Raw genomic sequence first — 253,348 nt, forward strand, 5'->3', positions numbered from 1 at the left:
CAACAGTGTTACTCTATCTATCTGTCTGTCTGTCTTTTTATCTGTACATCATTGTCTACTTTTTATTTTATTGGCTATTCTTTCTTTATATTGCAGTCTATAATCTTAGCGTTTACCCTTTATTTACTTTTTATTAAAAAGTCATGTTTTTTTCTTCTGACTGTCTATTTATCCATCTTTCTGTTGGTTATCTCCTTTTTGTTCTATCTATCTATCTATCTATCTATCTATCTATCTATCTATCTATCTATCTATCTATCTGTCTGTCTATCTATCTGTCTGTCTTATATATCTGTCTATCTGTCTGTCTGCCTGTCTGTCTTTCTGTCTGTCTGTCTGTCTGTGTGGCTGGCTTTCTCTTTCTTCAGACTGACCACGTTTCTGCTCCGCTACTGTACGACAGCAGATGAAAGCGGGCGGGGCCAGGGAGAAAGAGGGGGCGGAGCAAACAATGAGAGTCCGGGAAAAGTCAAACGGGAGGCGGTGCCTCAGTGTGTGCGCAAACCACGCCTGGCCCGTCCTCCTCCAGACGAGCCCTCCCTCCCCCACCCCCTCGGGCCACCCGCTCTTGAGTTGGAGACTCCTGGCTCCCGTTCGGCTCACAGTCCGGGCAACAGAGGGACACAGGAATGGACACAGAAGGGAGTCAGAGCAGCCTGTCGTCCTCCACGCAGGACTCTCCACACGACCCCTGGTAAAGCTTCCTCTCTGCGCGCTCCGCTCGACTTTTCCTCGCGAACGGGAGATCTATATATACATCTATTCATTTAAACCTGAGAGTTTTGGGACTAGGAGGACCACCGGAGACAAAAGACACAAGCGCGGGTTCCTTTACAAAAGGGCGAAAATGGAAACAATGTAACAGCCAGGAGCCTCACTGTTACATTGTTTCCATGTTCCCCCTTTCCAGGACGCGCGCTGTTACATTGTTTCCATCTGTTACATTTGGAAGTGTTACATTTTTCCAACACATTATGTTATTACATTCCATTTCGCTTTTTCAAACGGGGATGATCGAAGTTGTTACTTTTAAACGGAGAGGAAAGAATCAATTCTGCGTTTTCATTGGAAATAACGGCACCCATCCATCCATCATGGCCGAATTGCACTTTTCCACTTGATTTATTACGATTTTGGGGTGTTGATTACTGTATTTACACATGCACCAGTAATCAATAGCGTTTCAGAAGACTTTCAGATGTCTGATTTGACTCTCTTTTTCACCTTTCAGCAAAATGTTCATCGGCGGGTTGAGCTGGCAGACGACACAAGGTGAGACACGCGTGATCTTCTGTCCTGTGTGCTACTTCCACAAAAAGTCTCATGCATGGGTTGTTGTAAGCTCGTAGGAGCATTTCTTCTTTCTATGTTTGTTTGGTTAGAAACAGAAAGCAAATAGTTCATGCACCATGAAATCAAAGCACGCATTCAAAGCACGAGCCTTATGCTTTATAGCTACATCGTTTACATAGGTGATTATTTATAGAGCAATGGCATGTTTTATCTTAAAACTTCTCTTGCAGTACTTCCTCGAAAGCTCCAGACGATATATATAGTGAGCTGGTGGTGATTTGAGGTGAAAGCAAGGGCGCTAGTGAGGAAGCACTGATGTGGTTGAATAAATGCAACATGCAGTGTGGAAAATCTCTGGTTGCATGCACAGTATGCATGCCTGTGTTGTTATTCAAATACTCAGCTTAGCTTAGAACATTATAATAAGAATGCTTACCAGAGCTTTATAATGAGCACTATTGTTGAGATGCAAAGTGGTCACAGATGGGCAGTCTCAATGCTGATCTAGTAGCAGCAAGCTTTTTGTTTAAGGTACATCAAACGTGATTTGCGTCACTAAACTGCTGTTATGAAATAAATGCATTGTGTTTTTCTTTCTCCAGAGGGGCTGAAGGAATACTTTTGTAAATTTGGCGAGGTGAAGGAGTGTATGGTGATGCGGGATCCGGTTACGAAGCGGTCGAGGTGAGGGGGAGGCGCGCGCACATCCACTGCTGACTTGTTTGTTTGTGTATTTGTAACTTAATTCTTACGCGTAATGTTATGCTTTTGCGCAGGGGGTTTGGATTTGTCACCTACGTAGACCAGACCGGTGTGGATAAAGTTTTGGCCCAAAACAGACACGAGCTGGATTCTAAAACAGTGAGTTCTTTTTAAATTATGATTAAAAAAAAAATCTGTACAGCAGTGATTTTTTTGTTTAACATAAATGCGCATATAATTGCACACTGTTTAGTAAGAAGTAGTTCTGCATGCTCTATGAGGGTCAGTATTTCATCACACCTGCATCAGCCTTGTTTTTGAAGCAGCTGCTTCATATTCTTTAGTTTGTTCATTAAGCACTTCAATCGGTGGTATTCGTTTCCTAAGATTATTTTAACTCCACATGCACAAGGCGCGAGGTCCGTTCCAGAGGGTCTGTCTGGCGCAGAGCGCGCCACATGAAAGCGTTCTTTCGCGCTTTTCATCGTCATAGCAACCAGGGGAGCGAAAAGGGGCAGAATCAAACTTTTCAAAATCTTCTAGGATTCGATCAACACTCCTAAAGCCTTGTGTGGATGCGTGTATATTATATACCTTAAGAAACTCAGAAGTTAGTTTTATTGTTATTATTATCACAAAGATAGCATGCTGTTATTATAAAAATATATAATGACTATACTAACACAATGGTATTCTTTGAAGTACCATGCAGTACCACCAATTCACTATTTTGGTATCAATCAAAATATCTCAATATTACCCTTATTAAACCAAAGACTTGGGATCTGTTTTTGTCCATCCACGCTTGTGATGAATGATAATTTACTGAGACCTGTAGTTAAGTGTGTTTCTAGTATTATCATTAATATTATACATATGCACTAAGAAGGTTTAGGTATTCATCACAATCTAATTTCATTTGCATCATGTTTCTCAACTGGGTTTGCCTCAGAAGCCAGATTTAACAATCTTAAATCAAACATTGAAATGTATTAAATGAGCTGCATAGATCGAGCAATATGCAAAATTATTAACATGACATTGGCTGAAAAGGAAAATTGACAATTTTGTGCATGCATAACCAACAGCAGAAGTGCACATTAAACAAACACTGTTAAATGTTATTTTGGTATTAGCCATAATTTGTTGAAATGTAAAGATTGATTGCATGCACAGCCTTTGACGTCAACAACAAAACATCACAAAATAGCCTTTTCTCCTCCATTTTAACAGTGAATTTTGCTGTTATGACTATGCATGGGCGTATGCTTAAATTTTGTTATATTAGTTTTGCCTAATGTCTGTGACCCAATCAGAACAGACATGTAACTCACCAGTCGAGAACCACCAATGTAAATGGCATGGAATAGTTTGAATATATGCTAATATATGTTTCATAATACTTTAGTATTAATATGACACAATTACCAAACCATGGGGATTTTAATGGAAATGAAAGCGGCCTGTAAATCTATGAAACCTAATACATGTTGAGCTCCGGAACTTTTAGTCCAGTTTTGACCGCATTGCACAGAGTAGCGTGCTTGCTAGTAGCTGTATTTGAATAAGCGCCCAGGTTGTGTTTGAATATGTGAGTCCTGGGACGTCACTGATGGTCCTTTGTCAGATCTGTGTGGGTGTGTCAGCAGACAAAACCAGAGCTTTACTACAGAGATGCCACAGACCCCTTAAAAGATGTGTGTGTGTGTATTTGTTTGTTGTAAAATTTGGGCTGTGTTGTGGCCTGTTCCCAGTCCTTTCACATTAAAGAATGAGGCTAGCTGAATCATGTTTAGACGCATGTTTTTGCAAGAGTATTTACAACTATTGATGGTGACTTAAACACTACTGCTGCGTGGAGAGACTCAGCCTGGCAACACTTCAGTCTCTTGGGTTCAGTCGCCGTGTGGGACTATCATCACCATAACAACTTTGTTGGTTATATCCAAGAGTGTCACACACTCTCAAACACTCCCATTAACTGCTGTGACCCTCCATAAGACTCGATGGTGTAGATGTGTAGAATAATGCATATGTACAGTCTCTTTATTTTCTGTTTTGAAAAATCGATGGCGTCATTGTTGCGTTATTTGTAGTTTGAAATGATTATATAATTCAAAAATAAGTCTAAAGTATTTTTCACTTTAATTCATAAGGAAGAAGACTGTATAAAGACAAGAGTCAAGAGAAATTTTTTTCTAGAATATAATACTTTGTGGCTTCAAGTCAACGTTTGCAATCTGGTTTATTTTCGTAATGTGATGGATTAATTAGTGAATCTTATAGGGCCAGGATTTATCCTTTAGTAAACTGATCTTATTGAAAAAGTCGTTAGAAATGATAACTAGAAAAAGTTTGTTTTTAGAGATATTAATGATTTTTTAAGGAGGATATGTATCTATTTAGTAAGTAAATATAATATGTGGTGAATTGTGCTGGTGTTCGTATGTTAGACAACAACTAGGGAACTTTTTATGCAAACTTACACTACTGTTCAAAAGTTTGGGGTCGGTGTGATATTTTTTTTTTATATGAATTAAAATGTTTATTTGGGAAAGATGCATTAAATTATCAAAAGTGACAGTAAAGACATTTGTCCAAAAGGTTTATGTTTCAAATAAATGCTGCTGTTCTGAACCTTCGGTTTTGAAGCATAAAATGAAGCAGCACAACAGTTTTCAACATTGATAATAATAAGGAATGTTTTCTGAGCAGCAAATCAGCATATTAGAATGATTTCTGAAGAATCATGTGACACTGAAGACCGGAGTGATGATGCTGAAAATTCAGCACTGCATCACAGGAATAAATTACATTTTAAAATGAAAACAGTTATTTGAAATTGTAATAATATTTCACAATTTTACTGTATTACAAAAACATGTTGATTCTGGTAGCTGTGATGTAAATCTCCATTAAAGGTAGCCTATACAGCAAAACTCTGTTTTCTGTGCTGCGATGCAAAGGCTAATCAGTGTGGTAATTGTGTATTGATGGGTTTGAATGGCCTTTTCGTATGGTATTTGAGGCTCTGTTGTGTTAATGTTTTGGTGGGGTCGCTGAGGGGGTTGCTGTGGGTTATTAGGTCACTCCAGTGGGGTCTGAAAGGCTGCGTGGGGAGGGATTCACAATAACAGGAAGCAATTTTGATAGATAAGACTATTGTGCAAACAGCTCCTCGTCCACTTCAGCTGCGTTTTGAGATTCCAGCAGAACTGCAGAGGAATCGTCAACAGTCTGTAACGCAGATGGCAGTATGTGATGTTTTATTTGATATTTGATGTGGTACTGTAAAGTTTTGCATGTAACGGTAAAGCGTTTCCATGCCGTCCTTCTTTATTCCACATTTTCAGTCTTTTCTGGGTGTTTTCCTATTTCTTGCATTTGCCATCCATGCAAGGAGCTGAAAAGAAGATATTGTGAAAGGGTCTGTGTTGAAAACAGAAAGAATGTGCCATGCTGAGAGTGTTTTTTTCATGCTATCGGCCCTCAGAAGAACGAGTGAAAGAGGATAGGTTGGTAGAGGGGTGTCTGAGCTCTGGAAACGAGAGGTCATATTGTCAAATCTCATAAAAATAAGGCTAAATTACAAACAGACATGACAGAAGGTGCATTTCTCCAACAATCGGATATAACGCCGTTGCCGTGTGCAAAATATGTGGGAGTTTCGTTTGTGTGTTTTAAAACAATGTGTGCGTGTACGATATTTTGAAATGTGTTTTGTTCAGGGCTGAATCTTAACCCTGTAAGGACTCTGACATATGAATAATAGTCAGATAAAATGGAATTGAAATGGAACAGTTTTTTGAACTCTTAGACAAACTCTTTAAAAAAAAAAAAAAGGTTTGTATATGTGGTTTTTGTTGAGTATTTGATTTTTATGCCTCATATAGCATGATATAGTGAGAATATGAGGGACGAAACACCTACATTTATTCTAAGGCCCAAACTGAGCAAAAATATGCAATTTGGTGCAGTTCTTTAAAAGGCCTTTTAATGGCTAAAAAAGTATAAACTTTAAATCAGACGACAGAATGCATATAGTAGATTGTGTACAACAGGTTTTTCAGCAGAACTTTAATTATGTTGATAATCTAAATGCCCAAGACATTGGCATATCAAATATGAAACAGTAGGCTTTAAAGAGTTAAGAAACTGTCTTGTGTAAAATGGATGTTTGACTATATTTTGACATTTTGTTATCTGCTTGCATGTGTAAAACTTGCCACATTGTTGCTAGGGTGTTATTGGTGTTTGCCAAGGTGTTGTTAAATGGTTACTAAGGCATTCTAAGTGGTTTTTAGCAAGTTGCAATGTGGTTTCCAAGTTATTCCGGATGGTTGCTGTAGGTGGTTGTTTACTGAGTCTATAGGATAAACAGTGTAGGACAGCTTAGGGTATATTTAGTAATGCATTAGCAAAGACTGCTAGTAATAGAATGATTTTCTTCCATTTGTTCAATGCTATATAAAAAGACAAACTGCAAATATCAAACCAGAGCAAGTGCAAATGTGAATTATGTAGCTGATCCACATCTGTCAAATAAAGTTAGTTTGGCTCAATATTTGAACAAGTGCTTCAATTAAACATGTGCGTGTAGCAAAAGCGATTATAAACTGCCGCTTAATAAACACACCAGTTTTGCTTATTCAAATTTGCAATGAACGCATAAGCAATTTGTCTGTTCATTCATTCCTGAAATTGCTTTTTCAGTTTTATTGCACACTCAGCTCTGATATGCTCGTTTAGCCATGTAGTTACAAGTTGAATCGATCATACAGTGATCACATCTGCTAGACTCAATGATTATTTATTGTTGACGGTGGAAATGAGCTGCTGTTCTTCTAGAAATAAATACACACAAAAATGAAAGCATTGTAAAGAACGTATGGCTCTTTATAGCTTGTGGCTTCATGTGTTATGTATTTAACTCTGCTTTTAACATGCAGTGCCTGTGCATAATATGCATTTTTCTGCAAAATTGTAGTTTTTTAAAAGTTTTTCAGTTTGCAATTCAACACCAGAGACAGTCCTGCGTTGTGCATTGTGGAGAACTGGCACAAGGACACTTGTAATGGTTTGGATGAGAGTCCAGTCGGAGGCCTTGAGTGCGTCATTGACGTGTACGAGTGTGTATGACGGTTTAGCGGTAGATTCTGGAGATTAGCTCTCAAATGCTGACGGCATGACGAGGTGCGGGCTGCGGGACAGAGGGAGAGAGAGAGAATTCCCTGTCTGTAATTAGTATGGATCGCCAAAGCAACTAATCGGATTGAGGGAAACAAACTGGATTGCATTTCCGATGTAGCTACATGGCTGAAGCCAAAGCCTCTCCTGAGATTTTGCATCGTGTCAGCACACACACACACACACACTCTCACCTTTGTTCCATCTTGGTCACGGTGTGGGGTTGTTGAGCCTCATTAACGAGCATCGTTAGCTAATTGCTTTGCCATTGTTCACTCATGCACAGTGACCTTGATGGCCCAGTCCCATATACAACAGCAGTTCTGCCTCCACCAGAACAATCAAACACCTTTAGTTTTAATGTAGTGGTGCAGTGATATATAAATATTTGCCTATACCAATAATGTCTGTTTTGTATAAATTGGTTTATACATGTGCCAGCTTCTTGATTTCTACTTAAACATCTCAGGACTTTTTGCTCACTACTAATATTCCTTGTAAAGCAGCTTAGGAACAAAATGTGTTGTTAATGTTGCTGTACATAAAAAAAAAAGAAAATTATAAGTTCTACCATTAACACAAAGGTAAACCACTTCCACAGAAATGTGGGATCAAAACATCAAAACTCTTGAAACCTTTTATTATTTTAACCTTATGAAAAGTTATAAAAGTTATATATAGAGAGAGTTAATGAAAAGCACTTTCAAAAAATATAACAATATAAAATGTAATATATTAAAATGATAATTAATATGAATAAAATAGAATATTATTATTAAAATATATTGTATATAATATATTGCATATCATTTTATATAGATTTGTATTTATATATAAATGTTTGAAGGCTATGTAGCTAATAATATCAGGGCCTTGAAAAATCTAGTCTTATCTATAATATATTATTTTTTAAAATAAAACATATTTATTTTATACATTTATGTATAAATATGTAAATGTATTAGTTTATATTTATATATTTATACTGATTATATAATATAGAATTTCATTTATATGTTGAAATTAATCATTTTTGAAAACCTTGATATTATTTGCTTTCAGTTTTAGCCTAGTCATACAGATTCAAATCTACTATTTGTGACAGTATAAAGTCTAACAGCTTTCCTCATAATTATTATTATTATTTTTTTTACTGTTATGTTCTTTAATGGTATTTAGGGTGTTTTTAAGTCTAGGAAATGGCTTTGTAAAAGTAAAAGCACATCATTCATGAAGCGCAAACACTGCAGGATGCTGAACTCCTGAACTCCTTTAATATTTATCAATATTTGTTCAAATCAACTAACTATAATCACTAATTATTTGAGTGGTAATAGTGATGCTTAACTTAATGTAAATGAAATTGAAAGCGTACATGAGCTCTTGTGTGTGTAAATGATGTGGAAGCAGATGTAAAGAGTGAATATGAAGTATACTTGGTTTAGTTTATTGATGACTATGTGGAGTAAAGGCAGTGTGTGTGTGTGTGTGTGTGCACGCTCAGGAGGGGGTGGACCTCTCTCCGTCCCATCTGTTTGGGGTTCATCTTTGTCCTCATAATTAATGAAAGCGGAGGGGGCTTCCTGACACACACACACACACACACACACACACACACACAAATCAACACCCTCAGCTTTTCACTAGCAGGTTTTGTTTTAGCTGAATTGCTCTCTCTCTTTCTCTCTCTCTCTCTTTCTTCTCCTTTGTTGTTTTCATTCACTTTTTTTGTCTTTGCTGTTTGGTGCTGATTAATTTGCCCTCACCCCTTCCTGCCTCTCGCTCTCTCTCTCTCTCTCTCTTTCTCTCTCTCTGTTTTCTCCATATCTCCTCCCTCTCGGCTCCGAGCAGAGATTGGATGTTGGGATAGGCTTTGCCTGCCCTCAGGCCTGAAAAGAGGATTGTCTCGCTGAATGTTTGGAAACAGATCTGTTCCAGTAACCTGTAAAAGAGTAGCCTTCAACAACACACACACGCACTTGTGTTTCTATCAGTTTGTTCTTTCGGTCTGATAGCAAAAACTGTAGCAGTGTCATATCTGACCTCATTTTGGATTCCGGAAAGTTTTGGTTATTCTTGGATGTTGTGATGTTTTGAAGGAAGCAGAATGTTCAAATATATTTTTAAACCTCTAACCATAGGAATGAAATATTTTACACTTACATTTCACCATTTTAAACGATTCCTCAAATTATACAGCCTTTTAAGAAGAGGTGTGTTATTGCTATCTAAACTATCAGATGTTGCACTGTAGTTATCTGGCATGCTAACACACACTACCATTCAAAAGTTTGGGCTTAGTACAGTTTTTTAAAGAGAAACTAATACTTTTTTAAGCAAGGATGCGTTAACTTGTGTCATGCTTTCCACAAAAAAATAGATGCAGCATAAACTGTTGTCAGCATTTATAATCAGAAATGTTTCTTGAGCAGCAAATCAGCATATTAGAATGATTTCTGAAGGATCATGTGACACTGAAGACTGGAGTAATGATGCTGAAAATTCATTTTTACATCAAAGGAATAAATTACATTTGAAAACATATTCAAATAAAAAACAGTTACTTCAAATAGTAATAATATTTAACAATATTACTGTATTTATTTTATTTAGTTTTTGATCAGATAAATCCTACTAACCCCAAACTTTTCAACAGTAGTGTAAAGAAAATGTAACTACTAGATAAATTGACAGTAATGTTAACCTACAACATATCATCCACATTATAAATCACTGAAAAAGACTCCTGAAGATAACCAAATGCTGTACAGAATCCTGTGAAATGAGGTTAAATGACGGTGCTGCACGAGTGACACTGTGTTTCGTTGTGATTTTATATCATATTTTTCTGTCTGTTTGGTATTTTTGGTGCACAGGTTGGGACGAGGTTTGGGATCAAAAGGTGACTATGAGTGTAGAGCTGAGATCATAGTACTAAACAGTAGACACTGGCAAGATCACCATCATAGAGTCTTGCTGGAGCGCACTAATAGTTTGCTACTGTATGCTAGCAGTACATATGAATCTAGCTGGTGTAGAAGGTCATTTAGATCAATGGCAGCGCATAACAGCATGGCATGGGGTGGCTAGAGATGGTTATAGAATTAGGATGGCGATAGTCTGGTCTAGTGGGGTTAAATCAAAATCAGCTGATTTCTGTTGATTGTTTCATAATGCTGAATTTTATAAGGAAATTTAAGTATGGTTCACTAGTTAAGATTAAAAGTTCTGTAACTTTGATTTTTCTTTTTTAAAGTGTTTCTTTAATTTAAGTTATATCTTTAGAAATCTATTATGATTGCAAGGTTTTTAGTTTTTAAGTATACTGTAAATCTTATGGTTTAACTTAACAGTCTGCAATAATTGCAAAATGAATCCTGATCCCCCACCACTTTCAGCAGTTTGTTTCCTTGTCAGGTTTGCTGAATGATTTCATTGTGCTCAGAAAACATAGCTTTGAGTATCAGACATGAAGTTTTACCATTGTTCAAAAACATGGCAGATAAATTAGAAGCATCTGTACGCACAAACAATTAGAATTTCATTGTTTTGAAAATGCATTGATTGTTTTTTAATAAACAGTGTTTCTGCAGGTCTTCACAATTCACCATTTCACAAAACAAGGCCTTAAAAGGTTTTCAATTCTTAAATTTATAAAGTTGTGGCAGTAAATGTTGCATGCAAAAAGCAAATATCTTCCTCTGTGTTTTTGTTTTGTTTTTAAATACGTTTAGCCTATACTTGAGAGGCAAACTGAACTTATGAAGTTCGTATACATTTTTGTGAAATGAATTCAAAAGTAATGGTGACTGTGTGAAGTGTTGCTAATATAACTCATTGTGTGCTCCCTAGATATTTACATTTAGAGAACATTGACATATTGTGCTCCCTGCAATGTGCTCCTTAAATGTTCTTTACTTGGTCTTAAGAAGTCTTACATTTACCTTCATAAAACCTGCAGAAACCCTGTTTAAAAACTAAACTAATAAATATTATTTTAATACATTTATTTGAAAAAGATATTTTTTTAAAAATGCACAAATTAAAGCTTTAAGCATACATCATAAAGTTTTCTCTCAGATTTTCTTGTATTTCTCACATGACTTGCAGTGGTCAGATGATTACACGCTGGCCTGAAACGTGGTGGGAATTTTATATAATTCCTCTTGAAATATTTTAGAGGATTTGTCTCTTGTACCTTTCATTTTCTGCCAGGTTCTGCAAGACTTTACTTTTTTGTGTACAACACTTTGTTGAAATATCAGCTGCATTAAATGATGTTTTATGGCATTAATCAATAAGTCGATTGGAAATAAAGCAAATATAGTAACTTACATTTTCATGGTGTGGGTTGCTTAAAGAAAACATTGACTGAGATTAAACCAATCTTTCTAGATCAGTAATTTTCTACAGATTAATGTCCTGAATAACTGCTTATTTTGTTTCCTATAATGATTACATGATACTTGTTAGAAGTGTTAACATCAGAAAACTCTCTGGGAAACACTGACTGGCCTGTTTGTGAAATAGCTGTGAGTGGATTTTGAGAATATTTCTGAAATGCTATCTTTGTCTCTCAGATTCCGTAAATACATGATGTTTCTGCTCGGTCGTGCCTCTTATTCCCTCTCAGGATTCAAAGAAGCTTTATTCACATGCTAAACAAATCTCTCTCTCATTCTCTCTCAGATTGACCCTAAGGTGGCCTTCCCACGTAGAGCTCAGCCGAAGGTGAGTGCTAAGTCTCTGTTCAGGTTAACATCACACACGTCACTTCTCATTGAGGACAACCAGGTTCTGTTCTGAAACCTCGTGAGCGTTTTAAAGCATCATAGGTGTTTTCTCGATGTGACAGCTCTGACAAACTGTAGGCAGCAGAATTCCGAAGATCCTTCAGTACTTCTAAAATGTCCAATTTGACCATTATTGCATACAGTACTATTTAAAAGTTTGTTTCAAAAAGGTTTCTTGAATGAATGGAATGTTCAAAAGAAAATAATTTTCGATCACTTTTATGTGTCCTTGCTAAATAAAAGTATTGATTTCTTTGAAAAAGTAGTAATTAGGCTACCCTTCAAGGATCAGATAAAGTCAGAATGCAGTGCGATCAATGAATCAAGGACCCAACTGTCCTATAGAAATAAAGGCATAAAATGGAATACATTTTTATGCATGTTAGTGCACTGTTGCATAGCTTGAAATCAAGTTTCCCCTGTGAGTGACAGGAGAAGTGTTCATTGTAAATAAATTGTTAAACAGAAAGAGTTTCTTCCTATGTGGAACGTCCCAAATCGTTTCCATTTCTGGGTTTGCATTTTTAGTTAATATGCTCCCTTAGAAGGCATCTGTGTAGACAGTAAAGTAGCTCACTAGGTTTTGGAACAGAGTTATACGTAACTCCTATTAATGCAATGAACACATTCTCTCTCTTTTTTCCAACAAAATAGTTGACTTTTGCATGCTTTACCTTAAAATTTGAGCTGTTAGGAAAATATGTATTCAAACGGCACCCTAGTTTTCTTGTTGAAAGTCCTACAAAATCCTGTTGTTGCACTTGATTATTTCATTGTCTCGTTATTTGTCTTTTTTCTGGTGTTTTCAGCTGGTAACAAGAACAAAGAAGATCTTTGTTGGAGGACTGTCTGTCAACACCACCATCGAAGATGTGAAACAGTATTTCGATCAGTTTGGAAAGGTGAGCTCAAGGGCCGAATTCTACACCAGTGTGTCATTTCTTTCATCATTTCTTTTAGTTTTCATTACTGAGAAGGTTTGATGTAGAAACAATTTTCACTCAGAAATTGCTAGTAAATTTCACAAACAATTACTGCAAGTAAAATGTTCTCCAGTAATCTTTCTATTATACTATCTTTTTCAAGCTTCTGATCCTAAGATTTAAACAGTCAGTTTTGCTACTGTACCTTTTAAACTTACATATGACAGTCATGCCTTTGGTGAAAAGGGCAGGTCCAGTTTAGCTCCTGAATAGGTGTTATTTAAATATGTTAATGAGCTGTGTTAACGTCAGTGGCATCTATAAATGTTAGAGTATGTTTAAATAATGCAACTTTTAAAAGAACCAGAAAAATACTGTTCGTCCCCTGTAGTGTCACCCAATAATGTGCTCTTGATGTTGGTGTGTTATTTGACATTTTCAGTTACGAAGAGGTCACGTAAATTTGTTTGTGTGTTTTGATGTGCACATGATATCTCTTTTATTCCCCGTCGGTCTCCACTTGTTCCATTTGTTACTGTCATATTCGGTGTCGGTGGTGAAGAATTGGTGTCCCAGTTGGAGATGGATGTTCTTGTTTAGCTGTTTAGCTGCTTTTTCTTGCGTGCGAAAGCAGCTTGCTGAGTTGAATAGTAGACAACAGGGTCTAAAGAAAGAGAAGAGCGTATGAGATGAGTGAGGGAGGCCGTGTCACCTCCTGTGGGTCGAGGGCACGAGAAGAGAGCGAGAGAAGGGGACGGCCTTGAAAAAGAGGAGAAAGAGTAAGACGCGCAGTACAAAGGGAACTTTTAGAAGTGGGCGTCCTATAAATTTTTTCTAAACTAACCAGAATTATTGGAACAACAATTTGAAAGGACCATAAATAGACACAAAACAACTGGTGGGGACAGTTTCCTGTAAAATATTTATGGATGATTTAAAAACAAACAACAAAAAAATGCAGTAAAATTAGTAAAAATTGTGAATTATTATTACAATTTTAAATATGTTTTTTATTTGAATATATTTTAAAATTTAGTTTATTTCTGTGATGCAAAGATGAATTTTGTGTCACATGATCCTTCAGAAATCACTATAATATGCTGATTTGCTTCTCAAGACACATTTCTTATTATTGTCAGTGTTGAAAACAGTCATGCTGCTTCATATTTTTGTGCTGTGATACATTCTTTCGGGATTCTGATGAATAGAAAGTTCAGAAGAAAAGTAATTTATTTGAAATAGAAACCTTTTATAACATTACAATTTTTTTTGTTGTCACTTTTAATAAAAGTATTAATTTCTTTCTTTCTTTCTTTCAAAAAAAAAAAAAACCTTTACTGACTTCAAACTTTCGAACAGTACAAATACAGAGTGGAACAATTTTAAAACTAGTTTTTTTTTTTTCTGTTTATTATTATTTTTATTATTTTTTTATATGGTTTATTAAATTTGATTTAATATATATATATATATATATATAATGTATTTCTATTTTATATTTGACATTTTTAATCATTTTAAATTGTAGTATTTTACAAAATTACTGTTTTAACTGCATTTTTGATCAAATAAATGCAGCCTTGGTGTGCATGAGAGACTTTTAATGTTTCAAAAACCATTTAAAAATCTTACTGATCCCCGAATTTTGTGTAATGTAATGTAATGTTTAGATGAAACATGCTTGGAAGACACTTCAAGTAGCTCTTCACTACAGAATCACTCTTATATGAAGTGTGAAGGTAGGAAGGAGGGAATGGTGTGAAGGTGCTGCTGGTAAAGGGGGAGGGTCTCCGAATCTTAACTAATCTGATGCAACAGCTGCTGCCCCCCCCCACCCTCTCAAGCTTGTTTCCACGGTGACCTGCTGGGCCTATTGTCTCCGCACACATCTCAATGTGACACCGGGTGCATGTGGGCTCTTTTTTTTTCAAATATGTAAATGCACGTGTGGATTCAGCAGTGCACACACTCACAAACACATTCACAAACACGTATTAGTGTCGTGCACCTGTTGGCCTGCTGGATAGACTTTATAAGACACTAATAAAAGTTTAAAGACAACATGAAATCCTTATTCCTATTTATACTCAAAAGGCTTTGGAAAAATTAAGATTTTTTAAAAATGCATTTGAAAGTAGTCTCTTATGCTCACCAAGGCTACATTTATTTGATAAAAAATAAAGTCAAAACAGTAATATTTAAAATAAATGTAAAATAAATGATATACATTTCTCTCTCTGTATATATATTACAGTAAAAACATGTATTTTTTGTATATACATGTATAATATGTATATACATTTTATAACATTTATTTTATATTTATTTTAAATTTTACTGTTTTTGCTGTCTATATATGTATTTTATTGTCTATATATATATATATATATATATATATATATATATATATGAATATATTTTAATTACAGTTTTTTACTGTATTTTGATCAAATAAATGCAGTTTTGCAGTCTTCAGTGTCATATGATGCTTAAGAAATCATTCTAATATGCTGATTTTGTGCTCAGTTATGATCCGTTATTATTGGTGCTCAATAATTAATAACGGTATTAATAATAATATTCTTATTCGTATTATTATCAATATTGTAAACAGTTTGTGCCTGTTAATATTTTGTGGAAACAATCGTTTGTTTTCAGTATTCTTCAATAGAAAGTTCAGAAGAACATTCTTTTTTAAAAAGAAATCTTTCAAAAAGTCACATTTGATCAATTTAATGCATTTAAATTGGTATTATTTTAACCCTAGTGTCCCTAACTGTTTTCAACATTGATAATAATCTGAAATGTTTCTTGAGCAGCAAATCAGCATATTAGTATGATTTCTGAAGGATCATGTGACACTGAAGACTGGAGTAATGATGCTGAAAAATAACCAAACATCCCATAGACAGAAGTGAAATGTGTTGCAAATGCCATTTTGGGCACGTTTGTGAAAGCAAATTTGATTCCTTTTAGACAAAGTTAAACTTTACAAAGGAGATTTTTTTCTTCGTTTAATCTCTGGAAATGCTTTTCCTCCACACTCCTCTCACTCAGCGGTTGGATCGATATCAAAAACACGCTGCACATGCACTGGCGTATCTGTTCGCAGTGTTCGGTGGGAGAAGCCCTTGTTGCTGTGAACACAATCTGGCCGTCCGAGCCCGTCCGGGAAAACTCGCTGCCCTCCATTGTCCTGATCTGTTAGGCACAATCCAAAATGGTTGGAATATGATCAGCCTCACAAAAGCGAAGTACAGTGAGAGTCCAAGCGCTCCAACCCACAACAATGGATATAATGAAACATTGAGAGGGAGAGGGCCGGTGGAACGGACAGACTGGAAAAGTTAGTCTCCAGTCAGCCATGAGAGGTGTCGATTAGAGAGCTTCACTGGACCTTTTGTCCGCTGGCCTGTTTAAAAGGAGAACGAGAGATGAGGAAAGCATAAAAATCAAGTTTGATCTGGAGATCTCATCTCACCTTCTTCTTGTTTAATAAAATAGAAACGGGACACTTGCTGTTGCATCCCTGACTGGTTTTTGGAGAGGACAGAGAGAGTGTGTTTTGTTTTTGAGATGATTATAGACTAAATAATTTAGTTTATTCTGTCTGATCATCCATGACGGTGCACACAAACATGTCTGTTTTAATTTGTCTCAAAGGTGTTTCTCGATTCGATGTGTAAAATGATTTTAGGGTGTGTTATAGCTGTCATCTTTCAAGCATTGCCTTCTTAAACTTTTATTTTTTACTATTCACTTCCTTCCTTCCTTATTTATCTATTTAGTTAGTTCAAAATATCAGCATTTATTTGCAATAGAAATCTTTTGTAACATTAGAAATGTCTTTACTGTCACATTTGATCATTTTAATGCATCCGTGGTGAATAAAAGTATTAATTTCTTAATAAATAAATAAATAAACAAACAAACATTCAAATGGCACAAATACAAAATGAAACAATATTAAAAATTATGTTTTGTATGTTTTATTTCATTATAATTATTATTATTTATTTTTTAGTTTAGTTTATTTAATATATACTCTCTTTCTCTTTATCTCCATCTATTTATATTTGTTATATATATATATATATATATATATATATATATATATATATATTTTTTTTTTTTTTTTAAATTGTTTGTTATTATTATTTATTTTCATTTTATTATTTACATTTTTATTCATATTATTTTATTAATTACATTTTTAAATTGATTAATTTTATTAATTAATTAATTTATTAAACTTTTGACAGCTCTCAAACCTTTTTATGCATTCTGTGGGGATGATATTTTTGACCATATCTTCTTACTAAAGTGTGTTTGTTTACTTGTTTGTTTTCTAAATTATGATTTTACAATCAAATTATGATTTTGCAATCAGATAATATAATTTTTTTTCTAATTCAGATAGTATTCATTTATTTTTTTACATGCCAGTGCCTGCGTAAAACTCACAACCATGATGCTAATGTGTAGTGGGTGGTTGCTATGCAGTTGCTAGGGTGTTCTAGTTTGTTGCCAGGGCTTTTCTAGGGTGTTCTGGGTTCTTTCTTACTAGTCCAGATGTAAAGAATCTCTATGAAGATGTTCTGTTCTCTAGATGAGGCTCCTTCAGTCTAAATCTATGCTTAGGAAAGTAACAACACACCTCTCCTCAAGAATCTGAGGTTTCATTCATGTTCATAGAACAAACAGTAAACAATTATTTATGTCCTAAAGTTTGATATTCCATTATGGAAGTGAATTAAAATTTTAAATTCAGCTATCAGTATCAGTTCATCCCTAATTCTGTTTTTAGAATTGTTAATAGGTGACTAGAGCAAGTTTTTAATCTCTTTGGCTTATTTTTGTATTGTTTGTAACAAAACAAGCATCACACTGGTCATTTTTCTTATCAGACACCATGCTAATGCTCACAGCAGCTGTCGGCCCGCTGTCTTCTCCTGACTTTGCAGTGTCATTGGATTTGCAGATGGGGAGGGTGTGTGTGTGTGTGTGTGTGGGATTGACTCAATGAAGGTTTGAATAGGAGGGGGGCAGAAAAGGGTTATAGTTAAATGTCAGAGTCTAAGAGTGTGTGTTTGACAGCGGCTCATCCGGGCTAAGAGTGTTTGACCTTTCCCATGGTCATTTAACCAGGTGGCACTGAAAAGCGCTACCCGGCCACGTGACCCTGGAGCGCTTCGACTGGTGCCGTCCTGCCGACAGCTCTCTCACAGACAGAAGTGACAGTATAATCCTGAAGAGAAGGCCATCGCTCGCTGAATAATGAGGCCTCAGATCTGGAGAAGAGACGGTTAACAGTTGCTTCACGATGCTCGTGTTACAGGTTGTGTTGAGTTTCATCAAACGGTTGAAAGCAGGACAGATCCGCAAACAGATTCACACACTCTTTATCAGCTCGCTGTCAATCTGTGGTGAACAAAAGCAAAGATTTTACCACACTGAGTGTGGTGTTAGTCAAAGATGCAAAGATGTCAATAATATTGAATAAAACATTTGAAAAATATTTGTATAATTTACATTGAATGTGTGTGTGTGTATATATATATATATATATATATATATATATATATATATAGTAATAATGTATAATATATCAATGCATGTGTAATATATAATATAATCAGTATAATATATCAATGCATAATATATAAATTTATCAAAAATATTTATATCTAGTTAAATAATTTTTAAAGGAATTTTTTGTACATTATTATTATTATTAAGTTTATAATATATATATATATATATATATATATATATATATATATATATATATATATATATATATATATAATTATATAATATATATTTTATAATATTATATATTATATAATAAAAATATATATACATACACACACACACACACACACATACATACATTTATTGTTTACATATATTGTTGTAAATGTAACAAACATATACTATTATAAATGTTTTAATATATATATATATATATATATTTAAATATAATTCAATTTAACACATTAATGCATACATTTATTATTTACATATATTGTTGTAATGTAACACATATAATATTATAAATGTTTTTAAAAATATATAAACATTTATTAATTATAATTAAATATAATTAAATTTAATAAATTACATTTTAGATAGATAGATATCAATATATATTTATATACAGTATAATTAAATGATTAAATTCCATTAATTTCAACTGTGTGTATAATTAAAATTAAAATAAATAAATAAATAACAATCATAACTAGTTTCAGTATATTCAATAGTAATAGTGATGCTTGCCACTAATAAACAATTCTTTCACAAAGTAATAATACTGTTCATTAGCCTAACTGTAGGCTGTTTATGGGTTGCCAAGCAACATTATGATCAAAGATTATACTGTAAACAAATAATTGTAGCAGCAGTATATAATTTAATTGATGTGCAGTCACAGATGAGCTATTTTGTAATGGATTTAAATATGACCCATCCAAGCAAATTTATAAATGTTACGAACTGTGTTTGATTGATTCTGTGAACAGCATATGATATTATGTGTAATCAAGCGTTAGATGGTATGTCTTTAAAATCATTTGTGCCTGTTGATGGGTAGAAGACTTATGAATTTTTATAAAAAGTTAGGACAGATTAAATAAGTTTATAGCTTTAGCAAATTTCTCCTCTGTTGTAATATTTTCAGCTTGATCTTTGCTTCATCACTGAAAACATATTGGTCTCTCTGTCAAAGTTTATTTGTCCAGTACTATTCGTTGCAGCCATTATCCAACTCCTCGTCTCTCTCTCTCTGTTCTATTCATGAAAGGAGAAGCGAGGGAGGGGGTCAATTCTTCTAATTGAAATTCTTTGCAGAGTCTCCATGGGAATAGTAAACTTTGGAGAGGGTTTGAAGAGAAAGGGAGAACAGGACAGAGAGAGTTATTGAAAAGATTTCCCCCCACAAACTTAGAGGCGGGAGGGATCGGAATGAGAGATGTTCGTGTAAACTCTGACCAGTGGACACGGACGTCCGTTTAATGAGAGAGAGGGATATGTGTTTGCACCTCCGTTTTTTATTTCTGTGCTGCAGGTTTCTCTGTTGTATTCTCCACAAACAATTTCCAGGGTTATTACATTCATTGAAAAGCTATAGAAATGTCAGGGAATTTGAAGGAAAAGTCTGAAAAAGTTCAAAGTCTCGAAAAGTTATATAGCCAATATTAATTTGCCTGGTTACACTTTCCTCTTAAATATTTTATTAGTTTGAATTGTTTTTTTTTTTTGCTTGTGCAATCTGTAAAATAATTTTAAAATATTATTTTTTAGTTTATTTCTTTCTAAATTATTTTATCAGTTTGAATTGTTTATTGTGTTAATCACTGAAAAATTATTTTTTTTAAACTTGCCATGTAATCACACACAACAGGGAATTTTACAAGCTGGAAAAGTCATGGAAATTCATATTAGTCAGTATAAAATTGTTAAATTTAAATTATAAAATATTTAATCAGCTTGAATTGTTTCTTGTGTGTGAATTTCTCTATATATATTTTAAGTTCCTATCATATAATCACGCACAACAGGATATCAGGTCATTTTAAGATCTGGAAAAAGAATGGAAATTTCTATTGTAAAATTTTCAGCTTGAAATGCTTCCTGGGTGTAAATCACTGTAAATTTATTATTATTATTATTATTATTATTATTATTATTATTACACAACATGATATCAGGGAATTTTAAGAGTCATGAAAGTTTTTGAAGTCAGTAAAAAATTGGTCTAGGTATATTTCACTCTAAAATATTTTATCACTTTCAATTGCTTCTTGTGTGTGAATCACTGTAAAATTATTATTATCTGATCTGGAAAAGACATGGAAATTTTTATAGTCAATATAAAATTGTCTAGTTATACTTTGCGCTAAAATATTTCATCAGCTTTATTTATTTCTTGTGTGTGAATTTCTATAAAAATTGTAAAAAAAAAAAAATTAATTAAAAAATTATTATTATATAATCACGTGCAACAGGATATCAGCTAATTTTAAGACCTGGAAAAGTCAAGAAAATTTTTAGTCGATAATCATTTCTAGTTATATTCCACTCTAAAATATTTAATCAGCTTGAATTATCTTGTGTGTGATTTTTTTTTTTTTTTTTTTTCAGTTTCTATAATCATTATAAATTTGTCTAGTTATATTTCTTGTATATATTTTGTGTGTATATATATATATATATATATATCCATGTAATTTTTTTTTTTTTTAAATCCTATACAATCACAGAAATCATGGAAATTACTTGGACAAAATGTTGCCTTCTACAGTTTCCTTCACCATTAAAAATGTATGCGAAAATAAATCAAGCATTTAAATTACGCACAATTGCGCTTTTTGAAGTTCCAGAAAGAACTTTTATTTTGTACCACAGACAATTTTGGTAGTCTTTTAATTTGCCATTTGATGTCCAGTGTAACATCTGGGTCTTGAAGCAAAACCAGTTGTGAAGCGCTGATTTTATGAAACGTCAAGAACAAAGAGAGTTGTTTGCTGAAGCTGAGGTGCTTCAAAGTGTTCACAGCCATCGCTTTCTCCTCTTTTATTTCAGCCCCTTTCTCTCGCTTCCATCCATATTCTCTTTCTTCTCTTTCTCTCCGTCCATCTCTCTCTCTCTGTACCCCTCCCCGCTCGGCCCCTCCATCTGCTGCCCCTCTCTGTTTCTCCAGAGCCTCACAATAGAGCCTCATGCTGGGTAATGGCTTAGAGTGTCTCATCCCTCTCTTTTGTGTGTGTGTGTTTTGTCTGCAGGTTGATGACGCGATGCTAATGTTTGACAAAACCACCAACAGGCACCGAGGTAAGGCGGCATTCGGGCACGCACACACGCAAATGCACACGCTCACATTCAAAGCCTCGTTGAGTCATATAATTATACAACAGCAGTCAAGTGTCTACATGCTTCTGCAGTCATTCAGGAGCTGATGTTAGACCCTCCAAGACTCGTCTCGTCTCGTCTCGTCTACTTTACTGCTCAAACGTTGCTCATTCATAACTCAGGAGACGCAAGCTTTAGTATGCTTTAGTATCAACTTCGTCTCAGACGTTTCTCCTAAAACACTTTTGAAGAATTCTAACAAAAATCCACATATAATATAAAATAATATATAAAATAAATAAAAGATGGAATCAATTTTCTTGCTAAAGTCAAATTTAATTGCTGAAAGATTGTTCCTTTCATAGCTCATAGTTTAGGAGAGTTAATGGAGTTATATTTCCTTTATATTTTAATATCAACTTTGCCTCAGATGCTTATTTTTTTCTGTTGTACTTGAGGAATATTTTACTGCACAAATGTTGCACATTCATATTGGCGTTCTCATTTATTTATACTTATGCTTCAGTATCAATTTTGTCTCAAATGTATGATATAAAAGATATAAAATAATATATAATTAAACAAAAGACGGAGTAAAGTATCTTACTAAAGTCAAATTTAATTTCTCAAAGGTTTCTCTTTCATAGCTCATAGTTCAGGAGACATAATGCAGTTATTTTATTTATATTTCAATATCAACTTTGATATTTGATATCTTGATTGATGTCTAGAAATACTAGAATAACCTGATATTGCAGAGATCTTAATCATACTTGAGAAATATTTTACTGCTAAAAAGTTGATAATTCATAACTCAGGAGAAATAATGGAGTGTACTTATGCCTCTGTATCATAGTTCAGGAATTTGAACGTAGTTCTATTCATTTTTTAATTTATATTTTAAGTGTCAGCTTTGTCTCAGAAACCTCTCTTAATTAACTTTTTTTGTTTTTTGGATTGATGTCTAGAAATGACTAGAATAAACTGAGGAATATTTTACTGCTCAAAAGTTCAGTATGAACTATTAACTTCATTATCTTTTCTATTTGAGAATTAAAAATAAAAAAGAACATATTTTCTTATTGAAGAAAAATGTAACTGCTCAAAGGTTGCTTGTTCGTAGCTCATAGTTCAGAAGATTTAATGGGGTTATATTTCATTTGATATATATCAACATCTCCTAAACTTGCCCTTGACACAAGTCTCAATTTGTGTCTAGAAATAATATAATATAGAATATATCATATAATAGTGTATATTATTTAGAATAATAACTCATTTGGAATTTCTCTTCTTATACTTGAGGAATATTTTATAATAGTTCAGTTCTCATTTATACTTCAGTTGAGCATCAACTTCTATTTGGAGAAAAAAAAGATCAAACAGATTTATTAAGAAAAAATAAGTTCTCAAAGGTTGCTCTTTAATAACTTTAATAAGCATATTTTCTCTTCTCGTCAGTCTCCTCTCCATTTCGAGGCATTGCTAAAAAGTTCATGCAGGGTAATATGGGTTTGGTGCTGCTGAGCTGGTTAGTAGTTCAGAGGTTAAACCGTCATTCGCCTTGGCAAGGAAAGTCTGACTGACAGCGGTGGGCGGAGCCTGTAGTGAGTGACAGATGAGTGGGCGGGATCGACTAGGACAGGTAAATGCAGCAGGTGAGGAGCTAATCTCCCGACAGAATGGACTGAATATATGAACAGATGGAAACAGAACAAAAGACAGTACAGAGAATGAGAAAGTAAAAGGGGAAAGGTCACGTCAGGATTGAATCAGATGCAACTGGACAAGATCAACATACTAGATTCAATGTTTGAAAGCAATGCTATGTTTGTGATTCGTAAAGAGTGCATGTGTGTTCTCGCTCTGCAGGTTTTGGCTTTGTGACCTTTGAGAATGAAGACGTGGTGGAAAAGGTCTGCGAGATCCACTTTCATGAGATCAACAACAAGATGGTGAGAGTGTGTGTGTCCTGCTATGAAACACTGTCTGTGTGTGTGTGTTTAAAACACCTTTTTAATACGTTCATGATACGTCTAAAATGTTTCTCTTAAAATTCATCTATATAGATGTAAAACAACTTAAAATAAATAAAAGATCGAATAATATATATATATATATAGTTTCAAACACTTTTTAATTATATATTATTTATGTATACATATATATAATATTATATAATATATATTTAAATTACTAGGTTATCAAAAAATATGCATTATATATCAAATTTATTATGGCAAATATAAGATTTTTTATATACATACAGTATTTAAATCACTGGATTATCAAAATATATGCATTCTCTTACTAAAGGAAATTTTAATTGCTTAAAAATGACTCTTTTATAGAATTATATTTCAACTTTGTTGCAGATGCTTCTCCAAAAATTTTGATTGACAAAAATCTTGATTTGTGTCTAGAAATGACTACAATAACTTGATGTTCTCTTGTTTCTTTACTTTTAATATTTTAATATTTTACTGCTAAAATGTTGCTGATTCAGACCTCCATGGACATCGAGTTCTTAGTCATTTAAAGTGTCAACTTTGTCTCAAATGGAAAATTCACTTGAAGAAATAAAAAGTGAAGAAAAAGGTCCATAAAAAAAAATAATAAAAAAAAGGTCTCAAAAGTTCCTCATTCATAACTCAGGATATATAATTGACTTTTCATTTGTTCTTATTCTTCAATATCACCTTCATCTCAGATGTTTCTACTAAACTCTTTTCAAGAATTAAAAATAAAATAATACATTCTATAAATTCTCTAATGGAAAATGGAATTGTACTTCATTTAAATTTCAATGTCAATTTTGTCTCAGATGCTTCTCCTAATTTTAATTTTTTTGTTGAAACAAGTCTTAATTGGTGTCTAGAAATAACTAGAATAACTTGATATTAAAGAGGTGTCGTTTATGATTTTGAAGGTGGAGTGCAAAAAGGCGCAGCCGAAGGAAGTGATGTCACCGACAGGTACGGCGCGAGGCCGCTCCAGGGTGATGCCCTACGGCATGGACGCCTTCATGCTGGGTATCGGCATGCTGGGTGAGTTAAAAGAAGGAAAAGGCAAATAATCTCAGTGAACTCATCCATATGAGCAAATCCAGCGTCAGTGCAGCGCTGCAGTCCCATCTGATGACAGTCTGGCGCTGCCTGCTGTTCACGACAGGAAACTGCACTTGTGTCTGTGCGTTTGTGAGTCTGACACAAATCAGAGTTGAGTTTTGCAGGGGAAAAAAGCATATTTTTTTTAATTATGTGGAGTGGAATTGCTGTCTTTTTGTGGGCTGGGAGAATTTACAAAATAAACATTGCAAAATACATCAAATCCCCATATAACAGTTAAAATGAATTTATTTGAATTGAATTTATATATACAATTAATAATTTAGCAGACACTAAGGCAAATGCAATAATAATGACAGAAAACAAATAACATTAGCTAGTGAAAATTAATTTGTGAATTATGATTTAGTGCAAATAATTAATTGTGAATTAAATTCTGAGTTAGTAAAAATATTATATGAATTATTGAAGCTAAAAATAACCGAAACACCACTTGATTAAAAGACACTGAGCAAAAATCTAATTTTTTACAACAGACAATAAGTACCTAATATGTCTTATTTTATGATTATTTTAAAATCCTTTTTATGGAAAGTGCTTTGAATTATCATGCTATATAAATAATCGGTGTCACTTTACAGTAAAGTTCCATTTGTAAACACTAATTCACTACATTATGTTACAACTAACTAATGAAAAACACTTCTAAAGCATTTATTAAATGTTAATCTCAACGTTTACTAATACATTATTAAAAATCAAGTTATTAACACTAGTTAATGTACTTGATAGAGGAACATTTTTATTAACTAACATTAAAAAGTTTAATAACTGCTGTAAAAATGCTCATTATTAGTTAACAAATGAGACCTTATTGTAAAGTGTTACCAAATAATCTTGCCTTGCCTTAAACACTATGCTTTCTCTGTTCATTTTCAGGTTACCCAGGGTTCCAGGCGGCCACTTACGCCAGTCGTGGATACACAGGAATCACACCAGGATACACATACCAGTTCCCAGGTAAGCCCAGCTTCCCTCCTTTCCACCCGTAGAGAACTTGCACAGAGCCAGTCACCCATTATAATGTCAAAATGTATTATTTTATCAATTACAAACTCTAAGAAATGAACAATTTATCCTCTTTTATCTGATAACTGCACATTTTTTGAAGTGGATTTGATTAAAACGCACTCACAAACACAGTAGTTTTTACAGTTGCATGCCCATTTCAGCGGTAGTTGATGCTCTTTGTCGTGTGATCCAGCAAGACATTTCATAGAAAAGAAATATTTCATATAGTGTCCTCAGCACAACCCATACTGTAATTGTTTTTCGGGTGAAGTCAGTAAAAGAACATTTGCTTGGTTCCTCTGTGAACAGCAGTTAAATCACAGGGCGCCAGAGAGACGCTGTCAAACCTTTCTCCAAAATGCCATTGACAGTAATTTATAGTCTATCTATCTATCTTTAAACTTTTATTTAACGTATTTATCATTAGTGCTGTCAAACGATTAATCGTGATTAAGCGCATCCAAAATAAAAGTTATTTTTTAAATATATACATGTATAAACATTTTTATATATATATATATTCTTATATTTTATATTATACATGAATATATTTAATATATAAACATAACATATTTTTCTTAAATATATTCATGCACGTGTTTGTATTTATATATACATAATAAATATACACAGTACATACACATATGTGAACAAAAAGCGTTTATTTTGGATGCGATTAATCGCGATTAACCGTTTGACAGCACTAATCATAATACATAATATACTTATGTATATATTAAAATTGATATATATTAATATATACTATTTATACATTCATATATACTGCATTTAAATCACTGAACCATACATATGTGTGTGTGTGTTTATATATATAGATATATATGTAATTTCATTTCATTTATTTATTTACTAAAATGTGGTGATGCATAGTTTTAATCCAAATACATTCTTGATGCATGCAAACCAAAAGATTAGTCATAACAAATGAATGTTCCGTCTGACATTAGTTCAAAAACAATTTCACATTATTAAACAAAACAGTTAAATTAACACTATAAAACCTATGGAACAGAATCTAAAGTGTGATTGGATGATCTGCGACATTGCACCCGTAAACAACTACACTTGGCTTTAATAACAAGTTCAGCTTAACTTATTAAAACTAATATCCATGCATTTGGCATAGTAAAATGTTTTGCGTTGCATGATACCATCAAACCGCCCAGCACTAATACTAACCGTTGTGTGTTACGGCTCCATGTCTAACTAACTCCACACCTTAAGATCAGCGATCTAACGACGTCCTCCCGTTTCTCTCTCTTCCTTGTGCTTTTTGTTCCTCGTGTCCTTCTGCACCTCAATCTGTTCCCTTCCTTTCCTCCTGTGTAGCAGCTACACCCGGCTGTAAGTGCTTCGCTGTGTGTGTTTCTGTGCGCATACACGTGTCTCTCCTCTGCCGCTTGAAAGCCTCCTTTCATGGTGTACGTCAGTGTGTTTGTGTAGATAGGACTACATGTGGAAAAACACTCACCCTGTGTGTGTGCGTGTGCGTGTGCGCGTGTTGGTGTTTTAGCTCTGAGCTTGTTTATGCTGAGTTTGTTCACAAACAGCTCTCTTGCCGTTTCTGTTCTAGAATTCCATTTAGAACGGACACCCCTTCTGACTTCCTCTCACCCCCCAGAGATCACAGGTTAGTCGCTCGTCTGGCTTTACAAACAGCTTTCTGTGTGCGAACACACTCACTAAACACACGGCTGCACACGAAACACACATGCTGCTGATTTTCCCGCAGACGGCTCGTGTTCTCCTTCATTTCAATTAAAGGTCCGAGACAGAGCTGCAGTGTGTCATTTCTGCAATGCAGTCATGTGTTTTCAACCACGTTTTCCTAAACTAGTCGCTGGTTGAGCCTTAAATGAACATGCAAGACTGCTTAAAGAGAGTATTGTTACAGCCAGCGTAGAAAAGGTGCTTATAGATTTTTCATTAAAGAAATTAATACTTTTATTCAGCAATGATGCATTAAATTGAGCAAAACTGACATTAAGGACATTTATGTTGTAAAAGATTTAAGTGCTGTTGATCAAAGAATCCTAAATCAAAATTGATCACGGTTTGCACAAAAATATGAAGCAGCACATTTGTTTTCAACATTGATAATATTCAGAAATGTTTCTTGAGCAGCAAATCAGCATATTAGAATGATTTCTGAAGCATCATGTGACACCGAAGACTGGAGTATGATGCTGAAAATTCAGCTTTGATCACAGGAATCAGTTATATTTTACAATATATTTACATAGAAAAGAGTTCTTTTAAATTCTAATAATAGTTCACAGTATTACTGTATTATTGATCAAATAAATGCAGCCTTGGAGAGCAGAAGAGATTTTGTTCAAAAACAATTTAAAAAATCTTTTTGACATTAGTATTTCTGTTCTTCTGTTTTCTATTTCTATTTTTCATGAACATTTATGGCAAATGAGTCACACAACAAACACCATAAAAAGGTGCCATGAGAAGTTTTCAAAATGAATTGCTTTTAGTGTTTACTACCATTTGAATAAACAGAAAATATTTCCAAATCTATACCTTATGTTTTACTTTATACATTGAAGAAACGCAATATTCACAATTTGTTAATAAAAATCTTTATGCTTTATAGATTTCAAGTTCATTTTTATGTATTTATTTATTTTTCTGGATGGGGCTTGATTTTAGTCATTTTGGGTTTGATTGGATCATAAAAAAATGACATTATTATTACTTCCTGCCATATGACAGTGGTTACATCAGCAGAATAGTCAGAGGTGGACATTTTGACATAAAGATTACAAAAGCAAGCATTAGAATAACATGCACCGAACACACGGCTTAAGATTTATCTAAGTTGACTTTTCACTATAACATGTAACACATGTAACAGGATATTACAGTATAGCATGACGTGATGATCTCAAACTGATATGTATTTGTGTGGCATCCTGTCTCTCTCTGTTCTGCAGCCATTCCACTGACGGCCTACGGACCAATGGCAGCGGCCGCAGCTGCAGCGGTGGTCAGAGGTACGCAAAATCACATTTAATATGCTTGTTTGATTTTGAGATTTATTAAACTCTTTCCACTTGTAAAGCACCTTCGGAGGTTTAAGACGTCTGTACTTTACTGTAGGTTCCACCCCCTCACGTACCGCTGGCTTCCTGGGCACCAGCAGCCCTGGGCCAATGGCAGACCTGTATGCAGCAGCCAATCAGGATTCAGGAGTCAGCAGCTATATCAGTGCGGCAAGTCCCGTCCCCAGCACAGGGTTCGGACATGGACTCGGGGTAGGTTCGTCTATAAATGTAAATTTATTGTCAAAAAGGACAAAAGTAATAAATATTAAAGTCCATGCGACTTGATTTATGTGCCCCATTAAGTTCCATTGAAAGTGCTTTACTCTTTATTTTGGTATGCACTATTACACTGTTATTTGTATTTTATTATTTGCATTTATCATTGTTTTTCCCTGCTGCTTGTGGTCCTAAGTATCAGTGTTATTTCAGTCTTTACATAATATTGTAGTATTTATTAATATTTAACTTTTATTTTAAGATTTAGTAATTTTGTTATGAGCTTTTGTCATTTTTCTTAGTTTTAGTTTTTAAAATTCCTATTTAGCTTTCTTTTTATTTTAGATTTAATCATTTTAGTACTTATTTCAGTTAGTTGCAAGGCAACATTTCCAATTTCTAGTTTTTTAAGTTTAGGTTTAAGTTTATGTGTAGGTGTCTTCCATTTTTTATGGTCATATTCATTTATTTATTTATTATTTGTTGTAGTATTTATTAATATTTTAAGTAAACTTTCTCATTTTAAATTTATATAGATTTTTTTAAATATTTTAAATTTAGTTGAAGCTTTAGTGATTTTATGTGGTTTTGTGCATTACTTTTTAAATACATTTCTACTTTAGTTTATTTTTATTTCAGTTTTAGTTTTAGTAATTTTAGTACTTCAACTTTATTTCAGTTAGCTGCCAGGACAACATTTTTAATTTGTTCATACATTTTTTTTTTTAAGTTTAATTTTTTCATCTAATACTTTTATTTTATTTCAGATTCTTTTCAATTGCAGAAAATAGCTTTTAATAGTTTTTGTTTTGGTTAACAATAACAACACTACTAAGAACACACTGCACCAGAGATGATGACCACTGAATCAACTACACGTCTAACATGTTCTATACAGAAAAATTGCAATGAGCAAAATGCAATAAAAATACGAGCTTCACATTTCTGCTTGAAATCTCTCCAGAATGTCTTGCCACAAAGACTTCCATAAAAACAAGCAAAAGGGTTTTTTGTTTTTTCATTTTCTTCTCCAAGGGTCCTTTGATTGCAACGGCCTTTACCAATGGCTACCACTGAGGGGCGTCCAATCAGAGTCCAGCGTGGGAGGAGTAACTTACGCGCTCGTGAACCGTGAGCACCGCTGATGATGTAACGTGCTTATGGGACGAATCCCACGGGCGGCTGCGATCCCTCCTGACTTCGCTCTGAAGTTTCCACCTTTTCTTTTTCTCTATTCTCTACTAACATCACTTTTCGTTTTCCTCATCCCATATTTTCTTCCTGACGTATCCGACTCATTTATGATATGCTGCCGTCTGTCTTTTGAAAGAAAAAAATGAAGAAAAAAAAAACATTGTCAAAACAATACTGTTTGATTGTACGTGTGGAAACACGCAAGGAATTTTGTTTCCCCGGATTTTTATTTTGACAAGTTTTTCTGCATTTGTTATGTATTTTTGCTGACTGTGTTTTTATGTTTTTACTGTACTCATGCTGTAACGGATGATGTCGAAAAAAGACAGAGAGAGAGAGAGAAAGAGAGAGAAGGAGCGCGAAACTGGAAAAAAAAAATCCAGGATTTGTTTGGTTTCAAACGAATCTAAACAACACAGAACAAATACATGAGAATGAATCAAAATTACGAAAAACAAAACAACAAAAAACAGGACAAAAATGTATATTTTGGTAGTTTTTACACAGCATTTATAATGTTATTACGAACCTTCGTAAGCTGAATCTGTAATTTTTTCCGTAAAATTGGTTTTTACATGAGAAACAACGGGCCTCATTCATGAATTTTCTGCGTGAATCTGCATTCTTTTCAGATGTAAGAATATTTGACACATTTTTACACAGAAATTGGTTCTGCTCATGTTGAGGCTCATTGTTCGGCTTCTTTTTGTAGATACTGTACATATTGCATGGACTTTAGGAGGGTTCGAGGGTTCGGATTGAACGATGGACTGGGGGTTGTGGGAGGGTTGAGGGTCCTTTATGGTTTTTAACATGCAAACATCTTTCTTCACGTTGAATCTTGCATTTCTGAGACTAGTTTCATGACCAAGTTGGACCGATGTGGGTCTTTGGTTGTGCTTCTCTCACTTTCGACTCCATTTATTCTACGATCAAACTTTTGATGCTTTTTCGGACTAAATTTTCCAAATCAACAGACCTTTCGGTCGCTTTGGTTTTGTACGAATCCTCACGCTTGTGAATTTTAAACCATTCGCAAATCACGTTTTTTGATGTTTGCTGTCACTTACGAGGCGTCAAACCGCATCGCTGACAAACTAGGTTGCGTTTTCCATTAGAGCAAATGATTTGGTCCCATTTTTGGGAAACGGAAACGCGGTCTTGATCCGCCTCAGTTTCGAAGAGCACAGCTGCTGGGCTTCTCTTCATGCTGTTTTTGGAAATATATATTATATATATAATTTTTTTGCGCAGTGTATTTCTATTGTAAATCTTTCCCGTTCTCCTTTTTCTTTTCGTTTTTCGACGGTACAATGCTGTTTTTTGAAGAAATGAAGGACAAATTTACAAAGCAAAGGAGTCTGAGCGCTGTTACACCTGTCGTTGTGTGTTTGGATGTGTGTGTGAGTGTAAGTTGCGGTGACTGCTTAGACTAAAGTATGGATGTACACGTAGCTAGTTTACATGCATTCAACTGCCACCTTTGAAACTGTCTCGTCTCTGCCAGTAATGGAGAGGAACGTCTCTGACATCACAGCTCTAATGGAGGCCTTCTGGGAAAATTGTTACGCTTGACTAATAACACGCATCCAGAGTGATTTTTTTTTTTTTCATTTCAGCAACATTGGATCTGTTTGATTTCTACTTAATTGCATTTGTTTTCAGTCTTCCATTTGACACGTGTAGCCTCTTTTTGGAGCAGTGGTCACGTGACGACCGAAACTCCAGCTGACAGGGACGCCTCACAAAACTACTGCACGGCACACACTGTAACTATTTAACCAACAAAAAGCAATAAGTTATTTTTAAACTCAAGTAATAATGAACGCCGTTAACGGTGGTACGAATACAACGGCGGTTATGTGGCATTAAGAATTATTTTTCAGAAAAAAAAAAGCTATATTTTTCAAGATCCGTTTTAACCCCTTGAAAGTTTCTCAGATTTTTACCGTACATGTTAGCTGTTTGTTTGGAGGATTTGTTGAAGGGGATCAGCGGCAGAACTGGAAAGCGTCAGTGGGCGGCGCTCCGTCCCGTTGCTGTGGAGCTGCACGTCAACACTGTGACCTGATGCTCAAATACGCTGGTCCGCTGTCCCTTTACTGTATTTTTTTATTTTTCACCTCTGGAAATTTTCAAGTAAAAAGATCCTAATAAATTATTTTAAAACATTCCATTTGATGGCCTCTGTATTCATGTTTTTCTTTGTTGTTTGTTGCATTTTCAGGGAGTGTTAGCAAAGATTGTCATATGCAGAATGGATTGCGCTCTTTGTAATGTCAATTTGAGTAGTAAATTCAAAAACCAAATCTAAAATATCCTGTTGTACAGTGGAAAAGTGAATATAAAACAGAATATATAAAAAAAAAAAAAAATTATGGACAAATATTAGAGTACTTTTTAAAGATTATATAATTAAAAATATTTTAAAAAATATATTAAAGTGTTGACACACACGCTCACTTGTTTCACTATCCTTGTGGGGACATTCATAGGCGTAATGGTTTTTATACTGTACAGACCGTATATTCTGTTGCCCTACACCAATCCTACACCTAAACCTTCTACTTACAGGAGACTTTCTGCATTTTTAGATTTTAAAAAAACTTAATTCTGTGTGATTTATTAGCTTGTTTGCCCATGGGGACCTCAATTTAGGTCCCCACTGTGACACGAGTCCCCATGAGTCTGTGTGTATGCAGGTTTAAGTCCCCACCTGAATAGAAAAACAAGTACACACACACACGTGTGTATATGTGTATATAATTGTTTCAGAATAAAGTAGGTTAATCTAAATTAAGGAATTATTAATAAAATAAAAAATATGCTTTTATATTATATTAAATATTTTCAAAATATTTTAAAATAAATTAAGGTTGCAATATTAACAGAACGTGAAAAAAACACTTTTAAACAAAGTCAACTTTTTACATCAGGGTTATTACAGTTAACTACATCGCCGGGTGTGTTCACGGTGTGTGTGTGTTCACTGCTGTGTGTGTGCACTTTGGATGGGTTAAATGCAAAGCACAAGTTCTGAGTATGGGTCACCATACTTGGCCATATGTCACATCACTTTCACTTTCACTTACAGTGTTACTGTTCTAAAACTAAAACCATAAAAAACATTACTTAAATGTTAACTGAAGTAAAATAAAATTAAAAAAAAATCTTAAACTTACCGCATTTCAGCAAGAATAAGCTAGAAAATTAAAACATAAAAATCATTAAGAAAAAAAAGGAAAAAAGACTAATATATACAAGACTAATATAAACAAATCTAAATATTAAAAAATATAATAGTACCTTAATAATACTAGATTAATGATATATTATCATAATTATACAATACTAGTTATCAATAAAATACTAATTATCAATAAAATAGAATTATTAATAAACACTGATAGATAGATAGATAGATAGATAAGTGATGTGGTGTTATTTTCCATGCAAAATGTTTATTTTCCTGAAAAAATGAAATTTTATATATTTTAAATGCTCTCTAACATGTTAGCTAGAATGGTTCTGGTGTGTTTGTACACATTTCTCAGCTGGTTTGCAACATTTAACAATTTAATAACCACTGCTCATGAAGCTAGCAGGATTCCAGAGAACCAAGTAAACAAACAGGTGAAAAGACGTCCAAAATTTGATGACCAACCATCCAACACTTCAAGACATGGGGACAGACGTGGTTGATCTGCCCCCTCTTGCTCTGTTATGTTCATCTCTGTCCCATAACACACACCTGATACCCTGTGACCCCAATACCACACACACACACACACACACACACACACACACACACACACACACACACACACACACACACACACACACACACACAAACACAAACACATATGGTTTCTTACCATTTCTGCATTTGACTCTATTATTAGTCTAGTTTTGCGGGACTGTCCTAGTTTCATTTTACGGTTTTATATATTTGCCAAATTTTAGAGCGATATGGAAAATCAGAAAATCACACAAACTTAAACTTTGCTAACCTGGAATCCGTCCATGGGAAAGTGTCTCATCTCCCTGATCTCATTACTCGCGGGTTCTTCTTGCCCAAACACCCTCCTGCCCAAAATACTCTTCATTTCATCGTTTCCTGACAGCCTGCACAGTTCTCATTGAATCCTGGTGGATTTATTCATCTCTTTTAACTGTTTTTAACCCGTTTTTCTCCACACTCTAATATTTGTGTGTTATCGGAGTGTTCGCCTGCCATCATGGCGACGGGCGGCTTGCAGACGGATGTGAAGAGCTCTCTGAATGGGAGCATGGATTTATATCACAGCTGGTTTGGTTCTACAACTCCACGACCTCCTCTAAAAAACTACCTGCTCCTGACCATCCTCACTTGCTTCTGTCCAGCCTACCCTGTCAACATTTTAGCCCTGGTCTTCTCTGTAATGGTGAGTCAACAATCATATGTGGCTGGACTGTGTTTACCGCTTAAGATTTTATCTGCATTTACAGGTGCATCTCAATAAATTAGAATGTCGTGGAAAAGTTCATTTATTTCAGTAATTCAACTCAAATTGTGAAACTCGTGTATTAAATTCAATGCACACAGACTGAAGTAGTTTAAGTCTTTGGTTCTTTTAATTGTGATGATTTTGGCTCACATTTAACAAAAACCCAGCAATTCACTATCTCAACAAATTAGAATATGGTGACATGCCAATCAGCTAATCAACTCAAAACACCTGCAAAGGTTTCCTGAGCCTTCAAAATGGTCTCTCAGTTTGGTTCACTAGGCTACACAATCATGGGGAAGACTGCTGATCTGACAGTTGTCCAGAAGACAATCATTGACACCCTTCACAAGGAGGGTAAGCCACAAACATTCATTGCCAAAGAAGCTGGCTGTTCACAGAGTGCTGTATCCAAGCATGTTAACAGAAAGTTGAGTGGAAGGAAAAAGTGTGGAAGAAAAAGATGAAAAAAACAACCGAGAGAACCACAGCCTTATGAGGATTGTCAAGCAAAATCGATTCAAGAATTTGGGTGAACTTCACAAGGAATGGACTGAGGCTGGGGTCAAGGCATCAAGAGCCACCACACACAGACGTGTCAAGGAATTTGGCTACAGTTGTCGTATTCCTCTTGTTAAGCCACTCCTGAACCACAGACAACGTCAGAGGCGTCTTACCTGAGCTAAGGAGAAGAAGAACTGGACTGTTGCCCAGTGGTCCAAAGTCCTCTTTTCAGATGAGAGCAAGTTTTGCATTTCATTTGGAAACCAAGGTCCTAGAGTCTGGAGGAAGGGTGGAGAAGCTCATAGCACAAGTTGCTTGAAGTCCAGTGTTAAGTTTCCACAGTCTGTGATGTTTTTTGAAAACCAAAGTCACTGCACTGTTTGCCAAGAAATTTTGGAGCACTTCATGCTTCCTTCTGCTGACCAGCTTTTTGAAGATGCTGATTTCATTCTCCAGCAGGATTTGGCACCTGCCCACACTGCCAAAAGCACCAAAGGTTGGTTAAATGACCATGGTGATGGTGTTGGTGTGCTTGACTGGCCAGCAAACTCACCAGACCTGAACCCCAGAGAGAACCTGGGCTTCCATACCACCTCAGCAGTGCCACAAACTGATCACCTCCGTGCCACGCCGAATTGAGGCAGTAATTAAAGCAAAAGGAGCTCCTACCAAGTATTGAGTACATATACAGTAAATGAACATACTTTCCAGAAGGCCAACAATTCACTAAAAATGTTTTTTTATTTTTTTATTGGTCTTATGAAGTATTCTAATTTGTTGAATTGGTGGGTTTTTGTTAAATGTGAGCCAAAATCATCACAATTAAAAGAACCAAAGACTTAAACTGCTTCAGTCTGTGTGCATTGAATTTATTTAATACACGAGTTTCACAATTTACTGAAATAAATGAACTTTTCCACGACATTCTAATTTATTGAGGTGCACCTGTATATTAATGTCTGCATGAAATCAAGGTTTGCAATACATCTCTAGGACATTTCCTGTTAGATGTCAAATAGACATTTAGAAAATGTCTTTAAGATGTTTATGATTTAGAATGTATGCAAAACTGACATCTTAATGATGTCTCTCAGATTTCGAACACAAAGCAGATGCTTTCCAGATGAAGCGATCTTTAACAGATATCTTGCAGACATATGTGTGCTATCTGGGCAGCAACTGTATGCAAGACTAAAGATAATTGTTGGTTTGATTTCTGATGTTAGTTTGACTGGATGAACACAAACACACATCACAAAGAGAGAGTGAAAAGTCTCTAAATATTTGAATTTGAATGTATCTTCTGTCTTTTATAGTCCAGAAACAGTTATGATCAGGGGGATTATGAGGGTTCAAGGCGTTTAGGGAAGATGGCGCTCTATGTGTCCATCGCATCCATCATCATCGGCATCCTCATCATCACCATCTTCTGCGCTGTGCATTTCAGCTCGGTAACATTTCTTTTTCCTATTTTTTGATGCCATTTAAATTGGTTAATAAAATGTAAATAAATAAATCAAATCAAATGAATGATGCTGTAATACTACGGGAACAGTTCTGGAAAACCTTTGTGTTTCTGTTTCTTTAGAAGGACATGTAAGATGACAGTATTTTTGTCGTGCTGTGCTCTGGGTGAAGGATGTCCACTGGGTCACTCAGTCTGTCGAAGTGAACAGAGATTTTAGTAACGAAACCAGGAGCAGGACAGATCCAGCACAGGACATCAGCTCTCCTCCATCTTCAGTCCAGCTCTGAATGAACATGCTTATAAAAGAGAGGTAGATGATGGGGCTTGAAAAGTTATGTCATTTTTGTCAAGAAATTTTCACAGACAACCACATTCAATGTATGCACTTTTAAATCACTGAATAATACGCATCCATGCACATACTGAATATGTAAATAATTTTGTAACTCATGCATGTCTGTTCTTTTTCTAATTCTTTTTCTTTTATCTTGTATTGAAATGTAAAGCTACAATGGTTTCAGGGTTGAATTTCAATGCAAAAAATGATTAATAATGACCTTAACTAGTAAATATCATTACAACACATCAAACTGTTTACAGCCTTCAAGTCTTAAAACCTCTTATAAATTCTGTAAAAACTAATCATGGACATACTGAATATGTAAATATTACCGATTCTATGTATTTGAGTTTAAAATTGATTCATGCAGGCTATTAGTCTATAGACCAATTTCATGTAGACGTCACAGTTACACACAGCTGCGCGCGCATTGTGGTGGCAGAAACACACGGTAACAAGCGGGCGTGAAACGGGAAAGATCCACACAGAATAAGAGATAAAATGTACTGTTGTGCCTTCGGATGTCAGAATCGAAATGCAAATAATTTTGTATAGAATACTGTCGTCAAAAACGCCATTTGAAGCTAAACACAGACGTTTAAACGGACAGACTAATGAATGAAACCTGCTATGATTACTCTACTTTTAAAGCACAAATTTGATTTAAACAATTGGTCAACATGATATTCACATATACAGTTCATAGGGAATATATTATATTTGTCCTACATTTACAGCATGAAATTGTATTTGAACCTATACCAATTTACATCACGTTACCTATTTTATCCCACAATTCTTTTTTAAGACTTTTTTTTTTCAACTTTATATTTATATTATACTTTATAACTCGATTTAACTCAACAATAGCGAGTTTGTCCATTCTGATGTGTGAGATATAACTCAAAAGAGAGAATGACCAGTTGATTTTTCTTATCAGACTTAGAGATTTTTGTGTTTTATTGAATATTTTACAAATGAAAATTACACTAACATGTTTTGATGAACTTGTCCTAATTAACTAATAAAGTTCATTTATAAAGCACCATTTATACAAAGCTGAAATACGTCATTTTTGCACCACTAATGCCATTGCATTAAAAACTGCCCACAACTGTGTGTGGAATAATACTAATAATAATGCCAATTTCCAAAACAGAAGCAAAAGTGTTGCATGTTTTGAACTAATATCATGATTTATACTTACTGTATGTAGGCCAAATCAGATCACTAATGGAATCTTGAGGCCAGAGAGCTGGTGTATTTGGAGATGTACCTTCAGCCCTCATCTGTGCTATATATAGTGTTGGGTCTCAGTCCCGTGGTGGTGTCAGGGGCCTCTTGTTATCCCAGCGTGTTCAGGCCAGCGGGGTCACATGACATGGGATAGCCGGTTTAGCATTGCTTGTGCTGAAAAACACAAGAATGTCCTCACACTCCTGGGAAACACTTCATCCCAGTAAACAGGCTGAGTTAGAATGTGAAATGTGTTATTGGACATCAGAGGCGTTCTAGTCTTTCATACTGGGGCACAGAACCCCCATCAATAAGTGTCCCCATATTCTCATACTCTTTCATGATACTGTTTTGGACATACCCCTCCTTCTTCTAGCTTGTAGCCTACTTTTCTGAACAATGTTTAAAACTTTGTATTGCTAGTAGTTCTCATGTTATAGACCTTAAGGTGCGGTCACACTACATTCTTTCCAATGGCTTCTGTTTATATTTGTGTGAATGCCGGAGAGTGGAAACACAAGCTCATGTGAAGAAGTTTTGCATTTCGCTGTGTTCCAAAGTTCAAGTTCGATAAATTCTGACTCACAAATTCGTATCACGTGAAACCGTGACCACTAGAAAATCAATACCTCACAGCTTGACTGAATTCAAAGAACGTCAATTTAAAATTGCAGCATTGTAGGAAAGTGGATAGATTGTATGTTCTTACAATTGCGTGATACGTGCTTGAAGAAATATTGCACGCTCAAAAACTAGCGTGACCGTGCTTTTAGTCAGGTTAGACGCCATATTGAATTTAACAGATGAAAATCATGTCAGATCAGAAGATCATGTCATTTTTACAACTCACGACGTTTAAAACTGTTCTTTGTCTATGCTTTGTCAGTAATTAGAGTTGTAACGTAGTTAGCGTTGTAAGCAGTAAACGCTTTGTTAATGTAATTTGTACTTGATGAACATTCTCATAACAATGAATGAAAACGTATTTTAGAAAACAGTCTTTATGATGTTATCAATATTTGCAGAATGTTTTTGGAATGTTTGCATACAATGTTGTGAGAAAATGTTTAATGAAATGTGTGTTATTTGTCAGTCTAAGTCAAATTTTTTTTTTTTGATACAGTGCTTTTCACAGTACAAAGCAGCTTTTCAGAAAATCACGATGTTATAATGTTTATAATATCTTAGAATCGTCATACTGTTATATCTGCTCACACACCTGCCACTCCCTCCAAACGCATGAGGGAGCTGTCTCCTGAATTCTAACGTCCGGTTCTTACGTCATCCACTAGTGTATTTATAGGCTCAGTTGGCCAGCACACTCTTGCGAAGTCTTACTTATCTTTTTGTTGTTAGCTGTCTGAGCCTGCTCTTGTTATGACCCTTGTCTGCTTGACTCTGCTTCAATAAATATACCTCTGCACATGGATCCTCTCAAGCCTCCCGGGTCTTCCGCACCACACATGCCTTATAGTCCCAGCAGATAACCAGCTGTACAAACTGTATGTGCTATTGCCCTACACCAACCCTACACCTAAACCTACCCCTTACAGGAAACTTTGTGCTATTTCAGATTTTCAATACACTCCATTCTGTGTGATTTATAAGCGTTTTGAAAAGTGGGGACATGGGGTAATGTCCTGAAAAGTCACCTTCTCCTTGAAATACCTATACCCTTGTCATTATACAAATGTATGTCCTCATTTGTCACAAAAGCACACAGACACACACACACACACACACACACACTTGTTTCACTATCCTTGTGGGGACATTCATAGGCGTAATGGTTTTTATACTGTACTTACTGTATGTGCTATTGCCCTACACCAACCCTACACCTAAACCTACCCCTTACAGGAGACTTTCTGCATTTTTAGATTTTCAAAACACTTAATTCTGTGTGATTTATTAGCTTGTTTGCCCATGGGGACCTCCATTTAGGTCCCCACCGTGACACGAGTCCCCATGAGTCTGTGTGTATTCAGGTTTAAGTCCCCACCTGAATAGAAAAACAAGTACACACACACAAAACACTATTTATACATTGTTTGGAATTTCTTTTTCTTTTTATAAGGACGTATGTTCTGTTTTTAATCTTTACTTACTACTTCCCATAACTTTTGCAAAATTATTAAATATAACATTCCCTTAATGTTTTCTCTAGCATTCGCATAACCATTAAAAAGCTTTTTTAAAACATTTAAAAATGGAAGGTTTTGAACTTTTTGAACGCTCTAAAAGTACAGTTTCATAACATTTACTCGACATTCTTATAATATATTTTAGCTGTTTTATGACTTCCATGGTCTGGTTGCTTTTTTTGCTAGAATCTGCTTTTTTGGAGCTGAAAAAGCTGGTGCAAGAAGAAAGGTCAGCTTTACCAGCTGCTGTTAGTGAATAACTATACACCTTTGCCTTGAGGGCAGAGCAACATGACCTAGTTGAACAATCCTGGGGTCAGATGGTCAGCAGGTGTTCTTTAGATGGACAAACGGATGTTTCCTTTTCATCCTTCAGTAAACAGACAGAAAGACACCTGAGAACTTTAGCCAGACCTCTGCCTGACCATCAAAGTGTTTTTCAAAGGTTAGAAAAAAGAAATTATGTATGCATCTGGGAGAGAAAAATCGAACCACAAAACATTTTAGCAAAAATTATATCCTGAATATCTTTATTAAGCAGTCGTCAATATATTAAAGCAAAAATGCACTTGAGGTCATATTATATTACATGTGGCTCTGTCCATCCTGAAGTGTTTTCTAACAGCTTTGTCTCCTCCTGGTGCTGATGTATTAAATAACACCCAATGACATCAGAGTTGCATAATGCCATTCATAAAATAAAGGCAATTTTAAGCTCTCATTTTTGCAAAACACTAATAATTACAGTCATAAAAGACTGATCGTCTTGATCATCATCTTCATCTTTCTCCAGAGGAATTATAACAAATGCTGTGAAAATCTTTTCCAAAATCTGTTAGATTCGGGATAAGCTAAAATATAATTTTTTATTTAAATACTTTTAGGAACCCGTAGCAAGTTCACATTAACTAGACAGAATCTTATTGTGGCCTAACTAGTGACTAATCACTGATTGACAACCATTTCCCTTAAAATTGTCATCAATATATTTGCTACAATTTCATTGCAGTATTTTTATTCACATATAGCTGTATTACTGACCTGCAGATGACTTCTAGGCACACTTCCAGCTGAAGCAGGAACAACATCATTCCTTAAACCAGCCACACTTCGTCCTCCATGAAGTAGTTTGGTATCTCTGAGGACAACGGCATGTGCATTCATCATGACTGCAGTTCTCCCTTCAGATCGTACACGCTTCTCTGCAGCATCCGCAGCTCATTCTTTATAAAGCCTGGAAACCCTGGCATATGAAATAATAGTTAGAAAAATCGGGTCAGTTTTTTTTTTTTTTTTAAATAAAGATTGTATATGCATTTTCGTTGAGTATTATATCTTATACATCATGCTTTTATGATTCATATGATATAATGGAGCTCAAACTTGAGGAGGAAAAAACACCTCAATTGAATTTAGAGGCTCAAACTGAGCAAAAATATGCAAAATATGTGCAGATGCTGATATTTATATGAACATTTGATGCAATTCTGATAATGTAATGCTTGTAATATAAATCAATTTATAACAGTATAGCAGACTACTTACAAAAATGCACATAAATATCAGTATTTTTAGGGTTTTTTTTGTTTGAAAACATAATGCACTGATGAACAAAAAAAACGTTCCTCAAAAGCCTGAAGATCATATCTGATTCTGATATTTTAACATGATTTTGTCCTGAATGTTAAATATGCAGTTGTCAATGTATTTAAGCAAAAATGCACTTGAGGTTATGTTATCTTGCATGAGGTCATGTTATATTTGATACGAATATTTTAAAATGATTTTTCTAAGAAAAATCTAAGTAAATAAGTTGCTTTAGTCCAGTAAGTGTTCATATTGAAATATTACTAAGTTTTTCGTATGTTTACTTAGAAAAATCAGTAAAGATTTCACAGCAAAAAATAAAGAAATAATAATAATAAAAAATAAAACACAGGCACGGTGGATGTTTGTGCAATTACACTAAAAGCCCCTTTACTTGCTAAAAAGTATAAAGCAGATGACAGAAGGCATGTAGTAGACTGTAGCAAAGTTTTGATCACATTGATAATTCAGAAGCCTTCAAATTTAGTACAGTAGGCTTTATAGGGTTAAAAAGTAAGATAACAATGACAAGGAGCAGAACATGATTAATTAGTCTATTATTTTTAGGTTTTCTGATTTAATTGTCTTCATATATTTGGACAGATGTGTCCTAAAAGTGCTAGTATTAAGTTGTGAAAAGATTATCAAAACATAAAGCTAAATAATCATTATGGTAGCATCTTCACTTATATACAAAGAAAGAAGCTTAATTCAAGAACAGTCTACCATTCTATTCTATCCATATTATGTGTCCAAAAATATTGGCACTTGGCAGTACCAAGGTACTTTTTTGTTTTAGTGAAAGACAGATTAGGTGTGTGTGTACAAATGTCCCCACAAGGATAAAAGTAATAGAAGTCCATGGAAAGTCCCCACAATTCACAGAAACAAACGTGTGTGTGTGTGTGTGTGTGTGGTGATCAGGAGAGATTATCTGTCCATGTATTAGAAGTTTATCTGAGGTCAGGTGACTCTAAATGGGAACCAACACGCAATGCAAATACAACATGCTCGATGTTTTGTTTGTCATGTGACTTATTTTGGGACACTCTGTTGTGCCACTTGTCTCTATCAAAGACAAGCATCTAATGCTGAACCTTTAAAATAATTTTAAACATAATTTATGACATATCTGGACATGGGTCATTAAAGAATATAAAATAAACTTTAACCTGCTGAGTTTTTAGACTGAAAATAGGCACATATCTGGCCTGGCCTGTTTATGAAAAAGAAGGGAATGATGCCAATATTTACCTCCTGCTGAAACACGTGGGGAGAAAGAGAGATTACTGCATTTACGTCATGAAAACAGAATAAGCGCGGAGAACGGCCATCCAGCAAAGCCAGTCAAACAAAGGGCGGGGCGTAGAAGCCCGGAAGTTGTCTCTGATTGGTCAGCAACGATGGGCGCTCAACCTCTTTCCCTTTGTTTTCGAATAAAATGTCCATTGAATATATCAAATGTCACTATTCAGGTGTAAATTGCATGGTCATCACAATTATTTATGGTAACTTAAAATATATGATTTTTAAAAATAATTTCAAAAGAATATTCTGGTATTAGGCTATGTCATGTTAATACTTTTAACTTCCCAATTAGTGATAGGGATACACAATAATTTAATAACACAAAAAACGTGTGGTTTAATTGTAAAGTTGCAGTTTTATGAGCCACCGAGCGCCCCCTGGAGGAAGGAAAGGAAACGTCCTCTACGAAACAGCGAGTGTTTATCCGCTCAAACACGCACAACAACAGTGTTGTCAACACACACAGAGGACAAGGAAACACGGGCAAAGAGAGTCGAGAAGAGCTGAAGTCAGTGCATCTGCCCCTGAACCCCTCTGTCTCATCATGGCTCTGTCAGGATCTCAGTCACCGGATGATGCTTTGCACGGTAAGACAACAGCATATCTACATAACTCTGCTTAATTGTTATAACCTGTGATTATATATTTATATATACAGGCCTCCTATATATTAAAATTATGTTACGGTTTAATTCGATTTTATATCAACAGTACATAATTGTAATTTACAATTAAATTATTTTTTATAAAATAAAATAACACGAATGCACATGAAATATTTAAAATTTAATTGCTAAATAAGTTAGGCTACTTATTGTAAAAATAATTACAGTTAGACTATTGCATATAATTTTTTTGTACTAAGAATGTTCTATTACATCTGTCTGTTTTTATTTTGCTGTGCCACTATATTGTTATGTAAATAGATTCCATGACTCGCCTGTTTTGCCTCTCTCTAAGCCAATTACTGTGAAGAGGGTTAACAGCTCTTCTAATTTGATCAGTAGCTTAAACTGTCCGCAGGGGAAAACGTGAGAACAACAGTGTTTGCAGAACACAAGTTCTTCATAAAAACAAATCCCTGTCATTATCATTCATAAAACACACAAAAGCATGCGCATACTCCCATCCACACACACACACACACACACACACACACACTCACTCACTCACTCACAGATTGATATTGTGCTCTGTATACGTAACACGCGGCCCTAGTCTGTGGTTATGTCACAGTTCCACAGTCCCTCCTCCCTCCACTGCAAGACCCCTGTCTCTGAAAAACAACCCCCAACATGACCAGGAAGGGCAGAAAGAGAGGATGCTCAAGGCATGGGGAAAGGTGATAAAGGTCAGAGGGAGGGAGGGAAGAGAGAGAGAGAGAGAGATGTGACTGGCTAATCTCTGACAGAAATAAAATGCTTATGTAAGCAAGCTCTTGTTTGGGCAACAGTACTGTATCATCATGTCCATGTGTCCATGTCAACAATCAGTGTGTGTGAGAGAGAGATAGATGGATAGACGGAACGATAGACAGGTAGATTGAATGATAGAATGATGGATATATAGATAGATGGACTGAACGACAGATAGACAGATACAATGTCTCGTTATTTTACAAACTCTCTCATCCACTACATGTCAGAAACACTTTTCATTAACATATAAATTCCATGTGAAAGTTACAAATTCCACTGTCACAGAGCGATCAAGCTGAACCCATTTTATTAATCCAAGTCCGTGTCTTCATATGTCCGTCAGGCTCTTGGGTGGAGCTGGAGGGTCTGGTGGCTTCTGCAGGTCAAACAGAAGCACAGGACACCACAGCCTCCTTCCTGCAGGGGGAGCTGGAGAGGATTCTGCTGGAAGCTCAGCTGGAGTGTGAGAGGAGTAGTCAAACAGAAAGGTGTGGAGCTGAGGCCTGTTTAAGCTTTTTCTTTGGCAATTGTGACTATTTGAACCTGTGCACTTGGAAGTAAACGAATCTGCTCTTAGTAAAGAAAAATCACAAATAAGAATCGTTATTTTCTGTTTCTCCAAGACATCAAGCGTGCGTGTGTTTGACACTCATACCATACCTTTTTATGTAAATATTAAATATCTAAATATTTCTCTAAATATTAATAAAAACTTCACATACATGTACCTCTGAAATGCACTATCACAACAATTTTGGCTGGAAAAATGTGCATATTGAATGTCACAGCTTGCTAAGACTTCAGCACAAACGTGCAAACATTTTTTCAGATCGGTATCTAATATGTTTAATGATTTATGAGTGATTGCATACCACAAATTATCAACCTATATACATTTTAGCCAATGTTTGTGTAGCAAAAATGAGAATATTTTCAATATTGTTTACACCAGGTACCCAAAATTTTTAATACAATGGGCAAAAAGTCAAACTTGACTGAGGGCGATGGGCCATATGTAATTTAGAATTTATACTATATTAAAATTAATTATTATTATTTTTAACTTAAATATTAAATGATTTCTTTTCAGTTCAAAAAATAAAACAACTAAAAAGATAAAACAAAAATAGAAATTATAATGGAAGATATGCTTAAGCAGCATGTTTTTCAAATCAAAGTTTATCACAGGCTGACTTTGGGCATCTCTGGTTTACAAAATGAAACCCATTCAATAAATCATAGAATTATTTCAAATTATTTTTAATGTAGTCTTTAATGAAGCACTAGAAAGTCTGAGAGCTGTTCTGAGTTTGCAACATGTTTTCCAGCAATATACTCCAAAACAAAAATGCTTGTATCATTATTTTTTATAACAGTGGCTTCCTAAAGGCATGTTCAGTGAAGAAAAAGATAATGCATCATTACTTTCTATGCTTGGTTTCTGAGGGTTAATAAGCCTGCAGTTTAAAACTGTGTTGTTTCATCAGAAAAATGTCACGTTGATTTAATCTTAATTTTGCAATTTTGCTCTGCAGGTGAACAGTTTAACCAGCATTTTGGCAGCTTATTCAGTGTCGGCCTGTTTTGTGTGCATGACTGTTTATGTTTTGTTGTCAAAACTGGGGAAAACCTGATAATTTATTATTATTATTATTATTAATGAGCTGATTTTTGATAGTTTTGCTTATGCTGCTGACCTGCTTCTCAAATGTTTCATTAGTGTCTCCTATAGAGTTTCTGGTGAGATTTCTGCAGTTAAAAGATATTTCAATATGAACTTAAACATTTCCCATTTAATTCTCCCCAGACCAAAAGATCTGAGCTGCTTACATTTATTTTATAGCTCTTACTCTGTTACTGGATCTCAGCAATTTACTCATTTATATCACCTGAGACATTTTAGAAGAAACATCTGAGACAAAGCTGACACTGTGAGAACTCCAGTTTCATGAACATTAAATCATCTGAGTGTGTGTGTGTAGGGGAGAAATTACAATGCATCCAGTCTCCGGTAGTCTTTTTGCGTGCTACTCTTATAACACAGGCTTCCTCTCTGAATTCAGTCCTCCACAGGTCGTGACCCCGAGAACATCTGGATCTCCCAAACCAGCCAGTGAGGGCAGCAGCAGCACAGATTGTGTGACTATACAGGTAACAGACACCTGTTCAGTGTATGTTTGTTCCCGCAATACTGCCAAATAAAGGAGGCTGTTTTATATCGACGAGCAATGAGCTGAATGGCGATGATGGTTTTGAAAGTCTAATAAATTTATTATGGTTACAATCTTAACCATACTTTAATTGTGACAGATTGAGACAGACTTTTCAGTGGTAATTAGTCTCATGGTTTCATGTATTTGCGCCTAAGTTTTTGATTAGTCACTCAATAATCAAGCTAAAACAATCTACCTTTACACTATCTGTCAAAAGTTTGGAATAATTTGTTAATGTTTTTGAAAGGAGTCTCTCATGCTCACCTGCATTTATTTGATAAAAAATACAGTTAAAAAAAAAAAAACAGTAATATTGTGAAATATTATTATAAATTCAAACTTCTATTTTAATTTAGTTTATATAACAGAGTAATTTTAGAATGATGTCTGAAGGATCTTGTGACACTGAAGACTGGAGTAATGATGCTGAAATTCAGCTTTGATCAAAGCAATAAATTATATTTTAAAGTATATTCAAACAGTTGCTTCAAATTATAATAATATTTCACAATATTAATGTTTTTACTGTATCTTTGACCAAATAAATGCAGTCTTGGTGAGCATTTAAGAGTCTTTAATAATTGTGCATAAATAGGATAGAAAAATAAATAGACTATTGAAATGAAACTTTGCGTGGTAAAAATGACATTGGAAAAGACAAAAATAATGCATTAAATACAGGCTACAATAAATACAGGTTCACTTGCAATGACAATTAAACATTGAAATAATTTTGCATATTGTGTGGTTTGTAGTATTAGTCATTTTCAGTACACTTTATTTTAATACATACATAGTACATACTATACATTTTAGTATATTACATTAAGCAGTTTTGTTTCTGTGGGTCACTTGATGTCCAATGTACATCTGGTTCCTGAAGCTACTGATTTAAGGCAAGTAAAGCATGTAAATAATGCACTCACACATCTCTGCACTGTTTGTCTTTCAGTCGGATGAGAATGACAGGCGAGTGAGTGCTGAATGGGTGTGGGATTGGTCCAGTCGGCCAGAAAACCTCCCGCCCAAGTGAGATTTACCTTTCATTCATACTTGGATTCAGGTGTCTGTGATATATAATGGAACTGCAGAGGATTTGTGAAATTAAGAAAACAGAAAACAGTTGGAATAGCCTAGACAATAATAAAGATGGAAAAAATGTTGAGTGTTTTTTTGCACACGATGCCAGTTTGCAGTCCTAGATAAAATTATGCTTATTAAGGATGCAAATACATCATGAACACCGTATGGCATTATGGGTAAAAATAAATGAGGTGTTCTTGTGTGCTGAAGTGTCCTTTCAGAAGATTGCAGGTCTTGCAGTGGAGTCTTTGACCTCCGTTAGCCCTGCATACCTCTGCTTAAATCTCAGAGAGGATCGTTTAGTCGCCACACAAAAATAGCTTGTGCGCCACACCATGAGTCAGCGATTCTGAGCCTCGCTTGTGCTGCGTTTAACGAGAGGATAAGTTCGCTCACTAGAGGAGAAACTTCTCAATGCTTGTATCATTACAGCTAAAACCTTGTCACAAACTTTTTGAATTGCAACTTTTAATGATGTAGAATTGCAGTTTTTAGCAATAGAGACTGCTCCGATATCATGACGCTATTAAAAGCAAAAAGCTTTGAGAAAGCACAAAAAGCTTCACTTTGTCAATGCCAGTTTTCATGACGGTGCATATACACATTGTGCAAATATACAACTTGCTGGAAAAACATTTCAAAGGTTATTTGAAATCAGTCTGATGTAAAGACATTTAGTGTCTGTCCTTCCAGCTGTTTGTATTGCTTGATCAAAAAACAACAACATAAAAAAAATTCACATTAAAGACCTTAGAAAAAGAACTTTAGAGAATAAGCAAAATCTGCAAATTTCTGTCACTGTTTGGATTTAGTAAAACACCCACAGATGAAAGAGAAAACATCTGTGCTTATGTAATGTCCTTGAAATTCTTGAAAACCTTGAAGACAGAAATCATGTATTTGTGCAGTTTTTCTACTAATTAATAATACTAGACTTTTTCACCTTACAAATGGTTGTCAAAAGCAAAAATGCTATGAAATGCATCATATTGTGTGAGAAAGTGTGGGCAAGTTCTCGGGCAAAACAGCACTCCAAAATGATTAAGAAACAAGTATTGGGTTTCATTTAAAATAATAAAAATAATAACAATTCAAAATGTTCAAATACGCTAACTATAGTACTGCACTTTTATGCAACCATGCAGCTTTGAGTTTTATCTTGGTTGCATTGAGCTGCTTTAAACATGTCTGATGTTTAGATCCTCTTGGTCAAACGTCTTCCATTAAAAAAAAGAAATTTCTTTATATAGGCTTGCATTCCAACATTTGCATGTGTATGAGGCAACAAGCTTTATATTATAGGATAGATGAGTTTTAAACTGGGATTACAATGCTGAATTTGGCTTAATCTGTTTCAGAGAATTTTAGCTTAAAACACCTTCAGGTTCACCTGGTGCACGCTCGGTAAACTATCCAGCCTGATAGGATATTTGTTTCAAAGGCATCCTATATATGAGAGGACGAATGAAAATCTGTGAAAGAAACAAAGCAGTTTTAAACATATTAGAATTTTTAAAAACAAAGGAACGTTGATGTAAAATGAATAAGAAATAAGTTGTCCAAGAAATAAGTTCTACTGTATGTGACTAATCAAATCAAATAGTAAATTTGTGGCATCGATCATATTACAGTCAGATTGTTCTTCTCAATAATGCTGGAGAACATGATCATCACCTCAATAAAGCAAAGGAGAAATACTGAGACATTCACAGATTTATGTGCATTTTCAATTCAGCATCTCTGAAATGATGCCGATAATATTGTGTAATCAGAATTTTGTATTAAAAGCCATGCAAAATAGGCTGCATTGACTGAACTGTACAAATAAACTTGGATTGAATGTATTTATAGTCTCACATCTGGAATATTCCGAATGCATATGTACAGTTGTGGCCAAAATACAGTATTTACAGTATTTTCACCAGCTAAAAAGTGATTTTAAGTCAGTGATTTCTATCTTTTGCTGTAGTGTGTCCGTAGGAAATATCAGTTTGCATTTCCAAACATTCATTTTGCCGTTAATTGTAATAATCCAGTGAGATTTTTGTCTGACAACAGCCAGTGCTCCACACAGAGATCTGATTTGATCATCATCCAGTCTGTCTGGAATGACATGAAGAAACAGAAGTCTCCAAGATGCTTCAAGATGCTTCATTATATTGCTGAATGACACTGATTTATCTCTCTTTCTGTCTTTAGGGAGTTTGTGTTTCATCACCCAAAGCAGTCCGGCTCTCTGAGCGTGAGGAAGACTGAGGTGATGAAGAGGGGTTTGTTTTCTTCAGACGTGCTCCTCATCCTCCTGCCCTCTCTGCTTGCCTCACACGCTCTGACACTGGGTCTGGGGTGAGACATTTCTCATATTTCATCATATCTTCAAATATTTTCACTTTAATATCACTGCAAATCTTTTGCTTTAAGACTCCACAGGAAGCATGTGAGGTCAAATTTCATTAAATGTGTCAATGAGGTTTATCTATGTATAAATAGTCTGTATATATTGCCCCTTTGTGCATTTCAGTATTTTAGAATTTCAATATTTCGAATTCAGTGTTTTTAAACATAATCAGCATAAATAAAAGCGTAGGATTCCTTGGCCATATGGCCTGTAGAGTCCCACTGAAGTCACGCTTCACTCCTAGTCTATGGCTGTACCACTGATTTTAATGCAAAAGCTGATTGATGTTGCCTTTAAACATGCCTTTTTGATTCCATTATGAGGCCTATTTGCATTAAAAGTCACACGACTGACAGCACTTGGAATTTAAATGCACTGCGTTATAGTGCTCAAACGTCTGTCTGAGTGCACATTTGCTAACCATAAGTGACAGCAATCTGCTTTAATTTGTTTGTGATTGGGAGTGTTTATGCATTTAAATGCATGAGTGAATTCTCAAAATTATTGTTCTGCATGTGAATTAAATATAGAAGTCACTTGTGTAAGTGCATTGATTGACACACTGTACTGATAATGTGATCTACTACAAGTGTTTGTTTTGGGGATAAAATAGTCTCTCTGATGGTGACAGTTATGTTATTTGGGCAAACTCTTCACTTTTCTTCACCTTTCAACACTTTTCTCTTTAAGTACACCTGAAGTGGAAGTTTGACCGTGAATGCAATAGAAGAGATTTTGCAGGAAACATTTTAGAATGAAGCTCCATTTAATTTGCATCGCAGGAAGGCATTTTATATTGTCATAATAATCAGTGTGCGTTTTCCGTGTTATAGTGTTACAACACTCTGATTAAGTAAATGCATTCATAATGTATATACTCTATGTTCAAAAGTTTAGGGCTGATAAGATTATTTATTTATTTATTTAGGTTTTGAAGTCTCTTATGCTCACCTTGGCTGCATTTATTTGATCAAAAATACAGATATAATGTGAAATGTTATTACACATTTAAATATCTGTTTTCTATTTGACTATATTTTAAATTACAAAAATGCAATTTATTTCTGTGACGCAAAGCTGGTTCATTGCTCCAGTCTTCAGTGTCACATGATCCTTCAGAAATCATTTTAAAATGCTGATTTGCTGCTCTAAAACATTTATTATTATTATTATTATCAATGTTGATATCAACAGTTGTGCTGCTTCTTTTTTTTTGTGGAAACCATGATATATATATATATTTTTTTTCAGGATTCTTTGATTAATAGAAAGTTCAAAAGAACAGCATTTATTTGAAATATAAATCTTTTTTAACAAGTGTCTTTACTTTCGCTTTTGATTAATTTAATATGTCTTTGCGGAATAAAAGTATTATTTCTTTCAAAACCAAAAAAAATAAAAAATCATATGTTAGTGTACACTTTTAGTAGATAAAATCTAATCTGAATATGATCGTGAGTGGTCCCTGTATAAGGCCGGGGTCCCGTTGCAGCCCCCGTGTCCCATATGCCTGTGCTTGCAATAAATCACAGACAATTGAGAAATGTTTGTGCTGTTCAAACTCTCTGAAATGCTGTATTGAGTCATACAAATTGAATTTTTGACTTCCATTTTCATTACAGACATTGATGTTACCTAAAAAAAGAGCATAAATTACTAAGAACTAAGAACTAAGATGCTGTCTGACAGAAGACAAAAGATGACCGATTATCTCTTTCTTTCTATTTCTTACTTTCTTTCTCAGAATATACATAGGAAAACGGCTGGCATCCTCCTCCACCAGCACACTGTGACATGTGACATTTGGCAGCTCACCGATTGGCTGAGGCCCCTGCCACTAGCACTGCAGCCCAATCACGCCTCTCTTCTCCTCCTGTGATGGGCAACAGCCTCTTCTGCCTCTGTCTGTGTTTGTCCCGTCCCACCACAAAACTGTCTTTCTCCGTCTCCATGCTTTTAAAGGGGTCATATCACGAGGAATCAAACTGTCCTTGATATTTTTAGATACAAGAGCCTGATGTTCCATGAAAGTATGTGTTTCAGAATGATATACATTTGAGAAATCAAAACTTTCTTCCCAAAAGGAGCGTTTATTGAAAATAAGCTGTAACATCTTATTTTGAAGACCTAAATTGCAGATTTATGTATTTGAATTGCACATACAATTATCATTCATTTGCATTAGTTTTAAACATAAACTAATAAACTTAATGTGATTTTTCAGTCAAACCAGCAAGATTTCTATAATAGTACTAAACTGAATGTTTTAAATACACAATAACCAGCTTTATATATTTATCATCAATAACTGTTTCAGTCTCATACATTCTAACTAAATGAATATCGCTTGTTCCATATTTTAACCATGTTTATACTTTTTAACCGAACAAATTTAATTTTCACAGTGAACTGATTCTAAGCAATTTGAATAAATTGGGAAAATATGATTGTTTAAATAAAATAGATGCAGATAGTTAAGAATAAAATAATAATGAAGTACAGAAATCTTACCTGTTTCTTAGCCATTTCATTTATGTATGGCTGACAAATATTTATCACATTAAGTTTATTAGTTTTTGTCAAAACCCAAATGAACGGAAATTTTATATGCAATTCAAAGACATAAATATTAAATACCTAAATTTGATGTCAGACTGATTAATATGTTATGACATGATTGACCAGAAGAGTTAAAACAGGTCAAAGAAAATTAGGATTGTTATTTATGCAAAAAATTAGAAGTGGAGCTCAGGGAAAACTTTATGTATGATATGACCCCTTTAACCCCACGAGAGTGTCTTTTTAAGACTAAACTGTCCCTCCAAATCTTTTTGTAGATGTTTAGTCCACAAAGGACTGTGTCCACATGTGTGTCAGGTCTAATACTGTACAATTACTACAGGGAACACAGAAACTGTAATGCACTGAAATCTAGCTGAAAGAGTGTAAGAGAGGAGAAAACTGACAGTGAGCGAAGCAAGTATTATTTGACATCTAAATCAAATGCAAGACATACATTGAGTTTGAGACGGAGTTCAGTCATGGAAAGTGTATATGACTGAATCCTTTCGTGTTTGTGTGGAGCAAAATAATTAGAAAAATCTCATGTTGCAGTAACGTGTTTGAGATATAGATCCATTCCATGTTGTAATGTGAAGTTCATCAGGTTATCTGCTCAGATTAATCTTGTTTGTAACGACTCGACCACAATAAATGTCACTCTTACCACCTTCTGCTTGGTCTGGTCTGTAAAAATTAATGTAGATGTAGATCTATTAAAAATAGATGTGAGGCTGTCACCTCAGGTTTTATTGAGCGTATAATCTTTAAAGTAGCTTGGAATAGAAATGCCATGGTAAATGAATATGATAATTATGGGTAGTTGTAAGTGACTTGTGTATAATTTGCCTATTTTATATGGTCACCATTTCTTTTTTCACTATTTTTTAGTCACGTTGGTGTATTTCAATGGTCCTGTGATGTGACAATTGAATTTTTAAAAATGCTAATAGTGTTAACTATGAAGAAGTATTTCACGACAGCTTCCCATATATCAAAATATGGTGATACCTTTACTTAAAACAATGAAACAAGACAAAATACACATTTAAGATGCATTGTCCAAAAAAAAGGTTCATGAAACACAGCAGTGTGATTCCCTGAATATGCAGCAGAGGTCAGAAGTGCTCTGTAGTATGCACTGCAGTGCATTTTGAGACGCCTGCAGTTAATATGGGAGTCATGGCAGAACTCGAAACATTTTTTTCTTTAGAAGAAGATGTGTTCCTAATATTTAGGAGCACGGTCAGAAATTTAGGTGATTAATGATAGAAATTAAATTTCCCATTATGGGGAATTTGGGGATTTATATTTTCAGTTTAAATTCCAGGGGTTTTACCTTTTACATTTTATAGGGGCAACCTTATTAAATGAGTCATTTTTTTATGTCAGACAATTAACTTTAAATGAATAAATTGGTTTAAAAGCTTTAAATAAAACAATAAATTCAATTAGAATAGCAAGACAATTAAATTGTTTGAAATTATATTTTAAATTTGAGACTTAAACCGCCAGTAGGTGTAGGGAAGTCTTTGTCAATGAATCATTCATTCAGTCGATTCATTCAGGAGTTAAGTAAGCAACTTCGCCTTTTATGGTTGGTTATTTGAATCACTGACTCATCTGATTTGTTCAAAACACTGATTCATACTTCATAGAAAATCTGCTTTGTTTTGATCTGAGACGCTCAACGGTTCCGTTTTGGCTTGTTTGGAACTATTTCCGTTGGCTGAATAGAGAGAAAACAGACAATATTGTGTCTGAAATGTAAGTTGCTTAATAGTATCTTCTTGTTTATTGAACTTGTATAAAATCAATATCACATTGTGCTGATGTTTGAGGAAAACAGCACTCTTGCTCGTTTGATAGCTTAATTATATCATATATTATAAATATTAAAAACAAGAACTCATAGGGCACCGTTTTAACAGAATATCTCGAACTTTGGGCACGGTTTTGTTGATTTTGGTGCCATTTTCGTCCCAAGCACCACAACTGTCGACCCTACGTCTGATAATCAAATATTAGCCTATTTGACAGGCTGCAAAGAAACAACAGCTTTAAAATATATTTGTACAAAAACATAATGTTCAGTATCTAGTCTTGAACATTATGTGTAGTCAGTCAACACTCTTTATGAACTTATTTGCGCTTGCTCTGTGGACTGATTGCATGAGTGAAACGTAACTGATGCATTTTGGGAGTTTTTAATCTGATTATACAATACAACTATTCATGAGCTTGTATATTGCTTGTACTTGGGATAGTAATTTGAACAAACTCCTGAAACTAAGTAGCCTATTAAACTTTGACCATAGTAACTGTAGTAATTAATTGCAATGCATTGGCAACCACCCATAACATAATTTTGCTGTTGAGTTTTGTATTGTTTCATTAATGCCAGTATTCATGTGACCCTGGATGACAAAACCAGTCTTAAGTGTCAATTTTACGAAATTGAGATTTATACATCATCTGAAAGCTGAATAAATAAGCTTTCCATTGATGTATGGTTTGTTAGGATCGGACAATATTCGGCCGAGATACAACTATTTGAAAATCTGGAATCTGAGGGTGCATTTACGGTAAGAAATTTACAAAATATCTTCATGGAACACGATCTTTACTTAATATCCTAATGATTTTTGGCATAAAAGAAAAATCGATCATTTTGACCCATATGTATTTTTGGCTATTGCTCCAAATATACACCAGCGACTTAAGACATAAGACATATAATGTTTCCTATTTTCTCAGAAGCCAGAATTTTCCAGCATGGTATTCCTTCTCTCCTCGTCTCTTTCACTTTCTCCTGCCTCTTGAACTTCTCACTTGTGATGGAAGGGTGGCAGAATTCGATTTAGTGCAGTAAAAATTAAGACAAAGAGGCCAGAGTTTGGCTTGTCATTTTTACAGAGGCACATATTTAGATAAAGAGGGAGGAAAAACAACAGTGACGTATTGATCAAAGCCTGTCGGCCTCTTGTTCAGGAAATTGATCGTCAGGAATAAAAAGCCCTGGGAGATGACGGATGAAGGGGTAGAAGCTCTTGGCATGAGCAGCGTCTCCCTGCCTTCAAATCCAATAACTTCACAATGGCTTGAGCAACTGCAAAACCTGTTGCTTCTGAGAGATGAGCTGATAGTTGTTTAAGAAACTCCTCATGGATGATCTCATGAGAATTTGCATGGGTCGTATTTCATTTTGAAGTCAAAAGCAAAAAATAAGAAGTTATATTTTGCATAGTGCCTATTTTAGGACCATTAAAATTTCTTGCATTGTGACATAATTTTGCAATAATGCGTTTTTACTGTGAGTTTTCAGATTCAGTGGCTTCCTAATTCATCATGATGTATAAATAATCATTTATTTGTTTATTTTCTAATTGCAGTAATGAGAATTTGGGTTTGCATTTTTTATTTTTATTTTTTGCTAAATAATATTACAATGCAGAAAATGATCATTTCTTTTCGTTATGTTTTTTTTTTTAATCTTTATGCTGAATGTAATGTAATTAATTATTTCTTTCCTTTGAAATAGTGTAATGTGAAATTAGTATGCATAACTTTCAGATCAGGAGGTGAGTTATGATTATTCATAAATCTGAAGCCTGCTGAAAGTAGAAAACATCTTAAGGATGAGTTTGTGTCTATATGTTTGTGTGTGTACTTTCTCAGACTTTGGTTTTCTTTGTTTTTCGTGTCAGAACACATTACCTGTTCTCTAACCATGTGTTCACATCTATAACCATCACCAGGGTGTGAAGTCAGCACACACACACACACACACACACACACACACACACAGACACACACACACACACACACACACACACACACACACACACACACACACACACACACACACACACACACACACACACACACACACACACACACACACACACACACACACACACACTTACACACTTACTTACTTACTTTCTTCACATATTCAGCTCTACTTAAAATAGACATGAATGGCTGTGAGGGTGAATCTCTCATAACTTGTCATGGAATATGTCCAGGTTATATTCAACCCCACCCCCAAAAGAAGTTGGACCATTTCATTTATTTATGTATTAATTTTTATTTATTTATTCAAAATAATGTTACAATGCAAAATAAAAAATAAAAAACTCAGGAAATTAGTTTTCACAGAAATTCTCACTTTAATGCAAAAATATATTAAATTGTAACCTATTTATAGATAATGGTAGTATCTGTTGCACTGCCTTTAATTGCTGCTTCTAAAAACAAAACAAAAAAACATATGGTATCCCCATTGAGAGCAATGGAATGACAAACTAAAAGGTAAAAGGAGAATGGGGGGGTCTTATAGTGTCTTATAGGGATGGAAGGAATCTTATAGTCCTAAAACAGGCTTTAATATATTTATGTTTTTATTTAATTTAATTTTTATTCATTAATAGTTTGTTCTTTTTTTTCATTTAGATTTTGGTGTGAACTATGCCATGCGTTCATGAGATAAACCCATTAAAGGGACAATATTTTTAAAGCATTTTTTCAAGTCCACTGCTAATGTTAGTCAAGTTTTCTTGCAGTCATAATTTAGTTTTTTAGACATTAAGTCATTTTAGTCATGTTTTTTATTGCTGTACCTTTAAGATGTTTAATGACTTCTGTTATGATTGACTAACCTGTGCGTGCTGGTCTAGCTCACATTGCTGTTCATCAGAATGAGTCAAGTTGCAGAATACTGAATCTGAGTTAATATGTAAATGTGGTTGGTCATATGATAATGAGCGTATGCTTGTGACTCAGTAACATTTCTGAATGACCAGTTTTTGCAAATGCCTACATCAGTCTTTTCTCTGAAAAATCCAGTTATGCCCCCTTTTAAGCCACTACACTTTGAAAAATTAAATCATATTTGCTTTTTAGAGGTAAACTTTTACCTGAATGGAGTGTATTGAAGGTGAAATGCCATCTCACGTATGTGTCTAGTCACCCTGTCTTCTCATCCATCACATTCAGAGTCCAGATGTGACCTAGTGATACAGAGAATCAGAGTACACACATGCTGCTCTCCGATGATTGATTGGTTGACCTCTGTCCATGATAAAGGTGATATTTAGGATTATTTTCTTTTACAGTACCAAGGCAAAGCACTCCAGATGATTTATGAGAGGACATAAAAGATGCTTCTTTGAATATAAACTACACTGTAAAAAAAAGTCCGTAGTTTTTACAAAATAATTTTGGTAGCTGTGGTTGCCAGAATAATTTTGTAAAAAATACAGAAAAAAACTGTAAACACATTTACAGAACACAACTGTAAAATTTACAGTATAAAACTGTAATTTACAAACAGGGAAATTTGAATGTAAACCACTAAATTAAACAACACACACTGCTATTAAAATCTGTTTTGTACCTTTAACATACTGACAACCACCATAATAAAAAGAGGTGGTAAAAGAGAAAGCCACATGAAGAATCAGGTAGCTTCGCCACAAGCAGAAGTATATACTAATATATAGAAGGTGCACAGGGTCATTCATGCAAACACAAAACACTATCATGCTAACACACATGATACTTAAATAATGCAATAAACTTTCATTAAACAACAGAACATGTAACATAAAGCTCAAATGTACATAACTGATAACAAAAACTATTAAAAAACATGATTATTTAAACAAAATACTTTCAAATGTGGAGTGCCACGCAGGGAATTCTGGGAATATCAGTTTACAGTTTTTGACTGTAAATTATACATTGATTTGTTATTTCTACTTCTAAAAACTGTACAATTAACAGCATTTTACTGTAAAATTACATGAAATGTCTGGTTAAATGTTTTACAGTTTTCCCCTGTATATAGTACAGGAACTCACTGTTAACATATTAACAGTTTTTTTCAGTAGCGTTTTTACAAAATTTTACAGTTAAAATTTAGACTTATTTTTTACAGTGTATGGCCATGAGAGACTATATAGCCTATGGAAATATTGTTATAGTTTGTGAGACCACTAAGAAGTTTTGAGTAATAAAGTCAGTGTTGACAGTCTTCTCAGTAGTCATACTTGAGTCACTTTCCAAAAAGTTATCTTTACTTTTACTTAAGTAACAGATTTTATATGTACTTCAGTTTCAAAAGTACAAGTGATTGGATAATTGTGTATATGGAAAATAGTGGCGGAACCATGGTACTAGTTTGTTGGAAAATTCTAGTTTGCAGTTTGCAGTCTCATTTTAAAATGTCTCAAAGCTCAAAAAGTTCCAAGTTCAAAATTTTATTTTTGGGTTTTGCTAGAATAGGCTACATTTACATAATAATAAAAAAAAAAAATCAGTAACATATTTTTTATCATACTGTACATTTCTGTAGCAGCTCTTTTCACCCTCTGCTTGAAACGCTTTGTTTTTCGGTTCCTGTCTCTTTAAAGCCCAGTCCTTCCGAAAAGCCCAGTCTGCTTTGATTTGTCAATCAGTGCAGTATGTTGTGATTGGTCAACCGCTTGGAGCATGTTTTGGAAATGTAATGGCCCTTACCATGTTTGAGTTTTAGCTCCCTAGGATTCATCACTATTTATTGCCCTTGCAATAAATAAAACAGTATCTCCTCTACATAAAATCACTGACCCAACTGTAATTTGAGGGCGGGTCAAACCAGCCAATAGGCTGACATTATGCATGGTGACAAGTCATAATGGAAGAACTACAAATGAGGAATTTCAGGCAAGCGTTTTCTTTTGGAGAGATATAATTTTTTTCTTTTTTTTTTTTTTTTGCTGTTTGCAGTGCCATTTTTGCTTTGTAACTTTGCAGATTGTTTACATGCACAAATAGCTAAATTAAACACTAAAGGAAAGGTTAATAAAAGTAATACTTTTTTTGGCAACAGTCTGTTTTTAATGCAGTCTGTAAACATTTAGTTGTGATTTAGTATGGGTAAAAATGTAATTCAGTTGTGACATGCAAAGTGATTTTGCCTTGGATAAGTTCGTTGTGTTAAAAAAATAATATCCAACTTTATATTAAGTTCTGGGCAATAATATATCAGAATAAGCAGTTGAGATTTGCTGTGTCTACAGGTGCATCTCAAAAAATTAGAATATTGTGAAAAGTTCATTAATTTTTGTAACTTATTTCAAAAAGTGAAACTTTCACATATTCTAGATTTATTACATGTAAAGTAAAACATTTCAAAAGTTTTAGTTTTTTGTTTAATTCTGATGATTAGAGCTTACAGCTCATGAAAGTCAAAATCCAGTATCTCAAAATATTTGAATATTTCCTAAGATCAATAAAACAAAACAGAAAAGTTCAAGTTCTTTAAAGTATGTTCATTTGTGCACTCTTGCTCGGGGGTCCTTTAGCACAAACTCCAGCATCAGTGAGGTGTGGCATGGAAGCGATCAGCCTGTGGCTCTGATGAGACACTATTGAGCCTTCAGCTCGTCTGTATTGTTGGATCAACTGTTTCTCATCTTTCTCTTGAAAATATCCCATTGATTCCATATGGGGTTCAGGTCAGGCATGCTGGCTGGCCAATCAAGCACAGTAATATCATGGTCAGCAAACCACTTGGAAGTGATTTAGTACTGTGGACTGGTGCTAAAGTCCTGCTGGAAAAGGAAATCAGCATCTCAATAAAGCTTGTCAGCAGATGAAAGCATAAAGTGCTCCAGAATCTTCTGGTAGATGGCTGCATTGACTTTGGACTTGATAAAACACAATGAACCAACACCAGAAGACGTCACGGCACCCCAAATCTGGACTTCAAGCAGCTTGGATTCTGTGCCTCTCCAGCAGTGTTGGGCACGTTACTTTAAAAAAGTAATTAGTTATAGTTACTAGTTACTTCTCACAAATAGTAACTGAGTTAGTAACTGAGTTACATCATTATAAAAGTAACTAATTACCAGGGAAAGTAACTATTGCGTTACTTTAAAAAAATTTTTTTTTCAAATGTCAAATAACTTTGGATGTCCCCAATATTAAATATGTTAAATTAATGAAATGGACACTAAAAAGAATAAATTATTATTATAAAACATTGTACATTAATCTACACTATTTATCTACTGACACTTAGTATCAGTCAGTCAAGCATTATAATATAATATTATGATAATTTAATATTATATGATGATAGAACTTTAGTAATTAGAATAACCAAGTATGAATGCATTTTTGTCATCAATATAAAACGCACTAAGGATTAATGAGCTGCTGGGTTCATGAATATTAATCACGTTGTCTGCATTCGCTCGAATTGATTTGCTGAAATCAAAACAGGGACGATAATAGGTGAGCGCCAGCCAATGAGATTGTCGTTTGCGCATTAGTTCCGCCCACTACCAGAGAACTCGGCAGTTCTCAATAGCTGAAGAATTACAAAGGAACTCCGTTATTTTGACAGGAAAATACAACAAAGAATATCGTTTACATGTAGCGCGTCAATTCTGCATGTTATGAAAGACTCTCTTGCTCTGTATCTTTCTTTGCGTGCGTGTATGTGAGAGAAAGCGACGGCGAGTCGTGCGCCTTCACGCTAGCAGGGGCGTAGCAGCCAATTTAAAAGCGGGGGGGGACAGCTGTCAGGTGATGTGACCCTCAAAGGAAAATAAATTATGTACATAATGTACAAAGTAAGTACATTCATGTTCATATGATAAATTCTAAACCAATTGGCGTTTTAGAGCATCATAGTTGTCTGCAAAACCCAGGTGCTGCTCTAAAACGTGGCCACCATCTTTGCTCACCATCCACTTTAACAGAAATGTCTTCTCTGAAAAACAAGTAGAAGAAATAACACACTTTTAAAAGACAGACCTCATACAGAATACACAAACCTCTCAAAACCATAGTTGTTCTCTTACCATGAATTATCAGTCTCAGGGTGGCTGGCCTGCTCATGTCTTGCTTGATGCTTCATTGCAGTTGCCTTTAAAACACAAATACAAAAAAAAAAAAAAAATGCACTAAATCTTAAATTCCATTAAAAACTATAACAAACTAATTCTAAAACTAGAAAGGCAGCTAGCCATAAAACTTGTTTAACTTAGCTAACATACGGTTTTATTTTCTCAGGCTACTGGCCAACATTAACTACTAACACCCGAACTAAATTTCACATTAGTTAACCTAATGTTAATATAAGATAAGCGTTGCTCGTTAAAAACAATTTTAATTCGGTAACTTAATTCAATAAGCTGACAAAAGTCGTTTGAAACGACAGCGCAGTTTACCATGGTAAAGTTCTGTAACAGAAACTTCCCATGATGCAAAGGGTATTACAGTTATTTACTGTAAAGGGAATTTGCAGTATTACACTGGGTGATATACAGTAAATAACTGTGGAAATTACAGAAATGTCTAACAGTGTACATATGGTATAAGTAGCAAAAGCCATTTCCTTAAAGAGATAGTAAAAACAACAACAACAACAAAAAACAATAAAATTACATACTCTATGACTTACTTTCTGGCAAAATAATAATAATAATAATAATTTCATGCAATAAAAGCCAGTTCAACAACTTTTGTGAAAAGGAAAAAGGAAAGCATACAGGTTTTGAATAATGTGAGAATGAATAAGTGAGAAATAAGTAAGACAATTGTCATATTTGTGACCCTGGACTACAAAACCAGTCATAAGTAGTACAGGTATATTTGTAGCATTGGCCAACAGTACATTGTATGGGTCAAAATTACAGCCAAAAATCATTAGGATATTAAGTAAAGTTCATGTTCCATGAAGATATTTTGTTAATGTCCTATCGTAAATATATCAAAACTAATTTTTGATTAGTAATATGTATTGCTAAGAACTTCATTTGGACAATTTTAAAGGTAATTTTCTCAATATTTTGATTTTTTTTGCACCCTCAGATTCCAGATTTTCAAATAGTTGTATCTCAGCCAAATATTGTCCAATCCTAACAAACCATACATCAATGGAAGGTTTATTTATTCAGCTTTCATATGATGTATAAGTCTCAGTTTCACAAAATTGACCCTTATGACTGGTTTTGTGGTCCAGGGTCACATTTGTGTCATATCACTTTAATAACACCATCTTCCCGGAAGTGACATCATTTAGGAGGAAACCAACCATGCAAAAATCACCAAGTCTGGAACATTCCTTACTGTTTGATAAAATCCCGCAAATTAGTATGATAGTGTGACTGTTAAGTGAAAATGTGGGTTACTCTGCGAAACTCTCATGAATGACTTTGTTGGCTGCTGTAGCCTAGATGTGTGTTATTTGAGCTGACTCAGCTATTGTGATCATCTTGAAGGTTTTGAACTTTTGCTTGTCCTCTCAGGAGTGATGTACTGAAAAAGAAGTCTCTTAAAATCACTGTTCTATTCCTCAGACCTCTGAAGAGCTGTAATCTCATGCGACGTAAATCAAGTCTTCTTGCCCGAGGCTCGTGTATATCAGCTCAATGCAGCAGGTGAGAGTTCTTTATACAGAAATGAGGTTGTCTGAGTTACATCAGATAAGAGAGCGATAGAGGTAATACTTTCATCAGGAGAAAAGATGACAGGGATGCTTTGGCTTCAGAGCTGCGGAAGAACGAGAGTCGGGACAGAATAAAGGCATCGTGCTTTATGATCACTAGGATGGGCTGACAGAGACAAAGTCTAAAGATATTCAAAGACAGTCTCACATTCTGTAGTAATCCCAAATAAACTTTAGTCCAGACATGTTATGAGTCACAAAAGAGCTTGAAAAAGGGAAATATGTGGGCAATATGTATGGAATGTAGTTCAGTTGAATTTATTATTATTATTATTATTGTTTTGGGATAAAACATTTACCTTTCAAAAATGTTAAAAAAAAAATATTATTCAGCAAGGATGCATTAAAAGTTCATCAAAAATAATTTGATCAAAAGTAAACAGTAAACAATGAAGACATTTATAACGTTACACAAGATTTCAAATCAGTGCTGTTCTTTTGAACTTTATATTCATCAAAGTGTTGAAGCAGCACAACTATTTTCAGCATTGATAATACTCATAAATGTTTCTTGAGCAGCAAATCAGAATAACTTCTGAAGGATCATGTGACACTGAAGACTGGAGTAATGATCACAGGAATAAATCATGTTTTAAAATATTCAAACAGAAAACAGTTATTTGAAAATGTAATCACTTTTTAAAAATAATTGTAATAACTTTTTGATGAAATAAATGCATGCATTAGCTTTTTGTAAGAATCAGACTGAAATTTTATTTATTCCCCTTCTAATATAGTTTTCAAATTTCAATGTGTTAGTGTATTTTCAGATGTAATATGAAAACACGTTGCATTAGGTTTCAGATCTTGCAGATGTGGAAAAAATTGTGGTGACTTGGAATATAATGCATACTTTTGTGGCCTTTTTAGAGCTCAACAGCATCTATCCTCATTCACTTCCACTGTATGAAAAAGAACAGTGTAAACCTTCTGCCTCCTACAAATTTGGAGGGACAAGAGGGTGAATAAATGATGCCAGAATTTGAATTTTTGTATCCCTTTATCTCAGAAATTGAGTGTAATCTGCCCTCATCTGGCCATGACTGGAATTTCACCATATGTTGCTATGACCTCAACACATAAAAAAAAAAAAAGCCAGTGTTCTTCTTCATACCTTCATACAGTCCTTCATTTACCCTTCTGTTCCACCTGCTCTACTCATTTGTGGTGTTTTTTTTTCTCCATGTGTTTCCCAGCAAGACCACATGCTCCTGCCTGATGACCCCTCATGTCCTCCTGTCTGACCATGCTGCACCTCCCTCCCCCTCCTCTCTGCTCCTCCTCCTCCTCATGATCATCAGTCATCAACCATGTCTCTCCATGTCCCTCCTTTGCAGCTCCGGCATCCTCTGGTTTAATTAAATGGCCAGGCACGCACGCACACACACACACACACACACACAGGCTCAAGCTATGATAATATACCCAGTCTTAAAGGCATAGTTCACCCAAAAATTAAAATGAATCATTTACTCCAGCCATTTCAAACCCATATGCTGTTACTTTTCCATGCAGCACAAAAGGAGATGTTCTTCAGAAAATGTCTAGACTATATTCCTAGTCTTCTGAAGTCATATGATGTTGATCTTGTAAATAGTCTGCCATAGCTCACAAATCAAATATGGCACAGGTTGGACATCAGTTATATCAAATGTCATTGTTTCTCCTGTGCTTTGCAACCTAAAAAGTAATTGACACGATGCAAAGGCGCTATGCTTGATTGGAATGCTGCTGCGAAGGGGAACATTTTTAGTCAATAGTGGCTTCAATTTTGTTCTGTTTCTTCAGTGATGAAATAAAGCTAATTGAAATAAAGCTAAAATAAAATATAAATATTAGATGGATAACTTAAATTAGAAAAAAAATAATTGGAAATGTTGCCTCTGTAACTAAAATAAAAATTAGGGCGTTTTATTTGAAGTTGATGCACTAAAACTAAAACGAAATAAAATAATTACAATAAAATTAATTATTTCTAAAAACTAACTAATAAAAATGATCAAAGCAGATTACAAAAGTACTGAAACTTGAACTTAAACTAAAATGACAAATGAAAATAAACACAGTATATACAGTATTGAAGTTAAATTGAAATATTTAAAAGATAATGAATAAATTAAAAACAAAATGTATTCAAAGTCCATATGAATGAATTTTATTCCTCCAGTGTTGTTGTTTTTAATTAAACTAAAACTATCAAAAATTGTTTTTGTTCATTGAAAAAGCTCAAACAAAACACAAATATTAGATGAAATACAAAAACTTAAATGAAAATGATAAATGCTGCCTTAGCACCTAACTAAAATAATATTTAAAAATAAATATTTAAGCAAAGTTTAAAGTAAAGTACAGAAATTACTAAAAAAGAAAAATAAAGCTAAATAAAAAAATAATAAGATTATTAAAAATGACAAAAGCCTAAACAGAATTGCTAAAACTGAAAATAAGTTCATTCTAAATAATTATCACTAATAGTATATAAATGTTACTAAAATCACACTGTATCTATTGTACAGCTTCAGAAGACCTAGAAATAGCATGCTTGTCACTTCTATAGTGCTTTTTGTCCCTTTTGGAGTTTTACAGATGATCTGATGTTGCATGAAAAAGAGAGATGTGTACATTATTTTAAATGTGTACTTCTGTGTTCCACAGAAAGAAAAAAACAGCATTCAGGTTTGGATAACATGAGGGTGAGTAAATAATGAGCTATTCCTTTAAGCCGAAACAGTGGATGGAGAGAAGGAGAGAGAGGGATGAATACAGAGGAGTCTAACCCTTCTGTTTATTCGCTGCCGTTAGGTCTGCGCGTGTGCTTTACTCCCATCACTCCCTCCCTTTCCCATTGGCTGCTTTCCTCTCCCACACACAGACACGGACACACACACACACACACACACACACACACACATGCTCGCACTGGCTCTGAGCTCAGACACCAGAGTTGACGTTCTCGAGCGGAGGTCGAGAGAGGGACAGATGGGATCCACACACACACCGGAAAGAGGCACACGACGCTCCGTGCAGCACTGATCACGACCGAGACATCGAGAAGAGACTCTGGCATGGAAAAGAGGACAGCGAGACGGAGGAAAGAAGATGTTACGGAATGAGCAGGATGGGATTGAGAAACCTGAGCATCGCAGAACCTTCCTGAAGACGACAACAAGATCTCCTTTTAGTTTCCAGCGCTTCTGAAAAGGACACTTTTGAACGGCTCATGCACTCGTGCTTGGATTGAACGGGAAGTTTCTGGTGAGTAACTTTCGCTTGTTGTATCAAGGACAGTTTCCTTGCATGGATTGGTCAGATTTAGTTTCCAAATGGGAAGGAGGTTTATGTTTGGGTTGTCCACATGTGCAAAAGCCAAAACGCAAGCGTTAAGAGATGATCCGGCTGGATCTGAGCAGCTGTGCTCTACCAAAATGATGAGATCGCACGAATGAGAAGACAAAACAGCACAGTCAGTTCTTCAGCCTCCACACACACACACACACACACACACACACAGTCAAACATATCAGTGCTTCATTGCATTCATGCTGACACAAACTATAATAATCATGAAAGCACATGTGCTTTTTCAAATCGTTCTGTTGGGTCAGACGAGAAACGACATGAAAGTCGGGCTGCTTTGAGATAAACTGTTCAGTTCAGTGTTCAGTTGTACTGAATTCACCAGGTACAAAAGCACTTCACCCTGAATTCAAAGGACAGTGTGAGTCAGTGTGTGTGTGTGTTGTGAATAACAGAATGAAAGTGCAACGCTGAGAACTGTAGAGGTCATTGCAGATTCACAACCTTGTGTTGTGGGGAGCTGGTCGATTGTGGTAGTTGGTTTGGGTACACAGATGTGTTGACTTTAAATGTAAAAGTCTAACACCAGACCTGTCAGATGTGCAAAGTGGTCTTTTTTAAGACAGTGGCAGGCAAATTGAGGCAATTACCTGTCCATAAATATTGTTCACTGGCCTTGAAACTGTATTTTTTGCTTTATGTACCATTCAAAAGTTTGGGCTCAGTAAGATTTTTATAATTTTTTTTATTTTTTATTAATACTTTTATTTAGAAAGAATGCATTAAATGGTTTAAAAGTGACAGTAAAAATTTAAATGGTTACAAAAATGTTCCATTTCAAAGAAATGCTGTTCTTTTGAACCTTCTATTATTAATCAAAGAGTCTTGAATTAGGGTTTCCCCAAAAATATAAAGTAGCACAGATGTTTTCAACACAATATAAACACTGATAATAATAAATGTTTCTTGAGCAAATCAGCATATTAGAATGATTTCTAAAGGATCATGTGACACTGAAGACTAGATACGAGTAATGATCCTGAAAATTCAGCTTTATGTTCAAATAGAAAAGTGTTTGTTTAAATGTTACAATTATTTCACAATATTTCTAGTATTACTGTATTTTTGATTAAATAAATGCAGCCTTTGTGAGCAGAAAAAAAACATTAACAAATTGTTCAGTGGTTTTTCCACATATGCCATTGTTTCATTCTCAGCATCATTCATTAGCTAGTCTCTCGGTGAAACCGATGAGAGTTGCTTTTGTCAGGAATATATGAAAATGAGGGTTAGATATGTTTTTTTTTTGCAATTTGAATCATGCATTATGCTTAGTGTTTGTACCTATTTAAATCACTCACATCAAAGGTGTCAGTCTGTCATTATTGTTGCGATTCATAGATTTTCAAATGAAAAAATATTTAAATAAAACCCAAGCAAAGGTCAAGGTATCATTTTAATATTGCAGTTTTAAACCATGAATTATGCAAAAAGTTTGCCTGACTTGATTTTATATCCATTGGGAATTGGCTGGAAAGTGGGCGTGGCATTCCTCAAATGGAGTCAGCTGATTGCAGGGCAAGGGTCGAATATTTATGATGTCATCAGAATTCAGAAAGAAGGAATGCTCTTATATTTTGATGAAACATTACAAAGACAAACATGAATTTATTCGCATTAACATGCACCAGTGAATCATGCACAGAGAGACCTGGAAGATTTAAGGCATTAAGAAAGTAAATGGGGTTAATGCTGATTTCATGCTGACTGTAATTTTGGACCTGTTCATATAGATGTTTAATCTTCACGTTGTGCTTGTGTGCTTCCAAAAACCTGCTGCGGAGAATCTGTAAACACTCATTGAGATTCACAAACTAGGTTCTCCATTAACCATGAAGCCGGTGTAATGTGTGTGTTGTCAGATGCTGTTTGTGTCACTCATTCACTTTCTGTCCGCTGTGTCACTCCCGCTCCGCATTCATTCGCATCTCGCCGTCAAGTTGCTTTCTCCCGGAGATCACATCACATCAGCGCTCCGGATGCACTTTTGGCTTCCAACCAGACACTTAACCTTCCTTATCCTCCTCAAACCTTCCACCCCAATTATCTCTTTCACTGTGTTTCATCGCTTCCACGCTTGTAGACTCAGCCAAAACAGTGGATTTTCACTCTAGGGTCCTCGTATGAATGGGATGTGGAGTTGATAGTTTAGAGTTGATTATGGTCCTTTTTACACGAGATTCCCAGCAATTAGCCAGCTGGGCTCAGCGCGTGCTGGACGCAGGTCGTTATCGGCTCAGTGGGCGGAACCAGCGCGTTTTAGGACCTGCCAAATGAAGCATTTGGGAAGAGTATGTTCATCTAATCCCACCAATCAAAACATTAAAGATACGTAAACAGACGCTGAACCAAATGGTCAGGGTTTGACTGGTTAGATTTTTTTAAGCAGCATTTTTTAAGATAAGCCTTTTTAAAAAAAATTGTTTTGTTCTTTCATCATTTGCAAATTGTTTCTTTTAAGCATAAACCTCACTACATTTTATTAGATTACAAGTCTTAATATTTTATGCAATTTTGCATTTTAAAGTAAAAACAGTTCGGTTTAAGGACATTTAAATGTGTAAAACAAAAATATAGAAAATATTGAATTTATAAACACTGAATATAGAAAATTTCTCTTGATGCTTATTCGAAATTAATTTATTTGCAAGCAACATATAAATCTAAAATAGATTTATATTGTTAGATTAGAAGTCTTAATACCTTATGAAATCTTGCCTTTTAAAGAAAAAACGGTAACACTTTACAATAAGGTTCATTAGTTAACATTAGTTAACAACATTAGTAAACATGAACTAAGAATGAACAATACTTCTACATCATTTATTAATCTTAGTTAATGTTAATTTCAGCATTTACTAATGCATTATTAAAATCATAAGTTGTGTTTGTTAACATTAGTTAATGCACTGTGAACTAACATGAATAATCAATGAACAACTGTATTTTCATTAACTAACATTAACAAAGATGAATAAATAGTGTAATATATGCATTGTTCATTGTTTGTTCATGTTAGTTAATACATTAGTTAATGTTAACAAATGACACCTTATTGTAAAGTGTTACCGAAAAAACATCTTGTTTTAAGGACACAATATTTTTACTGCAAAACAAAAACAATTTTAAATATTTTTTGATGCTCATTCAAAAGTAGTTTTTGCTAAAAACATATAAATCTAAAATATTTAATTATATTTTAGCTGGAGATTTAAAACTTAATATTTGGGGATTTTGAATTATTTTCATACATTAAATATTTTATTTCATATTTTTATTTATTTAAATTTTAATAATACTGTATAAAGTCAAGGTAACGTAAGCTTTATTGATCACATAAGTCATAACTCAAAATCATTTAAAACAAGTTTAATTCATTTAATATAATTCATGTTGAAATGCCTTGTACAGGCAATTTAATAATACTTAAAAATTTAAGGCAGCAACTGAATGTAAGTTTCTGTTAAAAGGATTTGACGACCTTCCTTTCAGTTAAATGTGACGATTTGTGGATGAGGCAGTGTTTATTTGTTCCAGGCTTAGTCACAGTGAAATGTGCATTTTAAATGTCCATCTGGAGTTGTTAACCAGTGCTTCTCATTGCTTCATTTCTAATTGATAGCACTGTTGTGACATAGGCCTGATCACTTAGCCAACCAATGCATTTTTTATTATTCATGCATGATATTTTCATCCTCAATCTTTAATGCTACTGCAATCCTGTTGAGTGACAGATCTGTTCCTGTTAACACATGCACATCAAGGAGATCTCATGTGCTGGTTTTCATCTGGAGCCTCTGCTCCAGATGCAGTACAGCACTGAGATGTTTCCGGGCAGATGTTAGAGCAACATTCAGAAGATGCTCTCATGATGCTTGTGATTGAGGACTTGTGAATTGGCTGTTTATGTATGTGTGTGTGTGTGTGTGTGTGTGTGTGTGTGTGTGAATGTGTGTTTGATGTGCATTTGATGGTTTTAGAAGGGATTTGAGCACTTTTCGGGCTTTGAGACCAGATGCTGGTCAGTTTTATTTTAATAATGTTTTCTTTTATTATAGTAGTTATTAATAATTTGAATTATTCTGAAGCAGTTTGACATGGATTTTCTGTTTGCATTTTTGTATTAATAGTTTTATTATTTTGTGATTTTTATTAGTTTTTTTTAAATCTTTTTTTTTAGAATTAACTATATTTTTTTATCATTTTTGAAATCTAATACTTTACTTCTAATAATACTTTTAGTATTTTTAATACTTTTAACAATAATGGCACTGGTGCTGATTTAGTTCTTGCAGTTTTTCTCCTAGGTTTTCTCATAAATAAATCTACAAGATTATCTTATTATCTTTTTTTATTTAGTACTGCTCTAATAAACCTACTTGGCATAACATATTTCACAGGACACGATAACTGAATTTATAAAAATAATCCTCACACACCATTGTTTGTTAATATTGTTTGTTTTCTCCTTGAGCATCAGTGACTGTTTGTTGTTTTGTGATGATTGTGCATTAGTTCTCCTGAGTGGTGAAGCTGCCCACTCTTCTTGACAAAAATCCTGTAATTTTGTTGGTTTCCCAGCATGCCCTTCACATTCGAATTCTCAGCCATAGTGGCTCAATTATGGTGAGATCCAGCTTTGCCACTCCAGACATCTGAGGGAGTCATTCACAACTACCACAAAAGACTGCTGAGGCTCAGAGAGGCAGTATTAAAAACAAAGGGTGTTTGTATTTAAACAGGATAATTTGTGCAAATTTTTATTTTTGTCTCGTGTAATATTTTTTAAATATCTGTAATTTAGATCAGCTTCCCCAGGACAGCCCTAAAGGCAGGGGTGGGGGGGGGAGATCTAATTCAAGATTTTATATCTTTTCTTTTTTTTTTTTACACTAAATTTTTAGAGATTCTGCAATGATTATGGAATATACAGCTAATATACAGCTGGTACAGCTTGTTATCCTTGCTGGTTAAGCTGGTTAATTTAGTGAGTTCTCCATCTCCATTCCAGTTTGACAACAGCACTATAAAATTTACAGCTTCCTCTGAATAACCTGTGAATAAACCCTTGAGATCCCCACGACAAACAGTCAGCGAGACAATATCATGCATCAGTAGTTTAACTTCATGAAAAATGGGCCAAAATCCTGATTCAACCAGGCAGTGTTTATGGATTATGTAACTTCATGCATTTGTTAACATGCGATGACATAGCACATTAATACACAACAGACAAACTGCACTGGGTGAGAAGACTGCTGAAGAAATAGCTTGTGCATTTCCTCATAAACATTATTGCTTTAAATTGTCATTTAGGGAATTTGGCAACAGTAATGCAGTTTCGTTGGGATTTATTAGTTTATCAATCATGTTGTGGTGCATAAACTCAGCTTTCTGACAACTGATCCTTATTGACTGTAAATCAGCAGTGTGTCTGTGAGGGTGATCATAGTTAACAATAAAACTAAAACCATAAAAATACATTTCATTACTTGAAATTACTTTAACTGAAAAAGAAAAAAAAACGCAATATTTTATTTTGTTTTAGATAGTTGGTAAGGTAACATTTCTCATTATCATTTAGCGCAATTGATTTACTAAATAAACTAAAAGAACTAAAAAAAAACTGAAATAAAAATGAATAAAACAAATATGTAGACATACTGTATAATGAAAATGACAAGCACAACAAAATTACTAAAACTTGATGATATATAAAAAATGTAATCTAAATATAAAAATATAATATAAAAAGCTTACTTATTTTGTTTCAGGTAATTTAGTTTTCATTTATGGCTCATTTCCACCGAGCGGTACGGGTCAGTACAGTACAGCACAGTACGGTTCTGATCCAGCTTGCGTTTCCAACGCCAACAGTACCCTTACTTGATAGGCATGGTGTAGGCCGGAAAGTAGCGATCGACGCTAAAAAGCGTGACAATAAGCACAACTCCGCCTCTTTTATGTCAGTTTTAATGAACAATAATAGCCATTATAAAAGTATAAGTGCAAAGTATAAGAGGCTTATATAAGAAGAAATAAAGACAAAAGCAAACAATTCAGTCAAACGTATGCTACAAAGTCAGCGCTGTACTACGGTAAAGTTCAAAATAAATAACGTTATATAAAGTTAAACATAACTTTGTGCTCAGCCAAAACGATATGACCAGGAACAAATAATAGATTCATGAGACCACGAATGCCTGTTAAATATATCCAATACGAAATGTATCTCATGTTTAATCACAACAGAGACATCAGAGCCAGCGGCAGATGTCGGAAGGACTAGCCGAGCGTAAGGCTGCTCTCAGTGGGATACATGAGCACTGAGCACCTGGTGATCGTCTGGAGCTCCAAAATCAGCATAGCAAATTTTTCAAATAAGCGCTATCTTTATAAATAAACCACAGATTTGAGTTTTAAACAACTACATTCTTTCCTGAAAAACTCTTAAAACTACATTTCATGATAGAATAACAGTAATATTTTGAAAATTACTCGGGTTTTTGGGCAATGACGTTTCACCAAGAACAGACAAGAACAGACAAGAATGCATATTGAGAAACGGCTATTGTCTGTGAAAATATAAAATTATAAAATATATTTTTTTTGCGTTTGCGCACTCTGATATAAATAAGCCCAACACTCACGGACAGCAGAGCGGAACGAGTGAAGGAGAAGCTTTATCCCCTTATCACGCAAAAGTGATGATTCTAGTCAACCAATCAACGTTCTGCAGTGAGTTTAGCTCCACCCTTTTGGTACCCTTTGCTGCGCTAGGTACCCCAACGGAAGGGTATTTTGGTACCATTCACAACTTCTGACGATGGAAATGGACATAATTTCGCACTGTACTGAACCGTACCGCTCGGTGGAAACGAGCCATTCATTTTTTTTATTTGATGTACTAATATAACTAAAACTAAAATTGAAATAAAATGAATATAGAGATATTTTAAAACAACAAAAACTAATAAAAATGATAAAAACACAACAAAATAAACTACATTTAAAATGAAAACAGAAAATATATATAAACTAAAAAATCATAAATAAAATATTTTCTCGATACTAAAATAACACTGGTGTCTGTAAACAAGTAAGTGGCTGTTCAGTAGAAAACATTGGACACGTTCTTGCACTCAGTTGTCAGTCTCTGTGCACACGTCTATTTTCATAAAGGCTCGTTCATACAATGATAACTATATCAATAACAATAAAGATATTGTCAGAACAATTTTTTCCAGTGGATGAGCGATTAAAAATATAGACAGCCAATCAGAATCCATTCGACTTTTAAGAGCTTGAGCATTTAGAGTGGCAGATGCTGAAACAGCAGCATGTGCTTCTAATAAACAGAGCGATATTGTACGTTGCTGTGGATGCTTATATAATTATTATATTTATATTTATCTTTATAGTTATTGTTCTTTGTGTGAACAAGCCTTTACAGGATATGAGACTACACAGACTGCTTCTTTTGTTGTGTTTTGTCTGTTCGGTGTTCAACGTGTGGCTTTCCATGTTGTTTTTTCAACTTAAGCTCAATAAGCATTATCACAAAATGACACTGCTACCGCAAACTATCCAAGTCTCACTTGGACGCATGCTTTCAGTTTTACAGCTGCCTGTCAGGTCTTTAATAAGTTGTTTTCTCTCGATAGTTTTTCTGCGCTGTGTAAGTGTTTTCTGAGAGGTAGCTGGTATAAATGAGTGTTAGTTCGGCTGGTTCACGCTTCCTCCTTCTCCCTCTATTATTCTTGCAGCACATAAACACACAAAAATACGTGTGCGGTGCCACCATCAAACCTGTGCACATAATCATGACCTTGGTTGACACTGATTACTTCTGCAGACAGGAAATTTTATGAAAGGGAATATTCCAGGTTTGGCAGAACTTAAAGTCCACTTGAAATCGAAATGGACCTTATTTATTTCCTTACACGTTCGGTACACATCCCTGGTCCTATTGTGCATGATTCATTGTGCAGGTTATTTCAAAGTATAAAATGTTTGTCTTCGTAATCTTTCAACAGGTTGTAGTAACTTCCTCCAACTCTGAAAAAGCAGGCTTTCTCATGGCTCCAAAACAGAGGTTATAACCAAAGATTTTAGAGAATAAAGGCTGGAATACACTACATTTATCCTGATTTACAGTAGTTGGTTCATTGAAAGTCTGGTAGTGTGTGATCCTCAGTCGTTTTATGTGTGATGGCCTGATTTTCCTCTGTAACCATTTAGAAAAGTCGGCTACAACCCTAATCAAACCCATCTGAAGCACGCAATCAAGCTCCTCAACATTGCTTGAAAATACACAGGCAGGTGTGCTGAAGCAGGTTGGAAATAAACTTTGCAGGACAGTGGGTCTCCAGGAGCAGGGTTGAAGACCTCTGCTATATAGCATTGTAAAATCTGTTCAGATTTTAAAAGTTGTGAAGTATATTCCAGCCTTAAAGTTAAAAGTTTTAAGTCTTCCATCGAAAATTCTGAGCACCAATTCTTTGTCCCTCTTAATGTCTATGGTGTTTTTTCTCATAAAATTTCACGTTTCACAGAAACCCATTCCATTTTGGAAGCAAAATGGATTATGGTGGCTGTTTTGTGCTGATTGCATCAGGAACACTAAAAAAGAGACAAAATACTGTTTACATGGAGCATTTATAGAGATAATACTGGATATTCGTAACTAGAAGTTCATCCACGGCTCATATTACACATTTTGTACTGAGTACTTTATGTACTGTATTGTTCAAAAGTTTTGGATTGGCAATATTTTTTAATGTTTTTAAAAGGCATCTCTTATGCTCACCGAGGCTGCATTTTTTTTTTAAAATTAAAAAATACAATAAAAAAGTGAAATGTTATTACAATTTAAAAGTACTGTTTGCTGTCTGAATATGTAGTAAAATGTAATTTATTCCTGTTATCAAAACTGAATTTTCAGCATCATTAATCCAGTCTTTCACATGATCCTTTAGAAATCATTCTATTATGCTCAAGAAACATTTCTTATTGTTATCAATGTTGAAAATAGTTTCTTTTTTTTTGTGGAAACTGTGATGCATTTTCTTTAATGGATAGAAAGTTCAAAAGAACAGCATCTATTTGAAATAGTTTTTCTTTGTAACATTATAAATGTAGCTATTTACTGTCAATTTTGATCAATTTAAGGAGTCCTTGCTAAATAAAAATATATAGTTCTTAAAAACAAAAAAGAATGTCAGTGAATTAAGCTATTTTGCAGGACCTATAAACCCTCCGTAATGCCTTGCATCATAGACTTCAAATGTAAATCTGTTACTGTAAACATAGATGCATGGATGCTGTCAATACACCTCAGGTTGCACTGAACCCAGAGCATTTCTTTAAGACATTTCCCATCATCTCCTCCGCTGGGTCGCACTGATGACATCTGCTTCTCACGCTGGCAAGACTAGCGATCTTAATGAAATGAAAAGAGAAGCTTCCAAAAATACTTTAGTAATGAGGTTCTTTGAAATGTGACACCGGGTGACCAAATCCTATTTTTCTCATTCGTGATGGACACATTCGATTCATGTTGACATCGTTTAGTGCCACGGAAAACCGAAATAATCAGGTAAACAAACAAAAAAGTTTGATTAGCGCTTCCAGCATCCTTTCAGCATTAAACGCAACCTCCCTAGTCACTATGAGGGGCGTTTGTTTCTTATTTCTCCGTTTCTAGCGTTCCCCATTTCCACGGCCTTTGTTATGCAAATTCGCTCTCACACATGAGTGTGAGTAGGTGTTGCTAAGAGTTTCTTTGTGCTGTAGAGTTAAAACTGGCAGAGGTGGTTTCTCTGCAGAATTATTTAGCATATAGATAATAAGATCTCATTGTCATAAGAACCATCTCAGTGGCTGTAAAAGTTTTAGCACATTGTACATCATCTTTGGCAGCTCTCAGTAGAGCTTTTGTTCTTCTCAAAACAAATCTGAATTGAAGATTTGGTTCAGGCCTAGTGTCTGCCATTTGAATCAGCACTTTTGACTGTGATATTGCTTTCTTAGGCATACAATGGCCAAGACGCTTGCTTTGAGCGCCGGGTTAAAAATGTAACACTGATTGCTTTTTCAATTAATCAGAGAGATTGCTGAATCATGTCTCATTAGCTGACGGTTTGTGGATGTAAGGTGACTCTTGTGACTGCAAAATCATTGCAAAGAACTATTTATCATTGTCTACGTAGTGTTTTAAGTTTGATTTTGCTCTGAGATTGGCTTGTTTTTTTTGGTGATCTGATAGAAAAGAAATAGTGCTACTTTTCAATGCATTTACAATGAAGGGGATCAAAGGATGTATAAGCTATACACTAACTTTCAAGAATATTGTTTACTGGCCATGAAACCATGGCCATATTTTTTCCTTTTGTTCAAAAGATTGGGGTCAATAAGATTATCTATTTTATTTATTTTTTTAAAATAAATTAATACTTTTATTTAGCAAGGATGCAATAAATTGATCAATAGTGGAAGGTAAGACATTTATGATGATACAACTGATTCCTATCTCAAAAAATTCTATTCATTAAAAAAAAGAAAAGAAAACATGAAAACTCAATGATTTCTGAAGGATCATGTGACACTAAAGACTGGAGTTATGATGCTAAAAATTTAGCTTCGCATCACAGGAATTAATTCCATATAAAATATATTCACATAGAAAACTGTTTTTTTTTTTTTTTTTAAATTCTAATAACATTTCACAATATTACTGTTTTTTTTACTGTATTTTTATCAAATAAATGAAGGCTTGGTAAACAATAGGGAATTCTTACAAAAACATAAAAAAAATCTTACCAACCCCAAACATTATATTTATTTCTGGAACAACATTATATTTATATTAACAAATTATAACCTTTCCACTAAGAAGACTAAAAAGTCTTTAGATAATGTGCAAGTTGCGTCAGTTTTCTTTAGTGTCTGATTAGTATGCCTTTCACTGAAATTTTTGTAATTTTTTTTTTTTTTAGAGTTTCTAATAAGTGATTATGATGCCAATTTGCACTTGTGAAATGCTTGTTTGGACGCTAGATTTCAGCAATTAACTGAAGAAATATGAAGCCCTTTTGGGATCATTGTAGCACCAGTTTATAGTTGAAGGTGAATTTGTCATTTCTGTGCCAGTAGTGTAGCCAAAATTACACACACTCACACACTCACACACACACACACACACACACACACACACACACACACACACACACACACACACACACACACACAAACAAACAAGACCCATATGTCACACATAATATCACACAAAATATCCATATGATGAGTTTTCATATGACATTACATGTACCAACCATGCATGTCAGCAATACACATTATTATTTATACACTCTAAAAAATGCTGGGTTAAAAACAACCCAACTTGGGATCTTTGGCATCCCAGCGCTGGGTAAATATTGGACAGAACACATGCTGGGTTATTTTGACCCAGCTGGTTGGGTTAATGTTTTTTCCCACCATGCTGGGTTGTTTAATATATTGTTTAAAAATTATTATATTGCTGGCTTAAAATGGACTGAAAATTAAAAAATCAAACACAGAATTACTACAGGCAACAGCAATAATCAAAAGATGAACATTTATTATTAAGCAAGAACACCCATGGACAAAATATAAGACAAATTGAATTCAGCATAGTTTACAATATTACATACAACAAGCTGAACCCAGCGTTTGGGTTAAAAAAAAATAACCCAGCATTTTTTAGAGTGTATATGCAGCTTTATTAAAACAACAGATATATATATAAAAAAAAAAAAAAAAAAAAAAAAAAAACTATATGTTTCTAGTTACATTTATTGATGAGGTTTTGAATGGATGTGCATGTACATGACATATGTCCGGAAAAGTGTTAAAAATAAGTAAAAATATACATTTGTATGAGCTAGATAAGTGTTATTATATGAAATTGTTCCAATTTCTAATAGGTTTCATTTATGTTTTGCTTCATTTAACAATATATTTCATATATGGAAATTTAATGTGTACATATATTAAATTGAAGTATGGGATTGGTCAAACAAACAGGCATTCCCAACCCAAAGTCTATGCTAAAATGGGATACGAGTGAGCGTAAAACATTGTTTCTCTTATAGCAGCTGTGCAGAGTTTAGTTCCAACCCTGTTCAACCCAAGTTTTTGAAGTCTTTTATTTTTAAGAGTGCAGAAACAGTCTGTTTTGGTCCCCGATGTAGTTTAGAAATATACAAGCAATAACAACAAAAGCAGAGTCTTACTAATGCACATGATTTGCCACTTCACTGAACTCTAAGCATGGCGTCTTTACCGCGGCGTGGGGTGTTTCTCGTTCTTTTCCCCTGCTGTCTTTCTCTTTCTCTCCTGTCTCGCTTCACTTCGGCGTCTCTCTAAATATATCTCGCTGTGTCTACCTTTCTCCCCGTCTCTCTGCTTGCACAGTCTTGTCCAATAAAGTTAGCCATGCTTCACCAATCCAATCTGACACACTTTTACATAACAATTCTATCTGCAGCATGCGCCCTCCCTTCGCAGACGCAATTCAAAGCTTTCTCCATGAATGAGTGACTGTAATGCAGTATTAACTGAACATTTTAACACTGAATATTAGAGGTGTTTGGTGAATAGCATCTATTGAAAGTGAAATGCACTCCTGTCTTTGTGAACACCGGTGTGGATGCATCAATGCCAACCTCAATGAGGACTCAAACTTCTTCTCTTCGGACGTCTTTTTGGCTCTTTTCCCTCATCACATAGACATATAGTATTGATTAGAGCTGGCCGGCAGAGATTCTGAAACAGCTTCATTGATTGTAATGGGAGCGATTCAGTTTTGGCATAGTCTTGCTCACATGGTGGAAATGGTGGCTTGTACGCAAAACGGATTCATTTGAATCTTCTGATCTTTCAATACGATCTCATTAGTAAGCGTATACATTAGTACATAAAGTGTGATTGTAGTGCACATGCATTTTTATATATTCATTACTAATGTTTTGACAGCTTTTAAAACATGTTTATGTTCATACAATACTTAATTGAATTGGATTTTAATATATTTAATAAATGAGATTAAATAAAGGTGTTCAATGCAATATTATAATATTATATATATATATAAACAGTATGGCATTTACATTTTTACTATAGTAAAATTAATTTACTATAAAATTCATTTATAGTAAAATGTGAATGTTGAAATGGTGTAAAATGTAAAAAAATATTTAGTAAATATTTGTTTCTAAAGCTATGAATACATCAATTCTCAGTGCGCCCATATAGTTCATTTGTGTGTATATATACTGCATGCTTTTTATATATTTTTCTTGTATTTTATGTAGTAAAATCTGTAGAAATATTTGAATAATATAAATATAATAATAAGCTTTGTTTCTAAAGCTTTAAACACGTGATTTTTCATTTTGTGTGTGTGTGTGCATATTATACTATTTTATGTATTTTTCTTAGATTTTATGTAGTAAAATCTGTAGAAATATTTTAATAATATAAATATAAAGATTTGTTTCTAAAGCTATGAAAATGTAAATATTTTTCATTTTGTGTGTGTATTTTTCTGTAGAAACTGTAGAACTGTAGAAATATACTAAATATATGAATAAAATAAATATAAGATTTCATAAGGATTTGTTTCTAAAGCAGTAAATACGTCAATATTTTGTGTGTATGTGTGTGTATATTTTCAGTGCAGCTCTGCACTTTGCAATATTTAGTCTGCCATGTGAGGAAAAACTGAATTTTTTTTTTTGGGAACTGTTTTTCTAAGGAAGGAAATTTAGCTACAGCTTAATGTGAGAGGCTACACGATTATTGAGCATTACTGGCTCAAGGAGCTCAGGGGACGCTTGTGAAGTCTTTAATATCAGTGATATGTCTGAGTTATGATTCATTTAGATGCTACCCAGCCCAGTTGCGTATGAAGCGTGATATGCACGTGGAAGACTCTCGGCGGGGTTGAGGGGGGTCAGCGTTCCTGCCACTAGGACACACTGAGCATTAAGAAATGCTGGATTCATTAAACTGTCACTGTAAATCTCTGTCCACACTGACTGAGAGAGAGAGAGAGAGTGAGAGAAGGAGAGATGGGAGGAATATGTGAGCAGAAAGGAAAGCATAGGGAGTGCTGGAGGAAAGAGAGTGAGATTGTACAAAAGGATGAAATCTGTGATGGAAAGCAACATCAATTATGCAGATGAAAGACAGAAAAGGAGACAGTGAGTGATCTGATCTGCCCCCGTTTTTCTATCACTAAATGACCTTCAGTTCTTATTTTCATCTCTAGTTTAGCCTTCATAAATTCTGCTGCTTAGTTAATGTTAATGTATTCTTTTTTGGTAACTAATTTATCAGTTGCTACCATATAAACGCTTCACTGTTATCTTTTATTTTGTTTTATTGCTATTAAATTTTTTATCATTCCAAAATCGCTGTATTTTGCAATTTGCAAGCAGCATTTAATTAGCAAATATTTTAATTGTAAGTAATAATAATTTTATTTTTTTATTTTTATTTTATTTTAAATTCATTTATTTTATGTAACAGTTTTTTTGCTTTACGCTTGTGGTGCAGAAAGTTAGTGATGACATTTTTAACATTACTTGTTCAAAGCAACATGAAAATTATGGAGATAAAAGACAGAAAAGGAGAGACCTGGTTTGCCCCCGTTTTTCTATCGACAAACTAACCTTCAGTTCTTATTTTTTTTTATCTTTATTTTATCCTTCATAACTGCTGCTGTTTAATTAATGTTTATTCCTTTTTGGTAAATTCATTGATTACTAAAATACTGTTATCATCTGTTATTTTGTTTTATCAGTATTAATTAATTAAATCATTTAATTAATCAAGAAGCTGTATTCTAACAAAATTTGCAAGTAGTGATAGCTGTTTTTGCTCTGTACTTACATTGCAGAAATTTTGTGGACATTTTTAATATTACTTATTCTGACAAAATAAATATTCAGTTTGCAAGCAGCATTTTTTTAAATTTGCAAAAATTTAATAGCTAATAATAATAATAATAATACTGTTTTATTCTATATTCTATATTATTATTATATTACTTATTTAATTATTTATTTTATATAGCAGGTAATAATAATTGTTATTTATTTTTTTACATTCATTTATTTTATGTAACAGTTTTTTTGCTCTATGCTTGTGATTTGGAAATTTAGTGAAATTTTTAATATGACTTGTTCCCATAGTTTGTATTATTGTTATTTTTCCCTATTTCACTTATCAGTACCACTTACTGAGGCTCATATTTTGGGTTAGCTGGTTTCAGAACCTTTACGCTTTTAAAGTGCTTAACTTTACAATTTGGTAATAATGTGGAGAGGTGTGCTGTTACTTTTGTCTTCTGTTTAATTTGGATTCTTTTCACCTTTTATCATTGTTCACGGCTTACAAATATGAATGCGCAGTGTTATCATGCCACCAAAGCACATGGAATTGAAACTGTATTGAAAAGGCAACCGAATGCAGTGGCACAGTGTCTTTCTCCACAAGAGACCGGATAGAATAGAAGGCGATCAGACGCTACAAAAACAAACAGTCAAATCTTTACAAGACCTCAAGGATGCCGCAGAATCAGCCTGAGACAGCAGCTCTTTCTGTCAGGTTATGATCTGATGCTCGGCTCCAAACACCAGCAGCCGGTGGCTCATGTTCTCCCTCACCTAATAATCTGGAATTATCAGCACAGCAGAATAAGTACATAAGGGAGTCCGAGCATCAGTGCTTATGACGCTAATGAGGGAACAAGATGCACAGGTGCATCATATATCATAAACGCTGATGAAAAAGTTATTTTTTCATTAGTACTTTAGAGACAAGGTGCTTTAGAGAGTTTGCAGCGTGCCCACGCAGTGTAGGTGGGCTCAATGGGTTGACAACATTGTTCGTTTAAAAGAACAACACCACTTTGTTGCAGTCGTGTGTGGTGGACCAAAGCCCCTTCTTTGCATGATTTTTTTTTTTCAGACGTAAATTCATGTTATGTTTGTATTCAATGTTTACATGGTTTCCAGATTAAATGCCTATGGAACACCATTTACCTTACACTTAGCATTATTATAATGTTATATTATATACGAAATGTGACTGTATTAAACACTACACAGCATTTAGCACAGCTAAAGGTGACATTTATTATGAGTTTTTGTTAATATTGTTTTAATAGTTCGCTTATGTTTTTATTCTCAGATGAAAATAAATGTAGAATATAAAAACTTCCATTTAATAGAGGCATCAGAATCAGTATTGATATTGGTGAGACTGGTCCTCATTTATAGTGCCATTAAACAAATACTTAAAGGAGACCTATAAATGCCCATTTTTACAATATGTAATATAAGTCTCAGGTGTCCCCAGAATGTGTCTGTGAAATTGCAGCTCAAAATACCCAACAGATCATTTACTATATTATTTAGAAAATTGAGTGGAAGCAGAAACAGGCTGTTTTCCGAGCGCACAGAAAGTGGCTGTTACATGGCATGTGAGTACTAAACTTAAGTTCTCTTTCATGTCTTATTGCGCTTAAACTGTCAAATACACACAAGTTTATGTTAAAAACACACGAGTTACCAAAAAAATTTGTCATGTCTGTGAAGGTAAACAGCTGGGAAAGAAATTGCATGTTTATATTAGATCTGTGTGGCAGCAGCGTAATATACAGTAAATAAATCAATAAATCCACTGCTCTCTTGTCTCTTCCGAGGCTGAGATTCTAAATAGTGTTCTGTGCTCTTCAGTGCAGCCAAACACAGAACAGTTAGCATGCTTTGCTTTGTAATCAACTTTCTCCATGGCGTTAGAACTGGTACACCGATGTTGCTTGTGAAAACACAATAGCGACACTGTGGTTGGAAACTTGCAGATTAAGGGTGTCATGCACTCATTATTTTTGAGGGGGCACGAGTCAGAGGGATGGGGTCATCATGTGACACACAGCAGCCACAACAGCACTTATGTTTTATTTATTTTTTGCTTTTTATTCGAAACATTCCCAAACGCATTAACTATATCATGAAATATCTTGATTCTCACCTTTATAGATTGTTAGTTGATCTAGTGGGCGATCAAAGTAACCTAATAATGTAATCTATTAAATATGGGTGTCATGCCATAACATATTTTAATACGACTGACTTTATATTTAATGTGAATTTAACATTGAAAGTTAATGTGAATAAAAACATTGTAAGTTAGGCTACTAATCATAACACTTTCATTGTACAGAAAGAGAGCAAAGAACATTTCAACTGACAGTCTAGAGTTCAAGCACTCTCAAAAACTCCCATTAAAATCATTGAAGCTGTTTAGGAAATTATTATCTTACAGATTTGTTCACACATTTGCACTTTGTTGTTTCTGACGAGAGAATTCGCCAGAAAGAGGTATTCAGCCAGCCAGCTAGTGAAGAAAGCACCGGCATTTTAGCGATGACTCACCTGAATGCCTCTGATTGGCCATTGCATTCATAAGCTCAACAGCATCGTGTGTGATTGGTTATAATGCGCAGCGTGTCTGTATCTGGCTCAGCGCCAGCCAGCGAACGCAGATTTGAATTTAGCAGCTTATGATATGATGCATTGAACGTTCTAATCACACCGGTGTTATTGTATTAAATATAGAAAATATGAATCGGCTATTTTTTGTCTTTTGGAAGCTGCATTCAAAATCCACTTGGCTCAAAAATCTGAGGGGGCACGTGCTTGTTTTTCACAAGCTTGTCTTACCAAAAAAACAAACAAAAAAAATTACTTGGTTGTTCTTTTCATGTTTTCTGGGTTGGTAGATGCACCAGGGACCTGATTATCACATTTAAACAGAAAAAAAATCTGATTTTCATGATATGTCATGTTTAAATACTGTATGTTGCTACTACAGTACATTAATTTGAATATTTATTGTGAAAATATATTTATTATTATAATAAATAATTATAATTCATAATTACAATTATGGTTATGTATGATTAATTGTGATTAATTACAGAAAAATGTCATGCACTTAGTTATTATTTGATTGATTGACATCATATATGAAAGCATGTTTCCTCCATGGAATGAAAAAGGTAATTCCAACTTAGTTTCTCGCAGTTCTCAGAATTTTTTTTTTTAAAACTGTAAGGAATCAAATCTTCTGAAAACACTTTACGTTTATTCGAGTGGAGAGGCCGCTAAAAAACCAACAATTTTTAGGTTAATTACACTTTTTTGCAATTGCATTTTGTGAGTTGTTTACTTCATAATTAGTCCATTGATAATAAGTCCATTCATTTGCACCAGTTTGCTGAGTAGTTGCAAACTTTATATCTGGGTTTTGTCCCATTGACAGTCATACTAATACAGTTGCCTGTATTTCACTATTATTGCAATACATTTGTTTCATTTTCACACTGATTGTTTTATTTGTGGATGCCCTCCTAAGAGAAAACATTCTTGCTTCGTTGATGCCGTATGGCGAGACATTCGATAGCGGAGGCCGTTCTGAACGGCAGCGTTTCCTGCTTCGTCGCGGGTGCTCTGTTGATTCACATCACATCCAGAGGCCTCGGCGTGTCACGGCCAATCACATCAATGCCGTGATGCGCCAAGGGATGAGGATGAGGATGAGGAGGAGGTTGTGGTAGATGAACACAAGCGCCCGAAGGCTGCAGCTCTCCTCCTCCCAAACCCCTGTCGAGCATCACAGTAATCATCAGTAATCCTAATAATCAAGCCTTCGCCGTGACCAACGGGGGTGTTGCCATGAAAAAGATGTTTCCTGCGGAAAAAAGCAGGTAAATAAATATATAAATTAAGAGAGAAGTACCTAAATTAAGAAGACAGACCTCCCCAGGCGTCCTTTCCCGAAATAAATGTGCAGTGTAGCTTACTATTTCCCGAGACATGGCTAGATTCGGCGACCTACTCTGAGACAGCCGTGTCAAGATCGCTCCACTGTCTCGCTTCTTTCTTAATAAAGCTGTCCGAGAGCATTTGGCTTTACGTAGAGAGACAGCGACATATGCTGTCTCAACTCTCACATACTTAGGGCTGACATCGCATTCGAAATATCATTCGAAATGTACCCATGTAGATCTGACGGTTTGTGACAGAACAGCAATTCGGACGGGATTGGTTTTCTAAATGACGTTTGGATTACAGTTATTAACACAGGATGTCATTTCATGTACTGATTGGGTGGGAATTGGGATCTTTGTAGTTAGAATTAAGATGAGAGCATATATTGCCAGGATTTAGATGTTATGGAATGTCATATAGAAATATGAGGTCATGAGTCATTACACTGCCATTCAAAAGTTTGGGGTCCGTAAGACTTTTTCTAATGCTCGCCAAGAATGCATTAATTTGTTGAAAAATGTGCTAAAAACAGTAATATTGTGAAATATTATTACAATTTTAAATAACAGCTTTCTATTGTAATATGTTCCATTGTAATTTATTCCTGTGATGCAAAGCTGAATTTTCAGCATCATTACTCCAGTCTTCAGTGTCACATGATCCTTCAGAAATCATTGCTGCTCAAGAAACATTTCTGTGTATTCTCAATGTTGAAATCAGCCTTATATTTTTGTGGAAACCATGATGCTTTAGCAGGATTTGATGAACAGAAAGTTCATTCAACAGCATTTATTTGAAATAAAAACCATTATAAATGTCTTCACAGTCACCTTTGATGAATTTAATGCATCCTTGCTAAATAAAAGTAGCAGTTTCTTTAAAACAAACAAAAAAGTAACTGACTGACCTCAACCTATTATTCTGCCCAAAAAATTGACAAAATGGTCTAAATCCATTATAAAAATGCACAAGGCAGTGTACCAATAAATTTAGTTCCAAGTATTCGATGAAGGTCAAAATAAATGAGGAGAGGCATTGTGAAAAGAACTAAATATTATACCAACAATCATTTCTATCCAAACAGGATTGGTTTTCTCAGAGGAATCTGAAAACAGAAGGTAATTTGTAAGACGTTTTAGTTGTTGTATGAGAAAAACTTACATTACAAAGTACTGTACGTCTGTGAAACATGAGTTTACGTGGCATCCTCAGAGAAAACTAGTCAAGGAGAGCTTTTATGCAGACGCTTGCAGATCGACTTGTTAGTCAAAAGTGGCGTTGCTCTGATTTTCCCTCTTTTTGTGCTTTACGAATGAACCATGACCTACTGCAAACTTTACGTTCCCAATTGACCGCAGTCCCGTGATTACACCTGCCCTCTGAGTTTTAATTCCGAATTCCACACTTCCTCTCAAAACAGGCTAAAACAACCAAGTGTTTCCTAATTAAATGTTCCGGTTATGCAAATGATTCATCCAATTTAGGGCTTCATTAAATAATTGACTTCTCTTCAGGGGAACAACTTCCAGACTTGCAGGATAATTGAGGGCAGTTCCAGGAGAGCAAAGGGACAGAGAGTAATCCATTCTGCTCTTCGTTTCAGCAGCTTTATTATGTCCAGAGTTTCAGCGTTACTGTAATCTTTCTCATTTCTCATCTCTGAAGGAATTCCACTGGCCTAAATTAGGAATTCGAAATGAAAAACAATTAATATTATCAAGTGCCTGAGCTTGGTTGTAATTTCGTCCTTAATTGACCTTGCGTGTGGCCAAAGCTGGCAGCGATTAATGTCTCCAGGTGTGCGGCTCAGCAAAGCTGTCACAAAGCATGTGAGTAAAGGCTACGAATACATATTCAAATGTATTCATAACTTATTTACACAGAGTGAGCACATTATAAATGCTAATACACCCACATGAAACACTGCCTCATTTTTTTGCGGTTGCAGTGAACAACTACTAAATGGTTTTGATGGAAATGTAAAGCTTACTGTGTATTGTAATGCGACTAAACTAAATGCATAACAGCAAGTATTATTTACTCGACATGCAAAAGAACATTTCTCAATCCGGCATCTGCGCCAGGATGAATCACACATGGGAGCATTTGAACTTCCACAGGGGCCACGAATCCGCCACTGGCATTGAACTGAACGTAACATTTCATCATTTGCAGAAGCAAAACAGAACTACATACAACAGAGGGCAGCGGCTAAAGATGGTAACACCTCCTTTACAGAGTTCAGTCGAGACAGAAGACTTGTTTTGCTATTGACTTTTATAAACCAGATTGTTTTGAATTGTTTTTGTATGAGCTGCATTCAAAAATAAACTAAAACTGAAATAAAAATTATTATGGACTACATAGACATAAAAAAATAAAATGTCAAAACAACAAAATTATTAGATTTGAATTAAAATTAAAATAGAAAATATTAAATTAATAAAATAAAAAATTAATAAAAACATCTCGGTTACGTATGTAACCCTCGTTCCCTGAAGGAGGGAACGGAGACGTAACGTCAAGTGACTGACGTAAATGGGATCTCGCCCGATAGCCCAATCACCTTCGAGTGTTAACAAAACAAGCCAATGACAGTTGACGTGCGTGTTTCACCACGTGCACCCCGCCCCGCAGCGCAGGTATAAAAGGAGAGCGTGTGCAAACGCACATCAGTTTTTCGCTGAGGAGCCGAGACTGTGTGGCCCGGCCATACAGCGGTGGTACAGCAACTGTGGCGATGGGATGTTACATCTCCGTTCCCACCTTCAGGGAACGAGGGTTACATACGTAACTGAGACGTTCCCTTTCAGTCAGTCACGTTCAACGTAATGTCATCCCTATGAAAACGCCACTATTGCTGACCCCCTCCAGTGCCCTGTGGAAGCCGGCAAGTCCCCCCACACCAGTTGGGACGGAAGATAGGACAGGGCTTAGGCAGAGATGACAGCCACTGCTGTTGCGTACAGTGGGTATGGATAACACTGGGAAAGGGTACCCAAGTAGGGGAACGCTACGGAAGCCACATCCTGTATAAAGGAGGTACCATGTGGAGATTACACATATGGACTGGCCTAGGGCAGTACTACGTATGGAAGTCTCTGAGGTAGACTCAGCCAGCCTGGGGTGAGATCACTACACAGCAGAGATGGCAGAAGGTCTCTGCCAGGGAAAGACACGGGCTCACCGTGAGGGGAGCCGTACCGTGGAAAAATACACATGTGGGATCACCCAAATGGAATCACTACACACGGGCACCTAGCCCAGCACAAGGGCTGACTTTGGGCAAACACACGTGTGCTGGACCTGGCGTCTGGCGCTCCGCCACGTCTGACTGCCGAGGGTGCGGGAGGAACTTCAACAGGGTTCGCCAAGGGGAACTGAACTGAGAAGCAGTAAAAGCGCACGTATCATGTGCACGTAAAAGCGCAAGTACATGCTTGTCATATAGCAACGATTTGAAGCGGCTCAGAGCAAGCCATACTGCTAGCAACTCGAGGCAGATGATATGCCACTTCAGTCGGGGCCCTGTCCAGAGCCCCGCAGCTGCATGCCCGTTGCACATGGCACCCCAGCCCATGGCAGAGGCATCTGTTGATACAACAATATGTCTGGACACTTGCACTAGGGGCACTCCTGCCCGAAGAAAAGCAAGATCCGACCACGGGCTGAAGGTCTGATGGCAGGACGGGGTGACTGAGACTCAGTACGTGCCGCGTCGCCATATAAATAAAAACTAAAATAGTGTATCATTAATACTGCAATAAAAATATGAAAAAAGTAAATAGTACAAGAATTAACACCTGCACTTTTCTATGTTAAGTTTTTGCTCTTTTTTACAACCATAAACAACCGACAGTTGTGGAATGTATTGCTTTGAGGGGGTAATTGTTTAGTCCAGTTGTTCATATCAATAAAAGCAACTATTTATTGAACATTATTGTCTTTTTTGTGTTGTCAGTGCTGTTATTTTAGAAAAGAAATAATGATATAAGGAGCCACTGTGTTCTTCATTAAAACATAAGAATGCACAGCATGTTTTGGTTTATTGCTTTAATGAGTAACAAGTCTAAAGCCCAAACCATACTCTAAGAAAGTATGTGAATACAGATGCTTCTAGCTACGTAAGTGCGATTTCATGCATCGTTGCATTTCAAAATGTGTTGCATTCTCTGCAAGGGGTGCTAGAGCGGGTATTCGCATAAAAAGTCTTATTTTATCATCATTTTTCTCTTTCAGAGTAACTACTATCATGGTGGAGCTGGAGCACCAGTCTGAGGAGAATCATGCTAAGCAAGTTAGATCTGGTTTAGAGTCATATTTGTGGACGTGCAATCGCCCACTTGAGTTTTGAAGTTTAGTACTGCAGGATTAATGCAAAGTGTTGACTGCATTGATCAAGCATTTGCATCTCAGTTCACAAAATCGTGTAAGATTTATTCAAATTAATTGTACTAAATACTGTACATTTTGTAGGTGCTTGTGTTAGCTCTATCTTATGGGAACATAATCTCATGATTTATTTACAGATTTATTTCTTCTATTTTAGACTGTTAAACTTTTTAATTAGGGTTGCAGACACTAGTTTTAAGATTAATTACACATTTAAAAGCATTCAATTTAACGAAGTTAATGCATTCACCTAATTTGACATTGCAACTACTGTTCTTTTATTCTTTTCTGTCTGTTCTGTACAAGCTCCCAATTATCGAGCTGTATTACTTTACAATTGCTAAGCTGTACCAACCTAGATTGATCTTTGGGCTACATGGAGATAACAGGTTAATAATGGAGCACGTCTGGCCTTTTGTCTGGGGCTCCAGCGGTGGTTCAATATGAAGAGCTGCAGTGAGAGATTTCAAGAGGAACTCGTAGTTTAGCTGAGTGAGAGGCAATCAATGAGGGCTTGATTACCTACATAAAACTAGAGATGTGAGGTGGTAGCATGTGCTTTTGTCTGTGAACCTCTGTGCTTAAGGACCTGTTAGCAGTATCTGAAAGTAAATATGAGGGACTTGTAAGATCGGAATGAACATTGAATGTGTGTTTTGGCATGCAAATAGGCTTCTTGAGGTTCTGCGTTCATTTATTATGTTCAGAATGGCATACTACATTTTCTATCTCTGTAGTAAGTAGTATGTATGCACAGTCTACAAATGCTCTATACTGAATGACCAGCTGCTTTTGCCAAAATATCTAGTATTCAGCACTGCATTGTGCTTAATTTGACCTTCATTTCAGTGTGAAGAATGAACCCAAAGTTATATAATTCACAATTTTTTATATCTTCTTTCTTGACACATTATTTGATTTGAACTACTAAGTAAACATGAAAAATGAAAACTCTTATTTACAAGAACTCACATGCAGTGTTTATGAGGTCATGTGACAAAAGTAGTTAAAAAAATTGGAATATGAGTCATTCATGTTCTGTGATACATTTCGTAGCCTTTTAGATCTATGCTTGTATATATGTAAACATTTTTTAAATTATTTATCTTTATTATTTACACAATGACAAGAAAATGAACAAGATGTAAGTAAAGAAAACTGAACTAATATGATATCCATATTTAAAAATTGTTTAAATCGGTTTAATATTTATACAGTAGATTAAGACATAGCCTACTGTTTATTATAGTGACTTAAAGGTAGGGTAGGTGATTTGAAAGCATAAGATCCCACCCTCCTTGCAGATCACTCTCCAAAGCCCCGCCGCCTCCAAAACACATGGCAGACCAGAGGCTAACCAGCAACATGATGAGAGGGTTGAATGCAACGCTGTCAGATTACCTCATGTCTCATTGACCAGTGAGAAAATATTATAGTACATAGCGCATAGTATTACAATAATAACGCCTTCCATACTCGCTCAGTCTGCAATAGCGTAATGCAACGCACTGATGACATACCGTCTGCATGAACATGGTGTGCAGAGGTATACAAATACATACGTTGACAGACAGATGAACTTTCCAAACATGGTCATAGGGTAATTAGCATACTCTTTTGCTACATACAAGATATCATAGTGGAGAGCTGTGACATGTAGTTTTGTTGAGTTAGATACTCTGTGCTATGATTCAGTCTGACCGGTTCCCCATCTGATAAGAAAGTTACACTGAGCAAAGGCTTGTACCACAAGACACGTACACAGACATTTAACATCCTCTCATGACTTAGCGGACTATGATTGTCTGATCACAGACAGAATCCAGTGCCTGGTAAGAGTGACAGTGTGATAGAGTGTGTTCAGAATTCCCTGTGGCGATCAGCCATCATGCTTGTGCCTCCATGTGCCAGGGGGGTTGCTTAAAGACAAGCCAAGTTAATTAGCGTTGTCAGTCTCTACCCCTGAATATCTCTTAGCCTGCCCCTTCTGAGACACTGCTGAGTTAAACACCAGCCCCAAAGCTACAGACAAGTTAAAAGTACTCTCAGTGTCTGTCTCTGTCATACATTTGACCCTAAACTATTCTTATTTCGTAGACTGCCTCACCAAGAAATGGAAGGAGATCAAAGACTTGATTATTGGAGAGAACTCATGAAATCTTAGCTTGAGGCAGTTTTATACTTGAGGAATCCTATTTAGATGCTTATGTATGTTCTCATGTATGTTTTTATGTTAAAAGCAACTTTTGCGTATGTGTTTGTCAAAGTAAAACATGATTCAGAAATAAAACACATTACTGAACTTACTGTCTTTTTTTCTGTTTCCACTTTGCTCAGATGTTCCAGTTCTGTTCCTGTCTCAAGAAAATGATGAGGTGAACAACACAAGCAAAAGAAACTCAAGGACAAATGTGAGAGATAAAAGTCAGCTTGAAGAGATGCATTGCCTAGTCCTGGACTGTCAGGATATGCTACACCAGAGAGGACTGTGCACACAAGCTTTGAGTTGGAAAGTAGGGCATTAAAGGTGTCGGGACATCCTCTCACTGGTCAGCCTGAAAACTGTATCCTATTAACATTTTATTTGCCTTGATATTTTTAGGACAAGCATGGTTACAACTGCTGCAGACATACACGGTGAGAGTTATGTGACGTGAGATTTTGCTCTTGGCTATGAAACCATGATGCAGACTTCTGGGACATACTCGCAAGCCTACCCTGCCAAAGTTTCATGTTCTTCAGGACTTACGCAAAGAGAGTATCAACAAGGTTGCTCATTGAGTGTTTAAGTGCTCCTGTGGACTAATGGGGCTGAAGCTCAGGATACACCCAGTCCCTCTTTTGCATATGAAGACACTTGCTTATAAAGACTCTACGTGCCAAAACCAGAACCTACTCTGACAGCATTACCACAAAGACTTACACAGAAACCCTCAGTCATGTGACCTGAGGAAAGGACCAGTCACATGCTCTGCTGCCGTCGGCTGGTCTGTTTTATTTTAATTTTTTTGTTACCGCAGCATTTATCATGTTCAGATTTGCCAAATGTCAAATATACTGTGTGCTATAACTGAATTTTTTATCTAATTAATTGTTCATTCACATCTGACTTGTCAAAGCAGACAAAAAACCCACACAGTCAAATTTTTATTAACATCTATGGTCCATAAACTACTCTTGGATAACATGGTGAGCAAAGAGCCCAACCATTTGCCAACTGTTCACAGCCACAGCAATGGCAACCCAGACAAAACACCCACCACCGTGACTGTGCGCTCAGTGCTCCTCAACCGGAACTCTCCAGATATTGAAAGCAGACTTAAGCGGAGACGAAATCGCACACAGCAGGTACGCTTTAAAGATTTGGAGGATGATGATAAGTCTAAGGATAAAAATGAGAAGACGAGGAGTAAGAGCCCAACAGAGGTTCCAAACTGGCAGAAAGAGTTGACAAACGGGCCCTCGCTGGTGGGGGCAGTCCGTGGGGACATGGAAAAAACAATTGGAGCAGTGACAGCATTTTTGAAGAGAGCGCCACCGCACCCACTTACCCCTGGGCCTACCAGACGCTGCTGGGTCCCAACGCATCCATGTTCGCTCACACTGCCGCTGCCAACTCAGCCATGCAGGAGTACAGCCATCCAAACCTCACCCAGTTTGCAGAAGCCTCCCTCGCTCTCTGCCACGCAAACTCGCAGTCACAGCCTGGGGGGAGCATGGGATGACGGAGACTCCTCCGATGAGCTGACCGCACAGGTCTACGTTCCACCTTGTAGATCACAGAAGAGCTCTGTCCAGCATTGTACCCCTGCTGAGCAATCAAGGTGTCAGAAAACTGAGGACAATCAAACTGCCTCTGTGGGTACATCAACACAACTCCAGCCATGTTCTGCTGCGCCACAGAAACAGTCTAGAAGGAGAGGTAGGAGGAAATCTTTAAACAGAGCAGCAAGTGATCCTGGGAAACCTGAGCCTCCTTGTACTTCTCCAACTAAAACTGTGCACAGAAGCCACCAACAGTCTAACCAACTCAAGAAGCTTCCATCCAAAATTTTGGCACACAGAACTTCATCAGATATCGTGCCTCCGCAGCGTTCCCCCACACCCAACACAGTTCGTAATACACCATGTGGTGTCTCTTCCACACAGACTGAAGCAAGCAGTGATTCAAAAATCCAAACTGTCCCAGATAACACAACCTCTGAGGTAGACCCTGCATCTTGTCCATCTCACACTGCACCACCTCCATCAACCACATGTCCCAAAGAAACATCACAATGTTTCCCACCGCAGGCTGCTGCGGAGAACATCAGTTTGACCCCCACTGTACCAGAGCCTTTGTGCACTACTACAGCACAAGTCATATCCACTGTCACCACATCCTCAACCCATGGGCAATCATGCATGTCTCCTATTGAGTCTACAGGGCGTTGTTGCACACCTGATATTCAGAATATGGCAAATTGTAAGACTCCCCCAGTACCCGAGTCCCAATGCATTCCAGATTCACATACAGATCCCACAACTCCTGCTCAATCCATGCCTTGTTTCCAGATGTTGGAGGAAACCATTCCATGCTCCAACATGGCTGGCTCCAAGGCAGCGTCCTGTTCTCAAGGAGCACCTGCAGTTGCCTCTATGTTCAATTCCACACAGCCATGCCAGAAGACTCCAACACAACCCATGGCATGTGTTAACACCTCAAATCAACCTGTGTACTCTGTGATATCTCCAACACAACCTGTAACTCCAATTCAGTCTGTGCCAAGATGTATGAGTCCTAAACAGAATGAGCCATTGGGTAGGACCCCTACCCTTCCTGTACAGACTCCTATATCAGTCACACACACCCCAGCACCCGTTCAGCCTTCATCATCTTGTAAAATTCCAGTGCAGTCTATACCATACTGTGTCAAAGACAAACCAGCAACCTTTGGCTCTCCCACTCAACCTATGGCACATCATAAGTTTCCTACACAAACCCTCCCTCACAATTTGATGTCATTTTCTCCCGAGCAGTCCTGTGCCACTACTCCACACCCTGCTTCACACTTTAAGGGCCCCGTTGCAGTTACGGCACAAGCCATTCCTGTTGCAAAAACTGCAGTACATTGCATTTTGGATCAACAGAATGTGGCAACCCATGTGACTCCTTCCATGCCAATTCTGATTTGTAGCCCTTCCACACAACCTGCGGCAGGTAAACTTTCTGTCCAAGCATTGCCACACTGCAACGCTAGTATGCAAAATGCAGTGTCTTGCAGTAATCCCTCTCAAATCGTGCAACACTTTAAGATGCCTACTCAAACAGTATCGCACTCGAAATCATTTCCACAAAACATGTCACCTGTTCTCTGTCCACGCGAGGTAATGATGTACACTAATAAACCCCAGGAAACTGTGCTTCCCTCTGCTAATTTCAGGCATTCTTTACCTCCTTACGCCTGCCCTCCACAGACTACTCTGCTGTACTCTAACGCTGGGGTAAGCCCCTCCCCTCCTCAGGCCTTCTGCTGCACTCAGGACAGACGAGACAGGAGAGAGTTCATGCTTCCTCCCCCACCACCACCTCCTCCTCCGTACACCCCCCGGAAAGAGGGTTCTTCTACTCCTGGACAGCCCCGTAAGCCTCCTGTCCCCAAAGCTGAGAGCAACAGTGCTGAAAAGGACAGAGTGAAAACTGGGTTAGTGAAGCCAAATGCTGAAGCAGGAACTCACCATCAGGCGGGTGAAACCCCACCTCCTATCCCTCCCAAAACTAAGGCAAGAGCTACGGTGAGGCCCACCTGTTTAAGTGGCCGACGGGCGATCGTCGGCCCAGAATCCCAGGCCAGTGCAAACCACTTGCCTCCTGCTGGGGGGACAAACCCTCAGGCCCCCCTTGGACCAGCGGAGGGCCAAGCGGACACTCTGCGGCAGGTGCAGGAGCTACTGGGGGGGCTTATGTCTGGGGCTAAGTGTAAGCTGGACCTGGCAAAGGCAAAAGAGAAACTGTTTGGCCCAAACGGCCCTCTGTACGACATTGGGGCTCTGCAGTCTCAGCTGCACAGCCTGGAAGGGGTGTTGGAGACCAGCCAGAACACCATCAAGGTTTTACTGGACGTCATTCAGGATCTGGAGAAGAAGGAGGCAGAGCGAGATGGGTGAGTAAGCGAGTGAGTCAAGGAATAACGTGGTAAGAAGAGAAACTGTGAATTTCAAAGCATATTTTGTTGGTAAACTCAAATGGGTAACAGCGGTGATTCTCTTCTTTTTTTGTGGTTGGTACAGAGGAAATGAGTGAGACATAAACAGCAGGAAATTGTTCCAACCCTCTGCTTTTGCCTATAATCCTATGTTGATTGTCATTAACATGTTCCAGCAGTGATAGCTGTGATGCTTTTTAAACTGCCCTCCCATCTGTCCACTCATCAAGTTCATCACTGAGGGATATGATTGTTTTCATAAGAAAGGCCTCTCAGCGTGTCTTCTTGCTGAGAGACTTTTCAGATTTCTGTAGACTAGAGAATGTGCCAACACATTTTACTTTGAAAAGTCTCAAGTTGGATGTGTGAAGACACATTCAATGATTCAAAGTGTTTGCCATATTCTGAGAGATGCTGCTTTGAGAGACATCAGAGATGTATTACTTTTTATTCAAAAAATAAAAATGTTCAATGAACTTAAATTAAGAAAGCATCGTCTGTCAACAAATAATTTAAGCATTTTCAAGATTTTATTTTTTATTATTTTTATTCTAGTCCTCTAGTTCAAATACATTAACATACTTACTGAAATAACACTCAAGACTTACTGATGTAAAAGTTACTTGTGCACAATGCTCTTAATATTAAGCCTAAAGTGTGTTTTAATGTCACTATTGATGAGGATTTTATGATCTTTGAATATTATTGGTCTTTAAATGCAAGATATTTAAAATGTACCTAAAGTATACTTGCAATAGTTCCACTTTAGCACAATCCAATATACTTTAGTATATCTTTAGTTGAACTTCAGCACTACTTCTGCACAATTAAAGTGCATTCAGCACAAAATTAGTTGTTCCAGTTTAACAGACTTCAAGTATACCAGTTTAGTATACTAAAAGTACAGGCAGGGTATTTTTATTAAGTACATAAATATGTACATGTATTTGTATTATACATAGCATGAAATAAATGTATATCAAATACATTTTAGTATATTTATTTTTCACTAGGTTCTAAAATAGAATATGACAAACACTATTCATTTCGCTGTCTGAGTGCTACATAATACTATTACACGTTCTCACCATACATTGGCTACCGATAAACTACTGTACGTGGATCAGTGTATGTATATAGGTACAAGTTTTTCAACATTAATTTTTGTACTTAAGTTTACAAAAAAAAAACATATCAATGCAGTCCTAACACAAATGTATCAAGTAAATTAGCATTTTACAAATTTAAATTTATTGCACGAAGAATTGTGTTGCATTAATTAATTTGAATTAACTAAACCGAACAAGCTATATAAATACACTTCTTTGTGTGCCAAGGCTTTCATCATCTACAACATCATTTTAAGAGCATAATTGGTGATATGTTTAGTATGCATGTGTGAATCTGTCACGTTATTGCAAAATTAATCAAAACAAAATTCTTAGCCTCATTATCAGCCATCAGCTGTTCACGGGCCATGAACTATGAAAAAATGTTCAGCTCTGCTGTGCCCTGTCAGACACTGCTTAAACACAACTAAAAATTTATGTTTATTTCTCGAATAAGAAATGAACGTCATTATGGTATGATGGCATAATGATCATCATAAAAGCTTGATGATTAAGAATTTTTGATATCATGTGTCTGTAATGAGGTAGGGTTACTAGCTGATGGGGATAGTTTCTGAAAGGAAAGCGCCACCAATTTCATTCATCTACAGCAAAAGTTTAATTTGCAAGATAAAAAGCAATAGGCTTAAATCTTTTAAAAATTCATGTCTGTGGCATACTAATGATGGACCAACCGTGCACTCCGATCTCAGATAGTGGCTCTGTGTTCTTTTTGGCACATCTTTGTTCTGTATTTGTTTCTTATATAAGCTGCTGTTTTATAAGCTATTTGTTTTCATACTGTATGTGGAAAAATAATATGCATAGGGTGTTTTTTTTTTTCATATTACAACTCTTTCATCGGCTGTTTTTTTCCCCAGAGCTAACTGAAGTGAAATGACATGCCGTCAGGCAGAAACATGTCATTTTTCCATTCTTCTTCAAATATGATCTAAAATGCGTTTTATTTCAAAGCATTGACATTTGCAACTGTAGTTGCTAAGTTGGATTGCAGGCTACTGCAGAAGCTACTGACAGCCCAGAAGTCACTGCATAGTAGTTTGATTGGAATTATTTTGATGCTATTAAATGTCTTGATGGAGCAATTCATCCAGGCTAAAGCACCCGGTTTGTTTTGTGGTTTGTTTGCTGTAGCACTTTATAATCCTGAATCAACATTCATTGAACGATATTTTTTTCAAACAATCATAATCCAAACCCTACACTACCCATACAATCAGAGGGCTATTGGTTAAGAATTTTGTAACACAAGCAACAAAGGGCATTGATCCAGGAATGATTCATACTTGTGAAAAAGTCAACTTGAAATCAAAATGCACTTTCTTTTATTTTCTTAATGTACAATTCTTGTCTTATTGTAAGCGATTAGTTGGTGCACATTAACACAAACTAAAAATGTTTAAAAATGCAGTAACTTTGTTAACTTACTCTGCCTTTGAAACAACTTTCCTTTTCAGCTGATGTCACCAATCCCTCTTATTTTTCATCCCCTTCCCTCCATCTGCATGACTCCATTCTGGTATGTATTGCCATTTCACAATCTGATTGATTCCTAATGCATAAAATCAAGTCTTGTTCTACATTTGTTTCGTTGAATGCCCTATATTATGGAAGCAAACGGGTTGTAAATACAAGTTCATGTTGACTTTAAGCATGCATCTGTGTGGTTGTGAAAATGTGAAAATTTGACCAGATATATATATGAACTTCCAAATCCAAATTACAGAACAGAAACAGGTTATTTTGTTTCAATTGGCATTTTTAACTTCTCTCGGGTGTCTGAATTTCTAGCATGCAAGAAAATGAACTTATGAAATGGTTTCTCAGGTCAGTAAATGTATGACAGTGAATAACAGAACTCAGAACTAGAACAGCAGAGCTGAAGTCAGTCAGCGGACTCTGCCCCGGTTCAGACATGACTCGCTTAAGAGAAGGTTTCCAGAAGACACTATGGCCTACATTAGGGCATTTTCTTGCTTTTGCGAGGGTATTTACAGAATGCAGAAGTGGGACAGCGCTCAGGAGATAAAACAGCTCTGTGTACAGCAGAGGGAATCTCTGTTTTTTTCTTGAACGACCATGCAAAACACAAAAACACAGGCAGAGATCAAAACTGTCACGATTAAATATACCGTCATGTGCAAAGCAAGACTCACTCTTCACTAAAGCACACGCAACACTCCAATGCTTAGATACTTCACTCGCGTGTTGTTCCTAACCTGCATGACTTTGTCTTTGTTTAGCATGAAAAGTGATGCACTGATTGCCATATTTTCATCTTTAATTTCTTTTCAATGCATAATGCTTTTTATATGACTTCAGAAGACAGAAAGTCTTTATTTAAAAGGGGTATTCAATGTTGGCTTATTTATCTTTTCATGTTTATGTAAGCTATGGAAATGCTCTGAATATATAATGCAGCTTGTCCATCTCTACAAATGTCAGTGAAATCGATTCAACGGTTTTGCTTAGATGTGCATCTTATTTTAGTTTCTGTGACTGTACAAAGAGCATGAGTATTTTTAGTGAAGCAGGGCTTCATAAACCCAGGTTAAAAGCAGTGCTAACCCCCTTTCAGAATAAAAAGCATGAAACCTGACTCAACACAACCTCAACAGAGTTTCAAAAGAACATAAATCCAGCATTTATCATAGTAGGAAAAGCCTTAGAAAGTAATGATTTTAAGTGAGGATCATTTGAGTCAGTTTGCTTCATACGGCCTATAATGCACACAAGGTTGTTTGTTGTAGCTGATGAAGGCCTGAGAATTACCACTTTCCTGTTCCTTTGAGAATGTTCAAACACTGGTGTGCAAAATTAGCTCATAATTGCTGCGCAGTATTGCTCGCTGCTTTGTTTGTGGCTCCTATTAGTGTAATAACATGGAGAATGGTCTTAGAAAAGGTAGAATGAAAAGCAAAATGTCATTTATAATTCTGTGACCAAACACAGCTCAGTTTTAGACCCTTAACTCTATGAAATATTTGCAAATTTCAATAATTATCAGCAAGATCAAAACATTGCTGAAAAATATGCTGTAGATAATCTACTACATGCCTTCTGTCATCTGATTGACTGTTGTAGCAAGTAAAAGGCCTTTTAGTACATTGACGTCTTTACTCAGTTTTATAAAGTAAATGTAAAAACTTTTATATTGTTAGTAATATTTCAAGATGAACACTTGCTGGAAGGAAACAATTAAGCTTATATAATTTCATCAGAATTTCATCTTACTTTTTGGCCATATTATTATTAGCATCTGCACTAAATAGCACATTTTGCTTAATTTGGGCCTATGATTAAAATTAATGTGCTTTTACTTCATATTCTCTTTATATAATACTATATGAGCCATAAAAGCTTGATGCATCAAATATGATATTCATCAAAAAACACATATTCAAACTTTTTTTTTGTTTTAGATTTCATCTAAAAATTTAATAAACTGCTCAATTCAGGGGGAGGGGGAAATCTGGCTATTGCTTGATATGTCAGGCTTTAAAGGGTTGTTGCTGATATTATGGTTTACATTTTCAGACTTTCATAGTCATCTTTTCCATGGATAGTCTTTCTAGTTTAATGTCATGTTTAGCAGTTCCACATTTTCCATGCATTCTACCTTTAAATTAGTCATCGGAATGAGGAGTCATGCAGTTGCAAAGTCATAAAATATGAACGATTCACTTCACCGTCATTGAATGTTTTTTTTACAGAGCATTTCTTTCTTGTTTTTACCTCCCACACCTTTGGGGCCTTTGCATTTGTGGAGGCTAATTGGAATAGGCGTTGACCATAAGGCCTCGTCCAGGACCAGTTTCCTCAACCCCAGTCCTAATGGAATCGAGAGGAGGAAACTGATCTGGGATCAGAGGATCCAGGGTTATTTTACATCAACACAGATGGTGGTGGGTGAGGAGGCTGGTGTGTGGCTCATTCGATCCACGTCAGAGCCCAGAGAACACAAACAAGGCCGTGGATCAGCCGGGCTCCTGATGCTTCTAAGCTTGGGCTTACACAGCCATCGGAGCTCTGGAGCGGCCAACTCAACAGATTGGATAATCAGACGCCGCTGCTATCAGATGTAATCGAGCACAAATGTGAGGTTTAATGGATAATGTTGTTTGGGTAACGCAATTCGCCCATCTGGAAATGTGGTCGGCGTTCTGGACGCTTGTGATGCTTGTTTTTTTTTTTTTTTTTCAGTACATATACATTGGAGTAGAATGTGTCTGAGACCACATCGATTTTTTATATTCCTGAATAGAACGTTTTAGTCTTTCTTTCTAACTATCATTCTTCATCGTTCCTTCTTTCCTTCCTTCTTTTCTATCTTTCTTTCTATCCATCATTCTCCTTTCTTTCTTTCTTTCTTTCTTTCATGTAATTTCTTGTGTTTATTTTGTTTCTTTTTTATATTCCTGAAGAGCAAGTTTTAGAAAATTTTAACAAAATTGAGATGATTTTACATATACATATACACACACAGCGAGAGAGAGAGAGAGAGAGAGTATTTTCATTTAAGAAAACTTTAACTTTAACACCCTTGTATAGACAGTCAAATGTTTTATTGAAGCATAAGATGCTCTTTGGAAAATCTCAAATCATACTGGAGAACATGATCATCATAGGTTGTTTATGTCAGTTATGCATATCAATTTCATTCATTTACATGGTTATGCTGCTAAAATTATTTGTAATTGACAAGTCTGCATTGAATTTGAATGCAAAATGGAAGCATTTTCACTTGCAGTCTCAGACTTTGACCTCCACTGTATTTGACTGAGATTAGACCTGACCATGTAGCGGGATGAATTTTATATTCGTGATGTACATTTTTAGCACTTAATTTTGTTTGTTTTCTCCTCGAAAATCTTTTGTCCGTTCCAATAGCTCACTCTGTGAGTGTGTTTGTTTGAGAGCGATAAACAGCCCTGCGTTTGACACTCTCCCTCCCACCTGCTAAACATGACTCAGTGTGCTGGAGTCTAGATCTCAGCAAGACACGAGCTCAAAGTTAACATGCCAAACTCACACCTGCACATTAGGAGGCTCTCGCTCTTTCTCTCTCCACGCTTGCACGGATGTGTATTTTAATGGCTGCTGAACCAGCTTACAGTTCCACGAATTGACAAACCAGCTCGTGTTTGAGGATTGAGGATGTTGTGATATGAAGGCTATCATGTTTATTTCCCTCAGCGGTTACAGAAATCCGGTTCAGTTTGATCAAATCACTATCTATCTATCTATCTATCTATCTATCTATCTATCTATCTATCTATCTATCTATCTATCTATCTATCTATCTATCTATCTATCTATCTGTCTATCTGTCTGTCTGTCTGTCTGTCTGTCTGTCTGTCTGTCTGTCTGTCTGTCTGTCTTTTCTCATTCTATCATTCTTTTCATCTTTTCTTTTTTCCGTCCTTTTCTTTTTTTCTTTCTTTGTTTCCTTAGTTCTTTCTATTGTACATGATTTGTTTTTATCTATCGTTCATTTCACTGTTGCCTTTCTTTCTCTTTCCTTATATTTTTCTTGTTATTTCTTTCTTCAGTTATTCCTTTCTTCGTTCCTTCTTTTTTGTATCCATTGTTCTTTCCTAATTTTTTTCTATTTTTATCATCATTCTTTTTCTATCTTTCCCTTTCCATCATTTGTTCTTTCTTTCTTTGTTTGTCATTTCATTGCCATTGTTTGTTCTTTGTTTCCATTGTTCGTTCGTTTGTTCATTTGTTGTTTCTTTCTTTCTTTCTTTCTTTCTATAGAATGATTTTTTAATAATTGTTTATTCGCCATGAAAGATTGCACATACAAGGAATTATGGATTAAATATTAGTCTGGTATAACTTTATTTACTTCCATATATCAATTAACAAAGACATGTTTCCAACTAGATTTGACCATTTTTTTACTTCTTGCATTAAACATTTTGAATCTAATTGGCTATAATTGCTGTTTGGTTGAAATGATAGGTTTTCTGATTGGAAAAAAAAAAATCCCTTTTAAGCCATTTCAAAGCAAACACATAAATATTGAGAAATGCATCAAACGGCAAATCTCAAGTATCGAGATTCATCTAGTGGCCACAGTCTGGCTGTAAATTGATATTATATAAACTGCATCTCTCCGCTCAGCTTCCAGCGTCTGTGATAACAGCAGAACCCTTTAATCTGTTTGGTGAAATGGTTTGCTCTATTGATCCATAGTTCGGATGAATAGATTCAGGCTTGATTCATTGCCACCAGGCCCTGTTTGCACTTCCTAAATGGTGTTTATCTTGTGGCTGTCATGTGGCGTGACTGCAGGTTTACATAAGAGGAGCCAAGGAGTATGAAGTCAATTACCCTGCACCTCCACATCCTCTTTACAACACTGAGGTTATTTATCTGGAAAGTGACTCCTTTAAGTCAGAAACAAGTCAGACAGGGTGTTAGACATATGAGAGAGAAAGAAAGAGCATTGAATACAGACACATCTAAAGAGGATTGCTTCAGTCGCTGCAGTAGTGATACTGGTGATGCATATGTGATAACAGATATTGAAGTCATTGTTTTAGGCTACAGTAATGCAGCCATTTTCATTTTTTTCTTTGATTCATTTTCCTTTTGTTTCTCTCTTTTTTTTCTCAACTTCTGGGAACATTTTCCATCTTTTCTGTCCATGCAAAACCCACTAAAACACACTCAGGCAGGCTTTCTGTGAATGACAATACAAATTAAATTTGTCTAACCAAAGATTTATTCACTTACAGTGTTTAAGCTGATTTTAAAGTGCTGTAAATAGCTTCTTTTTTTAAATCCTTTTTTCCCCCAACTTCCCATCAAAACTCAACCATTCAGCAATGCTGATGTCAGAAAATTCAGACATAAAATGATTGACAGGCACAGAATGATCCTGATTGGCTAAAAAGCATAGGCCATGCCAATGTGCCTTTTGATTGGGAGACAATGATTGTCAGGCACATAATGTTTTTGATTGGCTAGTTTACAATATCTAATGTCTATCAGGTAGCGATATTTTTGTGGTTTAATAAGTTCACATGTTGCCACCTTCTATGGCACAGTGTATGGCAGTGTGTAAACATGACTTTAAAGATGACTTAAAGGAATAGTTCACCCAAACATTTGCTGAAAATGTACTCGCCCTCAGGCCATCCAGATTTGGAGGAATTTAGCATTACATCACTTGCTCACTAATGATCTAAATGGGTGCCGTCAGAATGAGAGTCCAAACAGCTGATAAAAACATCACAATAATCCACACCAGTCCAGTCCATCAGTTAACATCTGGTGAAGCGAAAAGCTGCATTCTTGCAAGAAATGAATCCATCTTTAAGATGCGTTAACTTTAACTTTCATTGCAGAGCATCCATTGGTGAGAAATTGATGGAATGATAAATTTCTCCAAATCTTTGATGAAGAAACAAACTCATCTACATCTTGGATGGCCTGAGGACGAGTGCATTTTCAGTAAATGCACATTTTTGGGAACTATTCCTATTTGAACTATTACTTTAATTGGCTAGATTTTGGCCAATTAGTTAAGTTTTGTCTGTTTGATTGTTTGTTTGTTTATTTATTATTGTATAAATATTATTTTTTTATTATATTTGTATTTGTGTTTTTTATGTTCCAAAAATAGCTTACTTTTAATATTCTATATATAATAACACAAAGTGGACAAATTGTGAGCACTGCAATGTCTGTGAGGAATAATTTGTCTTTTCTCTATAAAGCATAGCGAAAAAAATCCATCATTTGTTTACAGCCGCCAATGGCACCTTGCAGCGCATTCAGAAATGTATAATGCAAGGTTAAACGTCCAAACAAAATCACTCCAGAGACATATGTTTATCCAACAGTTAGTGTGGTTTAGGGGGCAAACAAACACACACTCCCGCTGTGGCGGTAAAGACACCGTAATTAATCACACATGCCCCAAAGGCATCCGTTTAGTGCTCGTTTCTTCCTCAACAACTGCCACCAAGAAAGTTCCATCCATTTCCATTTTGTTTCGTTAGCTGTTTTGAAGCGCATTGCCAAAGGATTTCATTACACTGATTTTGGTCGCCAAAACACAGAGTAAAGTACATTAACAGTCGCTTGATTACACAGAGATTATGGTCTGCGGTCAATAGCCATTGTGCCCTACAGCAATGCGCTTAGTTCCAAGGGGACGGTCCCTGCAATTAGTGTGTTGTACACCGCTTTCAATAAAACGCACCTGATAAATGGCGAATAACTAAAAATCTTTACAGAATTAACTGTGATACACTAGCTAGAGAGTCTCTTGGCTTCCAAAGAGACGATTCATTAGTCTGGCTAAAGAAAGCAGAATTTTTCTGTGTCCTTGAGATGAGTTTTGCTTATGGTTGGGCTTTATTTAGTGTTTTACCTCTAATGTATTTTATGTTGTTGATTGCCACAGAATAATTTGTAAAATCAAACTAAGATGCAATAAAAATTGTGCACTTAAAATGCACACTTACTGTTGTGCACTCTTAAAAAAAATTTTTAGGCGTCAATTTAAGATTTATGTATTTGAATTGCATATAAAATTGTCATCTTTTTAGATTACACATTTTTAACATAAACTACACTCTCAGAAATAAAGGTACAAAGGCTGTCACTGGGGAGGTACCTTTTCAAAAGGTACATATTTGTACCTAAATGGTCCATTTTGGTACCTTAAACATATTAGTACTTAAAATGTACATATTTGAACCTAATAGGTACAAAAGTGTACCTTTTGAAAAGATACCACCCCAGCGACAGCTTTTGTACCTTTATTTCTGAGAGCGTAATAAACTTAATGTGATGCATATCTGTCCTTCATATATAAATGAAACGAGTAAGAAACAAGTACGTTTTCTGCACTCCATAAAAATCATAGCATAGTTTATTTTTAACTATTTGCATCAATTTAAATAAAATCAAATACAAAAACAATTGTTCAAAAGTATGAACATTGTTAAAATACGGTTAGCTGTGGAACAATCAATATTCATTTAGTTAAAATATATGAGATGGAAATTTTGTATTCAATTCAGATACATCCTAAATTAGTAATATTTTACAAACTGAAGCACAAATCAAACCTTTTTTTTTTTTATGATTTGCGGTATGTCACATTTCTTTTTGAGATCTTAAATTTAATTTAATTTGAAATATTCCTTTACAGTTTGAATCTAGGTTTTAATATTTGCACAGCACACAAAATATGCTTTTCAGCAGTGATTTCACAGCTTAGCTTTTATCGCGTTCAGTTTGACGTTAAAGACATTCACACTATGCATAGTAAACAGGTTGACATGCGGCTGACAGAATAAAAGTGCAGAGGTTGATGATACACTGATTGTTGCTGTGAGGTGATGGACTGATACTGAACCTTATCTGTTTATTTCAGAGTGCTACTAATTCACTTCACTCTCACAAACAAGACTGAAAGAGCGAGTGAGGGATTGACCAGTCAGTGAGTAAGGACAAGATTAGGACTCTGCATTAGCATGCTTGTCACATGGACTGCTGACTCTAAATATGAGGCCAGTTCATTTCTGCATGATGAGCAGCTTATAGTCTAGCACACAGTTTACTTTCAGTTCACAGTGACACAAAAACATAGTATTGTTACAAAACAGATCCTGGGCACTGATTGGTCAATACCATTCCAGCCATAAAATCTACAAAGTAGTCATGCTGCTATGTCATGGGATATATATATATATATATATATATATATATATATATACTAGCATAAAAATGTGATTAACAAATACATTTTAAAGGAAAACGTGAATGTGACAACATTTCTGCAAAATGATTTGGTATTACATTACATTGTGAGGCACTTTTAAAGTGAAATGTCCAGAGAGTGGCGCTAAAAGATGAATGTGAATCTGGCAAAGTTTTATTGCATTGATTAAATGAAATGTCACTGAATGGCACTAAAACACTATCGCATTTGAAAATATAACCTACACTAAAAACACTAAACCTAACCGATTGTGTTAACAAAAGCAAACGTGCGATAAAAATGCATTACTGAAGCAACCATACAATTTTGTCTTTATTGAGTGTTGTAGAACCGAGTGCTGTACCGGGTGAGCTAATGAGCAAGTTTACTATGTCAGAAAAGTGTGAAATATGCTGCTGGTTATGTGATGCAAATGTTAAAACGTATTAGTTTACAATCATGCACTATGATTAAAGTGTTTTGAGGTCAAAACATAGAACGTATTATGTAAGGAAATGGTGCAAAAATTTGTGTTAATTAATCAATAATCTGTCACTGTAATCATAATTCATGTTTGTGTAGTTTATGTAATAATTATTTACCACTGTAATGATTCATTTGCAATCATACGTTAAACCCTACCCTAAACTTAACTGATAGTGTTAACAAAAGCAAGCAGGAGATAAAAATACATTCGATGAAGAAAACGTTCCATTTTAGCTTGCTTCTACACGTCTTTGCGCTCTTTAATTGAGTGATTTGACTTGCGTTTCTTTGGACTTGTACTCAACTGCTGTACCGTGCAAGTTTACTATATCAGAAAAACCAAAAATATGGAGCTGGTTATGTGACACAAACATCAAAATGTATTAGTTTACATATCATGCACTATGGTAGACATGTTTTGAGGTCATAACATAGTATTGTGCAAGGAAACAGTGCAATTGTTTATTAATCAATATTCTACCCTTCATCATTTGTGTGAAAAGGAATAAAAGTTGTTGGTGTTTCACTGCCACTCGTGTTTATTTCAGCTGGAAACTGCATTGAATTGAATGTACATTTTTGGAGTTTTGCAAAAAAATGTGGGTAGATAGAGGCTCGTCTTTCCAATGAACCTACGTTGGGTTTAGAAAAGCAGTAAGGCTCTTGAGGCCATGCAATGTTTTGAATGTAGTCACAGCTAAAAGGTTTGCAGATTCTGCTGTACATCATACCTAACAACATCCTTTAGCTGTGACTACATTCATGCATCTTGTTGATGACAGGTGCTATTACTTTTCTAACCGATTTTGCCTGGCAGACAATAAAATGGGGTGAAAAAAAATGTGAGACCTGAGCCATATAAAGAGGTGAGAATATCATGGAGACTTGAAGATAGGCTCTTTTGTCTTGGGCTAGAAAGCATCCACCTAGCAACAACACAGCAACATTTTCTTCTTCACTTTACAAATCTAGTTTAACATCCAGTACGCTGAAAATAATTTGGTTTAGGGTTTACTTTGAAACACTTTTGACAGCTAGAAATTTCACAAATAATTACAAAGAAATGGCAAATAACATTGAATTAAACATTACATTTTTAAGTAGAAAGTCTTAAATATATATTTTTTTATAGTGTATGCATGGTATGCACAATTTCTGTATGCATGTTAACTGGATGATGTACTAGAGGTTATTTATAAAAATGTGTAAAAAAATAAAATAAAATAAATTATACCACGATACAATACAAATTGTTTCAAAGCTGCCTCACAGTAAAAAGAGGAAAATAACCGAATCAATCGTGCAAACTTCATCAGATATGAAATTATTAGTGTCATTATGTTCAGTGTTGATTCAATTCAGTTCAATAACAGTGTCGATGTTGCAAAATGTATTAATTATGAAATGTTGAGGAGTCCTGTACGTTTGGTTCCCACAATGCAGTGCATCAATCTCTTAACTTCCATTTTGTGCCATTAATAAGCCCAAAATCCCATTCTAAACCCAGTACATTACAGAATACTGTAAAAGCAGCATGCAGTAGAATATATGTTGTTATAGAAAGCAGTGAGGACCTGTATAGTATGTGATTTCCAATGCCGTTCCCAGTGTCCCTAAAGCAAATGTATATATCATTTAGCTAAAGTAAGTGCAGCACCAGGTTTTTCTGAGTTTTGATGCACGACACCGGTGGCATTACATTGCTGTCCATCACACTCAAAAGTCAGCTTGTTGACTGCATGTTTCTCAAACCTGACAGCATGTCTCCTCCGGGGCTCGGTTGAGCAGAGAAAAATACGCTTGCCAAAACTCTCAGACGTGTCCATTTCTAAAGCATGCTGCCTCACGGGTTGCCCATAAACTTTCGCTGTCATGTTATCTGTGAGCTTCTGTTTTTAGAAGCATAAAGTCTGCGAACAATAATGATCTGATTTGCGTATAAATGAGATGGGCAACAAGATTGCCTTGATCCTGCACTTATAAACTGCTTGGATCGGCATCTTTCTTTGTAGATGCCCCGTACGCCCCGTATTTATAAACTGTCAGCTTCAAAGCGTGCCGGAAAGCTTGTTTTACTCTGCGAGGTTGCCCAGGAGAGATTCGCTGTTGCATTTCAAACAGCGCTGAAACTGTCAACCGAGTGTTTTCCACAAAGACTTAATTGCTTCATTTTAGGCAAACTTTGCGGTGCATGGTTTTGTTCTTAGTTGAAAACGCTTGAAGCACGTACGGGTTTAGAAATGACTCAGACTAGCTTGTACAAATTAACATGCATGGAAAAAGTAACAATTTATTTGCGCTTGTAAAGACAAATGTTCTGAATCGTAATTGTGAACAGCTTGTTATAGAAATAAATCATTATGCGTTAAGGTTATGCATATTTCAGATGCAAACCAAAATCACTGTTCAAAGAAAAGATCCTTGCTTGGGTAAATCAATGATGTTTAACCACTGGAAAGACAAGATATATGAAATTGCATTCTGCTAGTAAATGTGTGCTAGTCTAACGTCACAATGAAAACAATGTAGCAGAAAACAACAGAAAGAGGATAATGGCATAATTTTGTGTCATTACAATTGCAGTGATCAGTGCACCATCAAAGATGATTAGCCTTTTTTATAAAGATGCGTTCAGGATGGAGTCTTTAGCGCATGGAGTGGAGCACTGCATCATGCGATTATGATGTGTAAATGGCTTCTCACTTAATTTTATTCTCTTGTTGGTTTTATGTTTGTGTCTAAAGTCTCGTTTAAAGCAAGTCACTTCACTCTGTAGTCATTAAATGTTTGCTTGCTTATGCTGAAGCTCTTGAATTTGCTTTGGCTATTTTATTTCATAGATGCTAACATACAAAATTGCTTACCAGCAATGTAAAAATACATTAAATTCAATGTGATTTGCTGTGTGCAACCCATTTTCTTCTGTAATGTGAATAACTGTGTTTCACATGAAACGGGCATTCGACAAGAGAAAGTGTAGGATGGAACTTAATAAAACTTCAAAATTAAAAACTGAACATATGAAAATTCAAGCTAACGCTAAAATAATGCTGATAGCTAGATAGCATGCGCTAATGAATCATTCACAATAAGATCATGAATCATTTTATACAGTGTAGTGTCAATTTTGAAAATTGTTGTGGTAATGAAATAACTGCTCAGATTCATCTCAGATTTGAGTAAAAACTGTATGAATCAACTGAGCACCAGTAACTAAAAACAGCAACGTGAAGACGTGGACATCTGCTCTATGTATCTTAAAAAGCTGTATTCAGTTAACCAGGAAAAGGCAGAAAATTCATTTAACCTTACACTCAAATCCCCACAGAGTCTCAGAGTAATTAACACTGAAAGGTCATCTCAGAGAACGGATCTAAGAACACTTGGGGTAATTTTCAGATGTTCTTGTGAAGTGTGTCATTAATCAATCTCCTGCCTCATTTGGCTGTTGTCACCACATTTCTTAATCAAGCATTTGTCCTGTTTTAAACTGAAAAGAAACTTTACGAAAAGTGATTTATATTGCAAAATCGTCACTTGTGATTGTGCACAAGTTGCCATTGTGATGCTACATCACTGCATTAAAGCAACATTCCAATTTATGGATCTTTTGAGTGAATTACTTGAAACTACATAAAAACCCATTTTAGAACAACAGAATTCAGTAACAATTTAGATTAGGGAACACAAGTTGCTTACTAGCATGCATATTACTAGCATGTTTTTTTGTACTTATAAAGCACATATTATTGCCTTATTCTGCATGACCATATTCTAGATCCCTTAACCCTACCCCATACCTAAACTTAACTACTACAACAACCACCTTACTTACTATCAATAAGCAGCAAATTATAAATTATACAGTTTATTGAGGGAAACCTCTTAGTATTGTTATTTATTTATTTGTTTGTTTATTTTTATTTTTTGAGGGGATGTTAAAAGCTCATCTTTTTACATTTGTTGATTTGCCACCATTCTTGTGATTTGTGTTTCAACTGTAGAGTCTATACATGTGCAACCTTCAGAAACCATACCAGATAAATTTGTAAGCATTTGCTTTGAATGCACCTTTAGAAGCATTTAGGAAGCACAGTTGAACATAAAAATCTGAATGCATCAAGTTGTGTTTAATTTTTTGAAGTTAAAGCACGGCTCTCATTAAAAACAGCAGCAGAATTTGAATATCTGTTACAAAAACATTGTTTTATTTTTCTACTTCACTTTCAATCCCTAATAGTTTTCCAGAATGTTTCTAAAGTAGGCAAACACAATTGACCAGATGCCATAATTCATTTATTAAAATGACAAAACATTTTAAATGAATAAGTAAAAGACTTTTTGGTTAATGCACCCTCATATGTCAAGAAGCTGTAAGAGGCCAAGCATATATTTTTTCCTGTCTTTTCTCATTATCGTAATTTAATTTCTTTGAGGTCTTAACAAAAGATTTCTCATGATGGATGAGTTCGACACTAAATTATGTTGCTTGTTCTAATCTTAATGTGCAAAGGCACCACAAATTATGATTGATTGGCTTTTTGGTTGGTTTATTTATATATTTATTTAGGATATAATATAGTGGCTATATTTTATGTCAAATAGTTAAGCTCTTTTGCTTGGTATTTTCAGTTCAAAGGTCACAGCTTCTGGGGAATTACATCATCAGGGCTATTGATTATTTCACCACATTCCTCTTTTATTTTGGCTGTACTCTCACTTTATGAGAATAGAGATTCACACACATGTTTGTTTTTGTGAAAAGTGGGGACATCCCATAGGCATAATGGTTTTTATACTGTACAAACTGTATGTGCTATTGCCCTACACCATCCCTACACCTAAACCTACCCCTTACAGGAAGCTTTGTGCTATTTCAGATTTTCAATACACTCCATTCTGTGTGATTTATAAGCGTTTTGAAAAGTGGGGACATGGGGTAATGTCCTGAAAAGTCACCTTCTCCTTGTAATACCTGTCATACCCTTGTCATTATACAAATGTATGTCCTCATTTGTCACAAAACACACACACACACACACACACACACACACACACACAGGAGCTGTGCTGTGTTGATGACAAATGACTAGGCTGTCCCCCAGTGAACAAATTAAAGTGAGATTTAAACAGCTTTTAATGAGACTGTTGCCTTGATCGTGTGTGTGTGCATGTGTAAGTGTTTGCTTGTGAGAAGAAAAAAGGTGAGAACAAGACTGATGACCTTTAAAAGCATTTTACTTTAATGTTAAAGCTGTCACTTTTGCAGTTAATACACAGTGGATGCATATAAAGTAGGTAGGTAGGTAGATAGATAGATAGATAGATAGATAGATAGATAGATAGATAGATAGATAGATAGATAGATAGATAGATAGGGAATCAGTGAATCTATCTATCTATCTAAAATTCCCTAAAGCTTACTATAAAATTAAAATTAAAATGAAAACCAAAAATATAAAAATAAAAGCTAATTCATTATTAATAAATACAATGAGCGTTAATAAATAATGCTAAAATAATACAGACACTGTAAATAGATATTAATAGAAATAAGAGAAATAAAGCTCAAATTTAGTTTAAAAACACATAGGCTTTAAAAATGTAAATAGAGAGTAGTAATGTTGCATTGGCAACTAAATTAAATACATTTTAAGCTGAAGTACAAAAAAATGCTAAAAACTAAAATAACAATGAATTAAAGCTATAAAAAAAAAAAATTCTGATAAACGTCAAATTAAATTACAAATGGGACCCCCTTGAAAATGAGATGATGCATCTCAAAGGGTTTATCCCAAAGAATAAAATTGTTGCAACAATTAAAACATAAAAAAGCAATATTAATCAATACTACAGTAAATAATGCTAAGATAACAGGGATGAATGGATGGATGCATGCACGTCACAGACGAATGCTTTGTGTAAAGTGCAGGCTATTCTAAATATAAAGCATGTTGGTTAAAAAATAAAAAATAGATGAAAGATCTACACATAAAACCTCTCTTATGATTGATTCCATCTGTGGATTATTTAAGCGCTGCTTGAGAGCCTCAGGATTACCATCAGCTCTTTAATTCCAGAAGCTGAGGAAGGCGAGGAGGAAGATTCCGGAAATCTGTGATGTGTAATTAGTCCCCTTTGTGTCGGGCTGCTAAATCAGGCTAGCATTGTTATCCCATGTGAGACTCAGGCAGTGTATGTGACACGTATACATGCATGCATATAGTCTTCCTGCCACACACTTTTATTTAGAAGCACCTGGTGTCTGTAATCATATGCACTGCTGTAATATAGTGTAAAAAGAAGAGCTCTTAAAGGGGCTAAATACTAAAATACTTCATGTGCAGAGACAACTGTAACTAATCCATTTGTGTGTTGACTTCTTAAAGATATCTGTAATACCTGCTTGTAAATTCAATACATGTATAATGTAAACTTGGCATTCTCAGAATATGTCTTCGGTCTCACATTCGCAATATATAAATACACACTAACGAGTGTTTTAATTAAGCAGAAGCAGAATGATAGTGTAGTCCTGTTAGCTGTGACTCACTCTTATATAACTGTCAGACACTCAGAAGAGTCATTCATCAAAGACACCATGAACATGAGCAGCTTCAACTGTGTTTGAATCAAACATACTTTACATACTAGGTTTGTGCAATAAACAATCTGTGTTGTATGTCAGCAATAATATGAAAGTTATTAGGTTTTCATTCATAGCGACATGGTCACAGTTTAAAAACCCCCTGGTTATTGTATTCTTGTGTGTTTCAGAAGACACTCGTACCGAACGGGACAGGACATTGAGAACTGTGGCACATGCAGAGACTGCGCCTGTATCATATACAGGTAAGACACCATTATTTTCCATGTGTTTATGTGCAAAAATCCACAATTACATAAAGTATTTGCACAAATAAACTCAGTGGAAGTCATAATATGGAATGGAGTCTAAATGAATTGTCAATTTTAGGTCTTATGCAGGAGTTTGTGGGAAGGTGTTTAAGGAAATAACTGTCTGTGCTAATTAGTGAGTTGACTGCTACATATGAGCTCAACTATTAGTTTCAACTAGCTCAGCTATTATTTTCTGGTGAATAATACATTAGCATGAATAAAATGTGGTATTTTAGACTTGTCTAGGATGATACTATTGGTCTCAGGCAACAAGACACTTCACAGAGCGATGCATAAGTTTGCAAAAATTATGTAAAAATCAGCTGGTTCTAAACTGGTGTGTTTATATGTTTATATACTGTGTGTGTGTGTGTGTGTGTGTGTGTATATATTTCTGTGTTTTTCTGCCTCTTTCTGATTGGCTGAGAGCCTTTTCCAGCCATGCAATATTCTAGTGGTAACAGAACTCCAACCGCTTCACCATTTGTATCATTCCGCTTGTGGAGTTTCTCACAGCGAGTGTCATGGCGGATCCCAAATCCACTTTAATTTCATAAATAATACTGTTTTTGTGTCATGGAATGTAGTTTGAAGAGATTTTAGGTGAGAATGTAGTTGTTTAGACTTCAAATATGCAGTTTGTTAAAAAGGATAATATCTATTTGAAAATTTGCTTTATCATTTTCGGAGATGTGAGCTTCAGAGTGTCAGTGGCTGTTCAGCGCTTATGAACCCGCCGAGAGCAATAAGTTTTCAATGAAGCACCTCAGCATTCCTTTGTTACTAGTTCTAAAGTGACGTTTTGGAATTAGTAACAGAGGCTTGTGGTCAGCTGTTGTTTCTTATGTATTTACACACTCAGACCATCATCTGGAGTATAAATCCAATATCATACTCGTAGCCGTGCGATATGGCTGTATATCAGCACACTGTGGTTACCTATGGCCAAATCACAGCCGCGCTGATATACAGCCATATTGCACTGCTACGAGTGTGATATTGTTCATATTTGAACCAGTCTTAAGTGTAAATTTTCCGAAATTGAGATTTATAAACCATCTGAAAGCTGAATAAATAAGCTTTCCATTGATGTATGGTTTGTTAGGATCGGACAACATTTGGCCGAGATACAACTATTTGAAAATCTAGAATCTGAAGGTGCAAAAAAAAATCTAAATATTGAGAAAATCGCCTTTAAAGTTGTCCAAATTAAGTTATTAGCAATGCATATTACTTATCAAAAGTGAAGTTTTTATACATTTACGGTATATTACATCTATATTAATTATTTTATTAATATAATATAATTTTTAATTGTCATATGTTTGAAGCAAGACAAATATGGCAGAAAACAAAAAAGTTTCCTAAAATGTGTATTTTCTTCCAAGAGCATCAAACCAGGTCTAGGTACTAAACTCAAACCAGTTGAGAACTATACGCTTTACACAATTCTGTGAATCTGTCTCAGTTCACTTGGAAACAATATCATGTTTACAAGTTCCCAGTCTGCTACTATGAGGGCTTCCAAGGAAAATATCGCTGCATTTGGCAAAGTCTGTGAGGTTTGTGCCATCGCGTCTTTGAAATATATTCAACAGTTTTGTTTGAGACAGTAGCAAGTAAACAAGCCAAGTGTCCTTGAGCGTGGCTTTATGTTTTTCGACTGCGCTTTTAGGGCTGTATCTGATTTACCTGTACCCAAACAAGTCATCGTACATATCGGTCAGACAGTCTTAAAATGAACGATTCTTGATTCAATGTGCTGCAATGTGGATCAGATGTTCAAAAGTCTGGCTATGTGAGACTAAATCTAAATGAGTGTCTGGAAAGCAATGGTAGTTTGCCAATGCGATATATAAAGTTAGTAGAGCCTGTACAGCTGATTTCTTTTGGAAGAAAAACAAGTGGATGAAATCTGTGATAGTGTGTGTCGCACCGCACCAGACCTGATCAGCTGGGTGGCTGAAACCTCCAGGCGTGTGAATCAGTGTTCAGAGCGCTGAGGAAGATCCAGGTGGACATTCAGGAAGTTTCCTTCTCCCCATGAGCCCAAGGTATAATTGCCTGGGCTTATGTAACCTCCCCCACTGCACAAGGTCTACCAAAATCAATAACAGCAGCCCACGTCACTACACATTTTCATCTGCTCCAGCCCAGAATGAAGGTGTGAATAACACTCCCAGAGGAGCCCTGGAGAATCACAAACACTCGCACGCACACATATATGAGTGTATGTGGTTTGATTAAATTAGGAAGGGGCAGAGTGACACAGAAGACAATAATATTCACTAAAAGTCAATATTTGCAACCCATTTACTTTTTGCATGCTCTTAAATATAAAGTATCCAAAAGGGTTTCTTGCAGTGGTGCCTTAAAGCAGTGGTTTTCAAACTTTTTTAAGAGCAAGCCTATTTTTCTCTTTTTAAATTGACACGACCTATATATATAGAAAGAAAGAAAAGAAACACAGAAGGAAGGAAAGACAACCGCGCTACAGACCGATCTCCAGTCCCACCGTAGAGCTCTGCACTGTAAAAAAATAAAAAAAGTTGAGCGAACTTAAAAAAACATTTTTTACCAGCTTCAGCAGATTTTTGAGTTTGCTCAACTTGTTTTTGTGGGAGATTCTCAAATTTTTGTTGTATAAACTTAAAACAACAAGTTGAGAAATCTCAAAAATCTGCTGAAGTTTGTTGCCTTAAAATTTTAAGTTGGCTCAACATTTTTTTTTTACAGTGTGGAAGGATGCTCTGTTCCAAAATCAAATCTGTCGGTGCTTCTGAAATTAGCGAGGGCGCTTGCCTTCATGCACATCTATTCTGACATATTTTGTCCAGTCCATAGTTATGATTATCACAATATCATTGTGATTTCGACAGAATATGCGGATGTCACTTCCAAAAGTTTGTTGCAAGTACGCCACATTGGTCCTCTTAGCAGCATGAAAAACGAAACTTTTATTCAAATTCTGAACCGTCCAAGTGTATATACAGCAAAGAAAGTGCGCAAAGTGCGCTTCCTTAAAAAGCTGTCACTCATTTCAGTTTATCGCAATCTCTAATTCTGCTATAATCAATGAATCTGTAAACACGGCACAATTAATCTCTTACTTACATCACCTCTACACTTTGTTTGTTATAATCAGAGGATTCGTGTCGCGAGATTCCAGAACTCTGGACTGAACAAGAACACTCGCGTTCTGAGCGGTGAGTGTATTCTGACTCACTAAAACTCCTCTGATTGTCCATTGAGTTATAGAAATCAACAGATATGTCTCTGATTTCCCCTTTTGAGCCTGTAGACATAGGAGAGAATGGCTCGAAGGGAGGTAACCTTGCCCTAACATCTTCCTCCACCTCCTCACTCTCATTCTCACTCCCAACAGATGTACCCACTACCACACTGCCCACCGCTGCACCCTCCTTTGCTGGCAAACCGAGTACATTCAACTCCACTATCGGTTAGATCTAATCTCCCCCTTACGAGACTGTTTTCCTACCGCAATCTGGAAAATATTTGCTATCACCAACAAATCATCCTTCTTACATCTAATTGTTTTCTAAAAACGTCTTCAAATAAGACCTGGGTTATTTATTTAAAACATAAAGTGGATCAATTTTGATTTCATGTTGACATCAAAGATTTTTCTTTCAAGCTAATATATGGGCTTGTTTAAGGAGATTTAATTATCTTGATTTTGTTCATTGGGAATTGATTTGATTGTGAAATGGATGTTACTTACTGGTTAAGAAGTACGCACAATAAGAAGGAGCACAATAAGACCTGGTTCATTTATTTAGAACATAAAGCATATCTATTTTGATTTCACATTGGTAGATAAAATCAGTTGAACTTGCCAAGTTAATATCTTATTTAAGGGGACTTAATGGAGTTCTCTGTTTTACTGAAGTATCAACCTTGTCTCAAATGTTTCTCCTAAAATTCCTTGGGAGACATAAAGACACAAATGAGTTAAAATCAATGTGAAACTTAGTGCAACCCATTTACCCTTTTTAATGTGATGGTTTCCTGAGGGAAAGGAGGTTTAGTAAGAACAAATGTAGGGCAGAACTTGTAGAATTAGTAATTGATTTGATTGTGAAATATGGGTGTGAAAATGAAGCCAGGCAGTTGGAAAAGGCTGTTTGAAAAGTATGACGGAGCACAATAAGATCTGGATCATGTTTTAAAAATGTAAAGTGGAACAATTTTAATTTTATGTTGACCTCAAAGATAAAAGCAGTTACTGTACACTTTGCAGAGCTAATATCTGGACCTATTTGAGGAGACTTAATGGAGTTCTCATTTATGTTTATTTGAAGTATCAACTTTGTCTCCGTTTCTTTTAAAATTCCTTGCAAGAAAAAAAATAAAAATAAAATAAAAGAGTAAGAGTAGCTGTAAAATGAATGTGGCGTATAGAACCCAGATTATTTGCTCATGGATGAATTTGATAAGAAATGTTTGAGTTCATGCTGAGATCTCTGATTTTGAATGCACAATTTAGTTTCTTGGGAAATATGGGCACAGATTTCGTCTGAAGCTCTAGTACAGAGCTTAATTATTTTTAATTCATAATAATTATTAAAACACTAAGTGATGTATTATGTTTATGAGTACAAATGCAATTAAATGCAATATGTTTTATGGGCATTTTAGTTTGTTACAGCGTATAAGCAGTTTTGCTACTGTGTTAGTTCTAATCTAATCTGGGCCCTGAAGCAAAACCAGTTGAATAGACATTTTAGATATATAGGAGATGTTGTTTGTCATTTTTATTTCCTGCGAGTATCATCTGTTGATGTCCAGTTTATGCATCATCCTATAGACAGCACCAGATGCGCATATGCTGGACTTTTAAGGCTGTCTGTACTAGAATCAGTCAGTTAATAGGAAAGGAGATTGTTCAGAATGATGAGCACTGGCAGCCTGGCATTGAGGACGGGGATCCACGTCTGTGAGCTCAAAAGCACAGAAACAGATGAGCTGAGAGTGAGACAGAGAGGTAGAGAGTTGCCAGGTCCCTGCTGAGATCCGAGGAAGAAAGAGAGAGACAAAAAAGGAACACGTCCAAGTCTGAGTGCGACTCCATCTGTGGGGGGAAATGAAAGCGAACCTGTGCTTCAAGAGCTGGCGACTGAGAGACGCAGGTATGGAGGAAGAAAGCGGGAGATGGAAAGGATAAATTTAGAGAGATTACAGGCTAGATATTTTCTCTTGTGTCTACCCAGAGGGTGATCTAAATATTAATGTTGTGTGCGAGTGTTGGGGTTTCCTGACAGTGAAGCACTCAGTACCAACAACGTGCTGGTCGCCTCGGCTTATCACGGCACTACTAGTTGGTAGACCGAATAACAACCTTAGCCTGGTTTAATCTGTTGTTTTCAGCAGGGAAAATGATTCCTAAACTGCTATTAAACTTTTCTAAACTGCGTCATATTCCAATATTACAACAGAAGTGCATCCTATAAGTACCTGGAGATCATAGGCTAAGCCCATTTATCTGTTGACCCTAGAACTGTCTCTGGACCTGGTTATCCTGCGCTGAGGCTTCAGTACAACTGAACTATTGAGTGTGAGAGACTCAATAGAGAGTATTACAGAGAAAATGAGAGAAGTGGACAAGAGCCTAGCTGCTTGTGTGAGTGTGAGGGGAAAACACCAGCTTCCTGTACCGGTGGGAAATTAAATCATAATAATGTCTTTTCATGTTGAATCCTCCATGAACTGAGGAAGAAGATAAAGGAAGATGTTTTAGTATTGGATAAAGGCTTTGCACATTGTGCTTTTTGGGTCTCCTGATGCTAGTCACGTTTTAGGTTTTTGGAAGGTTTAATCTGTGGAAAGGTTATGATGAAGGAGTGAAGATAACTGTTAGATATGAGATGTGCACAGGTTTTCACATTGTCTCGGTTTGTCAGATTAATAGCCTACTATAGCTTAAAATGTAATGATACTAGCTTTACTGCTGTTTTTTTTTTTTTTTTTTTAAGTGAAGTGACATACGGCCAAGTATGGTGACCCATACTCGGAATTTGTGCTCTGCATTTAACCCATCCAACATGCGCACACACACAGCAGTGAACACACACATACACCGTGAACACACACCCGGAGCAGTGGGCAGCCATTTATGCTGTGGCGCCCGGGGAGCAGTTGGAGGTTCGGTGCCTTGCCTCAGTCGTGGTATTGAGGGTGGAGAGAGCGCTGGACATTCACTCCCCCCACCTACAATTCCTGCTGGCCCGAGACTCGAACTTGCAACCTTTTGGATTACGAGTCCGACTCTCTAACCATTAGGCCACGACTTCCCCCATGTGAACATAGTTCATAAATGTACACACTACAAGAATTTTTTTTTTTTTAGAAAAACAGAAACAGTGCTTGAAGTTTATATACATTTCCCTCAACCCTAAAACACAACACAACGCAATGCGTAATTTAAAATATGGATGAAACAGCTGGGAAAAATCAATACAGAAAAATCCCTTCATAATAACAATACATTTTCTGCTATTTTTAGACTTGTATTAGATGAGACAAAAAATTAAGTTATAAAATTCAGTTGATTATTGCTGTTTATACAGTATATACAGCTGTGAAGTTTTACAAGTACTTGTTCAAGGATTCTATTAAATGTATATATTTAATGTTATATAATAAATATTATTAACACTAATGAACGTATTATTATTATAAAACTGATTATTCAACAATAAGAAAGAGACTGGGCAAAAATGGCATCCATGGGAGAGTTCCAAGGCAAAAGCCATTGCTGACCAAAAAGAACACAAAGGCTCGCCTCACATTTGCCCAAAAATATCTTGATTATCCCCAAGACTTTTTGGTAAATATTTTGTGGACTGATGAGACAAAAGTTGATTTTTTTGGAAGATGTGTGTCCCGTTCCATCTGGCATAAAACCAACACAGAATTTCATAAAAAGAACATCATACCAACAGTCAAACATGGTGGTGGTAGTGTGATGGTCTGGTGCTGCTTTGCAGCTTCAGAACCTGGATGACTTGACATAATTGATGGAACCATGAATTCTGCGCACTATCAGAAAATCCTGAAGGAGAATGTCCAGCCATCAGTTCGTGACCTCAAGCTCAAGTGCACTTGGGTTATGCAGCAGGACAATGATTCCAAACACAGCAGCAAGTCCACCTCTGAATGTCTCAAGAAAAACAAAATTAAGGTTTTGGAGTGGCCAAGTCAAAGTCCGAACTTTAATCCAATTGAAATGCTGTGGCATGACCTTAAACAGTCCATTCATGCTTGAAAACCCTCCAATATGGCTGAATTAAAACAATTCTGCAAGAGGAGTGGGCCAAAATTCCTCCACAGCGATGTGAAAGACTCATTGCCAGTTATCGCAAATGCTTGATTGCAGTTGTTGCTGCAAAGGGTGGCACGACCAGTTATCAGATTTAGGGGGCACTTACTTTTTCACGTAGGGCCAGGCAGGTTTGGACAGCTTTTTTCCCTTAATAAATGAAATCATTATTTCAAAACTGCATTTTGTAAGCACTATATAAATGAAGGTGACTTGACTTGATGATCTGAATCTTTTAAGTGTGACAAATATGCAAAAAATAAATAAAAAAAAAACAAGCAAAAAAAATAAACAGGAAGGGGGCAAAAACCTTTTCACGGCACTATGTGTGTGTATATATATCAACACACATATAAATATACATATACACATATACATACATATATATATATATTGTAAGGTCTGTTTTGGGGTTCATGTCTTTTATTTTGATATTTTGCCTTGTTTCCTGTTCTTTCCATGTGCTCCCTTAGTCTGTGTGTCATGTTCTCATTGGTTATTGTCTTGTCATGTGATTATCAGTTCTGTCTGCTCATTGGTTGCTTTAGTCATGTGTCTCTTCTCTCATTGGTTTGTTCATGTCATGTGAGCCTTTTTGTTTGCTATATGTAGCCCATTTGGTTCAATTGTCTCTCGTGGTGTATTGAAGTTGTAAACCGCTGTCGGTGAGTCAAGTCTAGTCTGTTTCATGCCAAGTCAAGTTTGTGTCAAGTCAAATCAAGTCAAGTCTGTTCGGATTATGTTTGTATTCTTGGATTACTTTTGTAAATAAACTGCACTTGGGTTCTCACTACGATCGCCTTCAGTGGACTGAATCATTACACACACACACACACACACACACACACACACACACACACACACACACACACATACAGTATATATATATTAGTTAGTTTTTATTTTGTTAATATGTTCATTAGTTTTAATAATATTTATTATATTACATTAAATATATAACATTTAATAGTTTACTCTAACAATTACTTATAAAACTTCACAGCTATATTAACTTTATCTGAATATGAATATGATATTACTTTTTCACTTGCTTATTTCTGTTGTTTTCTCCCTTTCATTAGTTTTAATAATATTTTATGTTATATTAAATATATCATACAGTTTGCTAGAACCATTACACTCTTAAAAATAAAGGTGCTTAAAAGGTCTTTACAGCGATGCCATAGAAGAACCATTTTTGGTTCCACAAAGAACCATTCAGTCAAAGGTTCTTTAAAGTACCATCTCTTTCTTACCTTTTTATAATCTGAAGAACCTTCTTTCGCCACAAAGAACCTTTTGTGAAACAGAATGGTTCTTCAGATGTTGAAGGTTCTTTATGGAACCATTTAGACAAAAAAGGTTCTTCTATGGCATCGTGAAGCACCTTTATTTTTAAGAGTGTACTTATTGTAAAAAGTACAATATTTAGGTATTTTGAGTTACATTTTATTACTATATAAATTTAAAACGCTTAAATATTATTATTTTATCCTATACTTTTTTATTATACTGATTTGTAAAAATGATATCATTAATTGATACTTTTTAGATTGGATTTTTAAGTGGATTACATTCTATTGCATAATTTTTTCTGCTATTGTATCAAAATTGCACAACTGATATTGAGAATTGTGAAAATGTACTGGCATTGCTATCGACTACTGAATATAAACCCTAGTGTGCATATCTTTCTTGTTCCTTCATTTTCATTGATTTCCTAAAACTCTGGCCCATTTTTCCATTAGAGATGCACTTCCCCACAGATATACATAGACTCCATTTATTTAATATTTATGGTGCTCTCGCTGCATATTAATAAACAGGTTCAAATGTATGGTAGGCTGCTGCGTTACTACAATAAATGCAATTGTGGAGTGACAGGCAGGGGAAAAAAAACGATAGACTCTTCCATTTAGGTGTCTATATGAGCGCTCCGGGCCCCTGGAGTCCATATAGAGCAGCCTAATCAGATTCCAGAGGGGACGGAGCGCAGAATGAAACCTGCTCCTGCCTCTTCTTGTCCAAAGCCTCAGGGAGAGAGATTTGTATGAGGTACCTGGTGACAGACTGCCTCATTTCAGCCCAGCTTCGCTCATGGCCAGACACGACATTCTTTCTCAGCCTCATCCATGGCACTTCACGTGCTGAATCGGAAATGTGTCATTTATCTAGAGTAGCTCCCGAAAGGGTAGAGTCACTTAAATGGACACTGAATGATGCTGTTTACAGATTGACTTGTGGCTGGTACATTCGAAATACATTCAGATATATGGGTTATCTCATTCTCATGGCTATATCGATATCCTCTGAAGGCCTTTAAATGACAGGGGTTAAATGAATGGATGAATGAATGAAGCCTCTTTTCCAACATTTTGACCGTTCAACTTTGCATTTCAACACAAAACGTGTTGTCTTATTTACTAACCACTTGCAATCCGATTTCAACTATAGGCACTAACTGCACTGGAATTGCACTGTGAGCATTTAGATTAACTCATTGTCTTTCTTTTCTTGGCAAACACACTTCCTTTCTATGTAAACTAGGCTTTATAGTATGTTATATCTATTTATTGTAGAATGCACTGTATTAATTTAAGTCAACTCCATTAATTTATGTTGCTCTATTAGTATGCATTTTGTCGTGATTTTGGGATTAGTTCATCAAATGATATGAAAGAGCATTGTAATTGTGCATATATGCAGACACACATGCTTTGGAGCTTTACATACAAGACTTTTTTTTTCCTTTTTTTTAAAAGAAATTAATCCTAAATATAATTGTAAATAATTTTATATATTAATATTTAATATTATCATATTTACAGTACATGGTTATTTAGTATATATATATAGTATATATATAAAACAGTTCAACTAACAACTTCAACAATTGCTTGTAAAACATATTTTACAAGTACAACATTTCAGTATTTCGGATTAGATACTTTTGTAGGATTTTAATTTATTATTATTATTTACATTTGTAATGTTCTAAATATGTCCATTTCAAGTAAATGATGACCAACTTGATTAACGTTTTATTCATCAAGGAATCCTTAAAATAAACTGATCTGTGTTTCCTTAAAACATTAAGAAGCATAACTGTTTTTGACATTGATAATAATGAAAAATGTTAGATATTAGAATATTAGAGTGATTTCTGAAGGTTCACTGAAGACTGGAGTAATGATGCTGAAAATTCAGCTTTGCATCACAGGAAGAAATTATATTTTAAAATATATTTAATTCAAATGCAGCCTTGGTGAGCATAAGAGACCTATTCCAAAACATAACTTAAATAAAATAAAATAGTTGTTAATGTCACGTGCATTTAAAGGGAAACTATATAGCCTGTTTGAGTTCTGAAATGACTGCGGCAGAAACTCATGAGTGAATGTTACGTATGTACAAGACCACACGTTTATAACGTGTCAGTCAAGTATCAGCGTCAGCTTTTGCGAACTTGCGTAAGTATGTTTTCTGGTCTGTGGTCCATTAATAAAATCCCTGTAATGACGTAAAAGTCTCTCTCTCTCTCCGTCTTTCTCCATGTATGACTCATTGGTCTGCATGTGATGTTTGTTGCCGCTGGGCAAAGATACACTCATGCCACGTCTGAGAGGAAGAGGAAGCCGTGGTGGAGAATGGTAAATGTCTGCTCTGCTCTCAGCTCGTTCGCTTACTGGCTCTCCTGACGGCACTCCTGCAGTGAAATATTAATCTGCATCAAATATTCAATACCTAGTAAAAGTTTTAAATAAGTGATAATGAAGGTGAAGGGGAGAAAATGCCTCGTGAGGAGAAGCGGTGGGCCGTGTACGGCAGTGAGTGCGTATTACATGCAAAATGGGGAAAGGAAGTCAAAAGCCATCGAGAAAGATAGACACAACTACCGTAGTGAGGGGAATTTGAGCAAGAGACGGCAGCTCTGTTACAAAACCTAGTGAGCTGCCTGTGGTTTATCTTCTTGGATGGCATTATAACTGAAATGAAACCTCGTAAGTGAATTATTTGGAACGCTCTACAGCTGGGTTGAAATATTTGACTTGAACTGGTTACAACCTACAAGAAGTTAAACCAGAATGACAGGAAGATTCATTTATTAAAATGCAATTCACAGTAATTCAACACAGGTAGTGCAATAATACATTTATTACAGTTTTTTACGATCGCTATGACATTTTTTTTCAATACTTCTAACAATTTTCCTAAACTCTTAACGCACCAACACACCTGCAACGCACAATTGACAAAACAGTTAATTTCATGCTCAAAATCACACATTGCAAACTAAACCCCAACACTAATTTTCAAATTGCAGTAATGCACTAACACAATACATTACATCTACCAAAACACTGCAAACATGTCTCAAAATCAAATTATTATTCCAAAACACTAACACATGTTCTCTTCCAACAGGAACATCTAGTCAATCATAACACAATTTCATAAAAAAACTAACATCAAATGGAATTACAGAAACTGCATTATGTTAGGTGTCAGGTCTGACCTTATACAATCGAGAGTATATTGCACCAATCATAGATTGTGTTTTACAGTTCAGTTTCTTTTTCTTTTTGGGTTTAGTAAATGCATGTATTTTGTTTATTTTGCTGCAGAAATTCAATACAAAAATTGAATGACCCATTTCAGAGTAGCTTTACAGAATGAACGGTTTATGGGGGGAAAAAGGAGACAGAACTGCTGCAGTAAAGGCTTTATTTGCAATAGTTCATTAGAAAAACAAGAAAGAAAACAAAAAAATATGCAATATAGCTGTCATTATACAGAAGAATTAAAAAATAAATAAATAAATAAATGTAATCTGCCCGGTCTTCTGCATTTGGCCACATGTTCTCATCCACATCACACCTGATATCTTCTCTGGCAAGGCATCTTGGGAAGAATCTTTTGGTATGCCTTATCCTTCCTGGTATTGTTCAGCTGTGATGTCTTGGCATTCAGCATCCATTGCTTCCTGGAGGGACCTTTGGCCCTGTGGACGTTGGTCAAAAACCTTCCATCTCCAGGCTCAGAAAAACTCCTCAATGGGGTTGAGGTAAGGGGAGTAAGGGGCAAGGAAAAGAGACATCATTCTCGAATGGGTGTCAAACCAGTCTCTGACTGCACTGGGAACGGTGGAATGCCACATTGTTCCATGTGATCACATATATTGGCAAGTAGTCTCCCACCTGTCCCCTTTCTCTGGCACCAGTCTTTGGTGCAGATCTTCTAAAATCTCACATTTATGCAGGTGTGCACTTTTCCACATAAGATCAGCCCAAAGAGGACGTCTTTTACTGTATATCATATGGTCATGCGATTGAAAGAACCTCAACACCTGAGTGTGTTTCCAAGATGGGAATCAGCTGGAATTTATATATTTGCATAACTTCAATCAGCTGTTTCTCATTAGCAATGGAATAAAATACTGGGTATATATTTGTGTTTCAATTCACGATATGAACAGCTGTTCACTTTGACTTTAGCCTATAAGTTAGTTTTAGAACATGATGTTATCTGTTCTGACATACAGAGTGAAAGCATTTGAAAATTTGGCAGTAAAATTACATTGTTTTGGTCTTGGATGAGCTTGTGTGTAAAAGAAGTTCAAGCTTTTTAAATCTGTTAACTGTATGCATTTTGTGTCAAAGCAACAAGAAATGTGTTAATTGTAGAGCCCACACAGACGGATGTTGTGCTAACTGTAAGAGTTTACACTGCAAAAAAAAAAAAGTTGAGGCAACTTCAAATTTTAAGGCAACCAGCTTCAGCAGATTTTTGAGTTTTCTCAACTTGTCGTTTTAAGTTTATACAACAAATATTTGATAATCTCCCACAAAAATAAGTTGAGCAAACTCAAAAATCTGCTGAAGCTGTTAAAAAAAAAAAAATTAAGTTCTTTTTTTTTTTACAGTGTAGGAAAATTGTTCAAAGTATTGAAAAAAAACTGTAATATCTTTATCATATCATTGTTAGTAGTAGTAGTAATTTAAAAAAAATGGTGGATACAGGATTTACTTTAGAACAGTTTTCACTTGGAAATTGCTAGTAAATTTCACAAATATTTGCAAAAAATAAATATTATTATTAATTAGGGTTATTGTAGTTAACTAAAACCGTGAAATACTTTGAAATACAATCAACTTTAAATTAAAAAATATATACAAAAATATAAACTTATTTTATTTCAGCTTGTTGCCAAGGCAACATTTTCTTTTAGTTTTGTTTGATGTACTAAAATAACTTAAACTGAACTATAAATGAATGAAACCTACATAGTCATTAAAAAATAAAAGCTATTAAAAGTGACAAAAGCACAACAAAATTACTAAAACTAAGTACCATTCAAATGAAAAACATATTAATAAAAAATATATTATCTCTCATTCCTATTCTTATTCTTATTACTTGACTCTTGTTTGATTCCAATAGAGTTTTATGTTAACATGCTAAGTAAATGATATTATATTCAAATACTATTTTTATCTATACTTTTCAATATTTAGTGAAATCTAAGTATATTTATACTTGATATTTATTTATGATCGCATTCTGTATGAATGATATATCCAATGATGCCTTTGAATTTAACCAAAAGAAGTTTTCTTAGAAGACTCTAATACTGTGCTTCAAAATGTGATTATTAGGCAGAATTTTGGAGCAGAGCTTGCATTTAATTTTATGTGCATGAAATCAATGCTGTGAAAAGTAAATTTGAGTATTTGTTCACTTTACAAATAATGCCATAAAGCATGAGTTGACATAAGTCTTCATGACATATTAAACAAACTCTAATTCATTCCCTAATAGCCTTGTTTTAGTTTTTATCACATTAAATATGCCATCTAGCCTTGACTAACGTCTATATGTCTTGTAACAACATTTCATTTTGTGTTTTGTTTGACATCGCAGCGGTATTTCAGCAGGTTGGACAGCAGGAGGGAGCAGAAGTGTGTGTGCGTGTGTGTGTCAGCGAGAGAAAAAGAGGGAATATTTGAGTATTTTATGAAAAGTGAGTCTGAGATGGGAATGTAAGAACACTAGAGAAGCATTCAAACTCTAATCCCAGAAGCCTCTCACTTCTCCAAAAGTGAACAATTAGAATTCCCCTGTAGAGAGCGAAAGTCTGCAGTTGCAGCAAGATTTGTGGCATTGTGCCACAGTCTGAAGGATAGGGAGTTCTGGAGCACTGCATCTAACCTTCATCTGTAGATCCTCCATGTGGAATGCTTGTACGATGGCATTTGGGCACTTATGTTATACTTAAAAGTGTCATTGTCAGGGGTGCACATAACTTTTTCAATTCGGTTTTCAAGAGAGCACCTAGAGATTTGGTTTGATTAATTAATTAATTTCTAGCGATTATCGCCGATTTGATTGCACAGATACTATTTAAACTAAACTGAGCTAGACAATGACATCTCTGAATTCAATAATGAAATGCCTTTAACTGAAAATTGAGTGTTTAATCTTATCATTATACATTACTGACACTCTATCCTCCAATTTGATACTGTTAAGTGCTTTGACACAATCTGTATTGTTAAAAGCGCTATATAAATAAAAGTGACTTGACTTGACTTTGGCCCTCACACTGCACATAGTGTGACCCATTAAATATAACAATAAAAAATAAATTAATAATATTAATAAGAACATTATTGCACTTGGTTTTTGTTTGAATAAAATAATAAACAAAATAATATAAGTGAGTGTTAAATAAAAATATAATTATTATATTATATAAATATAATTATTAAATATAAGTCTCATTTAAATTAAATTATATTACTTGGGGGGGCGGGGGGTGGACTTGTGAGCTGAATGATATGAATTTAATTGGTTTTTATGCCTGCATAAGATTGTAAAGACACTGAATTAAAAAATTATTAATTAAATAATAATAATAAAAATGTAAACAGTAAAACATTTTCCAAAAATCAATAAATAATTAAAAAATATTAAATTATTAAAAATTATAAATAAAAAATTGGATAAATAAAAAACCCATTTTAAAACTCAAGAGATTCCTAAATATATATCGATAGATAGATAGATAGATAGATAGATAGATAGATAGATAGATAGATAGATAGATAGATAACATTTCATATACCTGTAACTTTTGTGGACTGTAAAAAGAAACAAGTTTGCATTTGTTTTATCATTGTATATTCTTAAGATTGTTTTGGAAGGATTCAGCAACCTATATTAACAAAAAACTGGAGTACATGATAGAAATATGTGTATTTGATGCGCTGTTTTATTTCTCATTTTGGCAAGTAAGGAACAATACATTATGCAGTTATTTATTTTTTAGGAAAATACAGATTTCTCACATTTTATAAATTACTTCATGCATAAACCTTTTGAAACAAACTTTAAAAAGTGCTGAAAACATGTTTTAAAAGCACACTAACTTTTTTTTTCTTTTTTCTGGCAGCTAATATTATTTCTAATGTGACTGTCATATCTCTTGTTCTTGTGGCACTGAATAGAAAAAAGAAAAGAAAAGAAATGTGAGCCAGTTTTGCCAGCAGTATAACCAGAAGTGTACAATAACCACAAGTATAGTTTGATGTTGTGTTCATTTTGAGCAGTCTATCACAGTATATGCTCTTTCTTTTCTGTGACCATGATTTCAGCTTAAATCAGTATTGAAAGTCATTTATTTATTTGGTAAGTAATAAGTGTATACAGTCTGATCACCCTGTCTGTTTTTCTTTTTTGATAATGACTGACTAATAGACCTGCTGAAATCAAACATCAGTACAGGTGAACCGTACAGCTCTGCACGTATCTGTCTGTGCACCTCAAGACTTTGTGGACTTTTGCTCGTCTTCTCACCACTTTGATTTCTTAACCAAAGGCGAATGAATCTGATTGCTTGGCCTGACCCTTTCTACCTACACTCTGAAAGATGTACGTATGTGTGTGGACGGAAGGGACAAAGCAAAGGTCACTGAACCGTGTATGCGACTCGTCCCGTAATCCATCTTCCCTCTTCAGACCAGCGGAGGAAAACGCCAGTGAAAGGGATGAGAGAAATAGGAAAGGTCCTCCGCATGCTCACCGTCACCCCGAGGAAAGCAGCATCAGACTGTAGCTCAGATGGTAAAGGGACTGTGGGGGAAGACGCTAGAAAGTGAGAGAGGAAGCCGGAGGTATTGATACAAAACCGACACACACACATATCGAGTACATGCGAGTTTAGCCTCTCAGAGGTTGATCTTTCACAGCTCAGGAGTCTTGAAGCAAGAGTTCATCCTAGAATAAAAAGGAAAAAAAAATCTGTCATCATTTGCTTCAAACCCATATGAATTTTCTTCTTTCATGCAAAACAAATAGGTGGATTTTTGAACAATATTCTGAAGATGTGGTGAATTTTGGGGTAAACTATCACTCCTTATGGAGTATGTTTTATTTAAGTATTTTGCATTTGATTCCTTATGACAAGGACTGTGAGGAGATTAATTTGAGTTCATATTGAGATCTCTGACTTTTGATTGCAGACGTTGGGGTTTATGCAATATTGGCCAAAAGTGATATTTGGCATATGAAAATTGACTTCTTCACCCTTTATTCAGATTACTGAAAATGTGTTAAAGGTTTTGTAAGCATATTGCGTAGTTGTGCTTGAAATCTTTTTTTTTTTACATTTGTGAAAATTCAGCTTTGCATTACATGAATAAATTACATTTTAAAATATATTCGCATAGAAAACAGCTATTTGAAATTGTAATAATATTTCACAATATTACTGGTTTTTACTGTATTTTTGATCAAAGAAATCTAGGAAATCAAAGAAAGACTATATTCTCTCTGTCTCAGATGTGTCTTCTAAAATTTCTCAGGAAAGATAAAAAGGCACGGATGAGTCAATAGTTGGCATACAGAGAGAGTACAGCTATGATATGAATGTGGATAGCAGCTTTGGAAATGTTGGAATTTACTGAGGTCTCTAAATTTTGATTTGCATACCTTGGCAAATCTGAGCACAGTTTGAGAAATGGTTGAGATCTCTTCTTAAACTGATGAAGCGCATGAGATTACTGGGCTCTACAAGTGGAATACCTAAGCAAAAGTGTGTTTTTGCTCTCCTTTTCATTTCAGTGCGGTTTCAGAGAACCATTGCAATATTAAAGTGACCTTGTTTGATTTTTTTTTTTTTATCTTTCTGTAGATCAGATTCAAAGATAGAGCATCTGCTCTACCACATTTTAAGATGTCTCTGCATTTAAAATGGTTAAAAAACTCGCTTTAGAAGTTCTCTAAAACTGTATCTGTGATGCAAATAATTTGCTCAGCACTTTTAATTACTCACCAGAGAGATGTTATTAAGTTTGGCTAATAGACAACCTATATTAATGTGAGCGTGCTGTGTGTTTTAACAGAGTTCACGATTACTGCCTCGAGCCTTATATCTGATTAGCTATTGAAACGCTCGATTCAGAACTGACTGAGAGCAAATGCAACAAACGACGCGGCTTCAGGGTCCAATCAATCAATTGATAAAAGGCGTCGGGCCAAATCTGGAATCAGTTTAAATGTACCGAGTGCTCAACACACTGCAGTCTGGATGCAAGCTGCGCTATACGGACCTCTTTTGTCAACATTACTTTGAATAACTTCCCACCTACAGAGTGGAAGATTTCTGCATTTTATCATAAATAAATCTAGGTCTGGGGAGGGGGGGGGGGGGATTCACAGCTAAGGTACTTATAAAGTAGTACAGCTGGTTTACAGTCAGAGTGTGAACGAGAATTAGAGTTTAATCCAAATATGAAACAGCTTGGTTGATCAGTGTAACTGAAATATAGTAATGCAATGGTCTGTGGTGATTTTATTCTGAAACTGATTATTTAATAGGGCTGTCAGTCTATTAAAATGTGATATGCTAATTAATTCACCACAGTAATAGCAACTATTCAAAAACTTTCAAGTTTACAGTAAAATTCTGTTTATAGTACCATTTTGGGAAGTAAAAAACCAAGTGTTACAGTTACGTTAACACTGTAAAAAGTGTTTGTTTAAAGTCATAATTAAAACAAATCTTATTGGAGAACATGAAAATACTTTAGCAGTCTATTTCAGAATGTCTTGATTAATTCATTGTTACTTGCTGTTTCTTTGTAATTGTAAAATTTACTGAGTGAAAATACTTTCTAAGCCATTTTTCTTTTTCAGTGTAGTTGTATTGCACTTTATATAAACAAGCACTAATTCCATCAAAACAAATCTGATAGTCTTTCAGAACCGGTCAACATTTGAATGATGCTGTACATGACAGACTCATTGATTAGAACGGGAGCCATAGTTTTGTTCTGCTTTCTGAGGTGTTGTTTTGAGAAATGCACATGGTGAGAATATTATACCACACCTTGGCCTCTACTGGTTTATGGTTTGGTTTCTGGAAACTTTTAAAGTCACTTTAATATATGATTACTTCATTTATTTGGCATTATTGTCTCCTTAGTATCATGGGTAGCCTCTAAACTTTCTATGAAATGTCAATATTTTGCTACAGGTGTGATGTTAAATGTCATTGAACTTGAAATGTCACTGATCTTGTCCATTGAACTGCAAACAAATTCATCCTCCTGCGTGCTTTCCTTCAGGTTTTGTATTATATGACATTACCTGGTTTGTTATGGAGATGACTGGTTTCTGACCTCCAAGATGATTTTATGAAAGCACAGTGATCACTGCGTAGTGTAAATCAACATATGGATCAGGGAATGGCAGTTGAAAGAGACAGTAATGGTCAATCAAGCAACATTTGCATTGTATTTTTCTGTATTAAAATAAACTTTAATACATTTCATGTTAATAATAGTCCAGTAACTAAATAAAATTAATTTTATGGCAACAGTGGAACTGGTAAACATTAACATACATACACAAAGTACTTCAACATTTTTAAATGTGTTCAAAAGAAGTCTGTTATGCTCACCAAGGCTCCGTTTGATCAAACATAGAGAAAAAAATGTAGTCTTGTGAAATATTCTTACAATTTAAAATAACTCTTTTCTATGTTCATGTATTTTACAATGTAATTTATTCCTGTGATGCAAAGCTGAATTTTCAGTCTTCAGTGTCACATGATCTTTCAGAAATCATTCAGATATGCTGATTTACTGCTCAAGAAACATTTCTTCTTATTATCAATTCAAAAGTTAAAAATAACAGTATTTATTTCAAATAAAAATCTTTGTAACATAAATGTCTCTGCTGTCAATTTTGATCATTTTAATGGTCCTTACTGCATAAAAGTATAAAAAAAACTGACCCCAAACTTTTTAACAGTAGTGTATATATTAATTAAATTTTAATTTGATTAATTTGAAATATAAATTAAATAAAAAAAATATACTGTATACATATTGAGGTATATGTTTTTAAATATTTTTTAAATAATCAAACTAATTTATTAAGCATTTATTTGAAACATTTAAAAACAGAAATTGTCCATCATCAAGGCTGTCAGTAGATTTTGAAGGGCGAGTTGATTGCATGTCTGTTGACTGGCTAAGCGGACACGTTTATTGGCAAATCTGGAAATAATCCGATAATCTCAAAATCACCAAATTACAGCCGTATGATGCAAACTAACAAACACGACTGTTCCTGCTGCACACGTTCCACATTAGCTCTCTCAAAGTGCCTTTCCATCATCCTCGGCTTTAGAAAGACAAATTGTGCGAGTCATGCGGAGTTATCGTCTGCCTGCGGGACATGGGGAATTAGCTGCGAGCTGCCACTGCAATTAGGAGCCGCGTTGAAGCAAAGATTGATCAGGCGTCATTTCCATCCTCCGTATAGACCGCGTGACGTTCATCAGGCAATCTCACAAACATCCATCTCCCACGTCTTCATTGCTTACGCTCTATTATTAGAGTAAATGTTTATGTAATGAATCCCCTTTGATGTTCCTCAAAGAGCTTTTGGACTCAAAACACCTTTTCTCAGGTTTGACAGACGTCACTTGGATCTCTGGCTTTGCTTGTGGACCCACAAAAGCCAAGGTATATTGAAACCAGAGAGCTGCAACCGTGTCGATAACGTTTTTTTTTTTTTTTTGCAACTTTTGGGTGTCTGTGAGGCAAGAGGCCGATAAAGAGAGGGAAAAGCTTCAAAAAAAGACTGGCAAAGCTTTTTCTGCGCTCTGAAGCAGAGAGAATCACTAATCATTCCTACAAAGCCTTGAGTCAGCAAGCTCATTCTCTCATTCAGTATCTCTTTTGAGCCTGCGCCAACGGTGTTGGTTCTGATATCGCTCGCGCACATCGCTACTGAACACATAATGGCCTTTGAGTGAATGTGCTGTTGGTGATGAAACTTTAATGTACATCTTGATGGAATCGTATGGATAGGCGTTTCATACAATACTTGTAAAACTCGGCCCAAAGTGGAGTTACTGTAAAAGAATCGAAGGCAGCTTTCAGACGGATGTGTTTATATCACAGTAACAGTACACACCATGATTAGGGCTGGGAATATTAATGCATTTATTTCTTCAACTAATGTACAGTTAATGCAACTTTTTACTTCCTGAGGCTATGTTGTGTTTTTCTCTCATGAATTTAAGTTGCAAAGATGCAATTAAATAAATGTTATTTAAAATATTCTTTCTTTATGTTGATCCTACACTAATTTGAATATTCAATGTGTAAATGTGTTTCTATAATATATACCGTAAATACTATATATAGTGTGTTTTAATGTTAGGTGAACTTAATCTTGATTGATCACAGATATAAAAGCAATTAATTAGGTTGTTTTTGTTGTTGTTGATGCTAAGTCATAATCAAGATGGTTTTGTTTAATGTATAAAAGATTATTTATGTTTTTAATAAGTATGTGGCAAAGGCTTTAAACATAAATTAAAAGTGATTACTTTCTCTGTATATCTGGAACTTGAAAACAAAAGATAACAGCTTTCATAACAAATAATTAGTCTTGAATCAATGTATTATGTAACACTTTAATTAAAAACAAATGGCTCAAAACAATGCAAACTAATATTACACATCTGACACTGTATTCTGATTGATTGCAGTATATTGTGAAAAATGCTATACATTTAATAGAAATAAATCTGAATGTATGCTTATAAATCTGAATATATAAATGTTAATTGAATATATGCTTATAAGTCTGAATATATAGAAGTAAATCTGAATATTTAGTTATAAATCTGAATATATAGTTATAATTCTGAATATATAAATGTAAATCTGAATATATAGTTGTAAGTCTGAATATATAGAAGCAAATCTGAATATATAGTTATAAGTCTTAATATATAGAAGTAAATCTGAATGTATAGTTGTAACTGTGAAAATATAAATGTAAATCTGAATATATAGAAGCAAATCTGAATATATAGTTATAACTCTGAATATATAAATATAATTCTGAATATATAAATGTAAATCTAAATAAATAGTTAAAAGTCTTAATATATAGTTGTAAATGTGAATATATAAATGTAAATCTGAATATATAGTTATAAGTCTGAATATATAAATGTAAATCTAAATAAATAGTTATAAGTCTGAATATATAGAAGTAAATCTGAATATATAGTTGTAATTGTGAATATATAAATGTAAATTGAATATTTAGTTGTAAGTCTGAATATATAGAAGCAAATCTGAATATATAGTTATAAGTCTTAATCTATAGAAGTAAATCTGAATATATAGTTGTAATTGTGAATATATAAATGTAAATCTAAATAAATAGTTAAAAGTCTTAATATATAGAAGTAAATCTGAATATATAGTTGTAATTGTGAATATATAAATGTAAATCTGAATATATAGTTGTAAGTCTGAATATATAGAAGCAAATCTGAATATATAGTTATAAGTCTTAATATATAGAAGTAAATCTGAATATATAGTTGTAATTGTGAATATATAAATGTAAATCTAAATAAATAGTTAAAAGTCTTAATATATAGAAGTAAATCTGAATATGTAGTTGTAATTGTGAATATATAAATGTAAATCTAAATATATAGAAGCAAATTGTCATGGTCGCTGCCGGAAGGAACACGGAGCCGTGGATAAACGGAGTAGACTTTATTTCAGACCTTCACACACAGGGTAAATCCACACAGGGAACAAGGAATGACACACGAACGTAACTGGTAGACCCGACGAACACAAACTGAACAGACTAGGGCTTATAAGGACAGGACAATCAAGGAACTAAGGAGACACACCTGGAATTAAATTAACACAATCAGACAGGGGAAAAAACTGGGTCACAGGGAACACATGGGGAGCAAAAACACAACAAAACAGTCCAGGGGTGTGACACAAATCTGAATATATAGTTATAATTCTGAATATATAAATGTAAATCTAAATAAATAGTTATAAGTCTGAATATATAGAAGCAAATCTGAATATATAGTTAAGTCTGAATGAATAGAGGTAAATCTGAAAATATAGTTTGAATATATAAATGTATAATATATAAATGTAAATTGTGAATTTATATTTATTATTCTAGTTATATAATAGTGAATCACAATGTATGTTTATAAATGTTGAGTATATAAATGCAAATCTGAATATATATAGTCTACATTTCAACATAAATATATCTTTACTATTAGGCATGTCAATAGACAGATGTTCTTGCTTTTTTAATGAAAACAGTATGCCTATGTGTCCTGTACATGTATCAATGCAGCTATTGTACTATATTAATTATTTTAATTATTACTGTCTATCCCACGCTGCTGCAATTGTCTCTATTCACTCCAATCACTATTTGTAAACATATGATGTTATTGGCAATTTCCCTAGCCCTCTCAGCTGTTGAACTGTGTAGAAAAGATGGGTATTAGCATTGTCACTGACTGTGAGGACCTTTTGGCACCACAGCCAGCCTTTTTTAAAGTATATGGAAAATAATCCTTTTGGTTTAGATTAGTGAGATGCACTTACATTAATTAATATAGTGAAATATTTAAATTGATAACTATATACAGCGTGTACAGGTTTAATAAAAAGGTCTATTGATATGCCTTATAATAAACATATAGTTATACTGAGATGTAGACAATATATATACATATTTGCATTTATACAGTATATTCAGGATTTATACATATTTTCAGATTTCATGATATGCATTTATATCAATGATTTACATTTATATATTCAGACTTATATAATTAATTATTTACAATTCTAACTATTCTAACTTGTAGCTATATATTCAGATTCACTTCTATATATTCACAATTTACATTTATATATTCATATTTATATCTATATATTCACAAATTATATTTATATATTCAAATGTATATCTATATATTCACAATTTACATTTATATATTCAAATTTATATCTATATATTCACAATTTACATTTATATATTCAGAATTCTAACTATATATTCAGATTCACTTCTATATATTCAGACTTATAACTATGTATTCAAATTTACATTTATATATTCAGAATTATAACTATATATTCAGATTTGCTTCTATATATTCAGACATAACAATATATTCCGACTTATAACTATATATTCACAATTTACATTTATATACTCAGATTTTTATATAATTATTTCCTGTTTGGCACCTCATTTTATATATATATATATATATATATAATGTCCAGTAATGATGTGTAACAACTTGGTAATAACAACAAATTCAATAATGCCAAGGTGTTCTTGTTCTTGTTCTTGTAATTATACATTTAAGTACTGAATAATATTAATTAACTACATGTAGTTGTTTATTTATTGTTATTATAATAGTCAGTGCATGCATCATGTGTAACAAGGACTCCTTAAAATAAAGTGTTAACTAATACCAATAATAATGATAATAAATATATCTACGTGATTTGTGAAAACACAGGTAAAAACAAGTCTAAGTATGTAGATGGTACAGTAAGCACACTTGAGCCTTTAAACTGGTGTGATTCATTTTTTTTTAAGCTTGTGTTTGGGGAGAACAGCCTTGCGTTTTAGTATAAGGCAGAATAAACTGCACATCTTTGCCGTTTCGCAATATTCCACCCCCAGGACTCCCGGAGTAATGGCTTCATATGTGCCACGAGGTGAAATATCCCTCAGCTTGCAACCCAATAAAATCTGAAAGTAAATTACATAACATTTCACAAGCTTTTTCCTGTAGGCATTCCGCAGCATTCCATACGGAAGCAGCTGTAATTCATTCAGTGCTCTTTGCATCTGAGCTTGAGTTTTATTGGCTGTAATTCCCCACCGGAGAGACCATAAGCAGCTGCTCCCGTTCGCCGGCCGAGCCGCAATGCCTTTTCATTCTGTGGCCGTGATCTGCTCTCAGGTTTCAGGTGGTTTTCTTGGAGTAACAGCAGAGTAGGAGTGAAATGAAATGCTGTGAAGGAGAATATGACTGAAGAGGAGTCTGACTGGGTGTGGACGAGGAAGAGTCAGAGAAATGGTAGTCAATCCCTCTAGAGATCGATCGCTTCTGCCAGGGCCAAAAGAGAAAAAAAGGACACTTAAAGACAATTAGTTTGAGGTGAGGTAAACACACTCAGATTGATGGCTCAATTCGGAGAATGGGAGAGAGAAATAAACAGAGATTGCTCAGTCTTTCTGGACTAAATCACCTCACACCACTTCTGTAGATTATAGGTTGCAAAGGAATCAATGTCACAAAAAGAATGAGTTGCCATCTCTGTAAAGTCATCACTTATTATAATTAATTTGTTTCCTAAAATAGTTCACCCAAAAATGAGAATGTACTCACAATCAGGCCATCCAAGATGTAGATGAGTTTGTTTCTTCGTGGGAACAGATTTGGAGAAATGTAGCCTCCATTCCTCACCAGTGGATGCTCTGCAGTGAATGGGTGCCATCAGAATGAGCATCCAAACAGCTGATAAAAACATTGCAATAATCCACAAATAATCCACACCACTCCAGTCCATCAATTAACATCTGTGAAAAGTGAAAAGCTGTGTGTTTGTAAGAAACAAATCCATCATTAAGCTAAAATATGAGTCCATAATATTGCTTTCTCCAGGGCAAAAGTTGTCTCGTCTGATTCAGGAGAGAAATGTGCACAGATTAAGCTCTGTTTATGAGTGAAAACAGTCCAAAACAGTTCTAAACAAATATGTGGGTGGATTTTGATGTGAGAGGACAACAGGAGATGGATTTTTTTCCACTGTAGGAAGCATTATTATGGATTATTGACTCGTATTTTGCACCTTAATGCACCTTAATGATGGATTAGTCTCTCACAAACATGCAACTTTTCACTTCACAAGACATTAATTGATGGACTGGAGTGGTGTGGATTAATTGCAGGTTATTGTGATGTTTTTATCAGCTGTTTGGACTCTCATTCTGACGGCACCCATTCACTGCAGTGGATCCATTGGTGAACAAGCGATGTAATGCTACATTTCTCCAAATCTGTTTGGATGAACAAATAAACTCATCTACATCTTGAATGGCCTGAGAGTGAGTACATTTTCAGCAGATGTTCATTTTTGGGTGAACTGTTCCTTTAAATATGACGAATAAACCTCAGTCACCGCAGACCAAATGAAAAAAAAGGTAAACGATCAACTCTGAGGTATATTAAACAGGCTATATTTCTGTCCCTCACCGCTTTGTTTTCAATTGCATCAAATTAAATATGCATTTCCCCTAACTAGGGTCCATACCAATTAGCCTCTGCCGTGATTCCTTAATTGACACATCCCCAACCGAGCTAAAAGAAAACCCCAGTGGCAATTACGACATTCTGTCATGTGAATTCATCTCATAAATACAATCATTCTGACTTGACCCGAAGACAGCATTTGAATTACTGGACAGGGTTTGTGATATTTAAACTTCAGCTTTCTTATGTGTAATAAAATATCCATTCAGTGAATAGTGGATTCACTCTGGATTGTGATGACAGGAGAACCAAGGCTATAAATAGTGAGTCTGTCACCTCATGGCTCTCTTGTGCTTCCCCTTCACTGTTGCTTTTGTTCTGTCACTAGACAGAGAGTTTAATTTACTATGCTTATGACACCTCAGTTTGATTGTTTATCTAAAATAAACCAGAACTTGGAGATTTGGGCTGTGGAAGAGTCTAATATCGACGACATAAATTTTTAGCTTTCTTTTCAAACTTGGTTTGATTGCTACATGGACTGAACATGAGTTTTTTTTACACCCCACTGCTCCTGCCCGGCAGCTCTCTTTTCACATTTATAATTTAGTTCCAGTCTGTAAATTAGAAATATGGGTATTATTGTCGATATCATAGTATGAATGAATGAATGAATGAATGAATGAACCCACATTGAAATCTCATTGGTCTAAAATCCTGTTCTTCATACTGGACCAATGGTGTGCTGCAGTGATGATGTATTTTTGTAAGCCAACCCGGACGTTCGCATCATCCTAGTTCCTAGATTCTTTCATATTTTGTTCATCAAGATGATCTTGACAGATAATCACAACCCTTATGAATTTTGAAGCATAAATACAACGGATTGTCTATTTACACTGAGTGCAAATAGCCCGCCTTGTTGGCAGAGGCTATTTACACTAACTCCGCCCACCAACATGTGATTGGGATAGTCAAAACTGAAAAAAGACGCATGTCACACATCGGTTTCAGTGGCGTAGATGATAAAAACAACAAAAAGTAATAAAATGATAACACACAACAAAATAAAAATAAAAAGTTTTGTTTTGTTAGTTTTAAAAATATTTTTTATTAAAAAATTACATGAAAGCAGAATATATATATATATATATATATATATATATATATATATATATATATATATATATATAAATAAAATAAATAAATAAAATAATCTAATTCAAAATACATAATATAGCAAAGACTCTACACTGAAAAAAAGCAAACAAAACAAACAAAAAAAAACAATGAAATAAAAATAAATAAACAAACAAACACAAATAAATAAAAGTTTTTAGAGTACGTTTACTATTTCAATCTTTCTACATTTTCTGCTAATTTTTCCTACACCAAAATTTTGTCAGTGTATTTCGGTGTCTGTACAGTATTGCACATTTCATGTTCATTTTAAAATTTTAGTTTTTGTTATTTTAGTAATCAGATTAAACTAAATGAAAATGAGAAATGTTGCTTTGATAACTACCTGAAATATTTAGTTCAATTGACATGAATATTTATTTCTTTATTTATGTTTTAGATTTAGATTTAGTAATAACACTGCTTCACTCACTGTACTTTTTAAAGCCTCCTGATATTTACCCTGGTGTTTCTTTTTCTTTGCAGCATCTGCCGTTGTTCATACTTACTGGTCAATTATCAATAATCAGCATACAAATGGCCTATCATTGTCACACTACACTGGGACAGGAGAAAGTATTTTAACTTTTGAAAAACCGACACATCTCACCTTTAAGTGTTTATCGCCTGTGCTCCAATTTGGCTCTGTTTTTGTGTTTGTGTTTCAGAAATGACTTAATCATCGATAAGGACTGTTTGTTCTCGGCAGGTTAGCCACAGTTCATCCGAAGGCGGATTCGTAATGATGGTAATCACTCTGGGGGCTTCGACGTGTTATTGTTCATTTTTAATGATTTCCTTTGGCTGAGCAGCTTGGGGATTTTTGTCCGAGTGATTGAAGTTGAAAGCCTCGCACGTTTTCCAGCGCGTTTCTCCTTGACCCTCGGAGAAGAAAAGATACAGAAACTGTCACTCGCGCACAATGCTGTCAAGCCGATAGTTTTCAAAGTGTTTCCCTGAAGAAAAGATGCCGAATTCCTAACTGTGACCTTTGGCTCTGCGTTGCGTAAAAGAGCTGAATTATTATTCCAGGTAGCGTGCAAGCATCACCTTTGGATGATTCTCCCTTTCGAGCTTCGCTTGATTCATTAACTCGTTGCGAATCTGACGCCCTCGTTCGATCATGTGTTGCAGCTAATGTGACATCATTATTTCGATATCAAACAATACCATCCTCATCCAAAACAGATTTAATCAGCATCCAACACCCATCTGGTGCTGATGGCGGTGATATCGAAATATGATCAGAAGAGATAATAGGTGTGTAGGTGTGCAGCTATTCCGCTGTTCCAGGTGACGGGTCTAATGAGATGTTTGTGTGTGTATGTGTGCGTGAAGGTGAAGGCCAGCCAGGCTTAAATTCGGTGAACTGATGTCGCTTCTGTGTGTTTCCACCTCACAGCTTAAGGTGACGACTAATACATGGGTGGCATATTAAAGAGCTTTGCTGAGCAGGACAGATGCACGAGCGAAATCTGCTCCTGCGTTGCTTTATTCCCCGGTTACTCCGACCCTGGTGCGCAAGGACAAACACACAGGGAAAGATAAAGAGAAAGAACACAGTCCTGTAAAACAATTTCAGACTCGAGATTTAGAGAGCTGCTGGTAAGACCATAAGTGTTGTTTTTTTCTTCATTTTTCATGCATTTGTCAGATGAAAGTGCTTTTAATGTACATGTTTTATCCATTTCTGTGTTCTCTGCTAATTAAACTCATGACCTTGGCATTGCTAACATGCTCTGTCAGTCTTGTAGCTCAGTGCTAGAAACGCCAATGTCAGAGTTTTGATTCCGAGGGAATGCAGCTGAACAAATGTATACTATCATCCAAAAGTTTGGAATAATCACAGTTTTAGAATGTTTTTGAAAGCAGTTTCTTTGATCTAAATTTGATCGAAAATGCAGCAAGAATGGTGAAATTTTTTAATATATTTTAAAATATAATTAATACCTGTGATGGCAAAGGTAAATTTCCAGCAAATTTCAGTGTCACATAATTCTTCAGAAATCATTCTAATATGCTAATTTGATGCTCAAGAAACATTATTATAATCAATTTTGAAAAAAAAAAAAAGAGAAGAAATTAATACTTTTTTCTGCAAGCCTGCATTAAATTATTCAAAAGTGACATTTAAGACATTTATGCTGTTTCAAAAGATTCTAATGCAAATAAATGCTGTTCTTCAAAACCTTCTGTTCATTAAAGAATCCTGAAAACAAATGTATCACAGTTTCCACAAAAATATGAAGCAGCAGACAGCTAATAATAACCTTTATTGATATTTAAGCAGCAAATCAGCATATTGGAATGATTTCTGAAGAATTATGTGACACTGAAATTTGCTAAAAGTTTCTCTTTGCATCACAGGAATAATTTGCATTAAAATATATTCAAATAGAAAATGATTATTTTAAATTATAATAATATTTCACAATATGACTGTTTTTACAGTGTTTTTGATCTAATAAGTTAAGCCATGGTGATTAAAAAAAAATCTTAAGTATATTCCAAATTTCTGACTGGTGGTGTATATCTTTAATGCAATGCAAGTCACTTTGGATAAAACATCTGCCAAAAGCATTAAACGTAAGTGGGGTAAAACAATATTTTAAGTCAACATTAAAATAGTGTCCTCAACCTATTTTACTTGAACAATTTCATCAAGATATTCAGTGAACAGGATATTTATTGCTCCTATTAAGCTAAATCACTCCATTTAACAAAATCAACCAAATTATGACACTGCATTTTTGCTGTGTAGGCAACTTTGTTTTTTGTAATGGGAGTGATCCAGCTTTATCTCAGCACACACTCGTGTTTGTAATTCAGGTCAACCAAGCTATAACACCCAAGAATAAAAAGATAAAGATAGTTACATCAACGTGACTTTTAAACAATGGACTAGATTTAGTGTTTATATTAGCAATGGTACACGGGAGATTATGCGTCTATAAACGCACCTTTCTTTTCAGTTCCATTGCACTCTGAGTTGCTGTTTGTAATGCAATAACATAGGTTTGTGTTCTTAAATATGTTTAACATGCACTGATGAATTGCTCACACACTGTAAAAAGTGAAAGTTGACTTAACTTAAAAAATGTTAAGAAACCTGTTGCCTTAAAATTATTAAGTACATAATAATAATTAAAAACAAAAGTTAAGTGAACTTGACAATTCAATTAACTTATTTTTTTTTAATTATCATTTACTTAAAAATTTGAAGGCAACGGGTTTCCTCAATTTTTTTAAGTTAAGTCAACTTATCACTTTTTACAGTTCAATAAGTATGTGTTATTGAGAAAGTAAATAGAGTCAATGTATATTTGATGTTTACTTTCAAATAGAAATGTGACCTCCTGGAAATCGTACAACACTTACACGTAAAGATAAATTAAGCTATAAATTATATTTAGCATTATTTGCACTATATGCCGTATATGCAATGCATTATCACATTTACGCCTCCTTCTCTCTCTCTCTCTTTCCGTTATTTCAAGGGTAACGACAAATAGACAGCCTACAGATTGCTGAGTGTGTATAGTAGCCAAGCAATCTGAGTGCTCCAAATTAGCCGAGGTATAAAGCACGGTCATAAAACCACGACCGTTCTTCCTCACTGCACAATTTAACAACATACTCATTTTTTATTGGAGGGCATCGTCAGGCCAGTGAGAACCTGTGTTTCACTTCTCCTCATCTCCGTCTGTCACTCTCTTGACTTCCTCTGCATCCGCCGTGGCTAATCACTACGCGTAAAGTTATGCTTGCATCTAAAAATCATTTGCATAATTGATTGGATGATGCAATCAAACACATGCGTCTGAAATCTGCTGGTTCATGTTTGTTGAATACGGGTAGAGAAAGTTTAAACATGCTTGTTTTATGCGGCTCTATTTTCTTACACAGTATTTTTGTCTTGTTTTCAAATAAATACCTAAACATTTTAAAACCAGATGCAATTATTTGAGTAGCAAAATGGCAATGACTTCAGATATGAAGTCTATGAACCTAATTCAGTGGGGGAAAATAAACCAATTCAATTCAATGGGAAAACAAGTTTATTTTTCATTCATTTGTACAGTCAATGAAGTTGTAAAGAGTGATATAATTCGTGCCACGTTGCGGTGTTTGCATAATGAAAGCAATCAAGATTTGTCGCATGCTCGCTTCTTGCAAATATACTCTGTCTACTTTGAACATGAGCAACACATCACTCCTGTAATAAACTGATGTTGTGACATAATGCATTTGCAGTGTAGACAGCTTTGTTAACTATACTGGGAACGATCTGATTTTGTTGTTTCAGGTCGTTGCCAGCCACAATGCAGGGCAACTACTGAGCTTTAAAATCTACTTTGCGTGATGCAATGTGACAAAACTAGATCACTCATTTTACAAACAATGAAGTTGATGTACACTTGCAATGGACCGTAGCTTTGTTGATTATAATGGTTGCAATCTAAATTTGTCACAGAAAATGTTTTTGTACCACAATTGAGGATAAGTTGCAACAACTATTCTGGCCACAAGATAATGTTTCAAAACTACAGTAGATCCTTCCCAAGTCTCGCTTTGTGATTGTAATAGAAACAAACAAGGTTTTTTTTGCATGCGTACTTGCTTTAATTGCATGACCGACAAATGCAACAAAGCTATTAAAAACAACAAAGTTCCATGCTTGCAGAGAGTTTTGTTGACTATAATGGCTGCAATCTTGTTTTGTTGCATGTTTTCTTGAGACTAATATAATTTGAGTTATAACACCCAGTCTACTTTAAACCCAAACAACCCATGCAACAAATTTAAATCGTTCCCAGTATAATCAACATCACATGTTTGCATTTTGGACAGCTAATGAGTTTTCATTTTAGTTTTGTTTCTTGAGCATAACATAGCATTCCAAATCTCAAGTTATAAACACAAAGTTGTGATGTTGCACACTTGCAATGTACTGTAGCTTTCTTGTGATTATAATGGTTGTAATGTAGTTTTGTAATAACAAAGGCTTTTGTACCTCAATTCAGGATATTTGCAATATCTACTTCATGCACAAGACCACAATGTGCCAAAACTAGAGTAGATTCTTCCCATAATAAAAAATAAAGACTCACTTTGCATGCAACAAAGCTAAATCACTTTCATTATAAACAACAAAGTTGCATGGTTGTAGGATTTAAATATAGATTTGTTGCTGTGCATGTTTGCATGCGCACAATGCAGCTTGCAAAATGTAGTTCATATACCACAAATTTGTAATGGTGCACACTTTGATTATGGTGCTTTGTTGATTATTATGGTTGGAATATAGTTTTGACATGACAAATTCAGGTTACACTTTATTTCGATAGTCCACTTTAGACATTCTACTAACTATAAGTAACTTTGTAACTACATGTCAACTAGATGTCAACTAATTCTCATTCATTTGCAACTACATGTCTACTAACTCTCAGTAGGGCAGGTTTAGGGTTAGTAGAATAAGCTGACATATACTTGCAAGGTTTCTCATACTCAGTATGTTGTATGTTGTGGACCCATCAAAATAAAGTGTTGGAAGATATTAAGCAGACAGTCTACTAATACTCTAATGACTGCTAGTTGACATGTAGTTGCAAAGTTACTTACTGTTAGTAGAATGTCTAAAGTGGACTATCAAAATAAAGTGTTACCCAAATTCAGGACATCTACTTTATTAAAATAGAGCCTTCCGATAATAAACAATAAAGTCTCACTTTTATGACTATAATGGGAGCAAATTAGTTTTGTTGCATGCTCTATTTTAAACCCAAACAATGCAAAGCAACAAAGCTGAATCATTCCCAGTATAACAAACAATGTTGGTTGCATGCTTGCATTGTAGACAGCTAATGGGATTTAAATATTGTTTTGTTGCTGCTGTGCATGCTTACGTGCGCATAATGCAGCTTGCCAAATCTAGTTTCCTCCCATCCTATATAAGTTGTGACGGTGCATGCATGTGATCTAGCAGTCTAGTTTTGCAGCAGGTCCTACTGGGTTGCATCAGTATACAGAGAGCATGTGTGTGAGTGTGTGAGTGTGTGTCTCTATGAGGGGATTATGGGCATATCACACTTTGATCCTGATTACACTGACTGATCAATACAGGTGTCAGCAGTACCAAATCCCAACCACCCTGATAGAGTCTCACACACACACACACACACATGCTGCAGCAAAGCTTCAATTAATCCCTCTACCGCAACCGACTAACACTGAGCCCGGGGCCATAAAACCATCTTTTGTGCATGTGTGTGTGTGTGCATATGATAGAGAGAGAGTGAGATAGAGAAAGAGAGAAAGACCTGAAGACAGCATGAGTCATTTTGTGAGTCATTATAACCTCAGGACACTACTTTTGTGCAGCCGTACGTTCAGAAAAATAATCTCTCAATAATAATCAAGCCTGTCGTTATACTGAAGTAATCTTGCTCTTTTTGCCATATCGTTATTATCTGTGAGGTGTTTTCTCGGCTCTTGAGGGCTTAACCTCGGCTTAACTTGAGTTCTACTCTCGCTACCTATCCTGGTAATTGCCACTTACATAATACGCACACTTTCTTGCTAGTCGCTTCGGGTAGAAAGTGTCTGCTCGAAGCATAAATGTGAAATAAATCTTAAAAATATGATCCTGAGCTGAACAGCAAGCCGTATTTATAAAGAACAGGAACATTTGCACAATACATCTCCCCACACATTTTTCTCAATACTGCAATTAAATGGCCGTCAGTGGAGAAACGTCATAGACAAACTGTGATCCTTTGGCTAGTTAATGTTTGTTGAATTAGAATAGAGAAAATTCAAACATATTCTACATCTATCTGTTTGTCTGTCTATCTATCATTCTGTCTGTCTGTCTTTGCATCCATCCATCCATTGTTTTTTTTTTTTTATTATTATTTATTTACTATTATAGTATTTATTAATATGTTGAACTAGCTTTTATTTTTCAGTTTTTATTTTAATTTTACAGTATATTTTAGTAATAATTTTGCTATGTGCTTTGTTTTATTTTTTTTTGTTTTTAGATATTTCTATTTAGAAATATTTTTTTGAATTGTTTTTAGTTTGTTGGTTTTTACTCTAAGTTTTTCATCTAATGTTTCTATTTTATTTTATTTCAGATTTATCTATCTATCTATCTATCTATCTATCTATCTATCTATCTATCTATCTATTTATCTATCTATCTATCTATCTATCTATCTATCTATCTATCTGTCTGTCTGTCTGTCTGTCTGTCTGTCTGTCTGTCTGCTATCTGTCTGTCTGTCTGTCTGCTATCTGTCTGTCTGTCTGTCTTTATATAGTATTTATTAATATTTTGAATTAGCTAGCTATCTACCTATAAACGTTCAAACTTCAAGACCTTTTAAAACTTTCAGCAGTTCAAAGTTTGTTTTAAGTTTCTCTTTTCTAGTTAAAAATGACAGTATGAATACATATTCTTTGAATTTAAATTCATTTTATTTCTACATTGCAAATGTCCTGTTTGCTCCTTTACCTAAAATCAAATTCAGGAATTTAATTCAAATTCAAAATACATTCTCAGTTCATTTCTGAACGGTTCACCACCCTGCGATGTGTGTTTTTGTTTTGCGTCAGTCTCTGTATGAGCACACAGGCCACCGACCGGCTCTTTCTGGAAGTTTCTTTTAGAAGAAATCCATCAACTGGCCTCTTCTGCTCCAGCAGCCGTCACTCAATAACTCCCCAACGTCCGCTGGCTTGATACACACTCACATGCTCGCACCCGCGAGTTTCATCAACATGCAAAAGCTAAGCTGTCAGGATGCACCGCTGCACAAGCCGACACAAATACAAACAAATAAACAAACAGCAGTACATGCGCGAGATTCAAAGAAAGGGACGGCAATTAATGTAAAGGCTGTTGTTGAAGCGTAATTCTCTTTCCTCTTATCTTTCACACGGCTGGTGAACGTGTCTGCCTTGCTCTTCCACTTCGCCGGATACATCCTCTATCTCGGCCTTCCACACCTGCTGCGCGTGTGTGTATGTGTGTGCGCGTGTGAAAACGTTGCAGTGTAAGAAACGGAGAACGCCCAAATATACGGCTGAGTCTCCATGGCTTCCCATGAACACGTGGCGGTCCCACTGTTCCTCACGCTTGAGGGCGGATCGTTCGTCTGAGGAGAGAGATGTTTTGGACCATAAAGTACAGAGAGCAGGGCAGGACAAATGTGAGTGTGTGTGTGTATGTGTATATAAGCTTCTCTCTGATGTTACAGATGGGCTTGATTTAGCCTGAGGTCAAAGTCGTCAGCACGACAGGGTCATCTTATCATGGCACAAACTAATGCTGAATTCACCATACTGTAGCTGGGATGCAGAAGTTAGTGCATGTGCTCACGCAGTGTGTTATTGTTAGCTAAAATTCTAAATAAAACTAAAATAGTTTTTTGTTAATTTAAAAGCTAAATAGAAATATATATATATAGATATATATAAAAAAATTGAAATTACAAAAGCACACAACAAAAAGACTTCCAACACTATATGGGAACTCATTCTGGTTAAATGGGGGTGTTTTAACTAAAACTAAAAATATTAAAAATAAAATATAAAAATTAGATGAAAAATGTGAGTGAAAATTTGAAAAGTTTAAATTAAATATGTTTATGTTGATGTAATAAAAATAATAAAACTTAAAAGCTGAAAATAAATGAAAGCTAAATAGAAATATAAAAAACTGAAATGACAAAACTACTAAAACAAACTAAAATTAAAATATAAAAATTGAAGTTCATTCAAAATATTAATAAGTAAAAGTAAAAAAGTTCTAAAATAATAATTTAAATACGTTTATAAATGGGTGTACGTATATAAAAAGTATTCAAGTAACACTGCACACAGGCTCACATATCTACAAATTAAAACTATTAAAAGTACATTGCATTAATTAAAATAAAACGGAAATAAAATGTAAATATTAGATAATAGCTCAAAAAACTAACATAAATGAGAAATGTTGCTAAAATAATATAATAAATAATAAAACGTTTAAGTTGACTAAAATGACCAAAGCTAAAAATGAAAATAAAATAAATTAAATTAAAGGTCATAGAAATAAGAGAATAATAATAGAAATGATAAAAACACATAACAAAATGATTAAAACGTAAATTAAAATGAAAATATAAAATAAAAGCTTATGCAAAATATTAATAAATAATATAATGTATAAATGTAGTATAAAATGTACAAATAATATGTACATAAATAAGTATGTGAATAATACTAAAATATCACTGCGCTCACGTATCCACACTTAGACTATAGAGCCTACGTTTTCACACAATCATATATGGAGTCAATTTCCAGCACTATATGGAAACTCATTCTGGTTAATTGGGGTCATTTTGTGACCTTTTGACCATTTAATTGCGGAACTGAGATTGAAGGGAGGAAAATGTATAAGGAGAATGAAGGATTTGACCCAGGGGATTTATTTCTTGTGCGTTTATTGGCCAATAGGACAATGAATGCTGAGAGACTTCCTCATAAAACACAACCTCAGTCCTTTACAGTATAACCAATGAAATCTCTCCCTCATTCTGTCTTTGCCTTCCTCCATCTGTATCAGTTCAGTTTGTTTTCATTAAAAAGATATATTGACATTTGTAAAATATATCTCCTAAATAATGTAAGCAAACTTTTGTTTATATATGTGACCCTGGACCACAAGACCACTGGGGTCAAAAACAAAGTCGCTGGGGTATATTTGTAGCAATAGCCAAAAATACACTGTCTGGGTCAAAATTATTGATTTTACTTTTATGCCAAAAATCATTAGTATATTAAGTAAAGATCATATTCCATGAAGATATTTTGTAAATTTACTACTGTAAATATATCAAAACGTCGTTTTTGATTAGTAATATGCATTGCTAAGAATTCATTTGGACAACTTTAAAGGCAATTTTCTCAATATTTACATTTTTTTGCACCCTCAGATTCCAGATTTTCAAATAGTTGTATCTCGGCCAAATATTGTCCGATCCTAACAAACCATATATCAATGGAAAGCTTATTTATTCAGATGATGTATAAATCTCAAGTTCTAAAAAATTGACACTTAAGACTGGTTTTGTGGCCCAGGGTCACATATCTCTTGTTATTAATGTTCTGATAGGGTTGTAGTTGCCATTTGATATCCAATATGAAACTTGAAGCAACATTAGTTGACAATCAAATATCAAGTGGAATATAAAGCATGTCAGGTGAGAGTTCAATTACACTATGTCATGGTGGTTTGAAGCAACCAAATGTACAAGCTAACCAAGCACTGAACATTTTCCTCAGGCTAATGAATCATGAGCACACATACAAAGTTATTACTGCTCAGTTACAAATTAAAAAATCCAACAGAACAAGCAAGATGTTGGACTGTGATAGACAAACACCTGCTTGCACAGATGCTCCTGTGTGCACGTCCTGTTTGTGATCACTGAAGAAACATTATAATGAAGAATAACTCATTTGAAGTAGCACTCAAACCTTCAGGCGTGTGTGTAGAGTTTGAAAGTGGTGCTAACAGATACAGTATATATGCATGTAATCTTGATGATGTTCAACAAACAATATCCGCTGTGTTTGCTTTTCTTAATGAGCTGGTTTGAGAAACCAAAACAAGAATATCAGTTCATTATGTTATGATGCATTCATGAAGAAATGTCGGGTTGTATTTCACTCCAAAATATATTATTAAAGATTATGTAACATTTAAATTATATAAGTTTACTTGCCCAAAGGCCATCCAAGATGTAGATGAGTTTGTTTCTTCATGGGATATTTATATTTAGCATTACATCACTTGCTCAGCAATGGATGCTCTGCAGTTAATGGGTGCCGTCAGAATGAGAGTCCAAACAGCTGATAAAAACATCACAATAATCCACAAACAATCCACACCACTCCAGTCCATCAGTTAATGTATTGTGAAGTAAAAAGCTGCGTGTTTGTAAATCTTCAAACTAGGGCTGCACGATATATTGCATGCGATAGTCATGCGCATCTAGTCAGTAAAGCCGGTTCCATGATTAGCGCTAAATCTCCATCACCTGTTTTCAAATGGAGCGGCATTTAATACACAGAGCCGTAGTTCATTGACAAGCTACGCAATATCACTTTCAATATCGCAGGCGATTCATCTGCGATTCTGAGCGCGAATTGCATAGTTTGTCAGTGAACTACGGCTCTGTGTATTAAATGCCGCTCCATTTGAAAACAGGTGATGGAGATTTAGCACTAATCACAGAACCGGCTTTACTGACTAGATGCGCATGACTATCGCATGCAATATATCGTGCAGCCTTACTTCAAACCATTGCTTTCGACAGTCCTCTATCCATAATATTGGTTTCTCCAGTGAAAAAGTCATCTCGTCTGAATCAGGAGAGAAATATGCACAGATCAAGCATCGTTTACAAGCCAAAACAGACCATTTTGGTGAGTAAGTGACGTAATGCTAAATTTCTCCAATTCTGTAATGAAGAAACAAGCTCATCTATATCTTGGATGGCCTGAGGATGAGTACTTTTTCAGAAAACCTTTTTTGGGTGAACTATTTCTTTAAAATATACTTTAAGGAAATTTCCCCTCTAATTCTCATTATTGAAATGTGAAAAAAAACCTATAATATTTCATATTATGCTTCTCTACTAAGAATTGCGTAGATGAGTTTAAATGTGATAAATTATGAATATAATCTCATAATGCAAAATCTGTATTAAAAATTCTTTATTTTCTTTTACAAAACATAATTGTGTTTTGGGATGATATATGATTCATATCTTTGCAAATTCACTCATCTAATTGAAGGCCATTAGGAGCTGATTTCTTTGCTTTGAAAAGTAATTTCTCAGCCTTTAGGGTGAGAATTTTATTATTCAAAATTATACTCATTTGTGCAAAAAAGAGTGTTGTTTTGCTTCTTCTCCATCATACGCACACCCGGTCTGACCCTTTTAGCTTCTCGTTCAACCAATTTAGATTTATTTCAGAGTACTTAAACATGCATAAACGTGCACTGACAGTAAAACGCTGCGGTCGCTTTTAGCCGAGTACGTCCACAATTCAATCAGCTCCTAGTAACAAGATGACCAGTATAAACACAAGTGCTGAGACTTCATTACTTTCAGCCCGGGGAAAATCCTGTGTGATTTTATTGGAAAAGCCATATTTACATAAACCTGTGTGGAGGTCTATCAAGCCAGAACACATTAACCTGCTCCGCAAACACAAGAGGCTCAGTTGTACTGCAGTGTCTGTGGAACAAGTGTCTCATCTCCTGTCTGCTAGGACAGAGGAGCACAGTGGCATGCCGTAATGTTCAGGTAGTGTGCATTAAATTGGCATGGGTGTCATGGCGAGTATTAAGATGCTGCCTGTCCTGTAGTCATGCTTGGTCTCTGTGTGAATCACAAGCGTTGTGCAGGAGTGCGTTTAATCAGTGTGGGGTTAGTTTGACGGGGGAAAGTCTACTGTTGACATGCTTTTTATTGAGGTCACAGTATTGCATGTGAATATGAATCTGCAGGTGAAACAGGGTTGATGGAGGGGTCATTTCATGTAAGAAGCTTCCAGATCCACAATCAATGTGTAGTGATGGAGATTGTGTCATACTGGCTCAAGCATGGACTGCCACTGATTTTCTGATGCATTTTGCAAACAAAACTGTTATGTTATGTTTAAGTTATGTTTAAAAGCAGGGCTACTCCAGTTAAATAAACGCATATAAAAAAACGTTGAAAAAATAAACATTGATTGAGACGTAATATAAAAAACTTTTTTTCATTACTTTAAATTGATATACTATGAATAAAACTGAAAAAAAAAAAAAAAATATATATATATATATATATATACATACATACAGTGGTGTGAAAAAGTGTTGGCCCCCTTCCTGATTTTGACATTTTTTGCATATTTGTCACACTTAAAAGATTCAGATCATCAAAACAAATTTTAATATTACGCAAAGATAATGCAAGTAAATACAAAATGCAGTTTTTAAATGATGATTTCATTTATTAAGGGAAAAAAGCTGTCCAAACCTACCTTGCCCTACGTGAAAAATTAATTGCCCCCTCCTATTAAATCATGAAAGAACTGTGATTAACCACATTATTTTAGAAAGCTGAGTTAAATTTCACGAGCCAAACCCAGGCCTGATTACTGTCAGACCTGTTGAATCAAGAAATCACTTAAATAGAACCTGTCTGACAAAGTGAAGCATGTTTAAAGAGCAACACATCATTCCGCGATATTAAGAAATTCATTAACGAATGAGAAACAAAATAGTTTTTGTTGTATCAGTCTGGAAAGGGTTATAAAGCCATTTCTAAGGCTTTGGGACTCGAGCAAACCATGGTCAGAGCCATTATCCACAAATGGAGAAAACTTGTAACAGTGGTGAACCTTCCCAGAAGTGGCCGGCCTACCAAAATTACTCCAAGAGCACAAAGACGACTCATCCAGGAGGTCATAAAAGAACCCAGAACAACATCTAAAGAACTGCAGGCCTCACTTGCCTCAATTAAGATCAGTGTTCATGATTCAACAATAAGAAAGAGACTGGGCAAAAACAGCATCCATGGGAGAGTTCCAAGGCAAAAGCCGTTGCTGACCAAAAATAACACAAAGGCTCGTCTCACATTTGTCAAAAAATATCTTGATTATCCCCAAGACTTTTGGGCAAATATTCTGTGGACTGATGTGACAAAAGTTGAACTTTTTGGAAGGTGTGTGTCCCGTTACATCTGGCGTAAAACCAACACAGCATTTCATAAAAAGAACATCATACCAACAGTCAAACATGGTGGTGGTAGTGTGATGGTCTGAGGCTGCTTTGCAGCTTCAGAACCTGGATGACTTGCCATAATTGATGGAACCATGAATTCTGCACTCTATCAGAAAATCCTGAAGGAGAATGTCCGGCCATCTGTTCGTGACCTCAAGCTGAAGCGAACTTGGGTTATGCAGCAGGACAATGATTCCAAACACAGCAGCAAGTCCACCTCTGAATGTCTCAAGAAAAACAAAATGTAGACTTTGGAGTGGCCAAGTCAAAGTCCTGACCTGAATCCTATTGAGATGTTGTGGCATGATCTTAAAAAGGCGGTTCATGCTCGAAAACCCTCCAATGTGGCTGAATTACAACAATTCTGCAAAATTTTGCTGTCATACCTTTAATCAGATGTATTTCTGACTATCCTTGTGTTCATCTGTTTCAAATAACACTGCTAATTGTCACATGAAACACCAGGGCTGTCCACTACAACCTTGATCTCGCCTTCCTGTTCATTGTTTCCATATAAACTCTTGAGTGCTGACATTTCAACTGGAACTTCTGATGTTTTGCTTACGCCACAGCAAACCTCAGATTGCACACGCTGGTAAATATAATTGTAAAGAGAGTTTGTGCTCAGCAGTAACGTGCAGAAATCTTTCAGTGCTGCCAAAGAGGGAAAGAGACTCCTTTTGAGATCAGATTCTTGCATTGCTAGAGAATCCTGGAGAGATAAAATATTAAAAAAATACAAAATGTCACAATTTTTATATGTTGTATATGTATAGATTTTTAATGTCTCTTGTAGTGTTGCAAAGGGGTGGACAATTTCTGGTATATTTCCAGAAACTTTCCAAAAATCCCTGGAAGATTACAATAATCCTAAAGTTTCTGGAATGTTTCCGAAATGTACTGGAAATGTTCCACCGTTGCACCTTGTTCCAGTCTCTTATGCTCACCAAGGCTGCGTTTATTTGATAAAAAATACAGTAAAACTGTAATATTGTGAAATATTATTACAATTTATATATATATTTTATTTGCTTATATATGCTTTAAAATACCATTTATTCCTAATGTATTATTACTTCAGTCTCGAGTGTCTCATGATCCTTCATAAATCATTTTAACATGCTGATTTATTATCTATTTCAGAAACAGTTGTGCTGAATTATATATATATATATATATATATATATATATATATATATATATATATATATATTTTTTTTTTTTTTTTTTTGGGGAGCCTGTGTTTTTTTTTTCAGGATTCTTTGATGAATAAAAAGTTAAAAAGAACAGCATTTATTCAAAATAGAAATCTTTTGAATCAATGGAAGTCTTTACCATCACTTTACCCATCATTTCAGTGTTCAGCTTGAGCTAATGTGGCTCAGAGGAACATTTCTAGTGCAAGATGTTCAATTCTTGCTCGACTGACAACCAAGCAGCATCTGTTTGTCAGTAACAGTGGTGTTTTCAGTAGCTTTATTCTGATTCCAGTGGAACAGAGAGTTTTTGGATGAGAGAGAAATGAAGTGCAGGTCTGTGACAGCTGCGTGCAGAGCAGCGCTCCATGCCCAACACTGACGCTTTATGTCGCCTATGAGCCAGTCTGTTACTGACTGCAGAGAAGAATATCTAAAGTAAAGTTGTTGTTGTTGTTGTTTTTTTATCACTGTAAGGGAAAGATTCAGAATGAAATAACCTCTGATAGCTATACAGTCACAAATGTGAACACAGAATAACTGAAGAGACATATTTGTAAGTTGCTTGTGATATAATGTTGATTTTGATTGTTGTACACTTTCTTCCATCTGCACTCAGTCCGAATCTTTGCTTGCTTTCCACACACTGGATTTTCCTTCCTCTTCCCAAATATTCTCTATGGCTCATAGTCTCAGAGCGCTTAGAGCCTCAGTCAATATAAAAACATGAAGGTGAGCAATAACACTGTAAGCCATTACCCAAGCAGGGACGACATGTACTCCCGTATTTCATACATATCTCATTAAACCTCAGAGTTTCACGGCTCTCAGCACAAAGCCTCTCACATATTAGAGATCATATAAATGCTCGTAAGATATGGACAGTAATCAAAGTGTTGTTAGTGTGCAGGGACGATCCTTTCTGCCAACAGCATACATGAATTCAGGAGAAACGTGTATTTCAGAGTGCTGTTGAACAGTGTTGGAGCCACTAATTTTCCACAACAATGCAGTTAAAGATCTGGGTGGTTTACTGGAAGGGGTGATCCGTTAACTGCTCCTTTTTTAGGGATAGTTCACCCACAAATGAAAATTCTGTCTTGTGTCATTCTAAACCCATATTATATATATGACCCTGGATCTGGTCTTAAGTCGCTGGGAAATATTTGTAGCAACAGCCAAAAATACATTGTATGGGTCAAAATGATCCATTTTTCTTTTATGCCAAAAATCATTAGAATATTAAGTAAAGATCATGTTCCATGAAGATATTTTGTAAATTTCATACCGTAAATATATTAAAACTTAATTTTTTATTAGTAATATGCATTGCTAAGAACTTCATTTAGACAACTTTAAAGGCGATTTTCTCAGTATTTAGATTTTTTTGCACCCTCAGATTCCAGATTTTCAAATAGTTGTATCTATGCCAAATATTGTCCTATCCTAACAAACATATACATCAATAGAAAGCATTATTTATTCAGCTTTCACATGATGTATAAATCTCAATTTCGAAAAATTGACACTTATGACTGGGTTTGTGGTCCAGGGTCACATATATTGGTTGAACATACTGTAATTTCATTAGAAGTTGACACTGATGAAGATTGATGCAAACAGTTGCATTTATTATTTGTTTGTTTATTTATTTATGTATGTATGTATGTATGTTGAACCAACACTTTCTTTTTTTAGAGTGTATTTGCATTTAGCAGATTAGAGACAGAAAATATGTTCTGTTCACTGTTATTAACAACATGAAGTGCATTAAACACATTAACAAAAGTACTTAATTTTTGGAATCTGATTACGTGATCCAGATTACATGTAATCAGTCACTGCCCAGCATTGGTAGTTTTTGCGCCGGCTGTTAGTAAATCTGGTAGTTCTGTACTGTAAGTTGCAGAAAGGAATAAATAAAGATGCATCTGAAAGAAAGGTTGTTCCTCTAAGGGCTTGTATTTAGTGTGGGCAGGGGCGTCCCCATGGGTGCACTTGGCATTTTCATGCCTTTACTCAGCCGGGGAACACACACCTCTGTCCTCACATACACACATACTCATACACACTGTTTACAACCTTGAAATCAAAAAGCCCTTTCAAGTGCAAATGAATGCTCCTTTCCATCAGATAAGAGTGACGTGAACAGATTTGCAGATTTCCATTTCAAAGCGGCAAAGTTTGTCCCGATAAACAGCTCTCTGGCATGATCGCGGAGTTTACAAATCAGCTCCGAAGGCCAGATAAACGACCACCGATGCAAAACGGACATGACTCCAGCAAAAGCTTCTGAGGGTTGAGTGTTAAACAGGAGGCGTTGCTTGCATTGCTTTAGCGTGGCTGGAATCGGTCGAGTTGCACAGGCTGATCAAACAGGGCCGAGCGACTCGTGCTATCAGCAGAAAACGGTGTAAATCTTGTCCGCCAGGCACTTGTCCTCAATTCAGGCTGTGTTGTAAATACAATCGTAAATCTACAGATAAATGTGAGCATTTACATACGCAGTTTACAGATTAGCATGAGAGATTACTGCTAATCAGACGCTGTGGCGGTTCTCACACATGTAAACAATGCATTCATGCCAAGAAACCAAATGCAAATCCAAATGTTCATAATGCAATGCCAATTTTATACATTGTATAAACTGTTAAGTGCCTGCATTTATATATAAATGATATCATCTTAGAAATACATGCAGTTCTTATTTTCAATTAATGTCCTGTACAAATTGCTTAACTTCTCAAGTGTGGAATCATTAAGATTTTGTCATGTCTTTGAAAGAAGCTTCTTCTGCTCAACAAGGCTGCATTTATTTTATTGGATCAAAATACTGTAAAAGCAGTAATATTGTGCAAAAATGATTACAATTTCAAGTGACTGTTTTCTATTTGAATATATGTATGCATACATATATATATATATACATACAGTGCTGCTCACTAATATTGGCACCCTTGGTAAATATGAGCAAAGGTTGCTATGAAAATAAATTTGCATTGTTTATCCTTTTGATCTTTCATTTAAAAAAATGTACAAAATTCTAACCTTTCGTTGAAGTAAAACAATTGAAAGTGGGGGGAAACTCACATTATGAAATAAATGTTTTTCTCTAGTTCATGTTTGCCACAGTTATTGGCACCCAATTATTGCAACATTTCTATTGCCTTTTCTCAAGATAACAGTTCTGAGTTTTCTCCTATAATACCTGAAGAGTTTGGAGAACACCTGATAAGAGATCAGAGACCATTCTTTCATACAGAATATCTCCAGATCCTTCAGATTCACAGCTCCATGTTGGTGCTTCTTCTCTTCAGTTCACCCCACTCATTTTCTATAGGGTTCAGGTCAGAGGACTGGGATGGATATGGTAAAAGATTCATTTTGTGCTCAGTGATACATTTTTGTGTTGATTTTGATGTTTGTTTTGGATCATTGTCTTGATGGAAGATCCAAACATGGTCCATTGTACGATTTCTTACAGAGGCAGTCAGGTTTAGATTTTTTATCTGTTGGTATTTGATAGAATCCATGATGCCATGTGTCTAAACAAGATGTTCAGGACCTCTGGCAGAAAAACAGGCCCACAACATTAAAGATCCAGCAGTATATTTAACTGTGGACATGGGGTACTTTTTATCCCTGTTTGTACTAAACTCATCCGGTGGGTTTGCTGGCAAAAACCTCTTTTTTTAATGTTTCATCTGACCATAGAAGCCAGTGCCATTTGAAGTTCCAGTCGTGTCTGATAACTGAATTTGCTGGAGTTTGTTTTTGGATGAGCCAGAAGTTTTTTTCTTGAAACCCATTTGAACAACATGTGGTGAAGTAGGGGCTGTTTGATATATATATATATATATATATATATATATTTTTTTTTTTTTTTTTTTGGGGGGGGTTTTCTGACCCCGAGATTCAACTAATCTCTGCAATCCTCCAGCTGTGATCCTTGGAGAGTCTTTAGCCACTCAAACTCTCCTCCTCACCGTGCATTAGGATGATATAGACACACGTCCTCTTCCAGACAGATTTGTAACATCTTTAGTTGATTGGAAATTCTTAATTATTACCCTGATAGTGGAAATGGGGATTTTCAATGCTTTAACTCTTTTCTTAAAGCCACTTTCTATTTTGTGAAGCTCAACAATCTTGTTCTGCACATCAGAACTATATTCATAGGTTTTACTCCTTGTGATGGATGATTAAGGGAATTTGACCTTTATTTCCCTCATATTTATAATCCTGTGGAACAGGAAGTCATGGCTGGACAATTTCATGTTCATAATCACCCTGGTTTGCTAAAAAATGTAATAGAGATATACTTCAGAGATATTTTACTCATAAAAATTTCTAGCTGTGCCAATAATGGTAGCCAACATGCATTGGAGAAAAACATTTATTTCATAATGTGAGTTTTCCCCCACTTTTAATTGTTTTACTTCAATGAAAGTTTAGAATTTTTAAGATTTTTTGAATGAAAGATCAAAAAGATAAATGATTCAGATTTATTTTCACAGCAGCCTTTGCTCATATATTTGCCAATATTAGTGAGCAGCACTGTACAGTGGGGGAAAAAATGATTTGATCCCCTGCTGATTTTGTACGTTTGCCCACTGACAAAGAAATGATCAGTCTATAATTTTAATGGTAGGTTTATTTGAACAGTGAGAGACAGAATAACAACAAAAAAATCCAGAAAAAGCATTTAAAAAAAGTTATAAATTGATTTGCATTTTAATGAGTGAAATAAGTATTTGACCCCTTCGCAAAACATGACTTAGTACTTGGTGGCAAAACCCTTGTTGGCAATCACAGAGGTCAGACGTTTCTTGTAGTTGGCCACCAGGTTTGCACAGATCTCGAGGGATTTTGTCCCACTCCTCTTTGCAGATCCTCTCCAAGTCATTAAGGTTTCAAGGCTGACGTTTTGCAACTCGAACCTTCAGCTCCCTCCACAGATTTTCTATGGGATTAAGGTCTGGACACTGGCTAGGCCACTCCAGGACCTTAATGTGCTTCTTGAGCCACTCCTTTGTTGCCTTGGCCGTGTGTTTTGGGTCATTGTTATGCTGGAATACCCATCCACGACCCATTTTCAATACCCTGGCCCTGATTGTACATGACCCTGTCCATCGTCCCTTTGATGCGGTGCAGTTGTCCTGTCCCCTCAGCAGAAAAACACCCCCAAAGCATAATGTTTCCACCTCCATGTTTGATGGTGGGGATGGTGTTCTTGGGGTCATAGGCAACATTCCTCCTCCTCCAAACACGGCGAGTTGAGTTGATGCCAAAAAACTGCATTTTGGTCTCATCTGACCACAACACTTTCACCCAGTTCTCCTCTGAATCATTGGCAAACTTCAGACGGGCTGTACATGTGCTTTCTTGAGCAGGGGGACCTTGCGGGCGCTGCAGGAATTCAGTCCTTCACGGTGTAGTGTGTTACCAATTGTTTTCTTGGTGACTATGGTCCCAGCTGCCTTGAGATCATTGACAAGATCCTCCCGTGTAGTTCTGGGCTGATTCCTCACCGTTCTCATGATCATTGAAACTCCACGAGGTGAGATCTTGCATGGAGCCCCAGTCCGAGGAAGATTGACAGTTATTTTGTGTTAATTCCATTTGCGAATAATCGAACCAACTAAACCTTTAACCTTCAAGTTGCTTTTACAACTGCTTTAAACATTCAGGCTGGGCTTTCACAAGCCAACCTAAAGTTTGTCTTGACGAACTTTTTTATCTAGTTGTTCTTATTATTGTCACAGTTTTTGCTGCTTAATATCTTGTAAAAACAATGAGAAATTTTCAGGATTCTTTGACGATTAGCAGTGTTATTTCAGTATCTTTGAGAGACTATTATAGTTTTTAGTAATATTTTGAATCGTTGGAAGTTTTTTTACTTTTGTTGTGTGGTTTTGTCATTTTTAGAATACTTTTTTTCTTTTCTTTTTATTATGTCCATAAAGTTTTTCTTTTATATTGATATTTATATTGGTTTTATATTTAATTTCTGTATAGTTTTATTTTTTATTTAAGCAGATTAGAATTATTTCTAAAGGATCAGGTGACACTGAAGACACTGAAGACAGCAATAAATTACATTTAAAATGTATTCACATAGACAACAGTTATTTTAAATTGTACAAATATTTCACAATATTACTGTTTTTACTGCATTTTTAATCAAATAAATGCAGCCTGGGTGAGCAGCAGAGATTTCTTTCAAAAACATTAACAACCCTAATTTTCCAAACTATATAGTGTAGAATGTATACTGCAGAAATAGTAAAAGTGGTACATTAGTTTGCTATTCCAAACATAACCTCAAATTCAATAACAATATTATAAAGAGCTGTAGGCTACAGGAAAGAATGTTGTGTAATGTTGAACATACAGTAAATGTTTAATCCATCAGATGCTGATATAAGCACATAAAAGCAAATCATTATACATGTCAGTCATTAAAAAAATCACATGCTTAATCCTTATGCATACTCTTTAGTGGCCGGTTTGATATGCATGCTACATTTTCAATATCTTTTCAACACATTTTATCTGCACACACAGTGACTTGTTTACATGGGTTTTCACAGCACAAACGCTCAGTGCTGATATCAGTAATTCAGCTCCTCCTGCTGTCAAACATACAGACACAGAGCTGGAACAGTCCTACAAAGCCCTGTCTTCTCAAGTGTGATCTACAATAGTTAAAATGAAATGAGCAATGTATGTTCTGCTAGGCAAATATTAATCGTTGTTTTGGTTGTTTCTCCTAAAATTCCTGAGAAGAAAGGAGACAATTGTTGTCATTAACTAAGAGTACTTCAAGTGCAAGTGGAAGTGAATGTGGCCATTTTATTTTAGTTTTGAAAGAATATGAGACATTTGTTGTCGTTTACTAAGAGTATACAATTATAAACAAATGTGTATAGCAGCTCAAAACTTTGTATTTATTTATTTAAATTTATGTAATTGTATTTATCCATCTATCTATTTATTTATTTTTGTTTCAGAAGAATATGAGACAATTGTTGACATTTAAAAAATTAGATGATATTTATTAATTTGTCATTTTAGTCTTTGAAAATATAATTACAGTTATTTTATTTTTAGAAAAATATAACGTTTACTAAGAGTATAGTAGGCCAACTATAACCTGAATGTGAATCACAGATCAAATTATTTGTATTTATTTGTTTTGTTTTATTTTTAGTCTTAGAAGACTATAAAGGCAATTATTTGATTTATTTTTTAAAAGAATATGAGACAATTATTGACATTTACTAAATGTATAGAATTATAAAGTGAATGTGGATAGCAGCTCAAATAATATTTATAATTTAAATAATACATTAGATAAATAATATTTAAATAATATAAATGTATTCATTTGTATTTCTTTCTTTTACATTTTTTTTTAGAAGAATATAATGACAATTATTTTATTTTATTTATAGACGAATGAGATGATTGTTAACATTTACTAAGAGTATAAAGCTATAAAGTGAATTTGGACAGCAGCTAAAATATTATTTATTTATTTATGATAGAAAAATAAATAAATCTTAGAGGAATATAATTTAGTTTTGGAAGAATATGTAGAAATGTCGATAGCAACTCATATTTGGTGTCTTCCTAAACCGTAATTACTATGTCCAGTGTCTCTCACAGTCTGACAGTCTCACTCCACCCTTTCCAGTCTCACGTCGTGATCCACATTCCATCTTCCAGACATCAGCCAATTCTGTGAAGCTTCGCCTGGTACAGCCGTATCACATCCACACTCCATCGGCTCCAGGAAACTCTTTCATTATCTGCTCATCCTCTCAGAAAGCTCATCCTGTCCTTATTTGTAACTCTCAGTTTATACTTCTTACTTTACTTGGATTGTCTCATTGGCCGTGTTCAGAATGTAATACTATAGGCTGCATGCTGTACAGCACGTAGGAATAGTTATATTGTAATATAATTGAGATACAATTAGAGTTTTTATTAATATTTTGAATTTGATTCATTAATTCTGTTTTGTGCTTTTGTCTTTTTCATTAGTTTTAGTTTTTGAATTAAATAATTGTAGAAATATTTTGTAGAAATTATTAGTACATTAGTATACATGTAGTACATCAAGTAAATGAAAATGAGAAATGTTGTCTTGGCAATTATAGCTGAAATAAAATAGTTTAGGTTTTCTTTTATTTATACAATTTAAGTTAATGTTTATTTTATTTCAAGAAATGCAAATGTTTCATTTATTTAAGTTTAGTTTAGCTTAGTTTTAGTTAACTATAATAAACCTGTGTAGTAGCCTATACTGCCTTTTATTTACTAATAGTATATGCAAAAAATATGCAGTAATATAAAATATCAGTGTTGTTGCATTGCTGTCATTGTTGTTTAATGCAATTTATCATTTCAAAACTATTTTATATATTTTTATATAATCATATATTATTTTAATATATAATTAAAAAAATGTTTTAATATATTTATTATAATTTAATATTTTTTATGAATAATAATAATAGATTTATAGATATTTATATTTATCATTTTTGTATCATATTTTTTGTTAATAATATTATTTTTGTTTGTTTCTGCAAATGAACAGCATTTTAAAAATTTGAAATCTTTCAAAATCTTTAAATCTTTAAAAAAAAATAATTTAGTAGGTCATTTGTATATCCCATGTTTGCAGAAAATCACAGTGTGCATGCTGCATATGGTGGTTAACATCTAGATTAACAGTTTTCATTCAAGTCAAAATATTATGTAACATCACTGAATCAACCTAAATACATTAATTTATACCAACAAAATATTTTATGGATTTAATCAGGTACAATAGCTCTTTAAGGAAACAGTTGCACTTTTTACAGTGTGTGCAGCTGTGCCATTCTGAACATCCCCATGGTTTTCATTTAGCTTTGGGTTACTTTTTGACATTTGCGATCTTTTTACTGCATTTGATGTATACTACACAAGTCAATTCTGACACATGACGTCTGTATTTGACAGGCTGACATGACGGTGACATAATACTAAATGCACTTGTAATGTCTTGTGCCGGGGAATTTAGACGTCAATCACCCCATACGACACCATCAGCTCATAAATATGCAGGGAAGTTATTTAACGCCCTTCAAGACTGCTAATGTCTTTACCGGCTTCCATTCCATGGATTCCAGTTATAGAGATGCTTTATTCCCAGAGGAGCTCTGAGCTTCTCCCACTGATGCTTACGATGCTCTAAATTAGGACAAATCTCATTAATACTTCTTTACCAAATTCAGCCCACCCATATTAGCCCTATCCTCCCCATGGGTACGACTCCAACCCACACAGAGGCACGTAATTTCTTGCATAGCTGAAAAAGACACACTCTTCTTAAAAAGCTTAAAATAGAGGCTCTGTACCCGGCGCCACGCTTACAAGAGCGTCGTCGAATTCAGGCGAGATGGTGTGAATGAAAGACGGTAGCGAGGGGAAGGGCTAGAAGAAGTAATATCGAGTTCAGACACTAGTCCATCCATTCTCAGGACCAGAAGCGAGGTAATTAGGACTGCTGGGAGGGACAGAGTGCTCTTCTCCTTCTCAGCAGGTCTTTTTGTTTTTTTCTGAAATGATTTATCTGGAAGGAGAAAATGCTGGAAGCGCTAGTGGGTGGAACGACACAGGGTTTGATTCTCTGGACCTGGAGCCTCATGCATAAAACTTCACTTTGTTTCCATGCATATCAAAAGTTTGTGCAGAAATGGGAGAATATATGCATATGGATGAAAAGTGCTGATATCAATATCCAATAGTTTGAAGATTGTGCTGTTCTAGCTAACAAAAAAATTAAGTATTTATAGCTAATCCTCACTATTAGCTAGTTGCTTATTAGCATGCCTATTATTAATATATTGGTTGTAGCACATATTCTTCATGACCATATTCTACATCCCTAATCCTACCCAAAACCTAAATTTAACAACTACTGCACTAACTATTAATAAGCAGCAAATTAGGAGTTTATTGAGGCAAAAGTTGTAGTTTATGGTTTGTTAATGGTGAGAATTGGACCTTAAAATAAAGTGTGAACAAAAAAATCTTCCAAGAATATTTTGCTAACATTCTCAAGTTATGAAAATGTCATTGTTGATGTACACTGAACATCTCTCCAGCTAAAACATTTCAAAAAAATTTTTAAAAATCATTGAATGATGTATAAATATTTTGAGAACATTATTAAAGACCAGATACCACTGAACAACATTCTATTAATGTTACTGGGAAAAAACCATTTAGCTAATGCACCTACTAAGTTTTGATTTTTTTCCTCAAATTCAAAATGTCCAGTTTTTAAATGTTTTAAAAATGTTTTAAAACCATTAAGGGAACTTTCAATTTTATCATTTTGCGAACATTATGGAAACAGTTGAATGTTCTCTGAAATCCAAATAAAACATTTCTAGAAAAAAAAAGTTACACGAATGATGTATAAGTATTTTGAGAACATTATTGAAAACCAGATAACTTTGAACAACATTCTATTAACATTCTGGAAACGTTATTTCTGATTCTTACATTCAAAATGTCCATTTTTAAAAAAATGTATTAATAAGTTTGTGAGAAAAAAAAGAAAAGAAAAAGAAAAGTGAGACGAATGTCCAACTAAAACACTTAAGAAAAAAGTTATTTGAATACTGTATAAACAACGTTTTTGTGCTAATGTCTGAGAACATTATTAAAGACCAGATGACTGCTATTAATGCTACTGGAAGAACGTGTGTTCCTAACTTTGAGAGAACCTTACTACAATGTTCTGAGAATCTTATAGTACCTGTCAGCTGGGATTTTTCTGGGACCTTGTTTTAAAATGCTTATGCTGTAATTCATTGCACAACTGTGAAAGAAAATGAAATAATTGGCTTCTCTGTGACATGTTTTGCACATTTATTTAGCTAAAGAACCCAATTTCTCAATATGAAATTAAGTACCTAGTTGATTTATAGAAAATAAAGTTAAAAGTTAAAGTTAAAGCTATTTATTTGCACATGACAGATAAACATAAACCATTTCACCATCACAATTAGTAAAGATGAACTGCACATTCTGTAAACCTCCTTAAATTCAAACAGTCTCACTGAAGTTAGAGCTGAACAATTCATCAAATACATACTCATGATTACAGCTCCTGTGATTAATTATTAAAAGTGTTGATTAGATCTACCCCTGTTTCTATTTACATTTTTTATTGTAACCAATCACAGACGTGTCCGTTGTGCTCATGCATACAATACTAAATCACAGGTGTTTCATTTCAGTCTAAAAGTCTATTGGTAATCACAACAAGTACTAATCAGCCAGTTTTAAGCAGTCTGATTGGTGTTTTCAGTTCATGAGTGCTGAAGCAACATCACCTGAGACTCACGCATTGCGGAAAGCATTGTTGGGTTTTTGGAATTGTAATGCATAAAAATATGGATAAATGCAAATAGTACAACCATCAAGTTTCCACTATATTCAGCATTACTTGTTTCTGTCGTTCTCTCGCTCTGTTGGATTTCTGTAAACATCCCGTTTCTGAGTAGTGCCCAAGTCACCTTTCATTTAAAAATTGAGGACCAAATTCATTCCATCCACATGGTGAAATGAAAGTGCTCTCTGTGCATGAAAGCAAACTCATGCAGTCGATTTCATTAGTAAAACCAGTGACAACTGTAGCTGTAGAATTGCCTTTTGAATATGACAGATGAATTTAGTGCTTTTGGAAGTGTCCCTAACCAAGAAAATCCTGATGGAATATGAACAGGACAGCTGGAATTTTTATCATAATTTGGAGCCGATCAAATAAGAATAATTTAAGAATGAAATAAGACTGAAAAAAAAAACATTCTTTAGAATATTCTGTCTTTATCGTAACTCTGCTTGTATTGTATCAAAACAATATATTGCTACATTCAATTTCTTTGATGTCCTAAAGGAAGATTTGGTCCTATTTCAAAAGATAAAAGTGTGTTCCAAAAGATCTACTTTTTGTTTTGTGTTATATTGCAGTCCTACACTGATAAAAATGATTTTTTTGGTGAAGTAAACACTACATAAAAACAAATGTAATTTCTACATTAAATAATTTAGTTCAGGCAAGAATTAAAAAATTAAAGTAAATTCTATATTAGTACTCAATTTAAGCTTGTAGAAATTAAAGTTTGAACTTATAAGTATATTTTACTTGGAATTGTTTGTTATGTTTACAAGGATTCTTTAAGTAAATATCAAAGTTATGATCCTGTTTTTCCCATCATGCACTGGGGCATGAATAATTAAAAAGGTTAATTTTGTCACTGTTTTTTAGTTATATTTACACTGTTCTATGGTTGCTTTTGTTGTTAGGTTTAGTAACTTACTGTTTTGTGACATCTGGAGTTGATTTTCTACTCAAAATGACCCATTCTTACTCAAACACTATCCACTGATTGTCACCGTCATTGTGTATAGTGTACCAAGTATTGAGGTCTCTGTGTTCATTTGGGTAACAATTCTTTTGAGTGGACATATTATCTTAAAAGGATAACAAGCTGTCTACTTGCTTACTTACATGTTTGTAAGTGAATCGCATGCTTTAATAGCATGGTTGTTTCCCAGTGCTACATCGTTTGAGTAAATTTTAGAAGCCATGACTGAGTGAAATGTACTTAAGTATTGCAGATTTAACTTAAAATAATCAAGTAAAAATTACTCATCAAACTCTAACTGGCCATGTTAAATTTACTTATTTTATTTGCTAATTTTACCTAACTTAGCCAAGTAGATTTTACTTAATTCAGTACTTACATTTTACTTAAAATTTATTTGTGCAAAAACTTGCCAAATAAAAATTAAGTAAATTTACTTATTGTTTTTTTCAGTGTACAAAATGAAATGGCATGTGCACAAAACATTGACCAAAAACATCCATGGAGGCCTTTCAGAATAACAAAAGGACTGCACTCAACTCTGTTCTAATAGCAGACAAACAATGTTTTGACCATTCGTCAGGTAGTCAAAAACATTGCAACTTTACAATCCTTAAAAACATACACGAGTTGGCCTGGACAACAAACAAGACCGCAATTAACCAAAGAAGACACACAGGACTCTCTGAAAAACACACTGAAATGTGGACGCGCTGTATTCCCCAATAATAATGTTTTTAATGTGTGTGTGCTCATATGTCATTTTGATCTTATATTGGAATCCATTAGGGTTGTTTATATAAAAATAAAATTGTTCCTAAATTTTTATATATATATATATATATATATATAAATTTAGAAACAATTTTCACCCAGAAATTGCTAGTAAAATTTACAATTAACTATAAAGAAACATGAAAGTTTGAAGTAGAAAAACTGAAATTGAATTTTCTTTTAAAACATACTTTAATAATCTGTATTTACAACTTCAAAAGTTATTTTTTAGAGCACAATATGATTTTTTAGCATTTTTACTAGTGATTTTATCAAATTCATATGCGGAAAAAAAATTGAAAAAAATCACTTTTTTCCTTTTTTTTAAAAAGTGCAATATGAATCTTTTAACATTTTTTGACTAGTGATTATCTTACATTCATACTGAAAAAAAAAGTTGTTTTCACTTTTAATTTCTAGTAAATTTGACAATTACAAGGAATGGCAAGTAACACACTGAATTAAATTTGAAGCTTTGAATTAGTTTTTACAGTGCAATACAAATCTTTTATCATTTTTTGACTAGTGATTATCTTCAGTTTACTAGTTTGTCATGCAAACATTTTGAAGTTACATTCTGTTGTGTGTAGTTGACTGTTTTGTGTGAAAACAACTTCTACATGCGGCCTTTGGTCTTTAAGCCGATGCAGAGAGACTAACTGCAAGGTAAGAGGGTGGAAGAGGGATTTTTTTGAAGAGGTTTAAAAGTGCTATTGTTACGGAAAGCACATAGTGTTCCCTGTCTGTCTGACATGGGCGTTCTCTGGGGAGTATCGTAGGCGAAATGTGTGAGTGCATTGACACGGGAACTAAGGTAGCACTCGATGAAGGTAACTCTCTCTCTGCAATAAATTGAGTGCATATAAATATATATAAGAGGAACAATGATCTCATTAGTCTCATTTAGCACGAAGAGTTATGGCCGTGTTGTTCAGCAGCACTCTATCCGTACTCTGGGAAAGCTGCTTCATGTCCACATCAGCGTTTGCCAGCTATCTGGGCCAGTGCATCATCAGCAACAATCCCAGCTGTCAGCTCTGAGCTGCCGACAAAATGTCAACACCAACCGTTCATATGCATTTATATGCGCCTTCGTTTTTCCGCAGGCTATAGCTATTTTGATGTCTTCTGTTGAGGGTTTTTACCCCCTACATTTTTAAAGGAATAGGTTAGTTCACACACTCAAAACAATTCTGTGATCATATACCCCAATTGTTGTCAATTTTAAAGAATCTCAAAAGTTTTATTTTACATGTAATGAAAGCAAACTTCTGAAACTCCCAGAGAATGATTTTCAGTGCCAACTTTTTATGCTTAGAATCAGTCAAGCTGTGCTGTAACATTATATGCATTTTCTCTTTATGCATGGTTAGTGAGTTGATGAAAAGCTAATAATTAAATTAATTAAATCAAATGTAACATCAAGACTAATAAACGGGGCTGCACAATTAATTGAAATATTTCTGAAATCTTATATCTTATGAAATTGGGATCATTAAATCAAAGGGTGTGATTTAATTAATGAAGTCTGTTGCGCTGCTTGTTTCAGTGTAAATAGCGGCGTTTACACACATGCAGCTTATTAGTGCGCTTTCTGAGTTTAATGTACATTTGGGACACAATATGTGCTAGATTCACTTAATTTACATTCACAAAGTGAAGAATTTAAGACATAAATATTTATATTGTAAGTTGTAATGTTAGTTGGTTCTTGTAAAGAGTGAAGTGTGTGGGTGTTCTGTGGCTGACCTTATTGCATATGCATTAGTATGAGTTTTCCTTTCAGATGCAAAATTTATGGGAGGAGAGTTTTTAAGTGAATCATGCAATATGATTTACTAAGGTTTGCACTAGTCAATGTACTGGTGTTTACCACCCAAAAAAGCATGTCTTAAACCAGATGCAAATTTGCGCTGCTCTTGGAAGGTTGCATCGGTCATTATGGAAATGATCTGGCTGCGTCTGTCTCGTTTAATGTGTGCATTGTCAATAGATCAGCCGCGGAACTTTCCACTCCCATTGGGGCTTTTATGGGATTACATTCTCACACTAATTTACCCTGTTTAGTAAATCTGGCCCTTAATGTACAAATTTAGGTTAATCCGAGACCATTAATTCTAATTCAAAGCCAACATCAGATTGTAATCCACTTTAATTCAGTGCGTTCTCAAAGAACTTGACTGTATGATGTTCTTTTTTTTTTTTTTTTGCCACAGTAATATAGCTTTAAGTATCATTCTCTTTCAGTGTGGAGCATGACTTCCGGCTTCAGGAGGGTCAGGTGACGCGAGCGTGGAAGGTCCCGGAGCAGCAGGAGTCGGAGCAGAGCTCTCCTCAGCTGGTCTTTCCTCTTCCACGCCAGCAGGACTCTCCACAGGCCCTCCAGACGGTCAAGAAGAGCCGCAGGAAGTGCTTCTGGTTCCTGTGAACTCTTTGATAGCAGGACGTGACATCATTAGTCAACAAAGACGGTTTCCAACCAACTCTAAGCCTCTTCTCTTCCGGTCCTCTGGTTTAACTTGTTTGGAGGCACATCATTCGCTTGACGAGGAGCCTTTATTTATTGTCTTTTTTAAAATCAAGATTAATGGAATTAAAGGCTGCTCGCTTTGATTTTTCAGATTCATAGTCCATGGAAAGAATTTAAAAAGTCCTTCAGGCTCAAAAATGTCCTTTAAACAATATTTCACCCCAAATCAAAATTTTGTCATTATGTCCTATTTTCATTCCTTGAAAGTGCCGTAAGTGTTTTCTTATGGAATTACAAGTTGAGTGTTTCTGATTGTTGACCAATCAGAAACGCTCTCGAGCTGTCAGTCATTTTGAGTGTTTGTTTTTGTCATTGGAAAAGAGAGGACTGCATCTATTTATTCTGATTTGATTTTCCAGATTTATAGTTCACGGTGATAATTTGTGTGTCAAAAACGGAGAAGGGGCTTTTTGTTGGTTCATGTACCCTTTGAGCCAATACTTACTACCTGAAAAGGTAGGCAGCGATTGATACACAGTTACAGCAGGAGACGGGACACATTAAAGAGAGATCGATGAAAGAGGAATTACAGGTAAGAAATGGAAGCAAGATTACGGATTCATCATTTTGGAGCAATGAGGGTCAAAACACCAGCTTTTATACTATGAAAACCTTTCAACAAATCAATTATTCCACATGCTTAATGCTTTTATGTAGATGATCTAACAACTATACACGCACGGCGATATTTAAGGCAGAGATATTGGGAGAAAGTGAATTTAAGGAGTGTGTCATTTCATTCTTTGTGAATGCTTAATTTCAGAATCCATTAAAAGCTCTATAAAATATTTTACTACACAAAAAAACTGTGTCAGGTGCTTTTTATTTGTCTTTTGATCATGAAGTATTCAATCACAGATGGATGCTTTTTCATACAGACTAATGCTCTGAGGTGGGAAATTTTCACCAAGGCTGCCAGAATATACAGTACTAATGGTGTGGAATAAAATAAAACTGCACAATAATCATATTTGTTATGTATATATATAGCTAGTGAAGTTTATGTTTACAAATACCTACAAAATTTTTTATTTTATTATATATGGACCAGTAAACAGATCCACTCAGATCTCCAGAGTCGTGATCACTATTTCTGTTAAAGGGATAGTTCACCCAAAATTGAAAATTGGATGTTTATCTGTTTACCCCCAGGGCATCCAAGATGTAGGTGACTTTGTTTCTTCAGTAGAACACAAACGATTTTTAACTCAAACCATTGCAGTCTGTCAGTCATATGATGTCAGTCAATGGGCTCCACGGATTTGAGAGTCAAAAAAACAAAAAAACATGATGATACATTGAGGTCTTTAGACATGAAACGATCAGGGTGTGCAAGAAACTGAACAGTATTTATATAGTTTTTTTACCTCTGATACACCGCAATCTCCAAGTCCTGAACGTGTTCACAACAGCCGGCGCCTGACGCGTCTTCTTTTTCTTCTTGCTTTACGGCGGATCGCAGACATATAAGTGCATTACCGCCACATCTCTCAAATGGGTCCGCGCTCAGGACAGTTGGACATTGCGGTGTATCAGAGGTAAAAGAAACGATATAAATACTGTTCAGTTTCTTGCACAGACTGATCGTTTCGTGTCTTAAGACCTCAGTGTATCGTCACGAGCCGCAGGGTTTAATTTGGTTTTATCTGTGTATGTTTTTTTGACTCTCAAAGCCGTGGAGCCCATTGACTGACATTATATAGTTAAAAATCGTTTGTGTTCTACTGAAGAAACAAAGTCACCTACATTTTGGATACCCTGGGGGTAAGCAGAGAAACATCAAACTTTCATTTTTGGGTGAACTATCCCTTTAACCCAGCTAACAGGGAACATTCTTCATAATGCTTTTTAAAAGTTATAAATGTTAGAATAAAATGCTCTCAAAGTAATGTTTATGGAACACTCTTATAACTTAATTCATGTTTGATATACGTTCTCATTGAGGAAAAACATTCTAAGATCAACATTCTCAAAACAACGTACTTCAGTGTTCTAAGAAATATTTTTGTAACCTTTAATTATTATAATGACAACAACAACAAAAACTGGACATTTTAGTGCTCTTAGAATATTTTTTAAAAAATCAAATAAAGTTATATTTTATAATTATATTTTATTTAGTATAAATTCATCTGTTAAAATTTGATGATGTCACTCTATTTGGGTTCATTCATTCAAAAACCCTCACTGATATAATTATAATAAATAATATTGGCCGCTTAAGCAGCTTCAATGCAAGAAGGTTTGCAATTAGCTTGTAGAGTGTCTAACTTCTTTTTCAAAAGAGTAGCTTGACTGTTCTCTAGCCCAGTTAAATGAGCAGCTTATGGTTTGAGAAGCTAGTTTTAAAGTAGCTGGGAAGCACAGACCTGTACCCAGTGCCGCAGGCATTACCATTAGACCCATTGAGGCAAATACTGTCTCATAAAATCTAAACAAATGAGTACACTTCAAACTTAACAAATGTAATAAAACGAGATTAAGATTTTAATTTGTTCCAAATATTATTAAATGAGGATTAATGGTATGTTTATTTGATCTTTTGGTTTTGAAATAGCACATGGCACAGACACCTTTAAAGTTGCCACTTTAACTTTTTTCATCCTTTGAAGATTTTAAGCTCTGTGCTTCAAAAAGCAGCTCTTGTGTTTGTCAGGGAAGCTCTGTGATGGAACACAGGTGAGCGCAGCCAACTTCACTCATCCACTCCAGCTAAATTCAGTTCAATACCGGCCTGAGGCTGAGGAAGACACTTCCACTGAACTCTACATGCTGGTGAGATCCGCTGGGAGATTTGAGTGGAAATGCTTCTGTCATGTATCACGCTGAAACATCTCACAGAGTTCCTCCTCTGGCTGTATATCTTTTGACACAAATACTTGCAGTGCAGGATTCCTTCACTCTTTCTGTTCCTGTAGTCTGATAACACGTCATTATCTATAATTAATGCTAAGGAGTGTGAACCTTTAGTAATTGGTTTAAATCCTGACCTGAGAACAGTGGGAAAAGCTTAGCCAGCATCATTACTACTAGGACATTTTCAAGTCCCCATCATATGTTTAGAAATATGTTGGGTAATAAACTGGCATTTTTATGAATGCATGAGTTATCATCATATTACAAGTTGAACATATGAGTGATTTTTCATTAGTAATTTTATCTATTTATTAATACATTTTAATTTATTAATTATTATTTGATTTATTATTTTTACGTATTAGGTGATTTTTATTTTATTTTATTATTTATTTATTTTGCTGTGCCCTCAATATGGCTTTTTATACCAATATAGCTAAAAACCATTTTCTTAAAGACATCATCTTCCAGGAAGTGACATCATTTTGGCAGAACAACAACAGCACAGTAAGTATTTGGTTAATTGTTTGACATTCTGTGGTTTTAGCTGGTTTGTGTCACTCTCAAAATGCTTTAAAATACAGAAATCAGTGCCATGATATTGAATAATCATGGCTTGTGTTTGTCTTTTACATATACAGTATTGTATAGACTGCTCATTGCCAGTGAATGATTATCAAGCAGAATGGATGATCCGGCCACCAATAAAGAGCAAAGCAGGCGGTTTAAGATATTTTGTCACAGGCTGTCAGATCTTTGCATAGACATCTAAAAAAATCAGCTATAAAAGCTGGAATCGATTTTTTGCATTTCCATTAAAATTCACTTGAGTCAGATGTCTGGCATCATAAAAGCCCAGAATCTGAAAGAATCCTGCATATTTTAAAGACGAATATAAAACCTTGTAGGGAGGCATTTTCAAGTGCATATACACCTCAAAAAAATTATGTCTGCTGCTTGTTTAATTAAAGTGAGATAATGAGACTCTCTAACATTTTGACAGTTTCATTGCTTTTAATCAAACTGAATGTGTTGGGACTACAATAATTAATTTAGTTGCATTCATTTAAACCAGGCAGTTCACAGAATGCTTTGCATGAAACTGGGTCCAGAAAATAAATGTTGCATTTTTTTTATCTTATGTTTTCTTGAAGTATTTGAAAAGAATAATATGTGCTAGTGTTTAATGTTCTGTAATGTGAGATTTTAGAAGAGTTTTTGTTATGTAGTAGATTTGTGTTGAAGAGTGGCGCTTGTGCACAGCATGCAGTTTTTTTTTTTTTTTGCCAAGTATGAAAACTTAGTGTGTGATAGCCATCCAGCCAACAAAAATTTGTTCTAAGAATGTTTAGCTTATGTACCCATTAAGTTATGACAAAGTTATTTCTGATATTGTCTGAACAAACAAAATGTCAATTAAATGTTTTAAAAATGTTTTAAGTTGGTTATATGAATGTTAAGGGAACGTTGAATATTACTGTTGAACATCCAACTCAAACATTTAAGGAAAAAGGTTACACAAATTAACATTTTTATGCTAACACCAGATGACTTTGAACAAACATACCGTAAGAACGTTTGTTCGTAACTTTAAAAGAGCCTTGCCAGAACGTTTCCTTGTTAGCTGGTCAATAGTTAAATTGAAAGAAACAATTTTAATTAGAGTATTGACATTTACTCAACCCCGTTTCCACTTCAAAGGTATTTACATGGTAATTTTATGTTAAGAATGCTTTATTGATTTTTTGGCCAGAGTCGTTTCAAGAAACTAGAACATTACGGATGTTTGAAGGCGGGTTATTTTAATATACAACCGACCCAGAAAACCTTAGCATCTTCATAGCAATTCCCTGACAACCTGCTCAAGATTTCTTTAACTCATTAATCATGTAATATTGAATTTGACATCTCATGAATGAAATGTCATATGTAAGAAAGCTGTTTGCTGAAAGAACTATTTAACTTCAGCGCCACACAAAGTCTCTGTAAACACAGCACTTTACAAAGTCACTGCGGCATCCTCTGTGAATGTGTTTAGCGACAAAAATAAGCTGTTTTTCCAAGGACGTACAATTATAAGAATGCTGATATTGAGTTTAGTCTGCACTTTTCAAAAATCAGTTGCTTTTTTGCTTAAACCTAATAAATGACAAATGTAGAAAACAAAACATCAACAAAATGATGATGTGCGCACAAACATAGTGTCATCTACCTTGATTTAGCCTTAACTAACATGACGACTAAAGAACAATTTGGTGATGCTTTTACCATGCAACTTCAAAGAGCAGAATATGACTAATGGTGTATCATAAACATAAATAGCAATGAGAAAATATAATGGCTTATTATTCATTATAAAACACACTCAAGCATTTGAGGATCCATTTAAAAGTCTAATAACCCCTAGAAGGTATTAAATCTTATTTAATAGGGCCAATAGACAAAACATCATCAAAAATAGAGAGCTAATCAGTGTTACTAACATGAGGCTTGAAATAATGATATCTTCTGTACGCTTCGCTCTGTCTCATTGAGTGCTCATTAAAATTAAAATGAGAATATGAAACACCAGCCACATTCATGCATCTCTGTAATGGTGATTTGCAGAAATGTGATACAAAATATAAATGCAATACAATCATTTTAAAGCAAATTTCACTGAATAACTCTGAAAGGTAATGATATCAACAGAAAACTGTTAGGGCTGTAAACAGATTGCAAAAATTTGCATTGCTTTAGAATGGAAGAATTTTGTGGTGAAGTAAATGCAACAGAAAAGATCTAGTATTTTTTATATTCAATAACTTAGTTAAAGCATGACCTTGAACGTATTAAGCATATTAGCACTCAAACGAAACATGCTGAACTGAATTCTTGAATTGAATTGTTTTGTATCCAAGCTTAGCTTAATCTGTACTAAACTTTACAGTACGGGTGTTTTCAGCATTGCATTTATTTGTTTATTCATTTTTTAAACACAGTTTTTGTTGATGTTGTTTTTGGTAGCTTGCTGCCATTTTTTTTTTGTTTCTTTTTGATGTCTTATTATTTTGTGTGCAAAAATTGCCATTGGTTTTTTATCATTACTGTGTTTTGTGTAGCAGGTGTTGAAGTCAGTGTGTGTGCTTGGGTGCTTTCTATGTTATTAGGCCTTGTTGTTCACAATTCAGTCAACATTCTACTCATCATTAGGCTTTCTATCCTAGTATTTCTATCCTATATTGTCTGTTTAAATGATGCTGCATATTTTATAGACTGAAATGTTTGAATTTTTTTCCCTCACTTTTGTAAGGCCAAATGAACCTCTTACATTGTTTAATTGAAGTTACATTTGAATGCAAAATCTCAAAAAGAAAAAATCTTACCCCCACATGTTTTCTTTCAGTTACATGTTTTATATTTCTTTTTGGAACTGGTTGATCAAAGTCCTCATTGATCTATGCACCTCAGTTTAAAAAAAAAACAAAAAAAAACCATTATTTGTGGATCATTTTGGCAATGTGAGTTATTGCATAATCTTAGATCAATGAGGCCTATGATCAATCAGTTCCAAAAACAAACACAAAACCCCAGATGACTGAAAGAAAACAAGCTGGCAAAAAGATTGAATCCAAAATTTGGCAATAATACAGCATAATGATTTACAAGCAATTTTTAAAATGTGGGCCATGCATTTTTGACTAGGAATACTGAATTAGGTAAAGGATCTTCAGCACAGCACAAGAGTTAAATATATTAGGAATACAGTTTAGAGCAGTCAATTCACACATATGATATTTGTGATAAAAAAGCATTTTATTTCTTTCAGACAAGGGAAATTCAATGCTGTAGGAGCAATATAGTGTTTATGAACTGTGGCAAGCCATTGTCATCCAGTGTGAGTGTGATGTCAGTAGTTCTTGGTCACAATAATATGCAATGTGAATGTTAACAGTCAAAAGTCTGGTTATGAGAGACAAATCCAAAGGTAAAGTCATTTGAAACAGGTTGTCAGTACCTCTTCCCGTTCGCTGTCAATCAGCCACACTCGTTGATTCAACAGAAGTACTGTCATGCCCGATGCCCCGCTGTCATAAAAATCTCATGAGTGTCTGTTTGCTTGTTCCAGATCCAGAACTAGTCATTTCGAATAGGTTCAAAGCCATCTCGTCTGTAGTGTGAGTCACAAAGAGAAACTCAGCGGGCATGTAAAATGTGCTCTACAATATGCATTCAAAAGGAAAGACAGATAGTCTGACACCAGTTCAACACGAAGTCCAGAGGAAGGGACCAAAATACAGCAGTGGATTTGCTGGATGATCTACCAACCCCCGAGGCAAGTTTCATCTACAACTTCTGTTTCCTGCTGTGGAAGGAGAAACATTGCCCCGAGCTTCCCTGGAAATCACACAGAGAACCAAAACCAAAGCCGAACAGCTGGGGAAAAGCTACTGTCCCCGAACACACTCCAAGGATCCAACGGTTGCACGAATCAAAGAGACCGAAGAGGCTAAACTTCCCAATCGGGGACAAACTAAGAAGCGAGTTAGTCCCCGTGTCTTTACAAACAATCAAGCATTCTGTTTGAACAGAGAAAATGTTGGCTTAAAATGCTTTTTTTTTTGTTGCATTGCATCATCATTTTGATATATACCAAAATAATAAGCACTGAAGAAGGTTGTGCTGTGACTAAAAAGCTGTGGTTTTTATCTCGCATTTGCTCATAAGGTGGACTTTTTTCACCTTGCGACTTTTTGGATTATTGTGGCTTACGCATCTAGACTTTTTTAGATGCTGTGGGTTTTTTGGTGATGATTTCGTAATTTTGTGCATAACAAGGAGCACAATGTAAAGGAGAAATATGAATTGCTGTGATTTATGTGCTACAATCTGTTGAAATTCATCCCACACAATTCAAATTATCTTTTGCCGCCCCCAAACACAGTGAGCCAAACGTCAACTCGATGACTTTTTAAACAAAATGCTAAGGTTTGCATGATATACTCTATATGGTTCTGATGTGATATGAAAATCTATAATAAACTAATCAATAATCACAGTAAAATTTGCATGAATGTATCATATGATATATTCACAATATTCTGTATTTTTCATTTGATGTGTTGTCTGCTATAGAACTTGCACAGATTCATGGATTCCCACTAACTCATGACGAAAAGTGATCTATAATTAGAGTAATGTTTGCATTCATTTATTATACAATATGTTCGATAAATTCTATCCTGTTCATTTGTTGCAAGAATGCTATAGCTCACCGTTCTTCAACCCTGTTCCTGGGGACCCACTGTTCTGCAGAGTTTAGCTACAACCCTAATCAAACACACCTGAAGCAATTAATCAAGCTCCTCAAGATTGCTTGAAAATACACAGGCAGGTGTGCTGAAGCAGGTTGGAAATAAACTTTGTAGGACAGTGGGTTCCCAGAAGCAGGGTTAAAGACCTCTGCTATAGCTCAACACATGTAGCACAGATTCACTTACATCCCTGTTCATTCTCATTGTGTTTGTGCAATTGACTTATGGCACAAATAAAGTGATCAATAATAACTCTAAAATTGCATTTAATTTTTAAAATCTTTTTCATTTGTTGCATTACATTCTATAGTTTAGAGGATTCAGCACTTGCACATATGCATGTATGCGTGGTTGCAACCCTGTTCATTCCCACTATGAAGTTTGTGCAAGTCACTAATGACCAAAAAAAGTGATCAATAATTACTTTAAATTCATTTGTTATATGATGTATTCATAATATTCTATTTCATTTGTTGCATTTCATGCTATAGATCAATGCATTCAGCACTTGAAATGTTACATTCCTCATTGCCATTGGGAAATTAGTGCAATTCACTTATGGCAAAAATAAAGTGAGCAATAACAGTAAAATTTGCATTAATGTGTTATGTTACATTACAAATTCATTATATTCTATCTTTTTCATTTGTTGTATTGCATGATTTAACACTTGCAACAAGTCACTTATGACAAAAAGCGCTCAATAATTACAGTAAAATTTGCATTCATTTATTATATATATATATATAATGTTTTTAATTAGTTGCACTTAGTACTAGAGCTCAACGCATTCAGCACATACTGTATTCACTGTTGCAACGCAACTCATTTCCCAATGCAAAGTTTGTGCAAATGTGCAAAATTAATAACCTTTATACAACAATTTCTTATTTGTTTTCACTGAAACAATTCAAGGCTGCTGATAGATGCATGACTGTAATTAAAATGAGATCTTCCTTTCTGGCCCAACTTCGTGTCATTTAGTTTTGTGACATTTAGTTACTGTAAAATGAGTTAGTTACTTTCAGTAAGTTAGTTTAATTCAGTTAGTTACTTATAAAAAGTTACTGAAGTCACAAAATCAAAATGGCCGTTTATTTTTCATTAAATATTGTTTGATTAATATTTTGTATGTAAAGGCCTTTAAGAAGAGAAATTAGTCAATTGCACATGATCCTTTTAGTTTTACCCAAATCAGGTAATTAAATCAGCATTGTTATTTTATTAATATTTTGGTCTTTTCAATTAAATTCAAGTTTACTTGTATAGCGCTTTTCACGATACAATCGTTGCAAAGCAGCTTTACAAGAAATTAAGTTTCTACTACATATATATATATACAGTATACATATATATATATATATATATATATATATATATATATATATATATATACACACATAAGCACACATACACATATATATACATATATATATACACATACATACAGCAGAAACCCAATATATTTAAGTTATGACAAACTTAACTTGGTAATTCTGTATGTTGTCTGAGGGTTGGCATCCTCCGTGGTCCTCTGAGGTGTTGCCATCATCTCTTCTCAGGTGTTTGGTCATCTCAGATCTTTTTAAGGGTTGGATCCAGACTGACGCTTCAGTAATTCCTAGTTACCGCAGAATCAGAGAAACAAATAGAGACATAATTAGCGTAGCTGCTGTTCTATTCAAGCAAAAATGATTTGTTCAACCCAAGCTGAAGAATTATAATGTACATTTGATCAGATATAAATGCAGTACAAGATTATAAAATGCATTATGTGAATGCTTGGCTAAAGAGATGTGTGTTTAATCTAGATTTAAACAGAGAGACTGTGTCTGAACCCCGAACGTTATCAGGAAGGCTATTCCAGAGTTTGGGTGCCAAATGTGAAAAAGCTCTACCTCCTTTAGTGGACTTTGCTATCCTAGGTACTACCAAAAGTCCAGAGTTTTGCAACCTTAGGGAGCGGTTGGATTGTAGCGTGGTAGAAGACTAGTTAGGTACGCAGGAGATAAACCATTTAGGGCCTTATAGGCAAGTAATAATATTTTGTAACTGATCCGGAACTTAATAGGTAGCCAGGGCAGAGACTGTAAAATTGGGGTAATATGACCATATTTTCTTGACCTGGTAAGGACTCTAGCTGCTGCATTTTGGACTATCTGTAGCTTATTTATTGAAGATGCAGGACAACCACCTAACAGTGCATTACAATAGTCCAGTCTAGAAGTCATGAATGCATGAACTAGCTTTTCTGTATCAGAAACAGGTCGCATGTTTCGAAGCTTGGCAATGTTTCTAAGATGGAAGAATGCTGTTTTTGTAACATGGGAAATATGATTTTCACAGGACAAGTTGCTGTCTAATATAACACCCAGATTCTTGACTTTAGAGGACATAACAGTACATCCGTCTAGTTGCAAATTGTAATCCAGGAGATTCTGAGTACTGTTTTTTGGTCCAATAAGTAATATCTCTGTCTTATCCGAATTTAATAGGAGGAAATTATTGGTCATCCAATCTTTTACATTTTTAACACAATCTATTAGCTTAGATAGTTCAGAAGTTTCATCTGGTCTTGTGAGTATGTACTGCCCTTATTAATTTCGAGATACACAAATCTAATTTGTGACCTAAAATCAGTTTGTCACCCCTGATGTAGGGTATGAGGTTAAGACTTCAGATAGTTTACACTTGAGGTTTGGGTTATGGAGGAACAAGGCATGGGCTTGAGGTTAAGATTTGAGGTGCTGTTGCATAAACGTTCTTCCTCTTTCTGAATCAGAGGAAAACCTTGATATCTTAATGCACAGCTCGGGTATTTCTCATGGCTAGGCTCGTCTAGAGCTCCTGCTAAATTTTAAGCTTTGGAAGAAATCATAAGGCAGAAACAATAACAATTTAAACCCAGCCATGTAAAAACAGACCACTGAGAGGGCATGAGTCCACTTTAATATCACAGCTACCGCTCCTGCATGCCAATAAACCAGCTTATGTGTGTGAAATCCAGGTAGCGTACTCTTCACTGTCGCACAGAGACAGAAATATAGAAGAGGAACAAGAAAGATATGACAAATCAAGAGAGAAGGAAAAATGCGGGCTGGATTCTGTGCATGAGCGATTGAGAGAGGAAAGTAGGGTAGAGAAGAAGAACACACAAAGCATGCTGCATTTGTAGTTGAATTAATTCATGCCTCTGGCAATAACAAAGCAGAAACAAGCTGATAAGTTCTGACAAGGTGAACAGGCCGTGGCTATAAGCCCCCTTAACCACTGCAGTCATACCTACAACATTTAAACATACACACACAGAGTAAAAATAGAGACAACAAGAACAAGAACAAGAAAAAGATGAAGTTCAAATAACAGATTGCCAAAAATGAATTGCAGCACTGCAAGCGCTGTTTATTTGTATGCTCGATCTGCACCTGGTTCACTAAAGATGTACTAAAATGTTTACAAATGTTTCTTTTAAATAAAATTTTCTTTTTCTGCAGAATTTTGTGATCAAAAACTATAATGAGTATAAATTTATATAAAAATATGTACATAAAAAGATGAAAAGAATGGCAACAAATAAAATACAGTGTTGCTGTCACGAATCTGGTCTGCACTCCCGTTCATTCACCACTAGAGGTCACCCGCTCACCACATGGACTGCATTTCCCATCAGCCATCTCACCAATCACACGCACACAGCTGTCACCAATCACTCATTGCACTAATCACACGCACACCTGATCACACAGCATCACTAATCACACACACTATTTCAACCCTGGACATTCTCTCCCTCGTTGCCGAGTATTGTACGCATTATCGCTGCCCTACAGAGCCCTGTTAGTTTTCCTAGCCTTGCCTTTGTTTAATCGTGTTTTCCCCTGCCTAGACTATCGCTAACGTTTTGGGTTACCCCTCCTGTCTCGCCCCTTTGGATTCTGTACGCTGATCGTCGACCCACGCTTGTCTCTGGTTACTCTTTGTCTCGTCCATATTATACCTGTTTGCCATTGTTTGACCCTGCCTGTACGACCACGTCTCTGCCTAATAAAGTCTGCATATGGATCCGTACGTCTCACGTCTCGTCAGCCCCGTAACAGAATACTCGGCCGAACAAGGATCCAGCGGCTTTTCTGAAGAACATTGGCCAGGTATGGACACGGCGAGAATTTTGTTAGCCCTTAAACAAGGCTCGCGATCGCTGGAGAATTATATCCGCGAATTCTTAGCCATTGCAAATTACTCTGATCTACTAGACTGCCTGTTAATAGAGTTTTTTTGTGATGGCATTGTTCAGCCACTACAAACTGAGCTTAGATGCGAGGGTCCGCGTTCATCACTAGCTCAGTTTATGGACTATGCATTATTGACTGTTGGCTCTGTGTTTACTGTGGGTGTCGAGGAGGAACGCGACACCGCACTCTCGCGTTGGATAGCAGCCACATTGGAGCAGACACACAAAGTGGCCGCGACAGCGAAGCCCGTTCACAAAATGGCGGCCACAACAACACCCCGTCATGTTCTAGTTGATGTTAAAGAGCCCAGTCAAGTCACCATTGATCTTCACGAATCAGGCCAAGTCAAAGCTGATCTTCACAAGTCGAGACAAGACACAGCTGATCTTCATGTATCAAGCCAAGACACAGCTGATCTTCACAAAATCAAGCCGAGTCAAAGCTGATCTTCAAGAACCAAGTCAAGTCACGGTTGATGTCAGAGAGTCGAGCCAAGTCACAGTTGGTCGTCATCAACCGAGTCACATCTCAGCTGATCTCCTAAAGTCAAGTCCCGTCTCCGCTGGCCGTCCAGAGTCGGGTCCCGTCTCCGCTGGCCGTCCAGAGTCGGGTCCCGTCTCCGCTGGCCGTCCAGAGTCGGGTCCCGTCTCCGCTGGCCGTCCAGAGTCGGGTCCCGTCTCCGCTGGCCGCCCAGAGTCGGGTCCCGTCTCCGCTGGCCGCCCAGAGTCGGGTCCCGTCTCCGCTGGCCGCCCAGAGTCGGGTCCCGTCTCCGCTGGCCGTCCAGAGTCGGGTCCCGTCTCCGCTGGCCGTCCAGAGTCGGGTCCCGTCTCCGCTGGCCGTCCAGAGTCGGGTCCCGTCTCCGCTGGCCGTCCAGAGTCGGGTCCCGTCCGGGCTGACACACCCAGATCATCAAGGTCAGTCTTTCATTATCCCAGTCTGATATCCAGTGTGAGGGATTCACCGCTGGTGTCTGCACGCACAGCTGGTATCCCCAAACCCAATCACTCTAGCCCTCCTGTTCCTGAACTGATTCCCCTGTCTGAAACGCTTCCCCTGATGGGGATCGCATTTTGGTGTGTTTGGGCTGCATGCACCACCACAGAACTCCCTGAGGTAGTGTCGCTCACTGCTGTGTTCCCTGAAGTGATGGTGCCCGCTGCAGTTTCTCCAGAGGTGGCGGTACATGCTGCAGAACCCTGAGAGGTCACCCGCTCACCACATGGACTGCATTTCCCATCAGCCATCTCACCAATCACACGCACACAGCTGTCACCAATCACTCATTGCACTAATCACACGCACACCTGATCACACAGCATCACTAATCACACACACTATTTCAACCCTGGACATTCTCTCCCTCGTTGCCGAGTATTGTACGCATTATCGCTGCCCTACAGAGCCCTGTTAGTTTTCCTAGCCTTGCCTTAGTTTAATCGTGTTTTCCCCTGCCTAGACTATCGCTAACGTTTTGGGTTACCCCTCCTGTCTCGCCCCTTTGGATTCTGTACGCTGATCATCGACCCACGCTTGTCTCTGGTTACTCTGTCTCGTCCATATTATACCTGTTTGCCATTGTTTGACCCTGCCTGTACGACCACGTCTCTGCCTAATAAAGTCTGCATATGGATCCGTATGTCTCACGTCTCGTCAGCCCCGTAACAGTTGCAATATTTCAACATTTAATGGCTAAACTGGATTGTTAGTATGGAAGCTTGTTTTCGCCAAGTGATTAAAAAAAGGTAATTGAGACGTTTGTCTCACAATTCTAAAAAAATAAAGTCTGAATTGGGATATATAAACAAAGAATTTAGAATTGCTAAATATAATGGCGATTTGCGAGATATAAACACAGATAAAAAGTGTTAGATATAAAATTGTTAGATATAAACTCAGAATTATGTGGAAAAAAAGAGAATTGCAAAAATTAGTCACTATTATTTTTATTCCATGGCAGAAATAAAATAAACAAACAAACAAAACTGTAGGATGTAAACTTAGAAATTCAGAATTGTGAGATGTCAAATCAAAATTGCAAGAAAGTCAGAATTCTGAGTTTGTTTCAGAATTTTTTTTTTTTTCTTCTCAGAATTGTGAGAAAAAAGGGTTCTAACTGTGAGATAAAACTCAAAATTGCACACAAAAAAATAAATAAGAGGCAGAGTTGCAAGATAAAAAGTCATAAGTATTTTTTTATTCCATGGCAAAAACTGGCTTCCATGGTGAATATGATTCAGTATGTCAAACTATCAAGAGATGAGTGAATAAAGCAGAAAATGAATATAGTTTGGGAAAAAACATGCAAAGCTGTACAATGCTGAAGAGTCTTCGTAATCTTCAAAATTTCTCTTTTTGTGTGGCACTGAAAAACAGCAGCTTGGAATGACCTGAGGGGGAGTAAATAATGACAGAATTTTATTTTTGGGGGAACTCTTCTTTTAAACTCGATCAAAGGCGCCCTTCACTTGCCGGAAGATGAGCGGTTCTCCATTTATAAAAACAGCGCTTGTAATGTGCATGGTTCAAATTATCGCCTATTCAGACGAAAGGACGAACAGAGACCTTCATCTCGGGAATCCTAATGATTGTTTACACGGCCTTGTGTATGTCGACTGGAGCCAATATATGTCGTCTCATTAACTTTAATGGACGCAAGAATGCCTCTTTTGAACACGTCCCCACAGAGATACCTATACCTGGCTATCTTGCTCCACACACTCATATTTTTGACTGTTCTTTATGATGAATAGCAACATAAATCACTGCTGGCAGTCCGGTAAAACCTAAACTCCCATCCAGAAAAGACAGCATGTAAAATTAAGAGATGTAGAGAACAGCAATAAATCTCTCTTGGCTAACCCTCTCTCTCTCTTCTCTCTGGGAATGAAGTCATCAGTAACTCTTCCACTCTGTCCACTTTATCAGGTGCGGTTTTATCTCCGACGGTCCATCATTCTTTCTCTTTCTTTGTTCATGTTGTCCATCCACTCTCTCCTGTCAGGACTTCACATTGAGTAAAACTTAAGACAAAATGACAGAATGTCACAGCTAATCAGAACATATTTGATGTTCAGTATACTGTTATTTAGAGCAGGATTTGAAGTTTCTCTGTGGTTGGGACTGTTTTAGAGTGACACAGCAGAAATTGAACACAACCACTGATCTATATAGGCCTATATTTGAAGAGTTAATTTGCAAAAACCGATAAGATTTATTTATTTTTTCTCCAGAAATCACATTTTGTATTGCACATTCCAAGTAATATCAATCAAACTGCAGTTGGGTTGTTTTGATTAAGTAATGATAACTTAAACAAATAGGCCTACAGGTAATTTACAAAATTAAAGTTCATTGAAAGTTTTTTTTTTTTACATATTAAAAGTTTGTTTTTATAGCAAAAGCAGATAACTCCACATTTCATGTTTTAGATTAAAAAAACACTTGTTCTCTAATCTCCTCAGATGACAATAGATGCCTGACAAACGTTGTTGTTGTTGTGATCATAGACTGCATGGTTGTGATTACACGCAATACAAAGAGCTTTTCCCTCACCACTATCCGGTTTTCCATCCAAAGTTGCGAATTTAACTTATGCGCAAAATTGGAATATCGCATAAAACATCTGCGAACAAGCATCGTTTCCATCCAACGAGTCAAAGAGAACAAAATCGTCACTTCCTGGTAAACTGGCACTAAATAGCCTATAGACCTTTTTCTGAACGCGGAAGTCTCCCCCGATTAGAACGTTGCTTTACATTTCTGGTTTCTAGTCACATTTACATATTTTCAGAACCGATAATATAATGTGAAACCTATGAAAGTCATTTAAAAAAATAATGTGGCGCCATTGTTTCATCACTTTACAGTATCGCAATGACCGTCTTTTTGCAGTAAAGGACCAGTCATAGTTCAATGAGTTCAATGAAGATGACATGAAGCAACGCGAGGTTAGCTGCATTGAAAACAGATGAGTGCACAGCTCCCAATCGGGGTGAAGTTCATGGGATTTTGTACACAGAATGATAAGAGCAAACATTATTTTAACATATATTATTATTTCACACTCAGTATTTTAACTTAAGTGCTGCAAGCCATGTATACAGTGCCTGACAAGACAGATTTTCTGATACGCAAAACAAGTATTTAAAGGAAATCCTTAGTTTACTGCCGTTACTGTGGCAGCCAACAACAGCACAGCAACCCTCCGCACATTTTTCTATGTAGTTATATTGAAAAAGTTTCAATTCAGTCTAACTTTTTTTTTACCCCGTTTTAACGGATTTTTATGGAGACCGGAACACGAGAGCACCCAAACGGAAGTTAGAATCCATCATGGCACCGCTCATCGGTTATTCAGGAAAAAGGTCTATAGAAAACTAGGATAACTAGGATATAATAATTTTCATATATGAAAAATGACTTGCGCCTCAGAGCAAGCAGACGAAACACAATAAATGCTGTCATTGCTTTCGGAGGTGAATGCTGCTGTTTGGGAACACAGTCGTGACAGACTTTGCTCAGGCATTTCAGAACGACCATAACAACATTTCAGATGATGTGAACGAGATCAGTCCGCTGCTAGTAAAGTTATTCCGCCTCATAGCGCAGTCACATGACTTTTTGATGCGCTTGGAGGAATTTATTCGCAAAATGCATTTCCATCTCCCATTATTCGCATTAACCATTTTTCGCACAAGTCAAAAACCACCTCAAGCGAGCGTAAAAACTTTTTGGCAAATTTACAGCGTGCTGATTCGCTAAAATGGACTTATCGGCTTCTGTTCAAAAACAACAAGGGCGCTTGTCGGCTTCTGCAGTAAAACATGAACACGCCATGCCTTGAAAATGGACAATACCTTTTTTGACGGCTTTTTCGACAAAACATGTTTAGGGTTCAGATCGCGCTATATGTGGAGAATAATGCACGGCAATCAGCTCTTTTTCTTCTTTTTTTCACTTTTTTTTAAGTGACATTTATCGGTTTTTGCAAATGAACTCTTCACTTAAAATTAGTGATTAATTGAGTCAGCTGTTGCGATCACGTCTGGTTAGGACAAAACGTTTTGCATTGAAGAGATTGGTCATCAAATCGTACTTGTTTACAACTCTTTCTGCAGGTTACATAGTCAATCCAGTAGGTGGCGATAAATGACTATAAAATTAGCGAGGCATTTGTTATATATTCCCATAAAAACACTGGTTCATTCAGGGATGTTTCAACAATGGCTGCGTCCGAAATCGTATACTCTCTTGAGTAGTAAGTAAATAATTACTTGCTGACTGCTAAATAAGTATCTATATAGCATGAATGTGTTTAGTAAGGTAATCTGGACATACAGTACTACATTTGCTATATTGTCATTATCACGTGACCTACTAGCATCAATTGACCTATCGGTAAGCCCCTTAGTTACTGTTGCTCCCTCGCAGGGCCGGCCCGTGGCTTAGGCAACATAGGCAACTGCCTAGGGCGCAAAATGACTGGGGGGCACCGCACAAAAGTTTTTTTCTTTTCTTTTTTTTTTTCCTCGTGACCATCGTGCGCTCCTACACCCATATATTAAGCAAAATGATTACTGACAATTAACAATTTTAGTACTGATCGAACTGATTAACATATAATGTTGAAATAAAATAAAATTGACAAACGAAAAATGATAAGATTTGACAACATGTCATGTTGGACTAATTTAAACACTTTCTGCGTCATGACGTAATTATAATACACCATAATGCAATAATTATGCATGGCGCACGCAATTAAAATAGTTTTGTCATTTATGTGCTCTGAAAGTATCATTTCTAAAAAATGAGTGAAAAAAGAAAATTATCAGGGGCACAAGGCAGGAAGCGACGCAAAGAAGAGGAGCAGAAAAAAGAGCAATATAGAGGTAAGAATCACAAGTTAATCACTGTGTATTAGCCCATGCTGTTTATGCAGTATTTTGAAATAGCCTTTTAGAACATCTTAACTAGCAACACTAACACTGTGGAACGTTTTTGCTGGAGTTAACTGCTTATTTAATTTTACTTTATTTTCTTTAAAATAAATTTAAGCTTCTATAATGTTGTTTTAATTTCAGTTACATTATTGCTTTTAATTCACCAAAAAGTGCACGAAATGTCTTTTGAAACTTTTGAGCTGCAGAGAGGAGCTTTTCAAAGCTCAAGCTGATTAAAACCTACTTGAGGTCTACCATGGCCCAAGAGCGTCTCAGTGGACTTGCTGTCATCAGCATCAATAATGATGTTTCTCAGAATTTGTCATTTGATGCAGTCATTGATGGCTTTGCTGCAAAGAAATCCAGGCGTGTTCAGTTTTGAAACTGTTCTGTACTTCTGAAAATATAATAGTTTTTTGCACTTTTTTTTTGTTGATTTGCACTTTAATTTCTAATTTAATTTTTGTGTGATTCTTCAGGTGACTGTGAGTCACATTTGTTTTTTTACTATCACAATTTATTTACTACTTATGTTAATACCTATCAGTATGTTATGTTGTAAAGTTTTGAAGAATCTGCAATTTCAGAATTTTTAGGCGGGGGCGGGGGGCAAACGGAGTTGCTCACTGTCTTACATTGACAACTGCAGTGTGAAAACCTTGTCCCACAATGTTTTTGCACAATTTTGGACACAGAACCCAGCTATAAAAAAAAACAATAGAAGCCCAATAGAAACCATCACAGAAATTCCAATGCTTTCCATTAAAATACCATTATACACCATTAGCTTTTTCCAGAAAAAACATTACAAAATTCCTTTTTGTAGTGTGTTTTGGGCATTTTTCCAATAGGATAACATCCCACCAATAGATGGTGATTAAAAATTTGCATCATATACCAGTAGACACCATTATAGTTTCCAATACAATTCCCATTATAACCATTAAAACCATTACATTGTGTTTTGGGCAGGGTTCTATTGTTTTTTTCAGCAGGGAAGGCCACCAAATGGGAATTAAATAGGCCTATTCCATGGAGGGATTTATAAAACATTTAAAAATAAATAAGGTGGCTAACTCGAAGGAGGGTTTACAGATCACAATGTAAGCGGGAGAAGTCTCATATTACAGTCGGTCATCACGATCGCGGATGACAACATGCAGGATCAACACTGTCCATGTATAGCAGAGTATGATTAAATTAATGCACATTTAATCAGTTTAATATGGAGAGGCACTGAAATGTAGACCTTCGTTTGTGTGTTTTTGACCTACACTGTACAAGATGTGAGAACAGTCCGCTATTTAGGTTTGTACATTAGCATGGACTCACTAACTTTAACGTTAGCTAGTTTTAGCCAGAGATACCTTGCTAAAGCACAAGATAACATTAACGTTCTGCTTGAGCAGATGAAAATTGTAACTTAATGAGTGTATGACAACCAGAAAATGAACATTTTTGTCTTCATTTGTATTGGGGTGAATACTTAGGGACATTTTGCTCTGTTTTGTTTGGATTCAGGAAATGTAATAAAATACATTATATTGCCCATCCTCTCCGGATACCTGAAATCCGTGTTACAAGTACCACAGGCACATCGTTTTTCCATTTTTGAAGCATAAACCCCATAAAACCGATGCAAGCTTCGGATCTTCCAATGTTTCTCTATGGCGCTGAAACCTAAAAGATGTCCGAATTCCGCTCCCTGTGCAGCTGATGCTCGACTGCCATTGGCTAGTCTGCGTTAAAGGGGAGGGGCTTACCGATAGGTCAATTGTGTTGCTTTACTGCCATTCACAAATCATACGCACTTTGAAAACTGTCTGGAACTGTCTAGGTCATCCAGGTACTTTTTGCTGACTCTTTCATGAGTACTGCGAATTCGGACATACTTTTTTTTTGTCACATACTGTACTGTAGTTTTTAATTTTTTTTTTTGCCCACCATATAGTAGGTAAGTATGCTATTTCGGATGCAGCCAATGTTTATATGGCCGAATCATTCGTAAACCGATTAGTTCAAAAACATTGATTCATTCATGTACAAGTGAAACACCTGTCTTTAAGAATGAGTCATTACAATATTCACAACAGATTCATTCAAATTCAGAAACCAAACAACCGACTTTCTTCTTTTTCTTCGAATTGAATCTTACAGGTTATTCGTTCAACAACACCAATTCATTTACAAAAGGGGCTATGAGTGAATCATTAAATTGATTACTCTATCGATTCATTCAACAACACCGAACCATTTATGAATGAAACAGGCGACTTTCTTTATGAATGAGTTATTGAATAATTCACAACTGATTCATTCTATAACACTAACTCATTCACGATCAGGAACAAAAGGGGCTATGAGTGAATCACTGAACTGATTACTGAAGCCATTCATTTAACAATGCTGAATCATTTTGAATGAAACAAGGGACTTTTTTAAGAATGAGTCATTGAATCATTCACAACTGATTCGTTCAACAACACTATGGGTGCTTCTCAAACGGAAGGCTGTGTCCTACCGAGGCTGTGTCCTTCCTAGTTCAGTCCTTCAGAGTCTTGTAGGCTAGAGTTCTCCTCAGCACTCGTTTTTCATCAGTTTATTTTCATGAAATGGAATTGGTACAAAGGATTGTGGGTGATTGAAGGTCGCAAAGGATGCATCCCATGCATCCTTCCAATTCAGCTGAATGAAGGACGCGAAACGAAGGCTGCCTTCCAAGGATCCTTCCGACTGAGATGGCAATATTGTATCTAAATTACTCAATATTACCTTATTATTGAAGTGATAAACACAGTCAAAAAGACAAAAGTGTTCTTTTAATCGACTTATTACGAATTAAGATTTTAGGAATATTTGATTTAATCAAGTCGTTAATCACGATGTCTAACCTGATTAAGTTAGCCTATATATTCTACTGCCTAACTATGTTCTTTATAATCACTGCAGAATTTAACCACAGTTTCAGAGTCCGTCATCATATACCACAATATGTACGCTTCCATGTCACAATTTAATTTGCTCTCGGTATATCAGCACAACTACTTCACAGAGAACGAGTCACGGGAAAAAAATAACAGCAGGAGAAATTGCACAACAAAGACAGCACTTACACCCAGAAGGAAAAAAACACTTTAACAACTCAAAAAAAGAGAGCAGCATCAAAAGAAAAGGATGAAAGAGGCCAGTGAGGACGCAGGCAGGAACAAGCCTTCACCGCTCACATGAAAGCGAGGGGAAAATGATTCAGGGTGAGTCTCGCGCTCCTGAGGTGAGGCGGGAAACGAGCCTCTACACCCACACGTGTCTTTCCACTTGAAGCGATACAACGTTCTTCAGAGATTAATCACCATGATATATGGCCACTTCTCATTAAAGGGATAGTTCACCCAAAAATGAAAATTCTGTCATCATTTACTCACCCTCAAGCAGTTCCAAACCTGTATGTATGTCTTTGATCTGCTGAACACAAAGGAAGATATTCTGAAGAATGTGGGAAACAGAGCAGTTCTGGGGCACCATTGACTTCCATAGTATTTTTTTCCCCTACTATGGATGTCAATGGTGCCCAGAACAGCCTGGTTACATTCTTCAAAATATCTTCCTTTGTGTTCAGCAGAACAAAGAAATTCATACAGGTTTGGAACTGCTTGAGGGTGAGTAAATGATGATGGAATTTTCATTTTTTGGGTGAACTATCCCTTTAATAAATGAAAAGGTATAACAACAACAGAAAAAAAGACTCATTAGAACAGAGGCTATTCGGAATAGCATACTACAGTGTTGCTACACTATGCATTCTGTGTCAGTGCTACTTTAGTATCATTGGGATACTGTTATAGTTTTATTGATTTATTTATTTTGAATATTTAAAGTTAAAGTATTGCTGTGTGCATTTTATTTTCTTCATTTTTATTAGTTTTTTAATGTTATTTCAGTTTTAGTTATTTTAATACATCAAGTTAACTTCTGGCCAAAATTCAAATACTGTACATATTCCATAATAACACTTCCAACACTTCCTCCAGTGAAATTTGTCATCCCCTGCTGTCCTCTAACATCAAAATCCACCAAAATATTTGTTTACTATACTGCTTTCACTTGTAAACAGTGCTTTAAATTAGCTTATTTCTCTCCTGATTCAGATGAGAACTTTTTATTTTATTATTATTTTTTTTTTATGTCTATTTATTTATTACTGGAGAAAGCACTATTATAGATAGAGGATTATTGTAATCATCAGATTATTGTTTTCATCCATTCGGACTCTCATTCTGACGGCACCCATTCACTGCAGAGGATCCATTGGTGAGCAAGCGATGCAATGCTACAATTCACCAGATCTGTTCTGATGAAGAAACAAATTAATCTACATTAATTGTAAATCTCTATTATTCAATAAAGGTTCAATATAGACAAAAAGTAGTACTATCACATGAATTGTATTGTTGCTCCAGAGCTGGTGGGGGCAGCAGAGAGCTAATGCTGTCATTTCAGTTGTCTAGTAAGACAAATAGGAGCCAGTGAAGCAAAAAGTATGCGATTACTCAGTGCACCTGTGGAAACAGACATATTTGATCAGAAATCCTTCAGTCATGAAGACACATGCTGTTGTAAGTTACAGTGATACAAATGTGATGTGATTTTGTTTTGGGAATTGACATTCCACCTAGGCTGTATTGACACATCTAAGGAGAAATTTCAACATGTGTATCACGAGGACACTACATTGTCTAGTGCTTATTAAAAAAAAGAGATTAATATGTATTTTTTAAGTGATTTGTTTTAGAAATGAAGTCCCTGGTCAAATTGGCAGTTACAGTAACCCTTGACTGGAGTCACACTACCTGTTTTATGTAGATTTGAGCTGAATGGGATGTGGCGCTGCCAGCCTCAGAGGAAAATAAGGGTTTCTCTCAGTTTCTTTATCTTCATGCCTTTTGAGATTCAAGTCAACCATCAGTGACAGGTGACAACTGACTACATTGTAAACAAAACCCAAATGCTGCACAGTGAATTCCCCTGTAGTATATGTATGTGCTTGACTGAAGTGCTAAAATGAATTTGAGATGCAGTCACTTTGGTTTTGGCTCAGTTGCATAAGATTTTATTGCATAGTGCTTTGTATTTAATTAATTAATTTAGCAACAAATGCAGTGCAAATGCACAACAAACCGCTCCGGACAGGGTAGCTGTTTACTTACATGACCTACTGATTGGGCAGCGCAATATTGTATTTTAATGTCATATTCACACGTGTCATATAAAAATATGACATGCATGTATTAATATACTGGAACAAATATTAAACTGTAAATATTTATATTTTCATGTTAAAAAATGTGTAGGCCTATTTAATCCCCCCCCTTATTCTAATTTATTTGGGGGTGGGGGGGTACAGTTTTAATTCTTAATTATTATTTTTGTTCTCAGTATCACTTTCTTGTGTCTTTTGTAATAGCATGACCCACTTAGGCCCTGCTGGTATAATTACATTTATATTTATTCATTTAGCAGATGTTTTATCCAAAGCGACTTACAAATGAGAATAATACAAGCAGAAGTAATTAATCCAAGGGAAGCAACAATAAAAGTAGTATAATTACACCAAATTTACATAAATACAAATCTAAGGGAAGTGTGTATATGTGTATTTATTTGTTTATTTATTTACTAAAAGGCTGGTTAGTCAAGTGTTCCCAGAAGAAGTGAGTTTTTAGTAGATTGTGCCAGATTCTGCTATTCAGATGGTTGGTAGGTCGTTGCACCACCGAGGGACAGTAAGTGTGAAGGATTGTGAAAGTGACCTTGATTTCTCTGGAACTGAGTTCCCATGATCAAAGTTGTCAGATTTCAAATCGCATATGGCCATTGAGAAGAATGAGAATGCTAACGGCTAGCTCTCTCCAGGTATTTTAGATCTCCTTGAGGAAATCAACAGTACAAACATCCGTTAGTATTAGAATTGATGACGTGTGTGTGTGTGTGTGTGTGTGTGTGTGTCTAAAACATTCAATCTGGTTTGATCATATTACTCCTTCATAATAAGAATTTATATATATATATACACACACACACACACACACACAACCTGAATTCCGTAAATGTTGGGACGTATTTTAAATTAGAATAAAATGAAAACTAAAAGACTTTCAAATCACATGAGCCAATATTTTATTCATAAGAGAACATAACAAATGTTTAAACGGAGAAATGTTACACTTTTAACCACTAAATGAGCTCATTTCAAATTTGATGCCTGCTACAAATGTCCCAACATTTCCGTAATTGGTTGTGTATGTGTATATATATATATATATATATATATATATATATATATATATATATATATATATATATATATATATATATATATATATAATAACTAGGGCTGTCAAAGTTAACGCGTTAATAACGCAGTGTGCATTTTCTGTTTGACCTGTGGCCTAGCCTGTAGTTGGAGAAATGGAGATGCACAGTGTTGCCAACTTAGCGACTTTGCAGACCCCTTTAGTGACTTTTTTCCCCTTCGAAAAAGCACCTAGCGACACATCTTATTGTTCATTATGAACATTTAACATACATTGTCACACGATCCTTCAGAAATCATTCTAATATGCTGACAGTTATTATTGGTACTCAGTTATTAATAATGATTCCCATTATAATCAATGCTGAAAACAGTTTATTCTGCTTAATATTTTTGTGAAAATCAATATTTTCAGTATTTGGTGATTAATAGTTCAAAAGGACAGCATTTATTTGTAATAGAAAACTTTTGTAACATTATAAATGTCACAAATGCATCCTTGCTGAATAAAATTATTAATGTCATTCTTTTTTAAGCAGTGCTATTGTTTTCAACATTGAAGACAATAAAAAATGTTTCTTGAGCAGCAAATTAGCATATTAGAATGATTTCTGAAGCATCATGTGAAGACTGAAAATTCAGCTTTGCATCACAGTAATAAATTGTTTGAAATAGTTTTTAAATTGTAATAATATGTTACTATTTTTCTTTATTTTTGATCAAATAATTGCAGCCTTGGTGGGCAGAAGAGTCTTATTTCAAAAATATTAAATCATCAAAATGATTTCACACCAGATCATTCCAGAGCACCAGATCATAATTCTGTTATGCCATTTTGTAGAAATGCTTACTTAAATTACATTTTAATTTTTTAAGAGTTCCAGAGATCAAATGTTACTGAACATGAATGACCCAGCTGGAGTTTTAGCAGTCGCGTCCCGCGTGGACGGAGGTCAGCGCTGAAGTTCCCGGAAGATGGACTTCATCTGTCAGTACTCCTCCTCTTAGTCTTGTCTCATAAATTTCAAAACCATGCTGTGCTTTTTCACCGAATCGCTGTGGTACTGGATGGAAAGGAGCCTGGAGAGAAAGAGAGCGATTGAAAGAGAGAGATGAAAGTACGGAGAGATGGGGAGAGACAGAGGGGAAGGTGTAGGGGAACTTTCCGCCCAGGTTAGCAGTTGGCAGGTCAGTCACAGACTAAGGTTTGGAACAGTGACAGTGATAAGAATAATATGTTTTATTCAAAAGGATGAAACAGCAAGTGGGGCCGCCGAAGCTCTCAGCGATTCAGACTTCTTGTCATTTGCTGGGGTTCAATTAAGCTGCAAAGTATCAGGTTGACGTGAGGAGAGAGCAAAAGAGGGGAGAGAAGGCAAGGAAAGCCAAGTATATACCGACCCAGCAGCTGAGAGAAACCGAACACAGAAGGAAGGCCTCTGAGAATTGAAATTCCCTCAGTTTCTGAGCGGAAAAAAATGCATAGTTTCCTCTCACATTGCAGGTATCAGCTTCTCTCTTCAAACAAACACTCCTGCCATTCTTCAGTGCAGGCTAGCATTCGGACTACACATTCTATCTCAGCAGGACAACATAAGGTTGTGGTCAAAATTTTACATACACTCTGCAGAATCTCTGCATGTTATGTTTTATTTAGTACTGTCCTGAATAACATAAGAGATGTTTACATGTAGTCCACAAGACAAAATAATAGCTTTTAATAATTTATGACATTGACCCTCTTTAAAAGGTCCACTCAATTCTTAATACTGTGTGTTGTTATCTAGATGATCCATGACTTTTTACTTAATTATTTATCTATCTATTTATTTATTTTAGTGATGGTTGTTTAGGAGTCTCTTGTTTGTCCTGAACAGTTTAACTGAATCCTCCAGTTTCCATAATTTCTTTGGTTTTCCAGCATCTTTTGCATATTTGAACCGTTTCAAGCAGTGACTGTATGATTTTAAGATCCATCTTTTCACACTGATGACAGCTGAGGGACTCATACGCAACTATTACAAAAGGTTCAAACATTCACTGATGCTCGGTATCATGAAAAAACGAAAACTCGTGGTATTGATACGCAAAAATTGACTTTTGCGTATATATGATACGAACGTGTTTGGCGTGCATATGATACCAAATTTGTTGGCGTGCATATATTACTCAGTTTTCGCGTACATATGATATGCATCTACCCCACAACCCTTATCCTACCCATCTCGTAGCATATACACGCCAAAGTTCATTTTCGCATATCAATACCACGAGTTTTCATTTTTATTTGGCGTACTATTTATACGCACTTTCATTAGATCGGGTTGTCCAAAAAGAGATATGATGCATTAAGAGCTGGGGGTGAAAACTTTTGAACATGATGAAGATGTGCAAATTTGTTTCAATTTCATTTATTTATTTATTTTTTTTCATTTAGTACTGCTCTTTAGAAGCTACAGAAGATACTTGCATGTTTCCCAGAAGACAAAGTAAGTATAATTTAAAAACTTAATGCATTATGTTTCCTTCCTTCCTATTGAATGGGGTCTTTTTTAAAAAGACCTTATTTTGCCTTGTAGACTATATGTAAGCATATTTTATATAAATTACACATATTATAAAATATACAAATATATATTAAACAAATTTGACATAAACATATGACATATAAACATAATTATATGTAAGACAGCAATAAATAAAAAAAATAACATGCATTTTGCATGATCCCTCTAATTTTGGTCCCTCAGATTCTGCAAGGTGTATGGAAACTTTTGTACCGAACACAGTATGATGATTTTCTGTGTTCTATGTTCAGAATGGACTATCACAATCTAAAAATAAATAAATAATTCATTAGCTTTGTAAATAGTGTTTTGTACCCAAAAATGAAGTCAATTCGTATTTACTCACCCTCAAGTTGTTCCAAACCTGTATGAGTTTCTTTCTTCTGTTGAACACAAAAGAAGATATTTGCAAGAATGTTGGTTGCCATTGACTGCCATTGACTTCCATATTTTCCAGATGTTCCATGTAGTTTTAGTATTATTTATATACTATTATTGTGGTAATGTTTCAGATTGGCTGTTTTTATTATTTATTTTTCATTTTAATTGATTTAGCTTTATTTTTTATTTAGGTTTCTGTAATTTTATTACTTTAAAGTAAAGCGTGTTTCAAAATTCCATTTTTTTTTTTAAATTTCAACTAATATTTATGAGAATAATACATTGAGAGAATAATTTATTTTATTTCAGCTTTATGTCAGTTAGTGAAAATTATTTTTTAATATCTTTAGTTTTAGTTTGAGCAGTAACAACACTTTTTTTTTTTTAACTTAATTTTAGTTAAAGTTTTAGCACTATTATTGTGTGTTTTGTCTATACAGTTTTTATTAATTTTTATTTCAATTATACTTTGTTATTTTATGGTTTTAGTTTTAGTTAACCATAATAAACCTGGTCACAGATACTAACAGTTTTCAAACTACCTTAAAATCTAGCCAACCAGACTTTAAGTATGAGGGAGTGTTGTGTTTCCATTCATAAACTGCACTAATGTGTGAGTTTGTGTAAGAACACAATTGTGTGATTTATAACAACATTTTTACATTTAAAAATGTAAAATAACTCCTTTTTTGTATTTATCGCAGAACTGATTACTTGACATTGTGCATCCATAAACATGCAACCTAGAGAGGTCACGTGCATCTATGCACCCAATGCAGTACGCCAGTATTTCATTTTAAGCATAGATACGTTCTCCAATTCTTCTTCCTCCTCCTCCTTATCCACAATTTCGGAAATCGTCTCTTTCCTTCCTCTCTGACTGACAGGATCACTTCTTGTCCTACTATCCGCTCTGGCTTTGTACTTGCGCCAGCTCTCCTCCCCCCTCTGGAATTGTGTTCTTCGCACTGCGGAACCGAATGGAAATTATTGAATCCGAGGAAGTTTCAATGCATCACAACTATCTCCTCGCACACTCTCTCAGGTTCATCTGCATTCCAGCTGTACGTCAATAGCCCCTCCACTTCCATTTATTCTAACGGTAAAGATAAAGTGGCTGCCAGCAGGACAGTATTTGCAAAATATCATTTTGTATTCTCCCTTTGTCTCTCTCGCCCTCTACGAAAGGAAAGTTTCCCTCGGTGTGTGAGTACATGCTCATGCATGGAGAAATGGGTTTTAGTTTCCACAGTTGACCTTATAAGCTCTGGTCATATGAAAGCTAGATTTTTTTTTTCTCATACACACACACACACACTGATGTTCAAAAGTTTGGGATCAGTAAGATTTGAAATGTTTCTTATGCATAAGAAGTTTCAAGGCTGCATTTATAAAAAAAAAAAAAAATGATATTTTGAAATATTTCTGCAATTACATAATTATATAATTAATTAATATATAATTATATACAATATGTAATTCTGAGAAAAATGTCTGAATTGCAAGAATTGTGAGAACAGAAGTTTGAATTTCAACATATAACTCGACATTGCTAGAAAAAAGATTCAAATGTGATTTAAGATAACTATGATTTTTATTAGTTAAGCTTTATTATTCACAATTAGTATTTTTGTTGTTGTTGTTGCATTGCGCCAGATTTGAACAAACGTAAAGCTCATATTTCAGAGATTTAAAGTCTTAGAAATGTCTGTTCTGCATTGTTTAAATTTTTTCATTGTGGCTTTAAAATCTTATTCAAAGTTTGCATCTTTTTCAGTTGCAAGTCACATGAAATTCAATGGAGTTTGATGTCATTGACACACCAGCAAATTTCAATATGCAAATGAGTTTTAAGAGCTGTGGCAGAGAGAAAGATTATTAGTAAATAACGAAGGATGTGGAATTTAATGCACCAGTTTTGATATACCATATCTCCTTTATATCTAATATATATGCTATGTTTACTATATAGTCCTTGACAGGCCCAGTTCTGATTGACTTTGATTTGGTGTAAAAAAGCAGTCTGCATAGCCCATTTTAAAGTCCACAGTTTTTTTGTTTTGTTTGTTTTTTGTGAGGTGAGGGTGAATAGATGACAAATATTTTCATTTTGGGGAGGTTACTGAACTATAACGGACACACAGCTGGATTTGAGGTATTGGTCAGTGAAGTGGCTCCTGTCTGACTAATGCCCCCTGCTGGAAAATAATCATCATTCTCTTTATTAAAATGGCTCATGGAGTTTAAGTAAGTTTATATACCTCAAAAACTATTTTCTTAATGTAATTATCTATTTTAGTACGTATATTAATGAAATTAATGGTTAAATAATCAAAATTAGTGATTATTTTTCTTTCTAGTAAAGTATAAAACAGCAAACATTGATAATCAGAAATGTTTCTTGAGCAGCAAATCAGCATACTAGAATGATTTCTGAAGGATGATGTAATGGAGACTGGAGTAATGATGCTGAAAACTCAGCTCTGAGCACAGAAAAAAAGAAACATTAAAATATCTTCAAACAGAAAAGTTATTTTAAGTTTTAATAGTTCAGAGTATTGTTGATTTATTTGTGTTTTTCTATAATTAATGAAAATGTATTCAATTTTATGGATAATATTATACTTGCGTAACATTGTTTTATGACTTAAATTGTTGGACAGTCTCATGATCTCTAAGGACAAAATCATAATTTTAATAGAGGGATGTAGATGTTTAATGTTTTGCATCCTATTCGTGGAAAGTACCTACAAATTGTTTTAACAACCATGGATTTTCACTATATACAGTTATTGGCACAGTCAATTATTGATCATGTTTGTTCAGCACTTGCTACTTGAGACTTGGCAGTGAACTGAACACGATTGGCCTGGAAAAGAGCATCAGTCAGTCTAGACCTCTGCTTTGATGCTTGAAGATTATAGTTAAATGCATAGCTCTCCCAAAAATAAAAAATAAAAATTGCTGAAAATGTATTCCCCCATTTAGCATTGCATCACTTGGTCACCAATGAATCCTCTGCAGTGAATGGGTGCCGTCAGAATGAGAGTCCAAACAGCTGATAAAAACATTACAATAATCCAAAAGTAATCCACACCACTCCAGTCCATCAGTTAATGTCTGGTGAATTGAAAAACTGTGTTTGTGAAAAACAAATCCATCATTAAGATGTTTTAACTTAAAACCGTTGCTAAAGCCAGCTAAAATATGAGTCCATAATAATCCATAGTAACGCTTCTTCCAGTAAAAAAAAAAGTCATCTTCTGTTGTCCTCTCACATCAAAATCCAACCACATATTTGTTTAGGAAGGTTTTGGACTTTTCTTGCTTGTAAACTGTGCTTGATCTGTGCATATTTCTCTCCTGTTTCAGATGAGACTAAAGCAATATTAAAGACTAGAGAAAGCAATATTTATGGCATATGGACTATTTTAGCCGGAAGAAACAGTCTGAAAAATGCCTTCATGATTAATTTGTTTCTTACAAACAAGCAGTTTTTTTCTTTTTCTTTGCTTCACAAGATGTTAATTGATGGACTGGAGTGGTGTGGATTATTGTGATGTTTTTATCAGCTGTTTGGACTCTCATTCTGACGGCACCCATTCACTGCAGAGGATCCATTGATGAGCAAGTGATGTAATGCTACATTTCTCCAAATCTGTTCTGATGGATAAACAAAACTCTACATCAACATCTTGAATGACCTGAGGGTGAGGACATAATCAGCAAATTTTCATTTTTGGGTTAACTATTCCTTTAAGATCAGCTTTACAAAGAGATGCTTGACCAATTTGGAGGCCTGAAACTTACTCTACATTAGAACAACACAAATGCTTTTCAAAACATTTTAGTTTGATGTTGCAATCCCGATTTTTTTCCAACATTTAAGTCGGTATGAGTAAATGTATCTGACACTATGTGATCTTCTTATAACATCAATATATATATATATATATTTGAAATATTTTACTTATATAACAACCTACTCCAACCTGAACTTGCATAATGCATCAGCTCTCAAAAATGTCAGTATTGTAGATGTAGTTTCATTACAGGTGATGCAGAATGGAGGCCCTTTAAACTATTTTCTCACTGACGGGTGAATTAATCTCGAGCACCAATAGCTCATTCTCACTTTAATATAGTGCCACTTCATGGAGGGTCATTGAATAAGTTTGAAAGATGAAAATGCACACAAATGCATGAAAAATACACATTCAGCGATAAATATGTAAAGGCTTGCATTTCCTCGCTTTTTTATTTGGTCAATGTATACGTCTCGTGTTTTTTCCTCTGCTTTTCAGAGATATGAATAGCATGTCATAATCAATTCTTACGAAAGCACAACAACATTATAGATTTATTTTACACAAGCAGCAAAATGCATTATTAAGTCATGTTTCAGCAAAGACGAGAAATATGCCAAGCAGGCGGAAATGATTCTGTCTCTTGAAGTCAAACGCGCGTGGCATCCAAAGCGAAGGTCTCGGTCCAAGACGGATATGCTAATGGAACTGTAACAATCAAATCAAAGACTTTCAGAGATGCGGACATAACATATAGCGCTATTCAATGTTGGGAAATTGCTTAGAAACTGTATTTTCCCAAGCTGTTCATAATTTGTAGTCAGATTCCATTAGGCCTAGACAAAAATAGCTACTAGATGCTTTTTAAGCTATTTTTAAAGGGGTGGTTCACTGTTTTTTTTCTAGGCTTGATTGTGTTGATGGGGTGCAGTTTAACATGTTAATGCGTCGTTGGTTAAAAAAAGCATTATTTTTCACATAATTTACCTTTATTCCACACCGTTCTATCCCTTCACCTCTAAACGCGCTGATCATTTCCTGCTTTTATGAAGCCCCTCCCTCAAAAATACACGATGGGCTCTGGTTGGTTAGCTGGTCCAGTGTGTTGTGATTGGCTAAACCGCCTCTAGAGAGCGTCTGAACGTCCTGCCCTCACCTCAGCGGCATGTGCTCCGGTTGTATTGTAAACAATGGTGTCGTCTATATTGCTTATCAATTTGAGCCCGATTGAGACGCAGAGAATATTAGTGAAGAGGATTGCGCAGAACCTGTGCATTTAATGGTAGGCCTAAGTTTTTTGTTTGTTGTTGTCTCATACTTTTAGATAGACTGTTATTTGTAAATGCTACTGCTTCTGTTAGCTTTTAATATACGGTTTTATTCTGATTAAAGCTTTAATACACGGCAACCGCATACATGGGTATAACGCTTCTCATAGCTACAGTATGTGAAAATAAATGTATTCACTGAGCTTATGATCTGAATGAGAGAGAGAGATGCAGAGCGTGTGCAGAGCAGGGAGATGCAGAGGAACAGTATTAAGAACCGTTGCTGGAACATTGGTTTTGAAACTTGTGAATCCATTAGAATCTTTAGAAGACAGAATCGCGATTCATATATGAATATATTTTTACGTGCACCTGTAGTTTTCTCTTCCTCTTCATGGCTTCACCCCCTTTGCTGCGTGTTCCCGGGGGCGGGGTTTATGTAAAATTCTGGGTTCCTGATGAACCGAACCCGGGAAGTAACTCATTGTAGTCCCTTACCAGCATTAAACTTTCAGCTTCCTAACTTTGTAGATATTGTTTATGTTCAAACAGCAACATTACACACTAACTAACGTTAAAAAAGTGAAGTCGCAATCAGTTTAATGCCTAATGCCTACAAAAACTGCTGGTAAGGGACTACAATGAGTTACTTCCCGGGTCCGTTACGTCAAGAACCCAGAATTTTACATAAACCCCGCCCCCGGGAACACGCAGCAAAGGGGGTGAAGCCATGAAGAGGAAGAGAAAACTACAGGTGCACGTAAAAATATATTCATATATATTCGACCCTTTTAAAATATAACTTTTCAACGATAGATTTTATAATAATCAAAGCAGTACATTTCTGGCACAAAAAAATAAAAAATAAAAACAAAAAGTATTTTAAGAAAGTTTGTTTTAGCATTATCTCAGTTTGTACACTATCATAAATAATATATATAATTTTATTTTTATTGTGTGTGTGTGTGTGTGTGTGTGAGAAAAGACGAGTGGTCCAATTTATTTATTTTATTTCCAGAGGAAGCAGAACATAAATGCTGTGACATGCTTCCAATGATCAAGTACACACAGCTCACATCAGAGCATCAGTGAGGTGCTTTGACCTCCAAGTGAAAAATGTTGCTATGGATGGGTGATTTTACGAGGTTGCTATATAGCAAGAAAGCAAGAAGTGCAAATTGTAAAAAAAGAAAAAAAAAAGAAAAGTGAAAGCTAACATGAATTGCATAAAAATAATAAAAGCTGTTTGGAAAATGTTTGAAGGTGTGTAAAACATGGTCAAGTATCCTTGATATGTACACCTGATAATCCCACATGTGCTGAATGAATTCTGTTTAGTGTAGAAACTGGCACTATATTTATGTTTGCACCAGTGAATTAGTAATCTGGTAATCTTTGCCAATACTGTGAAAGGTCATCAGTAAATTAAATTATTTGACAGAAGAAATATTAGTAACACTTTACTTGTAATCTCTGCATTTTTAATGCAAAAATTATGTCATGTAATGCACATTATAATGCATTGCATGATCTCATGAATAATTGTAACCACAGTTATAATACACTATAGCATTATAACAATCAGATGTACTGTAACAAGGAACCTGCAAATCTTGAGCACTTTAATTTCAGTTACAAATTGAACATAAAAACAAAACAAAAAATTATGAAAAGTTATAATGCATTACCATGTGCATTATGAATAGCTTTATGTTGCATTATAAAAAAGACTTAGTGTTAAAGAAATGTTGATTTTAAAAGAAAAAATAGTAACATTTTACTTATATAAAAAAAATGCATTTTCAATGCATCAGTTTCAATGCATCAATTGCATTTTGCTGTCTTTTATAACATAGCTTTTACCTGCATTTCATAAAAAGCCAAGAGAGTTTGTGTTACAGTAGTTCCCTCTCGAGCTTTCACGAGACATCATGGAGACATTTCTCCGTTATGGGAACTCCTTCCCTTCCAACCTTTCCTGAAGTCCTATTGGCTTTCCTGAAGTCCTATTGGTCCAAATGACTGGCCAATTGTCGCGGAGTATGTAAATCGCATGCAAATACTGACGAACTCGAGAGGCAGTATAAAATGCGGTGCCCGTGACAATTACGTCAGAATCTTTTCCTTCACGACTGATTCCTGTTTGAAGATGACGTTCTACTGCCTTATTTGCGGTCCAGCAGAGGCACCTATGGTTTAACTTAGCTGACCTCAGGGAGGCAAACCGCAAGGTGCTTTTGAACGCACCGATCACGTATATAGCCATGACCACCACATCGCCTGCCTGGGCCTGGCCCACGCGGAGGCAGCTCTGGAGGAGTCTGACAGCGCACACTGTGCAGAACTGCCAATGCACGTGCTGAGGACTCGCCGGAATGTGGCCCGTGGCCTCCTTGGGGTGAGGTCCACTGCCGCCAGCGAGCCGCTGGTGGGCCCCCCTCCCCCATCCGAAGGTGAGAGCAATGATTTGGTGCAAAGCCACTGTTCTCAACGGTCACCTCAATCCCCAGTCATCTTCTCCGATGATTGTTTCCGTCCCCCTCCGTCCGTTGCGGACTTTGTTTCCTTCGGCCAGGAAGGCAAGGAGGACTCTATGTCCATTTCAGCCTCGGAGAAGGAGGACTGGGCTGAATCGGAGCGCTCCGACAGCGAAGGACCCACGGACCTCCAAGAGGAGCTCATAAGGGTCATGAATAAGGCTGTCCAGGAGTTTGAGCTCTCTTGGAATCCGGACATGGTGAACGATTTGCGTGCGGCTACGGACTTCATGCTGATAGCGACAGCGCGCTGCCCAGGCGATTGGCCGAGCCATGGGGTTCATGGCAGTCCAGCAGAGGCACCTATGGCTTAACTTAGCTGACCTCAGGGATGTGGGACTCAGACCGCAGACCGCAAGGTGCTTTTGAACGCACCGATCACTCCCTCCGGCTTCTTTGGCAATGCCGTGGAGTCAATCATTGAGCGGTTTTCGGAGGCTCAAAAGCACGCCAAAGCCATGAGCCACGTCATGCCGAGGCGCACGTTCCAGCCACCATCCCATTCCAGATTGTCGCCGCCCACCCCAGAGAAGGGAGGAAAGACCCGCAGCGGGAACTGGACGGGAGGCAGGAACTGGACGCGAGGAGGAAGGTGTGGCCAGATCCAGGAAAAAGGCGCCAGGGATAGCGGAGGAGCCCTCAACGTGATGCCGGCCCGCCAGCAGCCTCCAAGCCGTCTTCCTGAGGGTGTTGTGAGGAGGGAGGAGCGCACCCAGCTCCCAAGCGACGCAGAATGTCGCGCAATGTTCTGGAGTGCGGCATTCACAATGTTTGTGTTCTTACATGCTGTTCAATAAAAGTGCATACATTCTCACAGAAAGAGCTCTTTCCTCACTCAGTCAATGCGATGCAGCTCGCCCCGCCTCAGAGCAGTGCAGAGCCACCACCCACATAGGTTATAGTCGCGCAGCACTCGCCGGCGCATCCAATGACCAAGCTGCTAAAGCCGCTATGTCAGTTCCTCAACGCGTGGGAAATAATTCTGGATCTCGCGCTGGCTACTCAGTGGGATAAAGCGTGGGTATACCCTTCAATTCAGATGCAGACCACCCTGTTTCAATGGCATGGTGCAGTCTCTAACATTACCTCGAAACGCCCCGGTTCTGAGATAAGAGGTATGCAATCTGCTTGGAAAAGGAGCGATAGAGAGAGTCCCTCCTAGTGAGCTGGAGAGAGGGTTTTACAGCCACTATTTCGTGGTACCCAAAAGAGACGGGGGACTCCACCCAAATCTAGATTTCAGACCCATCAACAGAGCGCTTTGTAAGCGTCCGTTCAGGATGATAACACTGAAACAGATCCTGGTGCAAATTCGCCCCGGGGACTGGTTTGCGTCCGTGGATTTACAGGACGTGTACTTTCACATTCAGATAGCACCGCATCACAGACGCTTTCTTGACTTCAGGCTGTTTGAGCATCGCGGTCTCCCGCGGCTGTATCGAAGCTTTGAGGCCGTGGCGCAACCCAGATCTCTTCAGCCGGGGGGGTTCCCCTGGGCTTGGTGACGTCACGCGTTGTGGTCATGACGGAGTAGTGTGCGAGGGCATGCCGGCTTCGGGGCTGTGGTCAGAACCTATCACTGCTGCTTATACGAGCCAAGGTTTGGAATGCCCTTTGCACACTAGGGCCCACTCAACAAGGGCTATCGCCTCCTCCTGGGCATGGCCAAGAGGTATGTCTATTCAGTATATATGCTTTGCAGCCGGCAGGTCTTCTCAGAATACCTTTGCCAGGTTTTACAAGCTGGACGTTCAGTCCTTTAGCCTCCCAAGTGCTGTCGGTGCGACTGATTCATATTATGCTACCTCTATTCATGTGTGTTGCTGCCTCGCACAGTAATTACTCTGCGCAGCCCTCTATGCTATTGTTGTTGTTGTCTGCCCTGTACTCAGTGCAGCTTCCTGTTATTCATGTCTGATTTGCTTCGTGCTACCATTATCATGTTATGTGTTATGCTGCTTAAACACAGTTATCTCTGTGCAGCCCCTTACAGTACTGTTGTTGCTTCTGCCCTGTTCTCAACGCACCCTATGTTATTACTGACCAGATATGCAAATTTCCTGGGGTTTAGACGCTCATTGGCTTATCTCCACCTATCAGCTGCGATCCCATAAGCGTCGCTGTTGGTGGGAATTGTGTGTGTGTGTCTGTGTTCTATCTTCGCTGAGTGTGTAACTTGTACAGGCTGCTCATAGCCTCTCTCACGGCAGGATTGAATATCGTTCCCATAACGGAGAAATGTCTCCGTGATGTCTTGTGAAAGCTCGAGAGGGAACGTCTCCAGTTACTATCGTAATCTCGGTTCCCTGAGAGCGGGAATGAGATATCATGGAGGTCGACGTGTTCACTGCTGGAGCAGCTAAGCGGCGTTCAGTATTAGATTCTGACGTAATTGTCACGGGTACCGCATTTTATACTGCCTCTCGAGCTCGTCAGTATTTGCATGTGATTTGCATACTTCGCGACAATCGGCCAGTCATTTGGACTGGCGTGAGCCAATAGGACTTCAGGAAAGGTTGGAAGGGAAGGAGTTCCCATAATGGAGAAATGTCTCTGTGATGTCTCCTTCCCGCTCTCAGGCAACCGAGTTTACCGGAGAGCTTCTTTTGAAACCACAACAGCCGTTTATTTAGTTTGCTGCATCTCGCTCCATCCTGCCCTGAATGTGGATTGATTTGTGAATGCTGATGTCTCCCACCCAGCAGCTTCAAACAGCAGCATGTTTGGGTGGTTTTTAGAGATGAAAGTGGTTTACAGCTGTGGCTTTGAAAGCCAGATTCAAGTCAAAAGGAGGCAAAATGATCATTTTAAAGACTTGTTTTAATTAGCACAGTCATGGCTGACTGCAATGACAATATTGTTCTTTGATCTTTTAATAAAAAAAAAAAATGCCAGGACTGCTAAATAGCAGCTCTTCAAGCACTACACAACTTTTGAATATCCAAGTGTAAAACATTTCAGACGCCTCAGACCGCAGCATGTTTGGTCATCAGTGGGCATGAAAAATTCAGATGACCGAGGGATTGGAGTTTTTTCTGATTATTTTGAATATAATTTTTGCCCTGATTTTATTTATTTATTTAAATTGAGGAATCATGGTTTTGAGTAAAAATATTGTGATAGTAGTGAAATATTGTGAAAGTGATAGTAAAGACTTACATTGTTACAAAATATTTCTATTTTGAATAAATGCTGTTCTTTTTTGTTAATCATAGAATCCTGAAGAACCTGTCAGAGGTTCCAAAAAAAATATATATATATATTTTTAAATATTAAGCAGCACAACTGTTTCCAACATTGATAATAAATCAGCAAATTAGAATGATTTCTGAAGAATCATGTGACACTCAAGACTGGAGTAATGACTAATGAAAATTCAGCTTTGCAACTTTTAAGTGTATTAAAAAAGAAAATGTTATTTTAAATTGTAATAATATTTCACAATATTACTATTTTTACTGTATTTTTGATCAATTAAATGCAGTCTGGATGAGCATGACGACACTTCTTTAAAAATATTAAAAAATCTTACTGATCCCAGACTTTTGAACAGTATACATCTATTCTTTTATATTTGTGCTTGCCCAATTGTTTTAAAATGTGCATTTCTCTGTTTATACTGACTCACTCTCATGCTGTATACAGTATACTGTAGTGTTGCATTGTGAACAGCATTTGAGCCGCAGTGATTGAGTGTCTCTGTTGTTTTGTGAAAGATGGAACGTGTCCAGTTGTGGTCTACAGTGACTCACAGAGGTGGTAGTTACTGTCCTATCAGCAATCTGCACACGCTCGGGCTCTTTTCCGTCCAGCAGCACTCAGGGTGAGATTGGGTCCTCATTAATGAAATGCCTGATCACAGAGGACTTTTGCAATCTCTGTCTATCTCAAACACGTGCACACACACACACCCATACTGTCAGGAATCTTCATTCTTTCAGATTCTTTGTCTCATGCACATTCTATCAAGTCAGTGCAGATACAGATGCACAAATTGTCTTTTAGTTTTGAGGTCATATTTCTGTTATTATGCTCAAAAGGTTAAAAGTTAACCTTTTAGGGTTGTGCGCCATTCATAACTGAACATTTGAACTGAACTGATTTAATTCCTGTATGTGAATTTGGAATTGAGGTAGCACAGCAGGAAGAATTAAAGAGAATTTAAATTCAGAAAAAAATATTAAAAGATTTTTTCATGTTTTTAAAAGAAGTTTCTGCTCACCAAGGCTGCAGTTATTTGATTTAGAAAACAGTAATATTGAGAGAAATATATATATTTTTTAAATCTATTTTAATATTTTTATAATCGTTAGTTGGAAATTCAGCTTTGACATCACAGAAATAAATAACATTGTCAAAAAAGTTAAAATATAAAAGTTAAGGTTGAATTTCAGCTCATGAAAACTATATTAAATTTAAATTATTACATTTTAAAATGTTTTATTTTAATGTATAATACACACACACACACACATATATATATATATATATATATATATGTGTGTGTGTGTGTGTGTGCATATCATATTTAATAAATATTTGCTTCAGGGTGGAAGAACACTTAATTTCCTAGAATTGCCTGTGCTGAATTTCAATTCAGCAAACTGCTGTTACTGCCATTCCAGTTCAACTTCTTGTGGCTGTGGCCAATTCAGTTAAAATGAACATGAACTGAAAGGAAGCCAGCTGTTTAATTCTGAATTTTGCACAACCTTGATTCATACATTTGTATAAGAGAGAAAAGCATTAGGATTGCCTTTTCTATAAATATATTTTGGCATTAATTGACAGATATAAAAAAAGTGTAATTTATTACTCATGTTTTCATCAAACTTGGATTAATTGACTATAAGTAGCTGTTACATATCTATATATTAAAGAATGTCATGAACATTTTTGTCTTGCACGAAACAGCTGTCTGTGTTTGTTTGGTCCTGTGGATGTGGATTTGCCACTTATAAATAAATTCACACTGCTTCATGCTGTAATTATCATCACTTCTGTGCCTCCAAACTGCTGGTGTAGGACAAAATCGATAAACATTTTTTAGCCTTAATGAAGTTATCATTGATCTGTCCCTATGACAGAACACACGCAGAGCGTCCACAATGACCGTATGCCATTTAAATGCATAGAAAACACAATATGTGTGTCCACAAATCTCCACCTACCGACATTTCATCAAGACAATTCATTCATTACTCGTCACTACATGTGCGACTGTCAAATACAGCTTGTAAGACCCAAACAGGCTTGATTAAGATCGCAGAGGTTCCACAGAGGATTTGCAATTATGCATGTTGTTTTTGCAATTGTGAAATATTGCTGAAACAATACTGGACTCTCATGCCTTAAAATGCTGTCTACATAGGTAGCTCACTAGGTTTTGCCAACACGGTCTCACCCCAACTAGTCATATATTGACGCTTGGTCAGGACCCTTTGGCGTCACTTTTTGACGCTCAAGGTACTCCTTTAGCATCATTTTTCGACGCACAGAGTCCTCCATTGTTTTCAGTTGTTTGTCTTAATTGAATGGTTCCCATGCATTTGTATTAAATATGAATAATTTTATATAAATTTATACTTTCATTGGAGCACGTAACCCCACCCTTACCCTAAACCTACCCACTTCTGAACAATATAAAACACGTAACAGACAAATAAAAGTACAGCCACAGGTATTTATTGCAAAAAACAACCATAAACAAGCAGAATAAACGCATTACAAACATGTCGTGTTGCATTCCAAGTCTTCTGAAGCCATACGATATCTTTATGCGAAGAAGAGAGTAAAACATAAAGGTTTAAATCGCTGAAAATGATCCTGCTCCGTTAACGCGCTCACATCTCATTCAAATGATACTCCCGTAGCATGACGCAATTGGTCACGAGACACTCAAGAGCCAATGGCATTTCACAACAGTATGACGCAATCGGTCACGAGACACACAAGAGCCAATTGCTAACGGCTTCTTCTGGCGGCATTTTTTGAATTCGCACACAGAGACAGCACACAGGAAGAGCTTTATGGCGGACGGAGACGGCGATCGCGTCTATTCTTCTCACAAATCAATCGTTTTGCCTCGAAAGACTTGGAATATTATTATTATTATTATATATTTTTAATTATGATGGTTGTTGTATCTGCCTGTTATATCTTGTGTTTTATTGACAAATGGTAGGTTTAGGGGCAGGGGTTGGGTTACGTGCTCATAAATGTGTAAATAGTGTAATATAAATAAAACTGTTGTGACACACCCCAACATATATGCAACAATGGCAATATTATTGCCCAATATATAATTTAATCATGACGATAAGCTTTTGCGTAGGCATATTGACGCTAAGGGTTTCTTATTTAAAGCAATGGAGGACCCTGCACGTCGAAAAATGACACTAAAGGGGTACCCTGTGAGTCAAAAAGAGACGCCAAAGGGTCCTGACCAAGCGTCAATATGTGACGACTTGGGAGTGAGACCGTGTTGGTTTTGCACCAGTGTTCTCACTGAAGATGTGCTGATTGTATTTTATACTGAACAGTTAACATAACTAAAGCTCTTGGGGATGTTACTCATGCAGTGCACTACTTAGTCTAGTGTGTATTATATGGCGACTGCTGAGCATATTTGAAATATGTTGCATTGCAGTAGCACTGCTGTACTAAAACCATTAGAGAACATTAATGCATGAATGCTTTAATATGAAAACCAGCACAGTGGAAAGGAGAAGCAGAAAAAAATATAAAGATTTAATCAGCTACTTTCCCTTTGGCATGCAAAAAGACCCCAAGGAAGCAGAACTATTTGTGTATGCAGCCTTCATTTATATTCTAACTACAGATGTGGACGCGATTGAGTGAGTGTCTGCCTCGTGGTTTTGTGCTTCTGTCAGTCTGTATTGCACATTTCAGATGTTCAGAGCTGGGAAAAACACTCAGATGGCTCTGAGGGTTTCTGTTGCTTTGTCATTCATTCAGTCCAGTGTTTCTCATATGTAAGCTGCAAAGTCATATGTGTAATTTTTCTGTCAAAATACTTTCAACTTTCTCAATCTGAGACAACAAAAATGGTATTTTTTTTTTTTAATTATTTAAATGTTGCTTGCATAAAAATGTATTTAGTCAGAATACTCTGTTAGTTGTTATACTAATTGTTATCTCTTCATTTTAATTTTATATATATTTATATATTTATATTTAAATTTATAAATATATATTTATATATATAGTTTATTATTATTATTTATTTTTTATTAAATTTATGAATATTATGTCCATATAATTTGTATTACATTTTTGTATAGCTATTTTAGTACCTCAACTTAAACTAAACAAAAATTACAAATGTGTCCTTGAGCAACTAGCTGAAAAAAAATTCCACGAGCATAAAAAAACCTGGAAATATCAGAAAATATGAATATGGAAATATGAATTGTGTCTTCTATGTTTTAAACAGTAGTAATCTCCATATTTCTATAGTAAATAATATTTACATTTTGAAAATAATAAATAATATATTTTATGCTCAGGTCAGCAATATTTCAGTGCAAAATTCTCTAGGAAATTATTATTATTATTATTATATTTAACTAATAGCGTAGAGTGACTAGAAAAATCATGCAAAGTCACTTTGTCACAAATTTATAGGTAAAAAGTTTTTAAAAAATGAAACTCATATTGCTGACACTGATCTGAACAGGTGTAATTGACTTAGTCCTTTCCATGGGTTTGCTGTGTCTGCTCTGTCTGACTCTGCACAGTTTGTTTTAGCTCTGCTGAGAGACTCACATAATGCCTGCAGTAACCAGGTGGGGGTGGTATAGTCCAGATGTTGAGTAATTCTTCACCGTTTCAGTTTGTCTTTGTCAGCATCTGAGGGCATCATCTGTTATATTGTATTAAAGACTGAAATAAAGTATAGGGAAACTGGAACAGTTAAGGCACATTTATGTCTAAATGTCATTCATTAGATACAAAATATCAAAGCAAATGTCATTTATTCCAAAGAAACAGCACAGACGCACTTGTCTAACAGTGTGTTTAAAATGAAGACTTTTTTTGTTTAAAAATGATAAAACAAGTGTTGAAAATAAAGGCGTTGTGTTTGTGAAGCATTTGTGGATAATTTTCATATAGTCAATGTGATGAACTACAGTTTACCTGTGTGACCTTGAGGAGAACTGACTGCATCCATGCACTAAAAATCACAAAAAACACTGCATTAATGAAGAGCATGAAGTTAGTGAAAAGAAAAGATCTTGCATTTGAATGCAGATCCCACTTGCTTTGATATTTTATGATCTGATGCAATGACCAGTGTTGGCTGTAATGCATTAATGTAATTAATTACTGTAATTTAATTACTTTTCCCTTAAAAAAGTAAGGAATTACTATAATTTTTTTCTGTAATTTAATTACAGTTACTTCTGATGTAATTGCAATAAATACAGTATAGGCTATAGAACAATTCTATATAAAACAATAGTAGATTTAACATCAAAATTTAACATCTAATGTTAAATGTTATTTGGTCAGTTCAAAAATAAAATGTAATTTTAACTGTTTGAGGTTGATATGGAATTTAGAAAGTAATGAGTAATGCAATACTTTTTAGAGAGAGTAATCAGTAATCTAATTACACTGTTGAGCTAGTAATTAATTACTTGCTTAGAGTAAATTTTTTAGGGTAATAACATTCAGGCAATAGGTATCCAAATCAATTTGCATCCATTGTACATTGCAATTTGATTGATAATCAAAAATATTATCTTACAATTCCAAAACGTCTTTAGCTGTAGGTGAGTTTCAACAATAGACTTTAAAACCATTTTCATTCAGAAAATTGCTAGTAAATTTCACAAATAATAATAATAATAATTTGTATAGCACTTTTCATACATAAAATGCAACTAAAAGTGCTTCACAAGCATAAGACAAATATTAAAAACAACACACAAGTACACACACACACAAAAAACAAGTATAATCAAATATAAACAAGTACATTAAAAAGAAGTCATATAAAAACAAAGAAAAAATACACACACTTCACACACTATTATGCTCATAAGCAACTTTAAAGAGGTATGTCTTAACACACATTTTAAAGATTTGAATACTAGCGGACTCTCTCACTGGGTCAGTCGTGGCCTAATGGATAGAGAGTCGGGTTCGAGTCTCAGGTCCGGCAGGAATTGTCGGTGGGGGGAGAGAATAACCAGCACTCTCTCCACCTTCAATACCACGATTGAGGTGAGACCCTTGAGCAAGGCACTGAACCCCCAATTGCTCCCCGGGTGCCGCAGCATTGGCTGTCCACTGCTCCGGGTGTGTGTTCACAGTGTGTGTGTGCACCAGGATGGGTTAAATGCAGAGCACAAATTCCGAGTATGGGCCACCATACTTGGTCACGCTTCACTTAACTTAATTTGGAAGACAGTTCCAAATTTTTGGAGCATAGTGACTAAAAGAGGTACCGCCAGATCGCTTGAGATTTACTGTGTAATATGCTAAAAGTCCAGCACTAGAAGATCGTAACATTCAATTATGAATATATCTTGACAAACAATCAGAAGATGTAAGAAGGTGTCAGGTTATGCAGTGCTTTATAAACTAATGTAAGAATATTAAAATCAACCCTTTGGTGCACTGGTAACCAATGTAATTCCATTAAAACCGGTGTAATATGTTCTCGTTTCTTCAATTTCATTAATACTCTAGCTGCTGTATTTTGTATCAATTGCAGCTTATAGAACCCTTAGGTAAACCAGTATACACAGCATTGCAGTAATCAAGTCGAGAGAAGATAAATGTATGAATTAGTTTCTTAGCATCGTTAAAAGATAAAAAAGGATGAATCCTGGTAGTGTTTCTCAAATGATAGAAACATGTTTTTGTAACTTGATTAATATGTGACTTAAAACTCAGATCAAAGTCCAAAATGACACCCAGGTTCATTACCTCTTTCTTAGTTAAGCTAAGGAACCCAATTCAGCTTCAGTCCTCTCCGCTCAGGTTTTTTACCCACAATAAGAATTTCAGTTTTGTCTTTAATTGCATTTATCAATTTCACAATGCTGGACAGACAGACAGTTGGACAATCTTTCTATTACAGCAGTGTCTCTGAGCTCAACTGAAACATATAATTTTATGTCAACAGCATAAAGATGATAATTCATGTCATGTCATCCCAAAGGAAGCATATATAACGAAAACAAAACTGGCCCAAGGATGGAACCTTGTGGAACACCATATAATATGTCATGATTCTTTGATGTACAGTCACCTATATTCACTAAAAATGTCCTTTCTGTAATATATGTTTTGAACCAATTTAAAACATTACCAGAGAGACCTATAAGTTTTTCCAGTCTGTTTATCAAAATACAGTGCTCAAAAGGGTCAAATGCTGCACTTAGATCCAGAAGGATTATAACTGATGCATTTCCTTTATCTGTATTTAATTTTAGATAATTTACTACTTTTAATAATGACAAAGAAACAGCAAGTAACACGTTGAATAAAATGTGAACTCAGTAGAAAGACTGAAGTAGTCTTTATGTAATCTTTGTTTTATTTACAACTTCAAAAAAGATAATTTTTTACAGTGTACATGCAGTCTAAGAATTACGCATTTATTCTGAAATATAAAATGCTCATAAATTAACTTAACTTGATATTTTTTCACTGTATTGAGCGAACATGCTGTCAGTTCCTTTTCTTCCTCTGCTGCACCACAAATGTTTTAATAATTTACAGCGTTTGGAAGGCTGGTGTTGCTGCGTGGAAAGCAGAAGGAATCATAAGCGTCCTGAGAGGACAGATTGTTCCATCTGGCCATGCCAGAACGCCTGCTTTTGAAAGCGGAGAGACAGGCGCTCTGGACGGAGTATCCAGGCTACAGGTTCATGCGATACAACAAATAACAAATGTGATGAAATGCTAACTGATTTGATGGACCCTCAGTGCTATAACTTTCTATTTAAGGAAGATTCCATAGAAGATTTTTACAGTTTTCATTCGTGATGCATGAGAAGTTTCCCTAGACCAGGGACCAGGCCCTAACAAGACCTTAGTGCTCTTAAATTCAGAACAGCATGCAACTCATACTATTTTTACACCATGTGGAGTAGCTTAGTATGATTGAATTTTCTGTATGCAATCTTGCTTCAGTTAAAATGCGCAGTATAACATACTACCATACTACATACTATTTCTGCAGTATGTGTACAGTATGCCATTTTTGTTGTATGCCTTGTGACTTAGATTTGCAAAGATACGGTCAAAGAGCACCATGAAATACTGTATCCCACAAAGCATCGCACCTGACCAGTGATATTTTTGTATTATTTATGTACTACAATTATATTAATATTTTGAATTAGCTTTTATTTTTTATTTTCATTTAAATCTTGGTTTCATTTTTAGTTGGTTTAGTTTTTTTTTTTTTTTTTTCAGTTTTAGTTTAGTTTTCATTTTATTTATATATTCATTTTATTTCATTTTATTTATTGGAAATACATGCCTCTACCTACATTCCTGCAAAACTCAAAAAACGTACTTATACATACAAATCACTGCAGTTTCCAGTTGAGGCAGTAAAACTCCCACAAATTTTATTCCTTTTACACAAAGTATGATTTGCAGGTCCACAGCTTCGATTAATGAAGCCTAATTTTCACATAATTACTTGAGGAATATTATGTTACAAATTCAAAACAATTTTAACATGCTGCGAGATTTGAAAACTGATGCATTTGAAGGTTAGCGTCACATATCCAGCTTCATATGCATGAGTTTTCTAATGAATTAGGTTTGCTCGGTAGCTCACGAGATACGGCGTTGCACTTAGGTGATGAAGAGCTTCGGTACGAACTCTGTGAAACTGGTTCAACAAAACAGCTCAAATCCGCATAAGGAAGTTCAAATAGCACGGCTGCATCAACAAATGCATATTTATATCACTTTTGCATTTGTTAATCGGGTAGGTTTAGGGGTGGGTTTAGTGTTGGGGATATTTTCTGCCTCATTATTTGGTCAGCCTGCCAAAAGTTCCAAAAGCAACAGTTTAAAGATTTCAGTTGCCAATATATTTTTCAACTTTATTTCCAGACTCAAGGTCTATTAGCAAGAAACAGACAATACAAACCAAAACAGTACACATTAAAAAAGACAGTTATGACAATACTTCCTCTTAGAGGACTGATATCGCACTTCAGTAAGCCTAGGATTTGTCAACAACATTATAATATTATAATGTGAATTGTCCAGCCGACAAATAAATCTATACATCAAATTTCTCATTAAAGCAGGGAATGATTGTACTCTTGCCTTACAGAATAAATCACTTGCACTGCACCACCTTGGTTTTTTCAGCAGGATCCTCATGCTGTCATTGTACGCAACCTGAAGCTTACATAGGCTCCCTTTCTTAAACTTAACCCACAAAGGAGCAGTATAAAAAGAAGTACAATATGCTCTAAAAAGGTTTATCTTTACCTGATCTGAGCACATATTAAATTTTCTCACCAACATATTTGCTTGAGCATATAACTTACGACGTTGCCTATACATATCATCATCATCCCTCATTTCATAATTAATGATATGACCTAAATATTTTGCAGTAGTACATACATTTAAAACTGGCCCTGATAAATAAAAATCTGGGAAATTCAAATCTCTATGTTCTTTTGTTCTACATATCATGGCAACACTCTTTTTTTGTATTGTATTGCACATCATATCTAATCCCATAATCAGAACATATATTAAGCAACTGTTTAAAACCAGCACTACTTGGGGAAAAAACAACTAGATCATCAGCATACATAAAGCGATTGACTGTGGTATTACCAAGCATACATCCAGTCCTACAATCACTAGTTCTTCTGACAATTCATTCATATAGACATTAAAAAGAGCTGGTAAAAGTAAACCTCCTTGGCGCACTCCATTACTTTAAATGAATCCGAGACACGATTACCCCACTTTATCTGCATACTTTGATTAGTGTACCAATATGTCAAAATTCTTAATATACTATTAGGTATGCCCCTTTGTCTTAGTTTACTGAACAACTTTTGATGATTAACTCTATCGAATGCTTTAGAAGCATCAATAAAGCTGATTATAACAGTGGAATTTTGTCTTTTATACAATTCTACTACTTCCTTCAGAGCATATACACACAAATCAGTACTATGGTGAGCCTTAAAACCGAACTGATTGTCTGTCGTATCAAGATAAACGCCTAATCGATCTAATATGATTCTTTCCAAAACCTTTGACACAACACTCGCTAAAGCAATTGGTCTATAGTTATCCAAACTACCTACCTTGCCAGCCTTATCCTTAATAACAGGCAACAAGGTTACTGACAACATAGACTCTGGCAGCAGCATGTATCATAAAACCAGTGAAGCAAATTGCGAGAAGAGCCACAAGCCTAGGGCTCGCAAATTTTAGGTGTTCAGCAGTAATTTGATCTAAACCGCCAGTTTTCTGTTCCTTAAGCTGAATTATTGCTTGATAAACCTCATTTGTTGTAATACTTCCTGTATCCAAACTAGAAATTACTTCCACTTTACCTGGCTCACTCTTTTACACAATTAAACAGAGCAGAATAATGCTGTCTCCACAACTCCAGAGACACCCTCAATAGAGCATGGTAATGTCACATTACTCCTATTTATTGATCGTACGTCCTTCCAGAAAGCATTCACATTATTACAAAGTAGATTTTCCCCCATTAAATCAGCTCTCATCACTTGTTCATATTTACAAATATAACGAACTGCATATTTATACTTGGCATTAGTTAACTTTTTCTGGTCCAAAAGTGGGCATTGTCTGGGCCTACCAGCTATATCCCATGCCTTAAATGCTTCCTTTGCTTTTTTATGGTATACTGATACAGACTTTTTCCACCCTGGCTTACTATGATATTACTATGATCTACTAGCCTCATGCACAGATCTCACAATATCATCATACATATCACAAAAGGCTGTACCATGGGAAATATCATTACAATTCACATTTGAACACATGATTGCATCTCTGGGTAATACTACCTTATTCAACAGAGTGTCCGTTTTCCCATAATATGTTTTAAGATCTTCAATTTTACCAAAGCAGCCCTTTTACACTCATAATTCATCTTGGGCAAACTTTCAAAATCAATAAGTATTAAGAATGGTACATGATCAGATATAGATTCCCCATATAAAATTGTCACTGACTTTATAGTATCATGAGCCTCAACTGTACTAATACAATGATCAAGCCATGAAGTTGTATGTCAGGCTTCACTTATATAAGTATAACTGTCCGGTAACAACAGTTTTCTTGATAGCTTAAAATTATTATCAACACAGAAATGCAGCATATGCTTAGCAAACATAGAAGAATTGTCAGTAAGATCTGCATTCAAATCCCCAACCACAAAAACACTTGCAAAATTATTTTCATTAATAAAAGAGCCAATAAAAGCAAGTCTATTTAAATATTCATCCTCGTTTTGTTGGTATTCATAAGGTGCATAGACATTAAGGATAATTAACTCTTTACTAGAGCATCTTATCCGTACAGCAGCGAAACACCAGTCAACATCAACCTTAATGATATTTATCACTGAGTCCAATTTTTTTGTGGCACAAGGTACACTGTAAAAAGTGATAATTTCACTTAACTTTTTTAAAAATTATTATGTACTTAATAATTTTAAGGCAACGGGTTTCCTCAATTTTTTTAAGTTAAGTCAACTTATCACTTTTTACAGTGTATAGCCACACCTCCCGATATCCTTCCTCTCACTATGCCCATAGTAAGATCAGTTGTGGATGTGCCAGCACCATGAAAATTGTCATTAAAAGAGTTCAGTTTTCCCAAATCCTTTTTAGATAAAAATATAAAAAGCACCCTGTAGTTGTAGAATCTTCATAATTTCAGATGCATTTGTCACCCACGATTAAAGGGGTCATGAACTGCCTTTGTACTGTTCTTTGAGGGCCACTTATAATGTTATCAAGATTTTTACACCAAAAAACATAATTTAGAATAGGCTATTTTCTGTCCATTTTTAACCCCCCTCATCAGAACGCTCTGGCGTGGTGGATTGTAGTAAATGCCCACTGCTATGATTGGTTAATAGTTGTGTATGTTTGACCACCTACATCCTTCAGATGGACACTGCTGTGAATGTGATTTATGTTTAAAATGCATAAATACTCATATCAAACGATCTGTTTAACAGACAGCGCAATAATGGCCACGTAATAAAAACAGTTACACACACTTGTGTGTTGCGATATCACTGTTGGATCCAATATAGTCGGCACAGAATCATCTTTTAGTTTCAATCTTTCTTAAAATCCCGCACACAAGTATTGTGTGAAATAGACCTTTTTATTTGCATTTATCTAATGTATTATATAAAAATTCTGTTTATGATTGTTTACATTTACATCACATTTAGTCATTTAGCAGACGCTTTTATCCAAAGAGACAGTGGACAAACAAAAGAGCATTAATATACAAGTGCTGTAACAAGTCTCAGTTAGCTTAACGCAGTACACGTAGCAAGGTTTTTTTTTTTTTAATTATATAATAATTAAAAAGAAAACAGATATAATAGAAAAATAATAGAGCAAGCTAGTGTTTTTTTTTTTTCTTTTCTTTTTTTTTGCATTTTGTTAATTGTATAATAAATAAAAAGAAAACAAATCGATAGAATACAAAAAGATTACGTTCTGAATTAAATGGCTCCTAATTGGATTTAAAACAATTCATCAAAAATCTCACAATGAAAACCGTAAACCTAAACCTGTAAAGTAACATGTTTTTCAAAACTGTTTAACAACTATTTTAGTAATATTTTCATAAAATGTGAATATCGTGAAGAGTATTATTTATTTATTTTTTAAATAAATTTGATATGTAACATGTAACAGTGTATGCCATTCGACTGCTAGCAAAAACTGCATACATGAACTAATAAAAATGTACACCTTTATCACAAAGCTTCAAATAAAAAGCGTCTGCAAATGCATAAATGAAAATACCCTTAGACGGCAGTTGAGGAACTGACAACTTTTTTTCCTTTGTCTTTTTTTTTTCTTTTTTTCTTTTTGGTCTGCGCACCATGACATTGTGGGGTCAAATTGAGACATGAGAAATAATCACAAAATGTGTTAACCAGTATTTCCAACTATACTCAAAAATTTGTATTGGCTCAAACTGATCTGGAACATAATATAATGGTTGAATATGAACTATTTTATTGATACTTTTCCGTAGTGAATTAATTTGCCTGTCTTGGATGGATTTTTAATTTATTTTTTTTCACTGAGCTTGTTGCAAAGCATTATGGGATTGTCTTCTATATAAAGTATACATGTGATGCTGCCAAATGAAATCTCATATATAGCCTACATAATGTTGCTGCCTACAAGAGTGTATCTATGCCTTCAAATGCTGTCTATGTAGGCTGTGCAGTAAGTCTGGAACAGAGCCAGTGTATCACGTAATAGCAGATGTTAGAACTCACTTTCCACTTATAGATCACAGGTGTTTCTTTTTCTCTCCAGATTACCACACAACATCAACCCTATACTGCTCATGACAGGACTTACTAAATATCATAGACATTTCTCGGATGTATTACCCAAACACTGGTGTACCGCAGGGTTTTTTGAGGTCAAGAATAAGTCCTGCTTATTCCAGGGTTCATGCAGAGTAATCACCATCGATTCCTGTGCTTCTGTTTTCTAAATATTATCATTATTTGTGTCCAAGCAGATGTGTGAAAAGATTTCTGAAGCTGCTCTTATGCAACACACAAGCTCTGATAAATGGATTAGGCTAAGTTTAGGATTAGGATAAGTGTCTGGTTATTGGAAAAATATTCCTGAATAGATTTCTTGGGGCATTTGTTATTATTTAGACACAAAATCCATCAATGAGACACATGGATCACTAGAAATGGAAAAGTTTGCAGATTTTAACTGCACTGATAGCTTTTAGACAACTTTTAGGAGACACATTTGGATGAATCTCATTTTATTTTATTATTATTTATACTAATTTAAAATAGATTTGATTTAATTTGTGAATTTTAATGAAATGTTTGTACTGTTTGTTTGTTTATTTTTACTTGTGTTATTACAGTTCATTTAATTTATACTAATTTTAATGAAAACATTTGTATTGTATGACAATGAGCATTTTGTTTGTTTGTTTTATAATAATTAATTTATTATAATTGATTTAACTTGTACTAGTTTTAATGAAAATATTTGTACTGAATTACAATAACAAGACTATCTATTTACTTATTTAGAATGATTTTAATTTATTATAATTATTTTATACTCATTTTATGGAAACATGTTTGTACTGCATTAATGAGACTTTACTTATAATCATTTTATTGTAATTTAATTTATGATCATTTTAATGAAACATTTTTACTGTTTTATAATAATGGGAATTTTGTTCATTTATATTTTATGCTCATTTTAATAATAATAAATAAAATGTTTGTACTATTACAATAATGAGAATTTGAGGTAAATGTGCTTAACTTCCGTAAAATTAATGTCAGAATGCGAAAATTGTGCTAAACAGAAGCTTTAGTTTCTTTGTAAAAAATATGATTTATTTTAATGAAATAAATGAATCATATTTTTTACAAAGAAACTAAAAAATATGATTTATTTTAATGAAATTAAACGCAGACATTTCTTCATGAGATTCACCCATGTTATGTATCTTTGTGTGTTTTAAGAATAACAGACATTTTCCTTTTGAAGATAAAATTGAGAATTTGTGTCCGTGTTTACAGCTCTGGATGTGATTAAAAAGGAAAAAGCTGGATTAAGACAGGAGATAAATATGAGTGTGTTGGTCAAGGGCTTTTCTTGCTGCAGTGCTTCAGATTGCTTGTCAGCTACAGCAAATCCATGCTGATCCATAATTCACGGATGTCCGGTTGAGTCCCAGCATGATGGAATAGCAGCTCCGAGACACACGTGAATGGAAAAGAAAAAGATGCCGTGCTGGCGGGGTGAGTTGTTTAAGAGTCGGACTGATCTCTAGAGGCGCTGCATGCTTGTCTGCCATCGTGTAATGAGATACTGTTACCTGCAGGGCCCGCTTTACAAGCAGCTGACTCGGATTTGAAACACCTGGCAATAATCAGTTGGAGAAGCGTAAGGGATGTTACAGCGCTCGGAAGGACGTCAGGTTTTTATGAACCCGTGTGCAGACCAGGCATTTGTCATGGAAGATAAAAGCCTTTGCCTCCTGGGTGCCGTGGTGCATTGGGCTGCGTTACCATCACATGAGCGAACGCCTCATAAATCAACGTTTTGTGTCGAATGCTTTTGTTTTTTGTATCTTGTAAGCAGCAACTAAAAAATGGATCTGTTTTTATAACATAAGTGTTTGCAAATCATTATTAACCTTTCTCATATTTAGATCTATTTTGAAAAATTATGTTCTTTTGAACTATCAATTCACCAAAGAATCCTAAAAAAACATATCTCAGGATCACAGGAATGAATTACACTTTAAAAAGATATTTTAACATGTAATATTTCACAACATAACTGTATTTGTATTTTTGATCAAATAAACGCAGCCTTGGTGAGAATAAGAGGCTTCTGTAAAAACCATTTAAAAACTTTCAGAATATATCAATGTAAAAATATTACATTACGTATCATATAATTAAATATGCTATATTAATGTGTGATTTATTATATTATATGGATATGCTTTTGCTGTGCAAATGCATGTTGTGACAGAGTTAGCACTATTGTGCTTTCTTGATATACAGTGTGTTTTTGAATATTCCTCAGCTCTCTTGAGCCATAAATAAGAGCCTCCGTTTGTGGAAACAACCAGCATTCTTGAAGACCTGTGTCTGCTTTTGGCAGGAAGTTTCCCCAGGAGTGAACGCACACATTTGGGTGCTGTACTAATAATGTCAGATAGATATATAGAGTACTAGATGGAAAAAGACAAGCACCTGACAGTATCGTGAGAGCTGCACTGCTGTGCTTTCAAGAGCATTGCGTTTTGCCAGTCAAAACTGATATTTGAATATTAAACCATGGGGAATGGGAAACTCTGCGTTTGCAGTAGGTGTGATTTGGAAGCATCTGGAGGAAAATTGTGTAAATAATCCTGATTAGTGAGATTTACAGAGCTGCAAGTCACCTGAGGAAACCCAGACAACATTCACACAAAAGACCAGATTGAATTTCCATCCAGGTCCAGGCTGGTTAACAAAGGTTAGTGTTGGTTTATAGTAGCTGATGGACCAGCAAAACCTTCCTGTCAACATTCTGCTTTGCAGTTTCTTCATATTATGCCCTGACTGCCCAGCTCAGCTTTTAGGACCACCAATCGCGTGACTCATGAAATTAATTTTCCCCCACACCAACAAATCTAATTGGGTCCCATTGGATTCATACGGGCCTCCAAAACACAGCAAACGCTGGTGAGCAGGATTCAGCAGTGCAGCTTTTTGTCATCATTCCCCCCAATGCTCTCATGCAATGTTGTTTTTTTTCTGTTTTGCCTTCTTTTGCATTTTAGCACATCTTTTTTTAGAAGCGAGTGATATGTCAAACAGACTAAAGACAGACTAAACATGTGTTTCCGCAGCATACATCCAGCCATTAATCTTCCTTGATGCTTGTCATAAATATTTACTTTAGCCAGCATTTGTATTTGGAATAATGACTTTAATTAAATTAAAACAGAATGTAAGTTAATTGCAGTATATTACTATGTGCAAAAAATGCAAAATTGTCACATAGAAAAGCATTTGACAATAAAGCATTGATTTTGAGCTAGACTGCTGGAAAGTTACTGCTAATAAATTCTGTCATCATTTCCTCACCCTCATGTCTTTCCAAATGACTTTCTTCTGTTGAACGCAATCGGCCCACTACTTGAATGACATGTCCAGGTGTTCCCGATGGCCAGTATACGATCGCGGGCCCCCCAGACCTCTGGGCCCTATGCACTCTGCCACCCTTTTCCCCCCACTAGCACAACATATACACATGTATTTAAAACATGTATACATAGACCCTACATGTATTTATGTATGTGTGTATGTAATTAATAATTAAAGTAAAAAAAAAAACTAATGCATAAGCTTGGCTTGGTTTTAAAAATAGCATGCAAATATGCAAATTAAAAAATATTTTGTCATTTTACATTTTGATCATGTAAAAAAAAAAAAAAAAAAGAATTTAACCCAAGTAAAAACTAATTGGAACATGATTTTACATAGAAATATCCCAATTGAAGACTTCGCTTAGCCTTAGACATTTCCGAAGTCCTCTGCATTGCATTTAAACTGTTTGTTTGCAGATGTTTCTGTAGTGATTGAAATGCGGTGAGAATAACGCACCCACTGAAGTCTAATTCTGTCAGTGCATCTTGTTCCAGACTATTAGCCGTTCTCAGGAAATCCCTGACTTCATTTCAGCTGCATTTCTTTCCAGACCATCGACTGACTTCACTGGCAGCGCGATGTCGTCACTCAGCAGCATGCTTTAGTCATCAGATGGACCAACGTGAGCTGCGGCCTGCAGACTAAACATGGACCGGTATGAATCTCCCGCTGCACTGACTGAGGCTGAAGTCATTAGTTGCTGAAAAATGTGAAATGGTAGTCACTCTCCGGAATGCTGGTATAAAGATTTGCCGTGAGCAATCTCCATTAGGAGCTCTAAAAGCAAACACAGCCTATTCTGAAGGATTTTAAAACTCATTCTCAGACACGAGTGAATGTAAATGATTGTGTGTAGTCTGAAAATAGCAAAAATAGCTGAACATTTAAATCAATGCTAAATGCTGGTCGTGTCAACTATCGGAAATGAAACAGAATGCTCCAAACTACCTTTGTACATTTTCTAAATAAAATGTGATAGATGCATGATCGTGCGCAACTCACTAACATGATGGTAAACTGTTTTACATTTTTTGCATATATATATGAAAATGCATGTACAGTATATATATATATATATATATATATATATATATATATACTGTATATGTATACACACAAAGTCGGAAACACTCGCAGGTATTTATTTAATAAATCACACTCTCAAACATAATTCTAGGTAGCACAGGTTGATAGGTTCTAACTCAGTTTGATATAATGATATAATTACATTATCCACATGGCTCAGCTGATTGGTTTCTTTCGCATCAGTGGCCAATGAGTTTGCTGCTCACTATTCAAATACTTGGCTAGAGCTTCCTGTAACAGTTGCAGCGTGTTTCAGAAACCTTCCCCTTCCCCAGCTCCACCTGCATACAGGCTACAGGGTAATGTCATGTAGGTTATATATAGGGTTAATTCATATGTTATATGTGCAGCAGCAGTATTTCTTACATGCTCACAGCAGCATGTCTGTGGATGTATTGGCAGTAGCAGGTCTCGGTACTTGCTCTTCTGCAGCAGCGTAGCAGATCTATTCTCTAATGTCATATACATTACCATGTCAAACTCTCTGAGAGCTATTTAACTATCTATCTATCTATCTATCTATCTATCTATCTATCTATCTATCGTTCTATCGTTCTGTCGTTCTGTCGTTCTATCTGTCTATCATTCTATCTATCTGTCTTTTTTTTCTATCTATCTATGTGTGTATTAAGATCATATAACCATTAGGAATGTGTTATTTTACACTGTAGTCAAAGTTCAACAGCAGCATGGCCTTACGAAGCCTGATAACGTCAAGCCTGTTATTACCAGAAGACTCCATATGGAAGACATCGAGAAGAAGCAGTCATCACTTTCCCTAAGGTACTTTACACATCTGAACCTTTACCAGCTTCCTGCTGGGATGTTTAAAGACATAACTGTGAGTGGTAATAGCCTCCATTTATCTTCCAAGAGCCCTGAGCACATACGACCTAACAATACTACATAGCTACTCGTTCACGATTGCCTCTTGACCTGCATGTGTGGCTGCAGTAGCTTTGACTCTCTGTTACTCTTCTTTGACCTTTGCACTGACTAATGAATTATTGGCCATGGATTTAGAGAGTTTGTCTTGGCAGGCCGAGATGATGTTGTGCTTTCGGTTTTCCCTCAGTTTTAGGGGTTTCCAAATCAGGGGCTCCTTCACCGTGACTTTCTCGAGGACTGAATCCAGGGAGTGTTTTGTAAATCAAAACAAGTAGCGTAATTTAATATCCATAAGGAGCAATTCTCAAATTTCCTTGAATGGACATTCCATCATTTCCTGACCTCATTTGTTCAGGACATTTAACTTCAGCAGTATATGGAAATGCAATCTGAATCAATTTGTTCTAAGAAAGCTCTGAGGAGTAGCCTAACTAAAATTATTACTTGGCTTTTTAGATATGTTTGGCATTTAGATATATCTGTTTACAGTTTTTCTCAGTCGCTTTGGTGCATTTCTCGAATCATCCTTAATATTTTCAAAGAAGTATGTGCATTTCTCAAAACAATTCGTACAAACAGCACCACACAATGGATTTCCTGCAAAAGCCTGTAACTTACTCAAAATCTTTAGTTCATCTCTCAAAAGTAAGTATTTATGTCAATGAACATATCAGTGCCATCAGAATGATAAGTCCTTGTGTCATTGTTCACAAACAAGATAGTCAAAATGCTTAGTCGTGTTGTCAATATAACAGTGCACTCTCTTAGTATTACCTGATGTAAACTATGGAAACAGTTTGGATGACTGTTACTGTACTGAAATGCAGAAGGCTGCGCTTTTTATGTGTGCCATATATCCATTTCAAAAGAACAAATTTACACATTACTGTATGTGGGATATTGATTGAAAGAGACTGTTTCAAAATGTTTGAATTATTGAGGATATGGTCAATCTCCCAATATTTAGCTGCACCCTTCAGCTATTGTAAGGTCATGATTGACAACATGGTCCACAACAGTGGCCTTTATTTAATCCGATATGTGCCTCTGTCCTTGGCCTCTTCTGCCTCTTCCTCTCTTTTGCTTCTGTACCCTTCCACCATGCATCCTTACTCCTCTTCTTCCTCTCGGCTGTTCACCCTGATCATTTTCTGGATGTTCATCCATTGTCAGAATTTGTAACTCTTGTGTTGTCCTCTGTCTATATACAGTATCTCACAAAAGTGAGTACACCCCTCACATTTCAGCTAAAATTTTAGTATATCTTCTCAAGGGGACAATACTACACAAATGAAACTTGGATATATTTTAGAGTAGTCAATGTGCAGCTTGTATAGAAGTACAAATTTACTGTACTCTAAATATAACTCAACATATAGCCATTATTGTCCAAATAACTGGCAACAAAAATGAGTACACCCTAAGTGAACATGTCAAAACTGTGTCCAAAGTGTCAATATTTTGTAGGGGCACCATTGTTATCTAACACTGCCTTAATCCTCCTGGGCATGGAATTCACCAGAGCTGTACAGGTTGTTGCTGGCATCCTCTTCCACTCCTCCATAATAACATCACGGAGCTGTTGGATGTTAGACAGATGGTGCTTCTCCACCTTCCGCTTGAGAATGCCCCACAGCTGTTCAATAGGGTTCAGGTCTGGAGACATACTTGGCCACTCCATCACCTTCACCTTCAGCTTCATCAGCAAGGCAGTTGTCATCTTGGCGGTGTGTTTGTGGTCATTATTATGTTGGAAAACTGCTGTTCGGCCCAGTTTCTGAAGGGAGGGCATCATCTTCTGCTTCAGAATGTCACAGTACATGTTGGAATCCATGTTTCCCTCAATGAAGCGCAGCTCCCCAGTACCAGAAGCACTCATGCAGCCCCAGACCATGATGCTACCACCAACATGCTTGACTGTAGGCAAGACACAATTTTCTTGGTACTCCTCACCAGGGTGTCACCACACATGCTGGACACCATCTGAGCCAAACAAGTTTACCTTAGACTCATCAGACCACAGAACATGGTTCCAGTAATCCATGCTCTTGGCCAGGTTGTCTTCAGCAAACTGTTTGCAGGCTTTTTTTGTGAGCCAGCTTCAGAAGAGGCTTCCTTCTGGGACGACGGCCATGCAAACCGACTTGTTGCAGTGTGCGGCGTATGGTCTGAGCACTGACAAGCTGACCTTCCACTTCTGCAACCTCTAAAGCAATGCTGGCAGCATTCATGCGTCTGTTTTTGGAAGCCAGATTCTGCACCTGAATCACAGCACGAGGACCTAACTTCTTTGATCGACCCTTCCGAGGCCTGTTCCGAGTGGAACCAGTCTTGGAAAACCTCTGTACAACACTGGCCACTGTACTGTAACTCAGTTTCAGGGTGTAACCAAACTTCTTATAGTCTAGGCCATATTTGTGGAGAGCAACAATTCTGATTCTCAAATCCTCAGAGAGTTCTTTGTCATGAGGTGCCATGTTGAACATCCAGTGGTCAGTATGAGATAATTGTACTCAAAGCACCAAATTTTAACTGCTCTAAAACAAGATACACAAATTTGTATAGTCCTGTCAATCAGACAAAAACATGAACATGATGAATAGGACATGTGGCTTTGCATGGTTAAACGACGTATAGCTGTTTTCACGTAGGGTGTACTCACTTTTGTGAGATACTGTATATGCTTTCCAATTAAAGGTTCATATGTACCTTTGAGCGATTTCAGAGAACTGGTTTATAATTGGCTGATCTATATTCTCTTCATTAGTGAAAGTCAAGATTCACTTGCACTATTCACGGCAAACTTACAAAGAGTCAAATAGAAATGTGTAGAAAATTTGCTTGACAGTTTATGACAACTAGATCAACCATTTTGCATGTAAAGACTTATACGATGAACTAATGACTAGATGTTTTGAGGGGAAAGACTATAGCACAGAGAACTATAATGCATTTTGAGCAACATGACAATAGCAGCTGATAATGTAGGAAACCGCAGACAAATGTACATAATCAGTTGCATGAATGTATCAAAGCAATCGCAACTTGTTCAAAAGAATGAGAAACTGATTTTATGATGTGCACAAGTGACTAGATGATGTGGAGGTTGAACAAGTAGTTTTGAGAATTTCATTTCTGAATCGAGAAATGTACCAAAGCGACTGAGAAAAACTGTAATGACCAGTTGTTTCAGGATTTCCATTGAATACATAAAAAAAAAAAAAAATGTTGGAGAAACAATTGCTAGTATAGTATAGCTAGTAGTAAATAGCTATTACATTTCACAAACAGTTATAAGGAAAAAGCAAGCAACACATTGAATGAAACATGACATTTTAAAGTAGAATGACTGAAATATTTTCTATTTTCAGCATCATTACTCCAGTCTTCAGTGTCACATGATCCTTTAGAAATCAGTCTAATATGAAAACACTTGTGCTGTTTCATATTTTTGTGGAAACAGTAATACATTTTTTCAGGTTTCTTTAATAAATAGAAAGTTCATAAGAATGGCAGAAAGTTTCCTATAGCAAATGTAAACATGTTATGTTTATGTGCATATGCTTGAACAGTAACTCTGCCACACTTTAAATGTTTGAGAAAATACATTGAACTGTTGAAATCATGTTTCTCTTTGAACCGTAATTTGAAAAAGACTTTTAATGGAAGCCTCAGGCACTCTTGCGGCCTCCATATGTCAACAAATACTGAGCTAGTTGGCACATATAATTCTGAGGTGAATTAGTAGGAAATTTATATTCATCTAAAGAAAGATGTAGTGAAGGAAGCATTCGATGGGAAGTTACAAGAAAAAAAAAACAGCCCTAAAACTGAAAAGGAAAGTCTGACATCACTCATTAAGCAATTAAGATGCCAGGGAGGAACTTCACAATGATAATGAACATAAGGAGACGGGAAATATGAGTCAAGTTCTAAATGGAGATTTCCAAACATGTTTCTAATTAACTAGTCATCTCGTGCAGTGCAATTCCTGGTCAATAGTAGAAGCTCCCTCATGCAAACGCACAAAGACCCGCTTAGACGCAGCGAACTGCCAGGTTTTGGATTAGCGGGAGCTCTGTGTTCATTAAAATGATTTTTCCAGATGTCTGTCTCCCTTCCTCTGTTATCCGACCCAGGTGCGGTGCAAGCATTTTATTTTTGCAGCACAAATTCTGCTGTTTGTGTTGACCTCAAACAGCCGGGCCGGGTCAGATTTGACCCCTGGGGTGTGTTCAATAAACAATTAAAAATACGGGACACAGGAAATCAGGTCTGCCTTCCTTTGTGTGCTTTGTAGGAGATTTTTTTTTAGGCACATACAGTATTGATGGTAATTAGGGGGAAGTTGATGTAGATCCCTCTGTTGGAGTGCTTGTTAATTTACAAGTGTGTAATTTACACAATGTTCTGTAATGGCTTGTAGATGCTACCGACAGAGAAGATTCCTGTAAATGGTTTTAATATGTGGAAGCGAGCATGTGGACAGCAGCTGGATCCATGTGGGAAAAGGAAATGCCTCTCTGTTGCCTCAGCATTTATAAATCAAACACCTTTAACAGCTTTATCACCGATAAAAGAGATAATAATTCATATTAAACACATTTTCAGCAGTTTATTTCTTATCATTTATTAATCTATTTCAGGTCAGCAAGATTAAAAAAAAATAATAATAATAATTTCTGAAGGATCGTGTGACTCTGAAGACTGGAGTAATGATCCTGAAAATTCACTTTGCATCACCAGAATAAATTATATTTTAAACTGTATTAAAATAGAAAACAGTTATTTTAAATTCTAATAATATTGCACAGTTTTACTGTGAGCATCTGTTACCAACCCAAAACTTTGGAAGTATTATAATGACAAACATATATATATTTGCTGACACACTACAGCAAAATATAGAAATAACTGACTTAAAAACATTTTTTAGCTGGTGAAAATACTAGTGTTCTAATTTATAATTTAATTTATATATACAGGTGCATCTCAATAAATTAGAATGTCGTGAAAAGTTCATTTTTTCTTGTAAGTTATCTGAAAAAGTGAAACTTTCATATATTTTAGATTCATTGCATGTCAAGTAAAACATTTCAAAAGTTTTTTTTTGTTTGTTTTAATTTTGATGATTAGAGCTTACAGCTCATGAAAGTCAGAAATCAGTATCTCAAAATATTAGAATATTTACGTTTGAGTTTCAATAAATGACCATCCCTACAGTATAAATTCCGGGTATCTCTTGTTCTTTGAAACCACAATAATGGAGAAGACTGCTGACTTGGCAATGATCCAGAAGATGAACATTGACGCCCTCCACAAAGAGGGTAAGTCACAGAGGGTCATTACTGAAAGGTGTGACTGTTTACAGAGTGCTGTATCAAAGCATATTAAATGCAAAGTTGACTGGAAGGAAGAATTTGGGTAGGAAAAGGTGCACAAGCAACAGGGATGACTGCAAGCTTGAGAATACTGTCAAGCAAAGCTGATTCAAACACTTGTGAGAGCTTCACAAGGAGTGAACTGAAGCTGGAGTCAGTGCATCAAGAGTCACCACACTCAGACGTCTTCAGGAAAAGGGCTACCAAGCCACTTCTGAAGCAGAGACAACGTCAGAAGCGTCTTACCTGGGCTGTGGAGAAAAAGAACTGGACTGTTGCTCAGTGGTCCAAAGTTTGCATTTCATTTGGAAATCAAGGTCCCAGAGTCTGAAGGAAGAGAGGAGAGGCACAAAATCCATGTTGCTTGAAGTCCAGTGTGAAGTTTCCACAGTCATGATTTGGGCTGCCATGTCATCTGCTGGTGTTGGTCCACTGTGTTTTCTGAAGTTCACAGTCAACGCAGCCATCTACCAGGACATTTTAGAGCACTTCATGCTTCCTTCTGCTGACAAGCTTTATGGAGATGCTGATTTCATTTTCCAGCAGGACTTGGCACCTGGCCACACTGCCAAAGGTACCAAAAGCTGGTTCAATGACCATGGTGTCGGTGTGCTTGACTGTTTTTTCTAATGGTCTTATGAAGTATTCTAATTTGTTGAGATAGTGAATTGGTGGGTTTTTGTTAAATGTGAGCCTAAATCATCACAATTAAAAGAACCAAAGACTACTTCAGTCTGTGTGCATTGAATTTATTTAATACACAAGTTTCACAATTTGAGTTAAATTACTGAAATAAATGAACTTTTCCACGACATTCTAATTTATTGAGATGCACCTGTGTGTATATATATATATATATATATATATATATATAGCAGCATGGTGGCCAAAATTGTTAGAACACTAGTATTTTCACCAGTTAGAAATGGTTTTAAGTCAGTTATTTCTATCTTTTACTTTAGTGTCAGTATTTTGTCATTAATTGTAATAATCCAGTGAGATTATTTACATTTAAACGTTTTGCCTGTATAATGGTGCAGTTAAAGTATCTAGCAGCAGAGGTAAACTGCAGAAACTAACCAGCCAAATGCTGAAAGCTCAGGAAATGCTTCAGTGTTGTTGGGATTAACAATTATTATGTCAGTGTTAACTGAAGCGAAACTGCCAAGGTAGAGATGAACATTTCTTAAGGATGACGAAAAGGAATCCTGGAATATCAAGGAAAAACGTGTAAAGAACTTGTCAGACAGGGAATTTATCCAGCCAAAGGAAGTCTTACCTAAGGGACTGAGCTTTACCGTAATACCGCAGTGTGTCCCAGCAGTGGAATTAATAACAGCAACTGAAACAACAACAGCACGCCAGATGATGAGGTGGAAGAAATCTGTTTGAAAATCACAGCTGAATGTAGAAAAACAGCTTTCGCTAACCCCCTCAAACCGCTTGGCAGGAACAGCACCACTACAATTCTTTCAGCTAATAGATGCAGATACTGATTTTTGGTTAATGCCTCAGTTTACCAAAATACAACAGCAACTTAATATAGGCTATTCATATTGTTATAAATTATTAAACTTTATATTTTCACATTCATATTTATATGTGCATTTTATATTAATACACTAATGTTCAAACGTTTGGGGTCAGGTTTTTTAATGAATGAATTTTTTTTTTTTTTTTTGCAAAATAGACAGTAAAGACTTTTGTAATTGATTGTTAATCAATGAAAAGAAGTCACCAATACGTCAAAGAATCATGAATAAAATGTATCACGGTTTCCACAAAAATATGAAGTAGCACAACTGTTTTCAAAATTGATAATAATCAGAAATGTTTTTTGAGCAGCAAATTGGCATATCAGGATGATTTCTGAAGGATCATGTGACACTGAAGACTGGAGTAATGATGCTGAAAATTCAACTTTGATCACAGCAATAAATGACATTTTACAATATATCACAATAGAAAACAATTATTTGAAATTGTAATATAATGTTTCCACAATATTACTGTTTATGAGCAAATAAAAAAATAAATCCAGCCTTGGTGAGCATAAATGTCCCATAGAAATCTATGTTGATAACTATTTTTTGCAGTCAAAAAACTTGTTTCACCATTGACAACCATTCGAAAGTAGCTGCAAATTGATATTGGTCATAAGTTGTAATTGAAAAATGATTACTCAGTTACAAGTTTGTGTATTTTGACAAGAACAGTGATAAAAGCTTGCCAGAAAATGTTGTATGTCCAACAAAATTACATTTCGCATAATTCTCTGTGCAGCACAAACATGAGTATGAACTTGTCAGTAGGAAATTTCCAGGAGGCAAAAACAGTCACATGGCATTTAAAAAAAAAGATGGCAGCATCCAGGCCTCAGACTTCCAAGGCCTACAAGTGCCAGTTGAGCTGCACATGAATACATGGATAATTCCTTAAAGGCCACAGTTTGCACAGGGATTGTGATTGACATTATGATGTCACTCTATGCGACAAGATTTAAAAACAAAACCGGATTGTTAAAACAATTTCCATTGTCATGCAACTGAGCCTTCTTTGTAAAATGGCAAAATCATGAACTTCACTTGACGCCAAGCTAAGCATAATCATATATGCTGGCTGTGGAGCTCTGGTCTGACTAGCCATCCAGCTGTAAGTGTAAGAATGAATTATATCCATGTTTTGATTGAGTTGACATATTAACGGTTGACAGTTAACAGTGTTTGCTTATCTGGAACAAGAAGGCATTTCCTCAGCCTGTGGAAATCTGCAAATGCAAATGTAGTCTTGGGAAGGGGATTGCATTTCTGTTTCTAAGATAAAAATAATTGCTTTCCTAACATATAATTTCCACTGTGGATGTTTGAAACATTTTAATTTTGTGTGTCCGTGTGTGTGTGCTTATGTGTGCCTTATTTTAGAATTAGCCTATTTATGTAACATTATAGTACACATTAATATTTTTTTTTAATTAGATTTTTAATTTTAATTTTAGTTGTAATGTTGTTGTGGTTTTTTTTTTTAGTTTTTTTTTTTTCTATTTAGCTGTAATTTATCTTTCTTCAGTTTGTTCTTGTAATTTTAGAACTTCAAGTTAACCTCATTTAATTTTGGTCAGTTTCAGTAGTCATATTTATATATTATTTTATTTCAGTTAACTAAAACTTTAGTGTAACAACACTGCTGCTATCACTTCAGCAACCTGGATTGTTTTTTGTAGTAGAGGATGGTGGAGGAACATTAGGCGTGTCTTTGATCAAATGAGGGGTATAGGCTATACATAATATATAATGTGGGGTGTTTTATTTTTATATATATATATATATATATATATATATATACACACACATATATGTTGTGTGTATATATAATTATCAAGTAAGGGATCCGCACTCACTCAATCTTCTTGATCACTTTCAATTTATTTTAATTTTGCAACAGAGCGGTAAACAATCAGATGTTTCAGCAGTTAGCCTTCTTCAGTGAATCATATAATGATGTTTCCCACAAGGCTTTTTTAAAAGAAAAGTGAAGTTCAATAATTACCTAACAGGTGTTACTGATCACAGACTCAATTGACCAATCAATCAAACAGTTTCAGAAAAAACAACCCAAAATAATTCCAAAACACTCAACACATTCAAATAACAATACAAGCACCAAAGCAGAAAACATACATCACTAATAATCCATCAAAAAAATTAAAAGAATTTAGCTACATCAAAACATCAACATGAATGGAAGTAGGGAACGAGCCGACGCATCAGGCCAAACGCCGTTCATTAATCTGTCTCGTGTGGCCCACTGTAACCAAACAATAAGGGGTTAAACAACTTTTTCATTCTTTAAGATAACAAGACAGATCTTCATTTAAACCTAAAGGAGATAAAAATTTTACTCTACATCCAATAAGCTTCTTTTTGTAAAAGTTTTCCCTCTATGTTACCACCTCTTGTTACTTATTTGATACCTATACAACTTAAATCCTTAATGTCATGATTACAATCATGAAAATGTCTTGCTATTACTGAATTGACATCACGTCTATATATAATTACACATATAATTACCTATATATACTTACATATTAATTAGTACGAGCCCATCTCCAGGTATTCTCTGATCTTTGAGAATTATTCAGAATGCACACACGTAGACCTATCATCCAAGCAAAGTCCATCATCTGATTCCAACCTCCTCATGCAAGAAAAGGCCATGCTGGAGAGGTTACTACGACAACCAAACATTTAACTAAGTTCCTTCATAAGAAAAATATTTTTGTGCTTTTCATTGTGGGGACAATTCATCACCAGCTTTGGATGGACAAAGGCAAACATCGTTTTCAGAGTTGCTTATCTGTATAAAGTGTTTGTGTTTGTTTCGCTCACTCTATGGTCAGCTGTCGAACACAAATGGTAGACGATACTGTGGATTAGATCATTCAGCTTTGGATTTTCTCAAATCTCGGATCTTCATGTTGTTTAGCTGTAAGTCACTGAGATAATTGTTTGTTTTCTAAAAGATCCGCCTTTGTTTTGCCAATAAGATGATCTAAATCACAAAGAATTACAGCATACAAGTGGATAAATTCGCTTGCCAAGTGAAATTTCCAGCCTTAAACTTGTAGGATACAGAACGGAATGATACTGAATCAGCACAGAATATGACCTGCAGTTAATCTTTGGCTTTACAATGAATTTTGCAGTTAATTTGATACATTTACAGATAAATGTAGAGATAGACAACCTGCTTGTGATGTTTTCATTTGTTGCTTTGGATATATACTATACTACAATATACAAGTATGTAAAAGAACAAAAAGTTATTTTTTGATTTACTTAAGTCATACAGTTTTGGACTGACATGAAGGTTTCATTTTTGTTAATTAACCATTTTTTTTAGAATACATAGAGTCTTGGAGAATTATTTCAAGAAGTGAAGGAAATAAGTATAGACAAATGAGACTCCAGGGCCACATTAAACATGTGCAGACCAAGTCAGCGTTACCCATAAGACCGTTCGCCACACCACAAATACCTGGTGACTCAGCACAGATTTCCACCACGGTATGGCAGACGTCTTTCATCCAGAGCCATGCTACAGTTAAGTAGTCTGACTTGGTTTGGCATGGAAGCGAATCTTTACTCACATCTTGGACTTTCACATTTTTTGTTTGGCTGTAAATCAGCAAGTTAATTATTTGTTTCCTTGAGGCTCTTCTCTTCCACAGTTTATGACATATGAAGCATTGTGTTCAGACAGGCTTTTTAAAGACAGACAAGTTTCTTATTCGGATTGTTAACATCTACAGAAAGTTTTGACAGGTGGACATGAATGCTAATGTTTGTGCAAGAACTTTTTTAGACAAACTGTCAGAAGAATCTGCCATTCCACTGCCATTGCTTGCTTTATCATTATGATTGCATTTTTCCTGTTTGTATCATTCTGATTGTTAATTATGCATCAAGTGTATTAATATAAATATTATTCTGGACCAATTGCCAAAATATTATTTTGCACATACTGCCATTGCTTGAAAAGTTCTTGACTAATCCTGATATTACTTTGCTGTTAAATGCAAGCTAAATTATAATTAGTGGTGTTTGTTAAAGCAGTGCATCTCTTTTGCTATTGCATTGGATTTGAACAAAACCCTAAGTACTTTGTTTCATATAATTCTTTGGTGTTATGAATGTGAATTGTAACTCAAATTATTTGTCTTTTTGAACTTTGAAGGATATTTACATTTCACCTGACAGACAATAAAATGGAAAATTCCCATAGACTTAAATTGAAGGATGCGGACCCAAGCCATAGAGATCAGGATATCAGATGCCTTTTTTAACAAGCACAAGTAATTATATTCTACTTTCTTACTCTTTTCTGTGTTCCTGAGGAAGGATGTGACCATTCAACCTGTGAAGATGGAGATGGAGAGGTATGTCATTAGCATATTGTGCTTGATGTAACTGTAATCATGATCAGTATTGTACATCCTGTCATTCAGCTCTCTGACCTCTTTCGATTGGCTGATTACTCTGTATTAATATTGATTGCAGGCCCATCCAATATCTGTATCAGGCTGACATTGAACCATCTACTCTGAGCACTAGTGTATGTTAAACTCAGGCTTCAGTCTCTTGAAGAATGGATGCTTTTCCTTTGCATCTGTTTGTGAGCTGATCATCCGGACACACAATTCTGTAAGTTTTGTATGTAAACTTTTCCGTTACCGATGCTTTTATTGTATATATACAACTGTGAAGTAACCTGATGACAAGAGTGATGCAGAGCATGCAGAAATATCTCATCACGTAACGCTTTAGGAATTCACATTAGACACCTGTATTTGCGTTTTCTCAGCAGACAGATTATTGATCGAGTGTATAGATCTAGGCAAGAGATTCAGATGTTTACTCTGACATTGGGTCATATCATATTATTGTTTAGATTTTTTTAAAGTGCCAAAATGGTTGTAATTTAGGTTTATACTAACATTTTCCCCTGGCCCTTGATATTGTGCTACTGTACCTTTAAGTAATTAATATGCAAACAACCTTTTTGCATGCAAAATGAGTAAAAACACTAAATTAGGGTATAAATTAGGACCTGGCAGTGGCTGATAAAGCAGTAAGCCCCAAAAAGCCGTGGTTTACAGTGAATTTATAACAGCTAAGGGGCGTCGTTATATTGCATATAGCTTATGTATGTCTATGGTTGGAACAAAGTGGTTGCCAAGCAACACACAAAATAAACAAAGGTTTCGAACGTGGCTCAACCAATCAGAATCAAGGACCGGAACTGTCCGTTTTATAATAGAAGTTTTTCAACACTGAACTGTTTGAATGGGGCCGATTTGACTGGTCTCAGAAAGTAGAAGTTCAAAATGAGTTCTTTTTACATTTTAGTTTAGATAAATGGTGGTTATGAAACTTCAGTTTGCTTTCATAGTATATCAAATTGTTTAATATCAAAAGAACATGTGATTTCTTACTATGAGCCATTTTAAAGTAACAGGTTCTTTAATATTTCTTTGCAGCACTTCAACAAAGAGAACTGTATCCCGTTTCTTATGTAAAACCGTTTCACACTTTGTAGCGTTCTTGGGTTGCTATGGTTATAAAAATAAAACTTAAAAATAGCTATTAGAGAACATTCTATAGGTTCTCTTTAGGTTGTTTCAAAAAACCTACCTGCAACATTCTGGGAAGGTTAGTTTATGGTTATAAAAATAAAACCTGAAAATATCTATTAGCGGTATTAGAGTTTAGGTTCTCACAGAAACCTCTCTGCAATGTTCTTGGAAGGTTAGTTTGTTTAAAAATATAAAACCTAAAAATAACCATTAGAGAACGTTCTATGTAGGTTATTTTTAGGTTCCCACAAAACCTCCCTTCTGTGTTCTGGGATGGTTAGTTTGGTTATAAATACAGGTGCATCTCAATAAATTAGAATGTCGTGGAAAAATTCATTTATTTCAGTAATTCAACTCAAATTGTGAAACTCGTGTATTAAATAAATTCAGTGCACACAGACTGAAGTAGTTTAAGTCTTTGGTTCTTTTAATTGTGATGATTTTGGCTCACATTTAACAAAAACCCACCAATTCACTATCTCAACAAATTAGAATATGGTGACATGCCAATCAGCTAATCAACTCAAAACACCTGCAAAGGTTTCCTGAGCCTTCAAAATGGTCTCTCAGTTTGGTTCACTAGGCTACACAATCATGGGGAAGACTGCTGATCTGACAGTTGTCCAGAAGACAATCATTGACACCCTTCACAAGGAGGGTAAGCCACAAACATTCATTGCCAAAGAAGCTGGCTGTTCACACAGAGTGCTGTATCCAAGCATGTTAACAGAAAGTTGAGTGGAAGGAAAAAGTGTGGAAGAAAAAGATGCACAACCAACCGAGAGAACCGCAGCCTTATGAGGATTGTCAAGCAAAATAGATTCAAGAATTTGGGTGAACTTCACAAGGAATGGACTGAGGCTGGGGTCAAGGCATCAAGAGCCACCACACACAGACGTGTCAAGGAATTTGGCTACAATTGTCGTATTCCTCTTGTTAAGCCACTCCTGAATCACAGACAACGTCAGAGGCGTCTTACCTGAGAAGAAGAACTGGACTGTTGTCCAGTGGTCCAAAGTCCTCTTTTCAGATGAGAGCAAGTTTTGTATTTCATTTGGAAACCAAGCTCCTAGAGTCTGGAGGAAGGGTGGAGAAGCTCATAGCCCAAGTTGCTTGAAGTCCAGTGTTAAGTTTCCACAGTCTGTGATGATTTGGGGTGCAATGTCATCTGCTGGTGTTGGTCCATTGTGTTTTTTGAAAACCAAAGTCACTGCACCCGTTTACCAAGAAATTCTGCCAAAAGCACCAAAAGTTGGTTAAATGACCATGGTGTTGGTGTGCTTGACTGGCCAGCAAACTCACCAGACCTGAACCCCAGAGAGAATATATGGGGTATTGTCAAGAGGAAAATGAGAAACAAGAGACCAAAAAATGCAGATGAGCTGAAGGCCACTGTCAAAGAAACCTGGGCTTCCATATCACCTCAGCAGTGTCACAAACTGATCACCTCCATGCCACGCCGAATTGAGGCAGTAATTAAAACAAAAGGAGCCCCTACCAAGTATTGAGTACATATACAGTAAATGAACATACTTTCTAGAAGGCCAACAATTCACTAAAAAAAATTTTTTATTGGTCTTATGAAGTATTCTAATTTGTTGAGATAGTGAATTGGTGGGTTTTTGTTAAATGTGAGCCAAAATCATCACAATTAAAAGAACCAAAGACTTAAACTACTTCAGTCTGTGTGCATTGAATTTATTTAATACACGAGTTTCACAATTTGAGTTGAATTACTGAAATAAATAAACTCTTCCACGACATTCTAATTTATTGAGATGCACCTGTATATAGGAAAAGTGAATGTCGTGAATACTGTAGGTTCTCCTCAGGTTGTAACTAAGAAGGCTCTGCAATTTTCTTGGAAGGTTAGTTTATGGTTATAAAAATAAAACCTAAAAATAACCATTAGAGAACATTCTGTATATGTTCTCTTTAGGTTGTCACAAAAACAATAAAAACCTAAAAAAAAAAAAAAGAAAAGAAGAAAGACTCTTTAAAGAATGGTTGTCTCTGCAATGTTCTGGGATGGTACATTTTTGGTTACAAAAACATAGAGAACATTATTTGAGCATTATTAAAAAAGAAGAAGCATATGCTAATGTTATAGAGGAAGATTCTGTGTTTGCTTGGATAGTCCTTTGATTATTGAAAAGTTCTTGACTTTACATTATAGATTCTTCTGATCTGCATTATGTTGTCCTGGAAGTGAAGCCCCTTTGTGTCTTTTTTTTTTTTTTTCACAGAAGAAAAGACGAAGGGCTTATACTTAATTTTTTGTTTGATATGCTTTGCTTTATTTTTGATAATACATGCAAAAGTGCGAAAAATGAGATGTTTGCTTATGTTTTCATAAAAAAAAATATGCATGCTGCCTGACATGGTTCTAGGTTGTTGTAGGTGGTTGCTAGAGTCCTACACCCTCAAGTCTCTGATATTCTGTTTTCTAGATATGGCACACACTTAGAGGTGTAATTTAAAGCAAAAGCAAACCTTAATACTTACAGTTGGCAAGCATTTTGTGAGGATTTCATGAGTTTGAGTCTGGTTTGACAGGATGCTGGAGGCAGTGAGGAGACACCAGCTGGTTCTTGTGTTGGATCTGGTCATCCAAATGGCTTCTGTCTTCCTGTTAATCTGTTGTTGTTGTTTCTGTTTGGGACAATTTATGTTCACTTGTGTTCAGGGAGATGGAGCGAGACATATCTTGTGATAGTTTCCTTTTAGGATATTTATATAGACTTTCTGATGTTTCTAACATGTTCTTGCAACTTGCCTGCATTTAACAGATGCTTAAAGTATGCAACCTGAGAAGAAGAGTCAATAATATCATCTCCACCCTTTAAACTACTGTATTATGGTCTTGGAAGAGTTGAGAAAGTCATGTCCCTTCCATCTTTTTTCAAACCAAAGCTCTTCTCAGAGGTTTATTCGAGTGGGCGATTTAGCAGACGATGGCTTGAGTTTTGCTGCTCACAGGATGGTGATGCCCTTCCACTTCCATTGCAGTCATAATGTGCCGTAGACTTTTGGCATAGTCTGCACGCCTGCAAGGGAAAATGACTAATGACTAATGTTTTTGATTCTGTGCCATTCACCACAGTCTTATGCATTAGAAAGTGATGGTGCAGTTGTCATGGAGATATAGACATGTTTTGGTGTAGCGCTAGTGTAGAGATGTTCCACACTGAAGTTATTGGCACTAGTTAGTCAAATACAGTCATTGTAATCTTTCTGTGTTCATACATGTTCATGTTAAAATGGCTGTTTAAGAGCAGATCATCATTAAAGCTGAATACAGTGACCTGAGGTGTCAGTGTATGACTTGATGCACAAATTTCTATAAGGCCTCTAAATTATCAACATGACCAAAACTTTGCTGAAAAACCTGTTCTACATGCCTTCTGTTGTCTGATTGATAGCTTATATTTTTTAGCGAGTAAAAGGTCTTTTGAGTATAATTGTAAAAACATCCACCTTCACCCTTCATGTGCCACTTTGTTGTGAAATCTTTATGGAAGTAAACATTAGAATGACTTTTATATTGTTAATAAGATTTCAAGATGAACATTACTGGACTAATGCATCTTAGGTTTATTTGATTATCTATATTTCATTCTTAGAAAAATCCTGTTCAAATGTGAGTATCAAATATGATCATCTGGCTTTTAAGGAACGTTTATTTGTTCATCTCTCAATCATCATTGTATTACATTGCATTGTATCTTTTGAATCTACAAAGCTTTGAGCATAAAACTATCATTTTAATATCATCTTACTAAGACACATTATTGGAGATAAAGAGTGGCGACTGATATTTATATGCATTTTAGTCTGTTATACTGTTATAAAGATCTCATTGATTTACATTACAAGCTCTCAGAATTCTCAGAGTCTTACTTTTTTGCCATATAAATATCAGCATCTGCACCAAATTGCATATTTATGCTCCGTGCGGGCCTCTGAATAAAGCTGATGTGTTTTTCTTCCTCAAGTTTGAACTCCATTTTTCTTTGGTTTTCCATCACATGGTGTGGCTAGAAAAGGTACGGTCAATAATGGGATCTGCTGTTGAAGGTCAAGACCCAAATAATACACTGCAAAAAATGCTTTTCTTACTTAAGCAAAATAATCTTATTTCAAACAGAAAACAAGATTATTTTGCTTACCCCATTGGCAGATTATTTTGCTTGTTTCAAGCAAAAACTCACTTAATTTTGACTTGTTTTTGCTGAAAACAAAACAATAATTTTTACTCCTCCTTGATTTAAGAGATTTTTTTTTTGTCTTGTTTCCAGCCAAAATTTCTAAAAATTAAGTAAGAAAAGCATTTTTTGCAGTGTAGTAAAACATTGGAACTTAAGGTGACCCCATGTGTAACTCTTCAGTTCAGTTTGACAGTGAAGGTCACAGGTCACTGCTGTTGGTCACTTGGATATATTTATGAATGGCTCTGTGTGATGCATTTTTTTTTTTTTTTTGATTTTTGGTATTGAAAGACATTCTGTAGCTCAAACAGTAGAGGATGGCGCTAGCAATGGCAAGATCATGGGTTTGATTCCCAGGGATTGCATGAATTTATGAATGCATGCATTAAATGCAATGTATGTCACTTTGAATAAAAGCATCTGCCAAATGCATAAATGTAAATGGATTTGTTACAAATTACAAATGGTTTCATTGTATTGATGTAAAATGTAATGGCAGGCTAAGCAAGTATTTTGTGCTACAAAACTAAGATGTTAATTTGATTCATTTGCCTGCTTAAATTGAGCTGCAGGTTTCCGACACCAAGTTTAATGCTGAATATGATTATAACATGCATTTATTTGGGCAGTTTAACATCCTGCCTAAAAGTTTAAATTCTGTGTCTCATTTGGAATGTTAATGAGGCATATTTACTAAATGATCTTAGCAAGGGCAATATTTCTTTCAGCTATTAGGGACTAATTAAACGAAACAGCTTTTTAATTCGAGAAAGTTCATTTTGGTTTAATAACAGAAATCCTGCTAATGTAAATGCATGTGGCCTGTAAATGCACAAATGTATCAGTGGAAAGTGAATGTATTGACTTACGGTAGCAGAACAGATGTTGTTTAGACTGTGAAGCAGCTGCAGACAGTGAGTGTTAACAGACTTTTAGCTTTACAAGCAACTTGCATCTCTTTTTCTAACAAAGGCCTCTTCAATGATCTTCCAAAGAAAAGTGCTTGTTCAAGTCACGATTACTATTGCTTATACTTAGTGGTGGGGGTTTGTTTAAATCACTCACACCAAGTATAAACTTTGTTTAACTTTCCTACACCATTTGTGCTCCAGACATGAATGATTCCTCAAATCACTTGTCTTATTGAGGAGAGCGTGCTGTTACTTTAGTGAACAGACGAGCAATTCACTTTACCTGAACAAATAATCATTAAATAAGGGGATTGAGTCATATACTGTAGAGAACGGAATATCACAGAGACTTCAGGGTGGACTTTTGTCAGCAAACACCAAAAAACACTAATTTGTTCAAAATTAGATGTGGAAAATGGGGTGAATTTTGATTTCTTGTTGTCTATATAAGTAGCTGTGGCCTTTTACCTATGAAGTAAGAGGAAAAACAGTTCAAAACAAAATGCTTTGAACATGACGGGAGGGTTAGTGCTGTTTGCTTTCATTGCATTTCATACGCATTGATCACTGTTCTGTTTTCATAAATATTTATGCTGACATCAGTGCAGTGTTTTCTGTCAGGACTTTCCTCAGTGAAGAGGTATGCAAATGACAGTCTAATCTAAATACAAACCGATGTCTTTTGTCTGATAAACAGCCAAAGATGTTGCATTTTCAGAGCTGTTTGTCTTATAGGGAGATGAATCAAACGGGGACACGAAGCTTCAGAGTTTACTGATCCCATAATCAAATGGATTTTACCTCACACAAGAGTTTCACTTCTACTCTTTCTGTGTGATATCTTTAGTGTTTATGGGTCATTCTTCAATTGGGGTGGCAAATGAGAGGCAGAATTTGTAAAAATGCTTGTTTGTTTGTTTGTTTTTTCTAATAAAATATATTGCTATGCATTTAAAATTAGTTTAATATGCTATGTCCATAAAAATGAAAGCTTAAGAACATTTAGATTTTTAAATCATTTCAATCAAACACTGGTGACACATACGAATCAGTATGTATTTGTCAAAATTTTGATTAAAATGTGTCAGATCTGCAAGTTATCAACATAACACCACAGACACTAATAAAGTGCGACACGTGAAATCGTCAGAAATTTAGCTAAATTTAAGAAAATTAATAAGAAAGAATATACTCCCCATGCACCCCTCAGATCAACCTTTACACACAGGAGGTAGTCCAAATAGAATTCCCCCTTTTCTTAAAGGGGCTAAATAAAATCTATATTCACAATATAACCACTTTATTTGTGTTAAAAATGTTATATTGTTACAATTACATTCCATGATACCTCTCTAAGGTATGGCGGGAACATCCATATTTTGTTACAAATGCAATCTCTAAAACTCAATTAAATATGTATTTTAAAATAAAAAATGTAACTATTAACAGTGCACAAATTGTGTTTACCCTACAGAATGCACACATGCAAACATTTTATGATTTATTGGTATTTAAAGTTTATTTCAACTGCTGTAAAGTAGAGGGACACCACTTGCCACCACAAATGAAGAATGACCCTTATACAAAGTGTGTTTCTAGCTCGTACACGTTTGGTTATTTACGGGTATGCATGAAATAAACACAGCAAAACTAAATCCTTTTAGAGATTTCAATCAAATTTTGGAAAATATTAAATGTTTTCAATCAATGTAGTATGATTTATTTAATCTCCCGAGTCAATTAGGCCGTAAAACTACTAAAGACAGGTCACACATTAAATTTTTTTTTTTTTTCTTCTTCATAATAATTTGGAATAATACAAACTAAATACAATTTTTAGAATACTGTTTATGGACAGTTATAAATTACTAAAACTAAAATGGAATTAAAAATCAAAATTCATAATTAAAAACTAGTTTTCAAAATAACTAGAAACCTTCTAAAGTATATATACTAGGAATAGTTCCCCCCAAAATGAAAGTTTTGCTGAAAATGTATACTTTACATCTGGCCATCCAAGATGTAGATGATTTTGTTTCTTCATCAGAACAGATTTGGAGAAATGTAGCATTACATCACTTGCTCACCAATGGATCCTCTGCAGTGAATGGGTGCCGTCAGAATGAGAGTCCAAACAGCTGATAAAAACATCACAATAATCCACAAGTAATCCACACCACTCCAGTCCACCAATTAATGTCTTATGAGGCTAAAAAATCCATCAAGACATTTATAACTTTAAACCATTGCTTCCGGCTTGTCCATGATCCGTAATATTGATTTCTCCAGTGCAAAAGTCTCATCTGCATCAACAGAGAAATATGCAAAGATCAAGCACAGTTCAAAACAAATGTATTGGTGGATTCTGGTGTGAGAGGACAACTGGATGGACATTTTCACTTGAGGAAGAGTTGTTATGGATTGTGGACTCGTATTTTAGCCAGATGATGAATTTGTTTCTTATAAACACACACACAGATTTTCACTTCAGAAGACATTAATTGATGGACTGGAGTGGTGTGGATTATTGTGATGTTTTTATCAGCTGTTTGGACTCTCATTCTGACGGCACCCATTCGAGTGATGTAATGCTACATTTCTCCATATCTCTTCTAATGAAGAAACAAACTCATCTAAATCTAAATAGACTGAGGGTGAGTAAATTGTCAGTACATTTTAAGCTAATTTAAATTTTTGGGAAAGTAACTATTCCTTTAACCCTGGTCTAATGGCTATGTTTTTTCCATGGTGATGCACTGATGTAGTTACATTGACAGAAGATGTAAATCTCTTTGAAGAAGCTTGATCTTAAGGTTCGGAGGTCATTTGAATCCTTATGAAATTGCAATGATGGAAACAACCACAGGACTTCTAGGATGCATATGCAAAATGGTTCAAATGCGCAGGTGAATGTTTTCTCCAGGATGAGTTTGGCCGGATGGTAGGAATGAACCGTTTTGCTGCTCTATTAATCTCGCTCTGTTTCTGGAAACTTACTGCTGGCAAGAGAAAGCTCTGTTTTGCTTTGCTTCTGGATGTGCTACAATCAATCCCGGCCTTTTCCAGCATGTCCAATAAAAAAATCACACAAGTCAGAAATGCTGACATTTGAATGACTATGAATCTTTATGAAAACACATTGGCCCAACTAGCCTAACAGAGTCATATGAATACGGAACGATATTGCTGATTGTTAAGCATTTGGGATTTCCCAGAATGCATTTCAGAAAGCGTAAATTATGATATTTTGCTGTTTTCTGAGTTAGTTTGTGCTGTTTTTGTCACCAGTGTTAGGTATTATATATTGACATTAAGAGCTCATCCTAATTATGAATTTAAAGTGAATGTTTGGTGATTGTCAGTGTTATTGATGTTTATGTGATTAGTGATGAGTTCTATATACAACTGCTGCACATATTATCTTTGCAATGCAAGGTGTGAAGAATACAGAGATCTCTTCAGATCATATACAACTTTACATAAAAATGAAACTTCATTTGTTGCTAATTAATAATTTACTGATTCTAAATCTGTTTTGTCCTTGGGTTTTCATTCTGGACAAATTACAAATGGCTAAACAAAGTGATGTTACTATGAGTTATTAAGAATATTGATGTTGAGATACAGTATTGCTAGTATTCAAAATGCGTGCTTTGTTGGTCAGTTATTTCATTGCCGGAGACTGAATTAACAAAGTGAGGTAATGCAAAGACAAAGAATGGTGCAGTAGCCATGGTACTGTATGCAAATTACCTGATAAAAAAATCGTATCATAGGTTATGCTATAAACTGGCATGCCTCCCATACTTTGCTTTTCAAAAGGGATAGTGAACTGACTTGAACTGACTATTTAAAAAGAACAATATATAATATATATATATATATATATATATATATATATATATATACTGTGTGTATATATATATATATATATATATATATGTATATATATATATATATATATATATATATATATATATATATATATGTGTGTGTGTGTGTGTGTGTGTGTGTATATGTTTAATAATTTATAATTTATTTGCTATCTCTTCTATTATATCTTCTATTATATATGCGTATGCATATGAGAAGAGAGAGGAGACAGGAGTAAGAAATTAAAGAAAATATAAAAATTAAAGAAAATAAATATATAATTTCTTATTTATTTCCTTTCTCTTTTATGATACAAAGATGATACAAAGACTGTGTGTGTGTGTGTGTGTGTGTGTGTGTGTGTGTGTACTATATATTACGAGATATAAACTCAGAATTTTCAGGAAAAAAGTCAGAATTGTGAGAGTTTTTTTATCCCGTGGTGGAAACAAGCTTTATTAATGTCGAAAAACTCTGTGTCAAAAGTACTGACTGTAAGTACTGGCCACTTCCTTGACTTTATTTTATTTTACTTATGATTGCAGACACAGGTGTGATTTCTCATGACATTTCTGTCTATTATATTCAGGCATATTTATGCATACTGTTCCAAATAAAACCCTTAAGCCACTTTCGTTTGTATTTCAATTTATTGAAAATGAGTGGATTGTTGGCTGCTTGTATTTGGAAGCATCAGCGTTCGCTTTAGTCCACGGGCCACTGCTAGTTCCATTTAGGGTAGCATGACAGACAAATCTCTAAGCCCGCTGTCATATGGGAATGACACAGAATGAATAGCCCTCTTACTGTAGCACATAAACCAGATGCTTCAGATGACTGAGTATTATATCCTTGTATGACGAAAAGGAGCATTGGAAGCACAGCAGTATCTATGACAATAATAATAGTGTACACAGCTCGTCAGGGGCCTTTCGGGAACCGGGGATATTTCGGTGGAATAAGACTCCTCATGGCCCTTGTGTGTCGTTCTCGGTTATGCAATCTGACCTTCAAGCCTTCAAGAATCTTCAGCGCTGTCTTTGGAGAAGATGTCCAAGAACTAGCTGTTCATTTCCATTGAATGTTAAGCATCCAAATAATGACTCAGATCTGCAGCCAAACAAAATGTAAAAAGCTGCCATTGAGCGTTTGGCTGTTTAGCTCGGACGTTCCACGATCGGAAACCGCTCACATCTGTTTTTCCTGCTAGCATCATTAAATGACCCCAAAAAAGAAGTCAACACAATATTTAAAAGGCTGGAAGAAGGTTTAGTATGGACATTACTGAAATACATAACCATATACTGTATCAATCAGCAATGGATTCAGTGGTACTTTTTCATTGCGTTGTCCTTTCCAGTTGAATAGGAGGTTGATATGGATTAAAACTGCTTTTGAAATACTTTATTTTATAAATCACTAACATTTTAGTGAGTAAATTACATGCATATTGCACACAGAACCCAGGTCAGTGGCAGGTTTGTTAAAGCTGGAGTCTTTTTAAATTTTTTTTTTTTTTTTTTTTTATAATTTCTCAGATCCCAGGGTAATCTATTTACAGCTTGATTTGAACATTTGTACATTTTCTTAAAAACTTTGTCTGTGGGAATTTTAACATTTATTTTTATCTTATCATTGATTTATTTGGTAGCTGTGGCATTATTTATCTGTATTTTCACAAGAAATTGTATTACATTTAACATCACTGTCTTTCATGATTATTACTTTTTTTTTTTGTAACTTAGAAACTGTAACTGATATAAGTTAATAAGTTAAAATATTTGGGAAAAAAAATACATATAAAAATCCTGTTTTCATTAAGTTTAACTTGATGTACTAACATAACAAACTGAAATAAACATGAATAAAAACAAAACAGTATAGACATATATTTTGGGGAGGGAAAAGTAATAAACTAATAAAATGAGAAAAAATACTGAACAAAATTACTAAAATTAGTAAATTAATATTTAAAAAATATTTGTATTATTTTCAATTAGTTTAACTTGATGTACTAAACTAAAACTAAAAAAAATAAACATTAATAAAAATATTTATAAA

The 253,348-nt window shown here is 35.4% G+C and overlaps 4 protein-coding genes and 2 long non-coding RNA genes across 17 annotated transcripts; 5 read left to right on the plus strand and 1 right to left on the minus strand.

Annotated features, from left to right (window-relative positions):
* The first annotated feature begins 474 nt into the window (after positions 1-474).
* On the plus strand, positions 475-32,553 carry LOC131541432 (RNA-binding protein Musashi homolog 1). The gene is made up of 14 exons (XM_058777160.1): positions 475-694; positions 1,232-1,272; positions 1,896-1,977; positions 2,070-2,154; positions 11,872-11,913; positions 12,785-12,877; positions 21,685-21,733; positions 23,624-23,706; positions 24,681-24,798; positions 25,759-25,839; positions 27,485-27,541; positions 28,857-28,916; positions 29,023-29,177; positions 30,219-32,553. Exons 1-14 carry the CDS (start codon positions 630-632, stop codon positions 30,258-30,260), a joined length of 1,053 nt encoding a protein of 350 aa, XP_058633143.1. The 5' UTR covers positions 475-629; the 3' UTR covers positions 30,261-32,553.
* A 1,620-nt stretch (positions 32,554-34,173) lies between these two features.
* Positions 34,174-38,224, plus strand: LOC131540176 (transmembrane protein 233). Its single transcript, XM_058774707.1, has 3 exons — positions 34,174-34,801; positions 36,685-36,819; positions 36,957-38,224. Exons 1-3 carry the CDS (start codon positions 34,616-34,618, stop codon positions 36,966-36,968), a joined length of 333 nt encoding a protein of 110 aa, XP_058630690.1. The 5' UTR covers positions 34,174-34,615; the 3' UTR covers positions 36,969-38,224.
* LOC131540177 (uncharacterized) lies at positions 36,993-43,501 on the minus strand. The gene is made up of 4 exons (XR_009271206.1): positions 43,398-43,501; positions 41,598-41,799; positions 38,384-38,586; positions 36,993-37,132 (listed from the first exon to the last, which is right to left on the minus strand). It is a non-coding gene; the product is annotated as an uncharacterized LOC131540177 (long non-coding RNA).
* Positions 43,502-43,876: 375 nt separating this feature from the next.
* Positions 43,877-53,796, plus strand: zgc:73226 (uncharacterized protein LOC402792 homolog). The gene is made up of 6 exons (XM_058774583.1): positions 43,877-44,038; positions 45,213-45,357; positions 46,933-47,020; positions 48,035-48,111; positions 50,365-50,511; positions 52,308-53,796. Exons 1-6 carry the CDS (start codon positions 43,996-43,998, stop codon positions 52,354-52,356), a joined length of 549 nt encoding a protein of 182 aa, XP_058630566.1. The 5' UTR covers positions 43,877-43,995; the 3' UTR covers positions 52,357-53,796.
* An 891-nt stretch (positions 53,797-54,687) lies between these two features.
* On the plus strand, positions 54,688-173,446 carry LOC131541514 (mucin-2). 12 transcript variants are annotated; one of them, XM_058777284.1, is made up of 8 exons: positions 54,688-54,697; positions 54,781-54,889; positions 55,644-55,707; positions 63,478-63,558; positions 64,823-66,881; positions 92,597-96,402; positions 114,568-114,642; positions 172,355-173,446. In XM_058777284.1, the coding sequence occupies exons 6-8, from the start codon at positions 93,419-93,421 to the stop codon at positions 172,533-172,535; spliced, it is 3,240 nt and encodes a 1,079-aa protein (XP_058633267.1). In that variant the 5' UTR covers positions 54,688-54,697; positions 54,781-54,889; positions 55,644-55,707; positions 63,478-63,558; positions 64,823-66,881; positions 92,597-93,418; the 3' UTR covers positions 172,536-173,446. The 12 variants fall into 12 exon arrangements, 9 of the variants coding, with proteins under 9 accessions (XP_058633267.1, XP_058633269.1, XP_058633268.1 ...); XR_009271527.1 differs by lacking the exons at positions 54,688-54,697; positions 54,781-54,889; positions 55,644-55,707 and adding exons at positions 61,433-61,746; positions 99,032-99,093 and having other exon boundaries at positions 114,571-114,642; positions 172,355-172,417; XR_009271526.1 differs by lacking the exons at positions 54,688-54,697; positions 54,781-54,889; positions 55,644-55,707 and adding exons at positions 61,433-61,746; positions 99,032-99,093 and having other exon boundaries at positions 172,355-172,416.
* Positions 173,447-195,501: 22,055 nt separating this feature from the next.
* Positions 195,502-226,467, plus strand: LOC131541550 (uncharacterized). The gene is made up of 3 exons (XR_009271533.1): positions 195,502-195,574; positions 225,676-225,897; positions 225,981-226,467. It is a non-coding gene; the product is annotated as an uncharacterized LOC131541550 (long non-coding RNA).
* Positions 226,468-253,348: the final 26,881 nt, after the last annotated feature.

Source organism: Onychostoma macrolepis, chromosome 05, assembly GCF_012432095.1.
Source record: "Onychostoma macrolepis isolate SWU-2019 chromosome 05, ASM1243209v1, whole genome shotgun sequence".
Classification (NCBI taxonomy): domain Eukaryota; kingdom Metazoa; phylum Chordata; class Actinopteri; order Cypriniformes; family Cyprinidae; genus Onychostoma; species Onychostoma macrolepis.

Bases quoted from the DNA above. Each gene is read 5' to 3' on its own strand.
- zgc:73226 (XM_058774583.1), top strand. From the start codon at position 43,996: ATGGCTCTGTCAGGATCTCAGTCACCGGATGATGCTTTGCACG. The intron at 44,039-45,212 runs GTAAGACAACAG...TATGTCCGTCAG, and splicing joins ACCGGATGATGCTTTGCACG to GCTCTTGGGTGGAGCTGGAG. The intron at 47,021-48,034 runs GTAACAGACACC...TTTGTCTTTCAG, and splicing joins CAGATTGTGTGACTATACAG to TCGGATGAGAATGACAGGCG.
- LOC131541432 (XM_058777160.1), top strand. From the start codon at position 630: ATGGACACAGAAGGGAGTCAGAGCAGCCTGTCGTCCTCCACGCAGGAC. The intron at 1,273-1,895 runs GTGAGACACGCG...TTCTTTCTCCAG, and splicing joins GAGCTGGCAGACGACACAAG to AGGGGCTGAAGGAATACTTT. The intron at 1,978-2,069 runs GTGAGGGGGAGG...GCTTTTGCGCAG, and splicing joins CCGGTTACGAAGCGGTCGAG to GGGGTTTGGATTTGTCACCT.
- LOC131541514 (XM_058777284.1), top strand. From the start codon at position 93,419: ATGGTCCATAAACTACTCTTGGATAACATGGTGAGCAAAGAGCCCAAC. The intron at 96,403-114,567 runs GTGAGTAAGCGA...TGTGTGTTTCAG, and splicing joins AAGGAGGCAGAGCGAGATGG to AAGACACTCGTACCGAACGG. The intron at 114,643-172,354 runs GTAAGACACCAT...ATTCTCTTTCAG, and splicing joins TGCGCCTGTATCATATACAG to TGTGGAGCATGACTTCCGGC.
- LOC131540176 (XM_058774707.1), top strand. From the start codon at position 34,616: ATGGCGACGGGCGGCTTGCAGACGGATGTGAAGAGCTCTCTGAATGGG. The intron at 34,802-36,684 runs GTGAGTCAACAA...TGTCTTTTATAG, and splicing joins CCCTGGTCTTCTCTGTAATG to TCCAGAAACAGTTATGATCA.